This window comes from Giraffa tippelskirchi, chromosome X (genome assembly GCF_054371585.1).
Source record: "Giraffa tippelskirchi isolate mGirTip1 chromosome X, T2T-mGirTip1v1.2.pri, whole genome shotgun sequence".
Lineage (NCBI taxonomy): Eukaryota > Metazoa > Chordata > Mammalia > Artiodactyla > Giraffidae > Giraffa > Giraffa tippelskirchi.
In genome coordinates this window covers 112927136-113201726 of record NC_137289.1, presented here as the reverse complement: position 1 = coordinate 113201726, position 274591 = coordinate 112927136, and the positions used below count along the sequence as shown (strand labels likewise).

The window sequence follows — 274591 nt, the reverse complement described above, 5'->3', positions numbered from 1 at the left end:
GCACCCCCAACCCAGACCCTTTCTCTCAGCCCCAGGGCCTGATCCAACTGTTTATATGATATCTCCACCAGGATTGCTCATACTCTCAACATAGTCAAAAATGAACTCTCTATTCCACCCTTTTTCTTACACCTATGTCTTTCTGCTCCACTATATTCTGTCTCAGTACCTTGTCCCATCATCCACCAGGTTATACTAACTAAACACTGGGTAGTGACCTTTTCTTTTCCACTGACATATAGCAGACTTAAAATATTAGTTTTAGCTGTACAACATAGTAATTTGATATTTTTATAGATTATATTCCATGTAAACTTACTATAAAATAGTGACCATGTTCCATGTGCTGTATCCTTATAACTTATTTATTTTATACCTAGTAATTTGTACTTCCTTTTACATATCTTTGGAGAAGGAAATGGCAACCCACTCCAGTATTCTTTCCTGGAAAATCCCATGGATGGAGGAGCCTGGCAGGCTGCAGTCCATGGGGTCACAGGACTGAGCGACTTCACTAACTCACTTACATATCTTGCCCTTCTCCCTACACTTCTCCCCTCTGGTAACCACTAGTTCTCTGTAACTGTGAATTTTTTTTTAATTTTTGGCTGCTTTGGGTCTTTTTTTTACTGTGCATAAGCTTTTCTCTAGTTATGGTGAGCAGGGCCTACTCTGTATAGTTGTAGTATGTGGGTTTTTCTTGTTGCTGTGGCTTCTCTTGTGAAGCCTGGGCTCTAGGCACCCCAGCTTCAGAAGTTGTGGCTCAAGGGCTCTAGAGAGCTATCTCAGTAGTTGTGGTCCATGGGCTTAGCTGTTCTGAAGCATGTGGAATCTTTCTGGACCAGGAATCAAACCAGTGTCCCCTACTTTGCAAGGCAGATTCTTAACCTCTGAATCATCAGGGAAGCCCCTCTGTTTTGTTATATTCACTAGTTTGTTGTAGTTTTTAGATTCCACATATAAGTGACAGCATATAGTACTTGTCTTTCTCTGACTTATTTCACTTAGTGTAATGCCCTACAAGTGCATCCATGTTGCTACAAATGGCATTATTTCACTCTTTACTACGGTTGAGTAATATTTCATTGTATATATGTACCATATAGTTTTTATCCATTCCTCTGTTGATGGGCATCTAGGTTGCTTCCATACCTTGGCTGTTGTAAATAGTGGTGCTGTGAACATTGGGTACATATATCTTTCTAAATTAGTGATTTTTGATTTATGCTTCTTCCTTACACTGAGGCAAAATTAATCAGGAAATTGTATTGATTATATCTCCTAAAGATCTCAAAAGCCTGTCCAATTCTCACCATCTCCATGCCACCACCTAGGTATAAGCCACCATTACCCCTCTCTGTAATTGTTACAAGTCTCCTAACTGCTATTTTTGCAGCCACTCTTGCCCTCCTTCAATCTACCCTCCACACAGTGGCCAGATTTTCCCAGCATGTTAATTTAAAATGTTTAAATTATGGGAAAGTTGAAATGATTTTATAGTGAACACCCTTATACCCACCACCTAAGTTCAACTTCTACCAGTAGGCTATACTTACACATCATTGGCTATCTGTCTATCCCCCGTTCAGTTCAGTTCCGTCAGTTAGTGATATCTAACTCTTTGCAACCCCATGGACTGCAGCATGCCAAGCCTCCCTGTCCATCACCAACTCCTGGAGTTTACTCAAGCTCATGTCCATTGAGTCGGTGATGATCATTTAAAAATTGCAAATCTGATCATCCTTTAAAACCTTCTGTGGCTTTCTATTACCCTGCAAATAAAATTCATATTCTTGCTCATGGCCTGTCAGGCCCTGTATTAGATGATTGCTGCCTCCAGCTCACCCCACACCATGCCTCCTTCCTTTCTCCCCTTTCAGCCACACAATGCATTTCTCTACTTTTCAATTGTGCCAGTCTCTAGTCTCTCTCATAGCCTTTGCAATGGAATCTTCTTGCTCCTTCTCTTCATTGACCTGATTTCCATTCATCATCCAGGTCTAAAATGTTACCTGCTCGGGGAAATCTCTCCTGATGCCCCTCTGCCTGACTAGGTCACCTGCCTTTCTTTCCCCTTCACTACATACATTACAATTTTAATAAATTATTCATGTAATGAGTCCTATGATGCCTGTGTCAATTCCCTTCCCACCACATCCCAAGAATATAAGATTCAGAGGGGCAGAGAGAGACAGTATTCACATTATTTCATAGCTATATCCCCCGTGCTTAATTAAGAGCAGGTAATAAAATATTTGTGGATTAAGTGAAAATGAAAAAACAGTAACAGAATGTTAGAATATAGGTATCTTTAGAGATCACTGTTACAGGGAACTGGGATCCACATAGATCAAGAAAAATCTCTGACTCTGATTGGTCTTTTAAAAGCACAGCACTATAAGTACTTTAGTTACAATCCTAGACAGAACATTTCAGCTTCTCTTGGCATAGATAAAGCACAGAGTGTTCTCTCCAGCCTAGCATCTCAGCTTTTCAGAAGAGGAGACCATGGCCTAGCCTGGAGGATCCTACTCCTTATTTCAAGCAGCCCTCAATTCTTTTCTTAGTTGAATCAGACAAGTTGTAAAGAGACCCTGGCAAGCTTACAAGCCTGATTTAAACCATTCAGTTTGTAAATAGCACCTGCAGGACACATGGAAGATCCAGTATACCAGCTCTCATTTTGCCTATTGCTGTTAATGTCATCAGAATCATCAGGATATGGATTTTCCAGGTCACAAAAGCACCAACCACAAAGATATTTTGATGAGAATTTTTATTTTGTTTTCCTTTTCCTTAGAAAAAGCTTAAATATATGATGAATCATCTCTAAGTACTTAACTAATGGGTGAATGGAGCCGACCATATTGATAGTTATATTAGCAGCAGCGGCCTGTACTACTCCAAGGTTTCTATTTGGCAGGAGAGGAGAAAGCTGTGGAAAAAATAAGGGTAAAGCCCACTTTTAGAAGCAAACTGGATCAGGATATCAAGTCCCAGATGCAACTCAGAGTGAACTACAATGGCGTTTTGGGCTGTGATCAGTGTTTGTTTTGTCTTCCATGTGGATACTTTACATGAAATGGAGCATTGCTTTTAGAAGTTGGCAGAAAGGCTTTCCTCCCACAATAGTATGTTTATGACCTCTGAAGTTAATGAAAAGAAATAGAATGAGGAAGTTTATATAGGCACCATTATAGCAAACATTGGATCTTGCAAGGCTTAAGCAAGAGCCATGGAAGTTGGGCCATATCAAGGATTCCACAGGATTATCTGAATATGGGGTGCGAATGTAATACATTGATTCCAGAGCATTGCTCCAAGCCTACTGTACAAAATCTCCAGGAAATTCGATCATTTTTTATCAAGCTTCTTGGGTGATTCTAATACAAACGGATCACAGTTTGAGGAAGATTGTATCTGAGGAGAAATTACGTTGGCTATATTATTAGCACCAACTCTGCATCATGATAACACATTGGATTTGATTAACCTGGATGTTATTCATTGAGAGGCAACCATGGTGAGATGGAAGGAGCCTGAACTTGAACTCACATTGACAGAAGCTCAAGTCTTGACTACTTACCAACTGTGTGACCTCAGTCAAGTTCATTATCCAATCTAGGCCTTGATCTAGTTGCCTGGAAAATAGGGATAATTGGGCTGCTTTGGAGTAATTGAAGATATCAAATGAGGTAATATAGGTAAATATGCTTTGTCACTTCTAACCCACTGTGAAAAAAAGATCATTATTAGTGATCTAGAGATAGCAATCTGTGGTTCATAATCTCTTAAGCCCTTGTTTTCCTGGGTGTTTAGCTAGGTCTTGATCATTCATATAATGAAGTAGTCTCCAGTGTATAGCAACAATACAAAAAAAAAAAAAAAACAACAAAAAACTCTTACTTTGCTATATCATCCATTGTGGAATTTCCTACTTCATCTGACTAGATAATAAGTTTTGCAAAAGTGTTCCATTTGATGGAAAGAGAGACTGTGTCAGCTTCTTGTTAAGAGGTTGTAGAAATCATAAACAAACTATCTTTCCACCCTTTTCCTTAACAACGTTCTTTCAGTGTAATGACTATTTCTTACTATGGCCCATCACTTATCTCCTATGTCAGGGAGATCAAACCTGCCTTACTCACAGGGTTGTTGTTCAGAATCTCACTTTTTATCTACAGAAGGAAATTTACCATGCTGTCAAAACAAATTCCATAGAAATACGAATGCTGTGGTCATTATGAGGAATGCATGGTGTTTCAAAGATTAGTACTTCTTTCTCATTTATCGCATTAGAATTTATTGACCTATACAGGCAGAGGGTTCCTTTCATACTTGGAAAAGGGAGATAGAATATATAGTTAGTATTGCCTATAAGTGACAAAATATGCCTATAGGGAGTAGATCATGTTTTTCTTTCCAGTATTTCAGCAAAGGAGGATAAATGTCTCTTATTTTGTTTTCCTTTGTCTCTGATTGAGGCAGAAATTAATACAACAATCAAGTAAAATATTTCAGTATAATAGTTAAAGCAAAAGTTAAAATCATTGGCATTTGCTAAGGAAAATAATGTCTCTTTATGGAAGGGCAGAGAACTAGATATGAACTTGAGTCAAAATATTTTTACCCTTTTATTGTCTTTATCTGCTTACTCTAGGGGAAGGAATCTAATTGCTCCTTCCAAGTATGATTTTCTACTTAGCCAGAGGTTCATTTTGTCTTCAGAAAGTTGAAACTTGTTTGTGCAAATCTATGGGAACTGATGGGTCCCAACAGTAAAAATGTTTTATTTATTTATTTTTGGATATTTTTTATTGGATTATAATTGCTTTACTATAGTTGCATTAACTTCTGCTGGACACTAACATGAATCGGCCATATGTATACTCATATATCCTCTTGAGCCTCCCTCCCACCCCTGCCCATTCTACCAGTAAAATCTTTTTAAATCTTTCCCATTTGAAAACAGGGAAGGGAGCCATTCCCTTACAAAACAGTTTATGTCAATCATTTTTTTGAACTGTAGTTAGAGTGATTGCATAGTGGGAATATATTTGCTTTTCCATCCTTTCCAATATTCATAAATTTACATCTTTGAAGAAAATTCATTGGTTTTCAGTTGCTATGAAGAAAGAAATGTCTAGACTTTCCTGAATCTTCTTGCTTTTGACCTTCTTTATTACCCTCAATTAATTTGTCCTTCTTAATTCCTAAGTATCATCTTACATTGTGCCTCTAACAGATGGGGTGTAGCTCTGAAGATGGGAGATGTCCTTAATGTTTTTGGATTAATGGAAATGTTGTTATTAATTTTCAGGTCTTTTCTATCACCTCTGAAACCAGCTCTGTTACAGTCATTTGTTGGCAAAGCATCTGAATGCACAAAGCCAGGTTGGGGGAGGGGGAGTTACCCTGACTGCTTCCTAAGGAATCAGATTGCAAGGGGTACTAAACATTCTTGCGAAAGTATAATGAGATGGGGAACTCCTCCCAGAAAGACTATGGTATTAGCAAGAATAAATACTGTCTTCTTGAGTAGAGAAGTAAGGCAGGGACCCATGCCTGAACAGCAATTCATAGTTGATAAATGACAGGTTTGATTAGAGACTGGCTTCTGTTTTCCTGAATGGGGTATGTAACTTGGGCCAGGCATGAACTGCTAAGGACATAGGGAAAGGGGGAGAAGGGTGACCTCCATTGGGCATTTCCTTTATCCCTTCCTCTAGGCAGCATTTCTCAAAATAAATGTTGTATCAATACAAATATTTAAAGAACCTCGGAGACGGACACCACATCATCAGGGCAAGAACTGGCCCAACTCTGAATGCACTAGGTCCCCGTTGCTGGATTGAGTGTGGTTGTCACAGGCAGGCTGTTTTTCTCTGGGCCATAAGATGAATCCAAGAGTGTAGTGGACTGGAGAGGGAAGATGCACTTGCAATACCCTAAGAACATCTGAGGATCGCTGGGTTCCTGGGCCACTGGAATGGCAGCTCTCCTTGGGAAGAAGTAAGAGTGGAAATTTTCCAAACTCTGCCAATGACTGGGTCACCTGTATCTACCTTGTCCCTAGAACCCAGCTGCTTTGCCTGCCAATGTACTCTCCTAAGCTCTGGCTTGGCTAGGAAGTTGATCTCTTTGTTTTTAAATTATTAGACTTTAAGAAATTAGAGAAGTATTAGGTTTGCAGAAAAATTAAACAAAGTACAGAGTTGCTGTATACTACCATTCCCCTCCCCCTGCAAGTTTCTCCTGTAATTAACATCTTCCGTTGGTGTGGTGGCGGTGTAATATGTTAATACAGTTGATTAACCAACACTGGTGCGTTATTGTTCATTGAAGTCCATAGTTTATATTTGGGCTCACTCTTGGTGTTTTACCGTGCATGGATTTTAGCAAATGCTTGATATCATGTATCCACAATTACATTCTCATACAGAATCATTTTGCTGCCCTAAAAATCCCCTGCACTCCAACCCCTGACAACCACTGGTCTTTTTTACTGTCTCTATAGTTTTGCCTTTTTCCAGAGTGTTATATAATTGGAATCATACAGTATATAGCCTTTTCCAACTTACTTCTTTCACTTATCAATATGCATTTAAGTTCCTCCGTGTATTTTGTGGCTTAATAACTCATTGATTTATTTTCACTGTGGTAAGAACACTTAATGGGATATGTACCCTCTTAACAAATTTTTAAGTGCACAATACAGTATCATTGGTTTTAAGGAGAGAGAGAAAAGGATGGGAGATCTAAGAAACAATAACATTAAAAAAATTCCCTGGAGAAGATGAGAGGTCTGCATTTATTTTGCTGGTTTTCTTGGTTTTATTATTGGCTACAAATGATTGTTCCTATTTACTTGTTTTGCCATGTATAGTGCACAATCAGTAGCAATACTTAAACACTTAATATGCCTACTTCTAAGCTTCTGTATGGATTGTGTCCCCCAGACCAAAGCTTTGTGCCACTCTGTACTTGCTGCAAAGTGTAATATCTTTTTCATTAAATTCACTTTCCTAATATCTCTCATGTGTTCTATGACAAGTTATTCCTGGGTGCTTGAAGATACATATACTTGAAAATGTGTTGTGTGTCACCTATTCCTCTTATTTTTATACTTATTTGTCTTTGGAGCAAAGCACATTTGCTGAATTGAGACACACAGTTTGGATGACTCGTGTCTATTTCTAAGATTAGGATGATGTTGAACAACTCTTCTTGTTGCTTAGCTATTGAATCTCTCATTTTGGATTTTCTTCACCTTTCTTTCTGTAAAGCTGAACCCTGACACCATCATTCCCTTTGCTCTCCCTTCAGTAAATCATGGACAGAGACGAGGGAAGGGATCAAAGAAGTGACATTTATTGAGCACCTACTATACATCAGGAACTTTATAAATTGTTACCTATTATCTGTGTTTAAAAAAGACAAAGGACAAAACAGGAGACATGAGTCTCAGATTAAGTAACCCAACTAGTATGTAATAGACCCCACCCTACATTTCTGATCCCAAAGCCCATGTCCTTAGTTCTTCACCAAAATGTACTCCAGATTCTCAGGGTGTGATTCATGAACCAACAGCATCAGCTTCATCTGGGAGCTTGTTGGAAATGAAGAATGTTGGGCCCTAAGCCAGATTCAATCAGAATAGTCATTAGAACAAGATCCTTGGTTGAACTGAAATCACAGTAAACTTTAAGAAGCATTGACTGGACCTTAACATTTAAGGTACTTGATACTATAACCTGGCTGATGTGAACATTGGCGTAAGACACACCCCATTTATCAGTCTTTTTTTTTTTTAAACTTTTATTGAACTATAGTTGATTTATAATATTGTGTTAGTTTGAGGTATACAGCAAAGTGATTCAGATATATATATATTATATATATATATATATATATATATATATAATATATATACATGGGCTTCCCTGGTGGCTCAGATGGTAAAGAATCAGCCTGCAATGCAGGAGACCTGGGTTGGATCCCTGGGTGGGGAAGATCCCCTGGAGAACGGAATGGCAACCCACTCCAGTATTCTCTTGCCTGGAGAATTCCATGGACAGAGGAGCCTGACAGGCTACAGTCCATGGGGTCACAAAGAGTCAGACACGACTGTGTGACTAAGCACACACATTTTCACACACACACACACACACACACACACACACACACACTGCAGTGAAGTGCAAGTCGCTCAGTCGTGTCCAACTCTTTGCAACCCTATGGACTAGATTGGGTAGCCTTTCCCTTCTCCAGGGGATCTTCCCAACCCAGGGATTGAACCCAGGTCTCCCACATTGCAGGTGGATTCTTTATCAGCTGAGCCACAAGAGAAGCCCAAGAATACTGGAGTGGGTAGCCTATCCCTTCTCCAGTGGATCTTCCCGACCCAGGATCAAACCAGGGTCTCCTGCATTGCAGGCGGATTCTTTACCAGCTGAACTATCAGGGAAGTCCCACATATAATGGAAGAGAATGTAAAAAAGAATACACACACACACACACACACACACACACACACACACATATATACACACACATATTCTTATTACAAGGTATTGAGTATAGTTCCATACAGTAGGTCCTTGTGGTTGTCTATTAATAATAATGTGTATATTTCAATTTCAAGCTCCTAACTTATCCCTTTCCCCTTTGGTAACCATACGTTTGTTTTCTATGTCTGTTTAGTCTATTTCTGTCTCGTAAATAAATTCATTTGTATCTTTTTTAATGGAGTTTTAAAGATATTTATTTGGCTGCGTCAGGTCTTAGTTGCGGCACATCAGATCTTCAATCTTTGTTGCAGGTGTGGCAGGGCTTCCATACCACTCTAAAAGGGGCAAAATACAGCCAGTTCTAATGGTAAGATGTTGTTCTGGGTGCTCTACCTCTGTCCCTGCTTTTTTTTTTTTTTTTTTCTCTTTGTCCTTCTTCACACTGCTCTGTACCCTAAGAAGCCAGCCTTAATGAACTGCTTCACAGGGGCTGTCTTGCCGTGTGGATTTTGGTTGGGATTGGCTAAAGGAAGGGACCAGTAGGAGACTGAATGGTGAGATCAATATAGTTCTTCCCCTGGATCCTTCCTGCTGGATCACGGGGGTTACATTCCTCTGCCCAGGACTATAGCTCCTAGCAGGTGACCTTGTCCAGCTGGAGGTATGGCCACCACTCTTTCCTTTCACCCTCTTTAGGCCTAGCAGGGGTAGTCTTGACCATGGTCAGTTTCACTGTCAGTCATTACTTTTCTTTAACCCCAACTACCCTTTTATAAATAGTCCTTTTGTTACTTTTTCCTCAAGATCACACTCATAGTTTTAGTATTCCATTGTTTCTGGCTGGGACCCTCATTGATACAGTAATTGGTATTGGGGGTATTCTTAAAAAGTGGTCCCTGAAAATAGAATTTTAGGTTTGTTGCTCACATATTTGAGGAGTATTGCAGGTGCCTGGCAAAGTAAAAGATGCTTAATTAGTTTGTTGGAATGAATGGAAAAAATGATCTTCCAATCTTTGTACCTCTAATAACCAGAAAAACTCAGATGGCCGTAAATTAAGAGGGATTGACCTCTACAGTTTCCCAGTATGTACAGAAATGGTCACAGAAAGATATATGATCCCTTTAAAAGATTTTATTGGCTCTCTACAGCAGACATCCCTGCTCTGATTATGTGTGCTGATAAGAATTAAGAAGAAAGCGTTTCTCGGTCAATACTTGGTTACCAAGTCCTAGACTTTATTGCTTTGCTCTAGTAACGATAGCACATCTGGACTAGCAAGAACATCATCAATATGATGGATGAGCCTATGTAAAGGCAATGAAGATTCCTCCAGGGCCCATTATAACAAGGAGCCACAGAGATGGTGAGCGTTTCTTAGGTCAGAAAGTAAAGATAAACTGTTCTCTGTCATGCGAATGCACCATTATACTTAGACTCCAAGGACATCTTACAAGATATCTCCTCTGACCTAGAAACTCAGTTTACGGTGAAGAAAGCACAGCTGTGAGTTCATGCCGTGGAATTCATTGGTCTCACCACATGTCTCAGCACCCCCAAAGTAGCTGGTTTGATAGAAGAATGAAATGGTTTACTCAAAGGTCAGTTATAGAAAGCGCTGATAGACAGTGCTTAGTGAGGCTGGAGAGATGTCTTACATGATAGAGTATATACTTTAAGTTGCTATTGTTGTTGTTTAGTCACTAAGTTGTGTCCGACAGTTTGCAACCCTGTGGACCATAGCCCACCAGGCTCCTCTGTCCAGGGGATTCTCCAGGCAAGGAGACTGGAGTGGCTTGCCATTATACGATGCTGTAGCCCTTATAGCAGAAACCCATGGGTTCAGGGACCAAGATGTGCAACTGGGAGTGTACCTTCTTGTTGTTATACTTAATAACCTACTTAAGTAGTTTTTCCTATGTGTCTACATGAACTTGGGTTCAATGAGCCTAAGGGCTCTAGTGCCCAAGGAAGGCACTAACATTTTTACATAGGAAACAGTCACGGTGCTATTATATTGCAAGCTGAGAATGCCTCTTAAATAGGTGGGGCCCCTCATACCACTAAAGCTACAGGTAGAAAAGAGGTACTAGCTTGGGTGATTATCAAGAAGAAATTGAGTTGCTTATCCACAGTGGTTACAAGGAGAACTGTGTCTAGAGCTCAGGGAATGTATCAAGACATCTCTCAGTTTTCCAATGCTCAGGGGAAAACTGCAGCAAACCAATAAAAATGGTCACTAAGAAACCACATCCTTTCCACAATGAAGGTTTGGGTCAATCCTCCAGGTAAAGAAATTCAGCTGAGGTGCTGGCAGAGAGTCACAGGAGAATTTGAAATGATTATTAACGCAGATCTCATGAGCAGCTACCTGAGTGAGATTGAAGCACCTTTGTTCGATGTTAATTAACTGTTTCTTCCAACCTCTTTCTCCTCCAGCTAGCTTCTGGGTAGAACATCCGTGGTAGCTAAGATTTTAGGTTTCTGGTGGGTGTATCGGAGAACTGATATTACCCTTCAATGATCTGGTTGTCAGGAGTCGGGAAATGTTCTGATTGTATGTGATACATAGTAAATAGTTCAGGCTTTATGGGCCATCCAGTCTTAGTTGTAACTACTCATCTTTGCCATTGTGGAGCAAAAGCAGCCATTAACAATATATGAAAAAGAAAAAGAAAAATATGTGTGTGTGTGCCTGTGACCCAATAAGACTAATGACAAAAACAAATGGCCAGACTACTGGCCGTAATTTGCTGACTTTTGCAGTAGGTGATGGGAATATGAGATATTTTTAATACTTATTTTATTTGGATGTGCATGGTCTTTGTTGCAGCATACGGCATCTAGTTCCCTGACCAGGGATTGAACCTGGGCCGCCTGCATTGGAAGCATGGAGTCTTAGCCACTGGACTAGCAGGAAGGTCCTGAGACCTGAGATTTTTTTATTCAGACAAAAGAGTAGATACTGAGGGTAAAAGGGGTGAACTGTGCTGGTGTTCTCTGTCTGCCCCACCAGAGTTTCTCTCTGCAGTTTTCAAAACTGCTTTGTGCTTTGCTCCTTGGCCCTCTAATTTTCAGTTGGGTTTGACCAACTGGATCTGATAGCAGGAGATCAAAAGACAGGAGGAGAGAAAGTTCAGGGTATTTATTCCCCAGGCTCCCTCCCTGCTGGGCTGAGGGTTGTTAAAGGCTGGCTTCCTCTACCACGGCTCCTCAGAGGTGGTCTCTTTTTAAACTATACATGGTGTTCTCTTTGGATTCTAGTAATCACTCTCTCTGCTTGCCCTTCAGGCCTAGGGTGGTAAATGTCCTCTCATGCTGCTAGCTTTAAAGTGCTTCAGTATCCCTTAATAGTTCCCTTTACCATTTCTGGTTCTTGTTCTTTAGTTGCTGAGCTGTGTCTAACTCTTTTGCAAGCCCCTGGACTGTAGCCTGCCAGGCTCCTCTGTCCATGGAGTTTTCCAGGCAGGAACACTGGAGTGGGTTGCCATTTCCTTCTCCAGGGGATCTTCCTGACCCAGGAATCAAACCTGCATCTCCTGCACTGGCAGGTGGATTCTTTACCACTGACCATGCTCACTCATTATAAATAATTATTTAATTATGTCCTCTTCAATTCCCATTAGAATCTGCCATCTGTTTCCCACTAGAACTTAGATTAAAAAAATGTTATTGATTGTAAGACACTCTGCACTTCAGAGATGTTAAAATGTGTGCATTGGGGGGGTGCATTTCAGAATCAATGAACTATGCTAATTGCAGTATCTTCCTGATGAATGAATGAATCAAGGAATGATTCGTATTCAGAGTGCAGCTTACCTCAAAGGACAGATGCAGTGGAGTGCTGTGCCAGATGGTGTGTTATTCAGAATGAACTTCAACAATCAGAATCAACATTGATTCTTCTTATGTACCTAGATGGTTTTTCGCAGTCTTAAGATGGGTAATCAATACGAAGGTCATGTCCTTGCCTAGGACGCCTAATTGTTACATCAGAACGAAAATATCAGAATGCTCTTGAGTCATTCCCTCTCTCTAGAAATGATATGACTCCAAAGGAAAAGCTACCGACAGGGATACGATTTGGTGTTTGGTGAAGCAGGCCTAATGACTGTTGCTTGTGACTCTTCATGACCTGAGTTCAGAGCTTTCTACAGGAGAACAGTATGAGAAATCATCAGTCCTCACAAGCTGCAGTTAACACACATTCACTGCCTGTGTGACAACTGGAATATGTTCTGGCCCAGCCTATTTGAACAGCCATGGGCCTTCTTTGAGCTTCTCAGGTGGCGCTAGTGGTAAAGATCCCCCCTGCCAATGCAAGAGACGTAAAAGATGCAGGTTTGATCCCTAGGTCAGGAAGATCCCTTGGAGGAGGGCATGGCAACCCACTCCAGTATTCTTGGACAGAGGAGCCTGGTGGGCTACAGTCCATGGGGTCGCAAAGAGTTGGGCACAACTGAAGTGACTTAGCATGCACTCAAGAGCCTTCTTTACAGACATCATTTAGTCTAGGCTGCCTGTTTAGAAGTTACCAACTCTTTAGCAAAGCTACTGACCCGAGCTGCATAGGCTGTCTGATTGCTGAAATCTAGCAATAACTGAGACTCCTCAGGCCAGTACAAGAGCTACTGTGCCTTTGGAAATGTCTGCTGTGTTTCCCTTTTCTAATTCTTAAGTTCCTAATTGTTCCCATAGAGACAAACAAGCAAGTGTCTCTTCTCTGGCCCTTCTCTGGAGCAAAGCTACTCAGAGCGTGGGTCCATGATTAAATAAGGAACTTATATCAGAATGTAAATCAACGTGCTGCTTCCTTTGCTGAGAAAGATTTGCTATCAAAAAAATATCAGCCAAACTAAATAATGCATTTATGGACATTGCTGATTTACATCCTGGGGCCAGCTCCCGATTTTTTTTTTTTTGAACCACTAACAAATGGTCCAGGGACCAGTAGCCAGTATAAGGACTATACTCCAAGGAGTGTTACCCTGGAGGGTCTTAGAACTCAGTCCTTTCACAGGACCATTGCCTAGAAGTGCTGCCACTTGCTGAGAAATGTGAGTATTACTTCGCATTCCAAGAAGTGCCTCTTTTCTCCAAGCCTTTGTATCCATGCTTAGTCTCAGAGGGCATCAGAAACCCACTTAATAGCCTGCCCAGCAGTCAAATGGAATTCCATGAGACTAACAGACACACTGAGAGATACTCAGAAGGATTCAGATTTGCTCTATGGTCAGACAACATTTCAGTTCCATTTGAAATCAGTTTGTTAGTCCCAGGGCACTGCTGCCTAAGTATAACATCATTCTGCAGAGAAACTTGTCACTTCTGATAGAGAGAGAGACAAGCAGACAAAACAAAATTCCAACCTCTTTACACTGAAATTCAATTTCCCCCGAGTTCCAACATAGCCATAGAACAAACAGGAAAATAAATCCTTAGGCTGAGCATCTTCAAAAATGATACCATAATAATAGAAATGTATTCCTTGTATATATAAACCACATCTTCGTTATCTATCTGTCTGTCAGTGGACATTCAGGTTGCTTCTTTGCCTTGGCTATTGTAAATAGCGCTGCTATGAACATTAGGATGCTTGTGTCTTTTGAATTAGAGTTTTATCTGAATATATGCCCAGGAATGAGATTGCTGCATCATATGGCAACAATATTTTTAGTTTTTTAAGGAACCTTCATCCTGTTTTCCATAGTGGCTTACCAATTTACATTCCCACCAACAGTGTAGGAGGGTTCCCTTTTCTCTACACCCTCTCCAGCATTTGTTATTTGTAGATTTTTTTCATGATGGCCATTCTGACTGGTGTAAGGTTGGACTTCATTGTAGTTTTCATTTTCATTTATCTAATAATTAGTGATGTTGAGAATCTTTTCATGTGCCTATTGACTCTCAGTATGTCTTTGAAGAAGTGTCTATTTATGTCTTCTTCCTGTTTTTTTTTTAGTATTCAGTTGTATTAGCTGTTTGTATGTTTTGAAAATTAAACCCTTGTCAGTTGCATCATTTGCAAATATTTTCTCCCGGTCCATGGGTTATGTTTTCATTTTGTTTGTGGTTTCCTCTCCTATGGACTGGAATGGAATATTATCCACTAAAAACAATGGAATATTGCTATTTACAGCAACATGGATGGACCTAGAGACTATCATACTAACTGTACTAAGAAAGACAAATAGCATATGATATCACTTATATGTGGAACCTAATATATGATACAAATTTACTTATTTACAAAACAGAAACAAACTCACAGACATAGAAAACAAATTCATGATTGCCAGAGGGGAAAGGGGGTGGGGAGGGATAAATTAGGAGTTTCTGATTAGCAGATACACTCTACTATATATAAAATAGATAAACAACAAGGTTCTAAAGTATAGCACAGATATTCAATATCCTGTAATAAACTATACTGGCAAAGAACATGAAAAAGAATATACATATATATTAACATACATATATATATATACCTGAATCACTTTGTTGTACATCAGAAACTAACAAATTGTAAATCAACTAAACTTCAATGATTTAAAAAAAATAATAGAAATACATTTTCATGGTGCACAGTCTCCAGTGAAACTGATTCTGATTAACAAAGCTACTTGCCTTGCATCATTCCTATGTCTTTCAAGGAGAAACAAATGCTATATTTTAGATGAGTTAAGTGGAGAAAGCGATAGCACCCTACTCCAGTACTCTTGCCTGGAAAATCCCATGGACAGAGGAGTCTGGTAGGCTGCAGTCCATGGGGTCGCTAAGAGTCGAACATGAGTGAACGACTTCACTTTCCCTTTTACCTTTCATGCATTGGAGAAGGAAATGGCAACCCACTCCAGTGTTCTTGCCTGGAGAATCTGAGGGACAGGGGAGCCTGGTGGGCTTCCGTCTATGAGGTTGCACAGAGTCGGACATGACTGAAGTGACTTAGCAGCAGCAGCAGCAGCAGATGAGTGAAGCATACTTCTAAGTTTGTAATGCAAACTTTAAACATTGGCCATAAGCAGAGATGCAATGATTTTGGTAAGTGTTAATGTCAGTGATTATACTGGCATCCTTCTCACCTCATCCAGAATAGTGACTCATACTTTTGGCTGCACATGAGAATCCCCTCAGAAGCTTTTAAAGTCTCCCCAGGACCTGTCTGCACCCAGGAAATTTACATCTTAATCTCCAGTGATGGCACATAGACACTGGTCTTCTAAAACTCCCCTAGTCCATGGGGTCACAAAGACTCAGACACAACTCAGCACACAGACACACACCCACAAGTAATTCAGTGTGCATCCAAGGTTAAGAAAGACTGACACAAAGGGTATTGAGAGAACTGTAGGCTAAGGGTAGAATGATTGCTAAAAAAGACATACCCCTTAGGGCACTAAGCTAAGGGGAACCTTCCAGCACCTCTTCTGTTACTCCAGTTTCCAAAGTTAATATTGTTAAAAAAGGAGTTAAAACTGCAAGGAGAGGAAATACTTGTGACTTCTTGTGAAGATGAAATGAGATCATGTGCGTGCAATGTTTGGATTCTCAATCAGCCTGCTATTCATTTCTACTTAAATTAGTGAAGGATTATTAATAGAATTTATTGATAAAAAGAGAGCTGCAGACAACAGGAATGGATGCAGCAAATTTGAAGTGATTTTCCCTTGAGCTTTGGGTCTCTACAAGGCACACTGCCCACGAGTCCTGCCGGAGTTGAGAAAAAGGGCCAAATTTTTGTTATGCTTAGACACATTCCTACTCAAGCTTCTGTCACCATTCCAGAATTATATTCACAATCAGTGCATTTCAGTTGAAGGCACCAGATCATGGTGTGTGGTCTGCAGACCCTTGGGCAACCTAAAACCTTTTTGAGGAGTCAGCAAGGCCAAAGCTGTTTTCCTTATTTACTTTTTTTGCTGTGTTGACATTTCCTGGGGTGGTCCAGAAGCAATGGTGAATAAAACTGCAGACACTTCAGTACTTTGTTTGCCCAAGTACACACATAGGAAAAAAAGTAGCATACCACTTTCATTTTTAAAAGTCCTGATGAAGCAGTAAAAGTTATTAATGTGTTTAAATCTTGACCTTTAAGGACGTGTAATTTGTTTTATGCATGCTCAAGTTTGAAGGTTGTCTCAGGGAAAAGCACTTGGGCATTTTAGTTGCATATTGAACTAGCTACATTTTTCACCATTTTTATTTTAATGAATGAATGAATGAATGACGGATAAAGTGTAATTATTTAGGCTTGAGGACTGTGCACACATTTTCTCAAAATGAACAAAAAGAGCTTGGCATTTCAAGGAGAATAACTGACAGTATTTGCTCTCAATGATAAAACTTGAGCGTTGAAGCGAAAACTAGAATTTTGGAAAACTTGTGTACACTGTTCTTTATGACAGCTTCCTAATACATAGAGATGTTTTTGATAGGATCGGTGATGACATTAACCAAGGTGAATTTTTTATATTGTATAACAAATTTTATTAACCTTTGGAAGATCTGCCTAACTCAGTGAACCAATATGTTCCCAATGACCAATGCATGAGTTATAAAATCATGTGTCGGTTAAAGATCCATTCAAAATGCAAGATAGACCAATGGATTTTGTTTTATTGTTTTATTTTTTTTTATTTTAATTGGAGGCTAATTACTTTACAATATTGTGGTGGTTTTTGCCATACACTGACATGAATCAGCCATGGGTGTACATGTGTTCCCCATCCTGAACCCCCCTCCTACCTCCCTCCCCATCCAATCCCTCAGGGTCATCCTAGTGCACCAGCCCTGAGCACCCTGTCTCATACATTGAATCTGACTGGCGATCTGTTTCACGTATGATAAATGTTTCAATGCTATTCTCTCAAATCATCCCACCCTTGCCTTCTCCCCCAGAGTCCAAAAGTCTGTTCTTTACATCTGTGTCTCTTTCGCTGTCTCGCATATAGGGTCATCGTTGTTTTATTGTTTTATTTTGCCACACTGTATGGCATGCAGAATCTTAGTTCCCCAACCAGGGATTGAACCTGTGCTCCTTGCAGTGGAAGCATGGAGTCTTAACCACTGGACTACCAGGGAGGTCCTAGACCAATGGATTTTAATGCAACACAGTGTAAAAAGTTTTCCATATTGGCATCAATATTTAAGGAACTACTACTTCCTGAGTTTTGATGACGTATCAAAGAAAAATACCCAGATACCTAAATAGGGCTATTAAACTCTCTTTTCTGTGAAGTCTGATTATCTTCATATACTTTAATTATATTGTAAAGTAATTAGCCCCCAACTAAAATAAATAAATTTATTAAAAAAAAAAAAAAAAAAAAAAAGAACATTGATATTGCAATGGACTGAAAGGAAAAGCATATGTGAAAATCTAGAAGTCTGCTTTTATGGCACATTTTTGAAGAGTTGAAATAATGCAAAATAATGCCACTTATCTGACTTTTTAAAACTTTTGTGATGCATATGCAGTTTTTCTTAAAAATATCTACATTAACATGAGTTTATTATTTTTTCCTAAGTGAATTGAAATATAAGTTTTGAAAAATGTGTTCAGTCTTAACTTAGGTACAACTGACATATAACATTATGTTAGTTTCAGGTGTAAAACATAATGATTCAGTATTTTTATATCTTGTGAAGTGATCAACACGTATAGTTAACACCATCATAAATATTTACAAAATATTTTTTCTTGTGATGAAGATTTTTTTTATAAATTTATTTATTTATTTATTCTTGTGATGAAGATTTTTAAGATCCACTCTCTAAGCAAATTTTAAATGTGAAATACAGTATTATTAACAATAGTCACCTTGCTATTATATAACATTCCTGTGACTTATTCATTTTATAGCTAGAAATTTGTGCATTTTTGACCCTCTTTACCCATTTCACCAACTACCACCTCTGTCTCTCCGGTGACCACCAATCTGTTCTTGAGTTTGGAGTTTGTTTATTCATTTGCTTTTTAGACTTCACATGTAAGTGATAACATATAATATTTGTTTTTCTTGATCTCTCTTACTTCACTTAGTATGAGTTGTTAGGGGAAGCACACTGACTGAAACCACCCACCCAGGCCAGGCACCATAGTAACCATTTGCATGAGTTGTTTTACCACAGGAGGTCCTGGTAAGGAACATGGAACTTATAAGCCACCACCAACCAGAAGAGTTCAGGAAAGGTCAAAAGGAGACACCACATGTCTGACCACCTCCCACAATCCTTCTCACTGGCATCCATATTGGCTGAACAAGGCGTGCACCACCAGGAAGGACTCTGAGTCAGAATGATTGGCTAAGGACAACCCAGAAACTAATCCCATCACCATAAAACCAGGGACTGCAAGCCATGTGGCAGAGCTGTTCTCCTGGGTTCCCTTACCCTACTGCTCTATATCCGGGTGCCCTTTCCTAATAAAATCTCTTGCTTTGTCAGCACATATGTCTCCTTGGACAATCCATTTCCAAGTGTTAGACAAGAGCCCAGTTTCGGGCCCTGGAAGGGGTCCTCCTTCCTGCAACAACCTTGCTATTATATAACATTCCTATGACTTATTCATTTTGTAGCTAGAAGTTTGTACATTTTTTACCCTCTTTACCCATTTCACCAACTACCACCTCTGTCTCTCTGGTGACCACTAATCTGTTCTTGAGTTTGGAGTTTGTTTATTCATTTGCTATTTTAGACTTCACATGTAACTGATATCATATAATATTTGTCTTTCTCGATCTCTTACTTCACTTAGTATGATAATCTCTAGGTCCATCCATGATGCCACAAATGGCATTATTCCGTTCTTTTTTATGGCTGCATAGTATAACACAGCTACTATATCCATTCGTCCATTGGTGGGCATTTAGGTTGTTTCCATAGCTTGGCTATTGTTAGTAGTGCTGCCATGAACATGGGGGTGCATATATATTTTTTTGAATTTGTTTTCATTTTCTTAAGATAAATAACCAGAAGTGGAACTGCTGGATCATGTGGTGGTTCTATTTTTAATTTGTGCTATTTTTCATAGTGACTGCAGCAATTCACATTCCCACCAACAGTACCCAGAGTTCCCCTATCTCCAAATCCTCACAACATTTATCATCTTTTTGCTGGTAGCCATTCTAACGAGTGTGAGATAATATCTCTGTGATTTTGATTTGCATTTCCCTGATGATTAGTAATATTTCACATCTTTTCATGTACTCATTGGCCATCTGTATGTCTTACTTGGAAAAATTTCTATTCAGATCTGTTTTTTAAAAAATTTTATTGGTGTATCATTTATTTTCCTTGTTTTTTTTTTAGTTGGATTGTTTGTTGTTTTGCTATTGAGTTATATGACTTCTTAATGTATTTTCAATGTTCACCCTGTATCAGATATATGATTTGCAAATATATTCTCCCATCTGATGTGTTGCTTTTTCATTTTATTGATAATATCCTTTGCTGTACAGAAGCTTTTTAGTTTGAGGTAGCCCCACTTTTTGCTTTTGTTGGTTTCACTTTTGAAGTCAGATCCAAAAAATCATTGCCAAGATGTCAAGGAGCTTACTGCCTATGTTTTCTTCTAGGAGTTTCATGGTTTCAGGTATTACTTTCAAGTCTTTAATCCATTTGCAGTTGATTTCTTTGTACAATGTTAAGACAGTGATCTTGTTTTATTCTTTTGCATGTGGCTGTCCAGTTTTCCCAACACCACTTATTAAAGAGACTGTCCTTTTCATGTTGTCTATTCAGGATGCCTTTGTTGTGAATTAATTGACCATATATGCATCAATTTATTCCTGGGCTCCCTGTTATTCCTGGGCTCCCTGTTGTGTTCCACTGGTCTGTGGGTCTGGTTTTATGCCAATACCATACTGTTTTGATTACTATACTTTTGTAATGTATTTTGAAATCAGGATGTGGACCATGATGCCTCCAGCTTTGTTCTTTTTCTCAAGATTTCTTTAGCTATTCGGGGTCTTTGTTCCATATGAATTTCAGAATTGTTTGTTCCTGTGAAGAATGCCATTGAAATTTTGAGAGATTGCATTGAATATGTATATTTCATTGGGTAATATGGACATTTTAACAGTATTCTTAAAATCCATGACCATGGAATATCTTCTTGTGTCTTCAGTTTCTTTTATCAGTGTCTTAACAGTTTTCAGTGAATAGGTCTTTCACCTCCTTGGATAAATTTATTCCTAGGTATTTTACTTTTTGGTGCAATTGTAAATGGGATTGATGTCTTCTCAGTTTTAATTTCTAATGCAGTAAATGTCAGTAGGATAACCCACATAAATGAAAGTGCTTTGGAGTACTCCAAAAGTTGAGAACTTCTAATTTAAGGAAATGTCTACACACATAGGCTAGCTTTGTTTTCATTCTTGCCCAGTTAAATTCAGTCATCTTGATCTTATGGAAGTTTGGCTGTAGGCTTTGTTGAGCAGATCTATTTCAGTTTACCTTAGACCAAAGGCTTAATCTCTATGTCTGGGTTTTCAAGGGAAGCCCATCTTGTTCAAAAAGCCCCTTTACCTTAATTCAATCTCTGGCACTGATCAGCTATTGAGATGTCTGTTCAGATCTTTTTCTTTCAACTGTTGTTGAAAGACTCCTGGACTCCTTTGAGCTTGGCTCTGCACATGCACCCCTCAGGGGCCACTTATGGATTTGAGATGAATTTATATGCAGATTTGGAGCCTCCCTCCCTGTGGCTTTCTCCTCTCTCCCGTCTCCTCCTAGATTTCTAGCCTCTCCATAGCTGCCCTCTGAATGGCCTAGTGGTTTTCCCTATGTTCTTCAATATGAGTCGGAATTTTGCAATAAGGAGTTCATGATCTGAGCCACAGTCAGCTCCTGGTCTTGTTTTTGCTAACTGTATAGAGCTTCTTCATCTTTGGCTGCAAAGAATATAATCAATCTGATTTCGGTCTTGATCATATGGTGATATCCATGTGTAGAGTCTTCTGTTGTGTTGGAAAGAGGGTGCTTGCTATGACCAGTGTGTTGTCTTGGCAAAACTCTGTTAGCCTCTGTCCTGCTTCATTTTGTACTTCAAGGCCAAACTTGAGTGTTACTCCACATATCTCTTGACTTTCTACTTTTGCATTCCAGTCCCCTATGATGAGAAGGACATCTCTTTTTGGGTGTTAGTTCTAAAAGGTCTTGTAGGTCTTCATAGAACCGTTCAACTTCTGCTTCTTCAGCATTAGTGGTTGTGGCATAGACTTGGATTACTGTGATACTGAGTGGTTTGCCTTGGAAATGAACAGAGATCCAGTGCCAGTGAAGTTGCTCAGTCATGTCCGACTCTTTGCGATTCCATGGACTGTAGCCTACCAGACTTCTCCATCCATGGAATTTTCCAGGCAAGAGTACTGGAGTGGGTTGCCATTTCCTTCTCCAGGGGATCTTCCCAACTCGGGGATTGAACCCAGGTCTCCCGCATTGCAGGCAGACGCTTTACCATCTGAGCTACCAGGGAAACCCCCTGAACAGAGATCATTCTGTCGTTTTTGAGATTGCACCCAAGTACTACATTTTGGACTTCCGTGTTGACTATGAGTGCTACTCCATTTCTTCTAAGATTCTTGCCCACAGTAGTAGATATAATGGTGATCTGAATTAAATTCACCCATTCCTATCCATTTTAGTTCACTGATTCCTAAAATGTTGATGTTCATTCTTGCCATCTGTTTGATTGCTTCCAATTTACCTTGATTCATGGAGCTAATATTCCAGGTTCCTATGCAATATTGTTCTTTACAGCATTGGACTTTACTTTCACCACCAGACACATCCAGAACTGGGCGTTGTTTCCACTTTGGCTCAGCCTCTTCATTCCTTCTGGAGATATTTCTCCTCTCTTCTCCAGTAGCATATTGGACACCTACTGACCTGGGAGATTCATCTTTCACTGTCATATCCTTTTCCCTTTTCATACTATTCATGGGGTTCTCAAGGCAAGAATGCTGAAGTGTTTTGCCAATCCCTTCTCCAGTGGACCACATTTTGTCAGAACTCTCCACCATGACCCATCCATCTTGGGTGGCCCTACATGGCATGGCTCATAGTTTCACTGAGTTAGGCAAGGTTGTCCATGTGACCAGTTTGGTTAGTTTTCTGTGGTTGTTGTTTTCATTCTGTCTGCCCTCTGATGCAGCCTCGGCCCAGTTAAGACTGCAGCCTTCTGCTTGAGCTCCATGTCCAATGCACCAAGCAAATGAAGGAGGCTTCAGAGTAAAAGCCAACTAAATGTGTGTGCTTCATCCAGTGTGCTTCATTCTTTGAGGGTCGTATCTTCTATAATTTTTGCCTGCTTTTGGTTGAAATCCAATGAACTCACGTGGCTTTTTTTCCCCTGTATTTTTCCAGATTTATAATCATCAAGGAGAGGTAGTGTGGTATAAGCTACGCTGCTGTGAAATGAAATGGAGTTATTGTCTTTCCTCATATTTGAACCAAGATCAACAGGTCATGTCCTGATCTGTAGGGACACAACAGAGTCAATACCAGGTCATTGAAAAATGTGTCCTCCTCCAGCTGTGCAGTGTTCTATAAACTCTTTTCCCACAATCTTCATACTGATTCCCACTTAATATTGTTCTATCTATGTGTTTCTGATGTCGGACTAACATAATCTTCTCACAGTTTACCCCTTCATCTTTGGTAGTTAGTCATCTATCCAACATCCTTGGCTCACACTGGCATTTTGTGATTAATTCACATCATTATATATGTCTTTCTAAAGCATGCTTTTTGCTTTTTGACCATTTACATCGGTGTGGACTTACAGCTCCAATTGACATTAATCATTATCATATTTTTGGTATTCAGTTAGCCTTTACTAGCTCTCTCTTCAGGGTAACTAATTTATTCCTTTATTTTTCACCCTTTTTTAATGAAGCATAATTTACCTATGATGAAATGCACCTATTTAAAGTGTAGGGTTGGATGTGTTTTGAAAGATTTATCAGTTCAGCTCAGTTCAGTCACTCAGTTGTGTCTGACTCTTTGAAACCCCATGGACTGTAGCACGCCAGGCCTCCCTGTCCATCACACTCCTGGAGTTCACTCAAATTCATGTCCATTGAGTCGGTGATGCCACTCAACCACTTATCCTCTGTTGTCCCCTTCTCCTCCCACCTTCAATCTTTCCCAGCATCAGGGTCTTTTCAAATGAGTCAGTTCTTCGCATCAGGCGGCCAAAGTATTGGAGTTTCAGCTTCAGCATCAGTCCTTCCAATGAATATTCAGGACTGATTTCCTTTAGGATGGACTGGTTGGGTCTCCTTACAGTCCAAGGCACTCTCAAGAGTCTTCTCCAGCACCACAGTTCAAAAGCATCCATTCTTCGGTGCTCAGCTTTCTTTATAGTCCAACTCTCACATCCATACATGGCTACTGGAAAAACCATAGCCTTGACTAGACGGACCTTTGTTGGCAAAGTAATGTCTCTGGTTTTTAATGTGCTGTCTAGGTTGATCGTAACTTTTCTTCCAAGGAATAAGCGTCTTTTAATTTCATGGTTGCAGTCACCGTCTGCAGTGATTTTGGAGCCCCCCAAAATAAAGTCAGCCACTGTTTCCACTGTTTCCCTATCTATTTGCCATGAAGTGATGGGACCAGATGCCATGATCTTAGTTTTCTGAATGTTGAGCTTTAAGCCAACTTTTTCACTCTCCTCTTTCACTTTCATCAAGAGGCTCTTTAGTTCTTCGCTTTCTGCCACAAGGGTGGTGTCATCTGCATATCTGAGGTAATTGATATTTCCCCCGGCAATCTTGATTCCAGCTCGTGCTGTATACATCTATGTAACCCACATCCCTATCAAGATGGAACATTCTTACACCCTGTGATGTTTCCCTAATGCTTCCTTCCAATCAGTTTCTCCCTGATGGATGAAATCACTGTTGTGCTGATTTCTGTCACTACAGAGTAGTTTTGCCTGTTTGCAAATTCCATATAAATGGAATTATACAATGTGTGCTCATTTGGATCAAGCTTTCATTCCAGATGATTTTGAATGTTGCACGTATCAGTAGTGTGTTGTTTTTACTGCTGAATCTTATTCTGTCTTGCTGGTTTATACATTCTCTTGGGCCATTTCCAGTAGGGGTTATGATGAATAAAGCTTAAAGCCTTTTACTGTATATGCATTTTTTGTTCCCTTAAATAAATACCAGGGAGTGGGACTGTTGGGTCATAGGGAAGTTGTATGTTTAACTTTATAAGAACTTTACCATTTTTCTAAAGTACTTTTACCACTTCACACTCCTACCTGCAGTGTATGAGAGTTGCAGTTGTTCTACCTCTGATCGACACTTAGTATTATCAGTCTTTTTAAAATTTTAACCACTCAAAGTTATTTTTTGAAATACATGTTTATTTAGACTGTGCTAGGACATCGTTGTTGCACACAGGCTTTTCTCTAGATGTGGAGAGCAGGGGCTACTCTCTAGTTGCGGTGCAGGAGCTTCTCATTGTGGTGGTTTCTTTTGTTGCGAAACATGGGCTCAGTAGTTGTAGTGCATTGGCTTAGCTGTACTGCGGCCTGTGGGATCTTCCTGGGCCAGGGATCCAAACTGTGTCCCCTGCATTGGAAGGATGATTCTTAACCACTGGACCAGCAGGGAAGTCCATTCAAATATATTTTATTGTAGTTTTCATTCTTCATTTCCCTGATGACTAAAGATGTTGAACATCTTTTCATATGCTATTGACCATTCATATGTCTTCTTTTTGAACTGATTAAATCTTTCCCTATTTTGTTATTTATATTTTATTATTGATTTGCAGGAGATCCTTATCTTCACTTAAGACAAAATATTACCTCAGTTACCTCTGAAACCATTCTTACCTTTTAACAATAAGGAGATGTCTCAGGATCCCTTTTGAGTTTTCCTGCCCCACAGATGGAACCAACTACAGTTAACCCTTGACCAACATGGATTTGAACTGTGTAGATCCAAATATATGTGTTTTTTTTTCAATAGCAAATACTAAAGAACTAAATGGTTTGAGGTAGGTTGAATCCAGGGATGCAGAACCACAGACACAGGGGCCCACTTTCCCACTTTAAAGTTATGTATGGATTTTGAACTGTGTGTGTCAGCACCCCTAACCCCTATGTGGTTCAAGAGTCAGCTGTACTCTCTAGGGAATCCTGTCACTTTCTTGTGACAACTCATGATAACTCGTGTAACCTTTCTTAGACCCTGAAACAGGAAGAGCTGGGCCCAGCCCTCACCATAGAGTTAGTTCTGGCCATGGTAGGGCCCTGGCTCTTCCTGCCTTGGAGTCTAGGATGGGATACTTGAAAATTACTGTGCGAGTCACTTCTGGCACCAAAGCATTGTACCCCAAAATAGGAACATCAAAGCTGTCAGATTCATCCATGCTTATTTCTATAATCCTTCAGTTATAAGCCTGAGATGTCTTACCAATTTTCTCACTAGTCTTCTGTTGTCTTGTCATTCTCATACTTCTCTGAGTGTTCCCCAGCTGAACTCTCCTCCAGACTTTCTTTGATTCCTTCTGGACCACTACCATGTGTGGGCACACATACACACACACACACACACACACACACACACACACACACTTCATAGTAAATTAGGCTTCCTATATCTTTGGTATCTTTTCAGGACAATCCTGAGTAAATCCTGACTTTATCCTGTATCACTTTTCCTAGAGGATATTGTTCTTTGTTCCATACTTCAGTATTTGTTGGTGGAGAGGCAATGTCATTATCATTCCAGTTCTCCACTGCCCTTTCTAATTCTTCATTTTTCACCTAACCTAAGCAAAAGACTTCCTCTGAGATTCCTGCCTCCTAACATATGACTTCCGTCACCTCCCCTTACAACCACCTATCTACATTCCATTCAGTTCTCTCCTCCACGCTTACATAAGCCTTTGGAACTTGAATCTCATTTATCTTCTCTGTCTTCAATCTTGCCAAGAGGGCTTATCATATGGACAACCCATCCACCTGTCTAACATCACAATTCCAAGGATGTTTTCCTCCATTCTCAGTCATCACCTGTTTTATAAATGCCGCTTATCTTTTACTGACTACATTCAATCTTCAACCACCTGGGCATCACCAGCCCTTCCCTATATTTGTTGAATATATTAGTGCTGTTACTGTCCTTATTTCTTTTCAAACTGATCCAGGTCATTGTTGGTCATCACATTTTTTCAGTCCTACAATATACCTCCCTCACCCTTGTCCTTTCACCACACCTTTAGTACAACCCTCCACCCCTAGATCAGTTCTTTCACATGCCTTCTCTCATCCTCTACTTGGATGATGAAGCATTGCTGAAAAATAAATGCTCATTTGTGTTGATTGGTTTCAGTATGGCTTATAAGATATTTTTCCAAGAGGTACTTAAATATCTTTGTTAACTATTGAATTTCAAGGAAGTAAAGTCCAACAAATCCAGTGTTTCAAGACTACAGTTTTTATTTTGCTATCAGTATCACTCAAGATCACGTTTCAGAAAATAGAATCTGTTACAGCTAAACAGAAAGGATTCCCTCATCATCTAGAGGTGAAAGATGAAGAAATAGGCTGTATGCTGAACTTGGTGAACACCTCCCCAAGCCACTTGGGACTGCCAAAGGAGCTGCCAAGCAACTAGAAAATCAGGAATTTGCCTACCAGATTGAGAAGGTACCAGTCGATTTGCTTGTTCTAGAACCATTCCATTCTTGCCACCATCAAGAAGTCATGGTCCCAATTAAGAAGCTGCCATCAGTTATTGGCCAAAAACCACACTGCCTCAGCCACAGTCTAGGATAATGTGCATGCTCTGCATTTTTCTTTTTCCACACATTGATTTAGTTTCAAAACCAAGTCATACTTTGAGTGCATGTGACTGATGGAATCTGTTTTGTTTTTCAATTTTTTATTGAAGTATAGTTGATTTACAATGTTGTGTTAATTTCTGCTGTACAGCAAAGTAATTCAGATACATACATATATATATATACACATATATATATAATATTCTTTTTCAAATTATTTTCCATTATGGTTTCTATTGAGTATAGTTCCCTCTGTTATACAGTAGGACCTTGTTATTTATCCATCCTGTATAAAATAGCTTACATCTGCTAACCCCATACTCCCACTCCATCTCTTGCCCCACTTCCCTTGCCTGATAGAATCTTCATCACTTCTCAAACTACAGCTGCAAAGATCTGGGGAATATAATTTGTCTTTATTCATCTGCATGCTAAAAAGGGTTGAATACATATTAAGCAGACCTATCTACATTATTGACCACACTACCCCTACCCTAAAGATTACTGAATGATTCTCTAATATAAAAGTGTTTAGATGCTGTAGAAGCCAGCCTTCAAATTGTCTCTCCTCACCGTGATCCTCACCTCTTGGTATCCATACACTTATATATCCCCTTCCCTCACTGAAAAGGGCTGACGTATGTGAGGTCTAGGATTCCTTGGAAGTAACTGCATGTCTTCTGAGGCTAGGTCATAAAAGATATTGTCACTTCTACTTTGTTCTCGGATCACTTCCACTGGAAGAAGCCACCACCATGTTATGAGAACACTCATGCCACTCGAGAGGCTCATGTGGGGAATAATAGAAGCCTCTTCCAACAACCAGTACCAACTTGCCAGTCATGTGAGTGAGCCTCCATGGAAGTGGATCCTCCAGCCCACCAAGCCTTCAGGTAACTGCAGCCTCATGAGAGAGTACAAGCCAGAATTGTTCGGCTAAGCTGCTCTCAAATCCATGACCCACAGACAATGTGAGAGAGAATAAACGTTTCTTGTGACGTCACTAAGCTTTGGGGTAATTTTCAGTGCATGAACAGATAGACGTGTGATATGGTTACCAGCATGTCAGTCATGGATCTTATCTTCAATGTGCTTTAGACAATCTCATTGCCTTATTTCTCCTTCAATCCCCACCCCATTCATCTAAGCTGAAGTCCCGGTATTGAAGGCCTGTAGAGGTGAAATCTGCAGTTCTCTGAGAATGGCGTCGACTCTTCCACCTTCTGGTTCAGCCTTCACTAGCCTTCTGATAATGGTCCAGCAGCTCCTTCTAGACCTGCCTCCCACAAACAATTATATGTGGACAAAATATAGAAAATAGCTACTTGCAGGAATTGGAGAGTGACCAAAATGCAGGCAGATACTGGAGGGCAGTCATCAGTTGGAAGAGGGCACATATACTAGGTGAGTCATCAGGGTTTGCTGGGTTTTGTGTAAGGGCTGGTTGCTGTGTGCACCAAGCTGGTCTTAGGAGGTCTTACTGAAGATAGTCTTAAATGGTTTGAAGAGCCACCGGAGACGGAAAGAGCGACCATGGCAACTGAGAAGTCAGAAGGGAAATCTCAGAAAGGAGATAGCCAAAGGTAGGCAGCAAGAAGGGGAGCTCCTGATTTTATGTGTAAACTACCTGCATTTCTCACAGATCACTGTGCCACTCATATACAGGTGAGGAGTGGGGGGCAGGTTCCAAGTGGCCTAGTGAAGTTTAAAAGAACTGAACTGCGACTCCAGCTGCTATCTACCAAAGCAGAGTCTGAATTCAGCCAATTTAATTGCCTGCCCCTTCATTATACACACACACATGCGTGCACATTTGTAAGAGTGCTGCTGTGCCAAACAGTGTGACCAGGCATAACTGAGGATTGTTTTTCTGGGGTCCAAAAGGCACATAGAAATATCCTGTAAGATTTTCTGTGAGCAACCAGTCCTCTAGAAGACGGCCTATTATTTTGAAATGGCCCCAAAGTTTGTTGTAGGGTATGTATACAGATGCATGCGTGCATCTATGTACTTATTTTTTATTGAACAAATTTGACATACAGCATTTTGTAGGTTTAAGGTGCTATTATATTTAAATATTGCAATATGATTGCCATTGTAGTAGTATTTATCACTTTATATAATTTTAGTATATATTATTTGTCTGTATTCATTATACTGTGAATTAAATGTCTATGGTTTATTTACTACTCATTACAAGTTTGTGCCCTTAAACAACATCAGTTTTATGCTCCACCCACTGGTCATCACCATTTACTCTAGTCTTTACATGTTTGAATTTTTAAGTTTCCACATATAAGTGATATCATGCAGTACTTATTTTTCTCTGGTTTCTGTTCCTTGGTATCATATGCTCAAGGTCTATTCATGTTGTCACAGAGCTGGGTATCGTCCTTTCTCGTGGTTGAATAATATTCCATTATGTACACATGCCACATCTTTTTTCCATTCATCTGTTGATAGGCATGTGGCTTATTTTCATATCTTGGCTATAGTTAATAATGCTGCAATAAACATGGGTGTGCGTATTATCTCTTCAAAATCCTGTTTTCATTTCCTTTGGGTAAATACATGGAAGGGGGATTATTGGATTATATGATGGATCTATTTTTAATTTTTTGAGGAACCTTCATATTTTCCATAGTGATTGGACTAATTCCCTTTCACCACATCCTCACCAGCATGTGTTGTCTCTGTCTCCTTTGAGGACAGGCATTCTAACAGGTATGAGATAAGTATTTGTTGTTTTGATCTGGATTTTCCTGCTGAATAGTAAACTGGGCATCTTGTCATGTGCCTCTTAGACATTTTTCCAAAGAGTACATCAAAATGGCCATCAGATTTTCTGTCCACTTGGTTTGGTATTGTGCTATTGAGTTGAATAAGTTCTTTATGTATTTTGGATATTAATCTCATATCAGCTCTGTGATTTGCAAATATTTGTTGATTATTTTATTTTATTTGCTGTGAAACAGTTTTTGAGTTTGATGATTTGCTTTTGTTGTTTGTCCTTTTGGTGCCATGCCAGAAAAAAACATCATTGCCAAGTCTAGTATCAGGAAGTTTATTCCCTATATTTTATTCTAGAAGTTTCATGCTATTCCAGATTCTCCTGGCCTGTAGTTTCTTTTGAGAAACCTATTGATACACTAATTCAGCTTCACTGGTGGCTCAGATGGTAAAGAATCTGCCTGCAATGCAGGAGACCCAGGTTTGATCCCTGGATTGGAAGATGCCCTGGAGAAGGAAATGGCAACCCACTCCAGTATTGTTGCCTGGAGAATCCCATGGACAGAGGAGCCTGGCAGGCTACAGTCCAGAGGGATGCAAAAAGTCAGACACGACTGAACAACTAATATACCCTAATATTGGGGGGGGGTGGTCCTTTGTGGGCTACTCTCATCTTTTACCTAGCTGCCTTTGAAATTCCTTTTCATTGACCTTTGACAGTTTTATTATAATGTGTCCTAGAGGAAGTCTTATTGCACTGAGATGATAAGGTTCTATTAGCTCCAAGGACTTGTAAATACAGTTCCTTGTCCAGATTTGGGAAGTTCTCAGCTATTGTTACTTTAAGCCCTCTGCCTGCTTCTCCCTTTTTTCTTCTGGTATACCCATTAATCTTAACTCTCTCCCTTTTATACTCATATCATTTCTAAATTCCAATCCTCAAGCTTATTTCTTCTCTTTTCCATCTGATCTCTATTTCAAATGCTTTCTGATACATTTTTTCTTATTTGAGTTCTCAACTCCTTATAGAATCTCAGTCACTTTGGTGAAATAGGCCTGTCCGTTCATTTTATTCCTGAGTTCACAGAAGTGCTGTTTTGATTTCTTTGTTAGATTGCAATATTCTATCTTTGGCCTCGGTTGCTGGAGAATTGTCATCTTCTTTTTGTGATACCATGTTACTATGAGTTTTTTTCTTTCATAGTGTTTGAGAGCCTCTGCTGCCTTGTTTGTCATAGGGAGCATCTTTCTTATTTAGGTAAGATTTTGTTTACTTCCATTCAGATTAGTAGTTAAGAGCCTTGCTTCTGCTTTCCAGAAGGTGGTGCTATAGCAAAAGTTTTAGTCCTTAGTAGAGGAATCAACTCCCTGCTCGGGCTGGGAGTATACATAGGGAAAAAACAATGGTGGCAAAAACTTTTTTTAAAAGGTGGCAGCAGAGTGTGAGATGTGTACGTACTGGGGGCTTTGGGTGCCCATGGCCTGGTCGGGGGAATCTTCAAGTAGGGGGTGGTGGGCATCTTTTACAGGCATCTCAGGGCAGACAGCAGGAGGTATATTCCTCCAGTTCCCTTGGTCTGCCTTCTTTCCTCTTCCTCCCCACAATTGTGGGTGTCTCACATCAGCTATGCAGGATGTTGCTGAAGAGCAACGGGAGCCTCCAGCTGTAGCCCCCATGGCCTGACAGACTTTCACTCACCCCCTTTCATTTCCTTTGCTAGGGAGGTCACCACTGGTGTTGCCACTGCTGCTTCTGCAGTTCCCTTTACCTCAGGAGCTTCTTCTGAGCTCCTATCTACTCACTTTCATATGCACAGATGGACAGATTTCTTTGCTGGCCTGTGCAGAGGTTCTTTCGTTTATTTATGGATGTCCAACTACAAGTTAGAGGGGAAGGAAAAAAAAGGCAAGACTCCCGTACCATGACATACCACAGTGTACTCATTCTTCAAATAGTCTATATCTCATTAGGCAAAGTGTCTGGAATAGAATAGAACAGAAGACTTGTTTGAAGAAATCTGAGCAGCTCCTTAAACATCAGCCCATCTTCAAGCCTTGGATCTTTCAGGTATGGGGCAAAGGACACAGGCTGGCTTTTCACAGATAGGAGAGCTGGTGACAAGTGATCTTTTGAAATGTTTATGGCTTCATGTACTCGCCATTGGTTAATCTTCGTTTCCCAGTCATGTCGTTGACCTTTTATCTGGTAGATACATCTGAGGAAGACAGAGGTCAAAGAGCAGCTACTAGGGGAAAAATCATTTGTAAATGAAATATAAACCTATTCACAGGATAGCAATCACTGTCTAGTGTTCAAAAGTGTCAAATCTGCTTCTAGTTTTAAACCTCCAGGTTGGAATTTGGACTTTCCATCATTGATTTAGTTATTTGTTCAGGAATTGATTGAAATTTTCCCTTCAGTTTCAGAATGTCAGTTTGGATCAGGGTTTGCTTATGAGAGTTGAGAGAGTCCAACTCCTAGTTTTAAAAGTATGGTTTTTCAGGCCTGACCTTAGGCAAATACTAATACAGAGACTTCCCTTGGAAGGCCTCATGAGGGAAAGCTGCTTGCCCCACACAGACTGGTGGTATACAGTCAGTCAATGAATCACAGCCACTGGCTGGAACTGTAGTCAAGGACTGGAAGTGTCCTGTCACATATTTGTATTCCTAGCCCAAGTGACTTCATTCCTAGGTCTCTGAGGCCTTGAGCAGAGGTCTTCACATTTCTCTCCTGGGGCTTTACAGGAGGAAGGGAGGGAAGCCGGGAGACGTTTTTCCCCGATTCAGGATCCAGTACTTTCCCACTCCTAGCTGCTCATCCTTCCATGACCCCAGAGCCCATAAAGCTGCCAGAGCTGGGTCTCCCTCAACAGTGTGACAACCTCATGTCTTTGTGACCCACCTGAGCTTTCATCTGGTGAACACTGGTCCATTGGAGAGAATGCAGATGGAAAAATAGAAGATGGAAGCTCAAGTTTTAGCTTCTTGGTTTATAGCAGCACAGTAAGTGATAAAAGTCTTACCTCTTTCATTGCCAACTTGTTGCTTTAGGGGCTCCTCTGACACTTGAAAGTTCAGCTCTCTCAGCTCAACTGAGCTCCTCCTGAGACTAATTTTTCCATTCTTAAAACACCAATAATTGCAGTCTGAAGACCTGTGACCCCACTAAGCAAGTGTGGCTAGTGCTTGAAAAAAATGATTTTTAGTACATTTGCTCTAAAATATTTTATTAGTGAGTTTTATATAAAACAGAAGATACGTACGTGTCACACTGTATAAATGCATGGGGAGCCTGTATATAGTTGTAGTTTCTAGTTTCTCTACCAAAGTAACCGGCCATGATGGAATTGAGAGAGTAAGTATATTCAGTTTTTGGTACAAAGTACAAAAAGCAGTGTTAAATTTTTAAGTGCCAAGAAAGCTTATAATAATAAAATAGACTTTAAAAATTACAAATAAGAATCTGTACATCAAGGATATTTTTCAGGCCTTTCTGTGCATGTAGCTCGATGGAGAGAGAAGAGGCACTATTGAGAGAGGACACAGCCCATCAGGTGTTACAGGTCTGGCCCATTTCTGCTTGCAGGACCATCTCCTCTTTTCTCAAGGGGAAAGTGTCAATCAGGTTGAAGAGGGCCACAGGTGTCACCAGGGAGACATAGCGCTCCTTGTCCACGCCATGCTTATCCAGTACCACGATGCTGAAGGAATAGAGTGGAATTCGCAGCAACAGCCTAGGACAAAGAGAAGACTAGGTCAGAATTGTCTTCCCAAGGACTGGTGAGCTAACTAGAGTCCTAGAGTGAACCTGTGTGCACAGAAAGACTTACTATCACAAAGGACTGAATTATCCTTTAGACCTTTTCCTCTCAAAGTGTGGTACATCGCATGGGAACTTCTTAACAATGGAGAATCCCAGGCACCACCCACCCACCCCCCACCAAACCTACTGAATTAGAAGCTGCATTCACTCAACAGGTTGAGTAGGACAGCTTTAGACTGTAATGGGCAGGAAGACTTTAGACCTGCAATGGTGCTATGTACCAATAGTTGCTCCTAGGCATGTTCAACAATGCTAACAATTTTTTTGTATTCCATTGGAGTCAACCCCTAATTGCAGATGAGGTTTGCACAACCACAGATGCACTAGAGCCACTGGTTATCAGCAGGGGTGATTTCGGCTCCCAGGGGACATTTGGTTCTGTATGAACAGTTTTGGTGTTCACCATGTGTGACGGGTGTGACTGGCCTCTAATGGTAGGAAGCTAGGGCTGCTGCCTGCCATCCTACAATGCACAGAACAGCCTGCTACTCACGAAAATGTCCATAGTGCCATGGTTGAACAATCCTGGCCTGGTGGTGGTGTAGTTGCCAAGTCTAGATGAAGCTAATTGAAATTCTGTTCCAAACATTCCAGCTGTGGCCCAGCTAGCTCACAACTGCATAAGAGGGGACAGAACTTGCTCTTCACCCTAGTTTTATTCACTTGGTTGATTGGGTTTTTTTTAATACATCAAGTAATTTCAAGAAGCATTTGAAGTGGTTTCAAGGGCCTGTTTTTTCTGTCCTACCCCATTAGAATTTCAAATGTATAAAATAATGTATTTCATTAGAAACCTGTTTAGATGAAAAAAGCCAGGGAAAGCAAACAGATGAGTTTGGGGCAGGGGGAGGAGCCCACTCAGCTACACAACAAAATGTGGAGAAGAGACTGTCTCACACACAATCTCAAGATAGAGTACATACTGCCATCTGGATTTAAAGTGACTATTTTTTCCCCTCACACAGATTAAGGAAAAAAAATCATTATTCAAAATCCGAGCTGACTATACTTTATTCCGCTCTATTTTTTTTTTTTTTTGGCTGAGCCACACAGGATCTCCGTTCACCAACCAGGGACTGAACCTGTGCTCCCTGCAGTGGAAGTACAGAGTCCCAACCACTGGACCACCAGGGAAGTCCCTCTTCTGGCTTTTAACAGTGAGTTGCAGGAGAGATGAGAATAGTTTCTATTTTATCCCAGTGGGAAACTAAATTGTTCATCCATTTGTGTGTGTGTTGCTTAGTCATGTTCGACTCTTTGTGGCCCCATGGACTGTGGCCCGCCAGGCTCCTCTGTCCACTTCTAGCGAGTAGAAATAAAAGGCAGCATTACCATATCTCCCATGGTTTCTCGTGGTGGTAAGAGGGGAACTCGGGAGTAGATGACCTCAAGAAGTGCATTAATGAGTTTTGGAACATTTAAATCTTGAGCATGAAAGTGATGTTAGAATGGAGAACTAAACTTCTCTGCATCTTTAAAAAGAAGACTAATTAGGGATTTCCCAGGTGATGCTAGTGGTAAAGAACACACCTGCCAATGCAGGAGACGTAAGAAACACAGGTTCGATCCCTGGGTTGGGAAGATCCCCTGGAGATGGAAATAGCAACCCACTCCAGTATTCTTGCCTGGACAATTCCATGGACAGAGGCTGGGGGGGGGGGGCTACAGTCCATAGGGTCTCAAAGAATTGGACACAAGTGATGCACACCTACCTGTCTTTATCTCCCCATACATGCACATAGGTATATAGGTACACACAGCAGCTAAACTGCTAACAGTGAAGGGAGATTTAAAAAGAAGAACAGAACAGGAAACAAGAGAGAAAAGTACGTTTGGAAGGAAAAAGGAACTAGGCAATGTTGTGGTGGCTGGAGCCGATGGGAAAGGGTGACCAATATAGAATTGGAGTATTTGCTGTTACAGTACTTTAGGACAGAAATCCCCCATGGTGCCACCATCTGCTGCTACCACACACATTCCTCCTGTGGGCCTTGATTGACAGAATATTAAGAGGGAAAGCTGCCATTGGAAGAGAGGAATTGTCAGATCAGCAGGCTATCAACAGGTATAGAAATGCATCCTGCCATGGCTAAGAAACCACAGAAATTTTGGAGATAAGACATCCTACAGGATGAGGGATGGTACCGGCAATATTTCAGAGTTACTCAAATATCGGGTTGATATGAATTTCAGAGCAAGTTCTAGAGAACTAGACAAAACACTAAGGGAGGTTTCAGTTCAAAATCCTAATGTAGGAAGAGTCTGAACTTACCTCTTCCCATTGACACACCAAATCTACATACAGAGCAATTTCCCCAGAAAAAAAACCTAAAAACTATGAGAGTGACTTTCGCATATCAGGAAAATGAGAAGGAAATCACATCAAAGTAGGTATAAAAGGCTGAGACAATATATTGGCCAAAAACCCAGCAATATCTCCACAGTCCCCACCCATGTGTGGGGACCAGCAGTCAGGAGGGCACTCATAACCTGGAGCTTCTCCCTGAGTAGTAGACAGTTTCTCTTCCACAGCAGGCTCTCCAGCATTTAAGACCTGCCGCAGAGAGACAACCCCCCAAATATCTCTCCAAAGCAGTGGGGCTCATAGCCACGAGAGCTGCTGTCACAAACTCAAACAGTTCTTAAAGGGAAGACTAATGCACCCCAAGACACAGTGTAGAAGCATCCATTTAAAAGTACCCAGACTTTATGTGAATAGGCTCATTTGATAATCTTAAGTAAGCAGACTGAGGGGCCAGGGGTATGTTGGTGTGAGCAATTTTCAAACTCCCTCTACCAGGTGAAAGCCAGCAGAAACCATCTCTTACCTCTTTTTCTGGCCGACTGCCACCTCCATGGTCCACCTAGGGTAGACATTTTCCTGTGTTCTTTCTGCCTTTCTAAAGCCAGCAGCTACCTTTTACCACCCCTCCACCCCCATGGCTCTGGTAGCCAACAGGGCCTTTTGCTTGCAGTCCCTCAGGACTGTATCTGCATACGTTAAAAGCTGCTGCCTGCACGTATGCCTTCCAATCAGCCTGAATCTAGGTGCTCACTGATCCTCTCCATTGGAGCATTAACAGGTCTTGGCACACCCTCAAACACTGGGAACTACTGAAAATAAGCTCCTTGGACAATCACAAAGGATTGCAAGAGAAACTAGGGTTCATCTCCTACCTGGGGCCAGTCCTTCAAGACTAGAAGTGCCCATTGCAGCTAATGCATAGAAACCAACAGAGAGCCAACTAAAATGGAGAAACAAAGGAATATATGTTCTTCTATATAAAAACAGAGAAACATATAGGATAGATAGGTAACCAACACAGACCTACTATATAGCACAGAAATCTCTACTCAATATTCTGTAATAACCTGTATGAGAAAATATTTATTCAAGGAATATGTATGTGTAAGTGAATCACTTTTCTGTACACCTGAAACATATATTGTAAATCAACTATATTCTACTAAAATTAAAATTAAAAAGACAATTGTCAAAAAACTTAGGCTAAATAAAAACTTAGGTTGAAATGGGAGCCAGAAAAAATTAAGAAGGTCAAGATGGTAACATCATACCATTACACCAAAAACAAGACCCTTTTCAGTGTGAAGACCTGTGTGGTTGCATAGGTCACACACCTGTGAAGCTGGCTCTGTGTCTCTAAGTCCACCAAATCTTTCCTAACAATGAAAACATACTAACCCAACCTTGTGTTCCAGGACAGGACAGTCCAAGAATAGGTAATTGCAATTCCTCATCCAAGGAGATTTCTATTACCCAACCTTATCCTGCCTTTTATACTGTCAGCCATCATTCAAGGCAGCTTCTTTAGCTTTATACCTCTGTTTCTCAGAGCAAGGAGGAAAGAAGGAGCTTAATGTTTGGCAAGTCCTAAGGTGGTGTAGTGGTTAGGAGTTTGGTTCCCAATGCAGGGGTCATGGGTTTGATTCCAGGAGAGAGGAGGGTATTTATACATTTGTAAATGTATATAACCAGCATAGCAACACTTAAATATACACATATATTTATATATATAGCAAATATTAACAGACATAAAAGGAGAAGTACAAGGACAATGATAGTAGGGGACATTAATACGCAGCTTACAACAGTGGACAGATATCCAGATGGAAGCTCAGTAACAGAACAGCCTTAAACACATTAAACTGTGGATTTCATAGAGAAATACACATCCCATCCAAAGCAAGAGAATATCTATTCTTCATGTGCATATGGAACATTCTACAGGATAGATCTTTAATTAAAATGATGAAAATCATAGCCAGCATCTTTTTCGATCATAATGTATCAAACTTAGAAATCAAATATAAGAAAACTGGAAACATTTACAAATAATGTGGCAAATAAACAGTGTGTTAGACTGAAGCGACTTAGCAGCAGCAGCAGCAGCAGTGGACAAGTGACTCAAATAGAAATAAAATATATTTAGTCATATGAAAATGGAAATAAAACATCCTAAAACTTATGAAATGCATCAAAAGCAGTTCCGAGAGAGAAGTTCAGGGCAATAAATACTTATCAAAACAAAAATCTCAAAAGAAACTTAACTTGACATCTGAAACAACTAGAAAGAACCAAAGTTAGGAAAAAATAAGGATCAGAGAAGAAATAAATGGAGAGACAAAAAAGACAATAGAAAAGACCACTGCAACAAGAGGTGGGTCTTTCCAAAGGTAAAATTCATAAAACTTTAGGTAGACTCACCAGGACAGTTTGGATTCAAACATAAATCAGAAATGAAAGAGGAGACTCACAACTGATATCACAGATATGCAAAGAACAAGAGACTACTGTGAAAATTTATATGCCAAGAAATTTGACAGCCTAGAAGTGGTGGATAAATTCCTAGAAAAATACAACCCTCCAAGACTGAATTATGAACAAATAGAAACTCTTAACAAACTACTATTAAGAAGATTGAATCACTAATCAAAAACCTCCCAACAAATAAAAGTCTAGGACCAGATGGTTACACAACTGAATTCTACCTTCATTCAAAGAAGAATGAATACTAATCCTTTTCAAACTCTCCCAAAAACTAGGAGAGGAGGTTCCATTTTAAAACTCAGTTTACAAGGCGACCATTTGCTGGTAACCCAGACCAGACAAGGATACCAGAAAATTACATGCCAACATCCCTGGTGAATGCAAATGCAAATATCCTCAACATTTGTAAAACAATTCAACATGTTTATACATTTCCAAGATGCAAAGATGATTCAACATCTACCAATCATGTTATGCCATATTAATAAAATGAATGATAAAAATCATATAATCCCAATAGTTTCAGAAAAAGCATTTGACAAAACTCACCATCCGTTTATGATCAAAACTTTCTCAACAATGTGGGTATAGTGGGAACAAACCTTGACATCATAAAACCCATATATAAACAAGGCCACAGCTAAGTTTATACTTGATGGTAAAAAGCTAAAAGCTTTTTGTCGAAGATGAGAAACAAGACAAGGATGCCCATTCTTGCCACTTGGAGTCAACATGCTATTGTTAGTCCTAGCCAGACTTGGTACACAACAAAAAGAGAAAAAAGACATCCAAATTGGAAAATAAAACTGTCATTATTTCTGGATTTCATGATGTTATATATAGAAAGCCCTAAAGACTCCAACAAAATACTGTTAGATTAATAAACCAAATTCAGGAAAGCTTCTGGATACAAAATGGATATACGAAAATCTCGGGCATTTCTATACACTAATAAGCAAATCTTAAAGTCTTTCCAACAGTAGTAGATATAATGGTCATCCAATATAATTTGCCCATTCTCATCCAGTTTAGATCATTGATTCCTAAAAAGTTGATGCGCAGTCTTGCCACCTCCTGTTTGACCACATTAAATTTATGATGATTCATGGAACGAACATTCCAGGTTCCTATGCAACATGGTTCTTTACTGCATCCGACTTTACTTTCAGCACCAGACACATCCACAACTGGGCATCGTTTCCACTTTGGCTCAGCCTTTTCATTTCTTCTAGAGCTATTTCTCTGCTTTTCTCCAGTAGTATATTGTACAAAAATCAAGACAGGGAGCTGACTGTGGCTCATATCATGAGTTGCTTATTGCAAAATACAGACTTAAATTGAAGAAAGAAAGGAAAACCACTAGGCCATTCGGGTATGACCTAAATCAAATCCCTGACGATTATACAGTGGAAGTGACAGATTCAAGGGATTAGATCTGGTAAACAGAGTGCCTGAAGAACTGCAAACAGATGTTCATAACATTGTACAGGAGGCAGTGACCAAAACTATCCTCCAGTAAAGATATGCAACAAGACAAAATGGTCTCATGAAGAGGCCTTAAAAATAGCTTTGAAAGAAAGACAAGCGAAAGGCAAAGGAGAAAATGAAAGATATTCCCATCTGAAAGCAGAGTTCCAAATAATAGCTAGGAGAGATTTAAAAAAAAAAAAGCCTTCTTAAACTAACACTGCAAAGAAATAGAGGAAAAGAATAAAGTGGGAAAGACTAGAGGTCTCTTCAAGAAAATTAGAGATACCAGGGGAACATTTCATACAAAGATGGGCACAATAAAGGACAGAAATGGTATGGACATTAGAGAAGCAGAAAATATTAAGACATGGCAAGAATATACAGAACTGCACAAAAAAGGGCTTAATGACCCGTATAACCACAAGGGTGTGATCACTCACCTAGAGCCAGACATCCTGCAGTGTGAAGTCCAGTGGGCCGTTGGAATCATTACTACGAATAAAGCTAGTGGATGTGATGAGCTATTTCAAATTCTAAAAGATGCTGTTGTGCAAGTGCTGCACTCAATATGCCAGCAAATTTGGAAAAGTCAGCAGTGGTGGTCACAGGACTGCAAAAGGTCAATTTTCATTCTAATAAAAAAATGGGCAATGCCAAAGAATGTTCAAATTACCGTCCAACTGCACTCATTTCACGTACTAGCAAGATAATGCTCAAAATCCTTCAAGCTAGGCTTCTACAGTCCGTGAACCATGAACTTCCAGATATAGAAGCTTTATTTAGAAAATGAAGAGGACCGGATATCAAATTTCCAACATCCCTTGGATCATACAAAAACCAAGGGAATCCAAGAAAAACATCTACATTTGCTTCATTGACTACTCTAAGCCTTTGACTGTGTGGATCACAACAAACTGGGGAAAATTCTCAGAGAGATGGGAATACCAGATCATTGTGCCTGCCTTCTAAGAAACCTATATGCAGGTCAAGAAGCAACCATTAGAACTGGACATGGAAAAATGGACTGGTTCAAAATTGGGAAAGGAATACATCAAGGCTACATATTGTCACCCTGCTTATTTAACTTCTATGCAGAGTACATCATGCAAAATGCTGGGCTAGATGAAGCTCAAGCTGGTATCAAGACTGCCAGGAGAAAGATCAATAACCTCAGGTAACACCAACCTAATGGCAGAAAGTGAAGAGGAACTAAAGAGACTGGCTGATGGTGAAAGAGGAGAGTGAAAAGGCTGGATTAAAATTCAACATTCAAAAAACTAAGATCCTGGCATCTGGTCCCATCACTTCATGGCAAATAGATACGGAAAAGGTGGAAACAGTGACAGACTTTATTTTCTTGAGCTCCAAATAACTGTGTATGGTGACTGCAGCCTCAAAAATCAAATAACACTTGCTCCTTGGAAAAAAAAAGCTATGACAAACCAAGACAGCGTATTAAAAAGCAGAGACATCATTTTGCCGACAAAGGTTCGTTTAGTAAAAGCTATCACTTTTCCAGTAATCATATAAGGATGTGAGAGTTGGACCATAAAGAAGGTTGATCGAAGAAGAATTGATGCTTTGGAAGTGTGGTGGTGAAGACTCTTGAGAGACCTTGGACAGCAAAGAGATCAAACCAGTCAATATTCAGGAAATCAACCCTGAATATTTATTGGAAGGACTGATGCTGAAGCTCCAATACTTTGGCCACCTGATGCAAAGAATCACCTCTTCGGAAAAGACCTTGAAGCTGGGAGAGATTGAGGGAAGAAGGAGAATGGGGCGACAGATGATGAGATGGTTAGATGGCATCACTGACTCAATGGATGTGAGTTTGAGCAAACTCTGGGAAAGAGTGAAAGACAGAGAAGCCTGGCGTGCTGCAGTCAATGGGGGACACAACGATTTGGACAAGAGTGAGGGAATGAAGAACAACAAGAATAATAAAGTACCAGAAATAGAAAAATCACTTTTCTAGTTGTATGAAAATCAATAAATACCTAGAGTAAACTTTACCAAGAATTCTAAGGACTTGTACGTTGAAAACAATAGACATTCCATTTCAAAACTATGAAGCCTTTGGTAAAAGCACAAGGCAGTGGTTCACTCACTGTGATCCCCAGACCAGCAGCATTAGCAACGTCTGGAAACATCCTAGAAATGCAAGTTCTCAGGCCCCACCATAGACCTAGCCCAGCAAAAACTCTGGGGCAGGGGCCCCATACTGTTTTAACAGCTCTCCCAGAGATTCTGAGATAGGGCAAAGCTCGAGAACCACTGTATAATTCCTTCATGCTGCTTATTTACTTTTTACACCATCATCATTAGCCTACAGAGGTCTACAGTAGCCCCAACAGATACAACCTGAATCAGACATTTTCTTAAATCGATTTTTCTATCCTTCAAATTTAAACAATTTAAAATCACATCAAGATTTTATAGAGATTCTCTCTATATATCTGCAATCCAGAAAAAACCTGTTAGTAAATTCTACAGCAGGTTTTTTTTTAAAAAATCACTGACACAGTTACTTTTAAATGAGCAATAGCTTCATGAAACCTACTGGGAAAATTTTTAATAAAATGTTTCAGATGTCAACAATCTTCTCAGGTTTTCTTTTTTTCTTCCTTTTATTTTATTTTTTTAATAAATTTATTTATTTTAGTTGGAGGCTAATTACTTTACAATATTGTAGTGGTTTTTGCCATACATTGACATGAATCAGCCATGGGTTTACATGTGTTCCCCATCCTGAAACCCCCTTCCACCTCCCTCCCCATCCCATTTCTCAGGTTTTCTTATCTTTAAATTGGACTGTTGGTAATTATAAATATATTCTTAAAGGGTACTGTCACCCCTGCAAATAGTAAAGCTGATTCCATTTAGAGCCATTTACTTACTTAGCAGCAACATAGCACCAGGCACTGTGCTAGGTACTAGATGCTAATGCAGCAGGACAAATAAGGTTTTGAGTGTTCCCAGGCTTCTCCTCCAACTAAAGAGAATTCAGGCCAATTTATTATTCTATATCCCTGGTCTTCTGAGTTTTTGATCCTGGTGTGGACGGTGCAGACTCTCTGACAAAGTGTGGTGGGTCAAAAGGCAGATGGAATGCCACAGAGCAACTAAGCCTGTGTGTCACAACTACTGAGCCTGTGCTCTAGGGCCCAGGAACCTCAACTATTGAACCTGTTTTCTGCAACTACTGAAGCCTGCCAACTGTAGAGTGTGTGCTCCAAAACAAAAGAAGCCACTGGAATGAGAACCTTGTGCACCACAACTAGAGAGTATCCCCTACTCACTGCAAGTAGAGAACACCCACACAGCAATGAAGCACCAGTGCAATAAAAGATCAAAAAAGTTTAAAAACTAAAACTAAGCAATAGCAACAAGGGATCCAGCAATCCCAGTCTTGGGCATACATCTGCAGAAAACCATAATTCAAAAAGATATGTGCATGCCAATGTTCATAGCAGCACTATTTACAATAGCCAGGACATGAAAGTAACCATGTCTCCATCGACAGGAATATATAAAGATGTGTGTATGCATACACACACACACACACATACACACACACACACATGCCATATAAAAATATCCAGCCATAAAAAAAGGAATGAAATAATGTCACTGGTAACAACATGGGTGGACCAAGACATTGTCATAGTAAATCAAGGAAGTCAGACAAAGACAAATATATCACTGATATGTAGAATCTAAATTAAAAAAAAATGATACAAATGAAGTTATTTACAACACAGAAACAGACTTACAGATATGGAAAACAAACATGATTACCAAAGGGGAAACATGGAGGGGGAAGCATAAAGCAAGAGCTTTGGATTTATATATATACACTACTATATATTCGATTGATAACCAAGAAGAACCTATGTATAGCAAAGGGAAATCTACTCAATATTCTGTGATAACCTATATAAAAAAAAATCTAAAAAAGAATGAATATACGTATACTGAATCACTTTGCTGTATACCTGAAACAAACCACTGTAAAGCAACTCTGCTACAATAAAACAAAAAAGAAATCATTCATGTACATGTTCACAGCAGCACTATTTACAATAGCAAAGACATGGAAGCAACCTAAGTATTCATTGACAAATGAATGCATAAAGAAGATATAGAATATATACACAATGGAAAATTACTTAACTATAAAAAATGCCATTTGAAACATGAATGGAATTAGAAATTATCATATCAAGTGAAGAAAGACAAAGGACAAATATCCTGTGACATCACTTATATGTGGACTCTAAAAAATTGATTTAAATGAACTTGTTTTGTTTTTGAAGTCCCATTTAATATCTTTTAATCCTGTGTATCCCTTAATTAGTTATTATAGTTATTTTATTACTTTTGTCTTTAAACCTTTATACTAGTTTTATATATCCACTACTGTTACTAATATATCTATTTTAAAAATACTATTTGAACCATTTTAAAATAGAAGTAGTTAATTTCAATTTTGTTTGAGGTGTACAACAAAGTGAGAATTATACATAAATATGTATATTGTTTATCAGAATCTTTTCCACTATAGGTTACTGAATACTATTCCCTGTGCTATACACGAAGTCTTTGTAACTTCTCTTTTATACTAGCATGTATATGTTAACCTGAAATTCCTAATTTTTTCCACTCTCCCTCAATCCCCCACTATTTTCTTTGGTAAGCATAAGTTTGTTTTCTATGTCTATGAGTCTATTTTTGTTTTGTAAAAATCTTTGTGGTCCTTTAGAATGTATTCAAACTTAAGTTGTTTTTGAAATAAAAAAACATGATAAACATAAGTTATATACAAGCTTCATGTTGACCAGAAACCAGAAAACTACAGTAGATACACAAACAATAACAAGACAGGAATCTACGCATACCACTGATTCTTTAAATCACACAAAGATAACAAGAAAAGAATGTAACAGAGGAGCTATAAAACAGACATAAAACAATTATGAAAATGGCAGTAAGAATATACCTATCAGTAATTTAAGTGGACTAAATTATCTAATCAAAAGAAAGGGTAGCTGAATGGGGGAAAAAAGACATATCTATATGCTGCCTACAAGGGACTGAATTCAGATGTGAAGGCACACACAAGCTGAAAGTGAAGGAATGGACAAATATATTCTATGCAAGTGCAAACCAAAAGCTGGATAACTTCTCTTATATCAGACAAAATAGACTTTAAAACAAGACTATTATCAGCTAAAGAAGGGCAATACCTAATGATGAAGTCTGCAATCCAAAAAGAAGATACAATGGTTCTAAATCTATATATAGAGAGATAGATGTATATCTCTCTATATAAGCAGCATAGAAGCACTTAAATACACAAGGCAAATATTAATGGACCTAAAAGGAGAAATACGGGGACAATGATACTAGGGGACTTTAATATCCAGCTTACAATGGATAGATCATCCAAACAGAAGCTCAATAACAAAACAGCCTTAAACACATTAAACTGTGGATTTAATGGAGAAATACAGAACATCCCATCCAAAGCAACAGAATATATATTTCTCATGTGCACACAGAACATTCTCTAGGATAGATCATGTAAGGCCATAAACCAACCCTTCATCAACTCAAGATGACTGAAATCATATGATCTTTTTAGATCATAATGTATCAAACTTAGAAATCAAATAGAAGAAAAGTGGAAATATTTACAAATAATGTGGGAATTAAACAGTGTTACTGGAAAACGAGTGACTCAAAGAGAAATAAAAAAATACATTCAGTAAAATGAAAATGGAAATAACAAACTGTAAGACATATGAATCAAGGCGAATTGGAAGTGGTCAACAGGAGATGGAAAGAGTGAATGTCAACATTTTAGCAATCAGCAAACTAAAATGGACTGGAATGGGTGAATTTAACTCAGATGACCATTATATCTACTACTGTGGGCAAGAATCCCTTGGAAGAAATGGGGTAGCCATCATAGTCAACAAAAGAGTCCAAAATTCAGTACTTGGATGCAATCTCAAAAATGACAGAATGATCTCTGTTCGTTTCCAAGACAAACCATTCAATATCATGGTAATCCAAATCTACGCCCTGACCAGTAACACTGAAGAAGCTGAAGTTGAATGGTTCTATGAAGACCTACAAGACCTTCTAGAACTAACACCCAAGAAAGATGTCCTTTTCATTAAAGGGGACTGGAATGCAAAAGTAAGAAGTCAAGAGACACCTGGAGTAGCAGGCAAATTTGTCCTTGGAGTACAGAATGAAGCAGGGCAAAGAGTTTTGCCAAGAGAACGCACTGGTCATAGCAAACACCCTCTTCCAACAACACAAGAGAAGACTCTACACATGGACATCACCAGATGGTCAACACCAAAATCAGATTGATTATATTCTTTGCAGCCAAAGATGGAGAAGCTTATACAGTCAGCAAAAACAAGACCGGGAGCTGACTGTGGCTCAGATCATGAACTCCTTATTGCCAAATTGAGACTTAAATTGAAGAAAGTAGGAAAAACCACTAGATCATTCAGGTATGACCTAAATCAAATCCCTCATGATTATACAGTGGAAGTGACAAAGAGATTTAAGGGACTGGATCTGATAGAGTGCCTGATGAACTATGGATGGAGGTTCATGACATTGTACAAGAGACAGGGATCAAGAATATCCCCAAGAAAAAGAAATGCAAAAAAGCAAAATGGCTGTCTGAAGAGACCTGACAAATAGCTGTGAAAAGAAGAGAAGTGAAAAGCAAAGGAGAAAAGGAAAGATACACCCGTTTGAATGCAGAGTTCCAAAGAATAGCAAGGAGAGACAAGAAAGCCTTCCTTCACTTCACTGCAGTGATCAGTGCAAAGAAATAAGAGGAAAACAACAGAATTGGAAAGACTAGAAATCTCTTCACGAAAATGAGAGATATCAAGGGAACATTTCATGCAAAGATGGGCATAATAAAGGACATAAATGGTATGGACCTAACAAAAGCAGATATTAAGAGGTGGCAAGAATACACAAAAGAACTGTACAAAAAAGATCTTCATGACCCAGATAATCACAATGTTGTGATCACTCACCTAGAGCCAGACATCCTGGAATGTGAAGTCAAGTGGGCCTTAGGAAACATCACTACAAACAAAGGTAGTGGAGGTGGTCGAATTCCAGTTGAGCTATTTCAAATTCTAAAAGATTTGAAAGTGCTGCACTCAATATGCCAGCAAATTTGGAAAACTCAGTGCCACAGGACTGGAAAAGGTCAGTTTTCATTCCAATCCCAAAGAAAGGCAATGCCAAAGAATGCTCAAACTACTGCACAATTGCACTCATCTCACACACTAGTAAAGTAATGCTCAAAATTCTCCAAGCCAGGCTTTAGCAATACGTGAACCATGAACTTGCAGATGTTCAAGCTGGTTTTAGAAAAGGCAGAGGAACCACAGATCAAATTGCCAACATCCGCTGGATCATCGAAAAAGCGAGAGAGTTCCAGAAAAACATCTATTTCTGCTTTATTGACTATGCCAAAGCCTTTGACTGTGTGGATCACAACAAACTGTGGACAATTCTGAAGGAGACGGGAATACCAGACCACCTGACATGGCTTTGAGAAATCTGTATGCAGGTCAAGAGCAACAGTTAGAACTAGACATGGAACAACAGACTGGTTCCAAATAGGAAAAGGAGTACGTCAAGGCTGTATATTGTCACCCTGCTTATTTAACTCATATTCAGAGTACATCATGAGAAATGCTTGGCTGGATGAAGCACAAGCTGGAATCAAGATTGCCGGGAGAAATATCAATAACCTCAGATATGCAGATGACACCACCCTTATGGCAGAAAGTGAAGAACTGAAGAGCCTCTTGATGAAAGTGAAAGAGGAGAGTGAAAAAGTTGGCTTAAAGCTCAACATTCAGAAAACTAAGATCATGGCATCAGGTCCCAGCACTTCATGGGAAATGGATGGGGAAACAGTGTCAGACTTTATTTTGGGGGGCTCCAAAATCACTGCATATGGTGACTGCAGCCATGAAATTAAAAGACGCTTACTCCTTGGAAGAAAAGTTATGGCCAACCTAGATAGCATATTAAAAAGCAGAAACATCACTTTGCCAACAGAGGTCCATCTAGTCAAGGATATTGTTTTTCCAGTAGTCATGTATGGATGTGAGAGTTGGACTATAAAGAAAGCTGAGCACTGAAGAATTGATGCTTTTGAACTGTGGTGTTGGAGAAGACTCTTGAGAGTCCCTTGGAATGTAAGAAGACCCAACCAGTCCATCCTAAAGGAAATCAGTCCTGAATATTCATTGGAAGGACTGATGCTGAAGCTGAAACTCCAATACTTTGGCCACCTGATGTGAAGAGCTGACTCATTTGAAAAGACCCTGATGCTGGGAAAGATTGAAGGTGGGAGGACAAGAGGACGACAGAGGATGAGATGGTTGGATGGCATCACTGACTCAATGGACATGAGTTTGGGTAAACTCTGGGATTTTGTGATGGACAGGGAGGCCTGGCGTGCTGCGGTCCATGGCGTTGCAAAGAGTCAGACACGACTGAGTGACTGAACTGAACTGAACTGAAGACGTACGATAATAAGGATCAGAGAAGAAAGAAATGAAGGAGATATGACATGGGTAAATCCATGGATGATTTATGTTGATATTTGGTAGAAATCAATGCAATACTGTAAAGCAATTATCTTTCAATTATAAATAAATTAATAAAAAGATAATAGAAAAGACCAATGTAATAAGAGCTGCTTCTTTGCCAAAGGTAAAATTCGTATACCCTTAGCTAAACTCACCAGGTCAGAGACGGCTCAAATACAAATCAGAAATTAAAGAGGAGACTCAAAAATGATACCAAAGATATACAAGGGATAAAATACTATTTTGAAAAATTATATGCCAAGAAATTTGACAGCCTAGAAGTAGTGGATAAATTCCTAGAAAAATACAACCTTCCAAGACAGAATTATGAACAAATAGAAAGTTGGAACAAATTACTATTAAGACTGAATCACTAATCAAAAACCTCCCAACAAATAAAAGTTCAGGACTAGATGGTTTCACAAGTGAATTCTAACTACTTTCAAAGACGAATTAATACTAATCCTTCTCAAACTCTTCCAAAAACTGGAAGAGGAGGTACAATTTTAAAACTCATATATAGGTCCACCATTAGCTGGTAATCCAGACCAGACAAGGACACCAGAAAATTACATGCCAATTTCCCTTGTGAACTCAAATGCACATATCCTCAACCGAATATTCGTAAAGAGAATTCAACCTATTACTATGTAAAAAGGATCACACAAGTGAGATTTATATATACCAGAGATGAAAAGATGGTTCAGCATCTACAAATCACCATGTTATAGCATATTAACAAAATAAATGATAAAAATCATATAAACCCAGTAGATTCAGAAAAATCATTGGACAAAAATCAATATCAATTTATGATAGAAAAAACAAAAAAACTTCTCAACAAGGTGGGTATAGAGGGAATATAGCTTGACATCATAATGGCCATATATAAACAAGACCAAGGCTAAGTTTATACTCAACTGTGAAAAGCTAAAAGCTTTTCCTCTAAGATCAGATAGAGGACAAGGATGATCACTCTTGCCACTTGGATTCAACATGGTATTGTCAGTCATAGCCAGACTTAGTAAGGAAGAAAAAGGGAAAAGAGACATCCAAATGTGAAAATAAAGTGAAACTGTCATTATTTGTAGATGTCATAATGCTATATATAGAAAACCCTAAGTCAGGAACAAGACAAGGGTGCCCACTCCCACCAATACTATTCAACATAGTTTTGGAAGTTTTAGCCTCAGCAATCAGAGAAGAAAAAAAAAATAAAAGGAATCCAGATTGGAAAAGAAGAAGTAAAACTCTCACTGTTTGCAGATGACATGATCCTCTACATAGAAAACCCTAAAGACTGCACCAGAAAATTGCTAGAGCTAATCAGTGAATATAGTAAAGTTGCAGGATATAAAATTAACACACAGAAATCCCTTGCATTCCTATACACTAACAATGTGAGAACAGAAAGAGAAATTAAGGAAACAATTCCATTCACCTTTGCAATGAAAAGAATAAAATACTTAGGAATATATCTACCTAAAGAAACAAAAGACCTATATATAGAAAACTATAAAACACTGAAGAAATAAATCAAAGATGACACAAATAGATGGAGAAATATACCATGTTCATGGATCAGAAGAATCAATATAGTGAAAATGAGTATACTACCCAAAGCAATCTATAGATTCAATGAAATCCCTTTCAAGCTACCAACGGTATTTTTCACAGAACTAGAACAAATAATTTCATAATTTGCCTGGAAATATAAAAAACCTCGAATAGCCAAAGCAATCTTGAGAAAGAAGAATGGAACTGGAGGAATAAACCTGCCTGACTTCAGACTATACCACACAGCTACAGTCATCAAGACAATATGGTACTGGCACAAAGACAGAGAAATAGATCAATGGAACAAAATAGAAATCCCAGAGATAAATCCACGCACCTGTGGACACCTTATCTTTGACAAAGGAGGCAAAAATATACAATGGAGAAAAGACACTCTCTTTCACAAGTGGTGCTGGGAAAACTGGTCAACCACTTGTAAAAGAATGAAACTAGAACACTTTCTAACACCGTACACAAAAATAAACTCAAAATGGATTAAAGATGTAAACGTAAGACCAGAAACTATAAAACTCCTAGAGGAAAACATAGGCGAAACACTCTCCAACATAAACCACAGCAGGATCCTCTATGACTCACCTCCCAGAGTAATGGAAATGAAAGCAAAAATAAACAAATGGAACCTAATTAAACGTAAAAGCTTTTGCACAATGAAGGAAACTATAAGCAAGGTGAAAAGATAGCCTTCAGAATGGGAGAAAATAATAGGAAACGAAGCAACTGACAAAGAATTAACCTCAAAAATATATAAGCAGCTCATGCAGGTCAACACCAGAAAAATAAATGACCCAATCAAAAAATGCACCAAAGACCTATACAGACATTTCTCCAAAGAAGACATACAGATGGCTAACAAACACATGAAAAGATGCTCAACATGACTCATTATCAGACAAATACAAATCAAAACCACAATGAGGTACCATTTCACGGCCGTTAGAATGGCTGCTATCAGAAAGTCTACAAACAATAAATGCTGGAGAGGGTGCAGAGAAAAGGGAAACCTCTTACACTGTTGGTGGGAATGCAAACTACTACAGCTACTATGGAGAACAGTGTGGAGATTCCTTAAAAAACTGGAAACAGAACTGCCATACCACCCAGCAATCCCACTGCTGGTCATACACACTTGAGGAATTGAAAGAGACACATGTCCCCCAGTGTTCATCACAGCACTGTTTACAATAGCGAGGACATGGAAGCAACCTAGATGTCCATCGGCAGACGAACATATAAGAAAGCTGTGGTACATATACACAATGGAATATTATTCAGCTATTAAAAAGAATGCATTTGAATCAGTTCTAATGAGGTGGATGAAACTGGAGCCTATTATACAGAGCGAAGTCAGTCAGAAAAAAAAAACACCAATACAGTATATTAACACATATATATGGAATTTAGAAAGATGGTAGTGATGACCCTATATGCGAGACAGCAAAAGAGACACAGATGTAAAGAACAAACTTTTGGAGTCTGTGGGAGAAGGCGAGGGAGGTTGGGATAATTTGAGAGAATAGCATTGAATCATGTATATTATCATATGTGAAACAGATCACCAGTCCAGGTTCTACGCATTAGACGGTGCTCAGAGCTGGTGTACTGGGATGACCGTGAGGGATGGGATGGGGAGGGTGGTGGGAGGGGAGTTAAGGATGGGGAACACATGTACACCCATGGCTGATTCATGTCAATGTATGGCAAAAACCACTACAATATTGAAAAGTAATTAGCCTCCAATTAAAATAAATAAATAAATAAAAAAGAAAACCCTAAAGGCATCATCAAAATACTGTTAGATTAACAAACCAATTCAGTAAAGCTGTTGTATACAAAATGAATATACAAAAATCTTGGGCATTTCTATACAAGAATAACAAAGTCTAAATTTTGCAAAAAGGGGCTCATGTCATGTGTAGAGTTGTCTGTTGTGTTGCTTGAAGAGGGTGTTTGCTATGAACAGTGCATTCTCTTGGCAAAACTCTGTTAGACATTCCCCTGCTGCTTTTTGTACTCCAAGGTCGAACTTGCCTGTTACTCCTGGTATCTCTCGACTTCCTACTTTTGCATTCCAGGCCCCTATGATGAAAAGGACATCTCTTTTTGCTGTTAGCTGTAGAAGGTCTGGTAGGTCTTCAAAAACCGTTCAACTTCAGCTTTGGCATTACTAGTTGGGGCATAGACTTGGTTTACTGTGATTTTGAATGGATTGTCCTGGATACGAACTGAGATCATTCTGTCGTTTGTGAGACTGCACCCAAGTACTGCATTTTGGACACTTTTTTTGACTATGAGGGCTACGCCATTTCTTTAAGGGAGTCTTACCCACAGTAAGATATAATCATTATTCTGAATTAAATTTGCCCACTCTCGTGCATTTTAGTTCACTGAGTCCTAAAATGTTGATGTTCACTCTTGCCATCTCCTGTTTGACTACCCCCAACTTATCTTGATTCATGGACCTACCATTCCAGGTTCCTATGCGATATGGTTCTTTACAGCATCTGACTTTACTTTCACCACCAGACACATGCACAACTGGGCATCATTTCTGCTTTGGCTTGGCCTTTTCATTCTTTCTGGAGGCATTTCTCTACTCTTCTACAGTAGTATATTGGACAAATACAAGTCCAGGAGCTGACTGTGGCTCAGATAATGAGCTCCTTATTGTAAAATTCAGACTTAAATTGAAGAAAGCAGGAAAAACCAATTTAGGTCATTTAGGTATGACCTAAATCAAATCCCTTATCATTATACAGGGATTATCAAATCCTTTGAATAGATTCAAGGGATTAGGTATGATAGAGTGATGAAAGATCTATGGATAGAGGTTCAAGACATTGTGTAGGAGGTGGTGGCCAAAAGCATCCCCAAGAAAAAGAAATGAACAAAGCAAAATGATTGTGTGGGGAGGCCTTACAAATAGCTGAGGAAAAAAGAGAAGCAAAAGGCAAAGGAGAAAACAAAGATATACCCATCTGAATGCAGACTTGCAAAGAATAGCAAGGAGACGTAAGAAACCTTTATTAAATGAACAATGCAAAGAAATAGAAGAAAACAATAGAATGGGAAAGACTAGAGATCTCTTGAAGAAAATTAGAGATATCAAGGGAATATCAAGGAGATATCAAGGGAAATCCTCCAAAGATGGGCACAATTAGGACAGAAACAATATGACTCTAACAGAAGCAGAAGACAGTAAGAAGAGGTGGCAAGAATACACAGAAGAACTGTACAAAAAAGGTCTTAATGACCCAACTAACCAAGATGGTGAGCTCACTCACTCACTCAGAGCCCAGGGTCTTAAGAAGCATTACTACAAGCAAAGCTGGTGTAGTGATGGAATTACAGCTGAGCTATTACAAATGCTAAAAGAGCATGCTGTCAAAGTGCTGCACTCAATAAGCCAGCAAATTTGGAAAACTAGCAGTGGCCACAGGAATAAAAAAATGTCAGTTTTCTTTCCATTCCCAAAGAAAGGCAATGCCAAAGAAAGTTCAAACTACTGCACAATTGTGCTCATTTCTCATGCTATCAAGGAAATGTTCAAAATTCTTTGAGCTAGGCTTCAATAGTACGTGAACAGAGAACTGCCAGAACTGCATTTAGAAAAGGAAAAGGAACCAGAGATTAACTTGCCAATATCCGTTGGATAATAGAAAAAGAAAGGGAATTCCACAAAAATATCTACATCTGCATCATTGACTATGCTAAAGCCTTTGACTATTGAATCACAAAACTAGAAAGTTCTGAAAGAGGTGGCAATAACAGACCACCTTACCTGCATCCTGAGAAATCTGTATGCTGGTCAAGAAGCAACAGTTAGAATCTGACATGCAAAAACAGACTGGTTCAAAATAGGAAAAGAACAAAGTCAAGGCTGTATATTGTCACTGTGCTTAACTTCTATACAGAGTACAATATACAAAAGGCCAGGCTCATTGAAGCTCAACCTAGAATCAATATTGCTGGGAATAATATCAATAATGAAAATACACAGAAGACACCACTCTTAGGAACTAAAGAGCCTCTTGAAGAAGGTGAAGGAGGAGAGTGAAAAAGCTGGCTTAAAACCTGACATTCAAAAAACTAAGATCATGGCATCCAGTCCTATGACTTCACGGCAACTAGTTGGGGAAAAAATGGAAACAGTGACAGACTTTATGTTATTGGGCTCCAAAATCACTGTGGATGGTGACTGCAGCCATGGAATTAAAAGACGCTTGCTCTTTGGCAGAAAAGCCATGACAAACCTAGACAGTGTATTAAAAAACCGAGATATCAAAGCTATGGTTTTTCCAGTAGTCATGTACGGATGTGACAGTTGGACCATAAAGAAAACTAAGCAGAGAAGAATCGATGCTTTCCAACTATGGTGCTGGAGAAGACTCTTGAGGGTCTCTTGGACAGCAAAGAGATCAAACCAGTCAATACTCAAGGAAATCAATCCTGAATATTCATTGGAAGCTTCAGCAATGTGCTGAAGCTGTTGTTCCAACACTTTGGCCACATGATGCAAAGAGCCGACTCACTGGAAAAGACCTTGATGTTGGGAAGTATTAAGGGCAGGAGAAGGGGGCAACAGAGGATGATGGTTGGATGGCATCACCAGCTCAATGGACATTAATTTGAGCAAACTCTGGGAGATGGTGAAGGACAGGGAAGTCTGGTGTCCTGCCATTCATGCAGTTGCAAAGTGTCCGACACGACTGAGTGACTGAACAACAATAGTAGGAAAGCACCAGAAATAGAAAAATCACTTTTATAATTCTATGAATATGAATAAATACATAGGAGTAAACTTAACTAAGAAGTTTAAACAACTGTACATTGAAAACAATAGGACATTTCATTTCAAAACTGTGACCCCTTTGGTAAAAGCACAAGGCAGTGGTTCACTCACTGTGATCCCCAGACTAGTGGCATCAGCAACAACTGGAAACTAGCTAGGAATGTAAGTTTTCATGCCCCACCACAGACCAAGTAAGTCAGAAACTCTGGGGGTGGGGCCCCGCACTCTGTTTTACAGCCTTCCCAGAGATTCTGAGGCAGGGTAAAGCTTGAGAAGCACTGCATAATTCAGTTATGCTGCTTATTGATTGTTTAAATCATCATCATTAGCCTACAGAGGTTTTCAATAGCTCCAACATGTAAAACCTGAGTCATAGATGTTTTCGTAAATCCATGCACCTATGGACACCTTATCTTTGACAAAGGAGGCAAGAATATACAATGGGGAAAAGACAATCTCTTCAACAAGTGGTGCTGGGAAAACTGGTCAACCACTTGTAAAAGAATGAAACTAGAACACTTTCTAACACCATACACAAAAATAAACTCAAAATGGATTAAAGATCTAAACGTAAGACCAGAAACTATAAAACTCCTAGAGGAAAACATAGGCAAAACACTCTCCGACATAAACCACAGCAGGATCCTTTATGACCCACCTTCCAGAATATTGGAAATAAAAGCAAAAATAAACAAATGTGACCTAATTAAAATTAAAAGCTTCTGCACAACAAAGGAAACTATAAGCAAGGTGAAAAGACAGCCTTCAGAATGGGAGAAAATACTAGCAAACAAAGCAATGGACAAAGAATTAATCTCAAAAATATACAAGCAACTCCTGCAGCTCAATTCCAGAAAAATAAACGACCCAATCAAAAAGTGGGCCAAAGAACTAAACAGACATTTCTCCAAAGAAGACATACAGATGGCTAACAAACACATGAAAAGATGCTCAACATGACTCATTATCAGGGAAATGCAAATCAAAACCACAATGAGGTACCATCTCAAGCCAGTCAGAATGGCTGCTATCCAAAAGTCTACAAACAATGAACGCTGGAGAGGGTGTGGAGAAAAGGGAACCCTCTTACACTGTTGGTGGGAATGCAAACTAGTACAGCCACTATGGAGAACAGTGTGGAGATCCCTTAAAAAACTGGGAATAGAACTGCCATATGACCCAGCAATCCCACCGCTGGGCATACACACCGAGGAAAGCAGAATTGAAAGGGGTGCGTGTACCCCAATGTTCATCGCAGCACTGTTTATAATAGCCAGGACATGGAAGCAACCTAGATGTCCATCAGCAGATGAATGGATAAGGAAGCCGTGGTACATATACACAATGGAGTATTATTCAGCCATTAAAAAGAAAGAATACATTAGAATCAGTTCTGATGAGGTAGATGAAACTGGAGCCTATTATACAGAGTGAAGTAAGTCAGAAAGAAAAACACCAATACTGTATACTAACGCATATATATGGAATTTAGTAAATCAGTAAAGATAACCCTGTATGCAAGACAGCAAAAGAGACACAGATGTATGGAACAGTATTTTGGACTCTATGGGAGAGGGCGAGGGCGGGATGATATGGGAGAATGGCATTGAAGCATGTAAATTATCATATGTGAAACGAATCACCAGTCCAGGTTCGATGCATGATACAGGGTGCTCGGGGCTGGTGCACCGGGATGACCCAGAGGGATGGGATAGGGAGGGAGGTCACAGGGGGCTTCTGGAAGGGGAACACATGTACACCCATGGTGGATTCATGTCAATCTATGGCAAAACCAATACAATATTGTAAAGTAAAAAAATAGATAAATAAATAAATTTTTAAAAAAAGAAAGTACAAAAAGCCTAATCTGAAAAAAAAATCAAATTTTTTTTAGTCCTTCAAATTTAAACAATTTAAAATCATTAAGATATTATACAGATTTTCTCAACATATCTGCAATCCAGAAAAAAAACTCTAGTAAATTATGCAACTGGATTTTTAAAGAATCATTGACACAGCACATGAGCAGTTAGTGCTAAATGAGCAATAGCTTCATAAAACCTACACTGAGAATTTTCAATAAAAAATTTTCAAATCTCAACAGTCCTCTCAAGTTTTCTTATCTTAATTGAAGTGTTAGTAATTATAAATACACTCTTAAAGGCTACTATCACCCGTGGAAATAGTAAAGCTGATTCCATTTAGAGTCATTTACTTACTTAGCACCAACATGGCAGCAGGCACTGTGCTAGGTACTAGGTAGCAAATGTTGAAGAGATCTACTACTGATCTCAAAAATGTCACCCCTAGGGAGGTACTAGATGCAAAAGCAGCAGAACAAAAAATGAATAAATGAAAGCTTATGCGTGTTCCCAGGCTTCTCCTTCATCCAATTAAAGAGAATTCAGGCCTATTTAACATTTTCCATCCCTGGCCTTCTGAGTTTTTGATCCTGGTGCAGATGGGGTAGACTCTATGCAAGGAGACAGGTATAAATCAAACATGTGGTGGGTCAAAAGACAGATGGAATGCCACTGAGCAACTAAGCACATGTGCCACAACTATTGAGCCTGTGCTCCAGAGTCCAGGAACCTCAACTATTGAACCCATGTGCCACAACTACTGAATCCTGCCCACCCTACAGCCTGTGGTCCACAACACGAGAAGCCACTGCAATGAGAAGCTTCTGCAGCAAAACGTTGGCCCCCACTCACTGCAACTAGGGAAAGCCAGGGCAGCAATGAAGAGTCACTGCAACCAAAAATAAAATAAATAAAATTTTAAAACCTAAAAATAAAACTAACATATGAACCAGCAATCTCACTCTTGGACATTCATCTGGAGGAAACCATAATTTGAAAAGATATGTGCACCCCAATTTTCAGAGCAGCACTATTTACAATAGCCAGTACATGGAAGTAACCAAGTCTCCATCAACAGAGCTATGGATAAAGATGTCATGTGTTTGTGTGTCTGTATACACACATAAGGGCTTTCCTGGTGTCAGAGTGGTAAAGAACTTCTGGCTCATTGACTAGGCTAAATAAAGCCTTTGACTGTGTGGATCACAACAAACTGGAAAATTCTTCAAGAGATGGGAATACCAGACCACCTTACCTGTCTCCTGATAAACCCATATGCAGGTCAAGAAGCAACATTTAGAACTGGACATGGAACAACAGACTGGTTCAAAATTGGAAAAGGAGTACATCAAGGCTGTATACTGATGAAGGTGGAAGAGATGAGTGAAAAAACTGTCTTAAAACTCAATATTCAAAAAACTAACATCAGAGCATCCAGTCCCATCACTTCATGGAAAATAGATGGGGAAAAAATGGAAACAGAGACAGACTTTATATTCTTTGGCTCCAAAATCACTGCAGACAGTGACTGCAGCCACGAAATTAAGAGACTCTCAAAAGCCGAGACTTCACTTTGCTGACAGCTCCATATAGTTGGAGCTACGGTTTTTCCAGTAGTCAAGCACGCACGTGCGAGCTGGACCATAAAGAAGGCTCAACGCCGAAGAATTGATGCTTTCCCACTGTGGTGCTGGAGAAGACTCTTGAGAGTCCCTTGGACAACAAGGAGATCAAACCAGTCAATCCTAAAGGAAATCAGTCCTGAATATTCATTGGAAGGACAGATGCTGAAGCTGAAGCTCCAATACTTTGGCCACCTGATGGGAAGAGTGGACTCACAGGAAATGACCCTGATTCTGGCAAAGATTGAGGGCAAGAGGAGAAGAGGATGACAGAGGATGAAATGGTTGGATGGTATCATTGCATCAATGGACACGAATTTTAGCAAACTCTGGGAGATAGTGAATGACAGGGAAGCCTTGCATGCTGTCGTTCATGGGGTCACTAACAGTCAGACATGACTGAACGACTGAACAACAACAGTAAGAAAGTACCAGAAATAGAATAGTCACTTGTATAATTGTATAAAATGAATAGTTAGGAGTAAACTTAACCAAGAAGTTGAAAAAGTTGTACATTGAAAACAATAAGACATTCCATTTCAAAACTATGAAGCCTTTGGTAAAAGCACACGGCAGTGGTTCACTCACTGTGATCCCCAGACCAGCAGCATCAGCAACACCTCGACACTTTCTAGGAATGCAAGTTCTCAGGCCCCACTATAGACCAAGTGAGTAAGAAACTCTGGGGCTGGGGTCGCACACTCTGTTATAACAGCTCTCCCAGAGATGCTGAGGCAGGGTAAAGCTTGAGAACCACTGTATAATTCTTTTATGCAGCTTATTTATTGTTTACATCATCAGCATTAGCCTACAGAGGTCTACAGTAGCCCTAACATATAAAATCTGAATCATAGAAGTTTTCTTAAATCAGATTTTTCTAGCCTTCAAATTTAATCAATTTAAAAATCACATAAATTTTTATATAGATTCTCTCTAGATATCTGCAATCCAGGAAAAAGTCCTTTAGTAAATTCTGCAACAGGTTTTTTTTAAACAAAGCATTGATACAGCATATGTGTAGTTAGTTCTAAATGAGCAATAGCTTCATGAAACCTACATTCAGAATTTTCAATAAAATTTTTCAGATGGCAACAGTCCTCTCATGTTTTCTTATCTTCAATTTGAAATGTTGGTAATTATAAGTATACTCTTTAAAGAGTACTGTCACCATTGGAAATAGTAAAGCTGATTCCATTTAGAGTCATTTACTTACTTAGCACCAACCTGGCACCAGGCACTGTGCTAGGTACTAGGTAACAAATTTGAAAAGATCTAGTTCTGACCTCACAAGTGTCAGCCCTAGGGAGGTACTAGATGCAATTGCAGCAGGACAAAAAAATTAATAAATAAAAGCTGATGAGTGTTCCCAGATTTTTCCTTCAGCCAACTAAAGAGAATTCAGGTCCACTTATCTTATTCCATCTCTAGCCTTCTGAGTTTTTCATCCTGCTGTGGATGGGGAAGACTCTCTGTGGGAAGAGAGATATAAATAAAGTGTGTGGTACATCAAAAGGCAGATGGAATCCCACAGAGCAACTAAATCCATGTGCCACAACTATTAAACCTGTGCCCTAGAGTCCAGGAGCCTTAACTATTGAACCCATGTACCACAACTACTAAAGGCTGCCTAGAGCCTGTGCTCCACAACAAGAGAAGCCACTGCAATGAGAAGCCTCTGCAGCAAAACGTTGGCCCCCCTCACTGCAACTAGGGAAAGCCAGGGCAGTAATGAAGAGTCACTGCAACTAAAAATTAAATAAAGAAACATTTTAAAAACTAAAAATAAAGCTACCATATGATCCAGCAAGCCCACTCCTCTGCATACAGCTGTAGAAAACAATAATTCAAAAAGATATGTGCACTCCAATGTTCAAAGCAGCACTATTTATAACAGCCAGGACATGGAAGCAACCAAGTGTCCATCAACAGAGGAATGGATAAAGTGATGTGTGTGTGTGTGTGTACATACATACATACACACACACATATGTACCATGGAAAATTACTCACCAATAAAAAGGAATGAAATAATGCCATCTGCAGCAACATGGATGGACCAAGAGATTGTGATACTAAGTCAAGTAAGTCAAACAGAAAGATAAATATCATATGACATCACTCATATGTGGAATCTAATGTTTTGAAAATTATACAAATGAACTTATTTGTAACACAGGAACAGACTTAGAGAAAACAAATATATAGTTATGAAAGGGGAAACTTGGAGCAGGAGGCATAAATCAAGAGCTTTGGATTAACATATACTCACTACTACATATAAGATTGATAACCAAGAAGGACTTACTGTATATCACAGGTAACTCTACTCAATATTCTTGGATAACCTATATGAGAAAACCAACTGAGAAAGAATGAGTATATGTATAACTGAATCATTTTGCTGTACATATGAAACTAACACAACACTGTAAACACCTCTACTACAGTAAAATAAAACAGAAAGAAAATAAACATGTACCTCAATCTTCACAGCAGCACTATTTAAAACAGCCAAGACATGGAAGCAACCTAAGTGTCCATTCGCAAATGAATGTGTAAAGAGGATGTGGTATATATACACAATGGAATATCACTTAGCTGTAAAAAAAAAAATGGCATTTGGGTGGAATTAGAAATTACCTTATTAAATGAAGAATGGCAAAGAAGGACAAATATCATATGACATTAGTTATATGTGGAATCTAAAATATGATTTAAATGAACTTGCTTTTGATGTCACATTTAATAACTTTTAATCACGTGTATCACTTAAGTAGTTATTATAGTTATTTTACTAGTTTTGTCTTTCAACCTTTATACTAGCTTTATAGATCCAATACTTTTATAAATATACCTACATTTTTATCATTTTAAATATTTTATTTTAACCATTTTACAGTACAAATAGTTAATTTAAATTTTGTTTGAGGTGTACAACAAAGTGATAGTTATACATAAAAATATATATTATTTTTCAGATTCTTTACCATTATATTTAATATTGTTTCCTGTGGTATACAAGAGGTCTTTGTTATTTCTCTTTTATTTACAGTAGTATGTATATGTTAACCCAAAATTCCTAATTTCTCCCACTCTCGCTCAACCCCCTACTATCCTCTTTGGTAACCATGTTTGTTTTTTTTGTCTGTGAGTCCAGTTTTGTTTTTTAAAAATATTTGTGGAGCTTTAAAATGCATTTAAACTTAAGTTGTTATCAACTTAAAAATAAACCATTATAAATATAAGTTATATATAAGTTTCATGGTGACCAGAAACCAGAAACATAGCCACAGAAATGATAATGAGAAAGGAATCTAAGTGTACGGCTAAAGTCCTCAAATCACAAAGAATAAGAGAAGGATGAAGGAGAGGAACTACAAAACAGCCAAAACAATTAACAAAATCACAGTAAGTATATATGTATAAATAATTTAAATTGACTAAATTATCTAATCAAAAGAAAGTGTAGTTGAATGGATTAAAACAAACAAACAAACAAGGTCTATCTATATGTTGACTACAAGGGACTCAATCCAGATGTGAGGACACAAACTGAAAGTGAAGGAATGGAGAAATATATTGTATGGACGTGAACGTGAACGTCGCTTAGTTGTGTCTGACTCTTTGCGACCCCGTGGACTGTATAGTCCCTGGAATTCTCCAGGCCAGAATACTGGAGTGGGTAGCCTTTCCCTTCTCCAGGGGATCTTCCCAACCCAGGGATCAAACCCAGGTCTCCTGCATTGCAGATGGATACTTTACCAGCTGAGCCACAAGGGAAGCCCATATCATATGGAAGTAGATACCAAAAGTAAGCTGGATAGCTATTCTTATATCAGACAAAATAGACTTTAAGACAAAGACTACAATGAGCTATAGAAGGGCGATACATAATCATAAAGAGTTCAATCCAAAAAGAGGATATAATATTTGTAAATATATACAACCAGCATAGGAGCGCTTAAATATATAAAGCAAATATAACAGACCTACAAGGATATATACAAGGATAATGATAGTAGGGGACTTTAATATGCTGCTTAAAACAATGGATAGATCATCCAGATGGAAACTCATAAACAAAACAGCCTTAAGCACATTAAACCATGGATTTAATAGAGAAATACAAAACATCCCATCCAAAGCAACAGAATATATATTCTCATGTGCACACAGAACATTCTCTAGGATAGATCATGTAAGGCTTAAAACAAGCATTAATTTAAGATAATTGAAATCATATCCAGCATCTTTTGAGATCATAATGTATCAAACTTAGAAATCAAATATATGAAAACTGGAAACATACAAATAATGTTGCAAATAAACAGTGTGTTACTGGATAACCTGCAGGTCAAAGAGAAATCAAAAAATACATTCATTCAAATGAGAATTGAAATAGAATATTCTAAAACTTATGAAATGCAGAAAAAGCAGTTCTAAACGAGAATTTCAGGGCAAAAATACTTATCAAGAAAAAATGTCTCTAAAACAACATAACTTTACACCTGAAAGAACTAGAAAAAGACCAAACAATGCCCAAAGTTAGTACAAGTAAGGAAATAATAAGGATCAGAGAAGAAATAAATGAAGGAGCATCGAGAAAAACAATAAAAAACACCAGTACAACAAAAGCTTGTTCTTTGCACAAAGGTAAAATTCATAAAACTTTAGTTGGACTCACCAGGACAGAAAAGAAAGAGGAGACTCACACATGCTACCACAGATATACAAAGGATAAGAGTCTATGATGAAAAATCATATGCCAAGAAATTTGACAGTCTAGAAGTAGTGCATAAATTCCCAGAAAAATACAACCTTTTAAGACTGAATAATGAACAGAAAGTCTGAACAGATTACTATTAAGAAGATTGAATCACTAATCAAAAATCTCCAAACAAAAGTCCATGACCAGATGGTTTCACAACTGAATTCTACCTACTTTCAAAGAAGAATTAATACTAATCCTTCTCAAACTCTTAACAAAAACTAGAAGAGGAGGTACCATTTTAAACTCATATATAAGGCCACCATTAGCGGATAACCCAAACCAGACAAGGACACAAGAAAAGTGCATGGCAATATCCCTGGTGAACACAAATGCACATATCCTCAACAATATATTTGTAAACAGAATTCAACATATTAGTATGTTAAGAGGATCATACACGTTAGATTTATACCAGAGATGCAAAGATGGTTCAACATCTACAGATCATGTTATACCATATTAACAGAATGAATGATAAAAATCATATTATCCCAATAGAATTAGAAAAAGCTTTTGACAAAATTCAACATCCATTTAAAAGTGGATGATAAGAGGTGTTGATAAACACCTCTCAACAATGTGGGTATAGAGGAAACATAACTTGGCATCATCAAGGCCATATATATAAACAAGGCCATGGCTAAGTTCATACTCAATTGTGTAAAGCTAAAAGCTTTTCCTCTAAGATCAGAAACAAGACAGGGATGCACACTCTTTCTATTTGTATTCTGCATGGTATTGTTAGTCTTAGCTAGACTTAGTAAGCAAGAAAAAGAGAAAAAAAGACATCCAAATTGGAAAATAGAGTAAAACTGTCTTTATTTGTAGATGTCACAATGTAATATATAGAAAACCCTATAGACGCCATCAAAACACTGTTAGATTAATAAGTCAACTCAGTAAAGTTTCTAGCTACAAAATGAATATACAAAAATCCCAGGCATTTCTATACATGAATAATAAAGTCAGAATTTCACAATAAGGAGCTCATAATCAGAGCCACAGTCAGCTGCCTGTCTTGCTTTGCCGACTGTATAGAGCCTCTCCATCTTCAGTTGCAAAGAATATAATCAATCTGACTTCGATATTGACCCTCTGCTGATATCCATGTGCAGAGTCATCTCTTGTGTTGTTGGAAGAGGGTGTTTGCTACAACCAGTGTGTTCTCTTGGCAAAACTCTGTTAGCCTTTGCCCTGCTTCATTTTGTACTCCAAGGCCAAACTTGCCTGTTACTCCTGGTATCTCTTGACTTCATACTTTTGCTTTCCAGCCTCCTATGATGAAAAGGCATCTTTTTTTGGTGTTAATTCTAGAAAGTCATGTAGGTCTTCATACAACGGTTCAACTTTAGCTTCTACGACATTAGTGGTTGGGGCATAGAGTTGGATTACTGTGATGCTGAATGGTTTGCCTTGGAAGCGAACTGAGATCATTCTGTCATTTGAGACTGCAACCAAGAATGGCAATTTGAACTCTTCTATTGACTGTGAGGGTGACTCCAATTCTTCTAAGGGATTCATGCCCAGAGTAGTAGATATAATGGTCATCTGAATTAAATTTGCCCATTCTGACCCATTTTAGTTCACTGATACCTAAAATGTTGATGTTCACTCTTATCTTCTTCTGTTTGACCAGGTCCAATTTACCTTGATTCATGGACCTATCATTCCACGTTCCTATGCAATATGGTTCTTAACAGCATCAGAGTTTATTTTCACCACCAGACACATCCACAACTGGGCATCGTTTCCACTTTGGTTCAGCCTTTTCATTCCTTCTGGAGCTAGTTCTCTGCTCTTCTTAAGTAGTATATTTGAAAAAAACAAGACCTGGAGCTGACTGGGGCTCAAATGAGCTTCTTATTGCAAAATTCAGACTTAAATAGAACACAGTAGGGAAAACCACTAGGCTATGCACATATGACCTAAACCAAAATCCTCTTGAATATACACTGGAAGTCAAATAAACTCAAGGGATTTAATCTAGAGCAAAGTGCCTGAAGAACTACAGATGGAGGTTCGTAACATTGAACAGGAGGTGGTGATCAAAATCATCCCAAAGAAAAATGCAACAAGGCAAAATGGTTGTCTTGAGGAGACCTTACAAATAGCTGAGAAAAGAAGTCAAAGGCAAAGAGGAAAATCAAGATATATCCATCTGAAAGTAGAGTTCCAAAGAATAGCAAGGAGAGATAAGAAAGCCTTCTTGTAAATAAACAATGCAAAGACATAGAGGAAAACAATAGAATGGGAAAGACTAGGAATCTCTTCAAGAAAATTAGAGATACCAAGGGAACATTTCATACAAAGATGGGCACAATAAAGGCCAGAAATGATATGGACCTAACAGAAGCAGAAGATATTAAGAAGAGGTGGCAAGAATACACAGAGGCTGCTACTGCTGCTAAGTTGCTTCAGTCGTGTCTGACTCTGTGTGACCCCATAGATGGCAGCCCACCAGGCTCCCCCGTCCCTGGGATTCTGCAGGCAAGAACACTGGAGTGGGTTGCCATTTCCTTCTCCAATGCATAACAGTGAAAGTGAAGTCGCCCAGTTGTGTCCAACTCTTAGCAACCCCATGGACTGCAGCCTACCAGGCTCCTCCGTCCATGGGATGTTCCAGGCAAAAGTACTGGAGTGGGGTGCCATTACGTTCTCTGATACACAGAGGAACTATACAAAAAAGATCTTTATGACCTGGATAACCACAATGGTGTGATCACTCACCTAGAGCCAGACACTCAGGAGCGCAAAGTCAAGTGGGCTTTAGGAAGCATTACAATGAACAATGCTAGTGGAGGTGATGGAATTCCAGCTGATCTATTTCAAATCCTAAAAGATGATGCTGTGAAAGTGCTGAACTCAACATGCCAGCAAATTTGGAAAACTCAGCAGTGGTCACAGGACTGGAAACAGTCAGTTTTCATTCCAATCCCAAAGAAAGGCAATGCCAAAGAATGTTCAAACTATCACACAACTGCCCTCATTTCACATGCTAGCAAGGTATGCTCAAAATACTTAAAACTAGGCTTCAACGATACATGAACTGAGAACTTCCAGATGTACAAGCTGGGTTTAGAAAAGGCAGAGGAACCAGTGATCAAATTGCCAATATCTGTTGGATCATAGAAAAAAGCAAGGGAGTTCCTGAAGATCATCTGCTTCACTGAGTAGGCTAAAGCCTTTGTGTGGACCACAAGAAACTGGAAAATTCTTCAAAAGATGGGAATACCAAACCAACTTCCCCTGCCTCCTGAGAAACCTGTAACTAGATCAGAATCAATATTTAGAACCAGACACAGAACAACAGACTGGTTCCAAATTGGGAAAGAAGTGCATCAAGGCTGTATATTGTCACCCTGATTATTTAACTTATATGCACAGTATAATCATGCACAATGGCGGGCTGGATGAAACTCAACCTGGAATCAAGATTGCCAGAAGAAATATCAATAACTTCAGATATGCAGATGACACCACCCTAATGGAAGAAATTGAAGAGGAACTACAGAGGCTCTTGATGAAGGTGAAAGAGGAGAGGGAAAAGGCTGGCTTAAAACAACATTCAAAAAGCTAAAATTGTGGTATCTGGTCCCATCACTTCATGGCAAATAGATGTGTAAAAATGGAAACAGAGTGAGACATTATTTTCTTTGGCTCTGAAATCACTGCCTACAGTGACGGTAGCCACAAAATTAAGCCGATTCCTCCTCAAAAGCTATGACAAACCTAGACAGTGTATTAAAAAGCAGAGACAATTAGCCCCCAACTAAAATAAATAAATTTATTTAAAAAAAAAAAAAGCAGAGACAACACTTTGCCAACAAACATCCATCTAGTCCATCCATCTATGGTTTTTCCAGTAGTCATGTATGGATGTGAGAGGTGTACCATAAAGAAGGCTGAGCACCGAAGTGTTGCTGCTTTCGAATTCTGGTGTTGGAGAATACTCTTGAGAGTTTCTTGGACAGCAAGTAGATCAAACCAGTCAATCCTAAAGGAAATCAACCCTCAGTATTCATTGGAAGGACTGATACTGAAGCTCTGATACTTTGGCTACCTGATGCAAAGAGCCAACTCATTGAAAAGACCCTGATGCTGGGAAAGACTGCGGGCAGGCAGAGAAGAGGGCAACGGAGGATTAGAAGATTGGACAGCATCACCAACTCAATGGACATGAGTTGGAGCGAACTCCAGGAGTTAGTGAAGGATAGGGAAGCCAGGGATGCTGCCATTCGTGGGGTTGCAAAGAGTCGGACATGACTGAGCAACTGAACAACAATAAGAAAGCAGAAATAGAAAAGTCACTTTTATAATTGTATCAAAATGAATAAATACATAGGAGTAAACTTAATCAAGAAGTTAAAAGACTTGTACATTAAAAACAACAGACATTCCATTTCAAAGCTGTGAAGCCTTTGGTAAAAGCACAAGGCAGTGGTTCACTCACTGTGATCCCCAGACCACAAGCATCAGCAACACCTGGACACTTTCTAAAAATGAAAGTTCACAGGCCCCTCCCTAGACCAAGTGAGGCAGAAACTCTGGGGCCCCACACTCTTTTAACAGCCCTCCTGGAGATTCTGAGGCAGGATAAAGCTAGAGAATCACTGCATAAATCACTTATGCAGTTTATTTTTTGTTTAAATCATCAGCATTAGTCTATGGAGGTCTACAATAGCCCCAACATATAAAATCTGAGTCACAGAAGTTTTCTTGAATCAGATTTTTCTATCCTTCAAATTTAAGCAATTTAAAAACCACATCAAGGTTTTATAAATATTCTCTCTACATATCTGCAATCCAGAAAAAAACCCTTTAGAGTTTTCAATAAAATTTTTTTAGATGTCAACTGTCCTTTTAAGTTTTCTTATCTTCAAATTGAAGTGTTGGCAATCATACATATACTCTTAAAGACTACCGTCATGCACTGTAAATAGTAAAGCTGACTCATTCAGTCATTTACTTAGCACCAGCATGGCACCAGGCACTATGCTAGGTAGCAAATGCTGAAAAGATCTAGTACTGACCTCAAAAGTGTTAAGCCTAGGGAATTATTAGATGCAAATACAGCAGGAGAAAAAACAAATAAATACAAGCTGATGAGTGTTCCCAGTATTTTCCTTCAGTTAACTAAAGAGAGTTCTGTTCAGTTCAGTCGCTCACTCATGTCTGACTCTTGGTGACCCCATGGACTGCAGCATGCCAGGCTTCCCTGTCCATCACCAACTCCCGGAGCTTACTCAAACTCATGTCCATTGAGTCAGTGATGCCATCCAACCATCGCATCCTCTGTCATCCCCTTCTCCTCCCACCTTCAGTCTTTCCCAGCATCAGGGTCTTTTCAAACAAGTCAGTTCTTCACATCAGGTGGCCAAAGTATTGAAGTTTCAGATTCAGCATCAGTCCTTCCAATGAATATTTTGGACTGATTTCCTTCAGGATGGACTGGTTGGATCTCCTTGCTGTCCAAGGGACTCTCAAGAGTCTTCTCCAACACCACAGTTCAAAAGCATCAATTCTTCAGTGCTCAGCTTTCTTTATAGTCCAACTCTCACATCCACACATGACTACTGGAAAAACTATAGATCTGACTAGATGGACCTTTGTTGGCAAAGTAATGTCTCTGGTTTTCAATATGCTGTCTAGGTTGGTCATAACTTTTCTTCCAAGGAGCAAGTGTCTTTTAATTTCATGGCTGCAGTCACCATCTTTGGTGATTTTGGAGCCCCCCAAAATAAAGTCTGCCACTGTTTCCACTGTTTCCCCATCTATTTGCCATGAAATGATGGGACCAGATGCCATGATCTTAGTTTTCTGAATGTTGAGTTTTAATCCAACTTTTTCACTCTCCTCTTTCACTTTCATCAAGAGGCTCTTTAGTTCTTCACTTTCTGCCATAAGGGTGTTGTCATCTGCATATCTGAGGTTATTGATATTTCTCTTGTCAATCTTGATTCCAGCTTATGCTTCATCCAGCTCAGCATTTCTCATGATGCACTCTGCACATAAGTTAAATAAGCATGGTGACAATATACAGCCTTGACATTATTCTGTCCTGATTTGGAACCAGTCTGTTGTTCCATGTCCAGTTCTAACGTTGCTCTTGACCTGCATACAGATTTCTCAGGAGGCAGGTCAGGTGGTCTAAACTAAAGAGCATTCAGGCCTATTTATCATTTTCCATCCCTGGCCTTCTGAATTTTTCATCCTGATGTGGATGGGGTAGACTCTCTGTGACAAAAGAGGTATAAATCAAATGTTTGGTGGGTCAAAAGGCAGATGGAATGAATGCCGCAGAGCAACTAAACCTGTGTGCCACAACTATTGAGCCTGTGCTCTAGAGCCCGGGAACCTCAACTATTGAACCCACATGCCGCAACTACTGAAGGCTGCACCCCCTAGAGCCTTTGCTCCACAACAAGAGAAGCCACTGCAATGAGATGTCTGTATACCACAATGTAGGCACCACTCACTGCAACTAGCAAAAGCCTGCACAACAGTGAAGAACCAGTGTAACCAAAAATAAATAAATAAAATTTTAAAAACTAAAACTACCATGTGATCCAGCAATCTCACTCTTAGACATATATCTGGAGAAAAGCATAATTCAAAAAGATATGTGCATGCCAATGTTCATAGCAGCACTATTTACAATAGCCAGTACATGGAAGTAATCAAGTGTCCATCAACAGAGGAAAGGATATTGTATGTACACACATACAGACACACACACACACATACATATATACGGCATGGAAAATTACTCAGCAATAAAAAAGAATGAAATAATGCCATTTATAGCAGCATAGATGGACCAAGACCATACTAAGTTAAGTAAGTTAGACAAAGATAAATATTATATGATATCACTCATATATGGAATCTCATTTTTAAACAAACAATGCAAATGAACTTATTTGTAACATAGAAACAGACTTATACATATTGAAAAGAAACACATACTTACCAAAGGGGAAACATGGAGGAGGAGGAATAAATCAAGAGCTTTGGATTAACATATATATACTACTCTATAAAGATTGATAACCAAGAAGGGCCTACTGTGTAGCACAGGGAACTTTACTAAATATTCTGTAATAACCTGTGTGAGAAAACAATCTGGAAAAGAATGAATATATGTATAACTAAATCACTTTGCTGTATAAAGAAAACTACACAATGTTGTAAAGTAACTATACGACAATAAAATAAAAAAGAAAGAAAACGTTCATGTACCTCAATGTTCACAGCAGTACTACTTACATCAGCCAAGACATGGACGCAACCTAAGTGTCCATTTACAAATGAAGGCATAAAGAAGATGTGGTATATATACACATGGAATATTACTTAGCTATAGAAAAGAAACAATGCCATTTGCAAAGTGGATGGAATTAGAAATTATCTTATTAAGTGAATAAAGCCAAAGGACAAATATTATGTGACATCACTTATATTTGGAATCTAAAAAATGATTGAAATAAACTTGTTTTGATTTTCATGTCACATTTATTATCTTTTAATCCTGTGTATCCCTTAAGTAGCTATTGTAGTTATTTTACTACTTTTGTCTTTAAACCTTTATACCAGCTTTATAGATCCACTACTTTTACTAACATATCTACATTCTAAACATTGTAACCATTTTAAAATGGAAATAGTTAATTTAAAATGTTTTAGGTATACAACAAAGTGATAGTTGTACATAAATACATATATACTTTTTCAGATTCCTTTCCATTATAGGCTATTGAATATTGTTCCCTGTGATATATAGGAGGTGTTTGTTATTTCTCTTTTTTTCTACTAGTGTGTATATGTCAACCTCAGCTTCCTAATTTCACCCACTCTCCCTCAACCCCATATTATCCTATTTAGTAAGCTTAAATTTGTTTTCTATTTCTGTGAGTCTATTTTTTTTTTTGCAGAAATATTTGAGTTCCTTTAGAATGTATTCAAACTTAATTTGTTTTCAACTTAAACCATTATAAATATGTTTATATATACATTTCATGGTGACCAGAAACCTACAGTAGATACACAAAGGATAATGAGAAAGGATTCTAACCATACTGCTAAAGTCATCTAATCACATAGAAAGAGAACAAGAGAAGAATGTAACAGAGCAACTATAAAAAAGCTGAAAACAATTAAGAAAATGGCAATAAGTATATATCTATCAATAATTTAAGTGGACTACATTATCTAATAAAAAGAAAGTGTAGCTGAATGGATTAAAAAAATCAAGACCTATCTATGTGCTGACTACAAGGGACACAATTCAGATGTGAGGACACACAAAATGAAAGTGAAGGAATGGAAAAATATATCCAATGCAAGTGCAAACCAAAAGTAACCTGGATAGCTATTCTTAGACAAAATAGACTTTAAGACAAAGACTATAATGATCTAAAGAAGGGTGATTCATAGTGATAAAGAGTTCAATTCAAAAATAGGATATAATGTTTGTTAAATATATATATATATATATATATATATATATATATATATATATATATATATCTGGCACAGTGGCACTTAAATAAATAAAGCAAATATTAACAGACATAAAAGGAGAAATACAAGGATAAGGATAGTAGGGGACTTAAATATCCAGCTTACAACAATGAATAGATCATCAAAATAGAAACAAGGCAAAATGGTTGGCTGAGGAGGCCTTACAAATACCTAAGAAAAGAAGCAAAAGGCAAAGCAGGAAAGGAAAGATATTACCCATCTGAATGCACAGCTCCAAAGAAAACCAAAGATAGATAAGAAAGCCTCCTAAATGAACAATGCAAAGAAAGAGAGAAAAGCTATAGAATGGGAAAGACTAGATCTCTTCAAGAAAATCAGAGATATCAAGGGAACATTTCATGCAAAGATGGGCACAATAAAGGACAGTAACGGTATGGACCTAACAGAAGCAGAAGATATTAAGAAGAGGTGACAAGAATACATAGAAGAACTATACAAAAAGCCTTAGTGACCCAGGTAACCCAATGATGTGATCACTCACCTACAGCCAGACACCCTGAAGTGTGAAGTCAAGTGGGCCTTAGAAAGTATCACTATGAACAAAGCTCGTGGAGGTGATGGAATTCCAGCTGAGCTATTTCAAATCCTAAAAGATGATGCTGGTAAAGTGCTGCACTCAACATGCCAGCAAATTTGGAAAACTCAGCAGTGGCCACAGGACTGGAAAAGGCCAGTTTTCATTCCAATCACAAAGAAGGGCAATGCCAAAGAATGTTCAAACTACTGCACAGCTGTGCTCATTTCACGTGCTAGCAAAGTAATGCTCAAAATCCTTCAAGCTAGGCTTCAACAGTACATGAACCAAGAACTTCCAGATGTACAAGCTGGATTTAGAAAAGGCAGAGGAAACAGAGATCAAAAAGCCAACATCAGTTGGATCATTGAAAAAGCAATGGAATTCCAGAAAAAAAACATCTACTTGTGCTTCATTGAATAGTCTAAAGTCTTTGACTGTGTAGATCACAATAAAATGTGGAAAATTCTTAAAAAGATGGGAATACCAGTTTGCCTTACCTGCCTCCTGAGAAACCTGTATGTAGGTCAAGAAGCAACAGTTAGAACCAGACATGGAACAACAGACTGGTTCAAAATTGGGAAAGGAGTACATTAAGGCTGTATATTTTCACTCTGCTTATTTAACTTATATGCAGAGTACATCATGGGAAAGTCTGGGCTGGATGAAGCTCAAGCTGGAATCAAGATTTACGGGAGAAATATCAGTAACCTCAGATATGCAGAGGACACGACCCTAATGGCAGAAAGCAAAGATGAACTAGAGTCACATGATGAAGGTGAAACAGAGTGAAAAAGCTGGCTTGAAACTCAACATTCAAAACACTAAGATCATGGCATCTGGTCCCATCACTTCATGGCAAATAGATGGGGAAACAATGGAAACAGTGACAGACTTTATTTTCTTGGGCTCCAAAAACATTGTGGACGGTGACTGCAGCCTCCAAAGATGCTTGCTCCATGGAAGAAAAGCCATGATAAACCTAGACAGCGTATTAAGAAGCAGAGACATCATTGTTCCAACTAAGGTCTTCAGTGAAAGCTCTAGTTTTTCCAGTAGTCATGTATGGATGTGAGATGTATGGATGTGAGAGTTGGACCATAAAGAAGGATGAGTTCCAAAGAATTGATGCTTTTGAACTGTGTTGTTGGAGAAGCCTCTTGAGAGTCCCTTGGACAGAAAGAGATCAAAGCAGTCAATCCTAAAGGAAATCAACCCTGAATATTCATTGGAAGGACTGATGCTGAAGCTGAAGCTCCAATAGTTTGGCCACCTGATGTGAAGAACCGACTCTTTGGAAAAGACCTTGATGCTGGGAAAGATTGTGGGCAGGAGGAGAAGGTGGCGACAGAGAATGAGATAGTTGGATGGCATCACCGACTCAATGGACATGAATTTGAGCAAACTCTAGGAGATAGTGAAGGACAGGGAAGCCTGGCATGCTGCAGTCCATGGGGTTGCAATAAGTCAGATTCAACTGAGTGACTGAACAACAGCAACAATAAAAAGCACCAGAAATAGAAAAATCACTTTTATAATTGTATCAAAATGAATAAATACTTAGGAGTAAACTTAACCAAGAAGTTTAAGGACTTTTACATTGAAAACAATAGACGTTCCATTTCAAAACTGTAAGCGTTTGGTAAAAGGAGAAGACAGTGGTTCACTCACTGTGATTCCCAGGCCAGCAGCATCAGCAACACCTGGAAACTTCCTAGGAATGCAAGTTTCTCAGGCTCCACTATAGACCAAGTGAGTCAGAGACTCTGGGGCTAGGGCCCTGCACTCTTTATCAGCCCTCCCAGAGATTCTGAGGCAGGGTAAAGCTTGAGAACCACTGTATAATTCATTTATGCAGCTTATTTATTGTTTAAATCATCAGCATTAGCCTACAGAGGTCTATAGTAGCCCCAACATATACAACCTGAATTATAGAAATTGTCTTAAATCAGATTTTTCTATCCTTCAAAGAGTCTCTCTGTATATCTGCAGTCCAGAAAAACTCTTTGGTAAATTCTGCAGCAGTTTTTTAGAAAAAAAAAAATCATTGACATAGCATATGTGTAGGTAGTTCTAAATGTGCAATAGCTTCATGAAATCTACTTTGAGAATTTTCAATAAAATTTTTCAGATGGCAACAGTCCTCTCATGTTTTCTTATCTTCAATTTGAAGTGATGGGAATGATACAAACACTCTTAAAGAGTACTGTCACTCCTGGAAATAGTGAAGCTGATTCCCTTTGAGACACTTACTTACTTAGCACCAACATGGCACCAGGCACTGTGCTAGGTACTAGGTAGCAAATTTGAAAAGATCTAGTTCTGACTCACAAGTGTCACCCCTATGGAGGTACTAGATACAAATGCAGGAGGAGAAAAATGAATACATAAAAGCTGATGAGTGTTCCCAGGTTTCTCCTTCAGCCAACTACAGAGAATTCAGGCCTATTTATCATTTTCCATCCCTGGCCTTCTGAATTTTTGATCCTGTTGTGGATGGGCCAGACTCTGTGAGGAGACAGGTATAAATCAAAAGTGTGGTGGGTCAAAAGGCAGATGAAATGCCGCTGAGCAACTAAGCCCGTGTGCCACAACTATTGAACCTGTGCTCTCAAATCCAGGAGCTGCAACTTCTGAAGCCCACGTACTTGGAGCCCATGCTCCACAACAAGAGAAGCCACTGTAATGAGAAGCATGCACACCACAACTAGAGAGTAGCCCCTGCTCGCTGCAACTAAAGAAAAGCCTGGGGAGCAATGAAGACCCAGCACAGCAAAAAATAAGTAAAATTATTTTTTAAAAGGCAGATGGAAAATAAGGAAATTATAAAAAATAAATTGTTATGTCACTACATAACAACACTTGCTAAAGACATATTTCCATCATAATAAGGAATTTCTGTGAACTTTTTTGAAAATCTGTGATATGGTTCACCAAGTTTTATTTCATTTTCTTCTTCCTGGGTATATACAAAGACCACATTTCCCAGTCTCCCTTGAACTCTGATCACAATCATGTGATGAGTTCTGGCCAGAGGATTTGGAGTCAGCAATTTTATGCTTCCAATATGACACACATGCACACACACAAATAGCATTTTTTTCCCTCTTTCCCCTCCTTTGTATAACCCAGAAGTAATATCTTGTGGGATGTGGATGCTACAAGATAGTAGAACTACCATTAGCTTGGGACCATAAGAACAGAGATCTACCCCCTCCTTTGCAGAGCATGAGAGAAAAAGATAGATGAGAAAGGAAGATTTTTAAGGAGCTTTGCTTTTGCTCATTATTCTTTTCACAGTGGTCAAAAGACACAAATAAAAGTTTGGGTCACTCTGAAATTACCTTTAGGCTGCTAATTTCTGCTTTTTTAACGCACCATTACTCAGAGTCCAAACACCACAATTCTGGCGTTATATGTTACCAAAATAAAATAGCTGTTAAAATGGGGCCATGGACAAGTGCCTTGAAAGCATGGAGGAAAAGGATGCCAAGCTTGGAAAGGCTAAACTGGATGCCTGCCCTCTTAATAAGACCAAAGATTGCTTATGGTCCTTTTTGTATTCTGTCCCCTTTCCATCCCTCTCCAACCAAGGGAAAAATAAAGACGAAGCAAAAACACCTGGAGGGGGAAAGAACCCTGGTGATTACCCTCTGCATCATATATTTGGATAAGCAGCCACATGCCAAGTAACATACTGAAACACTGCCTGGAATCAAGACTCAATAGACAGAAATCAGGGACCTTGATCAGAAAAAAGTACATTTATAGGTAGTAACATTTAGGAAGAGAACTTCTCCCTACCTGAGCTGCAGGGCCAGGGCTGGAGGCATCACCTTTGCTCCTATCCTGCCGATGAGGGTCGGGAACACCCCTACCAGCTCCACTACAGTGATGTGTCGAAGATCCAGGCCACATTGTGCTTGCTGGAAAAAAAAAATCCAAGACAGGAGGTGTAAGTGTAGCTAAAGAAAATCCATGTCAAACTACAGACTGACAGAAGCAGTGCTGTTCTGTTTGGGGAAGTTTCTCTGCCCACTCCATACTGTCCTGAAGATAGTTGAGAAACTGGGGTTAAACTGCTACTGCTGCTGCTGCTAAGTCGCGTCAGTCGTGTCCAACTCTGTGCGACCCCATAGACAGCAGCCCACCAGGCTCCCCCGTCCCTGGGATTCTCCAGGCAAGAACACTGGAGTGGGTTGCCATTTCCTTCTCCAATGCATGAAAGGGAAAAGTGAAAGTGAAGTTACTCAGGCGTGTCGCTCAGGCATGGGGTTAAACTAATGGCTATAAAACCCAAATACTTTCCTAGAGGAATCATTCAGAAATGACTTGGCAATGAGATTTTGAAAACCTAAGCAAAATGGCAGTGTATGTATTTCCAGATGGGGTGAGACTTTGCATGAGCCAAATTTCCTAAAAAGTATCAAAGACCACCTCCAGAGGATTTTTGTTTGTATTTGCAAGGACAAAAGATTACTTCTAGTGTCCCCTTATCTGCCCATTCTTCCACCCCTCACACTCACCAGCCCAAAGCCTCCCCACACACTAACATGGTGAAGAAACTAGGATAAGACATTCCAACCCTCCTCTGATGCCATGTTTTCTTTCTTTTTTTAACAGTTGGTGACCTGGGTTTGGTGGTTGCCACCCAATTCCCAGGTGGCACTAGTGGTAAAGAACCCACCTGCCAATGCATTTAGACCTAAGAGACAGAGATGCAGGTTCGATCCCTGGGTTGGGGAGATACCCTAGAGGAGGGCATGGCTACCCACTCCAGTATTCTTGCCTGGGAAATTGCATGGACAGAGGAGCCTGGTGAGCTACAGTCCATGGGGTTGCAAAGAGTCACACACAACTGAAGTGACTTAGCACATATGCACGCCTGCACCCAGTGGACACCACTTGATGACCTGGCTCTGGTGGCTGGAAGAGATTACAATGCTGGGTCACACGTGACTGTAATAGTTTTTGTTGGGCTACCACCTCCAGGTCACTGCAGAGACAACAAACTGAAATACACCCCCAGTTTCTGTGAAAGAGGTCTCATTTTTTCTTCTGGATTTTCAGCCTTAAGGACAGGTTTCAGGCTTGGCACACATCTTAAGACCTACAGAGAGGCTCTCAGGGGACACAGGCCAGGGACACCATTTTTGTGCTCTCCCTCTGGACAGTCCTCCTGCTATGCCCAGGCAGGGGAGGTGATACATAGCCTCACCCACTACAGACTGAGGCTCCTGTCCCTTCCAGACCAGAAAGCCTATTTGGGAAAATTTGAGAGTTGCCTGAAATGGGCCCTCCCAGTGCCACCCAGGCATGGCCTGAGTCATTGCCCTACCCGCTGTGGAGTGTGGCCCCCAGTTGACAGGAAGAGTTGGTGAGAATACCTGGAAGCTGTACAACCTAGCAACTCTTAAGTGAGAGGCAAGTGAGCAGAGCTGATGGCTGCCAGAGCAAAGAAAGTGGCCCTGTTCAGCCAGGGAACTTAATGTATGAGTCAGCTTGAGTCAAGGTCACAAACTAAGAACATCTGTGGCATTGAAGGTGTTTTTCCCACTGTGCCCAGGAATGGAAAAGCATTCACAACCTCACTTATAACTGAATACTACCTTCAGACCACCTGACCAAGGAACTGAAGGCTAACACACAGGAAGCTGTATCACCCATCCAACAGCTCTGCTTATGGTGCGTTTGAACAGAGCACAGACTGTAGCTTTCTCTGTCTGCAGAGCAAAACTGGTGTCCTCACCTAGGCAAAATATTCAGTGCATACTCTTGTTTGACTTGGGTCCCCAGACCATGAGCCATGCCGACTCTGGGTCCCTTCCTGCTGCTTTGCCAGAGGAGGGAAGCTAATTCATAGCCACACCTACAGCTGGGCATATTACCCAGTCTAAAGCATCTAGTAAGCCTGAGGAGAATCTAGAATTCATGAAGCACATCCTTCAGCTGCATTTGGGCAGGGAACCAAGATGGCAGACCTACCCAGCTGTTCTCAGTCAATGGCACACCCCCACCACCAACCTCAGAGCTCGAACAGATGCTTCAGCCAAACAGACTCTAGTAGCAAGCCCCACCTTCCCAAGGACGTTACCAGCAGATATGTCCAGAAACCTAAGAGAGCTGACTGGTGAAGAATTGTCTCTGCCAAAGTAAACCTGAACTGTCTGGAAAAGGAGATCACTTACTCAAAGGAACAGATACCAATAAAAAGAAGCAAGGATCATGAAAAAGCAAGTATGTCTGATGCCACCAAATGTAATTAATAAAGGGCCAATAACTGACCCTAAGAAACTGGAGAGCTATGAACTTTCAAAGAATTCAGAATAATTCTCTTAAAGAGGTTTTGTGAGCTGTAAGAACAGACAACTAAATGAAATTAGAAAAATGATCAGGAGTTCGACAAAGAAATATAAACCACACACAAAAAAATCATACAGCTGAATAATAAAATAACTGAAGAATTCAATAGAGAGCCTCAAAAGCAGACTCAACTATGCAGAAGAATAAGAAACCTGGGAAACAGATCATTTGAAATTATCCAGTCAGAGGAACAAAAAGGAAAAAGAATGAAAAAGATTGAAGAGAGCCTAAGGGACTTATAGGACACAATGAAAAATATTTGCATTCTGGGAATTCTAGAAGGAGGAAAGGGACAAAAAGTGTATTTCAGTAAATAATGGCTGAAAACTTCCCAATCCTTGGGAGAGAACTAGACATCTAGTTCCAAAAAGCCCAAAGGATGCCAAATAGATTGAACCCAAACAGGCTACACCAGGACATATTATAATTAAACTGTCAAAAGACAAAAACAAAGAATTTTTAAAGCAACAAGAGAAAAGAGAGAAGTTACATACAAGGGAACCTCCATAAGACTACCAGTGGTTTAATAATGGAAATTTTTCAGACCAGAAGAGAATGGTATGACATATTCAAAATATTGGGAGGAAAAACTGTCAACTCTAGAAATTCCATATCCAGTAAAGCTCCCCTTCAGAAATGAAAGAGAGACAAATACTTTTCTGAAAAAACAAAAGCTGAGAGAGTTCATCACCATTAGATCTGCTTTACAAGACTTCTTTGAGTGGAAGTACAGTCAGCCTTCCATATCCACAAGTTACAGATCCACAAATTCAACTAACCATGGACCACATACAATGTGTAGAACCAGAAGATCAATGTATATGGAACCCATAGATACAGAGCACTGACAATGGGATGTAAGCATCCACAGATTTTGGGGTCCACAGTGAGTCTTGCAACCTATCCCCTGCAAGCACTGAGGAATAACTATAAAAAGACAATAACTAACATCATAAGAACATAATAAGGCAGTGTAAAACTCACTGGAAAGGGGGAAACTTAGTCTAAGTTGGGTTCTGTAATATGGTAATAGTGGTATGTAATTCATTTACAGCTCTAATTTAAAAGTTAAAAAACAACCATGGTAGACAGAGACAAGGTGGCGGAGTAGAAGGGTGTGAGCTCACCTCTTCTGATGAAACCACCAGAATAACTAACCTCTGAACAACCAACAAAAAATGCTAGAACCTATCAAAAAAGATACCCTACATCCAAAGACAAAGAAGGAGCTACAACAAGATGGTAGGAGGGGGCGCAAAAGTGATTAAATCAACTCCAGGCCATCAGGTGGGCAGGCCACAAACTGGAAAATAATTACACCACAGAAGTTGTACATAGGAGTGGAAGTTCTGAGCCCCACATCAGGCTCCCCAGCTAGGGGGTCTGGCAACAGGAAGAGGAGCCTCCAAATCCTCTAGCTTTGAAGGCAGTGGGGTTTAATCACAGGAATTTCATAGGACTGGGGAAAACAGAAACTCCACTTTGGAGGGCACACACAAGGTCTTCAGCACACCAGGAACCAGGGAAAAGAAATCAGTGACCTCATAAGAGACTGGGCCAGACCTACCTGCTAGTATTGGAGGGTCACCTGCAGAGGTTAGGGGAGGCAGCTGTGGCTCACTGTTGGGACAGACAATCACAGCAGTAGTTCTCAGGAATACACATCAGCATGAGCCCTGCTGGAGGCCACCATTTTCTCATCAAGACCTGGACCCACCCAAAAGCCTGTAGGCTCCAGTGCTGAGATGCCTCAAGCTAAACAACCAACAGGACAGGAAAACAGCCCCACTCGTGAGACAGTTTTAAGTCATCCTGAGCACACAGCTGCCTACTAAACACACCCCTTGACACGACCTTGCCCAGGAGATGGATATGACCCTGCCTAGGAGATGGACAAGACCCAGTTCTACCTACCAGTGGGCAGGAACTAATCCCTCCCACCAGGAAGCCTGCACAAGCCTCTTAGACTGCCTCATTCATAAGCAGACAGACAGAAGCAAGAAGAACTACAGCCTGTAGCCTGCAGAGTGGAAACTGCAATCAGAAAACTAGACAAAATGAGACAGCAGAGGTATATGTCCCAGACGAAGGAACAAGATAAAACTCCAGAAGGACAAATAAGTGAAATGGAGATAGGCAATCTGCCTGAAAAACAATTCAGAGTAATGATGGTAAAGATGATCCAAGACCTCAGAAAAAGAATGGATGCACAGATAGAGAGCACCTCAATATATAAGGCAAATACTAATAGACATAAAAGGAGAAATTGACAGTAATACAATAATAGTGAGGGACTTTCACACCCCATTTTCATCAATGGATAGATTATCCAGACAGAAAATCAATAAGGAAACCCAGGCCTTAAATGACACATTAGACCAGACGGAATTTATATTCATATAGCATTTCATCCAAAAGCAGCAGGATACACATTCTTCTCAAGTGCACCCTCTTCAACATAGATCATAGCAATGTTTTCTTAGATCAGTCTCCCAAGGCAAAAGAAATAAAAGCAAAAATAAACAAATGGAACCTAATCCAATTTATAAGCTTTTGTGCAGCAAAGGAAAACACCAGCAAAATGAAAAGACAACCTACAGAATGGGAGAAAATATTTGCAAACAAGGCCAATTGACAAGGAGTTAATATTCAAAATAGCAAACAGTTCATACAACTTAATATAGAAAAAACAAACAACACAATCAAAAAAATGGGCAGAAGACCTAAACAGACATTTCTCCAAAGAAGACATACAGATGGTCAATAAACACATGACAAGATGCTCAACACTGCTTATTACTATAAAAATGCAAATCAAAACTACAATGAGGTATCACCTCACACTGATCAGAATGGCTGTCATAAAAAAATCTACAAACAATAAATGCTAGAGAAGATGTGGAAAAAAAGGGAATGCTCTTGTACTGTTGGTGGGAATGTAAATTGATACAGCCACTATGGAGGACTGTATGGAGGCTCTTAAAAAAAATCTAGGAATAAAAAGTCTACAAATAATAAATGCTAGAGAGAGTGTAGAGAAAATGGAACCTTCCTACGCTGTTGGTGGGAATTTAAATTGGTACAGGGATTATAGAGAACAGTGTGGAGGTTTCTTAAAAAACTAAAAATAGTGATACTCCTGGGCATACATCCAAAGAAAAATATGGTTCAAAAGGATACACACACCACAATGTTCATTACAACACTGTCTACAATATCCAAGACATGGAAGTAACCTAAATGTGCAATGATGAATGTATAAAGAAGATGTGGTACATATATACAATGGAATATTATTCAGGCATAAAAAGAATGAAATAATGCCATTTGCAGAAACATGGATGGACCTGGAGTTTATCATAGTAAGTCAGAAAGAGAAAGACAAATATATGACATCACTCATATGCAGAATCTTAAAAAATGACACAAATGAACTTAATATACAAAGCAGAAGCAGACTCAGAGAATGAACTTATGGTTATCAGGGTGAAGGGTGGGGAGGGGAGAAAGTGGGGGTTTGACAGGTACACACTGCTATATTTAAAATATATAATCAACAAGGACCTACTGTATAGCACAGGGAACTCTGCTCAATTTTCTGTAATAACCTAAGTGGGAAAAGAATTTGAAAAAGAATAGATACATGTATATGTATATATATATAACTGACTTACTTTGCTGTACAACTGAAACTAACATTGTTAATCAACAATGTTATAATCCAATATAAAACAATTTTTAAAGATATAGAAACTTAGTTAAAAAATACCTAACATGGTAAAAATAACTAAAATTACAATAATCTGAGGTATACAATATTAAAGTTATGAAGTATACAATATTAAAAACTATGTAAATTGAAACATCAATAACCTAAAATGGGAAGGGAATAGAATTTGAAGTATAAAGCTTAGGACTTGATTGAAATTAAGTTGGTATTAGTTTAAAATAGTGTGTTATAATTTAAAGGTTTTTTTTAATGTAAGCCTCATGGTAACAGCTTCCCAGGTGGTGTTAGTGGTAAAGAACCTGCCTGCCAATGAAGGAGACATAAGAGATGTGGGTTCGATCCCTGGGTTGGGAAGATCCCCTAAAGGAGGGCATGGAACCCACTCCAGTATTTTTGCCTGGAGAATCCCATGGACAGAGGAGCCTGATGGGCTATGGTCCATAGGGTCAAAGAATCGGACGTGACTGAAGTGACTCAAAACGCATGCTCATATGGTAACAAGAAGGGAAAAACCTGAATTACAAAAAAGTATGATAAAGTCAAAGCATACTAATACCACACAACATCAAAACACAATAAAAGAAGAAACAGCTGATCTATAAAACAACCAGGAAACAATTAATAAAATTGCAGTAACTTCTTATTTATCAATAATACCTTTAAATGTAAATGGATCCAGTTCTCCAAATGAGAAACCAAATGGCTAAATGGATTTTTATAAAAGATCCAATGATATGCTCATTGCAAGAATCATTTTGGCCTTCAAGACATACAAAGGCAATGTAAAGGGATGGAAACATATTTTAAGCAAACAACCCAAAAAAGTCAGGAGTAGTTTTGTCAGACAAAATAGGCTTTAATTTTAAAAATGGTAAAAGGAAACAAAGAAGGTCAGTCTATAATGATGATAGAATCAATACATCAAAAAGTTATAATGATCATATTTATGTGCCCAACATTGTAAAACTGAAATTCATAAAGCAAAAACTGATAGACCTTAAAGGAGAAATAAACAGGACTTTAATACTCCACTCTCAACAATGGATAGATCATCTAGACAGAATCAATAAAGAAACAGCAAATTTGAACAACTCTATAGACCAAAAGGGGCTTCCCAGGTGGCACTAGTGGTAAAGAACTCATCTGCCAATGCAGGAGACATAAGAGACATGGGTTTGATGCCTGGTCAGGAAGATCCCCTGGAAGAGGGCATGGCAACCCACTCCAGTATTCTTGCCTGGAGAATCCCATGGACAGAGATCCTGGCAGGCTATAGCCATAGGTTCGCAAAGAGTGAGACATGACTGAAGCGAGTTAGCACGCATAGACCAAATATACCAAACAAACATACACAGAATAGTCTATCCAACATCAGCAGAATACACATTCTTCTCAAGTGCACATGAAACATCTAGAACAGACCATATATTGTTGCTGCGGCTGCTGCTGCTGCTAAGTCGCTTCAGTCATGTCCGACTCTGTGTGACCCCATGGACAGCAGCCCACCAGGCTCCTCCATCCACAGGATTCTCCAGGCAAGAATACTGGAGTGGGTTGCCATTTCCTTCTCCAGACCATATGTTAGGCCACTAAATAAACAAGTCTTAGAAAATTTAAGAAGACTGAAATTATACCAAGTATCTTCTCTGACCACAATGGTACAAAATAAGAAATCAATAACAAGAGGAAACTGAAAATTCATGAATACATGGAAATTAAACAACACTCTCCTGAATAACATATGGATCAGGAAGAAATTAAAAGGGAAATAAAGTATCTTGACATAAAAATGGAGGCAACATATGAAAACTTAACGGCACAACAATAAAAATCAACATTAAAAAGCAAGAAATTTCCCAAATTAACAATCTAATTATGCCTTAAGGTGCTAAAAAAAGAAACTGAGCCCATAATTAGCAGAGGGAAAGAAATAAAGATTAGGGCAGAAATAAATGAAATTGAGAACAGAAAACCAGTAGAAAAGATTAACCAAACTAAGAGCTGGTTCTTTGAAAGATAAACAAAATTGACACTCCTTTAGTTAAACTAAGGAAAAAACTAAATCGACAAAATTGTAAATGTCAAAGGAGACATTACAACTGATACAACAGAAATACAAAGGCTATTACAAATAGCTCTATGCCAATAATTTGACAACCTAGAAGTAGAAGTAGAAAAATTCTTAGAAACATAAAAACAATCAAGAGTGAATCATGAAGGAATGAAAAGTCTCAATAGATCAATTACTAGTAAGGAGATTAAATCAATAAAATAATAAAAAAAAGTTAAAAATCTCCCAATGAAGTAAAGCCCAGGACCAGATAGCTTCACTAATGAATGTTACCAAACATTTAAAGAATGTTTGTAAAGAATTGACAGTAACCTTCAAACCCTTCCAAAAAAAAAGTAAAAAAGGAAGAAACATTTCCAAACTCATTTTATGAGGTCAGCATTACCCTGATAGCAAACCCAGAAAAAGATATTATCAGAAAAATACAAATCAATATCCCTGATTAATATGGATACAAAATTTCTCAAAACACTATCAAACTGAATTCAGTAGCACATTACAAGGATAACTCAGCATGACCAAGTGTAATTTCACCTAGAATGCAGGATGGCTCAACAGACACAAAATCAATGTGATATATCAGATTAATAGTATGAAAATATCACCCCAATAGATGGAGAAAAAGCATTTGACAAAATTCAACTTATGTTCATGAGTTTTAACAAAAGTTTTTGGTATAGAAAGAAAGTACCTAAACATAATAAAGGTCATATATGACTAGCCTACAGCTAACACCATACTCAATGATAGAAAGCTGAAAGAATCGAATAGCATAATAGCATTTTTACATAAGTAGGGGAGGAAAGAACAATCCTGAAGTTTGTATAGAAGTACAAAAGACCCCTAAATAGCCAAGCAATCCTCAGAGAATAGAACAACGCAGGAGGCATCACATTTTCTGATTTCAAGCTATAGTATAAAGCTATGGTAATTCAAACAGTATAGTACTGGCATAAAAACAGATCCCCCCCCCACCCACAAATCAAATGGGACAGAATTGGGAGCCCAGAAATAAACTCAAGGATACATAGTCAACTTGTATTTGACAAAAGAGCCAAGAATACTCAATAGAGAAAAGTCAGTCTTTTTAACAAATAGTGCTGAAGAAACTGGATATTCACACGTAAAAAATGAAACTAACACCTTGGGTTATACAACTTACAAAAATGAACTTAAAATGGATTAGAGACTTAAATAGAAGATATGAAACTATGAAATTCATGGATGAAAAAACAGGAAAAAGAGCTCCTTGATATAGCTCTTGGCAGTGATTTTTGGATATGACACCTTAAGCACTGGCAACAAAATGGAAAAAAAAAAAAACAACAAACAAGTGGGATTACATGAAACTAAGACGCTTCTGCACAGTAAGAGAAACTATCAACAAGTATAAAGACAACCTACAAAATGGGAACAAAAAACACTTGCAAGCCATTTATCTGATAAGGGATTACTGTCCAGAATCTCTAAAGAACTCATCTAACTCAACAGCAAATAAAGAACTCAATTCTAAAATGGTCAAAAGGCCTGAACAGACATTTCTCCAAAGAAAACATATGAAAGGCCAACAGATACATGAAAAGATGCTCAATATCACTAGTCATTAAAAAGCATATCAAAATCATAAGACAATACCAAATGCCTATTAGAAGGGCCATCATTAAAGAGACACATAACAGCACAGCTAGTCTACGTGGATGCAGCGTGCTGTGCTGTGGCCATGCAGTGCTGAGTCACTTGCAAATGGTGTCTTTGGGCCACAATGTTGCACTCGGCTCCTCCTCACCCCAGCTAAGCACTCCAACCCCAGTAACCCTCTAGTCTTCTTCAATCTGGATATTGCAGGGGAGCAAGATGGTCTAATTGCCTTGAAATTGCTTGCAGATATTATGCCCAAAACTGCAGAAATTTTTCATGCATTGCATACAGAAGAATTGTATACAGAATGCTAACCCAGGTGGTGGTAGTGGTAAAGAACTCCTGCCAATGCAGGAGACATAAGAGATGCAAGTTCAATCCCTGGGTCAGGAAGATTCCCCTGGAGAAGGAAATGGCAGCTTCAAGATTACTTCAGTAATCTTGCCTGGAAAAACCCATGGACAGAGGAGCCTGGTGGGCTACAGTCCATGGGGTCGCAAAGAGTTGGACATGAGTGAAGTGACTTAGCAGTCAGGTACAGGAGAAAACAGGCATTGGACTCACTACTGGGAAAACTTTCTATTTGAAAAAAAAAAAAAAGTCGCTCAGTCGTGTCCGACTCTTTGTGACCCCATGGACTGTAGCCCACCAGGCTCCTCCATCCATGGGATTTTCCAAGCAAGAGTACTGGAGTGTGTTGCCATTTCCTTCTCCAGGGGATCTTCCCGACCCAGGGATTGAACCTGGGTCTTCTGGATTGTAGGCAGATGCTTTACCGTCTGAGCCACCAGGGAAGTGGTGAAGTTGAAAGGATGCCCTTTCTATTTGGAAGGATGCTCTTTTCATCAAATCAAGAAATTTATGATTCAGGGTGGAGACTTCTCCAGTTAGAATGGGACAGGTGGAGAAAATATTTATGATGAAAAATTTGAAGATGAAAACTTCCATTATCAGCATAATAAGGGGGAATTACTGAGCCTGGCAAATGCAGGTTGCAAGACAAGCAATTCTCAGTTCATCATGACAGTTCTGACTACTCACTCATGGGAAACACGTGGTGTTTGGGCAGGTGATGAAAGGAATGGGTGTGGCAAGGATTTGGGAAACTGTGGAGATGAAAGGTGAAAAAAATGCCAAATTGTGCATTATTGCAGAATGCAGAGAACTGAAGGAAAGGGATGATTAGGGAATATTCCCCCAAGATAGTTCTGGTGACAGTCATTGAGATTTCTGAGGATGAAGATGTAGATTTAAAAGATGTGGATGAAGTTTAATCAGTAACAGAAGACTTAAAAAACATTGGAAATTCTTTATTCAAAACCCAGAACTGAGAGATGGACATTAAAAAAAATACACTAAAGTTTTAAGGGATGTGGAAGGCTCGAAGTTTGCAACTGAGAAAGCCCGTGGATCAAAGCTGCAGCCTGCTGCTTTAAGCTATGTGCTGAATATTGAAGCTTGCAAACTGAAGATGTCCACTGAAAATGTCTGATTGGTAGGGAGTGGTAGACAGTTGCTTGGAGGTCCTTGAAGCAGACTTGGCAAACACCAAGGCACTGTACCATAGAGCCCAAGGGTGGCCAGGATTCAAATAATATGATCAAGCATTGACTGACCTTAAGAAAGCCCAGGAGATGGCACCAGAAGATAGAGCTATTCAGGCAGAATTGCTGGAAGTCTAACAAAAGATAAAGGCACAGAAAAATAGGCTGCTCTGCAGTCTATAGAGAAATGTTTCATAAGGAATTCAGTTTGGTTAAGTATTGAGAGAATTAGTTCCTAGGTAGGAGGAGAAAGGGGTCTGGAGTTCTCAAGGAGGAGAAAAGGACAAAGGGTTTTTTTCTGTAAGCCCAGAGCAGATGATTCCACAACAAAACAACTCATCTTGCTCAAGGATATGTTTTCCCTTAAACTCTGTACCAATGATTATATAACAATGTATCCTGATTGAGGACATGTTTCTCCCTTTTGAGAACCTTCTGATTAATCCTGTCATTTTAAAATGTATATTATGAGAGCAGCTCTGGTAAAATCTTTCTATTGTTAGTTCTCATCCTGTTATCTTAAAATGTATATTGCTGGAGTGGGTCTGTTAAGACCTTTACAACCTTGAGACATTCTTTTGATTTACTAGAATAACCAATTAAAAAAGTATATAACTCCCTTGCTAAGACGAGCAAGGGGGGCACTCTCTGTTCCGCTCTGATGTCTATGTCAGAAGCTTTCTCTGTCTCTTTCCATACTTTAATAAAACTCTGCTACATGAAAGCTCTTGAGTGATCAAGCCTGGTCCCTGGTCCCAAAGCTAAATCTTCTTCAGAGATCACGAATACGACACCTTTAACCTTAAGCTATCAGTATGCATTGAATTACTTAAGCAAATAAATAAGAAGGGGAATAATAATACAGGGAATAAGAAAATTTAAGGGTTTTATCTATTATGTATGATCCTTAATGTGTTTGCTTTGATGCTTCAATTCCCCATTGTTTCAGTTCAGTTACAGAGTCATGTCCGACTCTTGGCGACCCCGTGGACTGCAGCACGCCAGGCCTCCCTGTCCAGCACCAATTCCCAGAGCCTATTCAAACTCATGTCCATTGAGTCAGTGATGCCATCCAGCCATCTCATCCTGTCATCCCCTTCTCCTCCCACCTTCAATCTTTCCCAGCATCAGAGTCTTTCCCAGTGAGTCAGTTCTTTGCATCAGGTGGCCAAAGTATTGGAGTTTCAGCTTCAGCATCAGTCTTCCAATGAATATTTTGGACTGATTTCCTTTAGGATGGACTGGTTGGATCTCCTTGTTGTCCAAGGGACTCTCAAGAGTCTTCTCCAACACCACAGTTTAAAAGCATCAATTCTTCGGTGCTCAGCTTTCTTTATAGTCCAGCTCTCACATCCATACATGACTACTGACACAGTACAAATACTAATAGGGATTCACTCTTAATAAACCAGCGCTACAAAAGGGGGAAAGAAAAAGACACGTAACAAATGCTGTTGAGGACATACAGAAAAGGGAAAGCTTATGTACTGATAATCACGATGGTATGATCACTCACCTAGAGCCAGACATCCTGGAATGTGAAGTCAAGTGGGCCTTAGGAACCATCACTAAAAAACAAAGCTAGTGGAGGTGATAGAATTCCAGTTGAGCTATTTCAAATCCTAGAAGATGATGCTGTGAAAGTGCTTCACTCAATATACCAGCAAATTTGGAAAACTCAGTAGTGGCCACAGGACTGGAAAAGGTCAGTTTTCATTACAATTTCAAAGAAAGGCAATGCCCAAGAAAATTCTCAAACTACCGCAATATTGCATTCATCTCACACACTAGCAAAGTAATGCTCAAAATTCTCCAAGCCAGGCTTCAACAGTATGTGAACTTCCAGATGTTCGAGCTGGATTTAGAAAAGACAGAGGAACCAGTGATCAAATTGCCAAAATCCGTTTGATTATTGAAAAAGCAAGAGAGTTCCAGAAAAACATCTACTTCTGCTTTATTGACTATGCCAAAGCCTTTGACGGTGTGGATCACAATAAACTGTGGAAAATTCTTCAAGAGATGGGAATACCAGACCATCTGAACTGCCTCCTGAGAAATCTGTATGCAGGTCAGGAAAAAACAGTTAGAACTGGACATGGAACAACAGACAGGTTCCAAATCGGGAAAGGTGTATGTCAAGGCTGTATATTGTCACCCTGCTTACTTAACATACGCAGAGTACATCATGAGAAATGCTGGTCTGGAGGAAGCACAAGCTGGAATCAAGACTGCTGGGAGAAATATCAATAACCTCAGATATGCAGATGACACCACCCATATGGCAGAAAGTGAAGAAGAACTAAAGAGCCTCTTGATGAAAGTGAAAGAGGAGAGTGAAAAAGTTGGCTTAAAACTCGACGTTCAGAAAACTAAGATCATGATATCTGGTCCCATCACTTCATGGCAAATAGATGGGGAAACAATGGAAACAGTGACAGACTTCATTTTGGGGGGCTCCAAAATCACCTAAGATAGTGACTGCAGCCATGAAATTAAAAGACACTTATTCCTTGGAAGAAAAGTTATGACCAACCTAGACAGCATGTTAAAAAGCAGAGACATTACTCTGCCAACAAAGGTCTGTCTAGTCAAAGCTTTGGTTTTTCCAGTAGTCATGTGTGGATGTGAGAGCTGGACTATAAAGAAAGCTGAGCACTGAAGAATTGATGCTTTTGAACTGTGGTATTGGAGAAGACTCGAGAGTCCCTTGGACAGCAAGGAGATCCAACCAGTCCATCCTGAAGGAAATCAGTCCAAAATATTCATTGGAAGGACTGATGCTGAAGCTGAAACTCCAATAATTTGGCCACCTGATGCAAAGAACTGACTCATTGGAAAAGATTCTGATGCTGGGAAAGATTGAAGGCGGGAGGAGAAGGGGACGACAGAGGATGAGATGGTTGGATGGCATCACTGACTCAATGGACATGAGTTTGAGTAAGCTTCGGGAGTTGGTGATGGACAGGGAAGCCTGGCATGCTGCAGTCCATGGGGTCGCAAAGAGTCAGACATGACTGAGTGACTGAACTGAACTGATGTACTGTTGGTGGGAATGTAAATGGGTGCAGCCACTAGGGCAAACAGTAAGGCAGGTCCTCACAAAAATTAAAAATAGAACTACCATATGATCCAGCAATTCTACTTCTGCATACTTATCCAAAGAAAAACACTAACTTGAAAAGATATAAGCACCCCCATGGTCTCTGCATCATTATTTACAATAGTTAAGCTATGGAAACAACCTCAATGTCCCTTGATGGATGAATGGATGAAGAAAATGTAATATATAAAATACAATATTTGTTCTTGTTGTTTAGTCACTAAGGCTAAGACACTAAGTTGTCTGACTCTTGTGACTCCCATGGACTATAGCTCGCCAGACTCCTTGGTCCATAGGATTCTCCAGGCAAGAATACTGGAGTGGGTTGCCATTTCCTTCTCCAGGGGATCTTCCCAACCCAGGGATCGCACCACGTCTCCTGCATTGGCAGGCAGATTCTTTAGCACTGAGCCACCAGGGAAGCCCCAATAAATGTTCACTGAAATGCAAAACAAATGAGACCAAGGGAAATACCAGGCTAAAAAGGTGCACTTTATTTTTGATTGATCATTTGGAAAGGCTGCTCCTGTCTGATTTGATTTAGTTGGCAAGTCACAAATAAAAAAGATCTGTAGGTCCTTAGCAGATGGAATTCTCACTGAGTAAGCACAACTTGGCAGCTGGAATGAGGCTGCCCCTTTTATGTGAGAAGTTCAGTACCAGACCCGGGAAGTCTATCTCTGCTGCCACAAAAAGGAATGAACTCTTGCCATTTGCAACATGGATGTACCTTGAGGGCATTATGTTAAGTCAGTCAAAGAGAAAAAGATAAATATCATATGATCTCTCTTACATGTGGAATCGTAAAAGAAAAACCCAAAGAACTAAAACAAACTGAGCTCATGAATATAGAGAACAGATTGGTGTTTTCCGAAAGTGGGGGCTGGGGGTTGGGCAAAATGGGTGAAGGGGGTCAAAAAGTACAAATTTCTAGTAATAAAATGAAAAAATTATGGGATGTAATATACAGCTTGGTGACTCTAGTTAATAAAACTATATTGTATATATGAGAGTAGCTAGGTGAGTGGATCCTGAAAGGTCTTATCACAAGAAAACCATTTTTAGTAACTATGTATGGTGATGGATGTTAAATGGACTACTGTTATGATCATTTTGCAATATATACAAATATTGGGTCATTATATTGTCCACCTGAAACTAGTATGTTAGATGTCCATCATACCTCATTTTTTTTGTTTTCTGATTTTTTTTTAATAAATTTATTTATTTTAGTTGGGGGCTAATTACTTTACAATATTGTAATAGTTTTTGCCATACATTGACATGAATCAGCCATGGGTTTACATGTGTTCCCCTTCCTGGACCCCCCATCCCATCCCTCTGGGTCATCCCATTGCCCCGGCTCTGAGCCCTTGTCTAATGTTCCAGTCCTCTGAGATGGTCCTTGGCAAGAACCACTACCTGCTCAACCACATGTCAGGAAGTCTCATCAGTAGCGGCAGTGGCAATAAGGAAACAAAAAAGTAATCTAAGATGAATGATGACTAAATGGGAGAAAGAAAAGTTTAAACTCCTTAGGTATGAGAACACCAAGTTTTTATTACAGTTCCACTGAAATAACTCTGTATGGGATGATAGAAGTGGTAGAAGAGTGTAAAGAAAGGTAGAAATATACATTTTTATTATTCTAACAATCACATAAGTCGATCAAACCTTTCTTTGAAGGCTCTGCTTAAAATGCCAATGTAAATATGTTGGAAGGGGGAGGTCACAAAGCAATACCTTGATATCAAGTATCTTAACCAACTAGTTGATTAGTAACTTAGCAAGTACCTGAAGGAGTGGGCTAGACTAGCGCAGGGGTCAGCAAACATTTTGTGTACAGGGCCAGAGAGTAAAGATTGTAGGTTCCATGGGGCTGGCTGGTCTCTGTTCTAACTATTCCATGGTGCCACTGTGATGCTAAACCAGCCATAAAGAACGCACAAATGAGCAAGCCTTGGCTGTGCTTCAATACAATTTTACTTACAAATGCCACAGTTTGCCCAACAGAGAAAAAGCAAATTGTTTGTCTTTTTTATTTTTCCATGGAAATAAGAAGAGGTCGGGAAATGTATAGTTATGGGATAGAGCCTGCAAGGCCAGTTCCCCACACGATGGAGTGTTGTGGTCTTGTGCTACCTCAAGAGTAAGCCCCCAGCTGGGACAAGAGGACACAAAGTGGAGGTTAGGTGGCAGGGATTGGAGGTAAAGACGAGATAAATTAGGTTCCTATCAAGGGAGCCCCAAACTTTTTATATGGCTCTTCAGAGTTCATGGGAAGTCCAAGTACACATGGAGAATAAACAAAGTTTTATTATTCAATGTCTTAAAGCTGAAAAGTTAAATTGTAGCCTTTGATTAAACCAACATTGTTCCGAACATCTAGTTCTGTGTACTGTCATGTGTGTGTGTGTGTGTGTGCGCGCGCACAAGCACGCACTCAGTCGTGTCCGACTCTGCGACCCCATGAACTACAGCCCACCAGACTCTTCTGTCCATGGGATTCTCCAGGCAAGGATGCTGGAGTGGGTTGCCATTTCCTTTTCCAGGGGATCTTCCCAACCCAGGGATTGAACCCACATCTCTTGCATCTCCTGCACTGGCAGGTGGATTCTTTACCACTAGCACCACCTGGGTGAAACATTCCTCCCAAAATATGCAACACCACATCTATCACCCAGCACAGCATTCCACCTCTTCAATCAGATTGGCCAATCTTATTGACAACATGCTTAAGGACAAAAATCAAGCAAGTTCTAATTCAATCCTTTCAGTTTCTGGCTTTTTTTCCCCTCCCAAAAGACATTGGTTGCCTCATTTTGTAGCTACAAAACTTACACAGCTAAGAAGGGCACATTTCCTAGAAAAGCCACCCCCTAACTCTGAAGTTCTTAGGAGTCACTGGAGGTCTTGCTAACAGGTAGTTTCTGATCCAGTGTGTCTTGGGTTGGGGCTTGAGAATTTGCATTCATAACAAGCTCCCAGGCTGACACAGCTAGTCCATGGACCACGGTTCAGAGAACTGCTTTTCTGAAAGATGCTCACCCTGCTCTGAGGAGCTCTATAGGAGCTGGGGAAGCTCCCTGTGGCGGCATGTGGGGCTAAGGGCCCCTGGACTCTTCTCAGTTCTTGAGTCAGCCTTCTGGGTCAACAACAGATAGATGGCCTCCCTCCCAGGCATACCCTGGCCGGGTTCAGCAAAGACAATTTGTTCTTTGGCTGAACCTGGACAGCATGTCAGTTAGGCTTATTAGTGAAGACAAACAAACCTCATTATTTGGAAAACGACTGGGTTAGCTCTGGGGTGTCAATGCTAATCAGGTTATAGCCCAGACCCAAAAATGAATGGTGGGAGTTCTGAAGTGTCAGTTTCTGAAGTTCCCGGGAAATGGATTAAGAACTGAATCTAGCCTTTGCTTTTTAATGAAATGGCCGGGCCCTTCCTGTTCAGAGGTCTCCCTCCTGCCTTGGCCCTGCTGCCAGGACTCACCTGAAGCATCCCCAGCTGCAGCCGGTAGAGGAGGTTTCGGGCTGTGGGGGTGGACACAATGAACAGTCTCCTTTTCTCATAAAACTGATCCAAAAGTGCAGCTGCTGTTCTCACGCCGACATTGACATTCATGGCTGTAATCAGAAACAGGTAGGTCAGAAACCCTCTACTGCTTCTGGCTCAGTACAGCCTGTGATGAGACACAGAAACACATGTGTAAGAAGTAAACCCCGAGATAAAGACTCAACTAGAAGTCTTCAGTTTATTCAGGAGGTGATCCCAAGGAGCACTCACCTGGGGAGTGGGGACACGTGTTAGTTTCCTCTTGCTTGTGGTCAACTCATCACCACAAACCTAGTAGCCTAACACACATTCTCTTACAATTCTGGCAGTGCGAAGTTTGGAACGGGTTCCACTGGAGTCAAGTCAAGGCTGTTGGCAGGGCTGTGCCCCCTCCCCCACCGCCCCCAACCCACATGCCCTGGGGGAGCATCTGTTTCCTTGCCTTTTTCCAGAATCTAGAGGCCGCCTGCATTCCTTGGCTCCTAGCCTTTCCTCCACCTTCAAAGCCAGCAAGGTAGCCGCTTCCAACCTCACTCCTCTCTGAGAGCAGTTCCACCTCCCTCTTATTAAGGATACTTGGGATTCCATTGAGCCCACCTGGATAATCCACATGCTTCTCCCCATCTCAAAATCCTTAATTTACAACTTCAAATTCCCTTTGGCTACATAAGGTAATACATTCACAGGTTCTGGGGATTATGATGTGGATATGTTTGCAGGGCACTGGAGGTGGGGGGCATTCCTCTCCTACCCCAGGAAATGAGACAGGGAAGGAAAGATGGATGTTCTTTGTATTTTAACGAAATTTAAAAGCCTCAGGCATTTAGCTGTTGATGTATGTATCTGTGTCTCCATCTCTCTCTCTCTAAGCTAATTCTGAGTGGCTAAGATTAAAGGGAAAGCATAAAGATGAGAAAGTACTAAGAAATGAGAAAAAGTGGAGTACAGAAATAGAAGCCAAGTCCAGAATTTTCTGGCTAGTCCAAATGTCACACTAAGATTGCTACCCAGCCCAATTTTTGTTCTTCAGCTGACTGGTATTAAAAGTTTTAGTTTCATTATTGTTGCTGTTATCCAGGCTAGAATACTAGAGTGGGTTGCTATTCCCTTCTCCAGGGGATCCTCCCAACCCCAGGACCATATGCCAAGCCTTGTTCAATTCCACTGTTCAATAGATGACCTCATTTCATCCTTTCAACAGCTCCAGAGAAGGTAGGGTATTTGCTTCCTCATTTGACATTAAGAGGAAAGATCCCGAAGGCCCAAGATCTGCGGGACTTTACAGCTAGTGTTGCAAAGCAGGGGCTCTATCATCTGTACACAGTAGCGTACTAACTTTGAAGAGAGGAACAAGGGTACAGATGTTTTTTGTTTGGGTTGCACGAGGTTTTAGTGGTGCCAAGCAACTCCTCATTGTGGCATGTGGGATCTAGTTCCCTGATCAGGGATCGAACCCTGGCCCCCTGTATTGGGAGCGCAGAGTCTTAGCCATTGGACTGCCAAGGATGTCCCAAGGGTGCAGACTTTGCTGATTCATAATGCCACTGATTTATAATGAACCCTGGGCTCCTACCTCCAGCTTCCTCCTTAGAGGACATGCGAGAGAAATCAGAAGATGAGCAGAGGCGAAGGAGGAGAGTGGGCAAGACGGGCTGCCCAATTATTGGAGGACTGTTTTCATCTAACAGATGAAGATGGCTGGCGCTGAACCTTTCAAAGTATATAGAACAAAAGCCTCCCTGTCCTGGAAATGGGAACCAAAGGGGCTTCCGGGTCTGCTGCTGGCTGGAGAGAGAGCTGCCCTCGTACCTGTGCAGGTGGGCTCAGTGCCAGACCAGGCCAGGTTGGACTGACATACTCGGGCAGAGCTCCCCTGGAGCTCATAGCCTCCAACGCAGGAGAATTCACACACGGCCCCATAATTATCGCCGTCACTGGAGCACTTCATGTAGCCATTCTCTGGGGCGTGGAGCTTGCCGCAGCGTCTCACTGTGTGGGACACAAGCCCAGAGGGTGCTCAGTACTGAGTGCCCCCCCCCAACCACAAAGTAAGCAGGGAAGGGGAGGAGTCAGAAACACCAGCTTCTACACTGGGCAGGTGTGTAGGGAGGGGCAGGTGTGGCTATCTGCCAGTGGGTGGGCCTTGGGAGGGTCACTGTTCAAACCAACAAGACCACTGAGATGAACTGATTCAGCTCCCCGTGGTCTAGATGAGGAGGTTGAACCCAAAAGAGGAAGGAGTAAAGATGGCTAGTTATTAGCTACCCAAACCATGAAGCTCAAAGTAAACCTTAAAAACTTTTTTCCCAAAGGTTCTGGAACACCAAGAACACAGTCAGCCGGTGGGTTACCTAAGGGGCTCCTAACCTCCTTCATACAAGGACTTATAGAGGCTTTGGCTGGTCACTGAAGCCCAAGAGTGGAAAAGTTATTAAATACTATTGTTCTGGGACAGCCAGCGATGGGCTCATGTGAGACAAGCTTACTGCTCTCTTGGACTCCTCAATCATCTGCCAGCACTCAACCTTATCCGGATTTGAATTGTGAAATTTAGGCAGTGAGGTGGCACCCTTCCCCTAGCCTCATGATCAGAGGCAAATCCAGAGCTGGCAAGTCTCCCTCTGACAATGGGCATTCACAGAAGGTTCTAGCTTGAGCCTCTGTTTCCCTTTGTTCTTACAAGGAGAGAAAAAAAAAAGCCAAGAAGCAGTCATCTTACCTCTTACTTTAACTCGAAATTTGCAAGTGCCCTTGTTCTCGGCTCTGTCATAGACTGTGTACTGGATCTTGTGGTCTCCTTCTGGAAAATGCGAGCCTGGGGGTGGGCCTTTTAGAATAACACTTAAAGGGGGAAAAAATCAGAAACACCAAAGATGATCGCTGTAGGCCCTGACAACAATCGGGCCATGATGGCCTAAGGATCAAAGAGGACCATCATGGGTGTTTGTTGAGCACCCATTCTGTTCAAGATACAGACCCCAGGGGACTGCCATTAGGCCAGTTTTACTAGTTTAATTCTCAAAGAAGAGAATTTCCTGAGCTTTACTCTGTTTTGGAAGTGCAGTTTGAGACCAGAAAATGGAAGTCCCCAGTTCCTGGGAAGATCAGACTGGTTTTTCTTGTTGGGATGTAGAACAGAGGATAGGAGACGCTGAGAACCCAGAGCCCAAGTCTTCCTTCCTTTGTTCCAAGGGAGACCTGAACTGCTGCCGGATTGGGAGGATGAAGGAATTTTCTTTGAGGGAAATCATTTGAGAGGGTAGTCCCAGCAGTCACTGGCAATTTTGGCCTGCAGGGGGCGCTAGAACTTTCTTGGCTTTTTCTATCTCGGTGGAGACATTTCCTGAGCAAAAGGCAAATTCACTGTGATTTCATGGTGATCATAATAATAACTCAAGTTATTATTATCTTTATTATTAGTTATTATTATTATCACTATTACTATTCTTTGTGCTGTGTGTGCTGAGTCACTCAGTCGTGTCTGACTCTTTGCGACCCCATGGACTGTAGCCCGCAAGGCTCCTCTCTCTGTGGGGATTCTCCAGGCAAGAATACTGGAGTGGGTTGCCATTCCCTCCTCCAGGGGATCTTCCCAACCCAGGGATCAAACCCAGGTCTCCTGCATTACAGGCAGATTCTTTACCTTTGAGCTACCAGCAAGCCCAGTATATAAACCTTACACATGTCTGGCATGGCTCTAGACATTATACACACACACACACACACACACACACACACACACATACATATACAGTAGTTTATTTAATCCTCTCAACAACCCTATGATGTAGGCTTTATTATACCCATTTCACAGATGAGGAAACTGAGCCACCAAAAGATCAAGGAACCCACCCAAGGTCACAGAGCAAGGGTGACTCCCACATCTTTCTTCTCAGTTGTCTGATAAGAATATCAGTAGGTACAATATGATCAATTGTTTTTCAACAGATAATTTCCCTTCTGTCTGAGAGTGCCAGACATCCCAGCATTACAGACATGTCACTTTGGCCCTTAGGTGCTTTAAGGTCCTCATCAGGAAGCACAATTTAAAAGCAGATAAACCTGAGAGGAATCAGACTTCAAACATGAGTGGCCGCTCACCTTTTGGAGACTCTCTTTCATGTGTGACATGCAAATAACAGTCCATAGGACGTAAATATGGGAGCTCACAGGAAGCACTTGTCTCAGCACCTGACACTAGAACTTTCCCCCACAGAAAGGGACTACAGAACAGAAGCTTGCAAAAGACATGAGGAAAAGAAGAGAAATGCCAGAGAAGCAAGGAGGCCAAGCAAGAGCTGAAAAAGGGGAAAAGACAGCCTTATCTGAACTCCTCGTTCTGCTCCACACCTCTGATGGCTCTGGGCTGTAGAATTTAGGAAGCCAATAGCTGCTCTGAATAGAGGGTTCGGGTTACTAAGATGCTCTTTCAAAACGTCACATTTCTAACCGTAACACATAGGTTAGCCACAAAAATGCCAAGGTGAATATCCTTGCTAGATAACTAGAGTCACCTGATGACCTGATATTGTGTGTGTATTATACCAGATTTCAATAGCAATCACAGTTGTGAGAATCTAAGAATCTGTTATGGACTAGGGGCAGGGCCAGGCATTGTGCTGGGTCCCAAAAGATTCAACAGTTGGTAAAAGCCAATCCCTGATGATATCAAAGGCTTCCCAGGTGGCTCAGTGGTAAAGAACCCGCCTGTGCCAATGTAGGAGACCTGGCTTTGATCCCTGGGTCAGGATCTTCCCTGGATGAAGAAATGGCAACCTACTCCAATATTCTCCCTGGAGAATCCCATGGCCAGAGGAGCCTGGCAGGGTACAGTCCATGGGGTCACAAAGAGTTGGACATGACTGAGCGCATACGCATGATGCATGACATGGTTATATCAACTGTAATTTATATTTTTAATCCCCATTGCCTAAAGATTCTCCTTAAAGGGTGACATATGTATGTGACAGCAAATAAATAATTTAATACTCACACTTTATCTTTGAGGAATTACAAGAGGAAACATAACAAATATGATCTAAGCTAGATGGTGGGAAAAATTATCAGGCTGTCAAAACAAAATGTCCTATGGGTGAAAGACTGAGACTCTTACTAGAAGAAAATGTTCTGTTATGGCTAATATTGGCTTAGAAACATTTCCTCTTGCCCAGCCTGGGTTGAGAGAATTCTAGAAAGCCTTGCCCTGCTGTATGGCTCACCAGGGGTAAGTCAGAGGTGTTCTTTGTCCACAGATGGAAACTCGGTGGGGAGGTCTAATAGGACCGTGTACTCTAAGGCATGGATGTGAACATGTTGACATGAAATAGTGGCCTCCAGGGAACATGAGGGCCCATCCATAGCTGCAGGGGCACAGGCGCAGCTGCTAGATTAGAACAACATGTGGCTGAACTTCACTGAAGGGAACCACCCATTTTTAAAGATTTTTGGGATGTATTTCAAACTATTTGTGCAGTTGGTCCTGGAAAAGGGGGTTGGGGTGGGGAAGAAGGCAGAAGGACTCCTCTTTTATTTACAAGTGGTTTAAGTGTTTAATGGTCATATATTAAAAAATTAAAAATCAAAAGTTGTGAAAGAAACAGGTGCCAAAAACAAATTTTGGAGTTCTGCCCTAAAACATACTCCCAGAGCACAAGAGGGCGACACTGAGCTCCACCTGGGAGACGCAGGTTCCCAGGGAGGCGGTGGCTTAGGAAGGCCTGGGTAGGGGGCCTAGCAGACAATGGCAGTGAGTCTTTCCATGAATTAACCACTTGGCTTCCTCTTCCTCCTTCTGTCCCTTTTCCTCCCTTCTCCCCACCACTCCTTCTGACTTCCTTTCTTTCCTTCAACAAACATTTACTAAGCAGCAACCCTGTGCTAGGCATGGTTCTGGGCATTAAGGATATGGCTGCAAACATACTGTAGTTGAGACAGGCACATAAGTGAAGAATGTAGTATGCCAGACAGTGAAGAAAAATAAAGAAATGAATGAGGTATGGCTGAAAGAGTGCTGTACCGAGTCCAAAAGCATATACTGACCAGCAGATACACACTTCCTTATTCTTGGTAGTGAACTTCTCACATAAACGGGCAACCTCATTCCAGCTGCCAAGTTGCACTTACTCAGTGAGAATGCCATCTGCTGTGTCTCTTCCCTCGGGTGTCTCCCAGGACACTCGCACTGTCAGCTTGTTGGGTTCTGCAACGCGTTCCTTCACACTTGGACACTTGATTCTAGGAGGTTCAAGATCTGAAAATATAACCAGAATATTCTTACCATCATCAGGAAATATCAACCTGGGGTTCGACACCCAACCCACCACTGGACATGCCCAAAGCTCTGTGCTGAGTCACGTCCGACTCTTTGTGACCCCATGGACTGTGGCTCACCAGGCTCCTCTGTCCATGAGATTTCCCAGGCAAGAATACTAAAGTAGGTTGCCATTTCCTTCTCCAGGGGATCTTCCTGACCCAGGGATTGAACCCTTGTCTCCTGTATCTCCTGCATTGGCAGGCAGATTCTTTACCACTGTACCATCTTTGCAGGTGCCCAAAGCTCTAGGTGCTCCCTATTTTTGAAGGGCTTCTTCACCCCTTCTGTATTTATCTTCTTTCCCTTCATCTTGCCCCTTCTTGTCTGCCGAGTTAAACTTTTTATTTTGTATTGGGATATGCATGCGTGTTCAGTTGCTTCAGTCATGTCCAACTGTTTGTGACCCTATGGACTGTAGCTCATTAGGCTCCTTTGTCCATGGGATTCTCCAGACAAGAATACTGGAGTGGGTTGCCATGCCCTCCTCTAGGGGATCTTACCAACCCAGGGATCAAACCCAGGGCCTCCTGCGTCTTCTGCATCACAGGTGGGTTCTTTACCACTCAGCCACCAGGGAAGCCCGTATTGGGGTATAGCCGATTAACAATGATTGTGATAGTTACAGGTGCACAGCAGAGTGACTCAGGGGTGTGTGTGTGTGTGTGTGTGTGTGTGGGGGTGTGTGTGTGTGTGTGTGTGTGTGTGTGTGTGTGTGTGTGTGTGTGTGTGTGTGTGTGTGTGTGTGTGTGTGTGTGTGTGTGTGTGTGTGTGTGTGTGTGTGTGTGTGTGTGTGTGTGTGTGTGTGTGTGTGTGTACACATATATATGTATCCATTCTCCCCCAACTCCCCTCCTACCCAGGCTGCCACATCACACTGAACAGAATTCCCAGTGATATGCCTGCTGAGTTTTAAAGACTGTGTGAGTACTTACCTGTGTATGGCTAAACCAGCAATGAGCTGGCCTTGCTAGTGTCTTGTAGGGTAATTTATCAGCTATAGCAACTTCTTCCCCATGCTTCCAAACTCTGCCTGTTGACTTGGCAACATAGCAGTTACCCAAGTAGAGATCATTCAGCCATAGTGAGTCCTTTCTGCTTTAAAGACAGGATCATCGGATACTAGAGAAAAGTGCCTTAGGTATCATCTAGTTTGATTCAATGCAAGGCAACAAATCTTTAATGAGTACCAGCCTACCCCAAGGCATCATTTTCAGCTGCTGGGCTTGGGCATGCAAAGGCAAGAGAATCATGCTATTCTCAGAGTTGACAGTCTGTTGAGGGGATTAATGTTACCATATGTGAAATATGACACGAGGTAGAAAATTAACACTGCTCTAGGCTACATAAAAGTAAATGCTATGGAGGCTTAAAGGGGTTACCCAATGCTCTCATTTTACAGATCAGGAAACTGAGCCTCAGACAGCATAAGTGTTTTATTTAAGGCCAGGCATGGAAATAATGAGAATGTGAATTATAACCCAAATTAGAGCACTTTTCCTTAGAACACACTTCTCTGGTGGTTCAGATGGTAAAGAATCTTCCTGCAATGTGGCAGATCCAGGTTCAATCCCTGGGTTGGGAAGATCCCCTGGAGAAGGGAATGGCAACCTACTCCAGTATTCTTGCCTGGAGAATTCCATGGATAGAGGAGCCTGGCGAGGTGCAGTCCAAGAGGTCGCAAAGAATCAGACATGACTGAGAGACTAACACATGCACACACAATGTGAAATCACAAGAAGGGGGAATTCAAACTTTTACAAGTTCTACTTGATGATTTTCAACAGGCAGAGAATGTATTTTTAAGAGGGCAGAGTAAATTAACATTTCAATTTGCATTATTTTACATGTCAACTGGTAATTGTTTAACTACTATAGCCTGAATGAAAATGAAATGTCATTTGATTCTGAATCACACACATTTCTGAGAGACTAAATGCACCAAGTCTTCATATACTTTTTCTTGTGTCTTGTCCAATAACTGTCATTTTATTTAGGGTAAGAAATCACGAATAATTGTTAACCAGTAGTGTCTTCAGTGATCCAAATTCATTTTCATTCAATGCCATGCTTCAGCGGAGTGTGAATTTACAGCCATAATATGCTAATCCTAAAGTGAATAACTATATTTGATTGAATCTAAGTCACCAATTGCGAGCTGCATGCTCATTTCAGGGATAGTAACTGTGAAAAAAAAATATGCTTCTTAGAATTTATAGTTTATCAACGTGATGGTGAAATGAAAGCCGCTTTAAATGAGTTAGAGGTGTCTATTTTCAGTTGCTAAGATGTTAAAAACAATCCTTTTTTGTTTTCACTATGATAGGTGATAGAAGACAGACTTTTATAGTTCCAATGAACATTTTTCAGCTTTGGGGGAATCAGAATCTAGGTATGTATATAATACCTGCCCCCTGCTGGCCAAATATAGTCAGCAAGCTCATAATAGAAAGCATATTTATTTTTTTAAACAATTGAAGCCAAGGGACTCCCCTGGCGGCCCATGGTCAGGATTCTGTGCTTCCACTGCACGGCGTGGAGGTTCAACCCCTGATCAGGGGGCTAGGATCCCGCATGCTGCATGGCATGGGCAAACATATTTTTTAAAAGAAGGGGGTGTGAAAATGAATTATATCTCAATTCAAAATGCTGTACTGTGGCCCAGTGGTAAAGAACCTGCCTGCCAATGCAGAAGACACAGATTTGATCCCTGGGTAGGGAAGATCCCCTGGAGAAGGAAATGACAACCCACTCTAGTATTCTCGCCTGGGAAATCCCATGGACAGAGGAGCCTGGTGGGCTACAGCCCATGGGGTTGCAAAAGAGTCAGGCAGGACAGAGCGACTGAACAACAATACTGAATCTAGAAAAAAAATTAAAGCCATAAAGGAGGGGAGGAGGAAGGGAAATAGATTTCAATAGAAAATTACTTAGTGTTACCATATTTTCTTGGAGCAATACTGTCAAAGTGAAAAGATATTCTTACCCTTTGTGTCATGTAAACTAAATATCTGGATGATATGCTGGGTTGTTTTCCCTATAAACTAGACATACTGACACTGAGCAAACACAGCTCCAAATTAAGTTATCTGGGTGAAGAGTTTCAGAGCTTCCCAAAGCCAGCTTCTGACAGCTAACAATGATCAGTCGAATTTGGCCTACTTTTTCAGAAGTGGTGTTCTTCCAAACAAGAACCAAGAGGAAATAAAACACTAACAATAATAGCTAATATTTATTTACTGACCCTCCCCTACTTGTCCAGCCCAGGCGAGGTATCCTCCCTGCATTATTTCACTGAATTCTCACCACCACCCACTAGACTAAGTCTTGTTATTATCATCCCCATTTATAGTCTGGGAAGCCTTTCGTCTCTTTGGGAACTTCTTTGCGGTCTGGGATTTTAAGACATGATCACATATTTTTAAATTATTTTAATCAGTCGAAGACTTCTGTGTGTCTGCCTACTGATGAGCTAGTTATTTCCCTCCATCCTCTGCATACACATTCTTTCCTGGTCATCGCATCCACCTTCCCCATAAACCCTGGAAAAGCAGCAGCAGAGCGGACTCCTGTCACATTCTTAAGCATCAGGCCCTCTTTTTCAGCTGATGAGACTAGCTGGCCTACCCTTCAGCAGATGGTCCAGAAACTGAAGTCTATTATTACACAGCCGTGGCCATCACTGCTATTTCTACATTATTATAAATTTCTGTGAATGAAATAAACAAAGTTACTATAGAAACCTGATTACAATTCCTTGTTGAGTCAGAGTGCCTGCATGGCCAGTTACCGCGTGGCAACCCGGCAACTCTCACGAACATCCTGGCCTCTGTCCCACTCAATGGAGACATCTGACAAACTGTCTCCTGCCTCTGTACTCTAGTTTCTTCTCTGCATATAAAATACCAGAAACAAACATGTTGTACTGCATCAACCACTGTTTATCTGCGAAGCTATACATCATTCTTGGGAATATTTACTATGCAATTGCCAACATCCAATGGATCATCGAAAAAGCAAGAGAGTACCAGAAAAACATCTATTTCTGCTTTATTGACTATGCCAAAGCCTTTGACTATGTGGATCACAATAAACTGTGGAGAATTCTGAAAGAGATGGGAATACCAGACCACCTGACCTGCTTCTTGAGAAATCTGTATGCAGCTCAGGAAGCAACAGTTAGAACTGGACATGGAACAATAGACTGGTTCCAAACAGGAAAAGGACTACGTCAAGGCTGTATATTGTCACCCTGCTTATTTAACTTATATGCAGAGTACATCATGAGAAACACTGGGCTGGATGAAGCACAAGCTGGAATCAAGGTTGTCGGGAGAAATATCAATAACCTCAGATATGCAAATGACACCACCCTTATGGCAGAAAGTGAAGAAGAACTAAAGAGCCTCTTGATGAAAGTGAAAGAGGAGAGTGAAAAAGTTGGCTTAAAGCTCAACATTCAGAAAACTAAGATCATGGCATCCGGTCCCATCACTTCATGGCAGATAGATGGGGAAACAGTGGAAACAGTAGCAGACTTTATTTTTCTGGGCTCCAAAATCACTGCAGATTGTTATTGCAGCCATGAATTAAAAGACGCTTACTCCTTGGAAGGAACGTTATGACCAACCTAGACAGCATATTAAAAAGCAGAGACATTACTTTGCCAACAAAGGTCCGTCTAGTCAAGGCTATGGTTTTTCCAGTAGTCATGTATGGATGTGAGAGTTGGACTATAATGAAAGCTGAGCACCGAAGAATTGATGCTTTTGAACTGTGGTGTTGGAGAAGACTCTTGAGAGTCCCTTGGACTGCAAGGATATCCAACCAGTCCATCCTAAAGGAGATCAGTCCTGAGTGTTCATTGGAAGGACTGATGTTGAAGCTGAAACTCCAATACTTTGGCCACCTGATGCAAAAAGCTGACTCCTTGGAAAAGACCCTGATGCTGGGAAAGATTGAGGGCAAGAGGAGAAGGGGACAACAGAGGATGAGATGGCTGAATGACATCACTGACTCTATGGACATGGGTTTGGGTGGACTCAGGGAGTTGGTAATGGACAGGGAGGCCTGGCGTGCTGCGGTTCATGGGGTCTCAAAAAGTCGGACATGACTGAGCGACTGAATTGAACTGAACCAGATAGATGGTGGAAATAAAAAAGAGGGTGAAGGCTTCCCTGGTGGTCCAATGGTTAAGAATTTGCCTGCTAATGCAGAAGACACAGGTTTGATCACTGGTCCAGGAAGATTCCTCATGCCGTGGAGCAAGTAAACCCATGTGCCACAACTACTGAGCCTGTGCTCCAGAGCCCAGGAGCCGCTGCTACTGAAGCCCATTCACCCTAGAGCCCGTGTTCTGCAACAAGAGAAGCCACCAGGATGAGAAGCCTGTGCACCACAACTAGAGAGTATCTCCCGTTCTCTGCAACTGGAGAAAAGCCCATGTATGTCCGTTTCTTTAGAAGAAAAGAAGTTTTCCTGGGCCTGTGACCCTCCAGAATAAAGATTCTATTCCAAGCCTTGTTTCAAGTTATCTATGGCCATGGGATGGGTTCCACCAGTGAGCTGTGAGAAAAAGTGACACATGCAGCTTCTGGGTTGTGCTTTAAAAAGGTATGTGTGTGATTGTGGCGGGAGGTACTCTCCTCTTTCTTTTTCCTCCACCCTGGTATGAAGTGGTGAGCTGTGAACAGCCATTTTCGACTGCAGATAAAAGCTGCAAGTTGAGAGTAGAAGAACAAATGAGGAGGAGGTTGGGTCTAGGACACTGCCCAGACATTTATATGAGAATGGAAGTTCTAACTTGTTTAAAGTATTATGATTTTGGCCTTATTAATATACCTGGAAGTAGGATATAAGCAGCCACACCTGTTTTTTCAAATTTGGTATGACATCTTCCAAGATGTATTTCACTAATGATTTCTAAGCTCTGATTTCTAACAAAGAATACTCTGGTGAATTTCCTGGGAAGGCGGCTACCCATAATCCCCTTATATACATGCAGTTCTTCCTACCAACAATAAAATGGGAAGGACTAGGGTCTCTTCAAGAAAATAAGAAATACCAAGGGAACATTTCATGCTAAGATGGGCACAATAAAGGACAGAAATGGCAAGGACCTAACAGAAGCAGAAGAGATTAAGAAGAGGTGGTAAGAATACACAGAAGAACTATACAAAAAAGGTCTTACTGACCCAGATATCTGTGATGCTGTGATCACTCACCTAGAGCCAGACATCCTGGAGTGTGAAGTCAAGTGGGCTTTGGAAGCATTACTAGGAACAAAGTTACTGGAGGTGACAGAACTCCAGCTGAGCTATTTAAAATCCTAAAAGATGATGCTGTGAAAGTGCTGAACTCAATATGTCAGCAAATTTGGAAAACTCAGCAGTGGCCACAGAACTAAAAATTGTCAGTTTTCATTCCAATTCCAAAGATGAGCAATGCCAAAGAATATTCAAAATACTGTACAATCGTGCTCATTTCACCTGCTAGGCAAGGTAATGCTCAAAATACTTCAAGCTAGGCTTCAACAGTACATGAACCGAGAACTTCCAGATGTAAGCTGGATTTAGAAAAGGCAGAGGAACCAGAGATCAAATTGCCAACATCTGATGGATCATAGAAAAAGCAAGGGAATTCCATAAAAACATCTACTTATGTTTCATTGACTACAGAAAAGCCTTTGACTGTGTGGATCACAACAAACTGGGGAAAATTCTTAAAGAGATGAAATACCAGACCACCTTAACTGCCTCCTGATAAACCTGTATGCAGGTCAAGAAGCGACAGTTAGAAGCAAGAGGTAGAAGAACTGGACATTGAACAATGGACTGATTCCAAATTGGGAAAGGGGTACATCAAGGCTGTATATTGTCACCCTGCTTATTTAACATATGCAGAGTACTTCATGTGAAATGCAGGGCTGGATGAAGCACAAGCTGGCATCAAGATTGCAGGGAGAAATATCAATAACCTCTGATATGCAGATGACACCACCCTTATGGCAGAAAGTGAAGAGGAACTAAAGAGCCTCTTGATGAAGGTGAAAGAGGAGAGTAAAATAGCTGGCTTAAAACTCAACATTCAAAAAACTAAGATCATGGCATCCGGTCTCATCACTTCATGGCAAATAGATGGGGGAAAAAATGGAAACAGAAACAGACTTTATTTTCTTGGGCTCCAAAATCACTGTGGATGGTGACTGCAGCCTCAAAATTAAAAGATGCATGCTCCTTGGAAGAAAAGCTATGACAAACCTAAACAGCATATTAAAAAGCAGAGACATCACTTTGCCAACAAAGTTTCATCTAGTCAAAGTTACGGTTTTTCCAGTAGTCATGTACGGATGTGAGAGCTGGATCATAAAGAAGGCTGAGTGCCAAAGAATTGATGCTTTCACACTGTGGTGTTGGAGAAGACTCTTGAGAGTCCCTTGGACAGTAAGGAGATCAAACCAGTCAATCCTAAAGGAAATCAATCCTGAATATTCATTGGAAGGACTGATGCTGAAGCTCCAATAGTTTGGCTACCTGATGCGAACAGCTGATTCATTGGAAAAGACCCTGATGCTGGGAAAGATTGAAGGCAGGAGGAGAAGGGGCAACAGAGGATGAGATGGTTGGATGGCATCACTGATGCAATAGACATGAACTTGGGCAAACTCCAGGAGATGGTGGGGGACAAGGAGGCCTGGCATGCTGCAGTCCATGGGGTTGCAAAGAGTTGGACACAACTGAGCAACTGAACAACAGCAACCTTCTACCAAGAGGTAGAGTCTGCCTCCCCTCCATTTGAATCTGTGCCTGGCTTCTAACTTGCTTTGACTGACAGAATGCAAGGGAAGTGATTCTATGCCAGTCCCAGGCGTAGGCACTTAACAAGTCTGGCACCTTCTGTGTTTACCATATCAGAAGCCAGCTGCCATCTAAGGAAGCCCAATTATCTGATTTGAGAGGCCAAGTAGAGAAGATGAGAAATGAAGGGAGAGAGAAAAAAGGGACTCAAATGTTACCCAGTACAGCGACCTCTGAGTGAGATGCTCCACATGGGAGTGAAGCCATCTTGGGTCCTCCAGCTCCAGACATGCACCGTGGCTGTTACTATGTGCGACAAAGGTGAGCTGTCTCCACCAAGCCCTGCCCAAATTGCCAACCCAAACAACCATGAGCCATAACATGGTTGATTGAAGCCACTAACTTCTGGGTGATCGGTTGTGCAACAATATATTACTGACACAAACATAAAATAGTTGGAGGTTGTTGATGGAGGGAGGAAGTGGTCATTTCCTGGCACAGGATGAGAGTGACTAACCAAGGCAGAACAAACTTGGCCACTGAAAACTTCCCTCATTGCTTGCTTCTCCCAGCTAGATTGTAATCCATGTGCATGTCCCTGAATAGGGTTTCCGCTTCTTTGGCACCATATGAGATATTAGGAAACTTTCCCAATGGACCAAAGAGTTGAAAAGCAAAGAACTCCACAACTGGAAGTCACTATCTTCATCAGAAAGATGTCAAACTAAAAATTCATTGGGGATATACTACAGTGGTGCAATAACAGTTTACCTGTTTGGTTTGTGCTAAAAATCATGCTAGGTTAAAAAGTGGAGCAGTATCTCGGACTTCCAAGGTGGTAGTGTAACCACTGGAGACTTCATGTTTCCAATGCAGGGGACACGGGTTCGATCCCTGATCACAAAGCTAGATTCTACATGCCCTGGTTGGGCAAGTTCTACATGCCATTCAGTGGGGCCAAAAAAAAAAAAAAAAAGTGGAGTAGTATCTCAATCAAGCAACTTGTTGCAAAGCTGAAACTAGCTTCCTGAAAGTTTATAAAACAATGTGTATTTGTCAACCTGGGAAAAATTTTGTATGATTTCAGAGCAATGCCCTGATACATTTATTCTCAGCCCCACGATGTTTGTATCCTCAACTGAATCTCTAGAAATAATACCATTCTGCCCAGCAAACTTCCTTGGGGGGTCACTGGGTCAACCAAGCTGTCAGATAATTGGGAAGCTGGAAAAGTAGTCCATCAATTTGCATATCTAAAACTGCAGAGATTTTTTTTTTTTTATTCCAGACTTCCGTTTGTGTTAACTCTCCAACTATTCTATTCCGCAGGAAATATAAAATAAGCAGAGAGTAATTTCAGGAAGCAAGTTGGTTTGTACATGGTCTTTTGTTAAAACATCTCAATGGGACTCCCTGTGTATCTGAAGATACTTGCTCTGTTTTCATTGTCCATAGGTTTTAAATTTACTTGAATTTTTTTTTTCTCTTCCTGTTGGCCTAGGGAGAAGTGTTGGTCCAAAGGAGAGGACCTGTAATTTTAACTGTCCGTTGTTATATCTACATACCAATGTAACCGGAAAGGACTAAAAATGGAAAGAAAGAAAAAAATATACCCCAAAACAATAGTTGTTACAGTCTATGGGTTTGGTTTTTTTCACATATGTATCAGTGGAAGTTGTGGCTCTCTAAATATTTTACCCTCCTGCAATTTGCAGTATGTTTTTTTTCCCTCCTACATTGACTTATTTCTATCTATATCTGTTTTTGAAATAACCATGGACATTGAGTCTACTGCCAGAGTGTAGGCTGCCTAAGAGAATGAATTTTGACTTGTGGTCCTTTCAAATTAGCCAGACCACAGAACTGACCACCTCAGCATCAAAAGCCAGCCCAGGGTTCTCTCTTCCCTCCAGATCTGAAGGAGAACTGAGAGGATTTCCTTAGCACTCAGCACAGCTGGGCCTAGAGGCACTGCTCAAGGCGGTGTGGAAATCTGAGAATTCCTTGGTCACCATGTGTCAGCTCCTAAACTAGGCTGAGGCTCCGAGCTGTGCTCACAGACCCCCGAGCCCTGCCAACACACCAAGTCAATAAACTCATTTAATAATACATTGAAAGCCAAAGAGTCCATGACATCCCTGGGGTAAAATTCACAGGGGACAAACTCCAGCTTCTCTGTCACAGAATCAAAGAAAGATTTGCCTGCTTGTTGTGTCTTATTTCTTTTTTTTTTTTTCCCCTGGGAGCTCATTGATCACTGATCTCCTTTTCACCCCCCTCACTGCATGCACAAATTCCCCTACCCCCAAAGATGCCTGAACCTTGCCCTATCCTGCTCTAAGATCAATCCCCTGGAATTGGGGTTCATTTCTTAGTTTTTTCTCTCTCCCTCTGGGAAGGTTCCAGGCCCATCTGGTCCGGGTTAAGACATGCTTGTTGCTTTTTGAGAACAATCAGCAATTTCTTTCCATTGTTACGCACAATCTGGACATCTGAACACTGTGATCCCTGGAGGATTCTGCCAGTGCTTGCTCAGCAGGGAGATTTTCGAGTATCTCCTCCCCTCCCATCACCTCTGCTCCTTCCAATGTGAGGGAACAGACATTCAAAGCGGTGGGAGGGGTGGAGGGGGGCGCGGTGGAGAGGAGTGTTCTGAAGAGCTAGCTTGCACACTCCAAGTCACTGGGCAACGGGTGAAAGCAACATCTGGGAGGGGCTCTTCTGACCTCAACATCTGGCCTCAGGTCATGTCCTTCTAGAAGAGTGTGCCTGGAGCTCACAGCCTGAGCACTATCCTACATGCATGGGCTGAGCAGGCCCACTTTGCAGGCTCCTCCTCACTGAGAACTACAGCGATTTACAGGGAGATGTCTAAGACCTCAGAGCAAGGCTGCTGAGGACTTTCCTGGTGGTCCAGTGATTGGGAATCCACCTGCCAGTACAGGGGAGATGGGTTCAATCCCTGGTCCGGGAAGATTCCACATGCCTCGGGGCAACTAAACCTGTGTGACACAATTACGTGTGCCCGTGTGCCTAGAGCCCATGTTCCACAACAAGAGAAGCCACTGCAATGAGAAGCCCGCACATCACAACTAGAGAGTAGCCCTCCACTCAGCGCAACTAGAGAAAGTCCACGTGTAGCAACAAAGACACAGTACTGCCAAAAAAATAAAGAAAGAAAGAAAAGGGCTTCAGTGGCACAGATTCTGTTGGCACTCAGTTTTTTTTTAAATCATCGCCTGCACTGAAATCTTTACTGCCTGTACTGAAATTCTCAAGTTTACATGTCTTGGACTCCTTCTGCCAGCTGGGTGCCAGCTAGGTTTGCCAATGGGAGGCACTCCCATGAGGACAGAGGGCAGGAGGAAGAGGGAAGCCATTAGGCTTCTGGTAGGGGCTTCCATGAAGGTTTCCTGGGCTCCTGACTTCATTCTCATCCATGATGGTGTCAGCTGCAGACATGTCAGCCTCAGGGTGAGTTTATGGACTTTGGGCAACACCACTAGGCCACTTTTGCTTCCCCTAGCCCTTGGTTGGGATGGATTTCTGCTCTAACTAATCTCTAGGTGGTGCAGTGCTAAAGAATCTGCCTGCCAATTCAGGAGATGCTTCCCTGGGTCAGGAAGGTTGCCTGGAGAATCTACCCAACTCCAGCATTCTTGCCTGGGAAATCCCATGGACAGAGGAGCCTGGCAGGCTACAGTCCATGGAGTCACAAAGAGTCAGACACGACTGAGTGCACACGCACACAATGTCTGGTAACAGTCTTTTTCCTCTTTTGTTCCTCCAGCCCTTCCTATATGTTTGTAACCACTGCCCTGTATTAACGTCTCCTCTGTTGGAAACACCTAGAATGGTTTCTGTCTTCCCAATTACTGATCAATTCAAACTCCCACCTAAATTGTAGAAAAAGAGAATCCAGGAATAAATCTGAGTCAGTTATCTGAGAAATTACTTGGACCTGGTGCTCTTGTAAGATGGATATAAGGTAAGGTCCGGGCTGTGATGTAGAAGATGTAGAAGGCTCACATCTTGGGTCAGTCCCCTGGCTATAACTGAAGAATAAGGATGACCGATGCTGCCAAGGGAGACAGTGGACAGTGGTACCGTCATGAAGACACCCGTAGGACCAAGGCCAGAGAAGCTGTTGTACAACTGCCCCCAGAGGGCAGCATCCAGTTTCAGTCACATCCCTGAATTATCTGCCCAGACGCTGAGCTGTCAGGAAGGAGTCCTTGGAGGAATGAGCAGGTGCAGACTGAGCTGAATAGTTCCCTGCAGAATGGGCAGACCCAAGAAGGGTAGGAGCCAGGCTCCTGTGGCCAGCTGCCTTGCCACCTCTGTGCCAGGGCTGTCTCTGGATTCAGGGACTTTGAGCCTAAAAGCCCAGAGACATAGGCTTGGCTCTATGCAACATCAACCAAGTCAAGGTCTTATCCACAGAAGGGGGATTGGACTAGAATGTTCTGTTAGGCAGGGTCCTGGCAGCTCTAACATGTTATGAGTCAACACTCTCCTGGGACAGTAGTTTTCAATTACCTGGATTAGTTTTGGAAAAATACCAGGGCCCCAGATACTCAGATTTAAACTGCAGCCAGAGTTAAAAACCACTGCCCCAGAGCAGTCTGCCTCAACTTTAAAAGGACATAGGAATCCCCTGGGGATCTTCTTACAACGTGGATTTTGATCTGTCGGGTCTGGGATAGGTCCTAAGAATCTATATTTCTAACAAGCTTCCTGCTGGTGCTCAAACTGCTGGGCACTATTTTGCGTTAAAAGGTACTAAGTGTTGTGTTAGTTGCTCAGTTGTGTCTGACTCTTTGCGACCCTATAGACTGTAGCCCGCCAGGCTCCTCTGTCCATGGGATTCTCCAGGCAAGAATATTAGAGTGTGTTGCCATTTCATTCTCCAAAAGGTATGAAGGTTCTTCCCAAATTTGATCTTCCAAGGCAGGTTCTCAACCTTTAGAACATCAGAATGTCCTGGAGGGCCTGTGAAAATGCAGATTGCTAAGCCCCACCCCAGCATCGACAATCCTGCAGGCCTGGAAATGTACATTTCTAATGCTTCTGGTCAGGAGCCCACACTCTCTGAGATCTACTGCTCTCAGATGATGGTCCTCAGTCTGGCTGTGCATGAAAACCACCTGGGAAGCTTTGATAATGCCACTCGCCTCCTCCAGCTATCCCACATCAGGCTCTCTAGGGTAAAACCAAGATATGTTGTTGTTCAGTCACTAAGTCATGTCTGAAACTTTTGCATCCCCATGGACTGCAACCCGCCAGGCTCCTCTGTCCATGGGATTTCCCAGGCAAGGATACTGGAGTGGGTTGCCATGCCCTTCTCCAAGGGATCTTCCCAACTCAGGAACTGAACCCAGGTCTCCTTCATTGCAGGTGGATTCTTTACCGCTGAGCTACTGGGGAAGCCCCAGGATCAAGGCTTGGCTAGGTTCTAAAAGATACTCAGGTGATTCTAGTAAGTAGCCAGGGTGGGTATCCACTGCTCAGAGATGGGTGACTCTCAAAGGAGGGGTGATTTTTCTCCTCCCTCTCCTCCTCCCTCCAGGGGACATTGGACAATGTCTGAAGACATTTTTGGTTGTCACACGTGGGAGCTGGGGAAAGATGCCATTGGCATTTAGCGGGTAAGAGCCAAGGCTCTAAGCATTCCAGAGTGCAAAGGACAGGACCCCATGACAAATAATTATCAGACACCAGATGTCCATTGTTCCAAGATTCAGAAACCTTGTCTAGAGCAGGGTCTAGCAGAACCCCAGAATCTGCCCCAGATCTCCTGAAGCAGAAGCTACATTTTTACCAAGGTGATCCCCAAGCTAGAGAAGCACTGTCTTAGATCAGTGGATCTCTCTTTAAGCTCTTCTGAACGCCCTGGAAGGCTCCTTTAAGTGCCAAGTGCTGGGCCCATGCCCAGAGTTTGTGATTCAGCAGGTCTGGGGTGGGGCCCTGAATTTGCATATGTAAAGAGTTCCAGTGAGGACTTCCCTGGTGGCACAGTGGATAGGAATCTACCTGCCAATGCAGGGGACACGGGTTCGAGCCCTGATCCAGGAAGGCTCCACGTGCCACAGAGTAACTAAGCCCTTGTGCCACAACTGAGCCCACACACTACAACCAAAGTATGTGTGCCCTAGAGCCTGTGCTCTGCAACAAGAGAAGCCCACACACTGTCAACCAAGGGTAGCCCCCGCTCACCGCAACTAGAGCAAAGTCTGAGAGAGGCAACGAAGACCCAGTACAGCCAAAAATAATTAAAAAGAAAAAAAAAAAGAGTTCTAGCAAGGCTGCGGCCAAGCCTCCCCAAAACCACAACTATGAACTACTGCCAACAAATCCAGAGTCAGGTAAGACAGCCAAATCCCTGCCAGTTTAGCACACTGAGCATTTGCTGACTCCCAGAGTTGCTAACAAAGAAACTATGTCCGTGGGCTGAAAGACACAGAGCTGCTCCCTGCAGGACTGTCTGGCCAAATGTCAACAACTCTGCTCAATGCTACAGGGCACATCCCGGAACTAAAATAGCAGGATTGCCCCGCACCTCTCTCTGCCAGCCTCCAGCTGCCTCGATCACAATCCAAGAGAGACAAGTCATGCGAAAGCCATGAGCTGTGAAGTCAACTCAAGCAAAGATATGAGGCTCGGTCTGTGCTGAGCCAGAGAAATAGGGATGAAGAGAACCATGGAAAGCAAAACTGGGCCCTTAGGCCTTACACATGGAACACAGGTGTTTCCTTTAAAATCCACTTTATGGGGACTTCCCTGGTGGTCCAGTGGCTAAGACTCTGTGCTCCCAATGTAGGCGGCCCAGGTTCCATCCGTGATGGGGGAACTAGATTCCACGTGCTGCAACTAAGAGTTTGCATGCAGCAATTTAGGGATCCTGCATGCTGCAACTAAGACTGGGTGGAGACAGAAACATAAATAAAAATTTCAAATCCACTGTATGGACACGCCCTGCTCCTCCCAAAGTAGGTGCCTCCTGAGGACTGGTGATATTTTCTTACCAACACAGGTGGCTGGTTGGCCGCTCCAGGCCTTGTTGTCCATACACCTGACTGTCCGCTCCCCTTTCAGCGTGTATCCTGGTGAGCAATAGTACTCACACTGGGAGTTAAAGTAGGCACCATCGACGCACTTAAACCCTCCATTCACTGGCATGGCAAGGGTAGGACATCGCTTTTCTGAAAAAGAGAAAACCAGAGATTCAGCATGTCTTAGTTTTTGTCATGAAGTTTCAGAGTCCAGAAACTGAAAGCACAGGGGGAAGTTAACTGAAATAAAGCAGATAGAAGTCTGAGAAAAGATGGATGGTGTCACCAAGCAGGATGTCATGGGGCCTTTGGGGAGGCAGATCTCTTCCCATATCCTCCACGCTAACTCCTCTCTGAAGACCCAGATAATAGTATCTGATGCACACTCCCTGAGTTTGTCAAATGCGAATCAAGACTGCTGGGAGAAATATCAATAAACTCGGATATGCAGATGACACCACCCTTATGGCAGAAAGTGAAGAAGAACTAAAGAGCCTCTTGATGAAAGTGAAAGTGGAAAGTGAAAAAGCTGGCTTAAAGCTCAACATTCAGAAAACTAAGATCATGGCATCCGGTCCCATCACTTCATGGCAGAGAGATGGGGAAACAGTGGAAACAGTGGCTGACTTTATTTTTCTGGGCTCCAAAATCACTGCAGATGGTAACTGCAGCCATGAAATTAAAAGACGCTTACTCCTTGGAAGGAAAGTTATGACCAACCTAGACAGCATATTAAAAAGCAGAGACATTACTTTGCCAACAAAGGTCCGTATAGTCAAGGCTATGGTTTTTCCAGTGGTCACATATGGATGTGAGAGTTGGACTATAAAGAAAGCTGAGCACTGAAGAATTGATGCTTTTGAACTGTGGTGTTGGAGAAGACTCTTGAGAGTCCCTTGGACTGCAAGGATATCCAACCAGTCCATCCTAAAGGAGATCAGTCCTGGGTGTTCACTGGAAGGACTGATTTTGAAGCTGAAACTCCAATACTTTGGCCACCTGATGCAAAGAGCTGACTCATTTGAAAAGACCCTGATGCTGGGAAAGATTGAGGGCAGGAGGAGAAGGGGACGACAGAGGATGAAATGGCTGGATGGCATCACCAACTCGATGGACATGGGTTTGGGTGGACTCAGGGAGTTGATGATAGACAGGGAGGCCTGGCGTGCTGCGGTTCATGGGGTCACAGAGTCGGACACAACTGAGCGACTGAACTGAACTGAAAACCACCACCAAGTGGGCGCAATGAACTACTTGATGACCCCAGACCCCTGGCACCTATAATGTTAACCACCCTGTTACCTCACCCTCAACCAATCAAAGAACTGTGCATGAACTTATCATGTACCCTGAGACCCACACCCCCTCCACACACACACCTGGCCTTTAAACAGGCTGTGCTGAAACCCTTCGGGCAGTTGGGAGGCGGGGTGAATTTGGGCTCGAGCCACTGATTCTCCTTGCTTTTTCCTGCAATAAAACTTTCTCTGCTCCAAACTCCGATTTAGAGTAAGAATGTGCTTCCAGGGGAGACCAGTGAAGGGTGGGGGAGGCAGGACGGGCAGAGGAGGAAGGGGGCCAAGGTGAGCCTCAGCCTGATCTCGCAGGGGAGCCCTGGAGCATGATGGACACCTGAGTCTGCCCTGCCTCCAGGCATGATAGCTGGGCTTTCAGAATCCTTTACCCATCAGTAGTACTGGGCAGCTAGAGGCTGCCCACAGGGGATGCTCTCCCTGTTAGGATGGAGAAAACAGTGCTCTGAAAGAGCAGAGCCTCTTCTTCCTCAGAGGAAGGTCAATCGATGGTACAAGTCATGAAGAGCAACTGGTAGCAGGGCATCCAGGACACCTGGGAGAAGCACATACTGTCCAGGATAGTCACCCCCCAAAAATGGTATAGTCGTCTACATAGACTGGATCACACGGCTGCAGCCCCCAACCCCAGTTTCCCCAACAGTTAAAGGCACCCATATCAACAGTGTTGTTGCAAAAGTTGCATGTATGTGAAACGCTTGGTACACAAGTGATCCATTCATGACAGTGGTCTGGAAAAGCAATGGCACCTGAAATGTGCTTCAACCATGCTGTGCAATGTGCAGTTTCCCAAGTGAGACAGAACTTTTCAGGAAGCTCAAAGTCAGCCCCTGAAATGCACTTACAATCTTCTCCCCTGAGGCCTGGTGCCTTTCAGGAAATGAGCATCATTCAGGGGGTAATTCTTCCCTGCCTCCCTAAGCTCTACCTCTTGGAGGAGCACTTTTCTCTACTACCAGTAGTCCAGGGCAGAGCACCATTTTTTTTTTTTTTGAGAGGGAAATAAAGTTTGTTAGAGTGGGAGATGCTGTTAGAACAGTGGGCCAGCTCAAGGGAGAATCGACGTTGAACAGGGGAACTTAGTCCACTTTTATACCCAGGGTACAAGGAGCAGGATAGGGGTCTTGTGGGTCATTTGCTGATTGGATGAGGCATGTATACTAGGTGGAGGGAAGAGTAAGGCAAATACCTTCTCCCTATGGGATAGGAGGGGAGACAGTTTATACTGCTCAGAAGGACCTGAAATCCATTAATAGTTACAACATGGGAGAGAGAAGGACGCTAAGGGTCTGGTTTTTCTGTTCCTGCGTTCCAAGGACCTCCTTGGTTTTATCTGCTCTTTCATCCTTGGGTCACCAGAGTCCTCGGTTTGGCTCAGATAAAACTCTCTTCTATTCTATAATAGATTGTTTATTGATTATTTTCGTTGACACTGGTGAGGCAAATCTTTCCTTCCCTGGTTTCTTGGCCATTTGCATTTTCCCTTTTATGTTGCACCTGGTTTTGATTTTTGCCCTTTTTGTAGTGTTTTCTTTTTCCATTTGCTTACTGATTTGTTGTTGTTCAGTTGCTCAGTTGTGTCCAACTCTTTGTGACCCCATGGACTGCAGCATGCCAGGCTTCCCTGTCCTTCACCAACTCCAAGAGCTTGCTCAAATTCATGTCCATAGAGTCGGTGATGCCATCCAACTGTCTCATCCTCTGTCCTCTCCTTCTCCTCCTGCCTTCAATCTTTCCCAGCATCAGAGTCGTTTCTAATGAGTCGGCTCTTAGCATCAGGTGGCCAAAGTATTGGAGCTTCAGCATCAGTCCTTCAAATGAGTATTCACAATTGATTTTCTTTAGGATTGACTGGTTTGATCTCCTGTCCAAGGGACTCTCAAGAGTCTTCTCCAACACCACGGTTCAAAAGCATCAATTCTTTGGTGCTCAGCTTTCTTTATATTCCAACTCTCACATCCATGCATGACTACTGGAAAAACCATAGCTTTGACTAGACAGACCTTTGTTGGTAAAGTAATGTCTCTGCTTTTTAATATGCTGTTTAGGTTGGTCATAGCTTTTCCTCCAAGGAGCAAGAGTCTTTTAATTTCATGGCTGCAATCACCATCTGCCTCCCATAAAGAAGCTTGGAGGTGGGCCAGAGTACCATTCTTGCACTTATACTGTGGTCTACTCCTCTGCCCGCTGTCTCTGATTCTGTTCTGGGAGACCCCTGATGGCAGATGACCCTTGATGGTAGGATGTGTCTTGTTTCTCAACCCCCAACACCTTTTCAGGGTCCAGCACTTATTAAACAGACATAACACAGTACGAAACAAACCTCTGTTCTCTCCCCCTTTCCAAACAGCCAATCACACCCCTCTGTCTGAAATGTGTCATCTTACTTCTGCCATATCTTAGAAACACATTGGTTTCTGCTCACAGAGGAGTTTTTCTCATCACAGCCCACAAAACATTCAGTAAAAATCCTTGATCTCAGAGCAAAAGAACTTGGGCCCCAGGACTCCCCTGGTGGTCCAGGGGTTAAGACTTCACCTTCCAATGCAAGGGGTGCAGGTTCAGTCCCTGGGTGGGGAGCCAAGATCCCACATGTCTTGGGGCAAAAAAACAAAACAGAAAACCGAAGCAATACTGTAGCAAATTCAATAAAGTCCAAGAAGGGGAACACATGTAAACCCATGGCTGATTCATGTCAATGTATGGCAAAAACTATTACAATATTGTAAAGTAATTAGCCTCCAACTAAAATAAATAAATTTATAAAAAAAAAAAAAGACTTTAAAAATGGTTCACCATCAGGGACTGCCCTGATGGTCCAGAGGCTAAGACTCCATGCTCCCAATGCAGTGGGCCCAGGTTTAATCCCTGGGAACTAGATCTAGTCAGGGAACTAGATCTCACATACTGCAACACAGCCAAATAAACAAAACCAAATAACCAAAAAGCCAAATAACAACAAAAATGGTCCACATTAAAAAAAAAATCTTTAAAACAAACAAACAAAAAAAGAACTTTGGCCCTGATTGGCCCTGAGGTCCCCACATGGGGCCAGGCTACTCACGCTTGCAGATGACCTTGTCCGACCACCGTTTGTTTGACTGGCAGATCACCTGGGGAGAGCCCTGAAGCTCATAGCCCTTCTGGCAGCGGATGTCACACCTGGTTCCCAGGGTTGTTTTGTAGTATCCTCCTTGAGGGGCCCTGCAGTACACATCCCCGTACTTCACCTTGATGGGGGAGCACCACGGGATGTCTACAGGGAGCAGAAACAAAGGAAAAGGAGAAATAGAAAATGACATCTTCACAAAATGTGTCTTTTTCAGTCTCAAAGTCCCTGACTGGCTGCATTCCAGTTGTTGGACGTCCAAATAGCGCCCCGTGTCTTATAAGGTGTCTCTGGGTGGGGAGGTTATGATCACAGGACTAGGTGTCACATATATCTGAGTATGGGTCCGGGTTCCTCCATTGGTGGCTGTGTGATATTGGACAAATTACTTAACCTCTATGAGTCAATACTCCCACCTATGTCATAGGACTCATAAGGACTGAAAAAAATTCATAGTAAGCAACTGACACAGTGCCCAGCACATAGTAAATGCTCAATGAATGCTTGTCCTTTTGAGTATTTCCCTTGACTAGAGACAGAATTCTCTTGAGAGCAACTGTTACCATTGTGAACTCTAACCCCAACCATCCATACATGGCGGCAGGGAGTTAATAATTGGTCAATTCAGATTTTTTTCCAAGGTTGTATCATAGTCACTATAAAAACATGTAATCCCATCTTAATGAGTGTGGATATAGCAACAATTTCCAGGGTTTTGCCACAGGATATAACTTGGGCTTAAAGTCACAGAACAGTGACTCCCCATTGGGAAGCAACCTCCCTTTTCAGATGTCTGCAGTTAAGCCCCCTTTAGGTAAGAGATGACACCCTTCTCCAATGGCAAAGTTCCAGGGTGTTTTGATTTCGGTCTCATAGTTGCCCAGAGTACAGCTTAGGGTGACACATACTTTAGAACCTCTCCCTGGGCCCTTAGTAGGTGCTCGCTGAGAGCCATAAAATTAGCAGGACAAGACTAGCTCCTGGAAAGTTCCCACACTGCCCACTACACATCAATGGGGACCAGAGACGAGCTCCCTCAAGTCTGTCAGGCTCTCCACACCCTGAACAGGTGTCCCCTCCCTGCGGCTGCCACGCTCCTCACATTCCCCCAGCACCTGAGCTGTCAGTGAGTGAGGTTTGTGCGCCATCATGTGGCCACGCAGGAAACTCCCTATTTGACTTGTGTTTCTGGCTGCTTCTCAACCATGAAAACCAACAGTCCTTCCTGTCCAGGTCTCGTGCACAGACTGTTTTCCTTTTTTTTAAACTTACGTGCTCTGACATCACCTTTGGCTAATATTTTCACCATATAATGCTTTGCAGACAGCTGCAAATGGGTGCTAAGGTCAAGACTCAAGCAGTATTTCCTGGACTTCCTGGGGAGAAGTGTTGTCCCAGGTTTAGTCTAGAGCTGATTAAGTTTGACCACGTGGATACAGACTTGCAGGAGCTTACACCAGGCCTCCAGCCCTCTCTGGAATGAGGTTTCCTTCCTCTGGGGTTTAGACATCCAGTCTGTATGTGCTAACATTTTAAAATGAGAAAAATCTGACCCTGAAGTGAAGTACAAAACTGCAGACTATCTCCAGTATTTTCTTCTACGTATAAAAGAATTTTTGAACCGATTTTAAATGTTTTAGTTCTTTCTTTGGCAATGGCTCCTGGTAAGCCACGAAGTTAAGAGATTTCAAGATCACAGGTAAGTAAGAAGCCTTTGGGGGTATGTTTGCTTAGTACTGCCAAGCTGTGGATATTTCTTCTATAATGAAAAGCCCTTACGATCAATTCTGAAAAAATCCATAGATGCTTACTACTCCAAGACTTGGAACCTATTGGCTTCTATGACTACTAGAAATGATGTATATTTCTCCCTCCCTCTCTCTTTCTGCCTTTTTTTTCCAACTGTAAGACCATCCACAAGGAAACTCCAAAATGCACTTAGTGTTTTAAAGCTCAAAGAAGCACTTTGTGTAGTCCACAAAGGACTTCCACAGTGTGAGATCTTAAAGTCATCTGTGGCCTTACCTCTTTGTCTTTGTCCTCTTTTCCCCGCCCCCTTTCCCTAACTCCCCCACAACCTCACTTCCTCTAAGTTCTCCTTCTGGACTGCAAGGCTTCTGTGCGTCTCTAGTTCCAGCCTCTTCTTCTCCTGCCAACTGGTCCCCTTCACTGCCCTTTTGTCACCATCTCACAGGCCAAACTGAAATCCTGGACTGAGAACTGGGCTCCAGAGAGAGCAGATGAAATCCCCATCGGGGCAGAAGGGTGATGAGGAAAGAAGGAATACGGGAGACCCAGAGGAAGGTGAAGAAAACAGTGAGCTAAGCAGTGTACGGTGGATACTGGGCAAAGTCAAGAGCACTGGGCTCATGTTATCTAACTCTATCATCTAGTAATTCAAAACACTTTTCAGGGACTCAGGTTCCTAGGCTACACAAGTAAAGAATCTGATGAAATTATTTTAGAAGTCCCATCTATTGCATTGGACAAAACGGTCATTTGGGGTTTTCCCTAAGATGGTACAGAAAAACCTGAATGAACTTTTTGGGCAACTCAATACAATGTTTATTTTTATTCTGATCAAATGTTACACCAGTTTGAAAATGTCCAAAAAAAGTCCCATCTAGCTTTGCAGTTGTATGATTCAAATTCAAATTCTGCCTCTCTGCCCTCCTACCCATCTGACACCCACGCCTACCTCCTTACTCCTTCTGACTGATAACTTTGGGTAGTCTCTCGTAATCCTTCCAGCTAAAGGCAAATCCTTTTTACATTATGGGTCCCAATCACAATTCCACAGATTTATGACCTGGAAGGGCATCCAATTCTCTACTCGTTTTTCGCTCAAACGATGAAAACACTCACATCCTCCAACCTCTGGACTTTGATGCGAGGTTAGGAAGTACAGGGTCTGAGAGTAAACTAATGTCAGGCAGCAGACCCACAGCGCTTAGCACACATATTACGGTTGTCTTTTCCACAACTGTGCCCAGGACAAATATTTAAGGCTAGCAGGTACATTACAGAATGATGCGCATATACCTGTACCACAAATTCACATATTTCAGTACAACCAGGCCATTAGCAGATTTCTTTTTTTTTAAATTAAGATATTCTGAGCCTTCACACAGCTAAAAAACAGTGCTGGCTATCTATCCAAAGCTGTGCTGTTGGCAACATGAGGGGGAAAGAACCTTGTTTTTATTTTTTTTTCAAAAGGAATTTCTTTTGGATTACTTCCCAAGATAAATCTTTGGAAGGTATTTTGACATTTTAACAGCCCTGCAGTGACAGTAATGAAAAAGTCACTGAGTGACTTGAATTTGAAGTGCATGCAAATACCATGAGTTATGAGTGTATTAAATGATTCACTTTGCTGTACAGTGGAAAACAAATCAACATCATAAATTAACTATACTCCAATAAAAATTAATTTTTAAAAATAATTTTAAAAATAAATGTTTGAAAAACTGAACTAGCAAAATGTTTACAATAGAGATTTACAGAAAGGAAGCTCTTATGCTCTTCAATTAAGACAGTTTATTTAGGAAGAAACCTAAATTGATTCTTCTGGAAAGCTTTTCATCTCCCTGGGCCATTGTGGAGTTCCTGGGGTTAAGCAGTATCATATAGCAGACTAAGGAGGAACCACTAGTAAACTCTGGATGTTGAGCTTAAAACATCTGGAGTTTAAACCCAAGCATAATGTTTGCTAGCTGTGTGAGTCTGGGCAAGTCACCTCCCCTCTCTAATCTGCGGTTCCTTCATCTGTAAATAAGTAACAACAACATATCTCTATATGTCTTCCTCCTCCCCTCCATTAGAGTAAAGACAGAATGGCATTCCAAGTAAAAGAATCAAAAGCAAGGCTTGCCACATTAAGTGTTGGTTACATTTCACATCTTCTTTCTTTTATAAATTATGATTTATATCATAAATTTAATTCAAAAAACACTGAGTACATACTCTGTGCCAGACACTGTGTAGGGGCCTGAGGATCTACAACTAATCCCCTGGTAAATAATGGTTTGCCTCTAAGTTTTAAATTTTAAAAATAACAATGAAAACAATTCCCTAAGAAGTATATGTTCTTAAACATTCTAGCTGAGCTCTAGGGCACACACATATTTTGGCCATCTGGTCTACCTTTCGTACGTCCAATGCTGTGAAGGGGGGATGAACACTGGGAACAATGATCCAGGGGCACTATACAATGCCTCCTGTACATGTATAGGGTCACATGGGCACGCATGTGTTTTAGGAAGATTTTTTTTTAAACTATCAATTAAGAAGTGTTAGGAATAGGAAAACCACCTTACTCCAAACAACTCATTAACAAGTCTGTGCTTTGCTTGATTGGTTAATTCCTGAGGCAATAATACAGGAGCTATGGATAGGAATGAGTATTTGTAGTCACAGGTCATAAGTAAACATGGAATATGGTGGGAAACACACCTGGACATAGGTACCAGTCATTATATTAGAAAGGTTGTGCTCTTGCCTAAATACAGACAAATTTCCTGGACAAAAAGCCATGATGGAACTTTACTAAGCAATTTTATTCAAATTATTTCTCAAATGTAAAAGGAACTGGATTCAGCAAGGAATAATCTAAATTTACCTTCACTTTTCTCAGGACTCCTTAAGTTTCAGAGAAACAACTCACCAGTAGAAAATATTTATGGACATACTTACCTGAGCCTGCATAGAAGGTTCTTGATTAGGCTTTTTATACCTGCTGGAAGGGGTGGATTGCTGAAAATGTGTAGAGATGGAATTCTTTATCATTCAAGTTTCATTGGTCAACACACTTTACTCATCATTTCAGGAGCCAAGCCACACTCAGAAAGAGCACAATGAAATGAGCTTATGAAAATCAAGTTTTCTCATTCCCCATTCATTTCAGTACATTAGCAGCACTGGGTCCAGATTTGACCTTGGAAGATTTACTCAGGATGAGTCTGGCTGTAATGTATGAATTAGGCAGAACTCATGGCTTGATTTTCACTTTCATCAGTAGAGCTTGGCTTTGCAGAAGTAAGGATAGTAAAGAAATTGATGAGAATAAAATGACCACTGGGGTGCTGAAGGGCAGCACTTCAGAGATTTTCAAATGCTTTTAGTTTTCTTTCATTTCTTTTTTTTTTTCTGTATTATCTTTCAAATGGGAGCATATGCATGTTACTTTTTAAACATTTTCCTTTCTGGACAGGCAATTACAAGTGAAAATGCGTTGTCTGGTCACTTTATTATAATCGGTTCTGCAGGGCAAGAGGGAAAGTTCTCCTGGCATCAGCAGGTCTTCATTAGCACATAAGCAAAGCATTCACCTTTATATTTAGCGTCTGAATACACGACTTCATCATCTTCTAGTGGTGAATCTCCAGATCCTACAATAAAAAAGAACAGAAACTGCAGCAAGAAAAGCCACACGATATGGGTGAATATTTTGAAGCACTGCTTTGGCACAGTCCATGCAAGAGGGGCTATTAGAACGCAGAGCAAGAGTGAAAGCTTCTGTGGCCATTCACAAAGGGACAGGGGACCACTCAGAGTGAACCCGGCTGGACTGAGATTGCCAGAGCCTGTCAAGATGAGCCTCCAATGGTTTGGGAATCACCGTGTGTCCACTGGAATTTTGGACTCGGGATTGAGAGAAAGTCAACTTCACTCTGAGAAGAGGCCAATGAATATGAATCTCATGCCAGCAGAGACGCAGTAAAATGTGTGTGACTCAGGCACAGCCCAGAGTTTCTCCTTCAGTCAAAGAAAACCTGGTAGAACTGGGTGTTTATGGTACCTGAAAAGAAGTCCATCTTGTGAAACGAACTTGGGTGGAGGATAAGGAGGCAAATCAAATGTCTTAATGACAAAAGAAGTTCAAAGCTGCCTTAGTCTATTTGTAGGAAATGAGGGCTGAAATTGATGACATGGATGTTTGTTCGAAACCTCTCACCCAGGCTGGCTAAAGTCAAATTTCTTGATGAGTCCTGCTACCCTTGAAAACCACAACCTCAGAGAGAAAGTCTGTGTTTAATTTAAAAATTTAAACTCATTTGGCAGTTGGAACTGAATCATTTTTCAAATGTTAACTGTTGAACTCCAGTGAATGGTGATTCTTAACTTTTAGAGCAGCACCAGGCCCTAATGCTGGGTAGAATTGGGGGCAAGAGGAGAAGGGGACGACAGAGGATGAGATGGTTGGATGGCATCACTGACTCGATGGACATGGGTTTGGGTAGACTCCGGGAGTTGGTGCTGGACAGAGAGGCCTGGCGTGCTGCAATTCATAGGGTCACAAAGAGTCGGACATGACTGAGCAACTGAACTGAACAGGCCCCAAACTTCAAAGCAATAATCTTGAATTTAGAGATCTCTCCCTCTAGCCTTTCTCTTCTGATCACTGACTGTTGAATTAGCAACATCTTGATCACACATTTACCAGCAGGGATTGCAACCATCACAGGTAAGATCATACTCTTTTATGAGTTTATTCAAAGCTCCAAACAGGACAAGAGAATCGAGTAATGGTCCTGCTCTACTTGTATCCTGGATGAGAGATGGTGAGTAGAAATTAAAAGTGATGAAGGCCAGACCATTTGGAAAGGACTTTCCCAACTAGAGAAGCCAAGTTCTGCTTCAGGTTTCTTTACCTGGTCTCTGACCACCTAGACAGGTATAAAATTACATAAACTGTTCCTTATTCCATATCAAAAAATGAACATGAAACTCTTCAGGAAAGCAATCTAGCAACATGAATTAGAAGCCTATATTCAAATCCCTTGATCCAGTGATTCCCCTTCTGGAAATCTATCCCAAAAAAATAATATTAAATATAGAAAAAGAATTTGCATTTGTTGTATACTTGAAACTAACACAACACTGTAAATCAACTATACTCCAATTTTAAAAAATTAAAAGAATGTACAAATATTTCTTTGCAACATCATTTAAAATAGAAAAAGACTATAAACTGACCAAACAGTCAATATTATAGTTAAATAAACTAAAGTACATTCACTGGATATAATATAATGTAGTCATTAAAATGTTTATAAAGGGTTAAATAAAATAGAAAAGGCTTAGGTTATAATATTAAGTGAAAAATGTGCTGTAACAAAATTATATAAATGGTATGATTTATAATAATGTAAAACAAAGTCAAAATAAACAATGCATGGAAAAGAGTCTTTGATCGCTGGATGCTCTTCTTTCTTCTCTTCTAAATGTTCCATTATAAACATATGTTACTTTCATCATGGAAAATAAATGTTATTTATTATTCACTTAATGCAAAGAAGTGTAGTTTCCAAAATATGTTTTGAACGGATCAGAAGCTTTTAAGAAATTACTGTCCCTCCCCTCCTACCCTGCCCCCTTCCCCCAGAATCAGAGTTGAACTGGAAGTCCTCCAGAACTTGTGAATTCTCCAACGCCATATGGCATATTTCTCAGCGTTGCAAGATATGTCTCGTATCAGGAGCAGTTCCCTCTTTCCAAGTCACCCTGGCCTCCATATAATCTATCCAGGCAGTAAGAGGATCTGGACTGATTCCTGGCTCTAAGCAGAGAAGACAATTGCCACAGGTTGGGCTCTTTGGGAGGTATAATACCTTACAAGATGGAGTTTAGTACACACAGTGTTTATTAGGGATCCACACCTTTGAAAGGGACAAGAAGAAAATATGTTTGGAGAGAGGGAGAAGTCAAGCTTTAAAGTCAGTCCAGTGACAGCTTCTGTGCATACACGCGTGCTAAGTCGCTTCAGCCGTGTCCGACTCTTTGTGACCCCATGGACTGTAGCCCGCCAGGCTCCTCTGTCCATGGGATTCTTCAGGCAAGAATACGGGAGTGGTTGCCATTTCCTTCTCCAGGGGCTCTTCCCAACCCAGGGATCGAACCCACGTCTCCTGTGGCTCCCGCATTGCAGGTGGTTTCTTTACCGCTGAGCCACTGGGGAAGCCTGACAGCTTCTGATGTTGGACTAAAATGGTTGTAGCTTTCTATCCCTATTTCCATCAGCCATGGGCTATGGCCCACCTCGAGGACATGAACTTCGGTGAAGCACTCCCAACAGCTGAGGCAAGCTCTTAAGGGACCAAAAGGTGACGGGTGTCTGAGAACAGCATTACCCCCAGCTGAGACAATCAGTCCTTTTGAAGGCACATCTGATCAATGCATCTCCGTGACCATCACAGAAACACTCACCGAGAATCAACTGGAGATGTGTTAACTCAAAGAAGGGATTCTCCGTAGAGATGGGACGGGACTGAGACCTACTGGAGAGATAGGGCACCTAGGGTGCACAGCTCCACTTTACCAGGACAGCGGCATTCTAAGAGTCATCACATGTTGTTTAACACAGTGAAAAATTAAACATCTAACAATAGGGGCATGGGCAAATTATCTTATATCAACAAACTATTTTATAGCCACTAATCAAGTCTGGAAAATATGTGTGAAATATAACTAAGCAGGAAAGCAGATACTGCAAACTATATACAGGATGAAGTATGAAACTGAATACACACACACACACACACACGGCTTTCCAGGTGGGGCTAGTGGTAAAGAACCTGCCTGCAGGTTTGATCCATGGTCAGGAAAATCCCCTGGAGGAGGGCACAGCAACCCTTTCCAGTATTCTTGCCTGGAGAATCCCCATGGACAGAGGAGCCTGGTGGACTACAGTCCATAGGGTTGCACAGACTCAGACAGAACTGAGGTGACTTAGCATACACATATGTATTATATATTATATATATATATAATGACATTATATATTCTATATATATCATATAGAATATGTCACATATTCTATATGTCACATACATATGTTAAATTTGTTATATGACACATACATATGTCAAATTTGTAATATGATAAAGTGGGATTACTAATCAGTGGGGGGCAGGTCAATAAATATGCTGAGATTAATTGGCTATAAATCATATACAAAGAAAAACAAAAACTAAGTTAGAATCCTATCTTACGCCAAACCAGAAAATAATTTCCAGATAGTTTATAGACTTAAATTCGAAAGCCAAAAATTTGAGGATAATGAGGAATATCTGCATAAACATGAGGTAGGAAAAGCCATCAAACAAAACTCACAAACCATAACCCATAAAGAAAAATATGGCTACATTTCACTACACAAAAATATAAAACTCCTGTGCAATAAAAGACACATAAATAAAGTTTAAAGACAAGACCCAGTCTGGGAAAATATATTTGGAATGTATATAATGCAGAATTATTATCCAGGATATATAAAGAAGATAGTCCAACGGGAACAAATGACAAAAATGATTAGAAGTTTTGTAGAACAGAAAATGACCTGAATGTGAAGCAAATACCATAGAATGTTAATATAAAAAGATCTTCAAGCTCACTGGTATTCAGGATAATATACATCAAGATACCAATTTATACTCAGGAGATTGGCAACAATTTAACTGTCAAGGCTGTCATGGAACAGACACTCTTTAAGTTCCATTGGTAGAAATACAATTGTACAAGTAGGCTGGAAGAACTTTGCACTTCATTTGAAACTATCCTTCAAATTAGCCCTTCCATTTCTAGACATATGCCTCAGGAATTTTGGCATAAGGCAGGAGTAGCCATGTGCTAGAAGGTTCCCTGCAGCATTGCCATTAGTAAAAACAGATGTATACAACCATTTCTAGAAATAAATGGAGGTGTATTATTCATACGATAAGAAGCTGTAAAAGTTCACATGAGTGAACTTGATCTACGCAATACAAGATGAAATCTCAAAACAATGTATGGTAAAAAAAAAAAAAAGCAAGTTGCAGGATAAATACAGCGTGAGATTAAATATAAAAAATTTTTAAACGCAGAATATAATACAATATGTTTTCTAGAGATATGTGGTAAAATGGATTGGAAAGATATACATCAACTTTATACTAATGGCCTCCTCTGGGCAGGGAGGAAGGAGAAGGAAGCGAAATGCATACATGAGGAGCCACTGATGTCTCAGTTCTTATAAAATATCTGAAGTAAATGTGGGAAAATATTAACATCAGTTGAATATAGATGGTGAATACTTTGCTTATATTTGAAATATTTTGCCATTTTTTAAAAGGAAGAGAGGGAGAGAGAAGAGGGAGAAAAGAAAGAAATGGGAGAAATGGGAAAGGGGGCTCAAAAAATACACCATAAACTTCCATGCTGGAGCAGTAGAATTAGAGTGAAAATTTCCACCCTTTTTTTTTTTTTATCATGTTTTCTTCATTGAGCATATCATTATGTAAAATGTTTAAATATATATACATATAGGATAACTCTTAAGGACAAAAAATGATGGACTGTGGGATCCAATACGTATGATTAATTTCATGCTGAATGGCTTCAGTTGTGTCTGACTCTTTGCAACCTTATGAATCATAGACCGCCAGGCTCCTCTGTCCATGGGATTCTCCAGGCAAGAATACTGGAGTGCGTTGCCATTCTCTTCTCCAGGGATCTTCCCAACCCAGGGATTGAACCCGTATCTCATGTCTTCTGCACTGGCAGGCGGGTTCTTTACCACTAGCATCACCTTTCACACTACTGCAAGTCCTCACACCCCAAAGCCTTATCACACATCTAAAAGGATGGCTACACAAACAAGTTCAGGGCCAACTGCCAGAAACTGGACTTTTCTACTCTAGGTTCTAAGTTTTCTCCATTTGCCTTCACCTGCACACATAACTCCCACAGTGAGCCTTGACCCTGCCTCCAGGGGTGTCAGGGATAAACCACATGTATTGTTAAACCACACATTCAACTTAAGATGACAAGCTCAACTCTGGTGTCATTTGAAAAGTGGTAGATGTTTGCCTAGAGAAAGGAGCCCTCTAGGTTACACCATGAGACAAGTCTTTATAATGAGCTAAAAGGAGACATAAGGATGTTTTGCATCATCACCCACAAGAAAGCAGTCTCCCTGGCACAGCAAAGCAGCTCTTCTGTTCATTGGTTTCTTTGGATTGTTCACTCAAACCCAAAACCAGGCGTTCTCACTACTGATTTTACTTAGAGACCACAAGGCAGACAGTTCAGAAGATCTCAATTCAGAATCCTGGCAGAGATTACTTTGATTAGTAACTCACTTATAATGGTACATCCACCTCCATTTAGATTGTGCATGCATGCTCAGTCCTGTCCACCTCTTTGTGACCCCATGGACTGTAGCCTGCCAGGCTTCTCTGTCCATGGGATTTCCCAGGCAAGAATACTATAGTGGGTTGCCATGTCCTCCTCCTGGGGATCTTCCTGACCCAGGGATAAAACCTGCTTCTCCTGTGTCCCCTGCACTGGCAGGCAAATTCTTTACTACAGTGCCACCTGTGAAGTCCCATTTAGATCATAACCCACTAATTAATCTCTTTCTACCTTGATAAAGAGAATCTGGGGTCTGTGATGACTATATTGTGCTATTAAATCAACCCTAGACATCTTACCTCCATACTTCTTGTTTGTTGTTGTTTAGTCACTCAGTTGTATCCGACTCTTTTGCAACCCCATGGACTGTAGCATGCCAGGCTCCTCTGTCCATGAGATTTTCTAAACAAGAATGCTGGAGTAGGTTGCCATTCCCTACTTTTTGCTAGGTCAATACTAAATGCCCTTTCAATTTAAACTGCTATGAAAAGCATTATTTGCTACTTGCAAGCTAAATGCATCCAAACTGATTCACAAATGAACAGGGAATTTACTGCCTATTATTGATAGGAGATCAGAGAAAACAAAATAAATGGTTCCCTAACATTCTCAGTTTATATTCAGCCTAAACTCATATATCACCTTCTATAAAAAATGATGACCAGTCTCCAAAATGGTTGTCATGAAGGATATAGTAACATCAAAGTGAAAGTGAAAGTCACTTAGTTGTATCCAACTCTTTGCAACCCCATGGACTATACAGTCCATGAAATTCTCCAGGCCAGAATACTGGAGTGGGTAGCCTTTCCCTTCTCCAAGGGATCTTCCCAACCCAGGGATCGAACCCAGGTCTCCCACATTGCAGGTGGATTCTTTACCAGCTGAGCCACAAGGGAAGCCCAAGAATACTGGAGTGGGTAGCCTATCCCTTCTCCAGTGGATCTTCCCGACCCAAGAATCGAACCAGGGTCTCCTGCATTGCAGGCAGATTCTTTACCAACTGAGCTATCAGGGAAGCCCCCTGACTAAATTATGTCCAGAAGCTCATACTCACTAAAGCTTACTAAAATAGCAAAGGAGATTCACACATATTAGGAAAAGATTTTCCACATGGTTAAAATAGAAAGGAATAAAGAGAGAGAGGTTGGCAGGGAAAGAGAGAGGGAGGTTTCCTAGCAAACTCCTCTTTATTTACAAAAGGCTGTTCCCTTTAGAATTCTGGTTAATTGAGGTTTTATTATGGCAACTATTAATAAGTCCTCATATGGTTCAGATGACCACTCTTTGGAAAAAATGCTTCAGTGCTTCTTCCACACAAATACAAATTCTACATTGGCTCAGAAATCAGCAGCTCGGTGCCATGTCGGATTCTGTCCCTTAGCCATACCTGGAGCCAATTCCATTTATAATTCTGCTCTCCTTGCAGAAACTTCATCTAAATCAACAGATTTGCAAAGAACTAGTCACTCCTTTTTTCCAAAGTTCGAAGAAGGGTCTTCCTGCCCTGCTGAATCCCATCCTTTAATCCTATATGTACAGGTAGTTAATATCATTGAGTCAACAAACTCATTTTTAAGAAATATCTATTATACGTATTAGAATTACACCAGGAGTTTAGATTTAAAAGGCTACTAGAGTGCTCATCACTCTAAAAATTTTTCCATTGTGACAGTGGGGAATGCAGGGAGCATTCAAGACCAACGGAAGAAGTGGCCAATCTGCTAAACCATATTCCTTTATTGACTGTGATACATGATGCAAGTTGAAAGATGTGCTGGTTCTGTGTTAAAGTTTTATTTCAAAGGGTTGGGTTTATTTTTTTAATTTATTTTGAAGATAGCTATACATTCTTAATGTTTTGTCAGAAATTTTTGTTTTCTCCTCATCTTTATTCTAAATATAATTTTATTATCAGAAGTCATTTTAATAGTAAATTTCATCATCCACTGTATGCTGAAAGTCAATGGGAAAATCAAATTCATCTTGCAGTATAGATTCTTAACCTGAGTCCCTGGCCTCCTAGAGGATCAATGGAAGGGCTTTGGGGGAGTCCATGAACCTCTTGTAATTGGACATACTGTCTAGTACACGAATATACTTTCTGGGGAAAAGTTGCTAACTTGTAGTAGATTTAATAAGGTTCTATAATCCAAAAACTTATGAAGAACCATGGTTTCCCATTATTCTTTATTATGAAGCACATTAGAGTATTTACTAAGGAAATAAGTAGTATCTCCTTGATATCTGAATCTTTTTAGTATGCCAGAGGACAGAGAAATATATGTAAAACAAGGATAAATGCTTAGCTTTATTATACCTTATTTTTTTCCTCTAGATTATTGCTGTCCAATGGAACTTTCTACAATGATATACATGTTCTATATCTACACTGTACAATAGGGTAACCACTAGCCACATGTGATCATTAAGCACTTGAAATATGGCTAGTACAACTGGGGAATAATTTTTAAAATTTCATTTAGTTTTAATTAATTTAAATTTACATAGCCACATGACTAGTGGCTGCCATACTAGACATCATAGGTCTAGATTTAATTTAAAAATATCTAATCTGTGGATATAAATCATGTCTCTAAATGGCTCAGTCATGAGACCCATGTCTAATTTGCCTTGTATACCTAGCGTATGATTCAGAACTGGTAGTTGACAAATGTTGGAAGAAGAGAGAAAAAGTTGCTTCATGTTTCTTAAAACACATAAATTATGTGCCATTATGCTCATATGTCTGGAATGGTTTTATCCTACTCAGTACAGCTTCAGGATATCAGTTTAAACAGTGATGATGCTGGAGATTTGGAAGTTTAGAAAAAGATATTTTGCACTATTGGAAGCCATAGGGTATTCATTTATGGGAACCAGATGATCTAGCAAATGATTTACCAAAGGGGCTACACTGTAACTGTAGTAAAGACAAAAGGACACGTGAATGGCTTCAGAACAAAGATCAAATCCAGGGTACTGCCAGGAAAACAGTCTACAGATAAAGCCAAGGATATGACCATCAAATCCTTTGTTAGGTCAAGGTGGTGCTTCAGAGTACTTTCAGTCATACAATAGGCCCTTTAGTAAAGATGTATCTCACAGATCTTATCAATTAAACAAGAGTTTATGTCTATGACACTTGTGGATGTAGCTTTTGCTAATGGAGTGAACTCCAAGAAGATTCACAGGAGATTTACAAATTTTTTTAAATTAATTTATTTCTTTTAATTGGAGGCTAATTACTTTTCAATATTGTAGTGGTTTTTGCCATACATTGACATGAATCAGCCATGGTTATACATGTGTCCCCCATCCTGAACCCTCCTCCCTTCCCATCCCATCCCTCAGGGTCATCCCAGTACAGTGGCCCTGAGCACCCTGTCTCAGGCATCAAACCTGGACTGGCGATCTATTTCACATATGATAATATACATGATTCAATGTTATTCTCTCAAATCATCCCACCCTCACCTTCTCCCACAGAGTTCAAAAGTTTGTCTCGCATATAGGGTTATCGTTACCATCTTTGAAATTCCATATATATGCATTAGTATACAGTATTGGTGTTTTTCTATATGCGAGACAGAATAAGAGACACAGATGCATAGAACAGTCTTATGGACTCTGAGGGAGAAGGTGAGGGTGGGACGTTCTGGGACAATAGCATGGAAACATGTATATTATCATATGTGAAACAGAACACCATTCCAGGTTCGATGCATGAGACAAATGCTCAGGGCCGGGGCAATGGGATGACCCAGAGGGATGGGATGGGGAGGGAGGTGGGAGGGGGGTCCAGGAAGGGGAACACATGTAAACCCATGGCTGATTCATGTCAATGTATGGCAAAAACTATTACAATATTGTAAAGTAATTAGCCCCCAACTAAAATAAATAAATTTATTTAAAAAAAACAAGTTTGTTCTTTACATCTGTCTTTTTTTTTTTATAAATTTATTTACCTTAGTTGGGGGCTAATTACTTTACAATATTGTAATAGTTTTTGCCATACGTTGACATGAATCAGCCATGGGTTTACATGTGTTCCCCTTCCTGTACCCCCCACCCACCTCCCTCCCCATCCCATCCCTCTGGGTCATCCCATTGCCCCGGCCCTGAGCCCTTGTCTCATGCATCGAACATGGAATGGTGTTCTGTTTCACATATGATAATATACATGTTTCAATGCTATTCTCCCAGAACGTCCCACCCTCACCTTCTCCCTCAGAGTCCATAAAATTGTTCTATGCATCTATGTCTCTTATTCTGTCTCGCATATAGGGTTATCGTTACCATCTTTCAAATTCCATATATATGCATTAGTATACTGTATTGGTGTTTTTCTTTCTGGCTTACTTCACTCTGTATAATGGGCTCCAGTTTCATCCATCTCAGTAGAACCGATTCAAATGCATTTTTTTAATGGCTGAGTAATATTCCATTGTGTATATGTACCACAGCTTCCTTATCCATTCGTCTGCTGATGGACATCTAGGTTGCTTCCATGTCCTGGCTATTGTAAACAGTGCTGTGATGCACATTGGGGTACACGTGTCTCTTTCAATTCTGGTTTCCTCGGTGTGTATGCCCAGCAGTGGGATTGCTGGGTCATATGGCAGTTCTATTCCCAGTTTTTGAAGGAATCTCCACACTGTTCTCCATAGTGGCTGTACTAGTTTGCATTCCCACCAACAGTGTAAGAGGGTTCCCTTTTCTCCACACCCTCTCCAGCATTTATTGCTTGTAGACTTTTGGATAGCAGCCATTCTGACTGGTGTGAAATGATACCTCATTGTGGTTTTGATTTGCATTTCTCTAATAATGAGTGATGTTGAGCATCTTTTCATGTGTTTGTTAGCCATCTGTATTTCTTCTTTGGAGAAATGTCTGTTTAGTTCTTTGGCCCATTTTTTGATTGGGTCGTTTATTTTTCTGGAATTCAGCTGCAACAAAGGAAACTATAAGCAAGGTGAAAAGACAACATCTGTGTCTCTTTTGCTGTCTCGCATATAGGGTCATCATTACCATCTTTCTAAATTCCATGTATATGTGTTAATATACTGTATTGGTGTTTTTCTTTTTGACTTACTTCGCTCTGTATAATAGGCTCCAGTTTCATCCACCTCATTAGAACTGATTCAAATGCATTCTTTTTAACAGCTGAGTAATATTCCAGTGTGTATATGTACCACAGCTTCCTTATCCGTTCATCTGCCAATGGACATCTATGTTGCTTCCATGTCCTGGCTATTGTAAACAGTGCTGCGATGAACACTGGGGGACACGTGTCTCTTTCAATTCTGGTTTCCTCAAGTGTGTATGACCAGCAGTGGGATTACTGGGTCATATGGCAGTTCTATTTCCAGTTTTCTGAGGAATCTCCACACTGTTCTCCATAGTGGCTGTACTAGTTTGCATTCCCACCAACAGTGTAAGAGGGTTCCCTTTTCTCTGCACCCTCTCCAGCATTTATTGTTTGTAGACTTTTTGATAGCAGCCATTCTGACTGGCATGAGATGGCACCTCATTGTGGTTTTGATTTGCACTTCTCTGATAATGAGTCATGTTGAGCATCTTTTCACGTGTTTGTTAGCCATCTGTATGTCTTTGGAGAAATAGCTGTTTAGTTCTTTGGCCCATGTTTTGGTTGGGTCATTTATTTTTCTGGTGTTGAGCTGCATGAGCTGCTTGTATATTTTTGAGATTCTTTGTCAGTTGCTTCATTTGCTATTATTTTCTCCCATTCTGAAGGCTGTCTTTTCACCTTGCTTATAGTTTCCTTCGTTGTGCAAAAGCTTTTAAGTTGAATTAGGTCCCATTTGTTTATTTTTGCTTTCATTTCCATTACTCTGGGAGGTGGGTCATAGAGGATCCTGCTGTGATCTATGTTAGAGAGTGTTTTGCCTATGTTTTCCTCTAGGAGTTTTATAGTGTCTAGTCTTACATTTAGATCTTTAATCCATTTTGAGTTTATTTTTGTGTATGGTGTTAGAAAGTGTTCTAGTTTCATTCTTTTACAAGTGGTTGACCAGTTTTCCCAGCACCACTTGTGAAAGAGAGTGTCTTTTCTCCATTGTATATTTTTGCCTCCTTTGTCAAAGATAAGGTGTCCACAGGTGCATGGATTTATCTCTGGGATTCTATTTTGTTCCATTGATCTATATTTCTGTCTTTGTGTCAGTACCAGACTGTCTTGATGACTGTAGCTTTGTAGTATAGTCTGAAGTCAGGCAGGTTGATTCCTCCAGTTCCATTCTTTCTCAAGATTGCTTTGGCTATTTGAGGTTTTTTGTATTTCCATACAAGTTGTGAAATTATTTATTCTAGTTCTGTGAAAAAGACCATTGGTAGCTTGAAAGGGATTACATTGAATCTATAGATTACTTTGGGTAGTATACTGATTTTCATGATATTGATTCTTCCAATCCATGAACATGGTATATTTCTCCATCTATTTATGTCATCTTTGATTTCTTTCATCCGTGTTTTACAGTTTTCTATATATAGGTCATTTGTTTCTTTAGGGAGATTTATTCCTAGGTATTTTATTCTTTTTGTTGCAATGGACTCACAAAGTTTTAATGAGTTATATATTCAGAAATATTACCAACATGACTGAGAGGGATAGAGACATTACAAAATTGAGGAGAGACCTTTGAACTCATAGAATTCAACTTTCAGGAAACAGACACATAGAGCTGCTTAGCTATAAATAGGTGCTACCTTGCATGACAAAGGAAAGACTGCTCAGAGGGTGTAATCAAGAGCCCAGAGAGCAGAGCAGAGAACCATAAAGAATTCTTTCCAGACTGTGAGGCCTGAACAAAGAACTATCAAAACTTGGCCAGCTAGATTTCAAAATTTCTATGAAACAGTGACTCCCTTATGCCTCCTATTTGACCCCATTTTTAGTGGGAATCTCTAGAGCAGTTATATTATGCCTATTCAATCACTGTAGATATGTGGGGAGCTGATAACTTACCCCTTTGGTTTTGCTGGTCTACAAATAGAGATGAACTGTATTCAAGCAGTTACAGTTAAGAAGTACATATTAGGATTTTCCTGGTGGTACAGAGGACAAGAATCTGCCTGCCAATGCAGGAGACACAAGTTCAATCCCTGGTCCAGGAAGATTCTATATGTCACAGAGCAACTAAAGCCCATGTGACACAACTACTGAGCCCTTGTGCCTAGAGCCCGTGCTCCACAACAAGAGAAGCCACAATAAGAAGCCTATGTATCACAACGAAGAGGAGACCCTGCTTGACACAACTAGAGAAAGCCTGCACACAGTAACAAAGACTCAGTGCAACCAAAAACAAATAATGAATTTTTAAAAAATCACCTCCTTTAGAACAACAGAAAATGAAAGTAAATCTAAAGGGCTTTATCCTCCCTGGACCAGATTTAGATGATGAAATTCTGGATTTTGAGCTGATGCTGCAATGGAATAAGACTTTTAGGGACCTTGGGAGGGGGTGAGCGTATTTTACATGTGGGAAGGACATGGATCATTGGGTGCCAGAGGGGAGACTGTGACATGCAGCCTCCAAGTGATCCCTTTCTCCTGGAACTCACTTCTTTGTATAATTCCCACCTTTAAAATGTGGAATGGAGTTATTGACTTTGCTTCTAATGAAAAGAATATAGCAGAAGCGATGTCATATCTCTTCTGAGGTTGACTTATAAAAAGACTGGTTTCCATTTGGACATGCTCTCAGTGTATTTCTTGGGTCATTCATCCCAGGGTATGCTGGCTGCCAAGTCATCATGGAGTCCTATGGAGAAGCCCATGTGGTGAGGAACCAAAGCCTGCAAATGGTCATGTGAATAAGGTTGGAAGAAGATCTACACATACACACACACATCAAGCCTTCAGATGCAACACACACACACACACACACACACACACATCGAGCCTTCAGATGAAACCTCAGGCCAAAGCAACAACTTGATTGGAACCTCTTGAGAAACCTTGAGCCATCTAAGCCATGACTAGATTGCAACCTATACAAATTGTGATAGAAGAAGCAGTATTTGGTTTAAAAACAAAAAAAGAAAAAGGGGGTGGGGTGGAAGTATAAACTTGCAGGATTTATGCTCCTGAGCACCTTGTGGTGCTAGATTTTACCTGAGACTGTATCCTTGCTTGGATCTTTTCCCCTTCCCCTCCTCACTGACAGCTTTTCTCTGAGAGCAGTCCCCCTGCATGTCACAGGCTCTGCTTCTAGGGAACCAAGGTAAGATAGCAACTGAATCTCCCTAAAACTCAAATACTGCAATTGGCCTCAAAGAAACTATTATTCTTGGTTTGTTTTACAAATTCCTCATTTGATGGTTCATAATCACATTTTCTATTTAATTTAGTACATATATATTTTAGGCTTTTACTACCTTAAGTTGCTGGGCTTCCCTGGTAGCTCAGACCATAAAGAATCTGCCTGCAATGCAGGAGACTTGGGTTCGATTCCTTGGTCGGGAAGATACCCTGGAGAAAGGAATGGCAACCCACTCCAGTATTCTTGCCTGGAGAATTCCATGGACAAAAGGAGCCTGGCAGGCTACAGTCCATGGGGTCACAAAGAGTCGGACACAACTGAGTGACTAACACACACACACATGTACCTTGAGCTGCTATGCATGTAAATGAGCTTCTGGTAAAAAAAAATAAAATAAGACAAACATATCTGGGCTGGTATGTTTTTCAAAATTTTTTTTTTAAAGCATTAAGCATAGTTAGGAATCCTAATGCCACCAAAGTTTTGTGTTTTTAAATTCCTATGTCTAAATCATCTTGGATGATTTATGATTTAGAAACAATATATGTATATATACATTCAATTTAATAATACCAGGAAAAGTCACATACTCAATCCTCTCTAGTAAAATAAACTGCTGTCAAGTTTAGTTTATGAATCCGTATGATCAGATGATAAACTCTGCTTTAGGAAAAAGTGACTCTCAGTTTCAAGATATTACCATAGTTTAGCCTTCGAGGCAGGAAAACCCCTGTGGTCCTCTATGCGTCTCCATGTCCTAAAGATCTTCACAGAATGGGGATTTACAGAAAGTTCTTTTTACTTCTATGAAGTATTACTCCTGAGTCTCTCGCATTCTGTGGCTCTTACTGACACATACAAGTGTTCAAACATTTTAGGAGACCTGAAGAAGAGTGGACAGAGGGTAGAGTGGTAACCCTTCTCTCCTCCATGGGTAATTTCCAAGGGCTTCTTACTCAGAAAGTCCTAACATATCGGGGACCAATGATTGAAGAAGCCCAGGTGTGAGTCTCATGCCTGACTGGCAGGCAAGACTTGCTCTGTTATGTCCTGGCAAAGTCTCGAGACAGAGGAGAGATGTCCAGGAATTGTGTATAAATGTGTATTTTTGAAGGAATGGAGCCGAGAAGAAAATTTAGCTTTTCAAGCATTCAACTCCAAGACATAGGAGCAAGTACACAGGGGGGCCAGACACTGTAAATGAGAAAGTCTTTCTTGGAAGTTTACACTTCTAAGTCAGCGGCAGCCCAAGGGTGGGGCTTCCCTGGTGGTCCAGTGGCTAAAACTCCACACTCACAGTGCAGGGGGGCTGCGTTTGATCCCTGGTCAGGGAACTAGATCCCACATGCCACAACTAAAGATTCCACATGCCACAACAAAGACCCAGCACAGTCAAATAAAAATTTTTTTAAAGCCCAAGGGTAAGAAAAGGGGGTGGGGAAAGTACACAGAGAAGATGCTTGTTCTGAGCAGAACAAGGAGAGCCAGAAAGATCGATCTAAATAAACTTTTTGCTAATCACGGGGAATAAGTTGGAGGCAATATTTATTACCAGTATTTGTCCTGGAGGAGAATGTTCACCAAAATATTCAGGTGGGACAAGTTCATGGTCCGTCTCAGACATTCACTTCACCACATCCCCTTTTCCCCTCTCCATCAACATCCCAAAGCCCTCACATGTAGCAACAATCAACTAGAGTAGCATGTTTCAAACTTTTGACTCAATTAATGGGTCATAGTGTTTTTGTAGTGAAATAGACTAGAATTGAAAATATCAGGGTTCATTGCACATATTAAGACTAAATACTACTTTGTGCAATTTCTGTTTCAATTATCTAGGTGTGCTGTAGGAGATTGTTCCCAGTTTGCATGAGACAGTTCGATTTTCTGTCTGTTGTCCTGGCATGATTATCATTAGCACTCCCTCACTTTCAAAAGTGTTCTGATTGGACAATAAATACTATATTCTCCCAAACAGTAGGTCACAGTATGTATTTCTTCCTATGGGTCTTAGTCAAAATAATTGGAAAAACTGATTCAGAATTTTTAGGAAAACCCATAGGTAATGATAGCCTTGTCTAGTTAATTCTTTCTTCCTTCCCTCCAGAGGAAGATATCTGACCATCCAAGAAAGGCTACTGGGGGCAGTGATGGAAGCCTTTGTTTTGCCCTGATTTGCTCAGGACATATTTGTTCTAGCCCATAAAAAGCCAAGCAGGGACAGAGTTTCCTCATTTGCCCATGGCTATCCTCTCTGGTAGGATGCAATTGAAAGAGCCCTAGGATTAAGTTCTAGCTCCTCCACTCACTGTATGGTCTTAACTGGGGAAGCCAGTGTGTCCTTTCCTCAGCCTCAGTTTTCTCATCTGTAAAAAGGAGTGACTGGAGTGGGGAGAAGAGTGCAGTACACATTTTTAAATTATGCTTCATCCAAACATTCCTGTAGTCAACCTCTAGTTGGAATCACAGTAGTCAGGCAATTTTGCTTGAGTTGAGTAGGGCTGAGATGGGTGTAGGGCCTTCTATTGCGGATGGCAGTCATGGGTGTAGGCCAAAATGGGCAGGTTTTCCAGTTGCAGCAATTGACATGGCCTCCTCCTCCTCCAACTGGTAATAAACAAGAAGCGTGGCACATGACTCTTAACTTCACCAGATTCTTTCATTTCCATTGCCTCCCATGAGGGAGATATCATTCAGGGACTAGAATATATAGGTCACAAGGGCAGCAACCCTTCACTACCTTGTTCATGACTCTGCTCTCAGCTCAGAATGAAGTGAATGTCAATTGCAAGGCACACAGGATTGAACTCCTATGACCATAAATCCTGTGCCATTTCATAACTTCTTGTTTCTATCTTCATGCCTTTACACGACCCACCTGAAAAGCCTTCCATCTCCTCTCAGCCCCTTTCCTGATTTAAAAGCTATTTCGAAGCCTAGCCCCTCTAGTTGGTCTTTTCTAATTTTCACGTTAAAGTCTATTCACATCGATATGCTCTGTTCCCATTTTTGAATGAGCACTGATCTTACACGGGTTTGATTTTTCAGAAGTTATTTCAGTTGGGTGTAAGTTCTATCTTCCCAAGCAGACATGAAACTTCTCAGGGAAGTTATGTTGGTAATATTTCCAAATATAAAACTTATTAAGAAATGTGTGGGTCTCCTGTGAATCTTCTTGGAATTCACTCCATTAGACAAAAGCTACATCCACAAATCTCATAGACATAAACTCTTCTCTGTTGTTTCATTGAGAGGATCTGGAAGACACATCCTTACTCTCTTACAGCCTCAGTGAACAAAGTGCCACTCCATCGAGAGTTCCTCAAAAGGCTTTTTTCCCTCGAGACATTTGTCTACATACCCCTGATCTGCTGGAGCTGTTCCACCAGCATCAAAGTGAAACACCATCTCCCTGAGCGAAGGCTGTACTTACAGAAACAGATACTGTATTTAAGATTCAGAAAAGCTGCTCAAATAAAGCTGCAACCAGCATATCGTTATTGGCAGTAAACTGGTGGTATAATTTACAAAATTCCGGCGCATTGTAGCAAAACTGAAAAGAACAAGATTCAGTGAAGAGAGATACTAAGAAAAGAAAAGAAAACTGCAGCAGTGTGTACTGAGGATAGTAGGCAGCAAGCCTTTTAACTGCATGGCTGTAGAATGATAAAATGTAGATTGAGGGGAGACAGATAAGACTGGAGGTGGGCAGGGAGAGGGAGAGAGAAAAAGAGATGTGAGGAAAAACACTGCTAGAAAATAGTCCTTCAGTGAATATCACAGGATTGCCTGTGATAGGCTGCAGCCTGTTCAGCTGAAACCTGAGGCTTCATCCTTCTGGAACATTCTCTGGTTCCCTGACAGAGGATGGAACACCAGCATCCAAGGATGAAAACCTGGACTTCACTTGAAGCCTTTCATGCACTATGTATTTAGCCAGCTCTGCCGTGATGGGAAGTATTCATAGAAAGGTTTCTTTCAGGGATAGTTTCCCTCTTGAATTTTGAAAACATGATTTTCTGCCCAGTGTCCTTGAACTGACAGTCACACACTGGCTGCTTTCAGTTATTATTATCTTCATGGGGAGGCTGAACCTCTGGGGAAAAAAGAAGGTAAAACTGAACTGATGGCAATTCTAGGTTCCAAAATGATCATCTGCAGGCCTTGTGTAATACCTTTGGGGAGTGGCTAAACCCCAGTACACAGTGCCTTGTGCTACCCTTTTTCTAGGTGTGATGGACATCCCCTGTGTTCTTCTGAAGGAAACCCCCTTTTGGGGAACTGTACCATTCCCCCATACTACCCACGTGCTCCTAGTGGAGATGGCTTGCTCCTATCCCCTGACCACAGGGACAATCATGGGAATCAAGCTGGGACAATCAGATCCTTCAGGGGATTTTTTTTCTGGTGGTAAAATCCAGTAAAAGTAAAATCTAGTGGTTAAAGGAAGCTATGAGCCCTGTCATTGACAATGACAAAGATTAAGTCTTGTAGACAATGCTTATCCAAGGGAATCAAATCATCACAGAAAAGAAGGGACAGGTAGAGGATAGAGAGAAAGAGTGACCTCATAGTTCTTGAGCCCTTGGTTCCACTATAACTTGGGCCCACCAGCATACCCTTGCCCTGACAGAAGACAAAATCTTCCTTCTGCCAAAACTACTTCAAGATGGGTTTCCGTCACTTACCATCAAGAGGGCTGACTTAAACAGTAGGCCATCAATTCACATTTGAATGAAATGAATGACCAAAAGATGTATCACAACATCCAGTCTGGGATAAGAAATCAGCCTCAGAATATCACCTCCGATTCCTTATTTCAAAACAATAGCATAGCTCAGATTTAAAATACCTTAGTGTGCTGTTCTCTGGTGGCTCAGACAGTAAAGAATCTGCCTGAAGTACAGGAGACCCGGGTTCGATCCCTGGGTTTGGAAGATCCCCTGGAGGAGGGCATGGCTACCCACTCCAGTATTCTTGCCTATAGAGAATTCCATGGACTGAGGAGCCTGGTGGGCTACTGTTCATGGTGTCGCAAAGAGTTGAACACAACTGAGTGACTAACACTTTCACTTTCAGCGTGCTGTTCAAAAAATTTAGTGGGATCAGTTTTATTTTATTAACTATTTCTTTTACTTATTTGGCTGCACCAAGTCTTAGTTGTGGCACTCAGGATTTCGAATCCTCACTGCAGCACATGGGATCCCTGTTTTAGTTGTGGCATGTGGGATCTAGTTCCCTGACTACAGAACTAGACCACTAGAACCCATGCCCCCTGCATTGAGTTGTGGAGCCTCAGTCACTGGATCACGAGGGAAGTGCCAGCTTTATCTTAAATAAATTTAAATTTTTCTCAGAATGAGAAAAAAAACAGTTACTATATATAAAAGTTCATGAAACTTCTGGTTCAGTAATATAATTTAATCTATTATATGTATAAATATTTCACTGACCTAAAAAAGCAGTTTTACATTTTAATTTCTCTGAACTCACGATGACCTTTATAATTTAATGGAATGGTGTAATTTAATTGGCACCACTTCTATCTTTCTACAGTTCAGTTCAGTTCAGTCGCTCAGTTGTGTCCAACTTTTTGCGACCCCATGAACCGCAGCACGCCAGGCTTCCCTGTCCATCACCAACTTCTGGAGTCCACCCAGACCCATGTCCATCGAGCCGGTGATGCCATCCAACCATCTCATCCTCTGTCGTCCCCTTCTCCTCCTGCCCCCAATCCTTACCAGCATCAGGGTCTTTTCCAATGAGTCAACTCTTTGTGTGAGGTGGCCAAAGTATTGGAGTTTCAGCTTCAACATCAGTCCTTCCAATGAACACCCAGGACTGATCTCCTTTAGGATGGACTGGTTGGATCTCCTTGCAGTCTAAGGGACTCTCAAGAGTCTTCTCCAACACCACAGTTCAAGGATGCCACTGACAACCAACGGAGTTTTAGATTTGATGACACAGTGTGTGTGTGTGTGTGTGTGTTCTGGACTGTGATGTAAAATATATTTCTTACTGCTGGTAGCACTCAAAAGAATTTGAAAATAACTGCATAACATGACTTGTCTAGGAATTCCAAATTAATAATCAACTGATTTAATTACAGAATTTTTTTAAAAAGCTGATAAAGTAATCTTTGCTATCCATATCAGTTAAGGCATGGATACATTCTCATATTTACATAATGCCTTAACACAATCAATTATATAAAGGGTTCCCCAAATGGCTTCCTTTTCATTGTGGAAACTCCAGATTCTCATGGGGAAAACTTCAGATAGCAGAACAGGCAATTGGGGTGGTACACTGGAACAAGGGACTTCTAGTGTTACTCAACAAGTACCTTGTGCAGCTCCTTGCCCACAGAGAGGCCAGAGAAGCACAGGGTGTCTGGTACCCCTGCCAGGATTTCAAGGCAATGATGACAGGGAAGCCCAAATGCCTCTCACACATAGCTGGTAGTGTTCCAAATGTGCATTTCTAAATTACTTGCTTGTAACTTGAACTTGGCTTTCCCTTGGAAATCATCTAATTGGTAATCAGATCCCCTGGAGAGTCCATAAGAGCCCTTTTAAGTCACTATGTAGTCAAACCCTTGGTGTGCCTGGGGGTGACTCAGTACACACTAAAAGGGAAGGGCATTCTCTCTCCAGTGCCTGCTATATCCCACATCTGCTGCTCCCCACCCCCACGCTGGGACATGGCATTCAGGCTCCTTCTCTTGCTAGTACAGTCATCCAGCTACTTGACGGTCTTGATCTGCTGACGTAGAGTCTAACAAAGAGACTAATACGGATATGGATACTTATGTGTATCCTGGTTTCTTATTGAGAGTCCTCTGGTCCAAGAACTGAAAGCTCAGAAATTTCAGATGCAAACACAAATTACCATTTTTATGTCTTGGCTGCTCTCAAGGATGCTGCAACTTGTCAATACAGGAGCCTGCAGGCAAATTGGCCCCTGCCCAGCTTCTTGCTGGAGAAGGGCCTGTAGTGACAAGCTCCCTTTGTTCTTCCTCCAGAACCTCAAAACATCAGTAGCCCCAGGGTCAGGGCAAGACTGTTTGGAGAATGGGGACTGGTGGAGCTGGTCAAGTCACTATTTGCAGGATTGAGGCCAATTTTCAGAAGCCCTGGGCCAGTAGAAAAGGAAGTATACACCCTTAAGTGAACTTGGCCAAGCCATGTCTTTCTGTGCAATTTTCCAGCACTCCAGTGAGCAGACACAAGTCCAGGGTAAGAAGAAAACAGTCAAATAAAAGGTAAATGAAGTCACAGTGACTCCTCCAACCTTTCATCATGCAGAAGCTCTGGGCAGCACCCCTTTATTTGGCTTTACTGGCCAAAGTAGACACCCCTGAGTCCCAACGCAGGGGTCTACGGCTTGTAAGGGGGAAGCAGGACTTCCTGCTTAGTGGATAGATACTGCCCGTGGTGCTATCCTGGGTGATTTCCATAAAGGATTTCACATAACGCTGGAGAGGGTGTAGAGGAAAGGGAACCTTCCTACACTGGTGATGGGAATATAAGTTGGTGTAGCCAGCATGGAGAACAGTATGGATGTTCCTTAAAAACCTAATATACAACTACCATATGATCCAGCAATCCCAATCCTGGGCATATAGCCAGAGAAAATTTAATTCATAAAGAGACACGTGGGACTTCCCTAGTAGTCTAGTGGTTAAGACTCTGAGCTCCCAATGCAGGGGGTGCAGGCTCGATCCTCATCAAGGAACCAGATCCCACATGCTGCAACTAAGATCCAGCATAGCTAAATAAAAATATATTTTTTAAAAAAAAGATACGCATCACTATATTCATAGCAGCACTATTCACAATAGCCAAAACATGGAAGCAATCTAAATGTCCACTGACAGATGAATGGATAAAGAAGGTGTGGTGCATGTATACAATGGAATAATACTCAGCCATAAAAAAGAATAAAAATACCACCATTTGCAACAACATGGATGGACCTAGAGATTATCTTACTAAGCGAAGTCAGACAAATACCAAATGCTATCAATTCTGTATGGAATCTAAAATATAACACAAATGAACTTATTTATGAAATAGAAACAGACTCAGACAGAGAACAGACTTGTGATTGCCAAGGGAGGGGGTGGGGGAGGGATGAAGTGGGAGTTAGGGATTACTCGACACAAACTATTATATGCAAGAGTGGATAAACAACAAGGTCCTACTGTATAGCACAAGGAGCTATATTCAATATCTTGTGATAAACTATAATAGAAAAGAATATAGAAAAGAATGCCTATATGTATAACCAAATCACTTTGCTATACACCAGAAATTAACACAACACTGTAAATCAACTATACTTCCTCAATTTTTCAATTTAAAAAAAATAAAGAAGAAAAAAACAACAAAAAAAAAAGATTTCATTTAATCCATGTACTCTATCCAAAAAGAAGGAAAAATACAAACACACTATTATGCATCCTTTACAAAAGTTGTGATTGGTATTGGTCTTTGAAAGCTTTTCTTGATGTCTAGTAGTCATGTCATATTCAAAGTCTACACAGCAAAATCAAATTGGGTGTGGATCTTTTTCATCATTAAGGATGCCCAGGTAGATAGAGTAAACCAGGAGCATTTTTAGAGCATGAAACTGAAGTCTCCAAGAACTATTGCTCTTCTGTGAACTGCTGAGGAAGGAATTGCAAATGAAAAATTAACGCAAGCAGAAAATGGGAAACAGAGTAGATAGTCTGTTACTCTCCTCCCTTGGGGAACACATGCAGAAATTCTCAAATGTTAGCAAAAGACAGCTCTTTGTTTTATTGTAAAATCTTGATCAAGTGATGGGGTGGGTATCTCCACTGAGAATTTTCTAGTTTCTGAATCTGAGGAGGGGGAGTGAGAGCTGGGGAGGTACGAGTGTCCTTCAACTCATCAAATGACCAGATTGCTCTAGTATAATCCCATGAATACATTTAAAAAATAACTACTGTTTGGAAAGGGAAGCAATTTCAAAGTCAAGCAATTAGGACTTGATTTCAGGCAGTATGGGAGCTACTGTAACCTGACTGTGCTCAAACAAAAATCAGCTAAAAATTCTGGAGAAATTAAACAAAAATTTGAGGAGCATCCACTTGGAGTTTTAAAGAAAGTAACAAATACTCAGAGGCCAAAATCATTGCAGAAGTGGGAACCTGGGGTAAGCAGTTATTGAGGTTCACTTTCCCTTTTAAGGGAAACTACCAAAACTGAGCTTTGATATCCAGAGACCAGTGAAGACTTAGGTTCAGAAGACAAACTCCAGGGACCACTCAAGATTGGCAGTTTCAAAGGAGACCTCCCACCTCCCCTCACCACCCCCTACATAAAGCTGATATATCAAAGGTCTACACACTCAGTGTTAAGAGTGAACTAGAAATAAATCTACCTCGTGTAGTGGGGCTACAAAGAAAAGGTTGGTCTTGTACACTGGCATTGAGCGGAAGATGAAAAAAAAATTCTACCATGAGAAATCATAACCACATTATTATGGCTATTATTACTAAAATCTCAATAATAATAATGAAAACCACTGGGATACCATTTCATACCAAACCAAGTTGGTAAACATTTGATAATCTATGATCAAGTGCTGATAAGGATGTTGAACAGTAAAAACACACAATAGTGGTTTAAATGGGTACAAGCTCCTTAGTAAATTATTTGGTATTATTGAAGAAAGTCAAAGTTATATATGTACTATGATCCAGCTATCTCTAGAGAAATTCCTGCACATCGTTCCAGAGACATGAACAAAGATGTTCCCAACAGCACTGTTTCCTATAAAACTAGCAATAACCCAAATGCACACCAAGAGTAACATGAATATACTATGGCATATTTATATAATGGGATTTTATATAGTAACTTGACTAAACAAACTACAACTACAGGCAACAATGTGAACACATCTCAAGAATCTAATATTGAGTGAAAAAAGCAAGTTACAAAAGAATGCATTCAGTGTGACTTCATTTACACAAAGGTCAAAAGCTTGCAAATGTAAATAATACATTTTAGAGATATAAACATATTCCAGTAATACTATAAAGAACACCAGAGGAATGATAAACCCCGAGTTAGACATTGGTTACTTCTTAAAGAGACGGAAGGACTTGAATCCAAGAGAAGCATAACAAGGACTTCAAGGTAACACTTAATGTTCGTGTTGGGAATGTTCTTTTTATTAAACTGGCTGGTAAACACAGAAGGATTTGGTTTTTTTATTACTTTATCCATATTAAATAAATGTTCTTTTGTTCTACTCAATGTTCCATTTAAAAATAAACATTTTTTTTAAACTGGAGCAATTATAATGTCTTCAATGCAAAAAGTTTGTTTGCTACATTGGTTTCTCATTTGTTCACAATTAGAAGAATTTGTTTATCCTTGAAGTTCTTAAGAATGACCACTTGGACCTCAACTAAAAGGCATGCTTTGTCAATAAAATGAGAGAATCTTAAGATCTGGAAATGGTCTGGGAAGATACTCTGATGCAGACAGCAAGGACTCAGTGTGTCCCGATGAAAACTCAAAGTTGCAGACGTAGACACCCCAGCCTAGTCTCAAGCAGCTTTCAACTGTTATCTCTAGGACAGTTTGAAGTTCTTCCTTAAAGTCCACTTAAATTTTTTTTTGCTTTGTATGTAAGCCAACAGCCTACCACTGCCATGATCAATGCTCAGGAGAAACTTTCTGTGTGGGTCAAATAAACCTGGGCAAGGGGGAATGATAGTATATCCAAGTGGACAGACAAGCCCTCTTGGGGCTCAAGCAACGGAACTGGGTCAAAAGGGCAGGTGGGTGTTAGTCCCTCAGTCATGTCTGACTCTTTGTGACCCCACTGACTATAGCCCACCAGGCTCCTCTGTCCATGGGATTTTCCAAGCAAGAATTTTGGAGTGGGTAGCCATATCCTTTCTCCAGGTGATCTTCCTGACCCAGGGATTGAACCTGGGTCTCCTGCATTTCAGGCAGATTCTTTACCATCTAAGCCACCAGGGGAGTCCCCTGAATCGAATGGAGACAGAGCCTAATCCATGAGGTCACCTGAGCAGACAATGGAACTTCCCATCTCTTCAGTGGGAAGATAGGGGCTCTGAATCTAGACTGACCAGGAGAGGAGGACAGGGAAGTACTGACCACCATGGCAAAATGAGAAGGGATATGAAGTTTGGGAAAGAATAAAAGCAGAAAAGGCTTACAAATTAAATTCATAATCTATATTTTCCCAAACAGATTTGAAAACTTTTCCTTTCTTTTTTCTGCTTTTGACCACACCACATGGCATGTGAGATCTTAGTTCCTTGACCAGGAATCAAAACTGGGCCCCCTGCATTAGAAGCATAGAGTCTTAACCACTGGACCACCAATGAAATTTCCCTAGAAAAACTTCAAAAGATTGATAATATCTAGTGTTGGTGAGTATGGGGAAATATTCATATATATTGCTAACTGATGGACAATTGGGAAGACTCTTCCCAGAAAGCAAACTGGTAATACACATTAAAGTCTTTAAAAATACACATATACCTTAAGGCAGCCACTTCCAGATGTCATCCTAAGGAAACAACTAGGTAAGTGTACATAAACAAGAATGTTTGTTGTGATGGTGTTTATGTTAACAAAAAGTTGAAAGTACTAGTCCATCGAAAGGGGGCTAGTTAAATTGTGATATGTTATTAAAAACGATGATAAGGAGCTCCCCTAGTGGTTCAGTAGTAAAGGGCCCACCTGCCAATGCAGGAGACACAGGTTTGACCCTGATCCAGGAAAATCCAACATGGCATGGAGCAACTAAGCCCGTGTGCCACAACTATTGAACCCACACACCCTAGAGCCTGTGTCTCCAAGGCAAGCCACGACAATGAGAAGCCCATGCACTGCAATGAAGAGTAGCCCCCGCTCGCTGCAACTAAAGTCCACAGAGCAGCAAAGACCCAGCACAGCCAAAACTAAATAAAATTACTTTTAAAAAATGATTTAAAAAACAGTAATTGAAATAAGCCTGGTTGGTATGCATATTAAAGCATGGGGGTTCACATGTCTATAATCTGAAGTGTATTTAAAAATGAAATGTATTAAGGGACTTCCCTGGCAGTCCAGTGGTTAAGACTTGGCTCTTTCACTGCTGAGGGCCCAGGCTTGATCCCTGGTCAGGAAACTAAGATCTGGCAAGCTGCAAGGTACCACGAAACCAAACCAAACGAAACAGAACTACACGTATTGGTGGGTGGAGGGGTAGATACATATGCAATGCAGCATGTAGAGTAAAATGTTCATTGTAGAACCTGGTTGGTACCATATGATGGTTCACGATAAAAATGCTTTCAACTTCTCAAAGTGTTTGAAACTTCTGTCAACATTTTGCTGACACAATGCTAATTGGAAAGAAAAGATGTCCACCAAAAATTTTAAGATTTCAAAAAGACCCCAAAATAGATGGATAAATAACATCATTTTAACTGTGAGAGTTGCAATATAAAGAAGGCTGAGATTAATTGTTTGTCTGTTGCTTCGTTTGCTATTATTTTCTCCCATTCTGAAGGCTGTCTTTTCACCTTGCTTATAGTTTCCTTTGTTGTGCAGAAGCTTTTAATTTTAATTAGGCCCCATTTGTTTATTTTTCCTTTTATTTCCAAAATGCTGGGAGGTGGGTCATGGAGGATCCTGCTGTGATTTATGTCGGAGAGTGTTTTGCCTATGTTTTCCTCTAGGAGTTTTATAGTTTCTGGTCTTACGTTTAGATCTTTAATCCATTTTGAGTTTATTTTTGTGTATGGTGTTAGAAAGTGTTCTAGTTTCATTCTTTTACAAGTGGTTGACCAATTTTCCCAGCACCACTTGTTAAAGAGATTGTCTTTTCTCCAATGCATAGTCTTGCCTCCTTTGTCGAAGATAAGGTGTCCATAGGTGCGTGGGTTTATCTCTGGGCTTTCTATTTTGTTCCATTGATCTATATTTCTATCTTTGTGCCAGTACCATACTGTCTTGATGACTGTGGCTTTGTAGTAGAGCCTGAAGTCAGGCAGGTTGATTCCTCCAGTTCCACAATGAGGTACCATTTCACACCAGTCAGAACGGCTGCTATCCAAAAGTCTACAAGCAATAAATGCTGGAGAGGGAGTGGAGAAAAGGGAACCCTCTCACACTGTTGGTGGGAATGCAAACTAGTACAGCCACTATGGAGAACAGTGTGGAGATTCCTTAAAAAACTGGGAATAGAACTGCCATACGACCCAGCAATCGCACTGCTGGGCATACACACTGAGGAAACCAGAATTGAAAGAGACGCATGTACCCCAATCTTCATTGCAGCACAGTTTACAATAGCCAGGACATGGAAGCAACCTAGATGTCCATCAGCAGACGAATGGATAAGGAAGCTGTGGTACATATAAACAATGGAATATTACTCAGCCATTAAAAAAAATACATTTGAATCGGTTCTATTGAGATAGATGAAACTGGAGCCCATTATACAGAGTGAAGTAAGCCAGAAAGAAAAACAACAATACAGTATACTAATGCATATATATGGAATTTGAAAGATGGTAACGATAACCCTATATGCGAGACAGAATAAGAGACACAGATGCAAATAAATATATTAATTAATTAATTAATTTAAAAAAAAAGAGACACAGATGCATAGAACGGTCTTATGGACTCTGAGGGAGAAGGTGAGGGTGGGACGTTCTAGGACAATAGCATTGAAACATGTATATTATCATATGTGAAACAGAACACCATTCCATGTTCGATGCATGAGACAAATGCTCAGGGCTGGGGCAATGGGATGACCCAGAGGGATGGGATGGGGAGGGAGGTGGGAGGGGGGTTCAGGATGGGGAACACATGTAAACCCATGGTTGATTCATGTCAATGTATGGCAAAAACTACTACAATATTGTAAAGTAATTAGCCCCCAACTAAAATAAATAAATTTATTAAAAAAAAAAAAAAAGAAGGCTGAGCACTGAGACTGTGTGGATCACAATAAACTGTGGAAAATTAAGAGATGGGAATACCAGACCACCTGACCTGCCTCTTAAGAAACATGTATGTAGGTCAGGAAGCAACAGTTAGAACTGGACATGGAACAACAGACTGGTTCCAAATAGGAAAAGGAGTACGTCAGGCTGTATACTGTCACCCTGCTATTTAACTTATATGCAGAATACATCATGAGAAATGCTGGGCTGGAAAAAACACAAACTGGAATCAAGATTGCCAGGAGAAATATCAATGACCTCAGATATGCAGATGACACCACCTTTATGGCAGAAAGTGAAGAAGTACTAAAAAGCCTCTTGATGAAAGTGAAAGAGGAGAGTGAAAAAGTTGGCTTAAAGCTCAACATTCAGAAAACTAAGATCATGGCATCTGGTCCCATCACTTCATGGGAAATAGATGGGGAAACAGTGGAAACAGTGTCAGACTTTACTTTTTGGGCTCCAAAATCACTGCAGATGGTGATTGCAGCCATGAAATTAAAAGACGCTTACTCCTTGGAAGGAAAGTTATGACCAACCTAGATAGCATATTAAAAAGCAGAGACATTATTTTGCCAACAAAGGTCTGTCTAGTCAAGGCTATGGTTTTTCCAGTAGTCGTGTATGGATGGGAGAGTTGGACTGTGAAGAAAGCTGAGTGCTGAAGAATTGATGCTTTTGAAGTGTGGTGTTGGAGAGGACTCTTGAGAGTCCCTTGGACTGCAAGGAGATCCAACCAGTCCATCCTAAAGGAGATCAGTCCTGGGTGTTCATTGGAAGGACTGACGTTGAAGCTGAAACTCCAATACTTTGGCCATCTCATGTGAAGAGTTGACTCTTTGGAAAAGACCCTAATGCTGGGAAGGATTGGGGGCAGGAGGAGAAGGGGATGACAGAGGATGAGATGGCTGGATGGCATCACCGACTTGATGGACATGAGTTTGAGTGGACTCCGGGAGTTGGTGATGGACAGGGAGGTCTGGTGTGCTGTGGTTCATGGGGTCGCAAAGAGTCGGACACGACTGAGCGACTGAACTGAACTAATACATTGTGTTTGTAAAAGCAGGGATTTTACATCTTTTTCGACCACAACTCACATTAAGAAAGAAATGTTATCTTGTAAGTCACTACACACATAACTTCATATGACTGAAAAATAAATTCTGCAAGGCAATGCTTAAGGTGTGATGCCCTCTTATATTTTCTACTCTATTCAAGTGTTACAAAAGTGCTGGCACGACCCACTAAATAGATTTCACAAGCTACACATGTGTAACAGTCAGGAGATGTGCTATAGGGCTCGGTAGACCATGAGAGAAGAATTAAGAAGAATAGATATTGTGGATGAAAAATGTCACCTGCCTTATGAGTAAACAAAAAGATATTGCAGCCATCAAGCTCTCAGTCCCTACAGCTGCCACCAGCGGTGCATCCTAAGGGGACTCAGGAAGGAGAAAAGCAGGACACTGCCCCTAGATAGTCAAGGTGCATATCTAAGGAATGATTTTCCTGAGCCCAGACTCTCACATCTTCCCATACCCAGAGAAGTGCTAAGTTCATTAACTTGAGATATCTGGTTTCTTTCATCTTTTGATGGTTCAATTACTTGGTTTTTGTTGCAAACACTCTTCTTTTTCCTGGTTCCTCCCTTACCTCTTGGGAAAAGTCCCTCAGAGCAATCTAACAAGCTGTCATCTGGGCTTACCTCTGAAAAAAAAAAAGAAAGAAAAAAAATCCACCAAATAAAGCATAATTCTCAACTTTTAGGCGGTGCATTTTTTTTCGGTCAACAATTTGGAGATGATACAGAGCTGCAGAGGACAGGATCTTAGTTGTGTCCCCCCCCAAATCAGGCCTGAGACAAGGATGTAGGTAGGTCACTGGGGATGTGAGCCCACTAAGCCTGGTGTGGAAGTAGGGAAATTGACAAAGGAGAAAAAGAGAAATGTCCATGAAGATGCGCTAGGGTGCAGGCTGGTTCCAGAGGCGATTGATGGGGACATACTCCTATGGGGGACCCTCTGGGGAACTGCAATGGGACTTGGCAGTTCAGGCCTTTGACTACTGACACCTGCCCTGCCTAGGCAGAGGGCTGGTCCCAGTGGTGGTAAATCTATTTTTCTAGAACCTTCTGCCAAGCCAGGTTCTACAACATTGGAGAAAGCTTGCTGCCACAGTCTCTGAGACAAAGGGACGTGTGAGGTTGAAGAGCTGCCACCAGGAGTGGGAACTGTCCACTTGGGCTGCAGGAGGACGCAGAGGTGAGCTGGGGGAGGGGCACTGGCTACAAGTGGACACAAAAGTACAGATGAAGAAATCATCAGAGGCAATAGCCAGTTGGACACCTAGAAGATTATGAACATGAAGTCTTATATTCTTCTTCCCTTTAAGCTCTTCAGACCCAGTAAGGGCAGAACTGACAGACATGGGAGAGAATGGTCAGCTAGCTGCCCAGACTGTGAGCTAACAGATGGAGTAGCTTCTTACAGAAAAACCCAAATGAACTTTTTGGCCAACCCAAGAAAACAAAAGAGACAGTGACAGTGACCAAGAAGAGGATAAGAGACACTAAATCACAAAAGACTGAACCAACTGCACCTGGGGATACCATTTAGGCTCATTCTTGAGGCCACTTGAGAATGATACTGACATGCTAGAAGATGGTAGAAAGAAGAAGAACCCCCAAAATGACCAATGTGGGCTACCTTTCATAGCAAGTAAATAAGTAACCAAAAAAGTATCAAGTTTCTTAAAAGGTGAGGAAACTTTATAGTCTGAAGAAAATGAGACTTCAGGGAAATAGAATCCCTATGTTTTGATTTCTCCTGGATCAACATAGAGACAAGGAGACTCACTCTGTATAATTCCAAAAGTGAAAACCAGAGATAATGTCTGGAAGTTATCCAGAGGCTGGTTTCAGCTCCATTTGAGCCAGGGTTTTCTAAGGCATTGAGACCATCTTGAGATACCATCAAAATTCACTGAGCCTGGACGTGCTCCCACAAGGGTGGAGGATGCTGGGGTGAGTGAGATGGGGGTTCCTGCTCTGGGGGGCGGGCTGGGGATGTAAAGGCCCTTTCCAAGGTTAAGAGTCTAGGGTTCGGTGTAATCAGACTACTAAATAATGCCTCCCACACTGACCCCGGATCAACCAATGTCATTGAAGAACAACGTTTGGGGAGGGAGGGATGGGCACAAAGATGGAGGAAGAGACAAAAGACGACTCTAAACATCAGAGAGAGGAAGACTAAAAAGGCAAGAGTGCTGAACACCTACAAGGATCATTCCATCAGTCCTGTGGAGGAGGGATGGAGCTGTGGCTTTCAATCCACTGTTGGTTACACACTTGGTCTCCTGCCCCTTCTGCTGCAGGAAAAGAAACGTGGGGGATGGGAGAGAGAGAAGCCTCAACGAATAAGCATTTCTTCTATTTCAGATTCAATGTAAAAGCAGAGAAACAAGAGGTCTCAGAGCTGCCATTTAGAAAATAAACTACAGCCTCTCACACATATACGTTGGAGCCTTACAGTACAGGCGTGCAGGGAAACTATAAATCCAGATGTGCCCTGGCTTGTTAGCAAATATTAAACAAGCAAGAACCCTGGGGTGGGGGCCAAGATCCCTGCATGATTATCGCTCTGATTTTCAGCTTCAGCAAATGGCTCTTTTAAAGTAGGATTCGGCAGCGCTGATGGTACAACGATTATGCAGGCGCCAGGAAGCCAAAGTACCCTGGAGAGCAGGATAAAAGGGCTTTAAGAGGAAAATGAATTTTTAAGATGGATGAGAGCAGTGACTTGTTGCACAATAAAGGGCATTAGCAGAATATTCACTTTGGAAGCCCAGACACAAAATTAGGGCTCCTGCCCTATGCTACTGGTCTCCTCTTAATGCTTTTCCCAACCTGTCCACCACCAGTCCCCCATCTCCTATAGACTTTTTACAAATGTTTTATTTAAAGAAACGTATATCGTTCAATGACTTGTCCCAAACTGAACACACGCAGGTCAAAGCACTCAGATTAAGGAATGTATCACGAAAAGGATCGTGACTTCTGACACCATCACAAGGTGACTTCCTTTCATATACTTAAAGAGCGTAGAGCTCTCCTAATGGCTCAGTGGTAAAGTATCTGCCTGCCAATGCAGGAGACATGGGTTTGATCCCTGGTCCAGGAAGATCCCACATGCTGCGGAGCAATTAATTGAGCCTAGGCTCTAGAGCCTGAGAGCCGCAACTACTAAGAGCTGCAACTACTGAAGCCTGAGAGCCCTAGAGCCCGTGCTCCACAGCAAGAAAAGCCACCTCAATGGGAAGCCCGCACACTTCAACTAAAGAATAGCCTCTGCTCTCTGCAACTAGAGAAAAAAAGCCTGCACAGCAACAAAGATTTAGCACAGCCAAAAATAAGTGAATATATTATTTTTAATGTGGAAAGAGGGATGTCTCTGGCAGTCCAGTGGTTGCTGCTGCTGCTGCTGCTGCTGCTGCTGCTAAGTCACTTCAGTCGTGTCTGACTCTGTGCGACCCCATAGACGGCAGCCCACCAGGCTCCGCCATCCCTAGGATTCTCCAGGCAAGAATACTGGAGTGGGTTGCCATTTCCTTCTCCAGTGCATGAAAGGGAAAAGTGAAAGGGTTAGGACTCCACATTTCCACTGCACCAGGCATGGGTTCAATCCCTGGTCAGGGAACTAAGATCCTGCATGCTATGCTGTGTGGCCCCCCCAAGAAAGAAAGAAAAAAGTGTGGAAAGTTGTGAGCAGATGAAAAACTAGATGTGGTATCTTTAGTGGTGAGTGGATTAAATATCTAATGCTGTGTCTTCAGAGGTGAGGTTCTGCGATCAGAACAGTGCCTTTCTAGAAGATTCAGAGTAAAACAATGGAGTGGCATGCTAGGAAGCCTCATCCAGCCCTGCTCCCACCCAGCTGTGTGCCTATGGCCAGACCCACCACCTCTCACAGCTTTAGTTTCTTCCTGTTTAAGCATGGAGTCAGTGCATTCTAAGATTTTCATATTAAGACACAGGCATTGCATCAGAGAGAAAGACTTGATTTCAAGAGTGTGAGAAAAAGAACACAGATGAGAAGGGAGATGGGACTGATTAACAGCAGTTGCCGGAGAAAAGAAGAGAGGATCTGAAACAGCAGGGTGAGATGCTCTGATGGAAAGGAGCATCATTCCATCTTAGACTTCAAGCCTGATTTATATTCCGAAAGTGTTTTTCTAAGCTAATGATGAATTACATGTCAACATTGTTGGTTCACAAAACTTCAAAAGAGTTCATCAAATTGGAGGATTTGGCTCTTTTCTGGATGTTTTGAACAGAACTTGGATGTTAACATGAATGTTGTTTTCTGAGTCTCAGCTATCACTGAGGAATTATGCTGCAGGCAATTTCAGATGTCCACTCAAAATAAGGATGTGTGGCTAGTTCATGTGTGATTAGAAATAGCTTGGGCAGGGACTTCCCTGGCAGCCCAGTGGTTAAGACGCCACACTTCCACTGCAGGGGGCACTGGTTTGATCCCTGGTCGGGGAACTAAGATCCCGCATGCTGTGTGGCACAGCTCAAAAAAGAAAGAGCTGAGCTAATCACTGTGCTAGGACCCTTGTACATGACCCATACAGAGAAGCCACACACTTCATCACACTTCAGTCTTTTATAGATAACTGTCTGTACTTTCAGATAAGATATAGATAACTGTGTTTTAAAGCTGCTTAGTGTTTTAGGAACCAATACAAGTGCCCAAAGGAAAGCAATTAATTGAAAACGTTTACCAAAAGCCTCATCTGCATGAAAGATTATGTTTTACTAACTCTGTCCCAATTCCACAATTTCCATTACTCAGACTGAAGGCAGCATTGCTCGATCACTGCTCCGATGAACTATCTAATAAAGCAAAGGAGGACACACACGATTTAATGCAAAGTCACCCTGCGTGGTTATGTTCCTTTAATTATTAACATATATTTGTTGTCATGACCTCATGAGAAAACAGATTTGGATGGAACTGGGTTTGCTTAAAGGGACAAAAATTACTTATACTTGTGTCAGATACAGATATATGATCCTATTGTGCTTTCAGAGTGACCCCATAAGATCAGTATTCTTCACTCTTTAAATTATGATTCTTTTCTTCTCTCATCCTAGTAGATATATCTTTGGAAAGCAGAAAGTGTTTTCCAATAAGTATTCCAACCATTTCTCTAAATCATAATTTTTATAAAATCTCATACAAAAGAATTTTCACCATCTGCAACAAAGTCAAGTCAAAAGTTACTTATCAAGGTCTAATGATCTACTTGGTACCACAGTCAAGAAAATGCATGAAAGAAAAGAAAAAACAAAAGAGAGAAAGAAAGAAGAAAGCAAATTATCTATGTGGCCAGCATCAAAAAGATCACGGAATTTTAGAAAAACAGGTCACATGATTACAATTCTGGGTAAGCTGGAGTAATCATACTCCACCTCCTCTGTCCTACTGAATGTGACTAAAAACCTCAACAAAACGCACTGAATAGCTATCTAAGGACTCTGAAAGAAAACATCAGTGGGTAGACTGGAGAAGAAGGCAGAATTTGAAGTACCACTGAATTGGTGGTGATGTTCCACCGGGCTGAAGTCAAGTCAGTCTGAATACATAAGTGGACACTGGATTCAGAGAGAGTTCTAGAAGAATCTCTCTAGCTCTGGTTCAAAGAGTGGGAAAGATGATTTCTAATGCTCAGAGAGAGTGGAGAAAATTCTCTAGTTTTTGCTTGCTTGTTTCCTTTCTTTGTTCTCTTGTGTCCCAGTTCCCAAGTAATCTTGTAGCAATGGGCAGGAGAGATGGCAGCAGCAGCTATAGCAGTAGCAACATGGGCCAGCAGGCACCTGAGTCTCTGGGTAAGGGAAACTTTCTCAGTGGAGAAGCTGTGGTCTCAAGAAGGTGGGGAGATCATCCATGGCTTTTTTTAAATCAGAGGGTAATTACGTTACAATATTGTGATGGTTTTGCCATATATCAACATGAATCAGCCATAAGTATACATATGTCCCCTCCCTCTTGAACAACCCCCAGCCCCCTCCCACCCCACTGGTTGTCACAGAGCACAGGCTTTGGGTTCCCTGCATCATACATCAAACTCCCACTGGCTATCTATTTCACATGTGATAATGTATATGTTTTAATGCTATTCTCTTAAATCATCCCTCTGTCTTCTTCCCCCACTGTGTCCAAGTCTGTTCTTTGTGTTTTTCCTTTGCTGCCCTGCAAATAGGTTCATCAGTACCATCTTATAGATTCCATATATATTCATTAATATACAGTATTTGTCTTTCTCTTTCTGACTTACTTCACTCTGTGTAACAGGCTCTAGGTTCATCCACCTCATTAGAACTGACTGAAATGAGTTCTTTCTTATACCTGGCTAATATTCCATTGTGTATATGTACCACAATTTCCTTATCCATTCATCTCTCAATGGACCTCTAGGTTGCTTCCATGTCCCAGCTATTGTAAATAGTGCTGCAATGAACATTGGGGTACATGTGTCTTTTTCAATTATGGCTTCCCCAGTACATGCCCAATAGTAGGATTGCTGGGTTGTATTTGTTCTCTGTCTTTCCCTAGCTTGGTTTATTTTTTCCTGTTGCCCAGGAGCCTACAGGACAAGATCAAAAGATCTAACATTCAAGGCATCTGAGTTCAAGGAGAGAAGAAAGAATGCAGTGGGATGCAGCTAAAGTGGCGCTTAGAGGGAAATTTATAGCACTGGACACTCATATTAGAAAAAAGAAAAGGTCTCAAAACAGTAATCTCAGCTTCTATCTTAACAAATTAGATAAAGAAGAATAAAATAAAGCCAAGGGAAGAAGGAATAATAAACATAAAAGCAGAAATCAATAAAACAACACAATACAAAATAGAGAAAAATCAGTCAAATGAAAAGTTGGTCCTTCGAAAATATTCATATAATTGATACAACTCTGGCAAGACTGACAAAGAAAGCAATTACCAATATCAGGAATAAAGCAGGGGATATCACTTCAGATACTATGTACAACACTACACATAACTTTAACAACCTGAATGAAGTAGACCAATTCCTCAAAAATCACAAACTACTAAGACTCACCCAGGATGAAATCAATAACCTGAATAGTCTCCAAGATATTAAAGAAATTAAACTTGTAGTTAAAGTTTCTAGGTCCAGATGATTTCGCTGGTGAATTCTACCAAATATTTATAGAAGAAATAATACCAATTCTACGGAATCTATTCCAGAAAGTAGATGAGGAGAAAACATGTCCAAATAGATTTTATGAGGCCAGCATTAAGCTGATGCCAAAACCAAAGAAATCACAAGAAAATAAAACTACAGGACAATATCTGTCATCAGCATAGAGGCAAAAGTCCCCAAAGTGATATTAACAGACAAAACTCAGCAATACACAAAAAGAATAATATATCAGTATCAAGTGACATATATACTGGGAATGTAAGGCTGGCTTAATATTTTAAAAAAATCAACCAAAAAAAAAAAAACAATGTAATCTACGATATTAACAGACTAAAGAAGAAAATTCACATGATCATATAATTGACACAGAAAAAACATTTGTCAAATTTTAACACCATGACAAAAACTCCCACCAGACTAGGAAGAAAAGAGAACTTCCTCAACCTGATGAAGAAAATCTACAAAAAGCCTACAATTAACATTATACTTCATGGTGAAAGACTGAATGCTTTCCACCAGTGATAGGGAATAATGCAAAGACGTCCACTTGCACCACTCTTATTCAACATTACACTAGTAGTCCTAGCCAGTGCAATAAGATGAAACAAAGAAAGGGGACGGGGAGGGAAGGTGGGAGGAAGGCAGATTGGAAAGAAAGAAGTCCCCATTCACAGGTGGCATTATTATTTATATAGAAGCTCTTAAACAATCTACAAATAACTCTTGAGGTTAGCAAGGCTGCAAGATATAAAGTCAAAACCCCCAAATCACATGTATTTCTATATGCTAAAAAATAGTTAGAAAATGAATTTAAAAAAATAACCATTTCTAAAATAGTTCCAGAAAACAAAATACTTAAATATAGTTAACCTTTAAACAACATGGGTTTCAACTGTGCAGGTCCACTTATGCAGTTTTTTTTTTCAATAAATATATGGTCAGCCCTCTCCGTCTGCAGGATCTGCATTGTCTGATTCAACCAACTCCATCTCATGTACTCTGTTTCTGATTTGTGGTTGGTTGAATCCACAGATATAGGACCTGAGCATCTGCGGATTTTGGTATCAACAGCAGGTCCTGGAAACTAATCTCACATAGATACCAAGGGATGACTGTATAAATCTTAAAAAAAAAAAAAGTACCAGATCTGTATACAGAAAACTTCAAAATGCTGATTAAAGAAATAGAAAAGGATCTATATGAATGGAAAGATAATCCTGTTGGTGGATTAGAAGATTCAAAATAGTAAGGATGCCAGTTCTCCCCAAATTGATTAATAGATTTAACATAATTCCAATCAGAATTCCAGCAAGCTTTTTAGGTCGATGGAGATAAGCTTATTCTAAAGTTTATATGGAATGTATACCCATAACAATTTTGAAAAAGAATAAATCTGGAAGAAGCACACTACCCAATTTAAGACTATTTACAAAGCTACAGTAATCAAAATAACATGACATTATTGAAGGAATAGGCACAAAGATCAATGGACCAGAATAAAGAAGAAACAGATCAGTAAAAAACCTGCCAATTAATTATTTTCAAAAGTGCAAAGGAAATTCAATGGAGTTTATTACATGCCAAGTATACCTCAAAAAATGGGCTTCCCAGGAGGTGCAGTGGTAAAGAACCTGTCTGCCAACGCAGGAAACTCCAGAGACACAGGCTCGATCCCTGGGTCGGGGAGATCCCCTGGAGAAGGAAATGGCAACCCACTCCAGTATTCTTGCCTGGGAAATCCCATGGACAGGGGAGCCTGGTGGGCTACAGTCCACGGGGTTGCAAAGAGTCGGACACAACTGAGCACACACCTAATGCACCTATACCTCAATACAACTGTGTATTCACTTTTTTTAATATTAGGGATTTCAGAAATGTTAAATACATGAAGAGGGCCTTTGGGATTCATGGACATGGAAAATTATTTGGGTTACTGCAGCTGTTCATCCTAGCGTCTTTATCCAAATTTAGAAACTAGATGAAAAAATATTGTCACTTACTCCTCACGTAATAAGTGTCCTTATTAAGCATTCAGCATTTAACATTAGGTCATGGAGGAAAAAATAACATATGAAAATATAAAATAATCAATTTCAGATCGCAAATGAATTCAAAGAAAAACTTCAGGTCAAAGCAAATCTCTTAGGTGTTGATAGTACCAAGGAACAACCAAAGCCCTTTGTTATCAGGCACAAATGATGCAAGTCCCTTGAAATGAAAGGACATGAGGACACTTGAGGGCGGAAAAAGTAGGCATTGGGAGATTTTTTTAGGGAGACCTAAAAACCAGGCTGGCTTGGAAAAGCATGGCAGGAGACACCCACGTCCACTTGACTTACAGTAAATGACCTGTCTCAAATTGCTAGTGGCTAGTGGTTACCTAACAGTCATGGCCAGCAATTTGTGGGTGTCTGTCACATAAAGTCCAGTGAGGGAGGAAGAGAAAATGGCTAGTCAGCCCTCTGCAAGGAAGAGAATGTGAGCAAGTTGTTTGGGGGGAGTTATAACCATAACTTATATATGCGCAGTACATCACAGATTACTTCCGGAGGAGAGCAGGTGGCATTGTTCACAGTTGGCAGATGCAAGCAAAAACCATGCTGGTCAAGTTCATCCAGCTAGGAGGTGGATAAAGATGTTAAGCATCTTTTCACATACTCTCTTTGCTGAAGTGTCTGTTAAAATATTTTGTCCACTCTTTAAATTGGGTTACTTGTTATCTTATTATTGAATTTAGAGAACTCTTTATATAAACTGGATAAAAATTCTTTATCAGCTACATCTTTTGAAAGTATGTTCTCCAGTTTGTGGCTTATCTTTTCATTCTCTTAACTGTGTCTTTCAAAGAACAGAAGTTTTAAATCTGGATGAAATATATTTTTTTCAATTTTATAGATCATGCTTTTGGTATCATAAGTAAGAAAGCCTTGTATAACTGAAGCTCACAAAGATTTCCTCTCATATTATCATCATGTTTTACAGTTGTAGGTTTTATATGTGGCTTTCCCAAATGGCTCAGTGGCAAAGAATTAGCTTGTCAATGCATGAGACACAGGAGACTTGAGTTCGATCCCTGGGTCGTGAAGATCCCCTGGAAAAGAGAATGGCCACCCACTCCAATATTCTTGCCTGAGAAATCCCAGGGACAAAGGAGCCTGACAGGCTGCAGTCCATGGGGTCGCAAAGAGTCGGACACAACCGAGTGAACACACACACACAGTTTTTATATTTAAGTCTATGATGTATTTTGAGTTACCTTTTCTGTAATAAAATCTGCCTTTGATGAAAGTAAGAGAGAGAAGTACTAGGGAATAAACAACAGAAATGATTCTAGTACCAGTCAGCATTGGGGAAAACCTTGGATTTTCCCAGGACTACAAATTTATTCATTTCTATGGATTGCAGTGAATCTGGGCTTCTGTAGCTAAACAGTCTAACACATTTATATAGCTAACCTGGGGTCTAGCATTTAATCAGAATGCACCCAGCAAACATCCTGGGAAATTAAGCTCACACTTCCAATATGCTCTTCCAGACCAGCCCTACAGTGGATTGCTTGCAAAGCTGGCCAGCAACAATTCCTCCCCCCCTGCACATATATGCCACTGTTGCTATCTTAAGAGGTAGAGTTCATCTACTACCACCACCACCCTGAAAGTATGCTTGCTTTGCAATTTGCTCTGATGGATAGAATGTGACAGAAGTGATATGCCTAGGCCTTCAGTGCCCTGGCAGCTTTGGCTTTCATCCCCCGGGAAACCATCTACATGTTCAAAAGTACGTTTACTCTGCTGGGGAGAAAGACAACATGGGAGAAAGAGAAAGAATACAGAGAATAGGAGCCTGTAAAGAGGTAGAGAGAGAGGCCCCACCATCCCAGCCATCCCAGATGAAGTGCAAGACATGGGAGGGGAGCCATCTTGGATTCACCAGCCCCCTAGGAGCTGCTCCAGCCAACACCATGTTGAGCAGAGCTGAGCCATTCCCACTGAGCTCTGCCCACACTGCAGAAGCACGAGCAAATAAATGGCGGTTGCTGTTTTAAGCCAGTAAGTTTTAGGATGGTTTCTTACACAGCAATAGCTAGCTGAAACAATCCTCAAGCTTCCTCCTAAAAGTGTGAATTACAATTCACTGTCTAAGCTAGACAGCTCTATTTGGCAGGAATCAATTCGCCAGTAGAAAGAACTCTGAATCTCAGGTTAAGTTCCAGCTGAGCCATTGTTCATGTGAATGTCCCCAGAAGACTCGAAGGTAAGGTGCAGATGGTTCATTTGGGAGGTCTCCCAGAAGGCACAATCGTAATGATGGACTAGGGAAGAGAGGGAAGGGAGGAAATGCAATAAATGGACCGCTTGCTGGGCAACTGTGGCTCCATCCTACTAAGGACCATTCTTCCCTCTCTTATACCCAAACCTCAGCTTTATGTAATTTCTTTTCCCATTAAGGCTGCTCTTCAATTTTATTTCATCAAAGAAAAAAATAATAATAATAGTGGTAACCTGGGGAGCTGGTAATAAAAAAGTATCAGATCTGTATATAGACTGTGACTCCTGCCAGGCACGAGACCTCAGAGATGGCCTTGCTTCTACAGCTCTTCATTTGAGAGAATGTTCCATCCTCCATTCAAACTCTTTTGTACAAGGCCCCCAAAGGACAACTTTAGGAGAGTTGATGGTATCCAGGGTCCCCAGGCACTCTGCTTTGAATTAGCAGAGACAATTAAGACAGCATGTGGCTTGTGCAATTTTAATTGTGACCATATTCTCACACCTAACAAAAAGAAAGTTAAAAGGATAACTTTATAAACGAAGGCATTACTCTTATCCAAGGGAAAAATCTTTTTTTTCCAGTTAAGTCTCCTTCTGTTGTTTAATTTTTGGCCCATTGCCTAAAGCTGGGAAAGAGGCAAGACAGGAAAAAGACAGGCACCTAACTCTGAAGAGATTGGCACAAAGCAGAGGCCCTCCACAAATGCCAGCTCCAGTTCCCACCAAGGGCATTCCTGAAGCCCTGGAGACTGACTGTTGGCACTCAACACAGACAGAACCAAAAAAGGTCTGGCCTATAAAATAAAACCAGACAGCGGAACAACAGCAACGGCCTATGGTCTTCCAAAGGCTCAACTGTTCTCCACAGAGGTCAATGGAGACACACAGAAAATCCAAGAAAGGAGGGAGGCTGCAGTAAGCCCTTCAGTAGGAGGTTCCAGATATAGGTAGTGACTGAGGGAGACTCTGAGGTGGATTCAATTTCTCCCTTGCTCCAGATTCACCTCAGGCGTCCATCAAATTGCCTCTGTCTCCAGGCAAATGAGGTGATTCTACTTCTTCACAATTCTGTTCAGAAGGCAAATCCACATCAAGAATCTGCCCATCCGCATCAGCTCATGAGGTCCTGAGGCCTCACCTCATTTTAAACAAAGACATAGCCAAGACTCGGGCAAGAGGACTCGAGGATTCCTCTCACCTCACCTCAAGCCTCACTGTCACTGCGATTTTCAAGCTAAGTGACAACACAACATTTATAAACTCTCGGATGGCAAAGAATGAAAAGTGTTCACCTGAGGGCCCAAGGCTGTGACACCACTGACCCTGATAGCAAAGGAGAAAGTTCTAGAACAAGAAGAGGAGAGTAGAGCCCTGAGAAGGAACGCACAGCTGCCCTGGGCTAAGAGGCATTGTCGGAGGACACACCATCTCTTCAGATCTGAAAGCTTCCTGAGGCTTTTCATGGACAGAAAGAGGGCCACTCACTGTGGACAAGGGCACCAGCAAAAGCCACTTGGACGTGACGGGCTGGTTTGGGATTTGCATGAGGAAATTCTGCAGAAGAAGAAAGAAGAATATTCTGAAAGGAAACAATGTTCAGAGGAAGAGAGAGATAGATCCCAAAGGCTGTTCCCAGCTTTCTTCACATTTTAACACACAAAAACATTTCAAAGAACACATTTGCAACAACCAAACATTGGTGGCCTTCAGCTGGAGGAAACTTCTCAAGTATGTACACAGCTGCCTAGCATGCCAGATGTGAGGCAGATGATGTTACCCAAAGGTGTTTTCCCTCTTCCCCTTGAGCCTGCAGTGGTCACTGCCACCAGTAAATGCTTCAGGCAATTCAATGCCATCTTCCCAAAGGTCCTGTCCTAAAACCCAAAATGCAGTTTCCTTGAAAAACAACAAATAGAAACATTAGTCTATTGAGAGGGGCTTCCCAGGTGGTACTAGTGGTAAAGGATCCACCTACCAATGCAGGAGCTGTAAGAGGCATGGGTTCAATCCCTGGGTAGGGAAGATCCCCTGGAGGAGGGCATGGCAACCTACTCCAGTATTCTTGCCTGGGAAATCCTGTGGACAGAGGAGCCTGGCAGGCTACAGTCTGTGGGGTTGCAAAGAGTTGGACACGACTGAAGTGACTTAGCGCATGGTCTATTGAGATGCTGTGAGAAAATAACTTGGAAAGATCTACACAAGTGGTTCTCATGCTTGAGTGAGCATCAGAAGCACCTGGAGGGTTGTTACAACATGGTTGCTGGGCCCACCTTCCCCCACATCCAGCTTCTGATTCAACAGTTCTGGGGTGGGGCCTGAGAATTTAGGCATCTAGTAAGTTCGCAGGTGCTGCTGCTACTGGTGGTCTGGGGAACACAACTTGAGATTCGGGTGTCCTCACTGTTTGTTCTCTCCCATAGGGGAGCAATTACAGTAGCATATCATGACCCTGAGCAGTAAAGAAACCTTTGTTGTTGTTGTTCTTTAGTTGCTAAGTTGTGTCCAACTCTGTGACCCCATGGACAGAGGAGCCTGCCAGGCTCCTCTGTCCATGGGATTTTCTAGACAATAATACTAGAGTGGGTTGCCATTTCCTTCTCCAGGGGATCTTCCTGACCCAGGGATCAAACCCAAGTTTCCTGCTTGGGAGGCAGATTTTTCACCACTGAGCCACCGGAAAGCCCACTAAAGAAACCTACAGAACTTGTTTAAAATGTACTCTGCTGCCCAGACAATATGTATGAATCTCTCTGGAAAGCAGTGCTTTGAGAAAGCCACTTTAGGAAAATTTCTACTAGGGATGGTCCTGACCAGCAGAAAGATCACAGGCTCCAGAGGGAAGAGCCACCAAAAAAGACAGATGTCCAAGTCAAGGCCTTGGCAGTGAGCTGGGTAAGGGGTAGTGAAGGGCTTCGGGCCACACCCTGAGGCAGGATCCTGGCAGGGCAGGCGGTCTGGAGAGCCCTGAGCCTGTGGTCCAAAATGCTCACAGCATTCAGGAAGTCTGTCAGGAGGCAGCCAAGGCCTGTCTGCCTCCAGCTTTGGATCAGGACACCAGGCCTTAAGAATTGGTGGAGAATACAACAGGGTCCTAGTTTCTAGAGACCAACAGGAGGTTACCAAGCCTCCAACAAAGAGATAGAGACTGCCGTTATCCATCACATAAATGTGTACAGGGTGTGCTTTCCTGTTGGTCCAGTGGTTAAGAATCTGCCTCCCAGTGCAGGGGACACGGGTTCCATACCTGCTCTGGGAAGATTTCCCATGCCGCTGGGCAACTAAGCCTGTGCTCCACAACAAGAGAAGTCACTGCAGTGAGAAGCCTGTGCGCCGAAACCAGACAATAGCCCCCAGTCACAACTAGAGAAAGCCTGCACAACAGCAACAAAGACCCAACACAGCCAGAAATAAATAAATAAATAAATGTTTTTTAGGTGTGTACAGGGTAGAAAGCGAAGAACTAAAGAGCCTCTTGATGAAAGTGCAAGAGGAGAGTGAAAAAGTTGGCTTAAAGCTCAACGTTCAGAAAACTAAGATCATGGCATCTGGTCCCATAACTTCATGGGAAAATAGATGGGGAAACAGTGTCAGACTTTATTTTTTTGGGCTCCAAAATCACTGCTGATGGTGATTGCAGCCATGAAATTAAAAGACGCTTACTCCTTGGAAGGAACGTTATGGCCAACCTAGATAGGATATTTAAAAGCAGAGACATTACTTTGCCAACAAAAGTCCGCCTAGTCAAGGCTATGGTTTTTCCAGTAATCATGTATGGATGTGAAGTTAGATGGTGAAGAAAGCTGGGCACTGAAGAATTGATGCTTTTGAACTGTGGTGTTGGAGAAGACTCTTGGGAGTCCCTTGGACTGCAAGAAGATCCAACCAGTCCATCCTAAAAGAGATCAGTCCTGGGTGTTCATTGGAAGGACTGATGTTGATGCTGAAACTCCAATACTTTGGCCATCTCATGTGAAGAGTTGACTCTTTGGAAAAGACCCTAATGCTGGGAAGGATTGGGGGCAGGAGGAGAAGGGGACCACAGAGGATGAGATGGCTGGATGGCATCATCGACTCAATGGACATGGGTTTGGGTAGACTCCGGGAGTTGGTGATGGACAGGGAGGCCTGGTGTGCTGCGATTCATGGGGTCGCAAAGAGTCAGACACGACTGAGTGACTGAACTGACTGACTGGCAGGGCTAGTTACAGCATGCTAGCCTACATGGCTTAAAAGATCCCCTAACTAAGACCAAGATGAGTTCTGAGCTGAGCCTAGTGGTAAAGGAGCAGAAGCCCTCAACACAGAGGGATCTTGTTATAGGGAGGCTCTGACTTCATAGGTGTGATTGCTAGGCTTCTATAGAGCTCCAGGCCAGGCAGGTCTCAGGCTAGATTCTGAGTACCAAGACCCTAGTTGAGGGGTTGGCAAAGATTTTTTATAAAGAGCCAGAGAATATTACTTCTAGCTTAGTGGGCCATGTGGTCTCTGTCACAGCTACTCCACCCTGCCACTTATCACCATGTAGCCACAGACAACACCCAAACAAATGAGTGTGGCCAGGTTCCAGTGACACTGATAGACTGATAGCTGAATTTCATATAAATGTCACGTTACAAACTAGTCTTCTCCTTCTGATTTTTTTCAATCACTTGAAAACATAACCGCCATTCTTAGCTCCCTGGTCCTACAAAACCAGGGGAGGGGGGTTGGGGTGGGATGTGCTGTTTGGCCTGCCCAGATTTATTGGGTTGGCCAAAAAGTTCATTCAGGATTGTCACATGCTGTTACAGAAAACCCTGAACGAACTTTGGCCAACTTAAGAGTTTGCCGATGCCTGCCCTAGGTCCCCACTCCAGATCGGACATCCCACAGAGGTAGGGGGTCAGGGAAACCTTGTTTCATCAGACTGCCCCCAGTCACACCAACCTAGCCTGTCCAAACACCACTGCTGTGCTGGGAACCACTTACCCATTCAGAGCCCTGAAACCCTTTTAGTGCTGCTCACAGTTCAGTCTTTCTGACTTGCCCAGCTTGGGGGCTTTGGGGAGGCTTCATGTGAGGGGCGGGGTGTGCTCTCCTGTCTTCCGACTGGTGTCAATCTCACCCATCCTCCAAGGGGCTGCCTGCTACCGAAGCCCAGCGCCATCCATCTCTGGCACAAAGATGTGGAGCCCCCGAGTCTTTAAGAGTGGATCAGCTGCAGAAATTCTCAATCCCAGGACAAGGTCTTGCCAGAGAGGCAGAGCCATCCTAATTAGACTCATGCAGCCAGCCTTTCTTCAAGAGCTGAAGTTATTTCTAAGCTGCAGCTGAGCTGCAGGGCAAAGACAGGCAAACACCCCATTATGTGCTCTGTCGTGGCTGGCAATCAGGCCAGATGGGAGCTGTGCTCCATGCAGGAGGACTTCAAAGGAGATGCAGTTGAGGGCCCCCACCGCCCGAAGGGTTGGGTTTGTTTTGAAGTTAGAAGTGGGAGCAGACAAGGAAAGGCTACACATGCTTATCTCAGGAATGTCGGGGACTTAGGAAAAGAAGTTAGAGGAGGCCATGAGGAAGGCCAAGCCCAGGAGAGAAGGGGGAAGAGGAGGGGAAGAGTGTTACTATGCAGCCCTTAGAAACAGACCCACCGCCTGTCCTGGTCAAGGACTGAACTCACTCAGCAGATCCGGCCTTGTCAAACTTCACTGTGTAGAAGAATCCTCAGAGGGCTCTTGTTGAAATGCACATGCAGATTTAATAGGTCTCGGGTGGGGCCTAAGCTTCTGATTCGCTTTCTCTGTGACTTTGCCTTCTTAATAGATGCAAGTTGTCAAAGTACATAGGGCCCACAGCTTTGTCCCACCTGGAGCTGAGCTACTGACACCCAGGACTGCTGCATATATGGGCATTCAGGAAGTTGTCTACATCACAGCACCCACCTTCACACCCAACCAAAGACCAGGCAGGGTCTCAAACCATGCTACCTTCTATTCTTTATTTTTGTATGAGATTTATTTCATTTATTTATTTACTTTTTGGCTGCACCACATGGTTTGTGGGATCTTAGTTCCCCAACCAGTGATCCAACTTGCACTCTTGACAATGAAAGCCCAGAATCTTAACTACTGGATGGCCAGGAAATTCCCACCCTCCACTCTTTAAGTCTCAAGTCCTGGGCCTGCCTCTATCCTTTTCCTACTTAGCACAAAATCTATCTCCTGATCAAGCTCTGTGCCCACTTGTGCCTAGACAGGGCATCTTTTTCTAACCTGCTCAAAGGTAACTTATGGATTATGCAATGCCCCGCAGCCAGCAGTGAGAGGGTGGCAAGCACCCTTAGGTGACCCTTGCCAAGATGCTGCCAGTTGACAGCACAGACACTGCTTTGTCACTCAACTCTTGAGTGGATGCTGTTCATGAACTGAGCTATAATGATATCACTCAACCAAAAAGACACATAATCTCAAGAGTTGGTGAAAATGCAAAGAAATCAGGACCATTACACACTGCTGATGTGTGTGTAAAAGGTTATAGTCACCCTGGGAAAAACAGTCTGGCAGGTCCTCAAATGGTTAAACGAGTTACCGTATGACCCTGCCATTCCACTCCTAGGGATCTACTTAAGAGAAATGAACATATATGTCTGTGAATATTCACTGCAGCATTACTCATAATAATCAAAAAGTAGAAAGAGCTCAAATGTCTATCAACTGATGAATGGATAAAATTTGGTCTATCCATATAATGGAATATAATTCAGCCATAAACAGGAGTCAAGAGCTGATACCTGCTCCAAAATGGATGAGGCTTGAAAAACATTATGCTAAGCCAAAGAAGCCAGACACAAAAGGAGAAATATTGTGTGATTCCATTTGTATAGAATGTCGACAAGAGAAAAATATATAGAGACAGAAAATACTTTAGTGGTTGCCTAGAGCTGTGGGGAGGAGGGTAGGAAGTGATGGTTAAGGGGTGTGGGGTTTCTTCTAAGGGTAATGAAAACGTTCTAAAATTGTGATGGATACACAACTTTGAATACAAATCACTGAATTGGTTTACATGGGTAAACGATGTGGTATTTGAATTACATCAGAAGAAAGCTGTTAAAAAATATCATGACCTGTCAGTTGGGGGGCTCAAGGCAAATGGCAGAGAGAGGGAGCCTTCGGGACCTCGACAATCATGGGCAAGGACCAGCTTTAGGGCAGCAACTTCTCAGAACCCTTGAGGAACACCCAAGCAGCCTTGGGTGTGAGAGTCTTAGATTGCAGCCAAGTGTTGATACAAACAACCACGCAGAAATACATGAAGGTAGGGCTCTCAGAGTGCCCGGGGCACCACTGATCCCCGCCTGCCAATCCCTGGTGCTGGATCAGTGCCTAACATGTGGTAGCCATTCAAAAACTGAATTTAGTTCCTGCCCATGGAGGAAAGGGAATCCTGGAGTCACTAGACTGAGTTCTAAGGCCAGCTCTGCTTCTCATTCCCCATGTGACCCCAGACAAACTCCTTCCCCTCGCTGAATCTTAGAGAATCATCACTAAGACATGGGGAGTTCTGTCTCAGGCGCCCTCTCAGGCTGAGGTGCCACATGAATCAAGTGGCCAGTGCGGGGAGCCTGGATGTGGGTGAGAAACTCCTGAGCCTCTAGAAAGAGCTCGAGACACCCAACCAGCAGGTCAGTCCCACTGACACAACCCCCCTCCCCCGCCAAGGACCAGGTTCCCTGGTCAGCCACGAGGACACAGAATGAACAAGACTCCAAGGCCTGCTCATGTGGCTGGGGGCCATCAGGTCCATGAGTAGTTCCTGGTGAGACCAATTCTACTTTGGAAAGTAGAGTTAGACTCGAAGTGGAGACAGGATTTTAACACTGGATATTTAAAGGAACTGGAGCCTTTGTCTGACAAATGCTGAGTCAGTGGCAACAAGTCTGTCAGAGTTGCTCTACAGAGCGGCCACCCTGGAGGCAGAGTCTCAGAAGATGAGGGAAGTGGCCAGGCCACCACTTTCTCACCATTCCACCAGGGGCTTGCCAATGCTCGGCTCCATTCTCACTTGCCCCGTGGCCCTCATTTAACCAGCGTTTTTGAACATTCCTGAATCCCTGGAGCTGGCAGGGTCATTAGCCCAGCTACCCACACAGCCAGCAGCAGGCCAGAGGCCTCCAGAAGAGGGTCCTGGGCTGCGCTGGCTACAGAAGAGACAGAGAGGCTCATCCAACATAACTGGGGGGACACCGCCAAGAGCCAGTGAGTGATAACAGAGGAAACAGTGGGGGCCCTGTCACCAAACAGGTCACTGTCAGAGCAGGGCAGAAGCAACAGGGCAAGGATCTTTCAATGCCAAGGCTGAAAGTCCACCCCCCAATTCTATGTTTGGATCTGTCCGATTATTACTCATTAAAAAAAAAAAAAAAGTTTTAAAACCAATACACTCAATTCACAACCCCAAACCTTTGGGATAATCCAGGGCACTATGTCCAAACCCATTTATCTTCTTCCTGGAGAACAATGCATCAAGAGGCATGCAGTATGAGCTAAGGATTACGGGGCCATGAATCACTCACCTCAAGAATGACAGTTCCAGAAGTTTCTGAGGCCAGAGTGTGCCGTGAGCCCATAAGACCCAGGTGCAACCAATTATCATGTCCAACAAGCTTTATCCTTAAATCTTTTATCTGAAAAACCCTGCTCCCTCCCTGCAAATTCCCTGGTGTTTCTAAGTCTCCTAGTGTCCTAAGGTGCTTTGAGATGCAAGAGCCTCAGCAATTAACTATGCCCCTACATGTTGCCTGTCCAAATGGATATTTGGTTCAGTCCTGCAAGTTGCCTCTGCTATCTCAAATTTCTTCTTCTTTGGGGATTAGCAGCTTGGAAATTTTGCTTAAATCCTGCAGGAATATTTGAAATAGAATGTGTTGATTCCCTGTCACAATTACCTCAATCATTCAATCAACCCACAAACAGCCACAAAAAGATTCTGCCCCAAGTCCCAGATACTGTGTTAAGTGAGGGCTACAGTAAGTTGCCAGCCCAGGCCTGAAGGTAATTACAACCTAGCATTATGACTGTTTTGTTTAGTGTCAATTTTAAATGAGGATAATGGGAAATTGTACTGCTGGTTATAACCCAAGAGGCTACCCGATCATTGGTTCAAAGTTTCCCTACTCTGGCAATTTCATTTCACTTTCTCTGTTGATTTTTGTGCCCATTAAGTGCACACACTTATATAGAATCCACAAAGCTATCTAGTAAGTTGTGGTTTTGATTTAGAATAGGGCCTTCTCCCCAGAAAAAGATCACTCACATAGATTTTTGTTTCCAATTTCAAAATGTCATTAGAGTAGGAAGCCCAGAGACATCCTATGTTAAACTTCCTTGGGCCTGTAGGGTCAACACTATTGGCATCAGCATCACTCAACGTCACTCTTTAATCCCCAGGTCCAGGGTTCCTACATGGCTCCTCTCTGTGTTCCCATCTGTGTTCTAACAGTTACCACCTTAGATAACTTGGTATCTATCTCACCATAAGACAGAGAGCTACTGACAGAAGGAATTCCCCATCTTCTCCATCCCGGTATCCTAGCATTCCATCCTTCTATGTTGACTTTCAAAACAAAGTCTCTGAGTAGAGCCCAGGTTCCATGAGAGAAGGCAGAATTCAAACATCCAAGAGAAAGAGCCAGGCTTAAAAGATCCCATAAACAATGGCCCATAAAATCTGACAGTCAAGAACTGAGGGCTAACACAACATGGAAAATCAACTATACTCTAGTAAAAATTTAAAAAATGAAAAAAAGAACTGAGGGGGCTGGCTTGGGAAGTTCTCTATGAACTGGAACTCCAGTGAGGTGATTCTTCACACTGCTGCTTTTGAAATGAATCTTTAACCTGGGTATTTATCGTAACTTGGCTGCTACAATTTCAGACTAGGTACAACCTGGCAAAGTCAACCTTCTGCTGTTGAAACTCACTTCAATCTTCACTTTCAATTACTCATTTGAGTTGCATTCTCTGAAAGGGGAATTGATGCAGCACACACATTTGCGTTCACTAAGGAAACCATTCAACCACTTTGGAAGGGACTGTAGCAAAGTGGCCAACAAAAATAATAAATGCAACTCCAGCCTGTGGCTGCAGTTTAAGTGTCTCATCTTACAACCCCCAACAGAGAAGGTTATTGCTCAAACGGAGGGTGTTCATGGATTTAAAAAAGCCAACCTCTACAGCCAGCAAGGCATCATCTCTATGTATGGAGGTTAGTGGTGGCACATGTACTGTTTGCTTACATGTTTCTCTTAGCTCCTCTGGCCAGTAGTTCATCACCTGAATTGCAGGAAAACTATCAGGTGGCAAAGAACCCGTCTGCCAGTGCAAGAGACGTAAGAGACAAGGTTTAATCCCTGGCTTCGGAAGATCACCTGGAGGAGGGCACGGCAACCCACTCCAGCATTCTTGCCTGGAGAATCACATGGACAGAGGAGCCTGGCGTGCTACAGTCCATGGGGTTGCACAGAGTTGGACACGACTGAAGCGACTTAGCAGGCATGCACGCATTAACTCAATAAGCACCAATATCCTGTTGGCTTCCAAGGTCGTGGCTAGGCTCTGTGGGAAATACAGAGAACTAAGACACAGTAGCGCCCTGCTTTCACAGCCTCAGAATCTAGGAGAAGCGTAAAGGAATGCATAGCTCATTGTAACGTATGACACATATGATAAATACCACAAGACATAGGAAATGCTGTGGGTGTTTTACAGGAAAGCAGGAGCTTCCTTCAGAGAAGGCAATGGCACCCCACACCAGTACTCTTGGCTGGAAAATCCCATGGATGGAGGAGCCTGGTAGGCTGCAGTCCATGGGGTCACTAAGAGTCGGACACGACTGAGTGACTTCACTTTCACTTTTCCCTTTCATGCACTGGAGAAGGAAATGGCAACCCACTCCAGTATTCTTGCCTGGCGAATCCCAGGGATGGCGGAGCCTGGTGGGCTGCCATCTATGGTGTTGCACAGAGTCGGACACGACTGAAGCAACTTAGCAGCAGCAGCAGCAGGAGCTTCGTTATCAAAGGATCAAGGAAAAGTTTCATCCAAGTGGGAGTGTTGCTAGATGATGGGCAGAATTTCAACAAATGGGGGCTTCAGGGAAGCAATCCAGGTGCAGGAAGCAATAACCAACAAAAAGAAGGAACAAGGGACTCCAGGTCTATAAAAGCATAGAGTCAACGTTGGCTGGATTTTAGGAAGATAGGAGAGAAGGACTGGAAAATTCAGCTGCAGGCAAACTGTCGAGTCCCCTATCAACAGCAGAGAACTTTCTAGCTAATTTAAGAGGACAGGGAGCAGCTGCTCTAGCTTTTTGAGTAAGAGAGCAATGTGATCAAAACAAGTGACAGTTACTTCAATTTTAAAAATTAGAAGTAAAATAAAAATGAAGTAAAATTGTATTTAAAAGATCAGTATCTGGCCAAAGAAAGTAGGATGAGTTGTTACATGAGAGACTAAAAGTGAGAATGTTATAGAAATCACTGAAAAAAGAACGGCAATATTTCAATCTCTGTGTGAGGAAGGTTTGTAGACGGTGCTTTAGTGATGGGTTCTGGTGTCTCTTTCAGCTCACAAATCTATGAAATGAGTAGCAGTAATAGCAGGATCTGGAGAAAGGAATGGCAACCCACCCCAGTATAATGCCTGGAGAACTCCATGGACGGAAAATCCATGGGGCCTCAAGAATTGGACATGGGATTCCCCAGTGGTCAATGGTAAAGAATCCGCCTACAATGCAGGAGACATGGGTTCAATCCCTGGGTTGGGGAGATCCCCCTAGAGACGGAAGTGGCAACCCACTCCAGCATCCTTGCCTGGAGAATTCCATGGACAGAGGAGCCTGGTGGGCTACAGTTCACGGAGATGCAAAAGAATCGGACAGGACTTAGCAACTAAACAACAGCAGCAGCAGGATACTGTACTGAAAGTGTTATCAATAAGAAAATGCCAGATGAAAAGGTCCTGCTTTTCCCACTGTCGACTTAAAAAATATTCACAACCTGAGAGTTATGTTTTATTCAGTGGGAATTTTTAGGACTTCAAGACTGGAGATACCATCTCCAGTAACCCTGAGAGAAATGTTCTGAGGAGGTGAGGGGAGGGGCTAGGTTATGTAGAAGTTTTGCAACAAAGAGCAGGTAGGGACTTCCCAGGTGGTCCAGTGGCTAAGAGTCCCTGCTTCCAACTTGAGTAGGTGGCTCAGGTTTCATCCCTGGTATTCTTGCCTGGAGAATCCCAGGGACGGGGGAGCCTGGTGGGCTGCCGTCTATGGGGTCGCACAGAGTCGGACACGACTGAAGCGACTTAGCAGCAGAAGGGAACTGTGATCCTGCATGCTGCAACTAAGAGTTCTCACAGGGCATATAAATAAATGAAAATAAATATTAAAAACACCAAAGGGCAGGTAGTCTGAACATCAAAAGATTATCATTAATTAAAGAAAACTAGATAACCCACGTTAGAAATTCAGTGCTTTTCTATCTATGGGAAGATGCAAGTCTGGGCTCACTGAAATCATTCCTTTGATATGCACCTCAGCTGTCTGGGGCCAGTACCCTGTGTTTTTACATCCTGGGTTTTCTCAGGGCTCACTGTAGGGAATGGCTGCAGTCAAGATGGCAGGAATTCTTTTCTTTCCTGAGTTTCCCACCAGCTCACACTGGAGGGCTGCAATCACTCATGGCTGTGACATCCATGTTTACTGTTAGGGCAGAAAATATGCCATTTCTCACTAGCATTCTCCTTTTGAATGCAGAGGAGTTCTATCAGCTGATTACATGTTTTAAACCCAGATAGAAATTTCTAGCCTAACCCGCTCCCAATGAGACTTTAATTATATATACCGAGCCAGGTGTTCAGCTCCTAATACTTATCTCCAAATGCGGCATTTGAAAAGACTGCTCTGGCTGGTGAGGTCTGGTTTGGCTTTCAGCCATCCTCACTTGGTTTTCCTGGCTGGTGAAACCACACACTTTACCAGTTTTCACCAAGCATCAGATTCATGGAGCCTTTCTTAGTGGCCACAGCGCTTTTTCTCTATCTTCAGCCTTGCTTGCAAAAAGGAGGTACAATGAACCTCAAAAATCTCAGATGTAAATGAGGTTTCAAGAGTTCATCACAAACAGAATAAAATGGAAATGCAAAGCAAAACCACAAAGGGATACCTGTCAGAATGGCTATTCTCCAAAAGACAAGAAACACAAGTGTTGGCAAGGATGTGGAGAAAAGGGAATCCTTATGTGCTATTGGTGAGAAAATAACCTGGGGCAGCCACTATGGAAAAACAGCATGGAGGTTCCTCAAAAAACTAAAAGTACAACTACCATATGTGTTCAGTTGCTAAGTTGCGTCTGACTCTTGAGACTCCATGGACTGTAGCCCACCAGGCTCCTCTGTCCATGGGATTCTCCAGGCAAGAATACTGGAGTGGGTTGTCATTTCCTTCTCCAGGGGATCTTCCCAACCCAGGGATTAAACCCCGCATCTCCTGCGGGGATGATTCTTTACCATCTGAGCCACCAGGGAAGCCCATCTCTAAGTTTATTGCAATGAAAATTAAATTATATAAATTTACATTTAGAGAAAGGGCTTCCTTGGTGGCTCAGAATGGATAAAGAAGATGTGGTATATACATACAATGGAACGTTATCCAGCCAGAAAAAAAGAATGGAATGCTGCCATTTGTGACAACATGGGTGGACTCTGAGGGCATTTTGCTAAGTGAAGTAAGTCAGGCAGAGAAAGACAAATACCATATGATCTCACATATATGTGGCATCTAAAAAATGAAACAAAACCTAAGCTCATACATACATAGAACAGATTTGTGGTGGCCAGAGGGGAAGGGGACTAAGGAGTAGATGCAATGGATGAAGGTGATCAAAATGTATAAACTTTCAGCTTTAAATTAAATTAGTCATGGGATGAAATGTATAGCATGGTATGTGTGTGTTATTCACCCAGTCTTTGTGACCCCATGGACTGCAGCCTGCCAGGCTCTCCTGTCCATGGAATTCTCTAGGCAAGAATACTGGAGTGGGTAGCCATTCCCTCCTCCAGGGCATCTTCCCAACCCAGGGATCAAACCTGGGTCTCCTGCCTTGCAGGCAGATTCTTTGCCATCTGAGTCACCAGGGAAGGACTATCATTAATAATACTGTATTGAGAGTAGATCTTAACAGTTCTCATCACAAGAAAAAAAATCTTGTAACTATGTACAGTGATGCATGGTAACTAGACTTACTGTGGTCACCATTGTGCAGTGTGTACAAATATCAAATCACTATGCTGTACACCCAAAACTAATGTTATATGTCAATTGCACATCAATAAAAGCAAAAACAAAGAACAGAGTAAGAAATCCTATCTTACAGACATACAAACACAATCCAACATAGACAACTTAGCTATGAACTTTCCATATACTTCATGTGGGTTTCTATAGACACTGCATCTTGGTAGGCTACAAAGAGTAAATCAGAGAGCCAGAAAAGCTGCATCAAATTCAAAGATGGAAGAACTCCAGAGACCTTCTAGGAGTGGGACTGGGAATGATTTTCTCTCTCTGACAGTTTCCCTATTAAATCTCAGATGTTTATACAATAGGGGGAGAAGTGCTGATGGGCCTTCTCAATCCCCATCTCCCTCTTTCAGAGATTCCTGATTCCAGGCCTCTTACCAGAGACACAACGTACACTTGCTAAGAGACTGCCTCTGAAATGATCTTCAAAATCTGTCACTCAGGACTTACGGTGAACTTGGCTGACAGGACTTGCCTTGGGACCCACAGGCCTAGAGAGTCTCCCCTCCCCAGACTTCCAAAACCTCTGGCTTGGACTGAAATCTGCTCCTTTGGAATCATCAGCCCCAGCAGAGCACATTTCCTGAAAGATCCCATTGGGATGTGCCAAGTTGGGGGCAGCCTGCAGGCTGGCACTGGAGGAAGGAGCCGGGCCAACCAGGGCCAGTTCCCAAAAGTAGTGAGCGCCCAAGCTGGAAACCCATGACTCTGTGGGTGGCTGGGCTCTGGCAGCAAGCTATGCGGTAGAAGGAAGGAGAGCAGAGGGCAGGGTGAGAGAGGGGAGGAAGGTCAGATGGAAAAAGGAAAGAGGCCACTTGCCTAAGAAAGGCTCCACCAGATGCACGGGCGGCTTAGAGATGCCTCCCAATTCAGCAGGAAAAGCCACCTCTAACTTCTCAACTTCTCCCCCTGCTGCCTGTCCAGTGCGGGCTTCTCCCTCCCCTCTAGTTTCACAGTAACCTGATTCCCGCTTTGGGGGTGGGTGGGAATGATTCCACCTGGGGGACAGGGGAATGGCACTTGCCTGGCACAGAGGATAAAGTCTCCTTTCCACTTTGCCCTGAATCAGTTCCTACAAAAAAGAGTCAGCTGGAAACAAAAGTTCCTGATTATCACTTCACACGTTGGATTCATTCACTCATTAGTGGATGTGCAGGGAATGTCCAGCAGCCAGCCTTACATCTCCCCAGCATGCTACCTGGGAACCCTCCCCCTCCAACCTTCACCCACAACTCTGTAGGTTCGCTTTTCAGACCCCAAATTTAAACTGCCCACAGTACTGAAAGTAAAGCCAGATATCTGCCGACCCCATAGTCCACATCACCCACTTTCCCATTAACACTAAGTTAAAATGCGCCCATGGATTTCTTCTTTCCAGGGCGACACGGATGCATCCGTGTTTCCCAGCTCCCCTGAAGCTCTTTGTTATCTTAAGCCTCTCGGATGAGGGACTTGGCTGCATTTTTTAAAAGGGCATTTCCAAAGAAGGTTTTGTCAACACCAGGAGAGCCCTAACAAACACCTGGGTCCCCTTAGATGCTACAGACCACGCCTTCCAGAAACCAGAAGCCCCACCCCCTGTCTAGCAAAGCCCACGTGCTAACCAAGCGCTTGCCACATGTCACCACTCTCAGCTGGCACCTCTCTCCCAGCGGTGCAGACTTTCTCGGAATCCCCAGCAGGGGTGGGGGGGGCGGAATGCGGGAGAGGCCCCGCCCGCGCCGTCCACTAGAGTCCTTCTAGGGCGACTCCTGCCCTGCAGCCCCAGGGGGTGGCCTGGGACCTCGAGTGGGAGGGGGTAGGTGCTCCTTCCAGCACAAGCTGTCAGCCCCCTGGGTCCCAGCCGCCAGCAACCGCAGGAGAGGCAACTCCTGGGCGGCCAAACGTCTCTTGGTCGCCTCTAGCGCCTATGTGGGTTTGACTGACCCCCTGGAACTCTGGGCGCAGAGGGTCCGTCGGCTCCCGGCGACCGGCTGACAATCGGCTCTCCCCTCCCGATGCCCGGACGCTAGCCCCGCTCCGCGTCCCCCCATCCCGGGGTGGCGAAAGACGAAGTCGGCGCAAACAAAGGGCGCCTCGCACCACCCTCCGGCCAAGCCGGGGATGGGGGTGGTCCCCGGCACCCCGCTGGGGAGGCTGGCCCGCCCCCGGCCCTACCTGGGAAGCCGCGGCTCGGCGGGACTTGTAGCAGCAGCGGCAAGAGCAGCAGCAGCGCGGGCCGGAGTGAGGGGCTCCCCATGGCGCGCCGGCGCTGCGCTCCGCTCAGCTGCTCGGCGCGCGTCCCGGAGGCGGGAAGAGATCCGCCGAACCGAGAGACTGCGCCGCGGGCCGGCGGAGGCCGAACTTAAAAACTCCTCCTCTCGCCTGTCTCCCTCCCTCCCTCCCGCCCCCGGCCAACGCTCCTTCCTCCGCCTCCCCGGAGCGCTGGCGCGGCTGGGGCTCCGACCCACCTCTTCCTTTTGTATCAGCGATTCTTCTGGAGCGGGGCTGACACCTCCGCCCCCTCTCCGGGGTGCCTCAGCGCGCCAGGGGCGTGCCCTAGTAAACCGAACCATCCCAAAGTATCTCTGGGTTTCCCAGTTTGTGCCCTTTCACTCCAAATGCACACACCGGTTGCCCGATCCCCTCCCAGATGCGGGGCCCCTAGATCCATGTCATCTATGCAGAGAGCTGTGTGAGTCGCAGGCAAAGAGAAGAAGAGACAACCGCGGCAGGTTATTATGGCCAAGTTCGCGGGTTTGACCTTCCCGATCACGCCTCAAGTTTGCTGTTATTCTGCCCACCCTCTCCGAAAAGAAACGCCGCTTAGAAACCCGCAGGGGTTCACGGTTACAGACAGAGCGGAGATTGAACTTAGGTGTGTGGTTGCGCCGGCGCCAACGTCCGTGCTATGGCTTTTTGGTTTCTCTTTAGCGAAGGAATAAATCAAGGGCTGCCCGGGTGCGTGCCGGCTGCACTGCGGTTTGGGGTGAGGCTTGAGGTACTCTTTCCAAGGTTGGCTGATGGGAGAGCATAAGGCCCAGAAAGTTCCCTGTCTCACCCACAGCCTGAGAATCCAGCTGTTGTAGTTTCTTGCAATCAGAGTTCCCCATTTCCTGGATTGTTCGTACCCCTAGGACACCACGATCAGCCTGGAGCCTCCACCCTGTGGGCTGGCATCAGGATAGGGTTTCTCGGCTGCCTGCAGAACGGATCTGGTTTCTTCTTCTAGGCTTTATCTCTCTCTTTTTCTGTAAACACCTAAGGCAGGGACCTCCCCCCTTTTCCTGCCAGAAGATCTTAGCTAAGACAGATTCCAGCTAGGGCTGCTGCTTCAGTTGTGCCCTGCACATTGAGCGAAGGTCCTGGAGGAAGGGGCAAGGGCGCCAACATCCAGCCGCCTCTGGGGCCACCGAGCCCTGTACCGTGGCAGAGTCCATGTTCATTGTGGAAAGGCAGCTTTCTCCTCGCCTCAGCACGAAGGGCCCTGGGAATATCCATCCAGAAGGGTTTCAGTTTTTTTAATCTAGATGGCTTGCTCTTTCCCCAGTTCTCACAAAAGACTGCCTTGAACTTCCATCTTATCCTCTCTGGTGCCTGGGAGCCTTCTCTCCATCTCCTGGGCGTTTCTCCATTGCTGCTGCCTCCTCACCGAGCGGACAACCCTTCAGTAACCCTCTGATCACAAGACAATGAAGGTGGTCAGGCTCTTCCTGGGCCTCCATCTCACCAGACTCTCCAGGGAGTGGTTCTCAATCCTGTCCACCCAGGAGAGAAACCTTAGGGGAGCTTCATGGAAATACCCTATCTGGGCTCCACCCCAGCCAGACCAGTGAAACTAGAATCTTCAGGGATGTGGCCTGGCCTTTGAGCAGATGGATCATCCCCTTGCCCCCATGCTCCAGTAGTGCAGGTTTTAGAACGGGATAAATTCTAAGTCAAGGATTCTCAGCCCAAGCACTATTGACATTTGCGGCTGGACCATTCTTGGTTGGGGAGGGTGCCTGCTCTGTGTACTGAAGGATGTTTCAGTTGCATCCCTGGCCTCTGTGCCCCTGAGAACAAGCAGCAGGCCCTCAATTTGTTTCTGTTGTGACAATCAACACATGTCTCCAGGAGCTGTCAGGTATCTTCTAGCACAAAAACTAGCCCCGATCAAGAACCCCTGTTGGAGGCTCATGAGCAAAGGTTTATGGGCACCCCAAAATTCCAGGCCCAGGTTAGTCTGACGGTGGCCTTCCTTTCCTATATCACCTCTGAGACAAGCTCTGCTCACAAAACCCAGCATGCATTTTATTACTGAGTGGACAAGGAACACCTGGCTCTCGCCTAGCACCTGAATCTGGCTGATAACAAGCAACACCACACTGTTAAGAACTGCTTTCTTTGCTACTTTAGAACAAACTCCAACCAGATTTATAATAATAATTACAATAACTAATATTACTATTTATAATTATTATATACAGGACTCTCTGGCAGAAGGGGTGAGGGAAGAGGGAAGCGTAGGAGAAATTATCCATCCTCTTCACAGGGTCTTGGTAGACAATAGGATGGTTAAGTAGGTTCATAATCTGTCAAGCAACTGAACCTAGCAGAGGGGTCATGAATGGATGCAAACAGGAGGAGAAGTCACCCAGGGAGTGCCACAGAGCTCTGATCTCGTCCTGTCCTGCTGGTCATACCTACTAACGAGTTGGGAAAAGGCACTGTTGGTATGAGGCACAGAGATAAGTAAGAAATAGGTTCCAAGAATCTCTAATAAGCAAGAATGCTGTATTGACTCTGAACACTTAAAAAATAATGATAGGACTTCCCTAGTGGCACAGTGGATAAAAATCCGCCTGCCAATGCAGGGAACATGGGTTCCATCCCTGGTCCGGGAAGATCTCACAAGCCCTGAGCGGCTAAGCCCAAGAACCACGACTACTGAAGTCTGTGCTGTAGAGCCTGTGCTCCACAAGGAGAGAGGCCACCGCAATGAGAAGCCTGCTCTCTGCAACGAAGAAGCAGCCCTCGCTCACTGCAACTAGAGCAACCCCACGTGCAGCAAAGAAGACGCAGCACAGTCATAAATAAATAATAAGATAATAAAGATAAATATGATGCCCTACATGAGATCTCAAAATTCAAACACACAGACTCAGAGTACAGGAAACGTGGCTTCTCAGCAGTACCTACCACACTTAGTTGCCTACAGGCTACGACAGCCTTGCCAGGCACCTCAGGGCGCTGCTGACAGAGCCTGTTCTATCCTCGGAAGCATTCCTGATTGCTGGGCAAAGTGCCGAAAGTGAGGAGAAGGGAACACAGCCTACGCCCCACACAGGGGGTGGGGGGTGGGAAGAGGTGTCTTTTCACCGATTACAGTGTGGAGGAGGCTGGATTAAACAGCACAGCCTTGTCCCCTGAGTTAGAGCAGAATGACCCACAGTGGAGAAGGAAGGAAAAGGAGTCGCAGGATTCCCCGACCGGTCACTCTCTTCCTTGAACTTGTAGACTCAGAGATGCCACTGAAGCAGAATCTGGCAGCCCCCTACCTACCGCAGGAGAGAGCTTTTCTGAGCATGTCAGTCAAGGCCCTTCCCTCGTGAGCCTCTGCCATCTTCCCACACCTCCTTATCCCCCACCCTCACAACCCAGTCCTTCTCTTCACACATCCTTCCAGAGTAAAAGACCTGAAGCTTAAGGGGAACATTGTTGGCTCACTGTACCTTAGGAAATGGGAGTGGAATCAAAGTCAAGGAGACACTCAGGATGGAAGAGACTTAAGACAGTGCTTCTCAGACTAGCTGTGCATGCGTGCGTGCTAAGTCGCTTCAGTCGTGTCCAACTACTTGCGACCCATGGACTGTAGCTCACCAGGCTCCTCTGTCCATGGAATTCTCCAGGCAAGAATACTGAAGTGGGTTGCCATGCTCTTCTCTAGGGCATCTTCCTGACCCAGGGATCAAACCCAGGTCTCCTGCATTGCAGGCAGATTCCTTACGCACTAGCCACCTGGAAACTAGCTGTGGTGAAGGACTATTTTTCCAAAATTCTCAATCCAAGTTTGGGATTAGCAGAGGCAAACTATTATATATAGGATGAATAAACAACAAGGTCCTGTATAGCACAGGGAACTATATTCAATATCCCTTGATAAACCATAACAGAAAAAGAACATGAAAAGGAATGTATATATACGTATTGCTGAGTCACTCTGCTGTACACCTGAAACTAACATAACATTGTAAATCAACTATACTCACATAAAATAAATTTTAAAAAATTCCCAATCCATCATTGATCAAGGCTTTTATAAAATCAATGAATATAACTCCCTAGAAAAATAAAATGGGAATAAGTCAGAGAGTGGCATTAGGGACCACACTTTGAGTAGCATAGTTATAGTGGGTTTAATTGTTTCCATCCTGCACTTATACAAACTACAGACCACACTAGACTCCAGGTTTCTGAGAACTCAAGACTCGAAGGACAAGGAGATGCGACTGCAGTCTATTGGAATCGTGCTAAATGAATGCCAGAAGGGTAGGGCGAGTTTGGCTGGTACCATTGCTCTCTGATATCTGCTACAAATCTAGATCTGAGAGGGTTAACATAAGAGTGCTCAAGGTCAAGATCAAAAAAAGCTACAGGCAGTCTGTTTACAATCCCCTGGCTTAAAGAGATTTCTTCTCTTTCTAGAATAAATATTCAGAGTGATACAATACAAGCTCTAAGGGATGAAAATTTCTGCAGCATAAGGGAAAAGGAATATTTTGACTCTTAACGATTCAAAGGAAAACATCTCATTTACGAAAATAATCAGATACCAAAAAAAGGAAAGGCAGTTTTAGAAACTATTTGGTGTATTCAGCAAAAGATTCAAGAAGAATACTCTTATATAGTAGGAGTAGGGGGTCATACAGGCTTCCCTGGTGGCTCAATTGGTAAAGGACCCACCTGCAATGGGGGTTGCAGGAGCACTGCAACCTGGTTTCGATTCCTGGGTCGGGAAGATCCCAAGGAGGAGGGCATGGCAACCCACTCCAGTATTCTTGCCTGGAGAACCACCATGGACAGGGGAGCCTGGTGGGCTGCAGTCCATGGGGTCACAAAGAGTCGGACATGACTGAAACGACTGAGCACACATACAGAAAATTGAGAAATATAAGAATGCAAAGATTCAAATATGAAATTAACGCCTTTGGTCAGGCTTGGAAGTTATCATTCCTGTCCTGACAACAAGAGAAAGCTGGGTAAACAAAAATTCATGACTTTTCTTGGAGTCAACAAAGAACTGAGTTTTCAGGCAAATCACCACCCATCTAGAAACACAGGCAGATCCAGACAGTCACAGCCGATACCTGCTTACCTGGAGCAGAAGACACGCTGGAGTCGTACACTGGTTGCTGCTGCTAAGTCGCTTCAGTCATGTCCAACTCTGTGCGACCCCACAGACGGCAGCCCACCAGGCTCTTCCGTGCATGGGATTTTCCAGGCAAGAGTACTGGAGTGCGGTGCCTCTGCCTTCTCCGGTATGTGACCTAAGACATGCCAGTTTTGAGTGGGGCTCAGAACAAGAGAGGGCTTCCCAGTTGGCACAGTGGAAAAGAACCCGCCTGCCAATGCAGAGAGACACAGGAGATGCAGGTTCAATCCCTGAGTTGGGAGGATCCCCTGAAAGAGGAAATGGCAACCCACTCCGGTATCCTTGCCTGGGAAATCTCTTGGCCAGAGGAACCTGGCAGGCTGCAGTCCATGGGGTCACAGAGTCAGACAGGTCTGAGCAGCTAACACTTTACTTTCACTTTCATCTGGTGACTTGAGTCGAGATACTAGATGTAGATTTTCCTTCTCTGTCCACGTGCTTCTGCCCCAATTCCCATCCATGGTCTTATGGAATATCTTACCCACCATCATGGTGCTGCACAGAGCACTGCCTCCAATCAAGGAACGCACTTCCCGGCAAATGAAATGTGGCAATGGACTCAGGGTCATGGAATTTACTGATCTTACCATGTTTCCTATCATCCAGAAGCAGCTTGGTTGAAGTGGTGCAGCCTCTTGAAGATGTACCTGATGCACAGCTAAGAGGCAACACCTTGCAGGGCTGGGCAAGGTCATCCTGGATGCTGTATATGCTTTGAGTTGCCATCAAATATATGATGTTGTTTCTCCCGTAGCCAGTATTCATAGATCCCTGAGTACAGCAGGGGAGATGGGAGCGGCACTGTTTGCTATTACCTCTAGTGAAAATCCTTAAGGATCCCTCTTAATGCTCCCAGGTCCGATGATTATTGCCAACAGAAAACCGCGTGTGTGTGCTAAGTTGCTTCAGTCGTGTCCAGTTGTTTGTGACCCCATGAACTATAGCATGCCAGGCTCCTCTGTCCATGGGATTTCCCAAGCAAGAATACTGGAGTGGGTCGCCATTTCCTTCTCCAGGGGATTTTCCCCCCTGGGGATCAAACTTTTGTCTCTTATGTCTCTTGCATTGGCAGGCAGGCTCTTTACCACTAGTGCCACCTGGGAAGCCATTTAAACCCTTAAATAAAGGGCACAAAGATGGGTGGACAACAAGCAAATTCAGGCAGGGATGCTAATACACCAGAACCTTCAAGACTGAAAGTTTATCACACCTCACCAAACAAATAACCATGACAAGCTGTGGAGGTGCTGGTTGACAGCAAAATGAATAAATAGTATACAATGGGAAGGCAGTTACAAATATGGTTGTCCCAACTGGCTTAGTGGTAAAGAATCTGCCTGCCAATGCAGGTGATGCAGAAAAATTGGGTTTCATTTCTGGGTCAGGAAGATCCCCTGGAGGAGGGAATGGCAACCCACTCCAGTATCCTTGCCTGGAAAATCTCTTGGACAGAGGAGCCTGGCAGGCTACAGTCCATGGGGTCACAAAGAGTCGGACACGACTGAGTAAACCACAACAAATTTATAAATATCCATTATGACCATGTGGCTGTTGCAGACACAGAGACTGTAATAGTTATAAATATTTCTTCCTTATTTTAATACAGATATATCTGTATATATATTAACTAGATATTTTTGTTTTCTTTCTTTTTTCATCTTATCTAACATAATATATTAATAATACTTTGTATCTCAAAGATATCAAAGGAAATGTGCGAATCATCTTGGAAAAGAATGAACATCACCCACAGACAAAAAAAAGACCTCTGTATTCTCTTCTGGGAAAAGGGTTAGCATTTTTTGGTTGTATGTGGAAGAGTTGTATAATACTAGGCAGAAGTAGGACTTTAGCCTTGTCCTGATTCAGATATTAAGTATACTTTAAGGAGATGTGTATGGATGCCAAGTTGACTAGGGGTGAATTTTAATGGCTTCGTGATGTGTCAGCTTGGCTAGGCTGAGCTACATTTCCCAGATTTCACTGTCTTGTTTCCAGTTAGGGGAGATTCTCGGGAGATTTGGAGGTTGGAAGAGAAGCAGTGGCCATTTTGTAGCTCACACATGTTGCCGATTTACTGACTTACCTCGCTAGTGTGAAGCACCAACCTTTCTCCAATCCTTCTTCAGCTTCTTCGACTCCTAGGCCAGGTGTAGATGTGTTTAACTCTGTGATGAAGAGTCCTATTTCTGCTGGAGATCCTCATCACCAAGGTCAAAGGCCACATGGACTTACATGAGTCCGGTTCTTCCTCATGGGGCTCCAGCTTGTGCTTTTGGGTTCCAACATACCTTCAATCTCCCCTCTCCACTTAACATCCATCTTCCCTCCTGGACATTCCATGAACGTCAAGCTCCAGCTTTAGATTCAGAGATAACAGCCATAGAGAGACTGCTTAGTAAGCGGCCACAACTGCATAAGAACAGTTCCCTGTAACGAATCCATACTGAACTTTCACAATGTACATCTGCTTCTCTGGATGAACATGGGCTGATACAGGTGAGGAGAGAGGGTGAGGAGATAGTAAGTTTAGTTTTGAATATGTGAAGATTGCCGTGTGGGTGGACCAACAAGGTGGGGACCTCTAGTGCTAAGATCATTTTAAATTTAGTAGGAGAGAGGAGGAGAGGAGTAGAGATTTGAAATGCTTGCATGGAGGTGAAAGCTGAAGTCACTGAAGTGGATGAGCTCCTTGAGGACACTGGAGAAAAAAGGAAGAAAAGGAAAAAGAGGCTTGGAGAATACAAGTCAAACAGGGGAGCATGAAGGAAGCCATAGCAAACACCAGCTTCTGGATCTTGACAAGGGGCATCTGAGTCCCAGGGGAGGAGAGACACTCTTTTTTTTTTTTTTTTTGCCAGATAAGACTTGTAGAAATTATGGACAAGGTAACATGACCCAGTTCTAAAGGCTGACAAAAAATAGAACAAAGTGAAGAAGCATCAGTTAGATCCTGTGGTTAAAAATCTCATGCATAAGGATTGAACCCCTAACTTCTAAGCCCTCACCTGAGGTGGTAATGTGGTTTGTGGCAGTATAAGAGAGGAGGCTGGCTGGCTCCTACTGACTGGTGGCTCAGACGGTAAAGTGTCTGCCTACAATGTGGGAGACCCGGGTTCGATCCCCAGGTCGGGAAGGTCCCCTGGAGAAGGAAATAGCAATCCACTCCAGTATTCTTGCCTGGAAAATCCCATGGATGGAGGAGCCTGAGAGGCTACAGTCCATGGGGTTGCAAAGAGTCGGACATGACTGAGCGACATCACTTTCGCTTTAAAGAGAGGAGTAGAGGAGGGGGCAGAGCTCTTGGGAGACAGGAATAACTTAATGTGGTAAAAATGAGACAACTGGTTGGTATTCTAGAGGCCATGTATTTGAAGACAAGTGTAACTCGTGTGAGACTATCCTCAGACACATGCCTGCATCCAACTGTGATGATATTGATTGCCCAAAGAAGACCAACCCTGGTCCTTGGTCCAGTGGGAACTGCTTGAGGCCCTGTGGAGACAGTTCTGCCCTTTCACCCTTTATTCTGAACACGATTCTTGGCCTGCCTTCTTTAAAGTTTGTGCAGCTGACCCTCTGCAGAAGATTGCATCCATCGAACTGTCTCCCCTCTCTAGCCCTAGTCCTTGCAATTCTGTTGATGTTGGCACATCCCTGGGGCCTCTGCCTTTTCAGATGCTGATTCATCCAGAAAACATCTGCTGGAGGTAACAGCCTTGTCACATGTTTCAAGTCATAGAAGGACGTGTTGGAGGGAGGGAAAGCTTTCATTTACTCACTTGTAATCAACCCAAAGGTCAGCATCACAGAAAGGACTTGGAAAGGAAAACGAGTCCTGGAGGCTAAAGAAGGGCTTCCAGCTGCAAGAGGAACAGCTAACATGCATCCCCTGTATGTGTGGGCACAGTGCAGGCTGCCTCTCCCTGTGGCTGTTCCCATGGCCTTTCTCCTGTTCCTAAAGACCTCTCTTGGATCCCGAGAGTTTCTGGCTCAATTATGAGGGTTTCAGGGAGGCCAGAGCACATGCAGAAACCCTGCTGTTTGGCCAGAGAGCTGAGGGCTCCAGCCAAGTACAGAAACAAGCCAAGTTTAGAAACAATGAGTTAACAGTCTTTCCTGGGTTGCATCATGATATTAGTGATAACTAATCAAATGCTTCATTTAGTCAAATCCTGTTGGACTTTTTGTCCCATCTGCCTTTCAGCGATCAGCTTTTCTCTGACCCTGGTCAACAGCCAAAGAAAAGTTGACTCGTGAAAAAGTTACAAGACTTGCACAAAGGCCCACAAGAGTTAAACACACCAAAGCCAAAGAAGGATTCTGAGCTATCAGTGTTGGGAGTCTACAGTAATATTTTTCAAGTGGCTGTGTGAAGCTTTCCCACATTGCTCTGGTCCTTGTCTCCCTCTGCCAGGGTAGATTCAATTTCTGTTTGGCTGGAACATATAAGTACCTTCCCCACTTGCCTCATGCTCACTTCTCTTTAAAAGGAGGATACACAGTGACATAGCTCTTGAGTATATGATCTGGTACAATGAAACCCAATGTTTGGTATATCTTGTTCTCAAATGGATGCTGATGCATGACCATGATTTTACACAGTTTCCTCCAACTCTTTCTTTCTCTTTCAAAAAAAAAACTTGTCTAAACTCTCTGCTTCCATCAGCCTACAACAAACACTTCAAGTAACATGGGCAATCTGTAGATTCCAGGACACCACACTATCATACCTCCAACATCTCTGGATGCTTCTTAGTGTTTTGGGCCACCCATTCATCTCAGGGCAACTATTAAATGCTGAATTCCATGGGAATCTCTATTTTCTCTCCTAGGTGATCTCATCCACTCTTAGAGCTTCAATTACCAGCTAATCATTAAGAATTCATAAACATGTATCTTTAGACTCTCCTGTGGGTGCCTGACCTTACTATATGTTTAATAACTCCTCTCGATTGTTCAAATGCACCATCAACTCCACACAAACTGAATAGATTCACATCCTCTAACCTGCAAACTTTGTTGTCCTCCAGCATTCTCTGTGTCTGCAACTGACACCACTATTCATCCTTGAATTCCTTCCTCTCCAGCCAACTCATCCCTCAGTCCTGTATTTTCCTCCTTATGAAGCTTGAATCCAGCCATGTTGCTCTGTCTTCATTGCCACCCACTTGGCCCATGCTCTATCCTATCACCTCTCAACTGGACCCCATCAGTGACTTCCTAGGTGGTCCCTTGCATCCACTCTTGTATCTCCTGCAACTCCATTTGCTGCAGTCAGAGCAAACCATCACTCACTGGCTTAAAACCCTCTGCTGGCTTACTGGTACATGTACTGATACATAAGAGAACAAGATTCTGAGTGTAACATACAAAGCTCTGTTTTGTCCAGACGCTGTCTACTTATCCAGCCTTGGCTCTCACCACCCTTACATCAGTCTTACTACTGCTATCACTCTGGCTTTCTTTCAGTCTGTGCTCTGTTCCCTTCTGCTTCAGGGCCTTTGCAAATACTTTCTTCTGCTTACTTTTTCTACTGCTTATTCTAGGTACCATCTCCTTATTTTCAGATTTTATCTCAAATACCACTTCAGGGAAGCTTTCCTAGACTCCCTAGTAGATAAATTTCAATCTTATATGCTCCATATTTTCCAAGATGGCTGCAAAGTATCTCCCATCCCATAAGTTTTTATAATGTGACATTGAATACTTCTCTCATCAAGGGAGCTCTGTGTTGTCTCCCCTGGAATCAAGGTGGGTCTGTGATTACGCCCGAAGCAACATGGTGTGCTTCCAAAGCTATGACACAAGAGGAGATGCAGCTTTTGCCTGGTTTTTATTTTTCTAGATACTTGCTCTTGGAAGTCAGCAACCATGCTGTGCAAGAATCCACATGGAGGGGTCATGTGTCTATGAACCACCTGGGAGCCCAGCTGAGATCCCAATCGGGAGTGAGTATCAACTGCCAGACATGGCAGTGAGGGAAGTCTTCAAGATGACTCCAACCCAAGTCACCGTATGACCACAACTGTATCAGAGATCCTGGCCGAGAATTGCCCACTGAACCCCGTTAACCCTAGAACTGTGAGATAAATGGTATCTCATTGTTCTAAGGCACTGAATTTTGAGCTGATTCATTACTCTGCATAGATAACTAAAACCTGTGCTTCTTCAAGAAACCAAACAACTCAATCAAAGAATGGGCTATGCTATGCTATGCTATGCTAAGTCGCTTCAGTCACGTCCGACTCTGTGCGACCCCATAGACGGCAGCTCACCAGGCTCCGCTGTCCCTAGGATTCTCCAGGCAAGAATACTGGAGTGGGTTGCCATTTCTTTCTCCAGTGCATGAAAGGGAAAAGTGAAAGTGAAGTCGCTCAGTCATGTCCGACTCTTAGCGACCCCATGGACTGTAGCCTACCAGGCTCCTCCGTCCATGGGATTTTCCAGGCAAGAGTACTGGAGTGGGGTGCCATTCCCTTCTCCGCAAAGAATGGGCAGAAGATCCAAATAGACATTTTCTCCAAAGAAGACATATACACAGCCCCAAAGCACATGAAAAGATGCTCAACGTCACCAACTATCAGAGAAATGTAAATCAAAACTACAATGAGATATCACTTCATAGCAGTCATAATGGCTATCATCAAAAAGTCTACAGAAAAGAAATGCTGGAGAGGTGGAGAAAAAGGAACCTTCCTACACTGTCGGTAGGAATGTAAGTTGGTACAACCACTATGGAGAATAGTATGGGAGGTTCCTTAAGAAAATAAAGATAGAACTACTATATGATCCAGCAATCTCATTCCTAGGCATATACTCGGAGAAAACCATAATTTGGACAGATAGATGCACCCCGATGTTCACTGTAGCACTATTTACCTTAGCCAAGACATGGAAGCAACCTAAATGTCTATAAACAGAGGAATGGATAAAGAAGAAATGGTACATATATACAATGGAATATGACTCAGTCATAAAAAAGAACAAAATAATACATTTGCAGCAACATGGATGGATCTAGAGACTGTCATACTGAGTGAAGTCAGACAGAAAGAAAAATATGTTATTGCTCATATGTGAAATCTAATTTAGAAACCAAAATGATACAAACGGAGTTATAAAACAGAAGCAGAAGGCATAGGTAGAAGAAAACTGACAAAGAAAGCACCAGCAAAACTGAGGTCCTGGCAGAATATGGGATATGATGGTTATTTCTTTTTTATACTTGCCACATCTTTGTTTTTGGAATGGTCAAATAAATTAGAAGGTACTAGTGTTCTGGCAAATATTTAAATTGATTGATATGGTAGATATGTGTTTTGTGATAGCCCAACACCCCTTCCAAATGGTACTCCAATTTGTTTCTGGAGAACTCCCACTCCTGGACACCCATGGGATTTCAGGAGGTCACATTCATCAGATTCTTCCTTACTTCCCCAATACAGTGTAAGGTTGGTATCTTTTCTTGGTCATTTGGACCTTGAATCTAGAACAAGTGACCAAAAAATGACCAAAAAGTTGGAGGTTTGTTTTTTTTTTTTCCTTGAACCCAGGAGCAGTGCCCTACTGTTCCTACAATGCCTGTTGTTAGGGAACTTAAAATGGAGGAAGTCTTGCTCAGGTTTCAGAAGCAAGAGAGCAGGCCTCTGACCTGCCTGGACACTGCCTGGATTACATGCCTGCCCTCTAGCACATCAAGTTAGGCAGCACTTTAGATAAGAAAGAGAGTGGGTCTTGAATCCTCTTAAGCTCCTGAGGGCCTGGCCAGCCCCCCTGGGCCTAACAAGTTTTATGACTCACAAGGTGAAACAAATAGCATTGTAAAAGTTAAATCAGAAAGGCATTTTTGCATGCAAACTGCTGATGATATCAGTTCACAGCCTGGTATTATAAGCGGGAGCCCCCCAGACTCCAATTTGAAGTCTCACCCATGGGATGGACACACTGCTTGAGACCTTTTTCCAACTGGGACTCCAGGTTGCTCTTAACCAGGGACTTCGCAGTGCTGTTTAAGTCTGGATATTGGTTGGCCAATTTGGTGATGTATGTGCTGTTACTTTTCTCTATTGTTTCTATTTCTCTTCCTTTAATGACTGCATATTGAAATGAAATCAAATAATCTTCTATAAAAAATTGAAATTGTTTATTTGTGTGGAATGAGTGGTTTCTTTTGGTAATGAATCCTTTGAACCTAAAACGAAAGTAAAAGTTGTAGAAAAACACCTGTTTCCTGCGCGCCATGCCCCCAGTCAACACCGGCCTCCTTTTGCTTGTTTCCAAGTCTTTTTCTTCTGTCTTCCTGTTCATATTGTGCACTCCTGGAAGCTTACTCATTTTCCACCAATACCTAGTCTCTCTCTTTAACAAAAGAACTCCTACAAGGTCCTACTGTGTAGCACAGGGAATTATATTCAATATCCTGTGATAAGCCATAATGGAAAAGAATATTTTAAAAAAGAACATAGGGACTTCTCTAGTGGTCCAGTGGTTAAAATTCTTTGCTCCCAATGCTGGGGGCCTAGGTTCAATCTCTGGTCAGGGAACTAGATTCCTCGTGTGGCAACTAAAATATCCTGAGTGCTGCAACTATGATCTGGTGCAGCCAAATAAATAAATACATTTTTTTAAAAAAAGAATGTGTGTGTATGTGTATACATATATATATGTATATATATACATGTATACATATATATGTGTGTGTGTGTGTGTGTGTGTATATACTGCTGGATAGCAGAAATGAATACAACATTGTAAATCAACTATACTTCAAATTTTAAAAAAATGCTGACACCCCCCACTGCCAGAACTCCTGAGCTTTAGCTAGGCACTTGGATTCCCAGCTCAGGATGATATTTCATCTTTGTTTGCAATGTGGTGTCTTTATGAGGTTAAGTGTTGGTCATTTGAGCGAAGCAGAAGTAATGATATTTCCAACTTGTTCCCCTACAACAGAAGGTTCATGTGCTCTCATGAGCCTTTCCCTTTAATCTTGGCTGGGAGACGATGAGAACTGGACCCAAACTAACTTGAACCATGAAATAAATGGAAGCCCTCTATTGAGGATAGCAGAGCAGCTTTACTAGCCTTGGACTGCACATTTCTGAACTGTGATCTGAGAGAGAAACATATACCTTGAATAAGCCACTGAATAGTAGTTCTCTGTTGCAGCATCTTGACATGTGCCCTGAGTGATATAACTTCCAATAAGTTCTTCATTTATGATCAAATATATTTATCTGACATGCAAAAGAAACTACTGTTAGCAATATAAAAGTTTTAATAAAATTCAAACTTTGGTGGGGTTTTGTATCCTAAATATTGGTGCGTAAGAAATATTTAAACAGTTCAGCAGCCAAGAGAAGCTTCTGCAGACACTGGAATATTTATAGTGTAAAACAGGAAGAGTCATGGTATTTGTGTTTCCATAAAGGCCAAGGAACCATTTTCATCTTGGATCCAATCTAGAAATTATTTTTCCTGCCAAAGCCTAACTTGGAGAAAATCTTCTCTTCACCAATGTGGAGCAGAAGCCATAGGAGGAGAAAACTGAGTTTCCACTGAAGAGAACAGAGCCACAGCACAGAGAATATGATCTTATTTCCAGAGTTGTACGATAAAAGCCATGTGTTTTTTTGCAGGATTGGAGGGGACAAGCCTGCCTAGTAATGTAGTTGTTACATCTCACAACTGTAAACTTGGAACAATTACTCAAAGTAGACATAATTTTCTATAAATTTTCCAAACACCATATGGCACAGATATTTACTGACCACTATATATCTATGTGCTCCCCTACATTTCCCAGCCTTCGTGCAATTAGTCAGAACCGTGGGGTTGATTCTGGTTACAAGTGTAATGTATCATGCCTAGGTTCTAGCATTTAAGAGTCAACAAGTGTAGTTAAAAACCTCCCTATGAAGAAAATTCCAGGTCCTGTTGACTTCACTGGTGAACTCTACTTAACATTAAGAAATACCAGTTCTCACAAACTTGTAGAGAAAATTGAAGAGGAGGAAGTACGTCCTAACTCATTCTATGAGGCCAGAATTATGCTGATAGCAAAACCAGACCAAGATATTACCAAAAGACAAAAACCACTGAAGAAAACTACAGATCAATTTCCCTCATGAACACAGATGTAAAAATTCTTTAAATTTTAGGAAACTGAATCAAACGATATATAACATAAAAAGTATAATGCATCATGACCAAAAAGAGTTTAGCATAGGAATACAAATATTTTAACATTCAAAATTCAATCTATTTCACATTAACAGACCATAAAAGAAAAAATATATGATAATCTCAATACATGCAGAAAAAGTACCTAACAAAATTCAACATCCATTCCTCATAAAAATTTTCAGCAAACTTGAAACTAGAAGGCAACTTCCTCAGCCCAATAAAAAGCATTTATTTACAAAAGAACTACAGCTGATATTATAATTTATGATGAATGACTGAATGTTCTTTCCTTAAGATCATGATAATCACTCTTGCCGCTCCTATTCACTATTGTACTGAAAGTTCTAACTAATGCAATCAGGCAAGAAAATGAAAAGAAACATATTGAGATTGGGGAGAAAAAGTAAAACTGTCTATTCAAAGAGAAAATGATTGTCTATGTAGAAAACAGAATCTTCAAAAAAAATTAGAACTAGTAAGTGAGTTCTCTATACTATATATTATACAAATAATTGAAAGTTTAGGTATAAATCTGACAAAAGCTTGTAAGATCTGAGTACCCAAAACAATAAAATATTGCTAAGTAAAATTAAAGTTCATGGATTAGAAGACTCAAGATTGTTAAAATATCAATTCTCCCCAAACTGATTTATATATTAAATTCAATTCCATTCTCACAACCTCAGTAGGCTTCTTAAATAGAAATTTACAGATTGATTCTAAAATGAATATAGAAATGTAAAGGGCCTTGCAGGCAAAAAAAAAAAATCTTTCAAGAAAAACTTGTAGGACCAACACTCAAAGATTTACTAAAAAGCTACGTTAAAGAATACAGAGTGACATTGGCATAAAGGTAGACAAATAAATCAATGAAACAGAACAGAAAGTCTAGAAATAGGTCCACACATATAAGGTCAACTGATTTCTGACAAAGGTGCAAAAGCAATACAATACAGAAAGGATAGTCTTTTCCTTTAGTGCTATAACAATTTAACATTCATATTGCAACAAAAAACTTTGAGCAATACCTCACACTAAAGACAAACACCAATTCAAAAAGGATAACAGACCTGAACGTAAAACAAAAACTGTAAAATATCTAGAAGAAAATATAGGATAAAATCTTAGTGACCTTTGGGTAGGCAAAGATTTATTAGATATGACATCAAAAGCACAATCCACAAAAAATATGTTAAAACGACTTCATCAAAACTAAAAACATCTGTTCTTTAAAAAGCAGTGTTGGCCAATACAGTATACTAATGCATATATCTGGAATTTGAAAGATGGTGATGATAACCCTATATGCGAGACAGAATAAGAGACACAGATGCATAGAACAGTCTTATGGACTCTGAGGGAGAAGGTGAGGGTGGGACGTTCTGGGAGAATAGCATTGAAACATATATTATCATATGTGAAACAGAACACCATTGCAAGTTCGATGCATGAGACAAATGCTCAGGGCTGGGGCAATGGGATGACCCAGAGGGATGAGATGGGGAGGGAGGTGGGAGGGGGGTTCAGATTGGGGAACACATGTAAACCCATGGCTGATTCATGTCAATGTATGGCAAAAACCACTACAATATTGTAAAGTAATTAGCCCCCAACTAAAATAAATAAATTTATTAAAAAAAAAAAAAAGCAGTGTTAGGAAAGTTAAAAGACAAGCCACAGATGGAGAGAAAATATTTGTAAATCACATATCCATAAAGAACTCTCAAAACTCCATAATAACAAGTGAAGTCGCTCAGTCGTGTCCAACTCTTTGCGACCCCATGGACTGTAGCCAGGCTTCTCTGTCCAAGGGATTTTCCAGGCAAGAGTATTGGAGTGGGTTGCCATTTCCTTCTCCAGGGGATCTTCCTGACCCAGGGATCAAACCCAGGTCTCCCGCATTGCAAGCAGACACTTTACCCTCTGAGCCACCAGGGAAGCCATAATAATAAACAACCTGACAAATTTGGAAAAGATAATCCAAAGTAGATACATAGATGACAAATAAGCACAGAAAATATGCTCAACATCATTAGGGAAATTCAAATTAAAACCATGAGAATGCTATGTACCATTCAGAATGGCTAATGACTTACTGTATGCACGAAGTGTTGGCCAACCCACTTTGCTGATTCACACTGGATTTCTGATCTGAGTTCAAAATAAACCTTTGTTAAGCTACTGGCTTTGAAGTTAATTCGTCATCATAGCCCATTCGGGTTCGATTAGGAATGCAGAACCACTGAGAACCACACAGAATTTGAAATTTATCATAAGGATTAGACCTTAGGCGATTGTGGGAACTGGGGAGAACTCTATGAAATGCTGTTGTCTCTGCACCTGGTGATGAGCCTGGAATCCCTGCAGACAGCAGGGGCAGCTGTCAGAAAGGAAAGCTGAATGTGAAGTGGGAGAGAACAAGTGGAAGCCGGAACATGCCAGGACAAAGTGGAAATCATCTGTTATCACCATCTCCAGCTTCAGTGATGTGGGTGACCTTCAGAAATTGGCATCATCTGTTACACAGCTGCACATGTGTATGGCCCAGAACTTGAAGACACTGAAGGAGGTCAGGCAGAAGCTGAAAAGTCTGTGTGTCCAACTGACATATGGTGCTAACAAGGTGAGCCAGAGTATCTTATCAGTGGCAATGTGCGTGCTCTGCAGTATTGCCTGGCACCTTACACTGACCTGAATCTTTACCTTCTAACATCTCTTGTGGCCAACCAGAAACCAGAACCACACAAAGAAGGCAATTCTGAGAAACACAGTTCTGGGGTTAGCTAAGCTGATATAGTACAAAGTCAATACATGTAGCCTAACTCAATACAGACCCCAGCAGATATGGCAACATGACACCCAGAAGAGGACTTGTCAACGGAACTTGAGTAACACAACAAAACAGAACAAGACAGGATCAAAATGATCATTTTCTTAGCCACATCTGGCTAAGGATATTCATCAATTCTTCAGAGGAAAAAAAAAAGGAAATTCACGTGGAAATGACTGTACACAATGTAAAGCGTTGTGATTAAGAACACAGGTTTTATAAAGTTAGAAATCCGTTTAAAAGCTGTGTGTTCTTATGCAAGTTCATTATCTTCTCTGTGACTCAAGTCTACATTGAAAGTTGGGAAAATAAAACTCTTCTCATAGGCATGTTGTGAGGATTAACTGACTTAATAAAAAGAAAGCACTTAGAACAGTGTGTGATGTAGCAACACTTATTAAGTGTTCTTGTAATAATTATTGTATATAGTCATGCTTTCACTTTGTAATGAGATATATACATGTATGATTCTTGGTAAATTTCTGGGTTGTCTTCATGAAGTTCTGAATGAAATGCTTCTTCCATGTGTTACAGTAGGTAGATACTTGGAATGGGAGTTTCTGCCTGATAGTTGTAGGCAAGATTCTGGCATCCAGAATGGGGAAAGTCAAGTTTGAAGTCTCTCTTGCTGAATGCTTCCATTTGAGAAGGTATGTTATATTATATACCTCATTAAGATGAATTATTATCACTTCTACATATTTATATGTCTCATTAATACAGGAGTTCTGACATAGGGAAATGATATATTCATTCCATGAATAATCAGAGAGAAGGCAAAAACTGTTTACCTTTTAAAAATCTCTTCTAAAAGCTGCCCTGTGTGTTCAGTGAAGACTTCTTCTCAGGTAAAGTCAAAGTATTTAAGTAAGTGTGAATGCAGTTCATCAGACTCAATTCTGGACCTGGGGTGATTTTTCACTAGAATGTGTGTACTTGTGCACATGTGCTTGCACGCATGTGTGTGTGTGTGTGTAAGACAGGCTGTTACCAAATGAGAGTTTGTATTTAGTAGATTTTCACAGCCAATTTGGTTGATTGTATTTTGCTATTTTAAAACAGCCAACACCTTTTGAGAGGAAGGCCTGAGGAGCCACGGTTATGCAAGACCAAACTGGTTAAGAAAGTTTATATAAAATCATCTCTTTTTTGTAACCTAGATGTGGCTGAGCCTTTAAAATTTCTGTTAGCCTAAAGAAAAGAAGTCTTTAATGATATATAAAATATCATGGAGTTGCGTCCTAATGAATGTCATGTCTGGGGTCTTTCCAGGGTCTCCAGAGGAGTGAGCAGGGCTCTTCTCTAGTACCTGGTGGTTGTGGACAATTTCATGCCATGGTTCACAAAAGAGGTCGAATCTGTCCTCTGGTCTCTAGTGGCGACCATAAGAAGAAATATTGCCTCAAGTTCCCATCTACTTCTGCCCACTGTTCAACTTGAAAAAATAAATCCATACTTTTAAAAAAAAATTTAGTTTTTTTAAATTAAAAACAATTTTTTTTATTTAATGGATTTTTTAAAACTGAGGGATCATTGTGGAAAATATTTGTTTGATAACAGAAGCCTGATTTTTAGCTAAAGCACACTGCTTCCCAGAATAAATGACTACATCTTCTGTCTCTGACCCCCCTGTTGTGGAAACATGATCAAGTTCTAGCCAATTGGATTTAGTAGAAGTGCAACTATGGGAAAAGTTGTTTAAAGGGGCTGAATCAGTTGGGGGTGGGGGAGGGCTTTTTATTTTCTTCATTCTCTTTCCTAGACTACATGTAAGTAATGGCTGGAGTTTCAGCATCCACCTTGGGACACAGGTTGACCTTAAGGACAGAAGAAGCCACATGGTGAAAATGGCTGAGCAAAAGTGAGGATGAGTCTAAATTATTGATGGGTTTTATGGAGTTGTCATAACAACTGAAGACTGTCTACCTGTGAACTTGTTTTATGCAAGAGAATAAACCATTGCGTTTTTTAGCTACTATATTCAGGTCTCTATAATTAATACTAGTTTCTGAATGCAATTATTGATACAGTTAGGAAAACTTGGGTTATTTATCTCCTGGTTCAGGTTTTTGCCAGGATGGTACCCTCTGTGGATCCTCCTTTAGCTCCTAATATAGCTTTCCCACCTCAAGATGGTGACAACTGACTAAATTCCAATGGTCACTGAATCTTCTCCTATATGATTGTCTCATTCCTTTCTACAGGAGGAATTTAACCCCTGGGTTCCTTCAAGCATCGAGCAGTATCTTTGATTTCAGCTAGCAGACCTGGATAGAGAGCAGTAAGTTCCAGAGCAGTCTCAGTTTTATGAGTGAGGATGGTCTGAGTCATCCAATTCTAATTTACATACCTCCTCAGTGAAAACTGTGAAGTGGATGGTCCATTTAACTATGCCACCCATGGTATCAGTTTAGGTCCTCCAGAAAGCAACTGCCGATGTGAATTAAATGTAGAAGAGATTTACTGGGGGTAACACCTGTAAAGGATAAAGGGAAGAGGATGAAAACCCACAGATTTGCCAGATAGAAGTGATGAATTTGGTTTGTAACAGAGGGGGAAATCTTCCCAGCTTTGCTACTCTAAGGCTGAGGTCCTAGTTTGGGGATGATTACAGCCAGATATTTAATGGGGCGATCCTAAAACCAGTGAACCATAGCAGGGCTGAGATAAGTCCACACCACCACATGGACTGCTAAACTAAAAACATGGGGGAGATCCAAAAGATCCTGGTGAGAAGTGAAAGCCAAGGGAAATACAAGAACTGGTTACAAGTTGGAATGCATTCCTTAACCATGCACAGTTCAATCAGCAGAGGGTAGAAGTCTGACGAGCACAACTGTTTGAACACAACTTCTGCCAAGTTAACTGGCTAACCAACTAAGCTATTCAGACACATGGGCAACCTTTAGGAAGTTGGGCTAAAATGTAAAACTAATTAAAAATCTGAGTAGAGACATCAGCAGGTGGATGCTGAGTGAGGTGACATGGTGGGGGTTGGAGGTAGATGAAGACAGATTCTATGGTTTAAGTTCAGACAAGTAGCTAAGCATCAAACAAACAAAACAACTATACAAAAAACTTTCAGAAAAATAAAACAATTGAGTTATTAGAAATATTCTATAAAATATTATAAAAATATCCACTTTTAAAGAAAAATTACTGGACAAAGAAACTGAAAAATGTACCCCCAAATCAGGAAAAAGTAGTCAATAGAAATCCACTCTGAGTAGACCTAGATATTAGATTTAGCAGAGAAGGTCTTCAGAGCAGGTATTATAAATTTGTTAAAGAAAACTATGTTTAATGAATTAAAAGAAAATATGTTAAAAATGAGTCAATAAACAGAGAATCCTCAATAGAGAAATAGAAATCATAAAAAAGGACCAAATGAAAATTCTAGAGTTGAAAAGTATAATAACTGAAATAAAAAATTTAACAAAGGTATGTAAATATCAGAAGGTGTTAAAAAAAATCAACAAAGGAGTTTAAAACTCCTGTTTTAAGTTCCATTTTTTAAAGGCAGTTAGGATAAATTACTAGTCTTTTCCTACTAAAACAATTTCTAAAAGCCAGAAAATTATTTTCAAATGTTGCTTATGTTTCTATTTCCTCTTTTTCTGGGAACTTTTGAGGTAGTTAATAACTAATTGTTGAAATATTAAAACAATTTTCCAACTACACTGAGCCTTACACAAATATAAGAAGAAATTTTCCTGCAGTAGTTTCTGAGAGGTCAGATTTTTGCCCCAAGACTTCGAGCATTTGGTAGGCTATTAGTGATAAAACCATTTGTATTATTTTCAGAAACTTGGGCATGGCAGGTAGTTGCTCAAAGGAAAATATACTGTGCTTGTATTACAAAACCAAATTCCTTCAGCTTCTTCAGCTATGCTTAAATCAAAATGGTTCAGGGGGAGGGGAGTCCATGTTTCTTTGCGTTATTTGGTTTTCCATTTCTTTTTCAACCATGGCTATTTCAATCCCTTCAAGGCCTCTTTTTACTGCCTATAGTTTACGAAGTCACATTTCTTCCAACTTCTCAATTTTCTCTTTTATGACCATTCCCCTTAGTATTAGATACCAGTCCTGACGAAAGCTAGGCCTCTTTGTGAGAATTCAAAATCTACAGAATTGGGAATTTTAGGGGAAAAGCGACACATAGGCTTGCAAATCAAACACCCACTGCCTAATTGACACTGATTTTATCAGTTTACATACACTTCTTATTCCTTTTTTTATTGCTTCTCCCACACACTGTCTGAACCCTGTGTCTTATATTTCAATTCTTGATGGAAGTAAACTTTGCTGGCTTTCTAAATAAAAATCCTGCCACTGTGAAGTCATAACCCTGTGATAGAGTTCTGACACTGACCTCACGCTGAAGACTCTGTGGTGTGGTCTTTTGGAGTACTTTCTCTTCTGACCCTTGAAAATACTTACTTTGATACATTTGTGGCTGGAGTAATCCCTTTATTAATGATTGTGAAAGATGGCCCAAATACCATGCAGTTATGTTACTCTATTCAGCTTTGCGGGAAGGAGGCATAAAATCCCTTGTAAGCCATCTCTTCTTGGAAACAAAACTTGCTTTCAAATCAATGCAAATGAAGTCTGTTACAAACACAGGAAACAGACAAAATGTATTTATTTCATTTGTTTGATGTTTAGGCCTTTATACAAAAATAGGGGATAAACTCCTGTTTCAGTAGATCAGAGATATTTTCTACTTTTCTATTTCTTCCTCTTTCTACCTCTTCCCACATATACAAATGCTGTTGCCATCACTACCACACAAGCCAAAGAATCACTTTTCTAGCATTTTTCTTAATGAAAAATGGGATAAGGTTACATTCCACATGTGCATTCTTCTTGGAGTACCTCTGTAATGTTCATCTCACTGACCACATCCTATTTATCATATGTACATACAGTACACATGTTATGGATATAGATAACAGTTTTATATACTGTAATAATGAATGTGTAATAAGTGAATTTTTCTCAAGTCCCTATGACGGCATGGGAAGTAGGAAGGGAGGAAACACATCTGTGTGGATCTTCACTGAATACCCTGGAGAAGAACAGAGGTGATAAACAAAACCTAGAGGACAAAACCATTCACTAGGGTACAAGGGACATAATCAGGGGTGACGTCAGCAGGTCCTTGTGATCAAAAGCAATAATAGGGTGAGAAATAGGGTGGGAGGCCTCCAAAGCCCAAATTAAACTCTTTTATGTATTTTCCAGTATTCTTAGTAACACACAACTATGCTTTGGAAACTTGGCTTTTTATGCTGTTGGCAACATCTTGATAATGAGTTTTAAATTATAAAATGTATAAAGTATTCCATAGTCCTTCACTCTCATTTGTGAAAATACATGGATATGCCCTCCATTGGCACATAGATTAAGTATATTCTAAGTATATTCCATTGTGTTGAGCCCTTGTTTTCCTAGGTTCACAATTAGCCAACATTTTTCAGTTTCCCTTGTAGAAAGTTGGGCCCATGCCATTGAATGCCACTGGAATCTGGGCATTAAGTGATATATATAACTTCCAGGCCTGGAGGATGGCAAGACTCCAAGGGAATACTAAAGCCACCAAATGATAAGAGACAAGGTTCCTGAGATACTGTGTGGAGCAAGGTCATCTACACACTGTTGGTGTAGTTTGACATGACCAAGAAATAAACACTCAGTGTTAACTCAGGTTTGGAGAGTCTTTATTACAGAAGTTCAACTACCTAGACTAATACAACTAGGATTTTTCAGAGAAAATGATGTGGAAATTTCTTCTAATTATTATAGAAGTTTGCTTGTGAGAGATAACATTCTGAAGTTTTATAATAATTTGTCAGTTCAAATAAATAATTCTCCACTTGATGTTAGATCATAATTACCTTGGAAACTATTTTAAAGAGATATAACCAGTCCTAGCCTTGACCTAGTGAATCAGAACCAGGTAGATCATAGGCAGTCACATTTGAAAAACTTCCCTGTGTTTTACATATACCCTTGGCTAAGAACTACTACTCTAAGATAACCCAAATTTTACCTTTAGATCAAAAGTTAGATTTTCAAGGCTCATTATTTAAGGTCCATACAATTTATTTGACTGAATTAGGTTTTTTAAAAAGTCTATTTGATGTTATTGTAAAAAAATCCATGTAATAAAACTGACCTTTATTGGGTGTACAGTTTTTATAATGTATAGTTTTAGGCAATACCCCAAAATCAAGATATAGAGCAGTTCCATCACTACAAAAACACTGCTTCCTACCAGATCATCTTACCTGTCTTCTGAGAAACCTGTATGCAGGTCAAGAAGCAACAGTTAGAACCCTGAATGGAACAACTGACTGGTTCAGGATTGAGAAAGAAGAACAACAAGGCTATTTATAGTCATCCTGTTTATTTAACTTATACTCAGAGCACATCATATGAAATGCCAGGCTGGATGAGTTACAAGCTGGAATCAAGATCGCCAGGAGAAATAACAACCTCAGATATGTCGATAATACCACTCTAATGGCATAAAGTGAAGAGGAACTAAAAAGCCTCTTGATGAGGGTGGAGGAAAGTGAAAAATCCAGCTTAAAATTCAGTATTAAAAAAAAACTAAGATCATGGCATCTGGTCTCATCACTTCATGGCAAAAGAAGGGGAAAACGTGGAAGTAGTGACAGATTTCACTCTTCTCAGGCTCTAAAATCACTGCAGATGGTGACCGCAGCCATTAAATTAGAAGATGATTGTTTCTTGACAGGAAAACTATGACAAACCTAGACAGTGTGTTAAAAAGCCATGACAAACCTAGACAGTGTGTTAAAAAGCAAAGACATCACGTTGCCAACAAAGGTCCATATAGCCAAGACTATTGTCATCCCAGTGGTCACGTACAGTTGTGAGAGCTGGACCGGAAAGAAGGCAGAGCATCAAAGAAGTGATGCCTTCATTCAAACTGTGGTGCTGGAGAAGACTCCTCAAAGTCCCTTAGACAGCAGGAGATCAAACAAGTCAATCTTAAGGGAAATCAACCCTGGATACTCATTGGAAGGACTGATGCTGAAGCTGAAGGTCAAGTATTTTGGTCATCTGATGTGAATGGCTGACTCACTGGAAAAGTCTCTGATGCTGGGAAAGATTGAGGGCAGAAGGAGAAGAGGGAATCAGAGGATGAGATGGCTGGATGGCATCACTGATGCAATGGATAGGAACTTGGGCAAAATTTGGGAGATGGTGAGAGACAGGGAGGCCTGGCGTGCTGCAGTCCACGGGGTCGCAAAGAGCTGGACATGACTGGGCAACTCAACAACAACAACAATGGGTATATATATATATATATATATATATATATATATATATATATATGGAGAAGGCAATGGCACCCCACTCCAGTACTCTTGCCTGGAAAATCCCATGAACGGAGGAGCCTGGCGGGCTGCAGTCCATGGGGTCACTGAGTCGGACACGACTGAGCGACTCCACTTTCACTTTTCACTTTCATGCCCTGGAGAAGGAAATGGCAACCCACTCCAGTACTCTTGCCTGGAGAATCCCAGGGACGGGGGAGCCTGGTGGGCTGCCGTCTATGGGGTCGCACAGAGTCAGACACGACTGACGCGACTTAGCAGCATATATATATATATATGTATGTATGTATGTATGACTCAGCCATAAAAAATAATGAAAGATACCACTGCAGCAACATGGATGAGCCTAAAAGAATATCACACTAAAATGAAGTCAGACAGATAAAGACAAATTCTATATGGGGGGCTCAGAGGTAAAGAATCTGCCTTCTGATGCCTGCCACTGCAGGAGACACACGTTTGATCCCTGGGTCAGGAAGATCCCCTGGAGAAGGACATGGCAACCCACTCCAGTATTCTTGCCTAGAAAATCCCATGGACAGAGGAGCCTGGTGGGCTACAGTCCATGGGGTTACATAGTCGGACATAACTTAGCGACTAAACAATACATGGAACCTAAAAAATAGTACAAATGAACCTATATACAAAAGAGAAACAGACTCATGGACCTTGAAGACAAACTTATGGTTATACCAAAAGGGAAAGAGAAGAAGGGAGGGATAAGTTAGGAGTATGGGATTAAGAGATACAAACTACTGATGAAGCAACAAGGATTTACTATACAGCACAGAGAACTATAGTCAATATGCTGTAGTAACCTATATTGGAAAATAATTTAAAATACACACATACACACACACACACACATATATATAGCTGAATCACTTTGATGCAGACCTGAAACTAACATACTTCTGTAAATCAATATTCAATTCAAATAGGAAAGCTTCAATTCCATTTAAAAAGTTTTCCCAAATTAGTTTACACTTTTATATAACTTTTGTTAATTCTTAATTACTATATACAGTAAGTTAAACAATTATACCAATTAAGGAGTTAATATAAATCTGATGCCAAGTTGGAAATTATAAGCTATCTAAAAATATGAACTCAAATATTCCTATGTACAGAATTTTAATGATTTTAAGCAATTGATAGACAGAAATTATAAAAGAAAACTTTTGTTATAACAAAAAAGCTCATAGGGAAAATTCTGTAAAATTTTAGAAGTCCTGTGCTAATATTTTGACTAATTCTAAGTAATTACTTGCGAAGATTACTTCTGATAAATTTCAAAAGCTTTTCTAGAATATAAAACTTTTTTTCACCTTGGGATAGATATTTATCACTAAATCAGACAAGTTTTCTTAAAATAAAAATAGTACCATCATTTAAATTTAGATATAGCTCTCTAATCCACTGATAACCTTACCTTTAAAACAGCTCATCTATCGTAACATACATATTTATACATATCAGATGAAAATAAAAGCAAATGGAACTATTTGAGAATATGGCTTGGCCTGGTCAGAAAGACTTCCTGCTATAGCTTTTGTAAATACTTTTAGGGTTAGGATATTTCCTGACGTTTCAGTGACTAGGATTTGTGTATTAACACTATGCCAAAGTAGCCATCCATCACAATTGTTGGAGGAACTGCTTACTATTAAGCCTGTTTGTTGTCTTTTAACTTTAATGTAGATTCTTCCAGGAGAAATATCTTACTTCATTATATTCAAGACAATAATATTCCATCATTCTCCCTCAACTCCCCACACTCCCAAGAAGGCTTAGTATGCATTTGTATGCAACAAAAAATTACCTTCTTAGCCAAATGATCACTTTTCTAAGTAATTCTTCAACTCTCATTTCCAGAGGCCAAACAAGGGAAGATTACAATTGAGATAAATCCAGGACCTAATTAATTATTTCAACATATTTTCCCTTGTAAACAAAATTCTCTTGCCAAAATAATGTACTTTGTTTAAAACTGAGGTCACAATTTGTCCTTTGTGGCCAAAATTAGGCCTGCAGCTACGATTTGGCTCTCCCTGTTTATATACACATGCATGCATGCATGGACATGCACACGAATGAGTTGCCTACATAAAACCCCGCATTTCCAGGGTGAGATGTATGGGGAGAGTAACATGGAAACTTACATTACCATATGGAAAAGAGATCAATGGGAATTTGCTGTATGACTCAAGGAACTCAAACAGGGGCTCTGTAACAACCTAGAGGAGTGGGATGGGGTGGGAGGTGGAAGGAGGTTCGAGAGGGAGAAGACATATGTACACCTATGGCTGATTTATGTAGATGTTTGGCAGAAACCAACAAATTCTGTAAAGCAATCATCCCTCAATTTAAAAATAAATAAATTTAAAAAAAAAAACCCACATTTCCAGCTTCTTTTGAAAGCAGTTGAGAGTCTGGCAATACAGGGCCGAGTATTGAGAAATAGCAATTACCAGCTAGAACAGATTGGCAGCAGCTCCAATATGCTTATCTGTTAAGCCTATGAAAATACTTCAGCTATGCGATCCCTGGTTTAAATGCATTATTTGTTCAATTTAATAAAATATTCCTACACTCCCGAGATGAAGACTTTCCAGCTTTCTAATTTGAGGCCCTTTCCCAGAATAAAAGTGATATTGGCTTTCACTGCTGCATAATAATTTACCATAAACTTAGTGGATTAAAACAACATATATTTCTTATCTTGTAGTTTTCATAGGTCAGGAGCTTGGGCATTACTTAGCTCGGTCCTCTGTTCAGGGCCTCACAAAGTTGCAATCAGGATCAGCCAAGGCTATGGTCTAATATAAGGATTAAATTCCTCTTCCAGGCTCACTTGGTTGTTGGAAGAATTCAGTGCCTTGCAGTTATAGAATACATAGGACCTTCAGATCCTAGAGGCGTCTCACTCTGCAACATGACTCTCTCTATAGGTAGTTTGCTTCTTCAGGGCTTCCCTGGTGGCTCAGACAGTAAAGAATTAGCCTGCAATGAGGGAGACCTGGGTTCGATCCCTGGGTTGGGAAGATCCCCTGGAGAAGGGAACAGCTACTCACTCCAGTATTCTGGCCTGAAGAATTCCATGGACAGAGGAGCCTGGCAGGCTACAGTTCATGGAGTCACAAAGAGTCAAACACAACTGAGCGACTTTCACACACACACACACACACACACACAAGACTGCTTTTTCAAGGCCAACAGGGATCATCTCTACTGCTTTGAACTGCTGTGACTTTCTCCAACTCTGATATCTAGAGCTTTTTTGAAAGGGCTAATTCGATTAGGTCAGGCCCACCTAGGTTTCTCTCTCTTCTGCTTAAAGTTAACTGATTAGGAATTTTAATTACATCTGCAAAATATTTCACCTTCTCCACATAATATAACATAAGCAATGGAGTGCTATCTCATCATATTCACTGTTTCCCCCCTATACTCAAGGGGAAGGGATCATTAAGGGCACATATACCAGCAGGTGGGAACCTCAGGGGCCATTTTAGGATATCTTGCCTATCACACTTGGCATGTCTTAGTAGTATTTGTGAGTTTCGCTTCCACTTGGTTTCTATAGTTTATATTTTGGGCGAAGTAGTCTTACAATACTGTACTATAGTGGCGATAGCAAACATTTTTTATTAAATTTACCTTTAATAATATTAGAATTCTACTAAATGTAGTATGAGGCTGTTTTGCAAGGTTTCAAAATCAGGTCTATTCTAGACTAACATCCTTTTAGCCCTTGTGCATGAAACACAAAGATGGAGTTTATTTGTTCAAATGGAGCAATGGTCACTGTGATTGAATAAGAAAATGTTTTAGTCAGAAGCTGGAATGGGAAAAAAGGCAGTTTCTCAATTTTTTTTGAGTTGCTCAAAGTAGCATCTGTGAGCAGAGGAAAGCAATGTTTCTATTCGACCTGACTTAGCAGCTTTACCCTTCCTATTCCTTGTGACGGAGCCAACCCTAGTTACCACTGTCAGTGCTAGAGACAGCTGGAATGAGCTGGCCGGGCTGTGTCTGGTTCTCCTAGGTTGGTGATCTGTGGCATGGTCAAACAGTACAGATCACACGACATAATCTGCAGTGTTTCATGTCAAACCTCAACAGTTTCTCCACAAAGATGTCCTGTTTACACAGTTGCCCTATTTTCTTTACTTAAAGGTAAATGCATTTTATGTCTTTCAATATTTTAAAATTAATAGTTGTGCCCGTTTTGTATACTGATAGCTCCAAGTACCCCCAAATTATATTCATATTCATCCATTTAAACTGTGGAACTGACCAGATTTAGTTCATTAAAGTATGTTCATTCAAAACATCTTTGACTCAGTTTTTGAAAATTGCAAATACATTAAAAACTGTTACAGTGTCATGAGGTTGCAAATATTGTCTTATGAAATTATAATAAAGTTGTTTAGCAAAACTATGAAATATTATCATTTAACTTTCACATATAAAAATATATTTTATATCACAACACTGAACAGTAAGGCCACAACACTTGAAGGAGAGCTTGAGATAAACATATTCTGAAATTGCTTGTCAAAACTGTCAGCATTTAAACATCAAAACTGGTCATACTATTCAAACCAGATAAAACATATTAGTAAGTTATATCTTTAAAAGTTTATTATCAGAAACTTTCTTTCAGAACTCAAAAAGTTTTTCAAGTATAAATTACAATGTGCTTGGTGACCATGAACACATAAACATATATTCAAAGTATCATACAATATTTTGACCTTCTCTTCATATTGGGGGGTGAGGTATCCTCATGATTTTGCCCCATGTGGTTCTGGCTGGCATCTTTCTTATTGTTTTTAAAAGCTGTTTGGTCTCCTATTGGTTTTATCTCTGGGAGTGTGTTATTATTAATCTGCATAATTTTCTGACTCGTCAATGACATTCTTTTAAAGAAGAAAATCTAGGGGAAAAAACACATGCAGAAAATTCACTTCAGTAAATCAAACAGTTACTTAATAGTATTTAGAGGGTATAATTTTCAATAAGTCTTAATACTATTTCATCACATTTTTATGAGGCACCACAGTGGTACATTCTCAGCATCCGCCAGCCTTTTTTCTTTTACCAATTGCTATCATGATTCTTCCCTAAAACAAGACCTTTCGGGGCTTACACTTCAATACTATCAGTAGTATTGATATTTGCTATTTGTTATATGTCATTTTTCTTCAAAGAACTAATTTTACTTTGTTTTGTTGTAAGAGGAAAACAGATGAAAACCGAGATATTCTACAGGAGGACATACCTCTCTGTTCCTATAGATCAGAATTTCTGGCAAAATGGTAGTGCTGCCAAATGAGCGGGAGCCCCAGGGGTCTGAGTAGGCAGTTCAACACATGGACCTGCTGCCCAGGCAGGGCCGAGGCTACAGACAGGCAGAATGCAGATTATAGCTGAAGAGATGAAAGTAGACCTCATAACCCAGGGACTCGAGTGGGCAGAAGAGACAGAAGAAGAAAAGAAATGGAGGAAATGCCTAGTGTAAAGGGAAGCAGAGGAAGAGGAGCCAGCACTGGGAACTGAGTTTTCTAGGAACAAAATCAGGATAAAGAAGGATCTCAGAAATCAGAGGAGGAGAATACCAGGAAGAGAGTGGCCATCAAGGCACATGCAAGACACATCAAGGAAGATGATAACTGAAAAGTGCCAAATGATTCAAGGTCTTTGCGGATTTAGCCAGAGAAAACAGGATTCCTAAAGAATGAAAATCCAAATAATGGTTTTGACATGATGCCAAAATCAAAAAAGCACCTGAAGATCTGGCTCTTTCAGAAATTAAAATGGTGCTAAAAATAACTGCTCAGCCTTCTTTATGGTCCAAATCTCACATCTCTACATGACTACTGGAAAAATCATAGCTTTGACTATACAGACCTTTGTCGGCAAAGTGATGCCTGTGCTTTTTAACACGCTGTCTAGGTTTGTCATAGCTTTTCTTCAAAGGAACAAGCGTCTTTTAATTTCATAGCTACAGTCATCGTCCACAGTGATTTTGGAGCCCAAGAAAATAAAGTCTATCACTGTTTCTAGGCCATAAAGAAGGCTGAGTGCCAAAGAATTGATGCTTTTAAACGGTAGTGCTGGGGATGACTCCCTTGGACAGCAAGGACATCAAACCAGTCAATCCTAAAGGAAATCAACCCTGAATATTCATTTTAGGACTGATGCTTGAAGCTGAAGCTCCAATACTTTCACCACCTGTTGCAAAGAGCTGACTCACTGGGAAAGACCCTGATGCTGGGAAAGATTGAGGGCAGGAGGAGAAGGCGGAAACGGAGGATGAGATGGTTGGATGGCATCACTGACTCAATGGACATGAGTTGGAGCAAACTCTGGGAGATGGTGAAGGACAGGGAAGCCTGGTGTGCTGCAGTCCATGGGGTCGCAGAGTCAGACACGACTGAGTGACTGATCAACAGCAAATAATAATACCTTACCTTTAGTCTTAAAGAATGGAGGAATGAGAATGACAAGTTCTAACCCAAAAAGTCAAGAGTCTAGAAAAAGAGTCTATGAACTAAAATGTGACAACCTCTGTTCCTGTTATTGTGTAGGAATACACATCTTGAAAAATTCTGCCACTACAAAATAACTAAGAAATGCTGAAGAAGTATACAAAATATCATTTTATAATGTGTAGGCAAGCTCACATAAAAATGAAGGGAAATTCCCATGGGCCAAAAAATGAAGAGGGAGCAGGAAGCCTCAGAGACAAGTTGAGTATTGAAATGGTATTTATTGATCTCATTACTCTTGGATTTTAATTATTTGATCTCACACAATGTGGAGAACTAGAACTGAGACTCCTGTGTAAAGTGGGGGCCCTCGAAGGACTAGGCCTTTAATGTAAGTCTATCTACAAATATTGGAAGATAACAAAAGAACATCTCTCTCAGCTTAACAGTGTTTTCCTAATGTGAGTTTGGGGTTCACATGTACAGTAATCACGGGAAACCATTAACTGAGACGTTAACTGAAAACGGTCCTGGAACAGTAACAACAAGGGGAGCTAACAGAATTCTACACAAATTCTCTACGGATCGACTTATCCTAATCTAAGCTTTAAAGCATTTCTACAAAAAGTCCTGGTTAAACACGAACTCACAATCCAAATTTCAAACTACAGAAGGAAACAAGACACCACTGGCAAGTGAGCCAAAGCAACAAACAGATTTAGACTCTGGAGGATGTCTGACATTGGAATAACTACATACAGAATATAAAATAAGTATTCTTACATTACTTAAAGGACTATAATAAAAAACACAAACATAAAACAAGGTACTAGTTTTTACAATATCAGATAGATTTGAAAAAGAGTCGAAATAGAATATTTCACTTCAAAAATGTGAAAGATAACTGAAATTAAAACTCAATAGGGGAGGGTAAATAGCAGATTAGTCTTTAGATGAAAAGATACTATGAAAAAGACAAGCCCTGAAATTCCTCAAATATCACTTAGATATAGAAGATATTAAAGTAATATTTAAAAGACACAGATAACAGAATGAAAAGTTTTATTATATTTGACTTGCAAAGAGGAGAGAGGAAATACTCAAAAATATAATGGATGAGAATTTTCTTAAAATGATGAATGACATGAATTTTCAGATTCAAGAGTCATGATGAATTAGAAGAAAGTTCAAGTAAAAAAAAACCCTCACATCTAGGCATCATATAGTGAAATGAAGCACATCAAAGACAATGTAAAAACCAGCCAGAGAGAAATGACAGAGTATATGTGAAATTATCAGCAATTATACTCAAGCAAATGTGTTAATAGCAACAATGGGAGCAGATACTAAAAGAAAGTAACTGTCAACCAGCCATACTACCATTAATTTTCAAGTGAAAGAAACTGAGAAAGTTAACTACAGAAAGAAATTTATGATGGTAACTTCCAAAAGCTTTCTTCAGGAAGTATAAAAACAACATTATAGAAAGGACATGTGAGATGTGAAAAGGAGTGGTGAATAAAGAAAGTGGTATAACAATAACGTTATTTGATTGATGAGGTTAAAACATTAAAATACTTATTCTTTGCGATCCCATGGACTGCAGCCCACCAGGCTCCTCTGTCCATGAGATTTTCCAGGCAAGGATACCAGTGTGGGTTGCCATTTCCTTCTCCAGGGTATCTTCCCAAACCAGGAATCAAACCCGGGTCTCCTGCACTGCAGGCAGATTCTTTACCAACTGAGCTACAAGGGAAGCCCCAATATGGGAAGAAGGGGGTGATAGAAAACTTTTCTAAGATCCTGGTAATGTTTGGGGAAAAGGAGCATTCATTAGCATTCGATTTTAAGTACTGTACATGTTAACATTTTTAAAGTCAGAATCCAGCTTATAGGCATTTACAAGAGACACATCTAAACTACAAATAAAAATATAAGAATGAAAAAAGGTATAGCTGATAAAGTAGCATTTTTTTTTAGGGACAAAGAAAAATACTACCAATGGTAAGAAAATAGACTTAAACCTAATGGCATCAATAATCAGATGAAATATTAAATAAAGATTAAATATAAATGGTCTAAATACTCCAGTTAAAAGGCAGAGATTGTTAGATAAGATAAAAAAGCAGGACCCATCTATGTGCGTGCGAGCTAAGTTGCTTCAGTCATGTCTGACTCATTGCTACCCTATGGACTGCAGCCCTCCAGGCTCCTCTGTCCAGTGGGATTCTCCAGGCAAGAATACTGGAATGGGTTGTCATGCCCTCTTCCAGGGGATCTTCTCGACCCAGAGATCAAACCAGCATCGCTTATATCTACTGCACTGGCAAGTGGGTTCTTTACCACTTCTTAAGTCTCCTGCATTGGCAGGTGGGTTCTTTACTACTAGCGCCACTGGGGTCTAAATGCTCCAATTAAAAGGCAGAGATTTTCAGATTAAATAAAAAAGCAAGACCCACCTACATGTTGCCTAAAGCAAATGTACTTCAAATGTTAAATCACAAATGGTTTAAAAGTCAAGATTGTTAAAAGATAACTCTAATTCAAAGAAAGCTATAAAGTGGCTATATAATATCAGATCAAGTAGATTTTAGAGCAAAGAATATTATCAGGGATAAAGAAAGTCATTTCATGATGATGAAGGAGTCAATTCAGAGGATGTAACAATTCTAAACATTATATAGAATACAACCAAATAACAGCTTTAAGATACATCAAGCAAAAATTAATAGAAGCACAAGGAAAACTAGACCAATCCACAACTACAGTAAGGGATTTTAATACTTTGCTTTCAACAATAGAACAAGTAGACAGAAAGTCAGGAAGGAAAGAAAATTGAACGACACTATTGACCACTTGACCTAATTGCCATTGATAGAACACTCCTCCCAACAACAGTATTTTTCTCAACCTTCTTCTCAAATGAGCAATTACCAAGATAAACCTGATTCTGGGTGATAAAATATGTCTCAGTAAATTTAGAGGGAATCAATTCATACTAAGGATTTCCCCAGTCACAATGTAATTAGAAATTAATGACAAAAAGATGACTAGAAAAATCCCGTGCCTTGCTGAGACACTTCAGTCGTGTCCAACTCTTTGTGACCCCATAGACTGTAGCCCACCAGGCTCCTCGGTGCATGGGATTCTCCGGTCAAGAACACTGGAGTGAGTTGCCATTTCCTCCCCCAGGGGATCTTCTCCACCCAGGGATTGAACCTGAGTCACTTATGCCTCCTGCATTAGCAGGCAGGTTCTTTACCACTAGCACCACCTGGGAAACCCAGAAAAATTCCTAAATACATAGAAATTAAATAACCCATGAGTCAAAGAAGAAATCAAAAGGGAACTCAGAAAGTATTTCGAACTGGATAAAAATGAAAACACAACATATCAAGTACTTCAGGGGAAATTTACAGCACAAAAAGCCTAAAAGAGAAAAGAAGAAAGGTCTCAAATCAGTGACCTCAACTTCCATGTTAAGAAAAATTCAACAAAATATTGCAAAAGGAAATTTGAAAAGACATCATTAAGAGAAATGTCATGTTCATGAATTAGGAGACTTAACATTGTTAAAATATTAATTCTCCTCAAATTTGTCTATAGATTCAAAAATAATTTCAAATCAAAATCTGAGCAGGCATTTTTTTTTTTTAGTCATTGACAAACTGATTGTAAAAATTCACATTTTTAAGTGTAAAAGGTCTACAATAGCCAAAATATGTCTGAAAAGGCACAAAACTGGAGGACTAACTTTCTGATTTAGAGACTTACATTAAAGCTATAGTCATTCGGACAGCGTGGTACTGGCACAAGATGAACAGATCAAAGGAACAGAATACAGAGTCCAGAAATCGGTTCACACATAAAAAATCAATTGCTTTCTGACAAAGGTATGAAGGCAATTCAGTAGAGAAGGGATAGGCTTCTTTTTCTCAACAGATGATGCTAGAACAATTGTCCATATGCAAAAAAAGAGAACTTCGATCCACACCTTTACCGCAATAAGAAATTAACTCAAAATGGAACACCACTCAGCAATATGAAGGAATGAACTACTGATACATGCATGGATGAATCTCAAAACAGTTATCAGTGATTTGCTGACTATGGCAGGGGGATGTGGGGTGTAGACAGAGATGACAAAGAGGCACAAAGAACCGTCTCCTCATAAAGGCACTGTTCACGCTCTTGATTGTGATTATGCTTTCACGGGTGTATATTATGTTAAAATTAATCATACTACATACTTCAAAAATGCATAGTTCATTTTAGGTCAATTATATCTAAATAAAGCTATTTTTAAAAAGCATGGGGGTAATTATTGGGTGGGTATGAAAGAGATCCTCTCATGTATTAAGCCTGAGAAAACTGATAGCAGCAGGAAACTGTAAGTGTAATTGACCTAAGATTTTCTTCACAACACAGTGAAGCTGTGTACTTGGGACAAACGTGCTGAGTTGTGCTGCCATGGTAAATAAAGCAAAGTATCAGAGAAAAGGAAGCCATCAGGAAAGGTAAGACCCCACATACATAATTTTGGATGGAGAAATTCTCATCTCAGCTTCTTGTATTTATGGTCATGACAATGAATAATAAATCAATTGACTGTGCACTGGTATGGGGAACTTTCCAGGAATCTGCCACGTTCTAGCTAACTTCTGAGGGACAGCAGTGGTTTTTTAACTTCTGTATATCTGCAGCTTTCAGCCTTGTGCCTGGCACATAAGAGACTTCCAGTAAATATATGCTAAATAAATACATGAATAAACTAATTTCATGATGGGAAGAAATTATTATTAATGGCTAAGAAGCTTCCTGCTTTTTTCATTAGCTTACTTAGGTGGAAATTCAGCCAATAACACATTTTTCTTAGTGGCTAACTGTGGATCCAAATTTGCTACAGTTTGGAAAAGCAGTATTTGGCAATTTCCAGATATAACAATCATCAAAAACTTCTGCCACCAATTAAAATCGTGGGTCCTAACCTGGCTATCCGAAACATTTAAAATCATCAAAACAAAATTCAATGGTGAATTCTGACTTGCAGATACCAAGAGTGTAATTATTTCTTTTCTTTTTTGTTTTGTAGATTATCTTTGGAGTGGCTGTCTAATTAAGGGAATGGATGTAAAATTTCAAACACATAATTATTTTGATATGAGTTAATGCATCATTTATTTCCCGAGTTTTAAAAACAGTTTGATTTGTTTGGCTCAGATGGTATAAATAGGTTAGAGACATTGTAAATTAAAATATATCGTGTGGGAAGTATTGGAAAAAAAATCTAATCCAAATCATCTATTTCCTTTTTAAAATATATAGAATAACAGCCTATTCTTTAAGTTAGAAATATATTTATTACTGCTTGACTTTTAAAAATATAATTTTCATTACTTTTTGTTTCTTTTCTTTAACCAAGGATATGAGTACTTACTGAATTATATTTTTCCATTAGGTATAAATGAGAAATTAAGCAGAATCAAAATTTGAGTGTGAATTCGTCAGCCTGGCACTCTGTATCCTGGCCCGGCCTCACCTTTGTCGTGCGGGCTGGCGGGGCTCCCTACTTGGCTGCTGTTACAGGTGCCTGCCACACAGTGTTCCTTCTGTGGACAATGCTGAAGACCGGAGAGCCTAAAACGTTCCCTAAACTCAACCACCTATAAGCATTTTCATTTGGTCAGAGGTGTGTTTCAGTTTTGTTTTTGTTTTTTTTTTTTCTGCTGCTTTGTTTCACTTTTCCTCTCCTTGAGTTCTCATGTCTCCTGACTCCTTTAGCTTTCATCCTTCTCCCTCATATTTGATTGTCTTTGCCAGACTGTCTCCCTGAGCTCCTTAAAATTGAAAAAAGTTTTCACAGGAAAGCTACGAAGTGTAGTGGTGGACTATCTGTTAAATGTTCTGTTCTACAAGACAGAGAATCTAGAAAGTTCCTAAATCCTGATGCAGTGTTCTAGCAATGCTCATTATGATTCTAAAAAGGATAACAATTCTGAAGTGTCCTTCGAGCCAGGTCAAAGACATCTTTAGGTACAGTAACCCAAACTTGTAAGATACTTTTAGAAAGATAAAAATGGTCATGAAGAAATTTTTAGAAAAAGATAACAATATGGATAGTTGGGCTAAAATAACTGTTCACATCTCTGAAGTAATTCTGAAAGATATTTCAGAGTGGCATATTACCCACAAAGATGACAAAAGATGACTGTTTACTACCTTAAGGATGGCTCCTGGCTTTACCTTCATTCTTTCCTTTTTCTTATCCCCTTACATTTTACAATTCATTGTCAACCAAACGTATTTACTGAGCATTTGCCATATACCAGGAACTGTGATGTGCGCTACTAGAAAGCAAAACAGAAAATAGCTTCTGTCCCCACAGAGCTGAAGGCCAGTGGGGAGATAGAGACATAGAGTAAACAAATATACAAATGACTATGTAATTGCAAACTGTGACAAACAGTAAGAAGTATAAGAAAAAGGGTGCTATGTAAGAGAATAATAATGAGACATAATTTACATAAGTGCTGTTGGTCACAAAAGGTCTCTGTAGAAATGACATTTAAGCTGAGACCTAAGGTTGAATAAGAATTTAACAAAGCTTTTCATTTTTCTTGTTTGCCATGTTTCCTTCTAACACTTCGACCTGGAAATGTGGTCTCTTGATTAAATAAAGTTCTTCTTCAAGTGGAAAGACTAATTTACTTTCAAGAAGAAGAAACGTATCTATCAGACTTGTAAAAACTCCAAAACAAGTATCAGTCAGGAGACACTGAAGTAGCATGTTGTCTTCTAAGAACAATCATCAACTTTTTCATCCATCCTATTTCTTGTCTTACTTAGCCTTACTCTCTTCTAGACTCTCAGGGTATTATACTCTTATAATTAAGCAATAGAGTTCTTTAACATATCTTTTCCTGTATGATAAATCAGTATGCATGGGATGATTGAAAGGAACATGCTATTACATTTTTGCAGAGCAACTTGAATCATAATCTAACGTCCAATAAGTAAATAGGCACGTTAAAAATGTGAAACATCACCTGGAGTTCATCACATGTCCTTGGGCCACCAAAACTCATATTAAGGGAGTTAAATTACGTGGATCATTATATGAAAGTAGAAGAAGCAATTCAATACTTTGGCCTTAACACTAAATGAAAAATTCATTTCACTTACCTTCGATTTTTTTATGTCTTTAGTTGGTGTTGATTCACTATCTTTTGGGATTTCTGAAGAACTACTCTTTGCACGATCACACATATTTCCTACGATAGGATATATTATGAAATGTTTTTTTCTAACTAATGAGAAAAAGAAAAGTCCTGCTGCTTTCTGTGAAATGCTATCAACCATGAATTATGGGGTAATACTAAAGAGGAGCAGACAACTGCATATTTCTTGAAAAGTTAAGGCAAAATTATCAGAATGACCTAACTGATGCTGTAAATGTTTAGATGATCAGGACCCAAATATAGCAAAGATAACTGTAAATGTTAGGGAAGACTTCTGTAAAATATAAAGTACCTTTTAAAATAATAAACTTAGTTGCAATGAAATTATCTGTACCCAAATGGACATGTTATATCTTTTGGTGTTTCAAATTAATCCGTATGTTACCTAGCTGAATAATGATCTTGCAGGTATACTCATGAAGCATGTGCATTCTTGTAATTTTATATCATCAACAGCCTAAATCTTAAATTTAATTTCTTTTTAACATTTTAGGTTATAGGGTGTAGAATACTTAGTGATGACAAATATTTTAACATTTTGCTTACAATAGTCTAAAACTTACTATCTTTCTGCAAAAGTTAGAAGGAAAAAAGTGTTAGGGGAATTATTCCTTCTTCTGCTTAAATTCAGATGAGATATGCACTACTATGGAGGCACTCTGATGTTATGGTGTGGAAAATAATATAGGGCTCATAGAGCAAAAACACCAATGGTTTGGGTGTAGAAACTGCAGGTCTCAAGGGCGGTCACAGTCTCTTTTGTTCTGTGGCACCTGTTCTCTGACACCAGCAGCAAGGCTTGGGAAAGGATTCCTCTGAAACGCCTGTGGTACCATCAAAGACTCAGGTCTAGGCTCTGGGGGAAATAACTGGATGGCCTGCTGTGGCTCTAGGCCAGCATGGACATTGGTGACAGGGTCTGGCAGTGCTCACTAGACATATAAATGGGGATCTGGGACAAATGCCCAACTTCATAGTACTGATTGAAAAAAACAAGTAGTAAAAAGGCTGTTCTAAATCACTTAACGCTGACACATGAGCAGCCATGAGCGATGGGAATATTTCCATGTAAAGAAGCTACGGTGGTGATCAATGAGAACATGTACCACTGTGCCACATATTTCATAGCTTATGAGGGTCATGTGACAATTAAAAGTGTGCAATAGAATACATGTATGTAAGCTATGTGCTTAGTTACAGCACATATATGCATATGTATCTGTAAGTACATATGAACGTAGTATGCTATGCATGTAGCCTTCTTAAAAGTATGTTTTCAAAGTCAATATGCTCACACCTTTTGGATTTTCATTGTATTCATGAATGGCTCGTTCCTCTCGGTTGGCTTTTTCATCCTAGAAACAATATAATAAAAAACATTTGTACTGGGCTAGAAAGCCTAGTCTTGGTTTTAAGCAGAGTTCTAGAGTCGGTCTCCAGCTAATAACATAAACATGTGACAATTACTTCTCTTTGCTGGACTCTTGCCTTAGACAACTGCTAATGTCCTTCATTAGCATAAAACTGTATGATTAACAAGAACTGTATATTCAAGAATTCTACTCAAAGAAGATTCAGGAACATTGATTGGTATATGAATTAGCTCAACATTTTATAATGTCAAATTGGAGTTTAATGAATTCTATGCTAAATAATTTCAGGGACCACCATAACTGGACCTCATAAATATTCCTTATAAAAGAAAATTTTCCCCTTATTCTGAAAGAAAACAATAACTGCTAGAATGTATTTTTCCCTCAGTGAAAGGAGTCTTGGAAAAAGAAGGAAGTAAGGGAGAGAATGATCTCTAGAGCACAATACCATTCCTAAGTTAAAAATACATACCTACAAAATAATACATGTTTTACAAGTACACATTCAAATAAAAGGAAAGCAGGTTGTAATGGTTGTCTATGTTAAGGAAAAGGGGAGTGTGGGGCTCAAAGGGAATCAATTTAAATAAAGAGAGAAGAGCCTCACACAGACAAGTGATGGTAGTGTTTCATTAATGAGATGGCATGATTAACTCAGAGCTCTTTGCAACCGATCTAAAAAATGAAATGAAAATGAATCAATACAGTATCATTCGGTTTGGGTTTCTGAGTTCCTTACCTCTGAAATGAATCCAGAGTAGTGCTAGAAAATGAATGATTTCAAACCTACCACCTGTCTCCTAGCAGGGTCACTCAGGGAAATCTGCCAATTGGAAGAGATGGTTTCGGCATCTCCAGCTCCACTTTCAGGATGACTTTCTTTTCCTCACAGAGGCCTCCTCCCATTCCTCCTATAAGTACTTTCTCCCAGACCACATCTGTGCAGAACCAATCACAACCTCAAACACTGCTGTGAACAACTTTCATTTGTCCATAGCCATGTAAAAAGACACGTGTATGTGTGCACATACACATCCCATTTCTGCCACTAGTACTGGGCTGCTAACGTTGTAATTTTATCATTTCAAGGACCTGGTGCTCAATCTCCTGGATAATTCTCAAGAGTGTACTATACTGGCCTATATTAATTTACTTTCACTCATCTGAAGAACGGAATGCTACCAAGAAGTATGGAAAGAATGCTTGAGGGAAAAAAACGGTGCCTGATACATAAATCTGCCTAAGGTTTGTCCTACAGCACATGAACAAAGTCATTCACAGAAGTATTTCTGTTCTCCATGGAAGTTGGAATCTGCCCTCTGCAGAGACCAGGAGACCTATAAGCTTTTTCTTGAGCAGGATCTCAGGATTTGAGCACATATCATCATACATTTTCAACAGCTGTCAATACCTTTTTAACTGAGTTGTCAGTGTCACTGTGATCATCTTTAGGGACACTTTTATTGTCTCCTGTATCTTTCTTCTTGCCTTCTGTATATTCGTCACTTTCCTCAACCAGGTCTTCATTTTCAGAAAGTTTGTGATGCTGTGACAAAATTGATAATCAAAGAAGAGTCAAAATTTTCTTTTTTAAAAAAATAAGAGATGTGATATTGCTGTCATAAATAATTTATACCATTTCAAAGAACACATAGACTATGAATTCAAATATGAAAGTCAAAGAAGTGAAATACTGAATAATCCATGCCCCATATCAAGTTACTGTATCACCAAGGATTTTATACATGTTAGTTACTCTATTTCAACATTTGCAATGACTAGGGTTCCCAAAGTTCTTTTCCATACCTACGGTAAGGTTAAAATGGAGAAATAAAATGCTTTCTCGGCTGTCTCAAAAGAATGCTTTTAAATATTAGAGAAGTTCAAAAGCTTTCTAGCTACTGTAGCATTCTAACATAATCATAGGTACATACTATGTTCATTTCCCAAAACATAGGGATTTAAAATCACTTCAGAAGTACAATTCACCAGTATCCAAGAGAGAGGTAACTATAATTACTTACATTCTATGAAAAAGATAAAGAGACATAGACAGTTTAAGTGGTTTGCTCTTGGTTATTTGAAGCAGATGGAAAACCAAACAGAGGCAGAACTTTGTCCATCTGGCTCCTGTCCAGTTAATCCAAATTATAAAATAGCCTGTCTATGGATTTGGTAGACTGATAATAAATCCTGTAATGCTTGTTAAAGGCAGAAAATATTAGTTTTACCCTTTATTCTACGTTGATTATATATTTTTGCCATTTCATGTTTTGGGTGGAAAACTGCTTATTTATTGTCATTAAGAGACTTGACTCTTTATCGGACATTTTTACCTACGCTTTTCATTTGTGCACTTCACTAAAGGCACAATGGCCCCTAAAACAGGTGACACAGTAAGTAATCTGTGCCATTCACTCCTTTGAAGAATGTTTTTACAAAGTCCACCTTAGCCATATTTGCCTGAGACCATATAGGTCCTTTATATCCCTTCAACACTGTAACTAGCTGCTCATGGTCACCTTCCTAGTGGCTATTTGGCTAAGGAGAAGCCTGACACCCAACAGAATCTTTATTGGGTGGTTAGAAAAGAATGTCTCTAATAATTAACTTACCTTTTTTTTTCCTGGCAAAAAATATAAATTGTGAGAGTTCAGGCTAGGGAAAGAATGTATTTCACACCTCAGTAACACATATAAGTGGCATCCTCAGGCCAGTAGCACTAAGGGTATGGCCTGATAGCACTCCCACGGAGGACAAGCAATCCAGAAGTGAAGCCTTGAGATTGTAAGAAAGAGTTTCAGAAGTTACTGTGGGAGGGCTTAATTTCGGTTAATCAAGGTCATGAGGTAGTGCACTCAGGAGGGGAATACAGGAGAAGGCAACAGGGTAGAGAGTTACACTGAAGGATGTGCTACATGTTTAGGTTGGGTAGGGTTCATGACAAGGTAGCTACCCTTTACCAAGGACTCCTAAAGCTTTCTTTTCCTTCTGCATGCTTTCCCCTCTAAGTGACTTATATATTATGGCTAGCCAAATGCACATGACAGTAAATAAAATAATCAGAGATCACTTTACCTTGGAAGAGAATGGGAAACAAGATTACTAGAGTTAAGACTTAGGTCTGATAAGTAGATGTGTTCATAAATGTACATTATCTGAAGGCCACCGAGAAAGGAACAGAGCTCTTGAGACAGAGAACTTCAGACTCTGCCCACTTATCTCCCAGAGGGAGGGGCAGTGAGCTGTATCCCATCGAAGTCCTCATTTCTTGGCCAGTTTGGACAATCTAGGACCTGGGTCAATTGTAACTGTGCTAGTCTACTAAGGTATTAATGTAACCATAGGATATCATGCTATTATGAAAAGAAACACGGAGTTTTACCAATTTTAGAAGCAAGACATCTTGCTTTTTTTTTATAATAAACTATTGTGTTGGCCAAAAGGTTCTTTTTTTTTTTTCCATAAGATGGCTCTAGTAGCACTTTGTTGTCTTTAATTTCATGCAAAACAATTTTGTTAGATTGCATTGTGATGGCTGTCATATCAGCATACATTAAAAAAACTTATCAAAATGGGTGAATTTTTGTGTAGCCATTTTGATATTGAAGATGGAAGAAAAAAGCAACATATTATGCTGTATTATTTCAAGAAAGGTAAAAATACACCAAAAATGTAAAAAAAAAAAAGATTTGTGCAGTGTATGGAGAAGTGATTGACCGAATGTGTCAAAAGTGGTTTGTGAAGTTTCATGCTGGAGATTTCTTGCTGGATGATGCTCCCCAGTCAGGCAGACCAGTTGAAGTTGATAGTGATCAAATGGAAACATTGAAAACAATCAATGTTATACCATGCAAGAGATAGCTGACATACTCAAAATAATCAAATCAAGTGTTGAAAATCACTTGCACCCATTTGGTTATGTTCATCGCTTTGATGTTTGGGTTGCACATAAATGGGGGAAAAAAACCTTCTTGACTATATTTCTGCATCCAGTTCTCAATGAAAAAGAAAAACATTCCGTTTTTAAAACAAATTGTAAGCAATTAAAAGTGGATACTGTACAATAATGTGGAATGGAAGAGACCACCAACCACACCAAAGGCTGATTTTCATCCAAAGAAAGTGATGCTGTGTATGTGGTGGGATTGGAAGGGAGCCCTCTATTATGAGCTCCTTCCGGAAAACTGAATGATTAATTCCAACAAGTACTGCTCTCAATTAGACCAACTGAAAGCAGTACTCTACAAAAAGCGTCTGGAATCAGTCAACACAGAACGCATAACCTTCCATCAGGATAGTGGAAGACCACATATTTCTTTGATGACCACACGAGAACTGTTCAGCTTGGCTGGGAAGTTCTGATTCATCCACTGTATTCACCAGACACTGCACCTTCAGATACCCTTTTGGTCTTTACAAAATTCTCTTTAATTTCAATTCCCTAAAAAACTATAAAAAGGCACCTAGAACAGTTTTTTTTTGCTCAAAAAGATACAAAACTTGGGGAAGATGGAATTATTAAGTTGCCTGGAAAATGGCAGAAGGTAGTGGAAGAAAACGGTGAACATGTTGTTCAGTAAAGTTCTTGGTGAAAATGAAAAATGTGTCTTTTATTTATACCTTAAAAACCAAAGGAACTTTTGGGCCAACCCAATACAATTTTACTCATTAACTTTATGTAAATCTATAACAATGAAGAACTGTTGGAACTATATCATTTTCTAAGTTGGAGAAAGCTCTTAGAAAATGCATTTGCGATAGAAATCACATCATCAATTGTAGCATTTTGCACTTAATTAAGCACATTTAAAATTAATCTCTACACATCTGGACAACTACTTTAAGTCACATACAGCACTTACCTTCAAACTGAAACAATTTAGGAGAGATTGGTAGAATACTGTCATTTTATAAAAAGAAAGGATAAAGTTTAAATACATTCTTGTCACTAGAACCACATTAGATGTAAAGAGGTACTCTGGAGTACTCAGGGGAAATCATCTTTGTGCTAGGACCCCAGGGAAGAAGTGACTGGGCCTGGCTCCCACAAAAGAACCCTTGTTTCATTGGTCAGACACAGCAAGGGTACCTGCAGTCTTTGGTCTAGACCAGGGCAATAGTTTTTACATTTCTTAGGGGAAATACTAAGAAACCAAATGTTTCTCAAAAGGTTTCAGTGTCCTTAAGAAATGAATATATTGTATGCTTTAAAAACTAGAGATTGCAATCAGAAGTTGGCCAAGTGGCCACCCTGGAAGGGGTGGCAGATGGGAGGGGATTGAAGAGGTGCTTCTAGGGAGCTGACACTGCTTTTCCCTGATCTGCATGCTGACTATATAGGTGTGTGCAGTTTGTAGAAAATACATTGAACTATATATGCATGAGATATATACTTGCCTATGTATTAATTTCAAAAGAGTTTTTTTAAGTTAAAAAAAGAGTATAACATGTAAAATTTTGCTCTACAATTCTGGATTCATGACTTGCCTCAGTGTCGCAGAGGATAGAAAATATTTTCTAAACAACAAAATAATATACAGCATAGAACTTTATACCTACGTTATCAGGTGGGAAAGTGCATATTTTAAAATCTCAGTTTCAAGGTATTTTTTTTTAGGACAGGAAGAGCTGACATATAAGTGCATGTTTCAACTACACTAGAAATAACTGAGGCTGGAGTGCAGAGTGGGAAGAGCACTAAATACAAAGATCTAAACACTCTTTTCTAAGCCTTGCTCCACCACTCTTGGCCTGAGCAAGGCACCTACTTAATGTCTGTCTATAAAATGGAAAAATGACATTTATCAACACCTATCTAGGAGGGTCTCTATCAAGATGAAAAAGACTGTTTACAGAGAAAATAACATGAGCAAATAAGTATTTGTCTGTAAACAGAAGTGATTTTATGAAGTCTTTTCTATAAAAAGGAAGATAGAATCCCAAGTGTGCATGGAGGATTGTCACAAAACAAGAAGCTTGGACACTTTTTGCCATGCCCCAGATCTTATCAATAGAAAGTAGTTCATTTAAAGTGTACGATTCTCTGTTCCACCCTCTTGTACACACATCCCTTTATTCCCTGCCAGGTGCCTGGCAGCCAGAGCAAGAGAGGGAAGGTCTGTCAGGGAGGCCTCCACTGGGCTATAGGCCTGTGTTGCCACCAGGCATGATACTCTTACACACTCAGGTTTCCCAAGAGAAGCCCACAAAACAGTGTTTTCAATGTAAAATCTGATATTTCAATGTTGGCATCTGATTCAAATGTTTATAAAATCACCATGTATACCAAACAAATCTACAGGCTGGAGTGCACCCACAGGCTGCCAGTTGTGACTCCCCAATTCTTTGCTTCTAATGACACCATAATCTCTAAACTTCCCCTTCTTTCTATGTGCCAATCTGTTACTTCATTGCTAATCCTGTATTTTCAGCAGCAAATACATTACAGTAAGACTCTGAAAAGAGGCCTGAAAAAAGGAATGTAGTCTTATTCTTGTTCTCAGCTTTACTTTATTATTTCCCCCTGTTTTTCCTTAGAAGATTTCTCTTCCTCTTTATCTTAAACAAACACATGATCCATGGTTGTAATTTGTGTGTCTTATTTTTTAACTATTTGATAAAAAAATTAGGATACAGAGGGGACTCTGGTCCCCTGACAGCACTAATATCTAAAATTTTAGGCTGAGGCTAACCATATGAATGCCATCAGCCTTTCATCACGGTTTAAATGCTGAGGGGCGGCATTTGACTCATGTATGGTGTGTAACAGGAGTTTCACTCCACCCCATAGTTAAGGGTTATCATTATTGTAATCTATTTCATTCCCATGGATCTACCTCCATAAGCTAATTTTTGAGGGGTTGCTATGTTGTATTTAAATAAAAGTAAGGTTTACAGGTACATGAAACTAAACTCATGCACATCGGCCAGTGACTTGGAGATCCGTGATGACAGCATTGTACCTAACCTGATGTGATCAGAGAGGATAATTAGAGTGATACAGATTAGCATTTGCTGAGTATCCCTAACATGTGCCATATGTTAACTAACTTAACTATTCAAAGACCCTCCTTCCTTTACTAAAAGAAGGAAGTAAAACTCAGAAAGGTTAAAAAAAAAAAAAAAACTTTTCCAGGTGTCCACTCAGCTAATCAGTAAGGGCTGGGACAGGAACTCAGGCCTATTGGACTATAGAGCCCATGCTCTGAACCAACTCTGCCCAAATAATTTGCAGACTGTAATGGCTGCCCTCAGAGTTGTTTCTTTGTTTTGCTTTTAAAATACTCTTACTGATATTTAAAGCACTGCAGACTTTTTTGTTGATAAGCTCACATCAGTAATATCCTATTCTTATGTATCATCATATATAATAATAGCAAATAAAAATTGAGAATTTTTCACCCCAGAGCTCCAAAGTCTCTGGAATATACATCTCCCTTCTTAAATTGAGAAATATGCCAGCAGAGCTCTTTGATATTTATTTCTCAAAATCTAGTTATGATTCTATGTCTCTGCAAGGCAGACTTCTTGGAGTTCACTCTTTAATGCAACGTGGGTTCTGCCCCAGCCCTGCGGCCCTCCACTGCTCCTTCTTCCTCGGCTTTGGGGACCCCTATCTCCTAGAAAGTGTTCCCACCCTCACTCCTTCTCAGACTTCCCTTTCTCAACCTGCCCTTACCTACTCATGTTTCCCTGAATTCTCTCTGCAGTTCTCTTTTCTTTTCACATTCTGAATGCTGCCTCTCATTCAAATCCACAGTTTTAACTACATGCATAAGCTGGTGATACTTAGCATCTTCCCTGAGTGCCAGACCCAGATGTGGATTTGTCTATTGAACATCTCCTGGATGAAAAAGCCCCAAGCAGTCTCCTCAATTTGCCCCTACTCCTCAGTTCTCAGCCTCCACGCATGGCAGTCTTTCTTCCCAATTCTCCAAGCCAGAAACAGGAAAAGCTTGGCCTTTTCCCTCCCTCCAAGCTCCGTTTCTTTACTAAGCCCTCCAATTCTATCCCTAAATCTCTCGTAATGACACGTTTCCAACTCTCCATCCTACTGTCCTAGTCCAGCCCCACTTCAGTCTCTGCCTGTTCAACTGTAACTGCCTTCTGACTGCTATCGCTGACTCTGGTCCTCTCCCCTTCTATTCCACCCTCCAGCCTGTTGACAGAAGGATGCCACAAAAGCCCAAGTGTGATCAGCTTTACTCCTGTTTAATATCTTTTAGAAACACAGAAGGTCTCATGCCTCTCTACCCAGTCCGAGGGTACTCTAGGCTGCAGTCACACTGAACATCCTCCTGGCTTCCATCGCCCAGCCCACTCTTTGCCCGGATAGGTTTTACTTTTCATGACTCATCTCCCATTTCACTATCACTCCCGGGAAGCCCTTGCCTTGTCTTTCTCGGTGGCGGCTGAAGTGCCACACTTGAAGCACTCTATTCTGCTGATAAATTTTCTGGTCAAACTGTAGAAATAGCTTAGAGTATAAAAACCACGTTCTTCTTATTAATTAAGGGATTTAATGCAGGCAAGCCAGAGATTCATCTTCAAATCTTATTTTTATCATTGGGCAGACAAAACTATCTGCTCAAGAACACAGCGGTATCGGCAAATACAAGGGCACTGTTAAGCAACAGCTCAGGCAGAGTTATAGGAACTCTTTCTCCCTGGTGTTCTTTCAAGACATCTATACCTACCTAAAGTCCCTGATAGGTTGGAGGGCCACAGGAAGTTAACTGAGAGCAGCCCTCACTTCTTGAGATCCACCTGATTTGGGGTAGCTTCTGTCCTCTTTTTGGTGCTTGGTACATAAATATTTGTTGACTGAATAATACGCACCAAACATAAGTGATGTGTCAGGTACGGGGCATATAATATCACATTTAACTTTCACAATGGAAAGAAGGAAAGGACGGAATTACAGCACCTTCCTCCATGGTAGCATTTTATTTTTAAGCTACATGTATACAGTAATAGAAACACAGTACAGAAATCAATGATTTCTATAGTGAAATAATAGAGAACATTTCAATTACACTCACCTGGAGTGCTGCTGGTCCACAGTGGCAGAAGTTTCTGTGGTCCTCCTTTGTATCTTACCTTATTTTTCTGCCCGAGTCCTCATTTGAAACTGTAATTCAATGGATTCTACATACACAACTCACACTTGCCTCAGAAATGATCACTGATAAAGTACAGTAAAAGCCTGATCAACCAGCAGATGTGGACAATCAAGAGGGAACTAGTTACTCCAATCTACTTGGCCAAGTATTAATTCAGGTCTGAAGATGACTAGGCCAATGCTCTTTTAACCAGAGCCCTAGGCCTGCATGAATGACTACTTCTAAAAGAGCACAATTTTTTTGTTCGTTTTTCGCTAGAGAAAGGTGAAGAAAAGGGTAAGAAATGCTGTTTACAAATGGTTATCTCAACTGGTTCAAATACTGAGAGGGACATATTTTAAGAGCATCATTTCAGTATTGAGGGCTGATTATCTCGTGAGTGGAAGATGAATATCAGCCCTTTACCACTGTAACTTGAGCTTAAGAGTTTCTCATCTCCTTGGAGATTTTTCCTCTATGAACTCCACTTCTGTCATCCATCCTATTTAACCCTAAGTCTACTCCTAAAACAACCACGTTTGGCACTAGAATCAACACGACACACACATTTTAATCTAGGTATTAATTCAATTCTAACACGAGTGTGGTAGAACACTGCAATGGCAAACCCACATATTTGGTTAGTTAGTGGAAGTCACCAGAGAGTCTCACAGCTAAAAGAAGATTCACAACTACCTTTAGGAATGTTTCCACTTTCTATCTGAGTCTTTCTCCTCATGGAAAATCAAAGGTGTAAAGAAATCAACTACACAAAATTCACAGGATGTCTACCATCACAATCCTCCTTGATAAAAGGAAAGTATAAGAAATCCATCATGTCTAAGATATTGAAGGGGCTGGGGAAGGAAAGCTATGAAGAAACAAACAAACTGGCTGCATTATATACAATGGAATTACTCTAGTGGAAATCTAGCCTCTCTAAAATTCAATATCTAAAAGTTTCTCTTTTCACAAACAACTACTGACTGGGTACATTTAATTTTTATTTTACTTGAGACATTCCGACAAACAGCAAACAGAGAATTACAGAATACTGAATGAGGAATACATTGAAGGTAAGTAATAGACATTGGGAATGGCAGTACTGGGAGCGAAGGTCTGACAGTACAGTGAAAGCTCAGAAATTATAGGAGATGGAAATACAGAATTACAGAAGACAAAAGATATTAAAGCTGTCATTATTTAAGAGTAAATAACATTTTATAGAAAACTGGATTAATTGTAAAGCATGATTTTTCTTCCTTAAAAATTTTCTTAAGCAAATAACAAACATGTTAGAATGAAAGAATCTAAGAGTTACAAAGGGCTTTAATTATCATACCATCTAACCCATTCTATTTTACAGATAAGGAAACTGAAGCCCAGTGAGTAGCTTTGCCTGGCCAGTAACCACTTAAAAGATTTTCATACTTCTAGAATCTATGTTCATTTTCATTTCATTATATATTCTCTCATTTACCAAACAGTAACTAAAAGAGACCTTAGAGTCTAAACTCTGAACCCAGCTGTCACTTTGTAGATTGTTGCAAAAGGGACACATTAAAGGTAAAAAGCACTACTTTTTAAAAAAATGTGAATTCCTCATTTAGCTTTAAAATAACACCCATTCTTATAAAATTATTCTATATGGTGGGCCAACTGTAGTCACAGACTGAAAAAAACTATGCTAACATAGATAATTATAAGAGATTAGACATTTTTATAACCCTTAAAGATCTGTGCCATTTTTAAAGGGACTTACTTATATACACAAACAATACTTTTATAATATACTCCTTCCTAACACTGTCTTTAGTGAGGAATTAGAATATTAACTATATGCTATGACCTTTTGATATTTTTAGCTATATATTTATAATTTGGGGGGGACACCAAAATATTAGTTTCAGAGAAGCCAAAATTTACCAGTGCCTCAAGTTCTCTTTATGAGTTTATACTGTACCACATGTAAAGTAACCATGACACAAAATCAATGTAATAGAAAGAGTGCCTATTATGCATAAGATGTTAACATTGTTTGGCTGGACATAATCGGGTCAAATTTAAAATCTGTTACTTCAATTCCAAATAATGTGGTAATACATTATTCCAAAATTTTTTGGAACCTGGTGGCCCATTTTCTAAAAGTTGTTTTGACTGCACTGGCATTTTGAACCTCTGTACTTCATGCCCTTCCCCCTTTCCCTCCCTGTTAGCAGTAAACTTTTTTGGATGTGTTCTATCTTTGTCACATTTCCCAGATCCTCTGATTTTGCTCACTTTGGATTCCCTTCCCCCACCCTTTCTTCCCTGCCTTCCACTTTCTTCATTGCCTGTCTCCTGGCACTTTCCCTTCTCTTCCTCATCGTTCTCATCTTCTTCCTTCTCCTCTTCTCTCCCTTTCTCTTTCTCTTTTCTCTTCCCCACTGCCCCCTTCTTCTCTTCCCTTTCCTTGCCTTCCCTCTCTCTCTCCTCCTCTCCTTCTTCCTCCACCCCTTCTTCCCCCTCCTCTTCTCCCTCTCCCTCTAGTCCCAGCCCCTCCCCCTCTTTCTCTCCTTCCTCCTCTTCTCCCTCCTCTTCCTCTCCTTCCCTCTCCTCTCCTTCCGCCTCTCCCTCCTCCTCTCCTTCTCCCTCTTCTAACTCTTCTTCCCCTTCTTCCTCTCCCTCATCCCCTCCCCCTTCCTCCTCTCCTTCCCACTCCTCCCCATCCCCTTCCTCCTCTCCCTCCCCATCTCCTTCCTCCTCTCCCCCCTCTCCTTCCTGTTCCTCCCCATCTCCTTCCTCCTCTCCCTCCCCATCCCCTTCCTCCTCTCCCCCCTCTCCTTCCTGCTCCTCCCCATCCCCTTCCTCCTCTCCCCCCTCTCCTTCCTGGTCCTCACCATCCCCTTCCTCCTCTCCCTCCCCATCCCCTTCCTCCTCTCCCTCCCCATCCCCTTCCTCCTCTCCCTCCCCATCCCCTTCCTCCTCTCCCTCCTCTCCTTCCTGCTCCTCCCCATCCCCTTCCTCCTCTCCCTCCCCATCCTCTTCCTCCTCTCCCTTCTCTCCTTCCTGCTCCTCCCCATTTCCTTCCTCCTCCCCCTCCCCATCTCCTTCCTCCTCTCCTCCCTCTCCTTCCTGTTCCTCCTCATCCCCTTCTTCCTCTCCCTCCCCATCTCCTTCCTCCTCTCCCCCCTCTCCTTCCTGTTCCTCCTCATCCCCTTCTTCCTCTCCCTCCCCATCTCCTTCCTCCTCTCCCCCCTCTCCTTCCTGTTTCTCCTCATCCCCTTCCTCCTCTCCCTCCCTATCCCCTTCCTCCTCTCCCGCCTCTCCTTCCTGTTCCTCACCATCCCTTACCTCCTCTCCCTCCCCATCCCCTTCCTCCTCCCCCTCCCCTTTCTCCTCATCCCCTTCTTCCTCTCCCTCCCCATCTCCTTCCTCCTCTCCCCCCTCTCCTTCCTGTTCCTCCCAATCTCCTTCCTCCTCTCCCCCTTCTGCTTCCTGTTCCTCCCCATCCCTTACCTCCTCTCCCTCCCCCTCCCCTTCCTCCTCCCCCTCCCCTTTCTCCTCTCCTTCCTGCCCCTCCCTATCTCCTTCCTCCTCTCCCTCCCCATCTCCTTCCTCCTCTCCCCCTTCTGCTTCCTGTTCCTCCCCATCCCTTACCTCCTCTCCCTCCCCATCCCCTTCCTCCTCCCCCTCCCCTTCCTCCTCCCCCTCCCCTTTCTCCTCTCCCTCCCTATCTCCTTCCTCCCCTCCCCCCACTCCTTCCTGCCCCTCCTCATCTCCGTTCCCCTCTCCTTCCTCTCCTTCCTGCAGTCTCCCCTCTTCTAACTCCTCCCCCTTCCCCTCCTGCTCTTCCTCCTCTTTCTCTTTCCCTTCTTCTTCCTCCTTGTCTTTCTCTTCTTCCTCTCCTCCCTCACCTACCTCCTCCTCTCCCTCCCCGCCTCCTTGCTCCCTCTCTTCTGCTGCTTTCCTCCCTGTGCTTCTTGCCTCCTGGTAGCCCTGTTCCCTCTCCTTTTGCTCTTGTTCCTCCTCCTCCAGGTCTTTCTCTCCCTTACCCAGGCTCTCCATTACTCCCTCTCCCATGTCTTCCCCCTCTTCTCCTTCCTCACTTCCTGTTCTACTTCTCTGTTCCACTCCTGAATTACCTTCCTTCCTGATTCCCTCACCTCCACCTTCAGGCGCGTGCTCTGCCTCTCCCCCCAGCTTTCCCTTGCCTTCACTCACCTCAGCTCTGTCTGTAAGGTCATCTGACAGGAGCTCTGCTTCCTCCTCCTCTTTTTCTCCACACTTCTCCTCATTTGCCTCTATCTCTTGCTCCTCTACTCCACTCGTTTCTGAATCATCTTCTCCTTCCTGTTCCTCTGGGATCCTTGATAAGGGACCACACCTAAACTCATATGAGACTGCCATGATTTTGAACATCCTCTGCCTGGCCTCTTCATATCCTTGTTCAATATATTTTCTGCTATACCACAAATGTTGATCACTTTCCACTTCCACTTCATCATCCTCTTTCTCACCACTGCTAAATTCTATTGACTCAGGCTGCTCGAAACCATCAGCTATACTTTGCTGACTTGCAGTTTCTCCTCCCAAATAACCCTCTTCCTCTTCTATAGATCCTTGTTCACTGTCAAAGATCATATCTTGCTTGTTCCCTTTACTTTCTTTAACAAAATCTTTATCTTCTTCATCCTCAGTATGCATGTCTCTAATTGGTAAGTCAAAAAATGTATCAATATTTTTTCTATTCTCTTCAGTTTTTCTTATATCCTTCAGATCAGTCATTTTCACCAGATCAGTTTCCACTTCAGAGACTACTTCTCCTTCTGAATCCTTCTGACTTTGTCCTTCATCACTTTCCTTTTCTATTTCCTCACTATTAAGTGGATAGACACCATGCTTATTTTCATGTCTAAAGGTCCCTTTTTGCAAATGCTTTGCACTGGTGCTGGTCTGACTGGTCTGACGACTTTGCTGGTCTGAGTCATTACCTATGTCCTCATCTGAAAATGTTTCCATAGATAAAGCTGCTGGCATCACGTACATTCCTTGTGCCAAATGTTGTTTATATACTCTCCCTTCTGTCACTTTTGGGGATATCTCTTCATTTTCATATTCATCACTATTATCACTTTCAGGATCAGTTGTATGCTGCTTCGGTTTCTCAATTATTTCTCGTTTCTGTAAATTGTTTGAAGTAATTGTCATACTACTATTAGTTGATAAAGGTAACTTATCTATTACAAAATACTGCCAAGATTTTCCATTATCATAAATTTCACTTGGAGAATTAAAATGCCCAGTTTTACCAGACATTTTCCTCAGATTTTGGTTTTTCTTTTTTTTTGGAGGGGGATAATTTATGCCATTCTCTGTCTATGGAGCATCTAATTTTGATTCAGTAACATGAATCTGTGTTTAACTTTCAAATTTACCACCACCTTAACTTTGCCATTACTCACAGCACCAATATTTATTCTCTGCCCCTTTTTTTAATCTCAATCAATTCTTAAATATGTTTCCAGACTGATTTTTAAAAATACTGTTTAAAATGCACACTTTTCTACTTTCCCTATTGTTTTGTCAAATTTTGATTGGTCCTTTGATTCCACAAAATTCTCAAAATGACAGAAACAAAATGAAAATATGAATTTTTAAAAAACTTGAAATAAGAAAAAGCTTATTTCTAGAAGAAAAAATCTGAAATGTTTTTATCAATACACTACATAATAATGAATATATTTTTCTTTTCTAAACAAAATCTTTTGAGTTTTCAAATTTTTGACCCTCTTCCTTTTATTCACTATATTCTTTAATTATAATAATTTGCATACATAAAAAACTATGAGAAAAATACTTAAGGGAAAATATAAAATTTTATTAAAATTTTATAAACTTGTATAAAAACTTATATAAAGAACCGTTGAGGTTTTAATGATACATTAAGAATATGAAATTAATTTCTTGCTGGACAAAATAAGGCAAATCAAATTGCTGATCTAAATTCTATAAAGCTAATGGACTGAAAGAGTCGATGAATTTGAGTCTCTAGATAGTAAAAGCTCACTAAGTCAAGTTTTATAAATTGTGAAGAGTGCTAGACCTAGGAAGAGGTCATTTTTTGCTAAACAAATTATTAAAACAGCACAAGTTAAAAATATACAGAAATACGATAATAAATCTTTATTGTTCACTAAACTAGGCTTCCTACGGCCTCTACATAAAAGGACTATGTGAAATATAAAATATATATTAGTTTAAAAGAAAGTGCTTTCCTTTTCTGTTTGTTCTAGGTCTCTTCTTTGAAACGTCAGAATTCTTTCAATAGCCCTAAGACAGAGGCCCAGCTGCCAATTCTAAATGCACGTGCCTTTATTTCCTTAGCACAATAAAGCAGCACAAAAGAGGCAGAGCCCAGAGTCTAAGAGGAAGGAAAGACACACAAAAGATGTCTGCTTGGAAGTACAGTCAAGCCAACAAATCAGTTAGTCACTGAGCTTCGACAACTGTGTTAGGAAAAAAGCTCTCCCATATTCAAAAAGAATGCTGTTACTCAATATGCCTCTCAGTAAGATACAGATATGAGTAATGAGGATTGGCACTAAATGTTTATAATTTACCCAGATTCTCTTGCATTTCAGTGACTGTGATTTTAAGAATTTCTAGTTTAACAATGTGGCAAAGGTACTAGAAATAGAAATGAAATGCTTTCTGTAGCCTCTGTCCTTCAATTTGCATTTCTCCAATTTATGTTTCTAATCCTGAACCCTTCATCATTTCACCTCACTGGTCCTTCAAGCCAGAAAAAGCAAATGATTTCAGGACAGGCTTTTATCTTTCCAGGGTTGTGAAAACCCAGAATATTCCCTCCTCTTCTCTTCATTTGTTATTCATTAAAAGTCTCTATCACTCATGCATGGTTTCTGACTAACTTCCAAATGTTTAATCTTGTTTTTGTGCTACCAATTCCTTGATAAATTAAAGCCTATTCCAAACATTGTAAAAGCAATTATCAAATATTTTAACTAAAACCCACAAAACTTTAGAACTGGAAAAGAGGTTAATATCATCCTGTAAGGTCAGCAAGGTAACTCACCCAAAGTCACATTCAAACAAAGCGTGAGAGGCACTCATAAACAACTGTAGCGTCTTCCAACACTTAAGAACTGTAATACATATCCTTTGCCTTGACGGTAACAAAGTATGGATATTGTCACTTATTAAGGACTCCAAAGAGCAAATTTCAGCAGTGAAATTCTGCCAGTCTTGTTGTATCACAGAAAATACACACCAACAGAATAAGCCCAAATGGAGACTATACATATTGTATCCCCATCTTTTACATCCTAAAGTAAGTGAATACTTACCTTTCTTGAGTTCTTTCCAGAAACCTTTCAAGAAAAATATAAACAATTTAAACTGTTCTTCCCACCATAGTGAAAATAACTCTCTGTATCATACCTTTTGCTTTTGAACTGGTGATAATTTTAGTTTTTCATTGGAATTCAGGTACAACATGTGTGTCTGAAATAAATTTAAAAAAAAATATGTTCTAAAAAAATAAAGACTATATAACTGATTATATACTTATACATATGATTATATATTTATATATCATATGTTGATTTAAAATACATATAAATAAAATTAATACAAAACAGTTCAGACAATCATATAACCAACTTTCAATCGCATACTAATAATGTGAGGGCTGAAATTAATTTTACTGTACTTAATCTATACTTCACTAAATCTGAGTTTAAAATAATGAATGAAACCAAGACAAAAACAAAAAGCTTCTTTCTATGTATAGAATGGCTTAGGACGTACACATATACACAGACATACACATACAAATACATGAGGAACTAAAACTCAAATTTGTATCTATATTGCACAAAGAGGAAAACCAGTACCATATTTAAGACATCAGCAGTTTCTTCAAGGCTTTCTGAATCCTCTGATGAAAGGCTATCTGTCTCTTTCTCTTTGGTCATTTTATGTTGAAAATAATCTGAATGATTAACAGAGAAAAGATAGAACCAGATTTCAACAGAAAAGTGAAAGACAACTAGACAATAAACAGAAATTATTCTGCAATATAAAAGTACAGTTATAATTTTACTAATAGGTCAGTTGATAAAGAATCCGCTTGCAATACAGGAGACCCTGGTTCGATTCCTGGGTCTGGAAGATCTGCTGGAGAAGGGATAGGCTACCCACTCTGGTATTCTGGCCTGGAGAATTCCATGGACTGACTATACAGTCAGTCGCAAAGAGTCGGACACAACTGAGTGACTTTCACTTTCTTTCACTTTCAAAGGTCCTTTAACCTCATATAAAGGGAACTGAACAGAATTCATTCACAGTGATAGCAGGTTTTAAAATCTTTCTGAAAATTTAAAGACCCTGACACTGATAAGATAACAACCGTTTCATTCGTATGAACAGAGAAACATTATTCCTTTGGGGTAAATACTACCCAGGTATAAAAGTAATATGATGGCCAGTGCCCAAAAGATCCCCATCAACTTATACCCTCCTGCTATGCATACACTTGTGTAGTTCCCTTCTACATTTTACCAGGTTGGTCTGTATGGCCAATAAAATAAGCAGATCAATTTGATGTTACTGTGGCTTATGTCTCACTCCTCTCTCTCTCTCTCTCTCTCTCTCGGATCACTTGCTCTGGGGGAAGCCATGCTGTGAGTGTACCCAAGGAGAAGCCCATGTGATGAAGAAGTCCAGCCTCCTGCCAACAGCCACGTGAGTGAGCTTGCGAGAGGAGCATGAAACATCCTGAACCAGAATCACTCAGCTAGACTGGTCCTGGATTCTTGACCCTTAGAAGCTGTGCGAGATAGTAAATGTTTGTTGTTTTAGCCTACGTTTTAGGGTCATTGCTTATGTAGCAACAGAAAAATAGTATAAAGACCTAGAAACTTGCACAGAAAACCATAAGATTATTATATCATAAAGCACATAATGAGAAGTTACAAGCTTCATTTGACCTTACATTTTTCTCAATTACTATACCCCCGTTTAGCACATATATACTTATTTGAGAGGAGCTCCTTAATGAAGCCTTCACTGAAAATGGCAGTCCACAGTGCGCTCTCCCTTATAAACTCGTTCAACTCCAATGAATAAATAATCAGTTTGTCTTCACTCCATGTGAGGTATTAGGTAGGGGATATCAACTTAACTGCTAAATCTTAACGAACTTATAGTCTAGAAGGGAATACAAAATATGTGATATAGGAGAATGAGAAATCCCATCCAAATGTGGGAGATCAGGAAATTTTTCACTAAGGAGTTAACAGGGAATGATGGATGAGTAGAATTCTGAGAGGTAGGGATGGAGGTAAATGGGGAAGAAAATAAGTCTAGTGCTAACAGAAGCTGTGCAACCGCTGCCCTGAAAGCTTACCATGTGCTTGCAACAAAGGCTTTTATACATGTCAGGTTAACTCCACGATAGTAAGAGAGGTAAGTGTTATAGCTCCATTTCACAAATGAATACATTAAGGTTCAGTGACTCTTTTGTCAAGTGTCAATCTCAAGTCTGCCTGGACTTTATAGGTTTTCCACTCAGTCTGACTGTGAAGAGCTTCAGTTTGATCAACATCAGGGCTCAGTAAACTTTTTCTGTAAAAGGCCACACAGCCAACGTTTTAGGCTTTGTGGCCATATGATCTCTGTCCTAAACTCAAACTCTGCCACTGTGAAAGTAGCCACAGACAATAAATAAATGAATGGTTTTAAGAAAAAGGCTACTGAGAGATGAAGCTGGAAAAGCAGGTGGGAGTTACATGGGAAATTTCGACTTATTAAAAAAAAATATTAGGGATCCTCTGAAGACACTGGAGCAGATGGAAACTAAACGGCACCAGAAGGAGATTAACATAGAAAAGGATGAACCAAGACAGACTGGAGGTGGCAGAGAGGAAGTTTAGAAAATAGTATATTGTTTAAGCTCATGGTCTTCGCCTTATGCTTGACTGAGAAAACCGAAGTCATCAGACCTGATCTGTTTTATCTTCTCACCAACAAACGTACACATTTCCCTAGATTTTCCTGTTAAAATGTAGGATGTGTCTTTCCTCTTCACAAGACTGTTCTGTATGCCAGCCCCTCCTGTATTCTCAAGAGCTTTGCACCTTTGGTTACACTCTCTCTCATGTGCTGCCAATCTCTCTGGAACTACTGGTTCATGTCCATTAGCATACAAATATGCTCTCATATCTCCCACTCCCTCCACATCTCCCTCTAGCTCCCTCTAGCAGGCCCATTTCTCTGCTCCCTTTCATGAACAAAATAGGCTAAAGACCTATCTACACACTTTATCGCCCCTTCACTTCCTCGTTTCCCCTTCATGCCTCAATTTTGAACACTCTGCCTTCTGTCCTGATCTTTCCCTGGAACTACTCTTGTCGGGATCACCAAAAATGTCCATGATGCCAGATCCACGGGATGCTTCTTTGCACTCCTTTTTCTTGAGCTTTGAGCAGTACTTTGAATTTGTGACCCTACTCTCTCCTCATTTCCCTCCTCCTGCCCTACTGGCTGATAAGGTTGAGAAAAGTGGCTTTGCTGGTCCTCCCTCTCCTAACCCTCTAAGCGTCAGACAGTCTCCAGGCAAAATGCTGAGCCCTCTTTTCTTCCTGCTCTACTCTCTATAGTGATTTCACCAACTTCCATGAATTATAAATACCATCTCCATGTTGATGGTTTCCAAATTTCTATTTCTTGTCCAGACCTCTATTCTGAATGTTATGCTTTCATGTTCAACAGCCTGCTTGATATTTCTGCTTGGATGCCTCACAGGGATCTCAAACACAGTTTTTCACTTTTTTCTTTCAAAGCACTCAACCATCCTCCTGCCTACACAGCTATGTATCATTTATTAACAAGTTTAACAAGTTCACCTGGTTCTATGTCTAAAATGCATTTCCCGTGGGCTCCCTTCTCTGTCCACTGTCAACATCTTAGGTCTGTACACCATCATCTCTTGCAAAAGGCTCTGAAGTTTTCTTCCCACCTCTAGTCTGGTATCCCTGCATCCACATGTAGGCAAAAATGATCATTGTAAAACATAAATGGGATTGGAGCACATTACTCCACTGTTCAAAATCCTTTAATGACTTTCGATCACACTTAAGAAAAACACTCAAATCACTTAGGCCTCTCATGGCCTATAAAACCGTGAACATTTTTTTGCTGTCTCTTTTTCCAACATCATCTTGTCCCGTCTTTTCCTTCACTCCTGATTTTCCTTCACTCACTTTCTCTTCAACCCCAATGATCTTCTTTCCTTTTCCTATAGACTGCCTCCAAACCTTTTTAACTACATTATTTTCTTTGCCTGGAATAGACACATCCTCTCTCTTTGTATGGTTATTTTCGTATTCTTTGTTTTAGCTTAAATGTCACCTTCTCATCCGTGTCTTCCCTAACCTCCTTATCTCCACATGAAACACTGAAGTCTGCAAATAATTTAGAAAAAGTCACATTATATGTTGGGTGTGTGCTCAGTCAGTCGTGTCTGACTCAATGTGACCCCAAGGACTGTAGACTGTCAGGCTCCTCTGTCCATGGAATTTTGTAGGCAAGAATACTGGAGTGGGTTGCCATTTCCTCCTCCAGGGATACAACTTTCAAAATACTTGTTATTAAGTTTGTTTTAGTAAACAGTCACAAGAAGATAAGGGATGGCTTTTCCTTTTACTCTAACTAAAAAATTCTATCTTCACATACTAATCTCTGCAAGTGGCAAAGAGCTTGCCCCAAACCATCAACTTCTCTTTTCCTTGCACACACTGTTGCCAGAATCTACTTTTCCCATGTACGGGGCTGAAGACTACCAGTGAGTCTTATCTCCAAAGGAAACACAAAAGTTTGGTGAGATGTAAGAAGCCCTGCTCCTTATCAAGGTCCTAGATGTAGGGAATATTCCATTCCCACGGTCCACAGTTCTTGCCAGAGTTCCTGATCCTTTGTTACCTCAACCTTTTCTGTAGGTTCCTGAGCCCAAAGATATTAAAATGATCTGGCCCATTGTTTTTAATCCCAGATGCCCAGATTATCTTCTTAATTCCAAATCTACTGCTTACTCTGGTTTGCTAGTCCTGGCTTCCTGCCCTGTCCCTATCATCTGAGCACATGCCATGCGGCAACATAAACACATTCCGAAGATACATATAGTTAATAAATGTTGGAGCTGGCATCTGCTCCCAGATCAAATGGACTCTACATCTCATACTCCTAACCGTGATGCTATATTGCCTAAATACTCAACTTGACATAGGGCCAGAAGACCTGTATGCCAATCCTGTTCATTTCATTTATAAAACTGAGTAACCTTGGGCAAGTCACTCAATCTCTTCAAGCATTGTTTGTTTCATACATAAAAATGAAGAATCGGACTCCCACCTATTTTGGGTTGCTTCTGGGTTGAAAGGTGATAATGTAGGAGAAGGTGACATGTATGTTATACACTGCTCTAAAAAGATATGCTGCTGTCATCACATGGGATTTTTAAGCTCACCAGAGATGCTTTCTATTAGTCAGAGTATTTCTGGATTTGAGTTCAAATGAGATGTCAGTCTCTAACTAGGAAGAAAACAATTTAAGTGGAGAAAACATCTGAAGATGAACATGAAAACAGTAGGAATAAATGGTACATTTCTTCTGAGAGCAAGCAGAGTATCAAATGTTACCTGGTTCCACTGGGGGCATAGCGTTCTCATTTTGAGGCATCGTTTTCTCTAGCAGATTACTTGCAGACGTACAGAAATTAACTAAGTAAGACAAAAAACTAACGGGTTGTGGGGAAGTCCCTTCAACTGGAGGTAGTGTTCCCGTCATTCGAATAGAGTCTGGGGATTTCTCCTTTAAAGCAAACAGGTTAAATAAACTGTTAGATGATGTTATATATTTGATATTGATGTAAACTACCCTGAGGTTGCAAAAACTATTGAAGAGAGAGACTTCAAATTGGCCAACGTCCTACAATGTTCACTCGTTAATAATTCCCAAGGGCTCAAAAATGTCTTGTTTTGTTGCCTCTGGGTCTAAGTTGCTCTAAATCGTCAATCTGGAGGTATGTTTTTCACAAGATGGGGCAAAGTGTATGTGTGTTTTCTCTGTCTTCCCTGACAAAAACAGTTACCCGGAAAACACAAACCAATTACACAATACTTACAGGATATTTCTTAATTTTTCCATATATACTTTTTCATAAGAAAAAGCCAAATGTAACTTTTTACCTCTAAAGGCATACATTTGGGAATTTAAAGTAATTTTTATTAAAAAAGGAATGTGTCCTTTAAAAATTACTTGGGATTTTACTTTTTAAAATATAAGTGTTATTGTAATGATCATTTTAAAGCACAGAATGAGAATCCCTAAATTTAATAGAGAAAGAACATTCCCTCTCTCAACCCAAAGTCCTTATTTTTTGTTTTCCACCTTTCACTATTTATAATATATAACCTTTCATGCTCATGAGGTATTAGCTTTAAAAGACAAAAGCAAAGTAGAAGTCAATTCACATATGGCTGAGACAACAATTTAGCAGTACCACTGTCTACAAAGGTTATCTATGATCATTTCAATTTTCTAATTTGTTTGTTTAAAAGTTTAATTCTGAGTTTTCTTTAAAAGTTTGTAAGCCATTAATTCTAATAATTTGATAGAGTGAATTTATCTAAGAAGACCCTTCTTTGGTTTAAAAAGAAAAGAAATTTGTTTTCTTCCAGTTTCCTTTGCAGCACTAGACAGTGTTTATTACATAGAACAGGTCACAAACATACCCTCTCTCTACGGCGCACACGTGCTGATAAAGATCTCTGCAGTATGTTTTCTAAAGGCAGATCACTGATGGGCACAGATATAGCTGAAGGTAAGCAAGAATCATTTATTTCATATGACTCAACGTCTTCTGCCATACCAAGTCGTGGAGTGGCAAAAACTAGCATGTGACATCCACCACAAGCAACCTGCAGCATAAATTCATGGATAAATTAATCGACATTGGCTTCAAACACAAATGGGTTTTTAACAGCTTTTAGCTACAAAACGTTAACTTAGCAGTAGACTTCCTAGACTGAATAATTCAATCTTCTTTCTCCCTCTCTCCCTCCATACACACACACACACACACACACACACACACACACACACACACACACACACACACACAACACATGAATTACAATATATATTCTTTAAACACTATTACTGAAAATTAGACCAAATTTAATACATCATTTTACTTTCAACTGAATATATAGTACAGACAAAAAACTATCTGGCACATTATATTTCTCTTTACAATTTAGAAAATGCTATTTTAATCTGGGAGCAACACTAACAACTTGAAAAAATCAAGAAAAGTTCTACTTAAAAATAAGGGACCCATGGGTCATGTCAATGTGTGGTAAAAACCATCACAACCTTGTAAAGCAATTACCCTCAATTAAAGTAAATAAATTAATAAATAAAAAAAGAAATAAGGGACCCAAGAATACATCAGTCTCTTGGGATAAACATGTCTTCAAGCCTTTCTCTTTACATGAAGGTTTCTTAAGTTTAATGCTTTAAAGTCCCAAGAGGAAAATGCAAGCATGCACAATGGTGAAAGAATGAAAAACGTAATCAACATCTTAAGCACTTTAAGAAATAAGTAATTTTCAATAAAATGCTTAAAAAAAACATTGTGTAGTGTTTACAATATAGAGACTTCTGGTATCTTCATCGAGTTCTACATTGCAGCATAGAACAGCATACTCTGAACCTTTCCTTCATAATATTTCCAAAGTTAAAATTGATCTGTTTTATGTATAGCATTTAAAAAAAAATTATCTTCCCCATAAGATTATACAGGGGCTTCCCTGGTGGCTAGATTGTAAAGAATCTGTCTGAAATGCAGGAGACCCGGATTCGATCCCTGGGTCGGGAAGATCCCCTGGAGAAGGGAATGGCAACCCACACCAGTATTCTTGCCTAGAGAGTCCCATGGACAGAGGAGCCTGGTGGACTACAGTCCATGGGGTTGCAAAGAGTCGGACACAACTGAGCAACCAACACACACACACACACACACACACACACACACACACACACACACACACACAAGATTATAAGCTCAGCGAGTGGGAATCTGGTCTCAGTGTTTATCATTGCATGCTCTCTATTTCTCATCCTCAGTCCAGTATCTTGTACCAAGCAGGTATTCATCAAATAGGTGTCAAGTCAAGGAATGGGAAGTGTTTCATAGTATGAGGCTCTGAGCCTTTGGAGAACAAATTCCAAGTGATATTGTTAGGGGAAGCCCACTGACTGAAACTGCCCACCCTGGCCAGGCACCACAGTAACCATTTGCATGAGTTGTTTTACGACAGGAGGTCCTGCTAAGGAACACGGAACTAATAAGCCACCACCAACCAGAAGAGTTCGGGAAAGGTCAAAAGAAGACACCACATGTCTGACCACCTCCCAGAATCCTTCTCGCTGGCATCCAGCTTGGCTGAACAAGGTGTGCACCACCAGGAAGGACTCTGAGTCAGAATGATTGGCTCAAGACAACCTGGAAACTAATCCCATCACCATAAAACCCAAGACTGCAAGCCATGTGGCAGAGCAGTTCTCCTGGGTTCCCTTACCCTACTGCTCTCCGCCTGGGCACCCTCTCCCAATAAAATATCTTGCTTTGTCAGCACATGTGTTTCCTTGGACAATTCGTTTCAGGGTGTTAGACAAGAACCCAGTTTCGAGCCCTAGAAGGGGGCCCCCTTCCTGCAACAATATTATCATCAGTGTGTGTGTGCATGTGCGTGTGTCTGGGGTGTGTGTGCACTCAGTTGCTCAGTCGTGTCCAACTCTTTGCAACCCCATGGACTGTAGCCTGCCAGGCTCCTCTGTCTGTGGGATTTTCTAGGCAAAAATACTGAAGTGGGTTGCCATTTCCTCTTTCAGGGGATATTCCTGACTCAGGGATCGAACTCAGGTCTCTTGCATCTCCTGCATTGCAGGTGGATTCTTTACCACTGTGCCACCTGAGAAGCCCTTATTATCATCACTGACTAAACAAAATTTTCATCTATAGTTCTTAATTGGCAGGTGTTAGAAACAACAGAGATATGGTGCCTGATGCGGACAATACTGAAACAACACTTAATCCAAATACCACTTAGCTCAATAAAAGGATTTTCAAAACTCGTCACTTATTATCAGCAGGATCTGAGGGTCTGAATGGTATCTGATCCAACAAACATTTACAGATGACCACTGTGAGTGAGGAGAAACATTAGGAAAAGGACAGATTTTCAGAGTGTTGTGATGTCTGACATTTGGCCATTAGGACACAAGTGTATTCACGAGATAGAGCCATGATACTATTTCATCTAAATGTAAAAGGACTCATTTTCTATGAAATCCCAAAAGAATCAAATATAGGAATATGAACATGTAAACAGGGAAATGTGAAGCCCTTACCAAATGTACTATATACTTCAAAAAATTAGAACACAAAGTGGGAACGAACTGATTGGTAAAATTCTCCATTCCAAGTCCTAGTTTTCCATGTTGACCATCTCCAAAAGTATACAAAAGGCCTGATTCTAAAATGAAAAAAAGAGAGAATTATGAAAGTGTTACTTTGATGGATCTATGTGTAAACAGCAAATATATTAACTGACATTGCAATTTTCCCCTCATATTCTGCATTGAATTTGGTCCATTGATGTTTCCACACTCTCTATGGTTTCTGTTGTCCACACATAACATTAGGCAATAGCTATCGCGAGAATAAATCACTAAGTCCTTGGTGGCTTGTGAAGTTGAGACCCAGTCCTGTGAGGTGTTGTATGGAGCAGCAGCAATCCAGCATGAGATCTCACGATAAATACCACCTTCTCAAAGAGAAGATTTTTGTAGTCTGACCTTCTACATCCCAATTTATTTTCTTTTTCCCTTAGGTCATTGATTAGATGAGGGTTTATCAACTCTGGCACTACAGACATTTGAGGTTGGATAATTCCCAAATGTATGGGTTTGTCCTGTGCCTTGTGGAATGTTCAGCAATATCCGTGGCTTCTATCTACTAAATGTCCATTCAATACCCGGCCTCTGCAACTGTGACAATCAAAAATATCTCCCATATTGCCATGTGTCCCCTGGGGAGACCGAAACACCACTCAACTGGAGCAATTCTCTCTCTTACTTCTGTTTCAGGGTTGTGGATAGCTCCAGAAAGAAATGCCATAAACCAACCATGCTGCTTGTTGGGGATACCAATATTGGTGGGGGGTCCCCTGTACAGCCGGACCCAACATAATGATGAGTAATTTTGTCACCTCGCCAGGTAATCTTTTTGTCTGTGGCCATAGCAGCTAGTCTGAACCTTCACTCCTCAAGCCTTTCCTTCATACTCTCCATCTCAAGTGAGATAAGTGCCATGGAAGCAGAATTAAAGGAAATGGTGCCAGTACAGGTACAGAGGAGGGGCTCTCCCTCTAATCCAGTGATTAGGAAAGGCTTTCAAACTGAAGCTGAAAGGATTTGGGTTTAGCTACAAGAAGGAGGGAGCAAAGAATTTTTCAGGCAGAAGCCAGCAGTACGTATCAAGCAGAGAAAGCATAACACAGTCAAGAAGCCGAGAGGCAATCAATGTGTCTGAAGCACAAAGGGGAGAGTGGTATGAGATGAGTCTGAAGAGGTAAGAAGGAGCCACACCGCAGAGTATCTTATTAGCTCATATTAAGCATTTTTGAACTTTATATTAAGAACAAATGAAAGTCGCTCACTCGTGTCCAACTCTTTGTGACCCCGTGGACTATACAGTCCGTGGAATTCTCCAGGCCAGAATACTGGAGTGGGTAGCCTTTCCCGTCTCCAGGGGATCTTCCCAACCCAGGGATCGAACCCAGGTCTCCTGCATTGCAGGTGGATGCTTTACCATCTGAGCCACCAGGGAAGCCCAAGAACACTGGAGTGGGTAGCCTATACCTTCTCCAGGGGATCTTCCTAACCCAGGAATCGAACTGGGGTCTCCTGCATTGCAGGTGGATTCTAAGGCAGATATTAAGAACACCAATATCCTAAATGAATGGGTTTTTTTTAATTAGATTATTTATCTCTTTTTTAACTTTACAATATTGTATTTGTTTTGCCATACATTGACATGAATCCACCATGGGTGTACATGTTTTCCACTTCCAGAACCCCCCTCCCACCTCCCTCCCCATCCCATCCCTCCGGGTCATCCCGGTGCACCAGCCCCGAGCACCCTGTATCCTGCATGGTACCTGGACTGGTGATTCTTTTCACATATGATAATTTACATGCTTCAATGCCATTCTCCCATATCCTCCCGCCCTTGCCCTCTCCCATAGAGTCCATAATACTGTTCTATTTATCTGTGTCTCTTTTGATGTCTCGCATACAGGGTTATCTTTACCAATTAACTAAATACCATATATATGTGTTAGTATACTCTATTGGTGTTTTTCTTTCTGGCTTACTTCACTCTGTATAATAGGCTCCAGTTTCATCCACCTCATTAGAACTGATTCGAATGTATTCTTTTGAATGCCTGAGTAATATTCCATTGTGTATATGTACCACAGCTTCCTTATCCATTCGGCTGTTGATGGGCATCTAGGCTGCTTCCGTCTCCTGGCTATTATAAACAGTGCTGTGATGAACGCTGGGGTACACGTGTCTCTTTCAATTCTGGTTTCCTCAGTGTGTATGCCCAGCAGTGGGATTGCTGGGTCATATGGCAAAAACAAAAATTACAGAGCCTTTTGTTCCAAAGCAATTAAAACTGTGCAGTGTATTAATTATCTATGGGTGAGTCAGTCATTTTAGGGAAACACCCTTACTGAGTCCTACATGGCAGCACCTACTTTTGGAGGTTGAGAAATAGGCCCAAAGCAGCATCTTCCCAGATAAAAGGAGAAACTACAGAGCACCTTGTGGCTCAGCTGGTAAAGACGCTGCCTGCAATGAGAGAGACCTGGGTTTGATCCCTGGGCTGGGAAGATCCCCTGGAGAAGGGAAAGGCTACGCACTCCAGTATTCTGGCCTGGAGAATTCCATGCACTGTACAGTCCATGGGGTCGCAAAGAGTGGGACACGACTGAGCGACTTTTCCTTTCACTTTCCTTTCCTTTCACAGAGCAGAAGAGCGAGCACTGCTAGCACCTTGGAGAAAGTATGAAAGTTACTCCTGAAAACACCTCCTAGTGGCAGAAGCATTCCAAGAATTTACTCAGCCTGAATGGTTCTGTCAGATGGAACACGGAGAATGTTTTAAAATAAGTTCCTTCTGTTGCTTCATTTGCTATTATTTTCTCCCATTCTGAAGGCTGTCTTTTCACCTTGCTTATAGTTTCCTTTGTTGTGCAAAAGCTTTTAATTTTAATTAGGTCCCATTTGTTTATTTTTGCTTTTATTTCCAATATTCTGGGAGGTGGGTCATGGAGGATCCTGCTGTGATTTATGTCGGAGAGTGTTTTGCCTATGTTTTCCTCTAGGAGTTTTATAGTTTCTGGTCTTACGTTTAGATCTTTAATCCATTTTGAGTTTATTTTTGTGTATGGTGTTAGGAAGTGTTTTAGTTTCATTCTTTTAGAAGTGGTTGACCAGTTTTCCCAGCACCACTTGTTAAAGAGATTGTCTTGTCTCCACTGTATATTCTTGCCTCCTTTGTCGAAGATAAGGTGTCCATAGGTGCGTGGGTTTATCTCTGGGCTTTCTATTTTGTTCCATTGATCTATATTTCTATCTTTGTGCCAGTACCATACTGTCTTGATGACTGTGGCTTTGTAGTAGAGCCTGAAGTCAGGCAGGTTGATTCCTCCAGTTCCATTCTTCTTTCTCAAGATTGCTTTGGCTATTCGAGGTTTCTTATATTTCCAAACAAATTGTGAAATGATTTGTTCTAGTTCTGTGAAAAATACCATTGGTAGCTTGATAGGGATTGCATTGAATCTATAGATTGCACAAGCAACTCCTGCAGCTGAATTCCAGAAAAATAAACGACCCAATCAAAAAATGGGCCAAAGAACTAAACAGACATTTCTCCAAAGAAGACATACCGATGGCTAACAAACACATGAAAAGATGCTCAACATCACTCATTATTAGAGAAATGCAAATCAAAAGCACAATGAGGTACCATTTCACACCAGTCAGAATGGCTGCTATCCAAAAGTCTACAAGCAATAAATGCTGGAGAGGGTGTGGAGAAAAGGGAACCCTCTTACACTGTTGGTGGGAATGCAAACTAGTACAGCCACTATGGAGAACAGTGTGGAGATTCCTTCAAAAACTGGGAATAGAACTGCCATATGACCCAGCAATCCCACTGCTGGGCATACACATCGAGGAAACCAGAATTGAAAGAGACACGTGTACCCCAATGTTCATCGCAGCACTGTTTACAATAGCCAGGACATGGAAGCAACCTAGATGTCCATCAGCAGACGAATGGATGAGGAAGCTGTGGTACATATACACAATGGAATATTACTCAGCCATTAAAAAAATACATTTGAATTGGTTCTATTGAGATGGATGAAACTGGAACCCATTGTACAGAGTGAAGTAAGCCAGAAAGAAAAACACCAATACAGTATACTAATGCATATATATGGAATTTGAAAGAAGGTAACGATAACCCTATATACGAGACAGAATAAGAGACACAGATGCATAGAACAGTCTTATGGACTCTGAGGGAGAAGGTGAGGGTGGGACGTTCTGGGAGAATAGCACTGAAACATGTATATTATCATATGTGAAACAGAACACCATTCCATGTTTGATGCATGAGACAAATGCTCAGGGCCGGGGCAATGGGATGACCCAGAGGGATGGGATGGGGAGGGAGGTGGGTGGGGGGTCCAGGAAGGGGAACACATGTAAACCCATGGCTGATTCATGTCAATGTATGGCAAAAACTACTACAATATTGTAAAGTAATTAGCCCCCAACTAAAATAAATAAATTTATTTAAAAATAAAATAAAATAAAATAAGTTCCTTCTTAGGAGATTTTTCCCCTTGGCAGAGCAGAGTTCAGAGCCTTCAAATCAACAGTTTCAAAACGACTCCAGCTTTCTGCCAAAGTATAACACTATGGTCTCACCTCTGAGAGAACCGACGTATTTTCAGGCTCTAAACCTTTGGATCATTTACACTGATTTTAAACTGAACTAAAATATGAGAAAGGAGTTTACAACTTTATATGTTGGCATATTAAACAAGGAATTACCTTTTCTCACTTATTAATTCCTTTGCTTGAGTTAGATACATTCATTCTATATACTATTTATTTTGTAATAAAATATACCCAGTTCCATTAAGTATATTAACAGAACTTTGATCTGTACCTGTTATCAGAGCTGTGTGATTTTCTCCACAGCAAACATGACTTATTTTCTTATTCTTAACACTCTCAATGACTTTGGGGTCTGAAGTTTCAAAAGTGAAAGTGCCAAGACCCAGTTGGCCAAACTGTCCCAGCCCAAAGGTGTACACGGCTTTCTCTGAAAGGGGAGAGGAAAAAATACAAGAAAAGGATTTCAGAGATACAGATACTGTCGTCATTATATCTGGAAAAATGGTGATATTCCCTCTTCTATAAAGTATGTTAAGGGTCTCTCAAAGAAACACTCATGTAAGAATACCTAATACTTACCTATACATTCGATAAAGGATGAGAAAAATGACAAGGCACACAGTTGTAACAATTATGTCATGGGCCTAATTCTATCTCTTACATAGAATGATAGAAGGAACTGCTAAATACACAAAAGTCAGAGAAACCGAAAAAGTCCCTATAATTCCCACTCAGTCAAAAAGCACCAATTGTCATTAAGCTAATTCCTTTCACTGACTTAAATAAACCAATAGTGTTTCCCACAGAAAAAGTCCTTACTTTTAACAGTAGTTTAATGGAATAACCTATTTTAGAAAGTAATCTCAGAGGAGAATTTGCATGAGAATTAAAACTTACAGCAGATATGCTACATTTATTCACAAGTAAAGCTCATTTAGTTCTTCCCTGGTAGCTCAGCTGGTAAAGAATCCACCTGTAATGCAGGAGACCCTGGTTTGATTCCTGGGTTGGGAAGATCCCCTGGAGGAGGGCATCACCACCCACTCCAGCATTCTTGCCTGGAAAATCCCCATGGACAGAGAAGCCTGGTGGGCTACACTCCATGGGGTTGCAAAGACTTGGACACAACTGAGCTACTAAGCACAGCACAGCACAGCACAAAGCTCATTTATCAGGAAGTGCAATAATAACCAGAGGAGGGGAAAAGCCTTTCCTCTATATTATTTAAATTAAAAAAAATTTTATTGAAGTATAGTTGATTTACAATGTTGTGCTAATTACTGCTATACAGCAAAGTGACTCAATTATACATATACATATATTCTTTTCATATTATTTTCCATTATGGTTTATTATAGGATACTGAATATAAAATACGACCTTGCTGTTTATCCATCCTATGCGATATTAGTAGTTTTGAAGTGATTCCAAATGAACTCCAATAATTTAGAGCTCATATAGTCTTGAGAAATGGAAAAGCACAAGAACAGGATAAACAAGTGGTGATGTAAGTGTCCTTTTAGACACACAATGCTTCCGGGCCCCTGCCTCAGGAAGCACAGTGTCTACTGCATTTGTGTGCCTCTCCGCAGTGCAACACATTGCCTCTCCTGCTGCAGTTATAGGAGCCAGAGCTTCAGATTCACGTAGAAGCCCAAACCTTCATTACTACTAGCTGTGGCAAGCAGACAAGCTACTTAAATTCCCTAATGCTATAATCCCTATCTAAAAGAGCTGCTGCAAAGATTAAATGAGAAAACATACAGGAAGGTTTAAAAACACAATGGGACAGTCAGTCGTAAAAGGACATTTTTCTCAAAAGTAATTATCTAATCAACTCACCTTATTGTGACAACACAAGATACTGATGAACACATAACTATTGTCACATAGTTTTACATTTTTCTTTCTAATGTTTACTTCATGAATAAGACAGAAAGATATTATTTGTTAAAGACAACACAGTGTGTCAAGGATATGAAGCCACACTGAGGCAACAGCAAACAGACCTTTCAGTTCAGTTCAGTTCAATTGCTCAGTTGTGTCCGACTCTTTGCGACCCCATGGACCGCAGCACGCCAGGCCTCCCTGTCCATCACCAACTCCTGGAGTCTACCCAAACCCATGTCCATCGAGTCGGTGATGCCATCCAGCCTTTATTTTTAGTGTAAAAAAACACTATCTCTAGTAAAACTAATAATCACACAGCATATCTCCAATTCTGAATGTTCAGCTTAATAGGAGGATGTTGGGTAAGTGAAAAAACTGTCTATCTCGAGCTAGCCAACAATTACTCCAAGTTTCTTGGGCCGTCTGACAGCAGCCTGTGAGATTAGGCCGTTCAGGCGGCCTGAATCAAGTTACAAAAGTTTTGTCCTCATTCTGTTCCCTTGTGTGCTGGAATGATTAGCAATGACAATAGTTTCTATTATTTTTAAATGCCTGAAGACTCTTGCCTAAGGACATTATATACAAAAATCAATATAATTTTTAGTCATCCCACCTTTGTAACATTTTTAACAATGTAATTCAATGTTAATAAATAATACCATCTTAGGAAAACAGATTTGATTAGTTGGCTTCAGATAAATATTACTCTAATTTCACAGAATACATTTCATTTCACAACTAGATACTTGTATAGCCCTGTAGAGATCTTAAGTTTGTCTAAATATAATCGGGAGAAGGTAAGTTCTTATTTTCTTTGGGGCCCAGACTTCATTGTGGACCCAATCTAATAACCAAGCCTTTCTTGTCTTCTGATAACTGCTGTGGATGACATACAAAATGACATGGATCACTCAGTCTCACTTAGTTTGTCCCAGTTCCAGTCTGATACTTTCTCAACAGCAGTCCATCATTTCCCTGACTATCGCTACAACCAGTAGCTGTATTGTGTAATCTATCATAGTCATATCAAAATATCAAGTTTTAAATAAATTTATCAACAATGAACTAATTAAAATTATCTTTAAAGTATTTTATTGAGCAATACCTAAATAGACTTTAAGATCAGAATTACAGACACAAGAAAAAACAAAGCTGGGGAGGGCCCCCAGAGAATCATCTAACCCAAGCCCTTTCTTTTAGTTAAGGGAACCATTTAGAATAGATGATTAGCTATCTTGGCTTTATGGTCCTGCAAAGTATTCGATAACTCTTAGGTATTTAACTTAGTACTTACTCAAACTGATGATCATACACTCTTTAGGTCCATTTCTTTATCAATTAGGACTAAATATTTAATGTTTCTATCCATACTGCTTCAGAACACCAGGACTGGCTCATAATAAAGCCTTCAAAGGTCCATGGATAAATTTTTAAAAATAGGCAAAGTAGTGAATTTTCCATACAGATAAGTTTATACGACTTAAGGGGATGTCTTTTATTATAAAATTAAGAGCTTTTAAATTTTTGTTTTGAAAATGACCCTTATTTTATGATATAATGGTGAAAACAGATTGCATTTTTCTTGCAATGTCCATATTTAGCCAAATACAAACTGGAAGTTGGCAATCTTCTGTAGGTCCTCATATTCTCTTACAAAATAAAAAACTTAAAATTATAAAAACTTGACTGGTCTGTGAGATTCGAAAGTCTCCAAAAATCTGGAGAAGACAATCAGTTTCTGCCAAGATGGTTTTTAACTTCAAAACAAAGTTCATAGAAAGCTAAATGTCTATTACACTATAAGAAAATATCACACTTATGTGCACTTATGTGCACTTTTAAATTTTTAAGTATAATTAAAAGATTACCTTGAAAATATTTTATATGAAAATATTTTATACTATATGGTTTAATGACACAGTATTATATAGTCAACATTGCGTCCTTCAGAATAACGTTCAATCACCTAATAAATTAATTCTTTCTATAATCTTTGTATAAACCAGCAAAAATATATGACACAATAAATTGCATTTCTGCCTAAAAAATAAATTTTCAGATAAGTAATAAAGATTAAAGTTTAATTCCTAGAATAAATCTTTCAGAAATTATATAAAAATTCATTTTATCAGCAGAAGTTTAAAAAAAATCTTAAACTTCAGAATTATTTCCAAATTTAGAGTGGAAGACCTGGAAAAAAATATTTCTCACTTTGAAAATATTCCATCTGGAAACTGCAATTCTGGGAAACCACAGCTTTATAAGCATGACTAGGACTAGAATAGGAAGTCAAGGAAAAGTGATGTAAGAAAGGAAAATCTAAAGATAATATACTACTGAATCACCTTGCAACATTTAAGCATTATCATCTAAGAATTGGATATTATTTAAAAATTTGTCTAGAACACTTCTAGCTTTGGGTTACTGAAGATTAAGTGGAGACTTCAAAAATTGCTTCTTTTGACTAACAACTATCCTAATCATTCACTACCTAACCGCATTACCTCTCTACTACTCATCTAAAATAAACCTAATGCTGAACAAATCTGGGAGTATCAATGTAAGCATATTAATAGGTAGTATATTTTAATTATATTGACTAGCATCCTAAGGAGTCACATGTCATACCAAAAACAAAATTCAGAAGCCAGAAGAGACATTATCATTAAGGTTCTAATTCTGTATTTTTATCTGTAATTTAAAATCTTAACCCCTTTAACGAATTACTATAACAGACATAAAAATCACAAAGAAACCACCAAGTTAGATGTTGTGAATATCAAAGAAAAGAATTACCAATGACAAGTAGAAAAGATTATTAACAAGGTATTATTATTATTTCTTCAAAATAAAGTATTTTAGAGAAATTAATGTCAATTTTAAATAAATATGTAATACATATACATGAGGAAAACAATGTGTTCTTGAAAATGAGCTACAAAATTTATTTCCTGCCATTAAAGTTGTAAAGGTCATGAAAATGTCAATTATGTAAGCAAAAACGAGTCAACAAGATTCATTTTTTTCCTACTTAACAGTATCTTCCATAGGCCAGAAACGTTTCCTAACTATAGGAACAAAAGGTAGAGATCTTAATGGAAAAAGATGCAAAGTCAACTTACGTGAAGTATCTGAAACATACAAACTCACTGGAGCAGAGACTTGAATGGTAGTTGCCACGGACTAGAGTGGTGGAGAGGGGAGCTGCTAATAAATGGATTTCAGCTATGCAAAGGTGAAAGTTCTACAGACCTGTCATACCAGATTGCGCCTATAGATAACATTACTGTATTACACACTTAAAATTCTGTTAAGGTGGTGGATCAGATGTTAAGTGTTCTTACCACAATAAAAAGAAGCGAATGTTAAAAAAGGTTTTCCTTAGGCACAACAGAAAGCAGGGAATGGAGTCGCACCCGTACCTGTAAGAACGACTGTGTGTCCTCCACCACAAGCAACTTGGATCACCTTCTCAGAAATTCCAGGCACCAGCTGGGGTACTTTGTGATTGACCAGGAGTTTTTCGGGAAGACCTAGCTTCCCACTCTCCGGTTCTCCAAAGGTGTACAGTTCTCCCTCAGCTATTGAAGGAAAAAAAGAGGGATCGATGATGACAGAGACATGAACAAAATACTGGTCTTTTTGGTACATGTTCTTACGTTTGATAAAAAATTTAGAAAATATCAACTTAATAAATCTGACCTTTCTTGAGATACTTGTACTGAATAGTAAGGAATAAAGGTAGATTTTCCCTTCCTCTTGATTATTCTAACCCAAAATCTTCATGAAGAATTCATAACTATCACTACCAGTAACAACCAGAAAATTATTTTATCTGTTTCACAATACATAGACAAGATGATCTTACTTCTTCCACCGACTTTTAATAAAGCAAAATGACTAGACATTAAACCCCCAAAAGGACATTGATTTTGTCTTGCTCACTATGGTATTTGCAAGAACCTAGCAGTGTGTCTAGTACATTAAATAGAATACTTATTGCATAAATAATTGCTTTTCATGACACTTTCTGTAGAACACTCATTTACATGTGAAGCAAATATGGTGAGTGAGCCTAAGGATGGCAGGTTTTACTCAGATGGCACTTTTTCCAGACAAACGCTCTTACTAAGGAACTCACGTCATTTAATTGCTGCCTTGTCCATACCAATACTATTGATTTGCTTCTGTTATCACACTTAGCACACTATACTATGAGCTTCATGAAATCAGGGACTGTTTTGTTCGTTTCTATGAACTGAAGTGAGTCCTATAGAGCAGGAATTTAAAAACTGTGGTAAATACATAATCTAATCGTAAGCTTCTACAACACTCATGTAGAAGAGGTAACACAGCACGTCTGGTTGTATTACTCGCATGTTTCCAAGAGAACCACACCACGACTGACTGCTGACTAACCCCTGGGAATGCGGCCCTTGGGAGTGTTCTTTGAGCTGGTGATTGGTGATTCTGTTATGCACACCTGGAGAAATTAATTATGCCAGCTTAGCCAGAAGCTAAGAAAGCCTTGCTTTGCACAAACAGCAACACTGATGATGTACACCTGGTTTCACTGTTGAAGGGCCTGAGTTGCAGGTGCCATGATGAGTGGCTAGTAGGATGTGCCTACATGACCAGCCACCCATAGAAAAGCCTCAGACCCTGAGAATAGAACAGGGCTTCCCTGGGCAGAGACATCACATACACATCCCTGTCGTTCAGTGCCAAAGAGAAAACACATCTCGTGTGGCCCTGGAAGAGGAAGGACTGGGAAGTGCATACGGGACCTCTCTGAAGGATACAGATCTTTCCTTTGCTGTACTAAATCTTAGCCATGAGTATAACCAGCTGTTGAAGACAGAGCCCTTCTAGCACATCAGAACATAGGGAAGTTGTGTGACATCTAACACACGAGGTAGGTGCCACTTAAAACTTGGTCAAATACTGCAAACACAGCCAAACTCATTTTCTAGATTGATTTGCACAAAAGTGAAGTTTTCTGTACCACATTTTTTTCTGAAGTACTCAGCATGGAAGTGCTCAGTAAGTCAGCACACTTCCTCCCCCCTTTCCCCATGCTTCTTGCTTCTCATATGAAAGGAATTTCTAAGTCCAGACAAGTCTCTTTCTATAACTGTCTGTAAATTCCTGCTGCTCCCCACACCTTCAATGGATGAATTGCATGCTATGTGAACTATACATCAATATAGCTATTTTTTTTAAAGGCATGAAACAGAAAACAAAACAAAAAAATTCAATGTAATGCCTATCAGTTAAAACGATTAATTGCACTTGTTTCTCAACTGGCTAAAGCAGTAGTAAATAAAAACTGATACTGGCAATTTTATTAAGGCCTAAATCTAAGACAACGCTTTATTTGTTTTTCCATGTGTTTTTTTTCTATTTTTCGTTTCGTAAACAAAGTGAGCACAGACTATACCAACCCCAGGAGCCCTAAAGTTGGAAATAAGTTGGTATGTGTTATTGGCCCAAGGAAAACAATTTATCATTCATTCCCTTACCTCCTCATCAACAAGATTTATTGCTTGTCAGTTTCTTCCAGACACAAACTGACACAGTAGTGAACAAAACTAGCCAAGTCAGAGTTTGCCCTTTCTTAGAACCAAACTACTACCAAGTCATTGGTAAACAGGGGGGCACTAAGATGGGACAATAAGCATTTTCTAAACCTGAATCTGAGGTACACAGAATAAGAAGTAAATGTATAACAAATACTTAGAGAGATATCTAAGAGGGTCCATAAAACTGTTTTCTGCTAGGTGTTTTTATTGTTAGAAAAACCATAAATAGGATGGAAAACCAAGATCATACTTTTGCTGTTACTACTAGAGTAGATGTAGGCTATAATAGAGTCCAGCATTTAAAATATTTTAATTAAGGTAGAGAAGGTTGCCAATGAGGCCAGGAAAAGGAGAAACTGGGGATCCCGAGAAAAGTTCCACTGAAGGAAAGCATATCCCATACTGAACTCTCCTCCTTTTCCATCAAATCTTCAACCCTATTCTTACAATGAACATCTATGACTTATGTGCGGAAATGATAAAAGCAAATTATCAGGACAAGATCAGAGTAGGTCAAAGTACAGAACCAAGCAGATCCAGAGAAAAGAGGCTCATAGGTCTTGTTTTTAATGCCAAAGGAATTTGAGAACCAACATTTAGAAGGGTTTTTTATATATAAAATTTGTTTTCCTAATAGACCTAATTCATTAAAATCAGTTAACATGTCAGATAGTTTGAAATTATAAATACTCATTATGAAAATGAAGAAACACTGGGACCTAAAACAGACCAAAATAATTTCATTACATGGAGTACCATGGCCGTAGTTCTATAGAAATGTAGAATGTTATGTCATTGTATGATTAATTTAGTAATAACTTAGACATGGGAGATAACATAAGAAATTCAACTGTTCTGTCTTACTTGTTACAAAAGCTGAATGGTAATATCCACAAGAGATCCAGGAGATAGGTTTTCCAACCGTCACTTGATGTGGGACACATATATTAGTTATATTTTGTAAACCAATTTGCCCTTCGGAATTGTCACCCCACATGAAAAGCTCGCCATCCTCTATAGATAAAACATGAAGAGGAAAAAAAACATTTGAAGAGGTAGCAGGGATAGCAAGTTATTATATTCCCAACAGAACATTTATTTTTTAATTTAGAAAAATGATGTATTTTGAAAGAAAAGTACTAAAGATAGTTATACCAGGGAACTACTTAATAGTACTATTTCTATTATGAAATGTTTCTATAATGATAAAGGATAGACAATAACCTAAAGTATATCACTTTAGTCACGCCCATATTTCTACCTCGATAGCAAAGACAGAATGTCCTTTCCTATAATAACCTTTCCTTATTTTAAAGTCTCTAAACAGAAGATGGTTCCCTCCTTTCAAGCAGTCTACCTGTAACTGAACTGAATGCCAGCATGAGTCACACTAGACATCTCCCAGACAAGCCTCAGGTCAGAAGGACTGGGACCGAGAACACTGTGGGAATGATGCTTTAGAGGAAGAAAAAAATTAAATAAATTTATTTTGCTAACTTTTTTTTTTACAGTGGAAAATACATCATCTAACTTCAGAGACTAGGAGATGCATTAGCATACCTAACATCTCAAAACCAGGCTAACTTCTGTGCTTTCTCATAAAGGTTGTGTTGTCAGGGAGAAAAAAAAACTAAGAGAAATATTCTGGAAAAGAATGATCAAGACTTACTTACTTGTACCTTTTAATGAAAAGTTTTAAAATCTGAAGTGTCTAATGATAAAGCAAATAAAAGGAAATATGAAAATAAGAACCAAAAGGAGGAGGTCTCAATGCCAACTGTGTGGGTGAGAGAACTGAAGGGATGGAACTGCAGATCCGACTCTGGCTCTCCTGCCGGCCAGACCGATAGCACACCTCACACACCTCTCTCTCTAGACTGGAACAGAGAAGTACACCGGCAGCTTCTTCAGTGAGACATGTCAATCTCGGCTCCAAATTTTAAAGAAATTTCTCATATGGGCTTTTGATAGGCAGGGCAGAGCGACACAACGACCATTACAAACTGTAGTTTAGTAACATATATCCTGCAGATTTCTGGGATGTTTCTGACAGCAACTTCACTAAAGCTGAAATAGAACTTTCAAAACATGCAACGAAGGTACTATTTAAGAATATCTAAAGAAACAGATGGGTAGTACAGCTTAGAAGTTACTTAACAATTACCTTCTACATGTATGTAAGCATTAAGTAATATTTGTCGTGATGTTCAGTTCTATTTTAAATGTCTTCTGAAAACACATGGGCAATGAAAGAAAATGAAACAGGATTGCTGTCTTCAGTTTACTGATTTCTGTATATCCTGGTCTGAGAAAAAAGGGCTCTGTCCCAGTTTGAAATGGAAAAAGAGTCTTACCAGTCAGTGCAGCTGAAGTGTTAGACCCAGCAGACAGTTGTTTAATCTTATGCTGGGATGTAAAGAAATCAACCAGATGGAAGGCACTTCTTTCATCAGTATCGCCAAGTCCAAGCTGCCCTTCATTATTTCCTCCGGTGGCATATACTTTGCCTTCTCCTACACACGGAAAAGAGAACATCAGTATACCACAGTCGCCATCTTTAGGAGACAGTCCAGTGTATACTAGTCTCACTATTATCAGCAAAGAAAGTTGAAAGCTGGCATTATCCTACAATTTGGTGAACAGTTTCCTTTTGGTGTCAAAAATACAGCAAAACAAGCAAGGCTCTACTTTTCTATGAAAATAAAAAAATAATAATAATAATAAAAAAAAGACACTTTAGCAAAGGGAAAGTACTGAGTGAGGGCAGAGAGGTGAGGTGGGGGCTGAAGCAGTGCGAGCAGCCTGAAGACAGAAGAAGCTGTGTGTGGAGAGCGGAGGTGGGAAAGACTGCTGGGTGGTCAGGGCCTGGATATCTAATTGCTCCAGCAGGATTTGTTGGAAGACTACCTTTCCTCACGGAATTGCCTTGGCACCTTTGTCAAATATCAGTTGAGCATAAACATGTGGCTTTATCGCTGGACTCCACTCCATTAATCTTTGTCTATCTACTTACTAACAGCACACTGTCGTGATCATTGTAGTTTTGTGTGTTAGTCGCTTAGCTGTGTCTGACTCTCTGTGACCCCGTGGACTGTAGCCCACCAGGCTCCACTGTCCACGGAATTCTCCAGGCAAGAATACTGGAGTGGGTTGCCATGCCCTTCTCCAGGGGATCTTCCCAACCCAGGGACTGAACCTGGGTCTCCCACACTGCAGGCAGATTCCTTACCATCGGAGCCACCAGGGAAGCCCCACTGTAGCTTTACAGTAGGTCTTAAAATCAGGTAGTGTTAGTCCTCCATTCTGATCTTTTCAAAACTGTTTTGACTATTCAAGTTCCTTGGCTTTTCCATATAAACTTTAGAATAACCTTGTGAATTTCTACACACACACATGGCCTGTTTGGATTTTGATTGGAATTGTGCTAACTCACATCAAAAGCCTTTTAGGGAGGGCTTCCACTCACCCTCTGAAAAGAAGTGCGAAGAGCAAGATCAGGAGCAAGTGGCCCCTGAAGGTGTGCACACAGGTAAGGAGATGCTGCCCCTTGATATCATCCAAGAAAAGAAGCTTTTTCTTCATCCACTTAACATTTATCTGCACATTTTCATAGGCAAACAAATGTACTATCCATTTACATTTTTAAAAAATCCTAATCTTACTGTTGCCAAGGTACCATTTCTATTAATTTTACAAAGTCACAAATGTTACTGGAGTGAGACCTCGGTCCTCAGATTGGACAGGAAGTCATACAGATTGGATGAAGTGAAGTGAAAGTTGCTCAGCTGTGTCCGACTCTTTGTGACCCCATGGACTATACAGTCCATGAAATTCTCCAGACCAGAACACTGGAGTGGGTAGCCCTTCCCTTCTCCAGGGGATCTTCCCAACCCAGGGATCAAACCCAGATCTCCTGCATTGCAGTCGGATTCTTTACCAGCTGAGTCACCAGGGAAGCCCACAGACTGAATACTATACCTGTTAAAACTAGGGTGTGGTTCCTTCCGCAAGCAACAAATTTCACTTTTTCCGGTTTTAGAGCTAAAAATACAAAAATATGACAAGTAAGATATTTTATGATTGTATGGAAATGATAAATAGTCCAGGTCAAATCATGAGCAAGTTGTAGAACAGATTTAAACCCAGGCCTGTCTGACTTCTAAGTTGATTTCCATAACTAATAAATCAAAAGTTTTTGGAGGTAGTTGTGCATCATAATAACCAATGGTGTTCTGAAAAAAAAAAATACAGATAGCTTAGCCTGACCCCTGGAGAATCTGAGTCAGTAGGTCTGAGGTAGGACCTAGGCATCTATATATTATTTAAAACTCCACAAGCAATTAGTATGTGCTGAGATCCACCGCATTGTTATGCTGCCTTTTCTCCAACCTGATCTATTCCCTAATCTGGCATTACCATCATCAAGTTTACTTTCTGTCTCACACAACAAAACACTAAGTTCAACATTCACAGGCATTTGTTGTTGTTGTTTAGTCATACACCTACGGTAAAGTTCTTCATTCATTCATTTACATATTAAATACATTTACAGAACATCTCCTAAGTGCTCAGCATAGGGGCTGCAAATATCACTAAGACACGAGTCCCTGGCTCAAAGATCTCATAGTTTAGACAATCTTGTTAGCTTGTCTATTAGATATTGGACTTCCCTGGTGGCTCAGATGGTAAAGAATCTGCCTTCAATGCAGGAGACCCGGGTTTGCTCCCTGGTTGGGAAGATCCCCTGGAGAAGGAAATGGCAACTCACGCCAGTCATCTTGCCTGGAGAATCCCATGGACAGAAGAGCCTGCTGGGCTACAGTCCATGGGCTCACAAAGAGTTGGACACAACTGAGCGACTAACACGTTCACTTTCATTAGATTTTGAACAGTAAGCATAGGAGGCACTGTAAGTAAACGTACGGGTTTTAGTAGCCTGTGCTCAATAAATACTTTTTGACTAAGTGGAATACTTCAAAAGTTCCACAACAATATCTACAAATAGCACGTGTGTGTATGTGTGTGTTGGTCACCCAGTCGTGTCCGACTCTTTGCAACCCCATGGAACCTGCCAGGCTCCTCTGTCCATGGAATTCTCCAGGCAGGAATACTGGAATGGGTTGCCATTCCCTTCTCCAGGGGATCTTCCTGATCCAGGGACTGAACCTGGGGCTCCTGCATTGCAGGCAGATTCTTTACCATCTAAGCCACCACGGAAGCATAGATATGATAAATTACACTGAAATTCTGAGCTCAAAGTAAAAATCTGGCCACAAAGATAAAGAATCCTGCTCCTGTCATATCCCAAGGAGTCTCTATCACCATTCAAGTAAAGCTGACATTCATGGGTTAGAACCAAACAGAAGCTTTTGCACATAATGGCGAGAAAGCTTTGTAAAGGTATTATATTTTCTGGGACAATCCTGATTTGAAACATTTTGTCCTGTTGTTCTTGTAAGAACACTAGTGCTAATCAACTCCTAGGCCTGATGTTTTCTTCAGCATATCTGCTAACTACATAGAGCAGGGTAAAGTGTGTTTCCTAAAACCCACAACTACATAGAACCATGATGTTCACAACTCTAACAAGAGAGACAGAGCTCAAAATCCTATCATATTGTTTGTTCTCTGTATATACAATAACAGTAATATTTAAGTAGGTTTACAAAACAGGCAAAAAAAAAAAAAACGATGTTCAAGTACACAGTACTATAAAATCATTATTTCCTTCGTGGGCTCTGGGTTTAAAATCAATGTGATTTTTAAATCCTAACATATCGAAGTAGTTCTGAATATCACATGAAAAATAAAGTTAAATGCCAATAATATTCAAGTAAATCTCAGTGAATAAAGAACTAAAGGCTTTATTATTTATATTAAAGAATTACACAATCAACAGAAAAGTACTTTATATATTTAAGTATTTAAAGTGATAAAGAAGAAAAGACCCCAAACCTTTGACACATGTTGGCTTGTTCACAGTGGCTTTTGATCCTAATCCTAACTGTCCCCAGTTGTTACTGCCAAACGTGAAAAGCTTATTATTTCCTGGTGGGAAAGAAACAAATAATAAACTGAAGCATCTTCAACATAATGAAGTCATCATAAACAATAAAAAAGCTGTACTTAAACAATGTCACCGGTTTTACAGGTTACCTTGCCCATCTACCTATAGCTATATTCTGTTAGTTGTGAAGAGTTTCTAAGATTGTACAGTAACAGTTTTTTGATGTTATGAATATATTCAAATAGATTTATTCTAAGAAAGCAATATGCATAGAAAATCACGTGTCACTATACTAAGGGAACTTAAAAGTCTTCCCTGACAAATCAATTTGTCAAGAATTCTCTGGCAAAGTAAAAAAACAAAAACAAAAATTCACTTTCTGTATCTCTTCAACTTGTTTCAAACAACACATCTATGATACGTAGAATTCCCTAAGTGTTACTATCTTCATTTAAGATTTTAATACTAACCTGTAATAACAGCGCTATGTTCATCTCCACATGAAAGAGATATAGGTATATCATTTTTAAACCAGAATTTGCTGGGAATATTTTCAGCAAATTTAGTTTTTCCAAATGCAAACACAGCACCCGAATCTACAAATAAATGAGACATATATATGAGAGTTTTGATTACACAAGTTTTATTATGTTGCCTGTTAACTAAAAGATTTTTCCAGTACTTTATCTGCTCCACACGGCCTACACCCTCCTTCTTCCAACTTAACTCAGTCTTACTCCTCAGACTTCATTCTAGTTTTATGTATAAGATCTAATAAATCAATTATGTATTATCTGTTTACTGGTATAAAGTAAGAAATATACTGTCACAATGACTAAGAGTCCTGCTGCCATGAGGTGGACCGTCCACTGCTTGGAAATAAGCTGATACCCTCAATGCCCCACTCACACTGGTGAACGTCGCATAGTCCAGCCTCTGACTGAAGGCTTTTCTCCACACACAGAAACAGGACAGCATTGAGTTTCACCAGTAACATCGTGAGGACGCAGGATGTTGAGATTTGGACATTCTTAAATGAAGTCATTAAATACTACCTGATAAGAGGAGTAGTCACAAACTGGTTTACTCCAGTACCATTTTGGAGAGAGACCAAAAACTTCTATGAGATCCCAAAGCTGTGTGTTTAATATCTAAACACACAGACACTATCTAAACACACACACACGAGACCAGATTCAGCTTTTGAGGAAACCTCAAGGAGGATGACTACACACAAAAAAACTACACAGGTATCAGAAAGAAAGACATAGCAAACCTAAGTATTAATAATAAATACTCATGCTCAAGAGACTTGCCACTGTGGAAAAACCTTTTGAGAACAATTGTGAGGTGTGCGACTTCAAAGTGATAACGATAGATTTAGGAGGCCAGGTTCTAGAACGGGCCCTGAGTTTTTAATAGAATGAATAATTACAACTGTTTTGTCCTGCTCTGGCTCCCCAAGAAGCCTTGCCCCAGCTACCCTCACTGCAAGCCAGGGGGCCAGTGGCTCTGTGCTGGCCTGGTGGCATCTTCTGTCAATTGATACTGTCATTTTGTTTAGTTTCTTGTGTCTCTCACTACCTTGTGAACTCAAGGCAGAAACTGAATCACGTTTGAACCCAAGGGCCTGGCAGAAACACAACGATTCTGCTCTAGTGTTGTTTTCAAACTGTTGGTCGTGACCCGTGCAAGTGAAAGTCGCTCAGTGGTGTCCAACTGTTTGCCGACCCTATGGACTATACAGTCCATGGAATTCTCCAAGCCAGAACACTGGAGTGGGTAGCCTTTCCCTTCTCCAGGGCATCTTCCCAACCCAAGAATCGAATCCAGGTCTCCTGCATTGCGGGCGGATTCTTCACCAGCTCAGCCACAAGGGAGGCCCAAGAATACTAGAGTAGGGAGCCTATCCCTTCTCCAGATCTTCCCGAGCCCAGGAATCCAACCGGAGTCTCCTGCATTGCAGGCGGATTCTTTACCAACTGAGTTATGAGGAGTGGGTCAGCAAATCAACTTAGTGGGTCATAATGACCATTTAGAACAATCAAAGTATTACAGGAAAGATCTGAGCACATCCCAAGTGGCTAGAATAAGTACTGCTTCATGAAACGTCTATTTCTGTTACACAGAACCTACGTGGTACCCGGTCACAACGCCAAAGATTATTTCTGGAGCTCAGGGGTAAAGTCTCAAAAAACCACTCGCTAATGGCTCCCTCCTTTCTCCAACTCGGTTCCCCATCCTCTTTTACCGCACGTCCCCCGGTCGGCCACTCTTTACTGCGTTCAACACACAACCGGGTTCTGAGGACCTCAAAGGAAGTACTTTGGGAAGGTCATAGGGAGGTGAAAACTGCCCTTGCCTTCGAGAAACGCGTCGAAAACTTATTTTAAAAGAATTAAAAAGAAAGACCGGCACCCCCTTTCCCCGTAGTCCCTCTCCTGTCCCTCCTTTCTTTCTCCTCTCGGTCAACCGCAGGGGCGCGGCCAGACTCCGAGCTTAGTCGGGTGGCCGCGGCCCAGGCCTGTTCCCCGACGGGGCCGGCCCAGAGGCGGGGCCTGGCCGTCCGCCCGCCCGCTGACCCTCCCTGCCGGCCCGCCGCCACCGCCGCGGGAGCCACTCACCGGGCACCATCTCATCGGGTTCCCCCATGGTAATGGCACTATGGAAAGCCTGCTCCTCGGCCAGAAAGTCGGCGGGGTCGACTCGGCTGGGCCTAAGGCAGTGCCTCAGCTCCGAGGCGGGCGCCGGGAGCCCCTTGGGCCCCCATGGCGACACTCCGGGATCCGCGACGCCCGCGTTCCCGGAAGTCAACAAACGGCCGCTAGGGGCAACGGGGGCGGGGCGTTCCGGCGCGAGGCGGAGTGGGCGCCGGGGGGAGGGGAGTGGAGGGTGGGCAGCCAGCGCGGCGCAGGCGCAGAAGCAGCGGACTGTTAAGGTAGAGGCCGCGCGCCCTCTGGTGGCCGGAGCGGAGGTGTGGTCGCGCCGCGCGGTAATGTCCTGGAGAGTGAGCACTGACGTTGGTGGAGACCCAGGTCCTCTAGGCCCGCGTCCGGATAGTGACCAGCGTCACAAATGTCACACCCCGTCTCAAGCTACGTGACACAGGCAGATGTCAACACACAGTTGTGTTACTACCTGTGACCATGTCTAGCTAAATGAGATAGGCACTCTGCCCAACATCCTAAATCATATTTGTATCCCCATCATCTAACCCCCTGGAGAAGGAAATGGCAACCCACTCCAGTGTTCTTGCCTGGATAATCCCAGGGACGGGGGAGCCTGGTGGACTGCCATCTGTGGGGTCGCACAGAGTCGGACACCACTAAAGCGACTTAGCAGCAGCAGCAGCATCTAACCCCAAACCTGGTATATACCAGATGCTCATTAAATACGTATTCGATGAATCAGTCCTACCACAGCCCTGCAAGCTGGTTAATGTTACCCCCGTTTAGAGATGTTTATACGGTGGGAGAACTGGGGTCCAGTTTGGCTAGTCCTGCTGGTAAGCTGAACACCTCACCCAACCCCCACCACCCCCCCCCACACACAGAAAGCTGAGGTTTCCTGAAATCTACAACTGACTTGAACTTGCACAAAGAAATTCACCCACACTAGACACCACTGTTCTAGTATTAGCCAGAGATGTTAACATTTTTCTCCAGTTTCTCCTGTGAAGGAGAAATGTTGCCAGTCGTATTAACAAAAAAGGATGGCCATCAAGCTGTCAGGCCCTTACCAGAGCCCCCAGTGGTGAGCCCTGAGGGAATTTAGGATGGCGACAAAGGAGCTGCCCAGAGCTAAGCCCTCCCCCACTGCAGCCACCCCCAAAGGTGCACCCTAAGGGGCCTTAGGACGGGAAAGAACAGGATATTAGCCCTAGAGAGCTAAGGTGCATACCAAAGGAATCATTTCCCTGAGCACAGACTCATGCATCTACCCAAACATAGAAAAGAGCTAAATTGGCAAACTTGGGTTTCCCAGGTTGGCTCTAGTGGTAAAGAATCCACCTGCCAATGTGCAGGTTCGATCCCTGGGTTGGGAAGATCCCCTGGAGGAGGAAATGGGAACCTGCTCCAGCATTCTTGCCTGGAGAATCCCATGGACAGAGGAGCCTGGTGGGTTACAGTCCATGGGGCTGCAGAGAGTCGGACATGACTGAGGGATTAAGCACACGCACACATTAATTTGAGCTATCTAACAGTAAACTTTTGACTATCTGGTTTTTGTTATAAAACTCCTATATAATCCTGGCTCCTCCCTTACCTCTTTGGAATAGTCCCTCAGAGCTGAGAGGCTGTCTTCTGGGCTTAAGTCCTCAGGTTTGTCCACCAAATAAAGCCTAATTCTCAACTTTTAGGCATGAGCTCTAAAATCAGACAAAGTTGGATTCAAGGATCCTGGAATTCCTGTGTGTACTACAGTGAGTACTGACTTTCTCAGGGAGTTTGCCTGAGTTTTCTAAAGTTTGTAGATTAGGAGGGGAGATTAAACTATTCAATATACAAATAATTGTTTACTTACAAAGCAAAGTAGGGGTTACTAAGAAAGTGTTTAAACCAGGAACACTGACCTGGAGTAAGAGGTTAAGAAAAACTTATCTGAGGAAAGGACATTGAATCTAAGAACTGAGGCAGGAGAAGCTGGGAGGGGTGAGAGAGCTGCGGAGCAAAGAGTAAATCAGCTACAAAGATGTATAAGGAGCTTGGCTCTTTCCAGGAGCTCAAAGAGGTGACACTGGCCCATGGCAAAGTGGCAGGATCTTGGGCCTGTTGCAAATCTGAGATTGTATCCTGAGGACAATGGGAAGCCACTGAGGGTTTGCAAACAGTGCATTGATGGAATCAGTTATATATATATATATTCCTGCAATCACCCTACCTGGCTGCTTTGTAGACAATAATTTGGAGCAGGGAGGACGATTTGGAGCTATTGCAGAAATTTACATAATCGTCATGCGGCCTTGAAATACAGCACATTGGCACCTGAGAGGAGCAGACGGGTTCAAAAATATTTTAAGCAGAATCAACAGGAAATGGTGTCTGACCGTTGACTCCTAGGCAGGCCAGGGGCTCTTACAGCAACAGCAAAAGAAGGGCCCAAAATTATTTTGGAAAGGATTTGATATTCTGTTTTAAAAGCATCAGAATAGTCCCTGTGGGAAAAGCAGAATTTAAAAGACTTACTTTAGTGATGATACACTTTAGTTTGTTTTTTTATTTCAAAATAGAGGTAAGCACATTTTTGTGCTGAACCCTCCCAAAGGATTGATGCAACACTATTCCCAAGTTCCAACATAAGCAAATATGTGGAAGATGGCGCCGTTTACTGAGATGAGGAACTCAGAGGATGGAGCCGGAGGGGTTGAAGTTAAGTAAGCAGAGAGTTTTCCCAGGTGGCTCAGCAGTAAAGAATCCGCCTTCCCATGCAGGAGACACAGTTCGATCCCTGGGTTGGGAAGATCCCCTGGAGGAGGAAATGGGAACCCACTCCAGTACTCTTGCCTGGAAAATCCTATGGACAGAGGAGCCTGGTAGGCTGCAGTCCATGGGTTCGCTAAGGGTCGGAGACGACTGAGCGACTTCACTTTCACTTTTCACTTTCATGCGTTGGAGAAGGAAATGGCAACCCACCCCAGTGTTCTTGCCTGGAGAATCCCAGGGACGGGGGAGCCTGGTGGGCTGCCGTCTGTGGGGTCGCACAGAGTCGAACACGACTGAAGTGACTTAACAGCATGCTACTTTATCTTATAAATTTTAAACACATGATAAATAGAATATTTGTATAAAGACATGCAACATGATCATTCATGGGAAGGACGAACATCATTTTAGGAAGAGTTATTTCCTCTGGAACAGGAAGGAAGGGTGAGAGATGAACAGTGAAACTTCGTAAGTTTCAGTCATGGTTTACTTCTTTCAAAAGAACAGAGATCTCAAACAAATATGGTGAAATGTTAACATCTTTTCAATTAGAGTGGTGATGTGTGAGTGACTATTATATTATTTTCTGTACTAATTTCCTGTACTTTAATGTACAAGTGAAATGTTTCGATTCAGGAACAAAATAATTTATTTCTCTTTAACTCAACATGATTGAGGCATAATTTACTTAAAAATGGATACACGCATTTTAAGTGTATACTTTGATGGGTTTTGACAAATGTATACACCATTATGCCATTTAACTACCACCCTAAAGGTCCGTCTAGTCAAGGCTATGGTCTTTCCAGTAGTCATGTATGGATGTGAGATTTGGACTGTGAAGAAAGCTGAGCACCGAAGAATTGATGCTTTTCAACTGTGTGGTGTTGGAGAAGATTCTTAAGAGTCCCTTGGACTGCAAGGAGATCCAACCAGTCCATCCTAAAGGAGATCAGTCCTGAATATTCATTGGAAGGACTGATGTTGAAGCTGAAACTCCAATACTTTGGCCACCTCATGCGAAGAGCTGACTCATTGGAAAAGACTCTGATGCTGGGAAGGATTGGGAGCAGGAGGAGAAGGGGACGGCAGAGGATGAGATGGCTGGATGGCATCACCGACTCAATGGACATGAGTTTGGGTAAATTCCGGGAGTTTGTGATGGACAGGGAGGCCTGGCGTGCTGCGATTCATGGGGTCGTAAAGAGTCGGACACGACTGAGTGACTGAACTGCACTGAAGCCAGATGTGTGTTTTCCTCCTCCACTTTCACCTTCTAGGAAAAAACCCACCATTCTGATTTTTCATCATGTATTGTCTTTTGTACAATTCTTCTGTGTCTGGTTTCTCTCAGGAAAGTGTCTTTGAGAAGATATCATGTTGTATGTATTGGTAATTTGTTCATTTTTATGGATATACCTTTATTTATCTGTTTACCTATTGATGGACATTTGGGTTGTTTCCAGTTTGGGTCTCTAATAAACCAAGCTGCTATGGATATGCACAGGGTTTTTTTGTCGACAAATGCTCAAACTTCTTTTGGGTAAACATCTAGTGTCCTTTGTCAATTTATGTATTGCAAATATTTTTCCTTAGCCTATGGCTTGCCTTTTTTCAAATTTTAAAGACAAGAAAAGGAAAAAATAAATAAAAAGAACTCCAGCAATGGACAAAAGTAGGAAGCTTGTGCTGAAAAATCCAAATTTTAAACATACAAAAAGATAATTTACTATTAAAAGTGCAAATAAAGCAATAATATTTATTTATTTTGCCTATTAGCCTGGCAAGGATTAAGAAGATTGGCAGGACCTAGTCAGCAGAAGAAATGAGCATATTTATTCACACTTTGTGGAAATTTGAAAAGGTGTGACCTTTTCAAAGGCAATATAAATTAAACATATATTTTTTAAAAGCATATAATTCTTACTCATCATAATCACTTCTGTAGATATGTGGTTCCCGAACTTTTTTTACAGAAAGTTTGTTTTTTTACAGAATTTACAGAAATATACAAATTTGCACCAAAAATATGTACAAGGATGTTTACTATAGCATTGTTTAAGAAAAATTAAGGACACATAAAGTATGTCAATGAGCTAATGAATAAGTAAATTATTAGGCTTCCATACCACAGAATACTATGCAACCATGGAAATCAGTATAATGAGTTTGTGTGTACTTATATGGGAAGATACCTAAGATCACATTTTTAGTGATAAAAACAAGTTGTAAAATAATATG

The 274591-nt window shown here is 40.9% G+C and overlaps 2 protein-coding genes and 1 pseudogene across 24 annotated transcripts; 1 reads left to right on the top strand and 2 right to left on the bottom strand.

Annotated features, from left to right (window-relative positions):
* Positions 1–33260: 33260 nt before the first annotated feature.
* Positions 33261–187440, bottom strand: SRPX (sushi repeat containing protein X-linked). 6 transcript variants are annotated; one of them, XM_081565215.1, is made up of 10 exons: positions 187269–187440; positions 125376–125435; positions 120001–120192; positions 115597–115773; positions 100589–100715; positions 97185–97306; positions 96275–96454; positions 94403–94536; positions 76268–76389; positions 33261–33784 (listed from the first exon to the last, which is right to left on the bottom strand). In XM_081565215.1, exons 1-10 carry the CDS (start codon positions 187411–187413, stop codon positions 33601–33603), a joined length of 1443 nt encoding a protein of 480 aa, XP_081421341.1. In that variant the 5' UTR covers positions 187414–187440; the 3' UTR covers positions 33261–33600. The 6 variants fall into 6 exon arrangements, with proteins under 6 accessions (XP_081421341.1, XP_081421342.1, XP_081421344.1 ...); XM_081565216.1 differs by lacking the exon at positions 187269–187440 and adding an exon at positions 182502–182664; XM_081565218.1 differs by lacking the exon at positions 187269–187440 and adding an exon at positions 180004–180032.
* LOC145536493 (peptidyl-prolyl cis-trans isomerase D pseudogene) lies at positions 78466–87992 on the top strand (annotated as a pseudogene).
* Positions 187441–205204: 17764 nt separating the features above from the next.
* On the bottom strand, positions 205205–269732 carry LOC145536235 (X-linked retinitis pigmentosa GTPase regulator-like). Of its 18 annotated transcripts, none has more exons than XM_081565204.1 (18): positions 269552–269732; positions 267394–267523; positions 266876–266968; positions 264899–264961; positions 263275–263433; positions 261785–261934; positions 258761–258919; positions 253720–253875; positions 248817–248941; positions 246134–246319; positions 245039–245210; positions 240236–240333; positions 239781–239843; positions 236541–237500; positions 224645–224779; positions 223158–223215; positions 221805–221893; positions 205205–205366 (listed from the first exon to the last, which is right to left on the bottom strand). In XM_081565204.1, exons 1-18 carry the CDS (start codon positions 269564–269566, stop codon positions 205346–205348), a joined length of 2832 nt encoding a protein of 943 aa, XP_081421330.1. In that variant the 5' UTR covers positions 269567–269732; the 3' UTR covers positions 205205–205345. The 18 variants fall into 18 exon arrangements, with proteins under 18 accessions (XP_081421330.1, XP_081421328.1, XP_081421329.1 ...); XM_081565202.1 differs by having other exon boundaries at positions 267398–267523; XM_081565203.1 differs by having other exon boundaries at positions 263275–263430; positions 267398–267523.
* Positions 269733–274591: the final 4859 nt, after the last annotated feature.

Coding starts and splice junctions, on each gene's coding strand:
- SRPX (XM_081565215.1), bottom strand. CDS start 187,413: ATGGACTGCAGCCCACCAGGCTCCCCTGTCCATGGTGGTTCTCCAGGC. Junction 115,774..120,000: donor GGACAAGGTCATCTGCAAGC/GTGAGTAGCCTG, acceptor TCTCTTTTTCAG/AAAAGCGATGTCCTACCCTT. Junction 76,390..94,402: donor TGCAGCTGGGGATGCTTCAG/GTGAGTCCTGGC, acceptor TTTTTTTTCCAG/CAAGCACAATGTGGCCTGGA.
- LOC145536235 (XM_081565195.1), bottom strand. CDS start 269,579: ATGGGGGAACCCGATGAGATGGTGCCCG. Junction 261,935..263,274: donor CACTTCAGCTGCACTGACTG/GTAAGACTCTTT, acceptor TTTTATCTATAG/AGGATGGCGAGCTTTTCATG. Junction 221,894..223,157: donor ATACAATGAAAATCCAAAAG/GTGTGAGCATAT, acceptor ATCCTATCGTAG/GAAATATGTGTGATCGTGCA.